Source organism: Nipponia nippon, unplaced genomic scaffold (genome assembly GCF_047370975.1).
Source record: "Nipponia nippon isolate SJK-2023a ecotype South Korea unplaced genomic scaffold, ASM4737097v1 scaffold_1, whole genome shotgun sequence".
In the NCBI taxonomy this organism is placed as follows: domain Eukaryota; kingdom Metazoa; phylum Chordata; class Aves; order Pelecaniformes; family Threskiornithidae; genus Nipponia; species Nipponia nippon.
The window spans coordinates 12567268-12855625 of record NW_028262290.1 but is presented as its reverse complement, the minus strand read 5'-3'; the positions used below and the strand labels follow the sequence as shown (position 1 = coordinate 12855625).

General features: G+C 43.6%; 5 protein-coding genes and 1 long non-coding RNA gene across 29 annotated transcripts; 3 read left to right on the top strand and 3 right to left on the bottom strand.

Moving 5' to 3' along the window:
* Positions 1–45351: 45351 nt before the first annotated feature.
* On the bottom strand, positions 45352–80710 carry TMEM65 (transmembrane protein 65). 2 transcript variants are annotated; one of them, XM_087746413.1, is made up of 8 exons: positions 80164–80710; positions 76816–77055; positions 56875–56919; positions 54640–54707; positions 53281–53335; positions 52015–52057; positions 50875–50980; positions 45352–49323 (listed from the first exon to the last, which is right to left on the bottom strand). In XM_087746413.1, the coding sequence occupies exons 1-8, from the start codon at positions 80510–80512 to the stop codon at positions 49228–49230; spliced, it is 1002 nt and encodes a 333-aa protein (XP_087602539.1). In that variant the 5' UTR covers positions 80513–80710; the 3' UTR covers positions 45352–49227. The 2 variants fall into 2 exon arrangements, with proteins under 2 accessions (XP_087602539.1, XP_087602549.1); XM_087746423.1 differs by lacking the exon at positions 76816–77055.
* Positions 80711–80898: 188 nt separating this feature from the next.
* On the top strand, positions 80899–109497 carry LOC148057244 (uncharacterized). Of its 4 annotated transcripts, none has more exons than XR_015701972.1 (7): positions 80899–81172; positions 81665–81753; positions 82400–82524; positions 91412–91575; positions 94315–94480; positions 100599–100826; positions 109208–109497. It is a non-coding gene; the product is annotated as an uncharacterized LOC148057244 (long non-coding RNA). The 4 variants fall into 4 exon arrangements; XR_015701973.1 differs by lacking the exon at positions 109208–109497 and adding an exon at positions 102358–102562 and having other exon boundaries at positions 100640–100826; XR_015701969.1 differs by lacking the exon at positions 109208–109497 and adding an exon at positions 102358–102562.
* A 6416-nt stretch (positions 109498–115913) lies between these two features.
* On the top strand, positions 115914–122761 carry RNF139 (ring finger protein 139). The gene is made up of 2 exons (XM_087746282.1): positions 115914–116225; positions 120703–122761. Exons 1-2 carry the CDS (start codon positions 116045–116047, stop codon positions 122511–122513), a joined length of 1992 nt encoding a protein of 663 aa, XP_087602408.1. The 5' UTR covers positions 115914–116044; the 3' UTR covers positions 122514–122761.
* A 146-nt stretch (positions 122762–122907) lies between these two features.
* TATDN1 (TatD DNase domain containing 1) lies at positions 122908–140245 on the bottom strand. Of its 9 annotated transcripts, XM_087746344.1 has the most exons (13): positions 140116–140133; positions 138956–139021; positions 138282–138331; positions 137734–137917; positions 136259–136322; positions 134896–135039; positions 134757–134799; positions 129819–129904; positions 129654–129694; positions 128188–128264; positions 127422–127492; positions 126364–126490; positions 122908–123544 (listed from the first exon to the last, which is right to left on the bottom strand). In XM_087746344.1, exons 4-13 carry the CDS (start codon positions 137788–137790, stop codon positions 123442–123444), a joined length of 813 nt encoding a protein of 270 aa, XP_087602470.1. In that variant the 5' UTR covers positions 137791–137917; positions 138282–138331; positions 138956–139021; positions 140116–140133; the 3' UTR covers positions 122908–123441. The 9 variants fall into 9 exon arrangements, with proteins under 9 accessions (XP_087602470.1, XP_087602427.1, XP_087602419.1 ...); XM_087746301.1 differs by lacking the exon at positions 137734–137917 and having other exon boundaries at positions 140116–140245; XM_087746293.1 differs by lacking the exon at positions 137734–137917 and having other exon boundaries at positions 139680–140139.
* On the top strand, positions 140168–144099 carry NDUFB9 (NADH:ubiquinone oxidoreductase subunit B9). The gene is made up of 4 exons (XM_009471065.2): positions 140168–140326; positions 140709–140901; positions 142870–142983; positions 143849–144099. The coding sequence occupies exons 1-4, from the start codon at positions 140241–140243 to the stop codon at positions 143978–143980; spliced, it is 525 nt and encodes a 174-aa protein (XP_009469340.1). The 5' UTR covers positions 140168–140240; the 3' UTR covers positions 143981–144099.
* A 4169-nt stretch (positions 144100–148268) lies between these two features.
* On the bottom strand, positions 148269–276084 carry MTSS1 (MTSS I-BAR domain containing 1). 12 transcript variants are annotated; one of them, XM_087746219.1, is made up of 15 exons: positions 275405–276083; positions 259121–259182; positions 256300–256373; positions 183964–184048; positions 182610–182701; positions 180785–180859; positions 169601–169758; positions 168212–168319; positions 167172–167269; positions 164957–165167; positions 156508–156627; positions 155307–155501; positions 153052–153216; positions 152524–152686; positions 148269–151097 (listed from the first exon to the last, which is right to left on the bottom strand). In XM_087746219.1, exons 1-15 carry the CDS (start codon positions 275474–275476, stop codon positions 150547–150549), a joined length of 2229 nt encoding a protein of 742 aa, XP_087602345.1. In that variant the 5' UTR covers positions 275477–276083; the 3' UTR covers positions 148269–150546. The 12 variants fall into 12 exon arrangements, with proteins under 12 accessions (XP_087602345.1, XP_087602322.1, XP_087602332.1 ...); XM_087746196.1 differs by having other exon boundaries at positions 148269–151244; positions 152524–152683; positions 275405–276082; XM_087746206.1 differs by having other exon boundaries at positions 148269–151244; positions 164957–165083; positions 275405–276081.
* Between the last annotated feature and the right edge of the window lie 12274 nt (positions 276085–288358).

Genomic DNA, 288358 nt, shown 5'->3' with positions numbered 1-288358 from the left:
CTGACCTGATATTCGCAGGCCCTTGAGTCTCCCACTCGTGCTGGTGGGACAGGATTGTGTCTGCAGCTCTTACCTAACACACACCAGTAACAGCCTCCCGGGGAAATACTTCTTCCTCCCTGCCGCCAGACTCTGTCACTATATATAACTCCACCGTTACTTGTGAAGTCTAGAGGAGGCAGAGTGAAAAACAATCAACAGGAGCGTTTTAACTGAATGCAAAAATACGTTTCAAAAAATAACTTTTGATGCTGGGGGGCAGAGCAATTTCTTTATATAACATGTTATTTTCGGATTAGTGGATGATTAATAATAATCAAGGCTGACTGCAGAAGCAATCATTTCAAAGGCAGACCAGCTTTCAAGCTTGGTAAAAAATCTGTTCAGGTTTTGTACTCAAGGCGATCCCATGTGGTTTACCAAAGGGAAAGTGGGGAGAATCAACAAGGCTCAGTGTTCAGCTGAAAAGTGAAGAAACTGGGGCCTTAAGGGCAGTAGACAGGCACAAGCTGCTGCAGTCTTGGTCATCTTGCAGGTGCACACACACACACACACACACGGAGCAAGATCCTGGGAACACTGGCTCCACAGCCACCTCAGGAAAGACAACAGGATGGAGATTCATGGATGCAGCTGCATTTGCATTAGTACCTCTGCTTGTAGTAATGGCAGAAGACCGGCAAGGTGCTTTGCAAAATCTTCCCATTCATTCTGCAGCACAAACTGAGCTACCAAGCAAGCTTTGCTGCAAAGCTCTCTCTGTGTATGACTTTGTATTGGAAAGTCAATTTATTCATTGGGGTCAGATGGCTGGTATGGGGCTTTTCTTTAACTGAGCAATGGATTAAAACCAAGTCCTTTGCAATAAACAACACCTGGTGTGGCAATAAAGCCGGCCTGATTTTCATTTCCTGATAAAGCTCTGCCTATTTTCTCTCCCTCTGCCTATCTTCTCTCCCTCCACTGCAAAGAACTTGCAGGATCTGTCTCTCTATGGCTCATTTTAATTTCCTGATAATGTGATTGCCTTATAAAAAGTGAAATTGTGCTGAAAAATATGCGCATAGGATTTGATGTGTGTGTCAGATTAGGAGAAAAGTGCACTGCAGCTTTCTATCGTTTATCTGAGATGATGTGTGTTTCCCCACCTCTACACACCATTTTCCATATTTTATGGGCTTACAGCTCCCGTCAAAGTAGTGAGAGATATTGGTGTTCTTCACACCTGAAATAAATCAGCTTATTAAAGGAAACTCATTCCAGCATAAGGGACTTTACAGCAGCACAGGACACCCATCAGCTCCTTTTCCAGGGACCTTTTCCAGTAAAGTGACCCAAAGCACAGAGGAAGGTTTAGGTGCAGGCAGCTAGACTCTGCACTCAGGTATAGGCAGCAGCTTCTGGTGCAGCTCAAATCATACAGATGGCTTTGCTGAGACGAATCTTGTGTTCAAAAGGAAGTTTTCTAGCTAAGGTATTAAGAAGGCAGAATCCTGAAACCTCCCCTGAAATATTTGGCTTAGTTTCTCTGAAGTGATGGCCATTGCCTCAAGTTCCTCTTCTGTACAAAGCAAACAAGTAGGTCTGCACTAGCAAGCTTGCTGTACTGTTAAGGTCCCACCACGTGCACAGCTCCCCCCGACACGGAGTCCACCTCTGGCATCACAGTCTGTGGGCTGGGGTTGCTTCATTAGCCTATAAGCAGCAAGTACCTATTAAATATAATACTGAGACTGACTCATCTCCCACCAAAAGTCTGAAATTATCCTGCTACAGTGCTGGATCACAGGGAACCAACACCTTTAGTCAGCTTGACCTAAAAGATGGTGATGTTTTCCTCCATGGAGAGAGGGAAATGGATATAACTACAGGTGGGAGAGAATTCCAGAAGGAAAACAGTAAGAAAGGCATAGGAACTTACAGACAAAGATATTACTTACTAAGACAAGAAAAAACAACCTTTCCTTTAATTTACAAGTGGTTTCAGTGGTGCCATAAGCAGAGACTGAGGCATATTAAGCAAAATCAGTTTTGCAAACAAGCCCATAATAAATGCATTTATTTTTGACCATCTGTTAACCAGTAATAAGACACAAGGACTGTTTAATACATTTATTTGTTTAATGTTTCCTGTTTATTGAAACTTTTCCCTCAACAGCAGTTTAGGAGCCTGAAGGAAGTGCTGGGGCTGCGTAGGAACCCCACTGCCTGCCTGGAACAACATTCTGGTGGTATTTCAATATGGCTTAGCTGGGGTGTGGATAGATCACCGCTTTTACTGGAGAAATGCTGAGTTATTTCAATTGCAGGTCTTCATGGAGCACACACTCGGGGGAGCACGGTGACTGTCTGGAAAGTCAAAGTAATTTTACAGCTTCTTCACCTCACCACAATCTGCTTTGGGTTGTGCCTAGGGTCAGAGTCGATCACTCCTCAGGAGGCGCACAGTCAGAGAGAAAATCCCAGGTACAAGCGAACCGCAGCTTTTTGCACTGAACCATGTTGAGTTTCATGACATTTTGAGATGAAAATCTTCAGATCAGCTCTCATCAGGTTTAGATGTGTAGGTTTAGACAGACAGTTGCCAGGCTTGTTGTACAGCTGTGTAGCTTTTCAATTCCCAAATGACTGTGAAATATACAGTATATGTACTACTATTTTATACCATGTAAGTACAGACTGTGCCATACTGGTCCTGTACGCTGTCCCACCAGACACCGTGGCAGAGGAAGGCTGCCCACCTGGTCGGGCTGGGAGCTGTGGTCCATGCACTGTCGACGCTTGAGCAAGTGCCCCTGTGCCCAGAGGGGTGTGGAGCCTGCTCCAGGCTTCAGCTTGCCCATGACAAACTGGAACTGAAGCAAAGGGGTATATTTAACCCATATGATGTTGGTGAATGCAGTATTCAACCCACAGGAGGAACAGAAGAGAAGGTGAGGTCCCATCTGCTAAAATTTTGCAGCCAAGAGCCTTAGAGGGAGGAACCAGAGATGTTTCAACATCTCTGGGAAAACTAGGGAAATCATCACGGGGCTGAAAAGCTGCCAAAGCCCAAAGCTCCCAAAGAAGAACACAGAATCATTGAATCATTTAGGTTGGAAAAGACCCTTAAGATCATCGAGTCCAACCGTTAACCTAACACTGCCAAGTCCACCACTAAACCATGTCCCTAAGCACCACATCCACCCATCTTTTAAATTCCTCCAGGGATGGAGACTCCACCACTTCCCTGGGCAGCCTGTTCCAGTGCCTGACTACCCCTTCAGTGAAGAAGTTTTTCCTAACATCCAACCTAAACCTCCCTTGGCGCAGCCTGAGGCCAGTTCCTCTCATCCTATCGCTTGTTAATAGGGAGATGAGACCGAACCCCACCTCACTACAACCTCCTTTCAGGTAGTTGTAGAGAGCAATAAGGTCTCCCCTCAGCCTCCTCTTCTCCAGGCTAAACAACCCCAGCTCCCTCAGCCGCTCCTCAGAAGACTTGTGCTCCAGACCCTTCACCAGCTTCGTTGCCCTTCTTTGGACACGCTCCAGCACCTCGATGTCCTTCTTGTAGCAAGGGGCCCAAAACTGAACACAGTACTCAAGGTGTGGCCTCACCAGTGCCCAGTATAGGGGCACTATCACCTCCCTGGTCCTGCTGGCCACACTATTCCTGATACAAGCCAGGATGCTATTGGCCTTCTTGGCCACCTGGGCACACTGCCGGCTCATATTCAGCTGGCTGTCAACCAACAACCCCAGGTCCTTTTCTGCTGGGCAGCTCTCCAGCCACTCCTCCCCAAGCCTGTAGCGTTGCATTGGGTTGTTGTGACCCAAGTGCAGGACGCAGCACTGAGCCTTGTTGAACCTCATACAGTTGGCCTCGGCCCATCGATCCAGCCTGTCCAAATCCCTCTGTAGAGCCCTCCTACCCTCCCACCAGATCAACACTCCCACCCAACTTGGTGTTGCCTGCAAACCTAGTGAAGGTGCACTCAATCCTCTCATCCAGCTCATTGATAAAGATATTAAAGAGAAGTGGCCCCAGTACTGAGCCCTGGCGAACACCACTTGTGACTGGCCGCCAACTGGATTTAACTCCATTCACCACAACTCTTTGGGCCCAGCCAGTTTTTTACCCAGCGAAGAGTATGCCCATCCAAGTCATGAGCAGCCAGTTTCTCCAGGAGAATGCTGTGGGAAATGGTGTCAAAGGCCTTACTAAAGTCTAGGTAGACACCATCCACAGCCTTTCCCTCATCTACTAAGCAGGTCACCTTGTCATAGAAGGAGACCAGGCTGGTCAAGCAGGACCTGCCTTTAATAAACCCATGCTGACTGGGCCTGATCCCCTGGTTGTCCCATATGTGCTGTGTGATGGCACTCAAGATGATCTGCTCCATGACCTTCTCCAGCACCAAGGTCAGACTCCCACCATGATATCTGCCTTGTTGGCCTTTCCCCTGATTCTTACCCATAAACATTCAACCCTATCAGCACCATCATCAATCTCTAGATACTCAAAACACTCCCTAACATACAGAGCTACCCAACTGCCTCTCCTTCCTTGCCTATCCCTTCTGAAGAGTTTATAGCCATCCATTGCAGCACTACAGTTGCGTGGGTCATCCCACCATGTTTCTGTGATTGCAACTATAGCATAGTTTTCCAGCTGCACAACAGCTTCCAGCTCCTCCTGTTGTTGCCCATGCTGCATGCATTGGTGTAGATGTGCTTCAGTTGGGCTATTGATCCCGTCACCTTTTTTGGGGAAGAAGCCCTAATTCCTATGTGACCATTCTCAGATGCTTCTGTGGTTTCTGACACATCAATAACCCTTGTGTCTTTGCTGCCACATGGATCTCCATCCCGTACCTCCACTGAGATGACAGACTGAAGGACCTCACTAGCACACCATCCCTCAAACATTGCCATGCCACCCCCAGGCTTATCTCTAGGGAGCCTGGGTTTATCCCTTTCCCCCTTCAAACCTAGTTTAAAGCTCTTTCAATGAGCCCTGCTAACTCCTGCGCAAAGATCCTTTCCCCACTTTGAGACAGGAGTACCCCATCTGTCGCCAGCAGGCTTGGTGTCGTGCAGTGTCGTGCTTGGTGTTGTGACCCATGATCAAAAAACCCCAAATTTTGCCAGTGACACCAGGCTCAGAGCCAGGTATTGATCTGCTGGCTCTTCCTGTGTCTTTCCTTATCATTCCCTGCAACTGGAAGGATAGAGGAGAACACTACTTATGCTCCTGATCCCTTATCCAGTCAACCCAAGGCCCTGAAGTCTCTCTTGATTGCCCTTGGTCTTCTTGCTGCAACTTCATCGCTGCCTACCTGAAAAATCAATAATGGATAGTAATCCGAGGGCTGTACCAGGGTAGGAAGTTTTCCCTTCACATCTTTAACCCTGGCCCCAGGGAGGCAGCAGACTCCCCTAAGAAGTGGGTCCAGTCTGCATATTGGGCCTTCTGTTCCCTTCAGAAGGGAGTCTCCTATGACAATGACCCGTCTTTTCTTCTTTATGGAAGCAGTTTTGATGCAGGGTGTAGGCCAACTTAACCTCAACACCTCCAAGCTAGACAAACCATCATCCTCATTATTGTTTGGTTCCACTTCCAGAGCCTTGTACCTATTATGCAAGGGCACCTGGGAAGGTGGGGGAGTCACAGAGGAGACGCGCCTGCTACACCGGGCAGGAACTTGTCGCCATTGCCCCCTATCCCTTAAGTCACCTTGTTCAGCCAGGTGGAGAGAGGACAGGGAATCCTTCATATAATGTGTCCTGTCTGCCTGTTGGGCCTGTCCCAGGGACAGGGTGACCCCAGGCATTGTACATTGTATGAAGGCTACCCCGGATCACTAAAACAAACATTTCATTTAGGGTCTAGATCAGAAAATCTGAGGGGCCACACTGTAACGCAGCATAGGCTTGTGAAAGGAAGGTTCGGGCATTTTCCCAACAAGATTACAGATCTATACACTGTATATATTCTTGGACCCTTCTGAGACACTTGATTGTTATGTGGTATGTTGATCAATCAGCATGCATGGGGGAGCTATAGGCATTAGAAGAAGCATTGGAAGCATCAAAGGCTGGCTCATGATGGGTCTCCACGTTCAAAATGGGCTGACATCTGTTGGGTGTCAGAGAACAAAAGTTATGTCTATTAGAAATGTTCCTCAGCATGTCATAAACTTTAGTCTGAAGGGTGAGATTTGCAGAGGTGACATGCTCCATCAGAGTGCTCCTTGACATTTTGGAGACAGCGGGAAGGAGCAGAGCACAGCTGCCTGTCTTAATTCTCAACATTGTAATTGCCCCAACATTGCCAAAGAAATTCACGGCTTTGAACATACACCACACCAAAAGATTTGTGATGAGTTTTTGACTGACACAATTATTAACATAGAGAATTAAGAGAATGAGAGATGTTAGAAGAGTAAAAATGTACATGCCAGTCAGAAAAGATATTCTGATTAATAAGAAAAAGCAGTTTGGAGCATGATATCAATACTTCAATTTGCAAAAGCCCCAAAGCAATGACATTAAACTGACATGAAAGGTCTTAAAACAGCAACATTTTTAACTTAACAGTGATTTGATCTATTTATTCTGTCTTTTCCTAATGGAAAATAAGAAGTTTCCCAGGATTGACAAGATAAACATACACAGCCCACCTCAGCAAATGATCTATTACTCAATGAAATCATTGTGCATATTTACCTTGTAGCTAAATATTCAGGAAAAAACCAAACCATTCTAGGCAGTATTTTAAAATACATGTTTCAAGGAAGCCAATGCCCTTCCTGAATGAGTCATTGGCAGTGGACTTCACAACTTTCTGTCTTTATGAACTATTGTAACCCCCCTCCAGGAACCCAGGGTGAGACTGGAGGACAAGTCTTCAAGATATAACTTTCTTTCATCTCAGTTTATCAAATACATATTGCTCTCCCTGCAGCATCAAGCCCAGGGACCCACGCCCTGCCTGGGGCCACGTGGCAGAAAGGGGTCACCACGGGGCTCCAGCTCCCCCCGCAGCACCCAGCCCACCAGCTGGGCTGGGTGGAGGGCTGGGGCTGCCTCGGGCACTTGCCAGCATCCACACCAATGTGTTTCTCAAGTGTTTATTTTCTGATGTCCCCGCGTCCCAGGAAACACCGATGTCTGCGCTCATTGCTGAGGACGCTTCTTCCTGCTCCTGTGGGTCTTCCAACAGAGCTTTGTACCTGTGCCCATCCCTTCTGAGCCAGGTCTTTGGGACCTCCGGTACTTGCTGCCTGTGGACCTCTCAGTGCACTATGGAGATGGTTTGGACCCGCAGTTACGGCTCAGGCTCGCTGCCGGCCCCCTGGTGTCTCCATGGCTGCTGGTTATCAGTAATGGAAGACGGGTTCTTCACACCCCCAGGCACAGGGACACGCTGTGCTCAGAGAGTGTCAGCAAGCACAGAAATGTATCAGAAACAGAGCTCTTCCCCCAACTCTGCTCTTCCAGGTAGCCACTGAACCACGACCCTTTGTGATGGTTTATTTTGCACACTTTTTTTTTACAACATCTTACTTATCCAACACCACAAAACCCACAAAAATTGCACCCGTCTGAGTGACAGCGTACCCTAGAGCACCACTTTAGACTCACTTCACTGAGCTTCATGCATAGAATCATAGAATCATTTACGTTGGAAAAGATCTTTAAGATCATTGAGTCCAACTGTAAACCTAACACTACCAAGTCCACCACTAAACCATGTCCCTAAGCACCACATCCACGTGTCTTTTAAATACCTTCAGGGATGGGGACTCAGCCACTTCCCTGGGCAGCCTGTTCCAATGCTTGACAACCCGCCCAAGACTCATTTCACTCAGCTTTATAGCTCTCATTCTTAGCTTGTTAGCTTAGGCTGTCTTTATGGTCAATGTAGGGAAACAGGCCCCTTTAACCAAACGATTTATTCTAAATATGTTTCATTCTAAATATTTCTAACTATAGTTTCATTCTAAAACTATAGAATGAAATGAATGAAATACTGAAAGTGCCAGTTTTCCTCCATGGACTGTAAAGGGGGTCTAGACAACTTGCTGAGATACAGATGTACAGCTGGTGAGATGAATCCCAGCAACAGGGTCTAAACACAACACACACAAAATTACAGGCAGCACATCAGCACAGCATGCACCAGCCAGCCCTGAAGCAGGCCAACATCAGTCATGACAGCTGTGCTGCGCTGCACAGAGAAACACCATCCTCTTCACCTCCAACGGATGGGAAGAGGCTGCAGGAGGGTCCCACCACAGCCTGCGCAGTCTTTTGGCAGGACTGCGTGGTGTGTCCACTTCAGCAAGTGGTTAGTGTTCCTGCGCACCATCACAGGGTGTACTCACAAGTGGGCACACAACCTGGACAGTCTTCACACCACTTATTTTTCTAAGGGTCTGCAAACATTTGCTGTTTTTCTAAGGATCTGCAAACATTGTCGGTCTCTTCTCCCTAGTAACAAGCGATAGGACAAGAGGAAACAGCCTCAAGCTGCGCCAGGGGAAGTTTAGGTTGGATATTAGGAAAAACTTCTTCACCGAACGGGTGGTCAGGCACTGGAACAGGCTGCCCAGGGAAGTGGCAGAATCTCCATCCCTGGAGGTATTTAGAAGAAGGGTAGACGTGGTGCTCGAGGACTTGGTTTAGTGGTGGACTTGGCAGTGATAGGTTAACGGTTGGACTTGATGATCTTAAGGGTCTTTTCCAACCTTAATGATTCTATGATTCTATGATGCTACTGCTATCTGAGCTCCCAAATCAGGCTCTCTCAGCAAACCTTCCTTTAATGCTTTCTCAATGACATCGAACGTGATGTCATCCCTAAACAAATCATCCTCAGCATTTTCTTACTCCCAGTTTCCTGCTTTTTTGACTCAGTTTGGTGTTACGCTCACCCTCCTACACAGGGAGGAGACCAGAATTGGTGCCAGGTTCTTTGGGGACAGCAGAACTTGCTAAACATTTTCAATGATATATCAAAGGGATAATAAAATGGTTCTTGTGATAAAACATTATAAATAATCATATTCTCTTCCAACTTTGTACACACGAAAAGGTGACTTTTACACTGTCTTTTTTTTAACATGCTCCTGAGACATTCATAGGCACGCAACATCTCCTCCCAGCTCTTCAAGAGGCAGGAAAATTATCCCATAAAGAAAGAGATAAAATCAGCTTGCAAGCCTTGGTGCTTTGCCTTGTGTGTTTTTTTCTGGTTGAACAGGTTTTCTTGCACAGTCCCTGGGGATGGGTTTCCTTTACCTACACTATACGTAGCAGTTTGTTTCCCCAGGCTTTCTTTATAGTCTATGGAGAGAAGCAGGCACTTCAGGTGATGCTAAAGGAGATCTAACAGAGGGCAGCTGATCGCAGTGTAAGAACTGCCTGAGCTGCTTCACAGCGTACAGAGGGAGCGGGCAGCCACTGTCTCACAGGAGATGGGCTCCACTTTGGGTTTTGGACAACGCTTGTGCCATGCTGCTGGTGGTTGCTTCTGGCACTCTGCCCAGCCCGGTGTCTGCTGCACCTTCTCCCCATTAGCAATCCAGAGAGAGGTTCACAGCTGAAGCCAAACCCCAGGAGCTGCAAGCAGACATCAGCTTAACAAACACCTCCACCTGGCAAATTCTGAGCCCAGCTCAGCACGTGCAGAAACCTGCTCTTGCGTGGTAACGCTTCATTGTTTTGCAAACACCGCACGGTATTGCGTACTCATACAGCAAACACCCATACTGCATGCCCAACTGCGTCTGGCGGTTTTGGCTTTCATTCACTCTCCCTAGTGATCCCCAGGCTTGGCCCCCGAGAGCTCATTTCCCCATCCATTACTGAAAGGAAAGGCAGTCTCATGCCTAAGTATGTCAGTTTGGGACTCAGAAATCATTTCTTTTGACAGGTTTTTGTATCATCCTGCAGATAGGCATTGCTTTGTGCATGCCAGACTCCTGGCTTCGTCCACAGTGAGTCGGTGGCCCTGATCTGGCTGGGACACCCAGGCTCTTCAGGGCCACGTTGCCCACTGTAGGTGAAGTGCAGTAAGGTGAGGACAACACAGGTTGAGCTGAGCCTGTCCTTTGGGGTAACTTTGTGGTCCTTCTTACCCTTACACTCTGACACCGTTTCCCCTGGAACCTAGTGGTGGCCCTGCAAACTCTCTAGCAGGTAAACCTGTGGACAGCTAATGAATTCTGGCTTCAGCCTGCCTCCAGCCCATGCCTGAACAGCAGCACCAAAACAGACCACCTACTCCTACCCACGCCATGACCGTCACTACTCTGACTGGTCTCAGAGACCACAAACCGCTCTCACCATGGTGTCACTCTTAGTTATAAATGTTTATCTATTGTTAGCACTCAGAAACACAAAAACCACTGAGTGCCCCTTGTGCTGGGGGCTGTACAAGCTTAGGACAGAAGAGACATTTGTCCTCTTAATGAGGAATGCCCCCCTAAAATAAAACCCACAATCCATTTCACCCATTAATTTTTTAACAAAGAACACAGGCTTTTGACCTTTATTACTCAGCATTTGAACCAAGCACAATCTGAACAAGAAATTCTCCATCTCTGCTTACCAGAGATGTTCCCAAAACACAAAATGACGTTCCCCTTTAAGAATGTGTATTCCTTATTAATACCTTGCCATCAGCAAAGTAATTTCTGTCATCATAATTGGTTTTACTCAAAATTTTCTATATAGTGCAAGGAAATGGTGTAGTAATTGCTTATTGCTTCCTTTAGCATTTATTTTCATGGAGTAATCAGGATTATCTATATCCCCAAAGAAAATTTGTTTATGTAATACTGTCCCCTCAATTAGTTTGCTGAAAACTCTTACATTCTAAAACCATCTTCCTTATCTGTAATTTTTCAATCCAAATCCTTTTGCCTGCATGCCAACCCCAACTTATTTACAAACTCAAAGAAAGCCTGTGCTCCTATTCTCTCCCCCTGCCCTGGGGGAATAAAAAAAAAACAGCTCAATTTTATGTCTTAGTTCAAGAAAATGAACCAAGTGGAAATGAATACAAATTTTGCTACTGTGGTGAATTGCTGAAAAAATGAAACCTGAAGTTGAAGTTTAGGGTTCATCTTAATTTAGCAAAAGAAATACTTTCTGCTCATTGTTCTGAATACATTTCTGCAGATATTAATTTTTAAAACAGGCCTGCTGGGCAAGAATTTTTAAATTCTGTTTTACAGTTGAATAAACAGAAGTATAGAGAGACAGAAAGAAGACTGCCAGTTTACTGTAAATATTGGACACGTTTTTCCCCTCTCAGTAGAAGCAGACAATGTATATATTTCATATTTAAGAGATCCCTAGCAGATCTGTTGTAAATTAGCATTTATATGCAAGCGTCCTTTGAGGAATTTGGCTACTTTACTGTTCAGAGATAAGAAGTAATAGGTCAGATATGAAAGATCACTCTTTCCTGAAACTGTTCTGAAAACTGGTGACATTCCCATAAATGGGACAAATCCCATACTGCGCAGTAGCAAAGACACGCCAAGAAATCCTGTTTTTTCTGACAACCTGACTTTGTATCTTCTCTATCGCTTGCCTACAACTCAAATCAAAACACACAGCAGTCAGTGAGAGCATTTCCAGTGATGTCTTGAGCAAATATATAGAAAAAAAATTATACCTTTTGGGATCCTATGGAGCTGGTTTTAGGGAGGAGAAAATAGAGGATGGAGCTATTCATGTGAGTGAAGTGTAGGCAGAAAAACATGGGGACAGTTTTTATATGAGTATAATATTTATAGAACCAAGGTGCAAACAAGATCTTTTCATTTAGCTTGCAAGTGGTTTCTACGCCATAAGAAGAGACTGAGCCATATTTAGCAAAATCAGCTTTGCCAGCAAGCATGGAAGTATGCGTGTGCATTTCTGTGGTGCTGATTAATGGCTGGGTGAATGCCATAGGACATCTAAGAACTCTGAAATACTTTTGTTTGCTTAATGTTTTCTGCTGATGACAACTTTTCCCTTGCCCAACTGCTAGGTTATGGGTGAGCCATTCCCCACCCCAACGTCTCTGGCACAACAATCTGCAAAGAAATGGCATCCATCAACTCACATCTCACCTCCCAAAAGGCAATGTGAGACACTTTGCCTTGATCCACGTAAACGCATTGAGAAAACATGAATTCAGGCCGGAGGTGTCTAAGTATTCTTAGGATAATTATGAAAATAAAGTCAGTAAGACTCTCAAAACCACCCAGCACAGGTTTGTGTACTCCTATTGAGTTTAAACAAATCAGAGTTAGCTCAATACAGGCTGAAGTTCTGCTTCAGAGAGGCTCATTTCAACTTGGTAAAATTCAATTACTTTTCCAATTTCTACGTGACAAATTTTGTTCATCCTCTTCCAGATTTAGGAACCAGGATTTGCACAGCATTCAGTAAATCAGAGCCCTGGAATCAGGGCACATGCTTCCACCATAAAAAACAGCAAGGAGGACATGTTACCATTATATGACTCATCTGAGACAGAATCAGTGCAAATCAAAAGAAATATCCAGTTGCAAAATCACTGTTGCCTCAGAGATTGTGATAAGCAGGCCAGCTGTTAAAAGAGAACCGTCTCTGTCCTTTTTGCACTCAGACATTTGCTGCTTTTCAAACATTCAAGTCCATTTGTTCCCTTAATAGAGTGTTGATCGATTTGACACTGGAGATAGTGGGTTTGAAAAGAGCATTTTCTTTCCTTTTGTACCCCTTCCTCACGTGCACCAGCCTGTTATGGTACAAGATTACACAGTATAATCATCTATTATTTTCTACTCATTTTTTCAGCGATATCTTGGCTGCTGCAGAAACAAGAACCACGTTTATTACTTCTAGGTAAGCTGATAAGAGAATTTTTCTGTCCTACTATTTGATGCAAAGGCTTCTCTTTTATTTGTGTTTCCAGTCAATCCCGGAACATCACTCCATTTATGGAGGTAATGACTTTCGAAGTAGAACTGAGCATACAATTTTTGGGATTTGCTGTTTAGATCTAAACTCTTCACGGTGCACTTGCAATAGTAACCCACATTTAGGAGCTGAAGTCAATATAGGAAGTCTGAAATCCTGATTTGTATGGGGAAGGCAGAGGGGGATTTCAGTGAAAGCATCTAAAAACTAAGTTTTTCAGGCAGGCTGTTCCTTAAGGACAGCACCTATGTGCCTAAGTTTACATTGCCTCCCACACAAACCCAAAGGAGGAGTTGCACATTGTTAAAGTGCTCTGAAACCGCAACTGCAGATTTATTTCTAATTAGAGGTTTTAGGTTTCCCAGTATTGCACGTGTGGTGCACAGACCCCCATCCAGCAGCAGCATCCCAGGACCCCCACGGGACTACGCAGGCTGAAGAGTTTCACCCATTAACCTCTGCCTGTAACTTCTCAGCTGCAGCACATCCCATGGAAAAGCTTCCAGTCCTGCCTGGCAGATTTCTAGTAATGGGGATCAGATTTTTTTAAAATAAAAAATTCACAAAGGAAAAATACATCCATTTGTCTAAAGAAGATGAATCACGGATGTCAGCTGCTATACTCATAATTCACAGCTTCACTCTGCTACTGTAATCGAGATTTGTAAACTGCAATTAGTTTTCTGCAGCTTTTTAATCATGAGTAACCACAGGAAAAAAAAAACCAAACCACCACTACTTTTGGATGTGATAATGTGGGGAAATGCACTTATTAAAAAAGGATAAAAAGAGGACTTTCCCTGCTGTGGGAGTGAGCCAGAGGCAGCAAGTCAGGAGGCAGGAGCCACGTGGGCAGCTGGCCTGGGGTGCGGAGGTGTGGAAACTGCGTGCTTCAGTGATACAGCGTTCTTGCATGACTTTAAGCAAAAGAATTTTATCCCTCTTCACCTCTCATCTGTAGCCTGGTGATATCAGCAGCTTCCCATCCCTCCTCCTATCCCACTTACTTGCAGTATGAACTCTTTGGAGCCGCACCTCTGTTTTGGTACGTATTTATACAGTGCCGACACCAGCTCGGCCGCACGCACATTGCTGCATCAGTACCAAATCCCTGATGCAAACCAGGGAGAAAAAGTCATTCCTCGGAGCTGCCAGCTCACCTTCGCACCCTGCGCTTGCGTCTCCCTGCCTCTGCAACGCAGGTAGCGCATAATAAAATGCTCTCGGTCTCGAGCACGCATCCCTGAGCAAGTGTGAGGTTCCTCCTCCTGCAAAGACTCTGCAGGGGACTGGAGGTTTTCACAGGCATTTAATTCACTTCAGATTTTAACTGAGCATCTCAAAATAACAGTGAGAAGGAAAAACTACTTACTTTATAATTAGATATGCCAGAAATAACCTCAACTTTTTCCCGGCACTGCTTAAATTGGTATTCATTGAGCATAAAATACTGTGGATAAGCTAATGAAATGATTCATTTGTTCATTTGCCTATGCATGTTGATAACTATATGCCAAGAACCCAATGATTTGTTAACAGCCTCATTTATTTTAAGGAAGCTGCTGTCATTTATAAAGCATTGGCCAGCTGCCACGCATCCCTTCACCTTTCCCTCCTGCCTTCATAAATCTCCAATTCACCTCTCAAGCATCTTAGGCATTTTTGTGAGGAAAACAGCAGCATCTGTTTGGAAACAACTGCTGCTCCTCCGCTCACCTTGCAAAGGTTTCTTGGCTCCTGCCCCTTCCCCTGTCCGTTGCATCCTGCTGATGCAGCTCATTACTTCTACCCGGCACAGACATTTCTCATCATCATTTGGTGCTTTGCCATGGCTCTGTATAGGAGGAGAGGAAGCCGTAGCTCTCCTCCCTCTCTTAACCAAACAGCTAAGATTAGTCATAAACCAGATCATTTGCTCTCAGTTTGATTTTGAAAGAAGCTGTTAAAAGTTGCCATTATTCTCTGTTATGCACAAGGCACACACAAGAGCTGTCCCTCTGCTCCTGAATTTGGCGGGGAGGCCACCAGAAACCAGTGATTGGCAACTTTCCCAGTCACAAGTACCGTCAGTGCTGATCCAGCCTCTCTGGATATTTCTGAGCATCCACGTGAGACAAGTGAGTCGGTGCCATTATCTCATTTTATAAGTGGGCACTTGAGGCACAGAGCTGAAATACCTGTCCAAGGTCACGCACGAAGCCTGATCAAGAAATGGAGCATGTGTTTTCCTCTCCCCTAGATTACATCAAATCCTTCCATTTTGCGGGAAAGTGAGCATCCCAGCCCAGCCTGCTCCTGGAGTCACAGGAGGTTTCAGCAGGATAAATAGAGATGGGTTTGTCTTGGGAAAACCTCCCCTGCTTCCAAAGCTGGCATCTCCAGTTTTCTTGGTGGAGCAGAGTGCTTGGGTCACTAGGACATACTATTTCAGGTTCAAAGGAGGTAACCACACAGCCCCAGTACACACAGAGAAGAAGCACTTCTATCAGTTGCATAGGCAAGTTCTCTTCCTTCCCTATCGTCTAGGTCCTCTCGCAACCAGCCTGCAACAGGACAGTATTGATGAATATGGTAGGCTCCATTTTTGCCACCACTGAATGACATATTGTCACCATCTGCCAAACAGTGTCACACAGTTACTGGTCTTATTTTGCATAGCAGTAGTTTTCCAACTATGGCCCATGTACCCTTGATGTCTGGTTAGCCGTCCGTAGCTGGCAGATTTTATGTATTAAACATTCACACTTACAAACTCATCAGTTAGAAGTTGGATGTTATGGACACCTGGCAGCCCACCAAGTGCTGCAAGGGTAACAAGTGGGTCAGCTCCAAAGTGGCTTGGGATTGTCTGGATCCTTATTACTAACAGGAAAAATATCCACATCCTAGTTTGTGTTCCAGGTCCATATGGCATGTTTTATCAAAATGTTCATAAAGTAGAAGAAAGATACTGGGCTACCAAGAGGAGCTGAATGCATTACAAGGAATGGAAAATATATTGCAAGGGTAGAAAGGAGCCATAATGGTGGAACATCATGAGACACTTACAGGGTGCAACTTTGACAACAGGTGAAGTGTTGGTTAAATCCTGTATTAGCGTTTATAGGAAGGAGGATAATCCTGCGCCTGGGTGTGCTCAGAAACATCCCTTGGTCTGGATGACCTCAGGAAGTCACTCTACTCTTCAGGTCTCCAGAGTGAGCTCCAGGACTTCTCCTGGCCCTTCCCTTGCAGTGCCTTGGTGCTGCAGGCAATCCATGCTTATGGTGGCTGCTGTGAGCCCCGGCATGGGAGGGCTTAGCAATGAGAAGCACCCTCTGATCACAACTCCCTGGGACCAATTAAAGCCTTTCTTGCTATTTTCCAGTTTCCTATCTAGATTGAAGCAACACGTGTTCAAGGACACTGGTGCACTAAGTGGGACTGGAGTTTTGTGGTTATGATTCTATAGTCTCACTAGCTCACAAATACAAGTCTGATGAATAGCACGGAGATGATCTTTAACCTGCACACCTCTCCTTCACGCTGTGCTATCCCCAGTGTGGGATGCATCACTAGGATGTGTTCGGAATGAGAATCAGCAACCTGCACAGTGCTTTAGCTGATTGCATACCCAGAATGGGTATACAAACATTTGTTTCTTCTTCTGCCACCTCCCAACTAACCGATGCAGGAGTCTTCAGAGGAGAAAAATGCTTCTGATTTCATTACTTATGTGTTAACTTGGTGCTGTGAAGCAACTGAAAGAAAATTGACTTGTCTGGCCCTTAGTGTGTAAAATGACAGATGCAGATAAGATTTGTGCTGCTTGACCTTCTATCAAATAATACTGAAATTACTCACACAGGAGCAACAGCAATGTATTCAGTCCTTGACTTATACTGCCCAAGTGGAGTTGCTGGCACATCCTGGTATGGGCAATCGAAGGTTGCGGGCAGAATTTCTCTTGCCAGCGTCTTTCAGCAGCAACTGTGCCCTAAGAAAGTTTAGTGCCAATTCTGCAGAAAAGTTTTATCAGCATAATATGTAGATGAATTCCAAGAACAAATTCAGGGCTTTCACATACCCACATCCAGGCCCATGTCACCTAAGGCTATTACTTATAGAATCATAGACCAGCTTAGGTTGGAAGGGACCTCAAAAGGTCATCATCTGGTGCAACCTTTTGTGGAAAGGAGAGCCTTGATGAGGTTAACTAGTGCCCTGTCCAATTACATCTTGAAAACCTCCAGCGATGGGGACTTTGCCACACCCCTGAAGAGGTTGTTCCAGTGATTGATTGTTCCCATTGTAAAAAATTTCTTTCTTATATCAAGATGAAAGGTTGCCCCATGACTCTTGTTGACTGCCCCATCAGAAACCCATTGCTCTATTCATTTTTCCAGGGTGCTTTTACTTCTGACTGACTTCCACCCCAGCATGTCAGAATACTCGACAGACATTTGGGATGTTGAAAGGTGCTGGTACCTGCTACTCCTGCAGCAAACCACTGGCTTCCCTCTCCCACTGCTCCTCCAGCAGCCAGTTCCAGGATGTGTGGTGAAAATAACTTCCCAGCACTACACACCAGCGTGAGACTTCTACAGTCACTTTAGCACGGTTTTGGTCATTTCATTTTCAGATATAAATGTTTTTGTTTATGGAAGGACCTGGACTGTCTCTAACTGCAGTCCATCTGCCCAGGGACAAAAACTCTCCTGTACTTATGCACACCCCATCTCAGCTGCTTCCTAAACCTCATCCCGCTGTGATGCTTCACCGCCTGCATTACAGTGCTAATGCTCTGCACAGGGAGAGGGGGAAGAGCTCTTCTGGCAAGGATGACAGCAGAGGCACCAGGTGCCTGTTCACATCTGTCATGTGCCTTGGGCCACCTCATTGTGTCATGTCCCCTCTGTACAGATGATGACTCCTGCCTTCTGCTAACTCCTATTTCACACAGGGCTGCTGTGGCTCTTCTGACATCCCCCCACTGCCCCGGCACTGACTAGAGGCTGACAAGGACAACAGATACATTTAGGTTACAGGCGTGAGTTGTAGCCATCAAGTTAATATGGCTAAATGATGATCTTTCATCAAGTAAGCAATCAATCAGGTGACTACATTAATTAGTCTCCTCCACCCGTCCCAGCTGTGCTTGTGGCTGATGCTGAGCTGACAAGTAACTTGCTGCGCTCTGGCAGCCCATGTTCACTGACTGGCAAAGGCTGTCTCCTCCACCCAGGGTAAGCGTTTCTGATTTACGCAGAGAGACAGAGGTTTTAGATCCGTGCCTAGTAAATCACAAGATATCAGATCATTAGAAAGTTAAGTAGTAGTTTTAATATTTTTAGAGCTCCTAGAAGGATTCACTTCTATATATTTTCCAATCTGAGCAGCTGGACTTATGTTACTAAGCAAACTAACTTCACAGCAAAAAGATACAAGAGAAAGTACTGGTAAGGAGTTTCAAAGTCAATCCATTTTCCTGTGAAAGTCCAACGGAAATCAAATGGAGACGTTCCTTTAGGGGGACCCATATAATTCATGTCAATAAAATATTTATACCAGCTACATATCCGAAAGCGAGAAACTAAACTTGGGCAGTTTTCTTAAATTTAATAGAATTCAAATGATAACTGAATTCATTTGAAGCGGGTATCAGTAAATGCTTGTATATGTGATTCTAAATGAAATTTTGTTTCGCTTTGATAGCTAGATTTGCCTACAGGCAGGATTTATCTCATTGAAATTTGGCTGTTCCAAAAGACAAGCACAAATCCAGCAGTTGCCTGGGCTCCTCTCATCAGAAGAGGAAAATCGGCTCCTCCAAAAGCAGACGCTGACCATCCTAATGCAGGGACTCAGGTGGGTGCAATAGCTCACCCCGGAGAGGTCTGCTTTCCTCCACTGAATATGGGGGGACTGCTGTGGCTAGGCACCACGAGTCTAATTCTACCCTTAATTAAAAAAAAAAGTAATGACAGAAAGCTAGGGGGGAAAAAAATCAAATATTTTTTAGTAACAACAAAATGAAGCTGATAAAGCTTAACAGAGCATCTTCCTTGAAAAAGCACAAACCATTGATCAAAAGCGTATGGGCTCAGACATTTATTGCTTCGTCTGCCTCTGCCTGTCCTGTAGCTCTCTGTTTGACAAATTTAAAAAAAAATTGTAACTGAAGGGTGTTCTCATGTTTTAAATTATAGGGAGTATTACTCTGCTGTCATTACTACTGATTTAATGATGATTCATATGCAAAAGAGATTCTGACTCACTATAGTTAGCCTCAACCAACCAGATGACTTTTATTTAACAGTCTACAGAATTAAAAAGTGAATTTTAAGGAAATAATTTATAACAGACGTAGATCAAGCATAAATCAGTTGATTAGATCACCAACAAGAAGGATGATTTCAACTTACAGAAGTTATGCAGGCTGAACTACCAAAAGCACAAGGCTAAACCAAACCAAATGTGACCTTCCAGGGTGACCCTTTCCATAGAGTTAATCGTGAAGGAGACTCTTCATGACACTGCTACTGGGTCTGTTCAGAAGCTGTCAGCAGCAGACACTAAAAGCCAATGCTACAGATTTTCATGCACATTATGTCAAGAGCTTCATTTCCATAAGATGACACCAAAGTCTACTGAGTTTCAGGACATCCTACTTCAATACTCAGGTGCGAAAGGCCAGAACAGTCAAACTCTGACAGACAGCAGAAGAAAATAACAAAGTCCTCAAAGGATGTTAACCCCATAACTGCCTTTAAACGGCAAGGAACAGGCTCACCATCACTTTATTTCACAGCCTCTCTCCCCTCAGCCCACTGCTGTTGAAGAGAGCAGCCAGAGGGTCCTGCAGCCCTTGCAGGTTTCATGGAGCAGAGCACTGCAGCGGGGCTGGGAGATGGGATAGGACTAGCCTGTGTGGATTGCCCCATAAAAGAAAGTCAAATAAAAAAGGATGTGCACTGAGGAGGTTTCAGCACGTGAAAATGAACTGCATAAATAAACACCTCATGTGTTTAAACTGTTTATGCAGACATAAAAAAGACAGACTTAATAACTTTGACAAGTAAAATGCTGGAGATCCAGACTCAGACATACACATTAAGCGGAAGCTAAGAAGTTCAAGATTTTTTTTTTTCTCCAAATCACCGCTTCCTGCCTAATAAAAAGGTGTCACGACAATATGTTGTGTTAAGATAGATGAAGAACTTAATATTTTGAGAAGCTGTCCCTGGAATCCATCAGTCAAACATTGCCTTTGAAACATTGAAGTGATTAAATCTAATGTTTGCTCATAATTTTTAATGGCATAATAATAAGCCATAATAGAACAAAAATTATTATTTAATCTGGAGCGAGTTGGAAAGAGAGATAAGTCAGACTATTTAATAAGAATTCATATCTGTATGGGTAACCACAGGAAAGCCAGATCAGAATGGATTAGCTCTATGCATGTTTAACTTGAAAATGCCATTTGTGAGATGTATTTAACTTGTGTTTAACCTACAGGCATAAAAACATTTTTTGCTTTGTTATTTAACAACCAGTTTAGGGCCCAAGTGACAGAGCTAGCCAGGGAAACTTAAAGTGAAATACAGAAAAGGATTTTGGCTATTTGGAATGGTTTTGGGGTGTAATGTACTTACCTAAGCTCAGAGTAGAAGATTTGAATCGATGCATATAAGGGCACTTAAGGTCACCTTCACCAGGGAGAAAATAAAATAATTGGTCTTTTTGAAAAGGTCTTCCCTAAACAGCCGAGGTCCTGCTGGGCAAGAGGCTATTGAAAAGCTGAGCAATGTGATTTTTGCTTTAGGTGGATGTCTAAGAGCTGTCAAGTGGACCTGAGCAATATGCTGAGGAGTCTTGAATGACAGCTCTTGGCAGAATCATTTGAAATTCAGTTAAAAAGTATAGATTTAGCATTGTTTATTTAGACCATGCCAGAGATAACTGCAGCACTTTATCAATGTGAGAAAGGCCAATTACCAGTGCTGGCCTCAGACGCGCTCTATGTGCTACAGAAATCTCCAGGGGCTTCTGCAAGCGCAGTAGTTTTCCTGTGTGATGCCCATCACTAATTAGGAATATGACAGTGCAGGTCTGGAAAGGTCTTGAGTGAAATCCCCAGTCAACTGAATTTAATCAGATTTTTGCTGTGGCTTTTTTCAGTGAGCCCCGGATGGCACCCATTAACATCAGGGAGGGCTTCACCCTGGGAAACACAACTAGTAGATCTGTAGTGGAATCACTGTATCACAAGGAAAGGAAAAACAGATAAGCAACAGCAGGGCATTTTTTTTCTGTTTAAATGAATTATTAATGTGCCATGTTTTGTCTTGTTCTATAAATTATATTTTCTCACCCAGCAGTGATTTTCCTAAAGATACCACTTATCTCTGACCACCTCCCCAGCACTCTTCCCACTAGCTCCGTTTCCAAGTTCAATGGCTTGTGCACTAATGCCACTAAATATTGGAGAAGGGGCTAGCTTTTACATCAACCACCAGTTCAAACAGCCACAAACCTGATCCAAGTTTTCTTATTTATGCAGTTAGAGAACATGCCAAGGCTTCTGAGAAAGCAGATGATAGACATTTTAACCTGTTTCCATTATTTGTGTTGTCTTTTGGTCAATGATGTGTGCATAATCAGCCAATTATCTTCTCCCTTTACAAGAAAAACCTTACAACTGCAAGGGAGAAACAAGAAAAGCCTCTCACAATGGATTTTAGGAAATTACATATGAAGTCAGGTGTTCACCTGGCAAAAAGCCAGTATATGTTTCACATTAATTGCACAACATTTATGCCAAATGAAGATGTGGCCCACTCTCTAAGGAAAGCTTCAAAAATTTAGTAACCCTGAAAATAACATCTAAAATCTTTCTTTTTTTCCCCAAGGCATGGAGTTTCTCTTTAAAATTCCATAAATCTCATTTGCAGAGTAAGTACTTTTCAGTCTTTAACAAACACCAGATGTATCTTACAATCTCTGGAAATGAGAGCTTCTTACTGCTAGATAAATTAAACCTCCCACATGACTGGTGCCACTGTCAGGAATTCCCAGTCTCCTGAGGATGGTTAGTCGTGACGCACAAACAACACGCTCTATCCCCTCCTCGCTGCCCGTCTGTTCACGCAGACCTGAACCACAGTCCCTGCGAGTAGTCACTGCTCTTCAAGTCACCTGCTGCCGGCGATGCTCTGCAGCAACGCCACATCTGCTTGCAGCACCCACCAGACTCACTCTTTGCCTAGGATGCAAAGAACGAGGAGGGAGGACCGGGCGTGCAAGCAGGGAGATGGTCTTGGTGTCGTAGACTTCTCAGGAGGAGAGGACTGAGACATTTTCCACTCCATAAACAGACAGAACAGCCAGAACAGGGTGGTCCTGCTGCCATCTCAGCTGCCAGCATCTCCCACACGACCTCCAGACACCCTCCCCTGAGCTGCTGGGAATGGGGAAACAAGCTGCAATACACTATCATGCAGTCGTTTATCAAGAAAAGCCATTGATGTCTCATTATATACATATTTTTATGCATCAAATATTTGTTTTCCCCCACCAAGCCTGTAGAGAAAGAGCTGCAACAGCTATAGGGTCCTGGCTTTGCAGGCTGTGGTATAATGAAAAAATTAAAAATTAAGTCAGTGTGGTGATTTGGTGGAATTGGGTTTCAACACTTGTTCAGCAAGGCCTGAATAATTCAGTGGTAGCTTTGCTTCCTATGAATAATGTACTCAGTCTTGAACCCGTGCCAGTAAAAACTTACATTGCATCATTGTGAATTTTCTGCTGTACACAACGCTAGCAGTGATGCTTACAGATAAACATCTAATGGGGTTTGGGTATGAATTTGCTCTGCGTGTACTCCAATACAGGCATACCCTTAGGAATAACACCTGCTTACCATTACTTAAACGCTCACATGACACATTTAACAATAGTTTTCCATACCCCGAGTTGGTTCTTAGCTTGGTTGCCTGAGATGGCTCAGGAGTCCCAGAATTTGCTGCTCCATCCTCTTCCTACTAATTCCTGGGCACCCTGTGACAGATGCGCTTGACCCCTTGACCAGACTGGCGGTGGTTTGGTGCAGGCTGCGGAAGAGGTAAAGGCCTGAGCCGTAGCCGCGCCATGAACTCCTCATGTTCCAATCTGTTCTCTGAAAACCCGCAAAGGAGCAGAGTGACACAGTGACCATCGATGCATATGAGCTTGGCACACCGATCATGCGATTAACACATGAATAGCAGGTGGTTTTTCCAAGACGCATTTATAAAGGAACAAAGAAAGTTGTGGGTACAAGGAGTCTCCTGCATACCTTTTCTATTGCGTGTAACTGGACTACGAGCCAACCACTTTATTCTACATGTATGACAGCCTAAGTGAGCCTTCTTTGAGCTCTCCCTGCTAGGCAGCATGGCTGCATGGTGGTGATCTCCCCTTGAGCTGGGACACCTCTCAAAGTTGCTCCTTGAGGCAGAGAGACCTTTTACCTGCAACAGATCTTTGGTAAGCGACCGATATCACGCATAACCTTGTAGTACAGTAACTTTGATTTTGTCTTGGTAACTTTGATTTCATGCTGAATCGATGCTGATGAAACATTATATAAATTTTGCACATACAATCCCTTAGACATAAACCGTTGACCAAGTCTGAGACTAAGATTGGACCTAGCCACACTTAAGCTCCATTAGGAGTTTAGAAAGCAAGGGGGTCTACTCTGAACCTCGTGACTCAACGGGAGGGTCTTCCTTACTCTGCTTCTCCAGTCTCTCTGTGAATCATTCTATTCTATTCCATGCAGTAATTAATAGAGTGAACCTTGCCATTGAACTTTGTTAAGTCGCACTTTTACAACATCATATTGAAACCACTTTTGCTCGTACCTTTGTTCGTGATTTCTTAAGCATTCTAAATCACCCATTCATGACAAACTGGCGTAGTCGGCAGGATCCTAAATCAGGATTCGCAACGAATTGGCGTAGTTTAGGTTGGCTATTAGGAAAAACTTCTTCACCAAAAGGGCAGTCAGGCATTGGAACAGGCTGCCCAGGGAAGTGGTTGAGTCCCAGTCCCTGGAGGTGTTTAAAAGAAGGGTAGACGTGGTGCTTAGGGACATGGTTTAGTGGTGGACTTGACAGTGATAGGTTAATGGTTGGACTTGATGATCTTAAGGGTCTTTTCCAACCTTAACGATTCTATGATTCTATGATCCTAAATCAGGATTTGCAACAAACCCCAATTAGGTTTTTTTTGACCACTGTGGAGCAACTGAACCAATGTCTGCATAACACAAGCTATCATAGCCCAGGTACATTACTCCTGCGTAGTAACAGTCAGCTCAGAGCCAAATATTTTGTACATGAAGTTAGGATTGGTTTTCACAAAGTATATCTCTGTACATTTACGTGTATTGAATCTCATGTTTTTCTGCCCAGTCACAATGCCTTGAAAGATCCTTCTTGAATTCCTTACATTTGGTCTGACTTTTTTACTGCCCCCAAAAGTTGAGTGCCATTATTATTCATGCCCCCTAACAGTCTGTTATGAATATATTGAACAAAGCATTCAGCTGCCTTAGGCAGCTGAAATCATTCCCTCCTTCCACAGGTTATTCATTCCTCCCTGTGGTGGTGCATTCCCCCCCACGCTTTTCTTCTCGTGCACCTGGCGGAGCATGGGAAGCAAAGCTGCTTTACAATCTCAGTAACTCCCGTCAAAACTTGGCCTTTGTGTAACAAGTTTGGCGGTTAAGCGTCCCTTGACCATATCAAAACTCTTACATGGCTGCGGTGGGAGCAGCACTGTCTGTACCAGGGAGGCAGCCCCGACAGCCTTGGAACATATTTTTCATATGTACCAGTCGCCATCTGGCAGCCTTGGGGCCTTTCTTATCTAGGCTGCAAAGCTGGAGGATCTGTACCAGCATCACGGGAATTTTTGAGAACTTCAGTAATCTTCAACATGGTCTGGGAAAGCAGAAGGGAAATTTACTGATGCCTAAAGTCAATCATCTCATGACCCTATAAACAGCGGTGCCAAGCTGAGACCCTTTGAGCTCTCCTGGACCACAGTGGGCTGCACCAGAATCTCCCTCTGAGTGGGACGCCTCTCGGAGCAGCGAACTGGAGCTGATCTCGGGTGATCCTTGCTCCTCGAGGTTCGACCCTCGCCTGATCTCTGGCGATCCTTGCTCCTTGAGATTCGACCCTCGCCTGATCTTCAGCGCTCCTTGCTCCTCAAGGTTCAACCCTCACCCGCTGAGACAGTCATTTAAAGTGAGTATTTTGCTAAACCTGGGGGAATTTTTAACGGTACCTTTAACTGCGCATATAATGAGTACTTAGGCCTATTGTGCGTGTGTGATATAAATACTGTAGTAAACCTCATTTAATCACTTTGTAGATGCTAGATTAATTAATGATTAGTTATTGGTGAATTTTTGTGATTCTCTCCTTGCTGCAAACAAACTGCTGCAAAACATATAATCCTTAGACATAAACCGCTGACCAAGTCTGAGACTAGGATTGGATCCAGCTGCACCTAGGCTCCTCTCTGAGAAGGAGTTTAGAAAGCAAGGGGGCCCTTCTGAACCTTGTGACTCAACGGGAGGGCTCCCCTTTTCTTCTGTGTATTTTCTTCGGGCTCAATTTCCTCTTTTTTTCTCTTTATATATATATTCCATTCATTTAATAAGTAACAGAGTGAACCTTGCCATCTAACTCTGTTAAATCACACTTTTATAGATTTCTATTAAAATCACTATTTGCAAATATCTTTGACTGTGATTTTTTAGGTGGCTTAACCACTCATCTGTGACACTCCCCTCTATGCAAGTTGAAAGAACTGAATTTTGGAGAAGGACGAAAGACAGAAATTGCAAAGTCAAGGTGTAGCAAAAATATGAGCAGAAAGAAAATTACATGGAAATACATACACCTGGGAAAGGAGACAGCTTTCCTCCCAGCTTTACATTATCTACCTGGGACACAGATGGGGCTGGATCCGTCCCACGTGCAGCCCTTCCTGCGCCGTGGTGGGACAGCACAGGGCCACCTCTCCGCGACACAGCTCTATGCACATGTTCACATGTGTCTGCAAAGGGGACGGTGGCATTTCAGTGTTCCCCTGAAGAAGGGGCTCAGTTTGCCTTAGTGCTGAGCAGTGGCACCACAGTCGGTGCCTGAGCAGTGCCCGGAAAGGGGATTATCTTTCTTGCCAGCAAGTGAATTATTTTGAATAAATAAATCCACATCCTAAACACATCCAGAGCCTGGCGTCTTTACAAAATGACAGCATCTTTTCAAAACTAATTGCTTCAGGCTGATTGCTGAACATTGCCCCTTTGGCACGTCAGGTCCCAAGCACCCAGGCCATGACTGCTTCCCGGTGGACCAGAGAAACGCTGTGTGGCCTCTGAGGGCAGCTGCCTGTGGGAGGGCAGCCATCGGCAACGGTACTCCTGCACCACATCTCCACGGCAGGAGGCCTGGGGCCCTCCAGCCATCCCCTGCACGCTATGGAAAGGAAGGTGGAGGTAGATGAAGCTCTGCCACGTGTGCCACATTCCTCCTCTGTGCCTTAGAGAAGCACCAGCCTCCAAACGCATCACTTTTCCCACCTCTTGCAATCATTCATACGTCTCCTCCTCTGCGCCCAGGGTTTATCTGCCATTATAGTCCACCTCAATCTGTTCAAGCTCCAACACCCAAGCAATTCATCAAGTGTCAGTTTAAGGGAATAAAATACAGGATTTAGAAGAGAATAATAAAATGAAATTCCAGGAGTCCATGAGATCAGACTATGTAATTTCACAGCTGCTCCAAATCCTTAACAAAAAAGCCCCTAAATACACCACATATTAAGATCAAACATCATCACAGCCAAGGTACATTGTACTTATAATAAACTCTCCTAAAAAATGTATTCTTAATCAGCACAAATATTGCCGGTAGTGCAGCTGACAAGAAACTTCAACATTTTAACTTTTCTTTTAAATGTGCATTTCTTATGGAACAAACTCTGTCTCTGCTCCTTCTGGCACTTTTCTTTTGCATCTTTTCCACTCACTCAAGTTAGAATATTCTATTACACTGAAGGGATTACAATAATCTCTTTGCAGACCTAAGTCTAAATGAAACACTTTGGCACTTAAATGGAAGAAAAGAGGTTTTCCAGTTAAAGACCCATAAAAATCAGCAGGTCTCAGGTAAACATTTCCATTTTGATGAAACTACACTCTTCACTGGGAAGGTATTCCACCTGCAGATTGGATTTATTCTAGTTAATAGTTAGAGATATCTGTGAATTGCTGCAAAATACAAAACCTTTAAAAATGCCCACGTGCAAGTGATGACTACCATTTGGTTCTGGTCATTCAGCTGTGTGGGATGGCTGGCTTGCAGCACAAATGGAGGAAACACCTGGATCGTACCAGTGCAACCAGCCCATCATTCTCAAAAACGTGGAAGATCCACACCTGATTTGCAGGAGCACTGCGGTGTCTGTTGGGTCTGTCCCGAGGGCTCGGCTGCTAAGCAGCCCTGGTGCAAATAGCGTTGGACTCCAGAAGAACCTGCTAGTGAGACCCGGGAGATTGCTCTCTCTTCCAAAGATATAACTAATGACTCATATATTTTCATTTTGCCCTCCTGTTTGCTATTCGTTTGTTCAGATTTATACCAAAACCGCAAAAGCAATGCCCAAGATTTAACAGCAGCCGTTCCAGAGGTTACAAAAAATACGAATAACATTTAATTGCTCACCAAGCTGCAAATTCCTCGTTCTGCCTCCAAATCATATTTGTTCTCAAATCCACCTTGTCCAAAAGGCAACAAACCTCATGGGCATCTCTGCCAGGTTCAACTCAGCAACACATACGTGTTTGGTCTTACAGTGCACCGAAGATTCCCTCTGCCGAAGAACTGATGCTCTGAAATGATCTCTGAAAGTCTCCCTTCACCTGGCTCCTTTTCCTTCTCCTGGCTTTCAAGACCAGGCTGTAACCAAGCCATGGACAGACAGGCGACAGCACACTTCCCCGCCATGGCTGTGTGGCTTGCTGGATGCCTGTCTTCTCTCTCAAACTGCAACTAAGTCTCACCATTCTCTTTTCTAATTATCACAGGCGTCTAAACACTTTTTCTTTCCATCAGCATCCTTATTAGAGTGAGAGGGTCTGAATGGGTGACTCCTGCTCGTGGTTTCTCTGTACTTAATGCTGCTGGTTTCATGGGCTTTCATTTCTGGTGATGGGTTTAAGCACCCTCGTCCTCACCACGATTTCCTTCTATATCGGTCACTGACCTCTGCTCATCTCTGGTCTTCGTGTTTTCCCAGTCTTGACCAGCACTGGGAACAGGTTCAGTAACAATTCAAAAAGCCTCTGTACAAAGGCACAGCAGATGATTACCCCAAATGGGAAAACCTTCATGAAACAGTAGTCACCAACAGCCTGAATAACAGATTGCAACGCAATTTCAATTCTCTTTAAGCCTAATATTTACATTTACTTTTAAAAACAGACATGGCCCTTAGCCCCTATGATCTCTTGTTTGTTTACAGATTGTCACAAACACTTGTCAGCAACAATTTTCCAGCATTTAACAAGACCAGCCTCATTTCATGCTGAATTTTAAGTGTTCAGAGCCCGAGGCATCCTCAGACACTAATGGGAAGGAGCTCTCTCCAGCAGTTCAGCTCCTGTAAGACAGGATTGAACCTGAAAACGGCAAATCTCAGCTCTTGCCATGGCTGCTGAAGGAGTCTCACATGGAAGCAGTTGGCCCCTGGGAGACTTTAAGGACACACACAAAGGCATTTGTTAGAAACGAGAAAAGTCTTTGTAAAACTGAGACTCTTCCTGGGTGAGTCCTTAATTTCTAGGGTTCAGATACTGCCAAAGCACTTAGTTTATTGCAAGTTTGTACAAGAAGCACCCTTTCTTTGATAGGGATAAATTGGCAAGCGTCAATGTTCAGGAGGCATTTTCCAAAGCCTGTTAGCTGTGGTTCCTCTGAGTTTCAAAAGGTTTGGAAATCTTCAGTTTTCCTCTAAAGTTCTGGCTTAGGTCATTCCAGATATCCAGAAGTATTCAGGATCCTACCCTGCCCTACTCCGAGTGAGCCTCCCATCAGGCAAACTATTATTCATAGCAATTGCTGACTGTCTCGCCATCCTCTCTTCTGTATTTTGGACCCTGACTCTTTTGCTCTCTCCCATCCTGGCATATGGTGAAAGCCTCCCCCAGTTCCCGGCCTGAGTCCAGAGACAACAGCTCACACCAGCTCTGCGTCAGCCTGAACGTTACGTGAGTGCTGAGATGGTGCCATAGGGGTGAGCATCAGCATGGGAAACATGGCCTGAACCACTCTCTGCCCCACTGGAAACGACTCTTCATCACCCATCCCTGGAGCTGCTGGGCAGGGAAATGCCAGGGGCCTACCTTTGCTGTGAAAGTCAGCGAGGAAAGGGTAAAAAAAAAAAATAAATAAAGGATCTATCTCCTTCTTGTCTATGCAAGAGGCAGCAGGATTTCTTTCCTGAGGGAGGAATCCAACCCTGCATCCCTACCGGTAGGGATCAGCATAAAGTTTCCACTACTCACACAGAAAATCCTGCAGAACAAGCATCATTTTAAACACTCCCAAGGTACAGGTTTACTGCAGGATCTCTGCTCAGGCTCAGGCTCTGGTATAGAGAATTCACACTACTTCCAGAGGGGCCCAAAAGTCTTGACTGGAAAAGAAAGCTGAGATCCAGGAGCCTAACGCAGACAGCTGGGAAAAAAAGCGTTGTCATTGTGTCACGCTCCTGCATTGCCCAAGGTCACTCTGCAGCTCTGGGTACAACAGTTTAACCAGAACTTGTTAGCGCGGCTGCCTGATGGCCTCCCCCACTTTGTACAGACATCATAAAGCAGCAAAGGAATGAAAAGCAGACTTAGTTGGGAAAATCAGGGTTGATTTGCACTTAAGTAACAGCCTTTACGTTTTCCAATAGTTTTATTCCAGCAGCTTTAGAATCTCATTGTGCTCAAGACATGTTTCTTATCTAATATTTGCATAAAGCTGATGATGTGCAACCGTTTTTATTAAAAAAAAAGCCTCCCCTCTGTTTTTTTGATTTACGATGATAAATATATTTAGAAGAAAATTCTCTTCTGCAGCTGCAGTCCCACAGCCCACTCACATTAATTACACGGGGAGTGCCTCGAACCCAGTATTACTATTTAGCAGATGGTATTTCAGAAGCTGCTGTTGCTAATCTCTTTTTCACTTGCATTACAACCAGTCTTTTCCTTATGCCCACCACCAGTCAACTGCAGATTATATCCCCACCCCAGCCACTCTTTAAACTACAAATTGATATTGAAGATGGTTTAGAATAAAATTCTTCAGTTTTCTTCTCTCTCCCCTCCAGACAAGAATAAATGCCCACTCCCACTGCTACCACCTCCAGATGAGACAGAGCCCTCAAAATCTGCCAAGTTACTCTCTTCCAGTGATCAATATTCTCCAGCCCTGATTAGAAAACAACCGCTTTCAGAAGGAGAACGGCCCAGAGCGTAGGGATAATGTTAAATGGCTGCAATGAGATAAGCTTGGTCTGTAAGAGAAGAGCTATTTCATGCCAAGCCCTGCAAGCTACAGTAGCATTGGGCTGCATTTCTCACGTGTGCTCCAAGTAACTCATTCCAGAGAGATCAGACCCTGCGGCTGTTGTATCCCCAGCCCCCTCAGAGCCAACCAACCTGGAAAGCCAACACCTCTGGGGATCCACACACAAAAAGGGAAGAGAGACAGAAATAAGCAACAAATCAGAGATGCATTTAAAAAGCAACAGAGATCCTGGTCCTGCTTACTGCTGGCAGGGAGCCACAGAAGCTGACAAGCTCTCCTAGGACTGCCCCCCAGCTGTGGTACATCGCACACAAGGGTAACACCATGTACGTGGTATACTATTTGCAGGAGCTTCTTCCCACTAGGAAATTCAAAGGCACTTTTTCCAAACGAGGCTTCAACCACCAAAACCCTCCCAATGTAATTCAAAACACGTATCCTTCCTTCCCTGACAAGAACTGAGAATCCTGTAAGAGGTAAAACACAAGACTTGACCGTAGCAATGTTTCCAAGTTCTAACTACCAATGAACTTTTAGCTACATTGTGCTTGTTTGCTCTTATTTTTCACTGAAACCCTCTGAACAATTGCAGTTTCATTCCAGTGAAGAACTTTTTTTCACAGGATAACAAAAATATATCCTACCCACAGAATCGCAGCATGGCTGAGGTGGGAAGGGACCTCTAGACATGGCCTAGTCCAACCCCTTGCTGAAAGCAGGGTCACCTACAGCATGTTGCTCAGGGCTGTGTCCAGTCACGTTTTCAATATCTCCAAGAAGGGAGACTCCACAACCTCTCTGGGCAACCTGCTCCAATGTTTGAGTGCCCTCACAATAAAATGTTGGGGTTTTTTTACGTTTAAATGGAATTCCCTGTCCCAACGCTGGGAATCAGTAAGAACCATCTGGCTCTGTCGTCTTTACTCCCTCCCAGTCAAGTATTCACACATCGGTAAGGTCCCCCTGAGCCTTCCCTTCTCCAGACTGAATAATCCCAGCTCTCGCAAGACTTTTCTCATATGACAGATGATCCAGTCCCTTAATCATCTTTGTGGCCTTTTGCTGGATTCACTCCAGCATGTCCATGTGTCTCTTGTACTGAGGAGCCCAGCTCTGGACACAGCACCCAGTCGTGTCTCACCAGGGCTGACCAGAGGAGAAGGATCACCTCCCTTGACGTGCTGGCAACGCCCTACCTAATATAGCCCAGGAGGCTGGTGGCCACCTTTGCTGCAAGGGCAGATTGCTGGCTCATGGTCATCTTGGTGTCCTCCAGGACCTCCAGGGTCTTTTCTGGGGTCGGCTCCAGCCTGTAGCGGTGCATGGGGCTACTCCTGCCCAGGGGCAGCACTTGGCATATCCCTTTGTTGGACTCCATGAGGCTCCTGTCAGCACATTTCTCCAGCCTGTCCAGGCCCCTCTGGATGGCAGCACAACCCCCTGGTGTATCAGCCACTCCTCCCAGTTTCATATCATCTGCAAACATGCTGACAGAGCACTCCACCCAATCATCCAGGTCACTAATGACGAGGTTAAACAGTACTGGCCCCAGTATCAAGCCCTGGGTCACCACTAGTGACTGCCTGGACGTGGCTCTGGGTCCAGTCATTCAGGTAGTTTTCAGTCCACCTCACTGTCCAGTTGCTAAAGGCGGGATAAACAACATCCATCACCCTCCGCTTGTCCACTGAGCCCATCATCTCTGCAGAAGGCTATCCAAATTCAATTAAAACTCTTGAGAAATGACACACATGTACCACAGGATAAATTATGTTATTTTGAAGTTCGAATAAAGATGATCCTTGAAGTGATTCAGTTTATATGCTCATCTAACACCACACACATTCATGCTTTGCTTAAGAAGAACTAATATAACGTCAGAATGAGGTTTATATTATGAACAGTCAGGTGAGTAGCTCTTCCTCCCTATATCTCCCTTGGAAAAGTACATTTGCTGGAGCTCCAACAGAGCTGTCATCAAGATAAATGTGCTCTTCGGTGAAAGGAGTATACCATGGCCATTCATATGCTGACTTAACCTTGTTGCCTCTTGACTGAAATCCATCATCCATGTTAAGATTAACGATGAAGATTAAGTATGTGTTCTGAAATATGCATGTTAAAGAAGACAGCTTCATTTGTAGCCTGTTGAAAGGGAAATTTCTTGACTTCTATCTGCTATTGAGCTACACAGATTTTTTTTCCCCCAGTTTATTCAATCTCCATTTCAAAATGCAACAAAGTGCACCTGTCTGCCAAATAAGTCATACAACATTTGCAAAAAAACCCCTGAGATCATAAGGAAAGCCGTGCAAAATCCCAACCTTTCAATTAGGTTCATCAAAGCAACAAAATACAGTCTCTCAAGCTCCTCAACCAAAGCATCTCTGACTTTCACAGCAACACCCACCATCAGAGCTCAGAGAGTATTGGCAAGGCACATCCCTGCACTCCTGCTGCCTGCCATGAAGGACCATATACCCCCACAGGGTTTTAATATAGTTGGCTCGTTTGATAAGATTTTTGAAGCATCTTTTCTTCTTCCTTTCTTTCTTTTAATTTCTTAGAAGCGAATTTTCAGTCCTCCTTCATTTCCCTACCCTCTATCCTGTGGACTCATCACTTTTTCCCCCCACCAGCCCAGTTTTTAACACCCAAACACTGTTTTCTCTCACACTTCCCTGTTTGACCCATCCATCCTTTGCACTCTAAGTAAAGCTCCACAGCAGCAGGCGTCCCTTACATATACACAACGTCCCTGTTTAAAAATGTTTCCATTTCATTTCAGCCACCATGACTTTGCAATGTTACTTTTCATCCTGCCTCCCTTTCCCCACTGGCTCCATTTCCCTTTCTTGTTTTGCCAGATGTGGGCTTCTGACAATTTTTAGGCTCCCTCCCACAGCACCGAGTGTTCAGTGTGAGTAGCTGGACTTAGCACAGTGCTGCAATGACAGTTATTTTTGTGGCCGGTGCCAAATTGATTTTTAAAAGCATCACGGCTCTGATGCTGGTGCGAACTCAAATCTCTCCCGGTGGCAGATTTGGCTGGTATCAACCCTTTGCCGTCACTGATGCTGTCTGCCAGCAGCTCCCTCAATGAATGAGTTTCTCCAGCAGACTTCTTCACCCATGACTGTAGGCTAAACACCAGGTCAGCAAGGGGTTCTGCAGCCGTGAGAGGACAAGTGAGTGTATCAGATGGGCAGAGGACACACGGTGAGACAACAGGGGTGGAAACTTTCCATGGCCTCAATGTCATTCCAGGATCTGTCATGTTTGTGACAGAAAAAACAGCTTTTCCATGTCATAAGGATGAGCCTTTATTACCATTTGCTCAAAATGATCGTGTGCCCACAAAAAGACATGGACCTGTTGGAGAGGGTCCAGAGGAGGGTCACAAAAATTATCAGAGGGATGGAACACCTCTGCTATGAGGAAAGGCTGAGTTAGGGTTGTTCAGCCTGAAGAAGAGAAGGCTCCATGGAGACCTTATAGCAGCCTTAAAGTGGGCTTATAAGAAAGATGGGGACAGACGTTTTAGTAGGGCCTGTAGCAACAGGACAAGGTTTAATGGTTTTAAACTAAAAGAGGGGAGATTTAGACTGGATAGAAGGAAGAAATGTTTTACAATGAGGGTGGTGAAAGAGTGGCACAGGTTGCCCAGAGAGGTGGTAGATGCCCCATCCCTGGAAACACTCAAGGTGAGGTTGGACAGGGCTCTGAGCAACCTGATCAAGTTGAAGATGTCCCTGCACACTGCAGGGGATTGGACTAGATGACCTTTAAGGGTTCCTTCCAACACTAACCATTTGATGATTCTATGAAAAAGTCCTCATCTTCTAGGTTAAAGGAACACTCATACCTTACTCTCTGTTGGTGCTGTCCCTCACGTACCGTGAACCTTCTATCCAGAATACTTCTGGAAGGAGACATTGAACAGTATCTTCCCACACCCAAGGGATTCCAGCTTCAACAGACTGGACCCTTAGTACTTAACATATGTATTTTGATGTTAAAATCCCAAGTGAATTGACAAATTATAAGCCTATAACATTGCAGAGGGCAGGAATCAAACATATCTATGGTTAGATGCTCTCTATCTATGTACAGATCTCATAGGCTCTATCAACTTTTAGCTAAAGGGATAGTCCGAAGAAATAAGAAATTGGTGTGGCCTCAGCACAGATCTCAACACAGCACAGGCATGCCCCAGGTAGACACGTCTTGTGTGCACAAAGGTTCTCACCCTGTGGCAGCCACGTCTTAGTCTCACATTTAACCAGGGCTTACGCTCCAGGAAAAGGGGCCTCCCCACTTCCTCAGACCCCCACCGCACGCCCTTTATGAGTACCACCCTGTGCTAATAAAACCTATGCGTCTTGTACGGCGGAGAACCAGACCAGCAGCCACTGGACTGAGGCCCTGTCGCCCATTCAATGAATTTCACATAAGTCTTAGCACATTTTCCATTTACTAGTGTGTTCTGGATACACCCCTGCCAAATCTGCTTCAAACTGCCTAGAAGACCTGATACACCATTACCAGTATCTGTTCTGGCCCAGCTTCCCGAGCTGTACAGAGGACTAGAGACTGTAAAAGCAGCTTAGCAAAGAATCTGAGATGTTTTTTCCAAAAGTCACTTGATTTAGGACATCAAGGCAAATCTCCAGTATGGAGGAGACACTATATTTCTTTCAGGCCAAGAATGTAACAGCCTCCCTCTTTTTCCAGTGAAGGACAGCAGCTTTTTTGTTGCTTGCCAACAGAAATGTGAGTCTGCCAACCCCACACCACAAGCAGAAATAATGCCTTTATTTTCAATTTAATAGCATCTAGTCCTGAAGGTGAAAGACTTTATTATAGCTTTGAGTTTGCTCCAAGTTTGGAGCACAGTCATGTTAAAATAAATTGTCTCATCCACCACTATTGTTCTTCGCTTCGCTTACGCCAATTGCAGAAGCCACTCATCTTCCAGACCCTACAAGCCGTGTATCAAAATCATCATACAGCCAAGAGTCACAGGAGTTAGGGAAATGAATATGGGACAGCCCTAGGAGTTATTCAACAGATCTGCAAATGCAGACTTCACTTGGCTTTGGCTGGGTCACCGCAGTGACTCAGGTGTACAACGGGCTTTGCTGGCTCATCTTCTCCCAGGATTCAGATGACTGGGCAGCAAACCTTCAAGCCCAGCCCCACAGCCCACTGCAGGGTGTACCATGGCCACAGGATCCAGTCCTGAGGAGCCACAAAGCTGCATGCAGTTCAAAAACCATAAGGTGCCACCATGGGAGTTACCTCACCTCCATCCACAAGTCTAAAATTTGGGGCATAATTTAGTCAGTTAAGCTTCCTCTTTGGAAGCAGAGAGACACAAGCATCATCTGGAGATGTCTGTCTGCCTGTCTTGAGCGGCTCAGAGGTATGTATAATTTCTAGACAGCCACAGTTAAGTGAGACAAATCCTACCATCCATACAGAATGACAAGTTGATGTGCCGTAGGTTCCTCCAGCGCTGTTATTAAGTGACAAAACTGCCAGTTTCTATAAATTGATTCACTGTTTCTAAGATCAGCAAAACCAGAGAGTTTCCCCTTGTGGGTTGAACATTTAATAGTTCTTGAAAATTATGAAAAAAAAAAAACCTGCTAGAAAAGAAGAAGAGAGAGAAAAAGATTGTGGAGAAAACCAGCAAAAAATATCAACGGTGTTCTTTGCGTGGGTGGTCAGTAATGCCAAAACTAATGACGGTTTGACATAATTGGCATTTACAAGACAGAAAATAAAGTATTAGTGTTAATAAATAAATAAATACACTTTTTCCTCGACTACTGCTCATAATTCTGCTAGTAACAGGATACTGTAAGATGGATTCAAAGAGGTTAGGAAGAAATGCAAACATTTTTCATAAAAAATAAGATCTAATTGCACATGTAGAAAGAATTGGGAACAACCATTTAGTGTTGAAAGTCAGTAGGGCTGGAAGTCAGAGGTGAGAGAAAATGGAGAACATTTGCTTTGTGCAGTAATGAAGGCTGAGACAGTTTTGACTGCACAGACAGTAATATCAGGAGGAAGGAAAATGAACAGCAGTAAAATTTTCCCATTTGTTATAGCTAACTTGTGGCAATCCCTGACATACTCCATCCTATGTTTATAAGCACAGGAAAACCAAGCTTATTTACTTGCAGAGAGGACAGCATTATATAGGATTAACGAGCTGGCAGAACTGATATACAGAAAAGAGCAGTATGTTTCAACACCGACCAAGAGTGGTTAAAAGAAGGGATATCTTTTCAATATATGAATATTTTTCATTGTGCATATACACCAAACACAGAGAGGAATTACTTAGTATGACACACTGTGGAGTACTAATTCAAAGCAGCAAAGTGAAGAACAGTTAAAAATGAAGGTTAGGGAAAAAAAACCCCGCTACTGAAAGCAAAACATATCAAAGCTGTAGACCACAGTTTGCAGAAGCACTACAGCATCACCATGCCTGCAACATCCCAGACACGATACTGCCAAGTGTAGCCAGAACAGTCATTCACGGACAGCAGCATCAACAGCTAAAAGTGTTTTTTAATTTTTTCTAATATTTAGACATCTCTACAGCATTCATGCAAAGAGAAAAAGCATGTTGAGAAAATGCAGAAACTCTCCCGCCTTTCGTTCTAATCCTCTGTGCCACCACTGTTCCCTCCGCGTTTTCTTACAACCTGGAGGAAATAAGAGCAATCACCCCATCACCAACATATCAAAAGGAAGTTACTAGCAAACTTTACCCAGAATAAGATTAGATAGGGATGTGAGATAAAACGTGCAAAAACCACAATGCATACTGAGTCAAAGACGGTTCTAGACATAGGCAAGATCAGAGAACACAAACCCTGATATGTCAGAAGACATCGACCTATCACTTCTCCTGCAGAAGACTATTTCTTTCTTAAAAACGTGCTTCCTGGCAGCAGGAGCCTTCCAGGCTCCAAGTCTCTGCACTTGCCCTCTGGTCGCTGCTTTCACAGGCACAAAGCGTGGGTGCTGCACCACGAAGGACTCTGCTCACCACGGGAATTACTGTCGACTTCACCTGAGCTCATCAGAGCTGTCAACGTGGCAAAACTCAGGGCATGCGGTGGCACTGGTGCAACGCGGACGCCGCGTCTCCTGAGGTGCCGTACTCAGGCTTATGGACTGCACGTTGGTGTCAGAGTCCCAATCCATCCACTCACAGAGATGACTTCCTAAAAAAACTACAGGAACTGAAACAGAGATTCATGACTCGACTAGACCAGATCACAAGTGTGTGTGAGTCATAGCGTATCTTGGAGACTCACATTTAAAGGGCCTTCATCAGAACATTTTTAACCTGATTTGCATGAATGGATGACACAAGCCAGCTTATTTTTGTGGTGGATTATATGAAAAAGTCTCTCCCACAACATTCAGGGCCACCTCACCGGCACATATACAAGATCAAAGACATAACAGAAAGCAACAGAAGGCTGCACGCTTAGTTCAAAGAGCAAGAACAAAACCTATGAAACAAGTACGGTAACCCTACAGTGAACAAGTAGCTAATATTGAATCTTCCATTATGGCTGGAAAGGTCTTCTAAAGGAAATAGCCAAATTGTAAATAAAGTGCACTAATAATTGCCATCACCTAATCAAAGTGAAACAGAGACTACCAATAATTACCTATTATTGCTCTTCCATGTGGGTGGCGATGAAGCCGCAACGCATAGTCCAAAGGCAATCAAAGGGCCTTGGGGTGGTTGGTAAGGGAATTTGGAGCACAGGTAATTTTTTCCTCTCTCCTTCCAGTTGCAGGCACTGATATTGTAAGAAACAGACACACCCAGTCTATTAATACATGGCTCTGTGGCCGGTGTCACCACCACAGTTTTGGGGTTTTCAATAATGTGATGATCTACACGGCACCAGGCCTGCTGGTGTCGGATGGGATTCACCTTTCTCCAAGTGGGAAGAGGGTCTTTGCTCACGAGCTAGCAGGGCTCATTGACAGAGCTTTAAACTAGACTTGAAGAAGGAGGGGGATAATATCAGGCTTGCCCGTGACAAGCTGTGGGATGACATGCCAAGGTTAGAGGGACGAGGTGCTAGTGAGGGCCCTCAGCCTGTTGCTCTGAGATGTGCTGGGTACACTGCAGCACACTTGAAATCTTATGGAGACAAGCTAGGGGCTCCTGAGGTAATAGGAGCCAACAGGGAAACACCAGTGAAATACCACAAAGGAATTAAGGGGTGTTCCTCCAAGAAGGTGACACAGCCAACAACCGAGCTGAAGTGCCTCTACACTGATGCGCGCAGCATGGGCAACCAACAGGAGGAGTTGGAAGCCATGGTGCTGCTAGAAAGCTCTGACCTAGTTGCCTTTACTGAAACCTGGTGGGACGAATCCCATGACTGGAGTGCAGCTATCGATGGCTACAGGATGTTCAGAAGGGACAGGCGAGGAAGGAGGGGTGGAGGCAGTGCCCCCTACATCAAGAAATGGATAGATTGTGAAGAGCTGTCCGAAGAACAGCCATGAGCCGGTTGAAAGCTTACAGGTAAAAATTAGAGACCGAGGCAACAAAGGGAACCTTGTGGCTGGTGTCCACTACAGGCCGCCTGATCAAGGGGAGCCTACTGACGAAGCCTTCTTACTCCAGCTACAGGAGGCATCACGCTCGTAGGCTCTCGTCCTGCTGGGGGACTTCAACCACCTCAACATCTGCTGGAAAAGTAGCATGGCGAGCTTCCTGGAGTGCACTGAGGATAAATTCTTAAGCCAAGTAATAGACAGCCCTACCAGAGAGGATGCAATACTGGACTTGATGGTCACCAACGCAAGTGAGCTAATTGGTGACGTCAAGATTGGAGGCAGCCTGGGCTGCAGTGATCACGCACTGGTGGAGTTTGCAGTCCTGGGGGATATGGGTCAGGCGAAGAGTAAAGTCAGGACCCTGAATTTTAGGAAAGCAAACTTCCAGCTCTTCAAGGAGTCAGTCAACAGGACTCCCAGGGAAACTGCCCTCAGGGACAAGGGAGCAGAACAGAGCTGGCAGATCTTTAAGGACACTTCCCATAGAGTGTAAGAGCCCTTGATACCCAGGCGTAAGAAATCAGGCAAGGACAGCAAGAGACCAGCATGGCTGAGTTGAGACCTGCTGGTCAAACTGAAGGCAAGAGGAAATGCACAGGCAGTGGAAGCAGGGACAAGTATCCTGGGAAGAGTACAGGGATGCTGCCCGGTTTTGTAGGGATGGGGTCAGGAAGGTCAAGGCACAGAAGGAGCTGAAATTGGTGAGGGATGCAAAGAATAGTAAGAAGGGCTTCTACAGGTATGTCAGCCAGAAAAGGAAGGTCAAAGAAAGCGTACTCCCTCCACCGATGAGCAAAACTGGCAAACTGGTAACAACGGACAAGGAGAAGGCTGAGGTACTCAACAAGTTCTCTGCCTCAGCCTTCACTGGCAACCTCTCGAATGGATGGGACACAAGACAGGGACTGGGGGAGCGAAGTCCCTCCCACTGTAAAAGAAGATCAGGTTTGTGATCACACGAGGAACCTGAACATGCATAAGTCTATGGGACCTAACAAGATGCATCCCAGAGTCCTGAGGGAACTGGCTGATGTAGTTACCAAGCCACTGTCCATGATATTTGAAAAGTCATGGCAGTCAGGTGAAGTCCCTGGGGACTGGCAAAAGGGAAACATTGCACCCATATTTAAAAAGGGTAAAAGGAGGACCCTGGGAAGTACTGACCTGTCAGCCTCACCTCTGGGCCTGGGAATGTCATGGCACAGATCCTCCTAGAAGCTATGCTAAGGCACATGGAGGACAGGGAGGTGATTTGAGACAGCCAGCACAGCTTCACCAAGGGCAAGTCCTGCCTGACCAACCCAGTGGCCTTCTATGATGGAGTGACTACATCAGTGGACAAGAGAAGAGCTATGGATGTCGTCTCTCTGGATTTCTGTAAGGCCTTTGACATGGTCCCCCACAACATCCTTCTCTCTAAATTGGAGAGATATGGATTATGATGGGTCAACTGTTCGGTGGATGAGGAATTGGTTGGATGGCCGCATCCAGAGGGTAGCGGTCAATGGCTCAATGTCCAGATGGAGACTGGTAACAAGTGGTGTCCCTCAGGGGTCCATATTGGAATGAGGATTGCTTAATATCTTCATCAAAGACAGAGACAGCAGGATCAAGTGCATCCTCAGCAGGTGTACAGACAATACCAAGCTGAGTGGTATGGCTGACACACCTGAGGGATGGGATGCCATCCAGAGGGACCTGGACAACCTTGAGAAGTGGGCCCATGTGAACCTCATGAGGTTCAACAAGGCCAAGTGAAAGGTCCTGCACCTGGGTCGGGGCAATCCCTGGCATCAATACAGGCTGAGGGATGAAGGGACTGAGAGCAGCCCTGCAGAGAAGGACTTGGGGATACTGGTGGATGAAAAGCTGGACATGAGCCAGCAATGTAGGCTCGCAGCCCGGAAGGCCAACCATGTCCTGGGCTGCATCCAAAGAAGTGTGGCCAGCAGGTCGAGGGAGGTGATCCTGCCCCTCTACTCCGCTCTGGTGAGACCCCACCTGGAGTGCTGCATCCAGCTCTGGGGTCCTCAGCACGGGAAGGACATGGACCTGTTGGAGAGGGTCCAGAGGAGGGCCACAAAACTGATCAGAGGGATGGAACACTTCTGCTATGAGGAAAGGCTGAGAGAGCTGGGGTTGTTCAGCCTGGGGAAGAGAGGGCTCCGCAGAGACATTATTGCGGCCTTTCAGTACTTAAAGCAGGCTTATAAGAAAGATGGGGACAGACGTTTTAGTAGGGCCTGTAGCAACAGGACAAGGTTTAATGGTTTTAAACTAAAAGAGGGGAGATTTAGACTGGATAGAAGGAAGAAATGTTTTACAATGAGGGTGGTGAAAGGGTGGCACAGGTTGCCCAGAGAGGTGGTAGATGCCCCATCTCTGGAAACATTCCAGGCCAGGTTGGATGGGGCTCTGAGCAACCTGATCTAGTTGAAGATGTCCCTGCACACTGCAAGGAGGATGGGGTCCCTTCCAACACAAAGCATTCTATGATTCTATGATTAAGGCAGGAAAGGAAGTGCATCCTAACAACTCTTCCCATTTTAGATTGAGTGAGAAAAGAGACTATTTGTTTACATGTGACGCCATCTTAACAGCATTTATCCAGCTAGGAACCATATCATAATAGTTTTAAAAAGTGCTGAGTATTATATTATCATATAGGAAAAAACCCCACACTATTGTCTCAATAATAATTTAGAATGGCAAGCACAAAACAGAAACAGCAGCTCTTGCTCTTTCACAGGCTGGTTGCGCATATGGGGAGCATCCTAATTTACTCAACTGGAAAATAAAAGGATTAAGAAATAAAACACGCAAAATCCATAATTTCTGTTTACCATGACTCAGTTTAAATCAGAGTCAAGTCAATACAGGACCTGCACCAAAGTGGTTTTCATCAGATGGAACTCAGAAACCTTCTAGCTTTGTAACCATCAGTGGGACTACCAGAATGAAAGATACTGGTTTAGATTAAAACCCTGCTGTTGTCATTTATTCAGATATTTTAATGAAATTAATAATTTGTATTTTTTGAAAGGACGGTTTATTTCCTTTCTGTGTTCTCTTCTTTTGCAGTTATATTCTTCAATATTTTATTATATGCCCCCCATGCTGGCATCAGAACCACAAGTGACTCAAGGAGACATGAGCAAACCCAGCATTGAGAGAGGGCAGCTGCAGAATATTCAGAAAAATCATCATTTTTTTGTAGGCCACAATTCTCTTAATGATTCATCACTACCACTGTCTGCTACATCACACCACTGGCCTTTACTTGGCCTACCTTGTATTATATCAACTTTCAGCAACATCAAGCTGACAGCATTTAGCAGCACGTTAGTTCGAAGCATATTAAGTTCCTTTTTGTTGGCCAATCTGTTTATTTTAACAGATTGCATTTTTCAAGCCAAGTAATTTACAATGGAGAGCCCTGCTGCTGTGCAACATGGGACATTTGCATCATTTGTCATGGCAGCTGAAGCAAAAACAAAGAAGTCGTAATTTGCTGCCCACACGGAGTGTCACAGAGAACACCATCCAGAAAGGAGGAGGCTCTTCCCCGCTGGAAAGTTTCTAAAGTCATTTGTTTCCCTGTCACCCCTCTTCGCTACCAAGTTGCTCCACTTGCAATTACAGTAGGTTTGCTTTACAACAGAAAACAGTTTCCATCCGAGTTAGTTATTTCACGTCGAAACAAACTCTTCCGTTTCATGTACAAGCTAACTTGCACAATTAACAATTTCCCTGATCAAAAGCAACAAGGCGCAGGTCAAGTTGACCAAAAACTATGCAAACTCCGGGCAAAGGATAGGGCTGAAACTCCAGTATGCTCCAAATACCATGGCCTGGAGAACAACAGAAGACAATAAGGATTAACATAAAGATTGTATTTTCGGTGCAGAGGCTTTATGACGGTAACCTCCTGCCTACAGAGCATGACCAACGCCATCCTGAACTGGACACCTACAATATATCAGGTTCTCCAGTGCTGGTTTCTACCACGTACCAAGGGGTCTCAGGGTAGGTAACCAAGATGAAGTTGCCCAGCTGCAACACTGAAAGTCTACATTTAGGCAGAGAAATCCCATTTCAGGGATCCCCCTAACACATATGAAAGCTGAGCCTTGAAGCCTGCAGGTATCTGCAAGTGGCTGAGTTCATGAGTACCCAAACCATTCACGTCATCTGAGTGACCCATAGCAACACCACATGCAACTGCATTTTGGCTTTCCCAGGACTTTGTACTCTGCTAAAACACACAGCCAGGCCATTAATCTACTGCAGAGGTAAGGAGATGGTTATCCTAACAGATGCTAAGGTTTCCAATGTAGGCAGCCTCCTCTTTTTTTAATATCTGGATGAGGGACCGCCCTGTTCCTCAGCTTGCCAGCGTAATAACCCTTGACATAAACTAACACAATCCAACAAAATAATTTCTTTTCCCAGAGGAACTGTCCCACTGGCTGCCTGCCTTTACAAGGCAACTCAGTAGGACTATAAACGAAGATGAGACTGCCTCTCACAGCACGACCACTTCTTGGGATATTTTCCCACACGCAATGGCCCCGGGCACAGTCCCCCTCGCAGCCCTGCCACCCCTTAGAGGCTCTGGTGGTCTCATAGAGGAAAGGGGGTAGAAGGAAACAGCACCCTTCGGTGTTCCTACACAAAATAGGGCAAGGAACTGATCAGGGGAAACCATGCAGAGAAAAAGTCACTTGCAGGTCTGCATCAAAGCCTATCTGAAACTTCACAAAAAGGGGCTGTTTTCCTTTTAAGATCTAACTGGCTTTTAATGTGGCCTTTGGTAACTGGGCAGTTGTATTGCAAAGGTAAATCACCTGCAATCGTTCTCCTCTTCCTATTCAAGGACTCCTGTGTTCAAAAGGGGGTATTTTACTATCATTTTTCCTTTGACAGTTACTTGTATGCAGGGATTATTGGCAGCTCAATAGCCGAGATGTGCAGAAAAGCCACTCTGAGGAGGGAAGCCTCATCAGCTCCTTCCTCCAATCTCCCAGCATGTTAAAAGCCCTCCGAGGCACAGAGAACAGCAGGGAAGTAGCATGAATGCAAATAATTTGTTCTCTTTTAATAGATCCTCTGCGCATCCCCATGCAGAGTAAATGACCTGGCAGAATCCCATTCTCCTCCCTTTCCTCCTCGTTCCTACCTGGAAGTAACAGATAAGCCATTTTCAGCAAAAATAGATAGCGTCACCACAGCGCAAACAGATCACCCTGCCAAACCCAAGCAGCAGTGCTGTGCAAAGACAAGACGGCACTCTGTGTTACTGCACTACCATCCTGCTCAGCGGCAACCTCTTCCCAACAGGAACGGCAGCTGTAGGTCCAATGTGGCAAGTCTTACTCTTCAGATACGTGTTTTCTAACCAGTGAATGGTCCCATTCAGTACACTTCATAATCCATTGCAAAATAATCTATTTACTGATAGATAATGTCAATACTTGCAGGTTTGCAAGGGCTTAAACCCTCTAGGCAAAAGCGTAAAGCCCTTTTCATAATTAAAGATCTATAAATAAGACACTGATAAGCACAGTATCAAGAACAGAACACAAACTGGACACAAAATGCATCAGGCTTAAAGTCTCAAATAATTTTGGTACTTCACAGCAACTTACTCTTTGCACACATACACAGAAGGAGCAACTCACGAGGCTGTGGAGTAGCAGCCATAGCTGCGTCAGTATTTAAGCCAGGTGCTTAGACACCTATGGACTCAAAGACTGCCCTGCTCAAATCCTAGTGACTACAATCCCTTGGGGAAGAAGCAGGGGGGAAGCTCACAGGTCTCTCTAGAAGGTGGGGTTTGGTTTGATTGCGGGAGGTAGTCTTCCAAAACAAAACAAAAAATCCTTCTGCATTTATCTTGGCTGGCTTTTAAATTCCAAGTTTGCCCCAAACCCTCCACACCCACACCCCCCCAACGCTATTTTGAAGCAACACTCTGGATGCCAAGGGTCCTGAACACCGAGACAAGGGTCAAAGCCTTAACAAACATTAAATAAAGACTTTAAAACAGGAGCTTGAATTTGCGTTATGAGAGCATTAACTGCAACCTGGAGTAGCTCTAGCTATTTTCTTAGCATTTTAGGTTAAAAAAATCCAGAGGCGTAAGACTCTCAGAGCAGGATGATAATTCCTCAATACTTTATTAAGGTCTTCAGTTTATACACCGCCGCTCTGTCAGCTTGTCACTAGACCATGTAAAACATCAGACAGAGAAGAGGGAAACATGTTGGCTAGAAGTGGGATAGACTCTCTGAACAGCATTATGAAGAGTTCTACTACACAATACAATCGGAGTAGAGTAAAATAACAGCCAACCTACACAGGTTGTCAAAATGAGATGAGACCATCCTTCCAGTACAGATGCTTTACTCGCAGCACTTCTTTATGCACAGACATCCACAAAAGGGACTCACCAAGGAGTGACAAAAAGTGAAGAGCTCCAAAGTCCAGGGAAGTTCAAAAAGGCTTAGTTTGCATACAAAATCTCAGTTAATTCCAGAAGTTCAAGTGCAAGTAGACTTCTGACTAATATTAATCACAAATACCAGCAATTTACCATGCAAACAGTTTAATTGTTTAAATCGCTCTCTTCCAAGCATGAAGAGACAGAAGTACCACTCCATGGTGGTACCTCCTATGACAGTGACAAAGGACCACCTGCTTATAACTTAATAAATTCCTGTTTTGGATAACTGAGGCTGAATACCCACAGGATATTATTAACATTTCCCCTCCAGCATCTGGTCTAATAAAGAAACACAGAACAGCTTTGCTGTAGTACAAAAGTTTACAGAAAGTTCGACAATTTAATTAAAGACAATACAAAATATGTTGTCTGAATTCAAATAATTTATGTAAAAGTACATGAATGAGAAAATATTGGCGAGAAGATTTGGGTAACCATATTATCAGATGCATGATCTTTGTCCCTAGAGATAACGTACTTTCAAAAATACATTTATCTTTTACGTTACAATAAAAGACAGCATTTTAAAATAAACACAATTTCAGGTCTACCAGCCCTTTAACGCAAAAAATTCCTGTTAACACAGGACAAACTGATAGCATAAAAAAAAATGGAGCAATACTGAAGTCTCTGAATAAGCCTGTAGTGTTTGTTTTTCCTTTTATCGAGGAGGGAGAAGACAACAGAAGACAAAGTGTTTTGTTAGTGCTCTGTCTTCTCAGTTACGTGTTTTAAAAAGTGTGATCAAAGCATCAGGGATCACTTTCATCCATACACCCCAGAAAAACCCCCTCTCCTTGTGAGGAGAGAGGGTACAGATCAGGCACAGATCTTCCCTTCCGCATGAAGCAGCACCACATCCACACAAGAGCGGATCCTGCAGGCAAAGCAACCTACCCCTACCGTACTCAGGGTGGCAGTTTGGCCCCAACAAGGACTTTCTCTCAGCCTCCAGCAGAACCTCTATTCCTCTCAAATCGTCAGTTATTTCTTCACGTTCATCAAATATTGAAACCTCAGAAGTCACTTGCTTGATTACGGTATCAGACAACAGCCTGAAACACCCAGGATTTCTTACCATGTGTCACTTGCCCTCCACATTTTTGTGGTCAGCTAAGTAGTTTAACAAGACGACACATGATTAATTTCTTTGAAGATATTTTAGTTCATTAATTCTCAATAAAAGCATTGGTTGCAGTACAATAGTTTGACATACAGCAACAAAACATACTCAATTTACATGCACAAGCTATTCAACAATAGTACACGGTCTTTCCTATTGCCATTATAATACGAGCACTACTATGACAGCTGACACAGCCTTCCGATTGTTCTCATGAGCTCTAAAAAAGTGATGAAAACAGTGTTCCAGTTGGTACGACGGCAAAGAACAGAGGTCTGGCCAGTGCTGGAAGACTCCAACGAAGGTGCCAGTATCGTAATGGGAAACAGTGTTGGAATCGCTGTAAAAACAGCTACAAAAAAAGCTACGCAAAATTGTTTTGATGTGTACTTCAGTTTAAAAAAAAAAAAAAAGAACATGTGGGAAATACTTACATCTTTGTATAGAAACATACCAGAAACAGAAGTACATGCAGAGGAAGAAAAGTTAAGAGTTTAAGGCAAGACAAACGTGTGGATGACAAAAAACCTGATCACTGAAGTACTGTAAACCAGCAGCAATCTGTTGGGGAAAGAGTGCATAATTTTCTAGCAGGATTGGGTTTTTTTGGGGGTGGGGTGGGTGGGTGTGGAGTTTTTTGTTGTTAGTTGTTGTTGTTGTTTTTAAAGCTTCCAACTTTGAAAATACAAGCCAAAACTCCTCTGCATTTGTGTTCTATGCCTGCCTGATTTCTTTCAGTTTTACAGTTTGGTCCAGATTCTCGTGGTTTAATGTACAAAGTACAGTACATGCTACTCGGACTACTCACTGCAAATTTTCAGAGTCTGCTTTTCAAAAAACAGATACATCACTGTCACCTTCATTAAAGGTTGATGTCAAAGTTTCAGTACTGCTTTTAAAGGGCTTCTAGAAATGAGAACAGAGAAGTCAGATTTATGACCAAGAGATAAGCAATGAACTCTGTAAAACATACACATTACAATAAGACTTTTCCTATAGCAAATAAAAGTCATCAGGGGACTTAGGTTTTGTTTTTTTTTTTTTTAAACATTTCTTTCCAGGTTTCAGAAGCGCTAGCAATCCCAGCAACAAAACTTTCCAAGTGCCCTGGCTGTGCCTCTCTTTTTAGTGTCTTTTCCAAATGGTATTCGAACAGGTAAGAAACCCTCTCCTCTAATCAACAGTTGTCAGTTCAGCATTATGCTATTAGCAAGTCAGATCCTGAAATATTATGAATATTCAATAGTTGTAATCAATTTATTTATGACCATATAAAAAAGTACAGTTAAATGTGACTGCACTGTCAGATCTATAATACACCAAGTAAGACTGCAAAAATAAAAGGCAAAAAAGGAAAAAAGGCCTCAGGTCTCCTTTTTTTGTTGGTTGTTTGTTTTTTTGTTTTGTTTTTGGTTTTTTTTACTAATTGTCTCGCAGCAAAAAAAAAGGTAGCAAAGGCTTAATCTTAAATACAAACTTATAATCTGCAAATCAGGTCCTCTAATCCAGACTGATGGTACACTTCATTGTTTCAACTGAACCACCCATTACAAACTTGCAAAGCCAGCACTCATTCATACCCTGAAGTGCTCCCCGGCCTTGTCCACCCAATCAACTATTCAGACCTTATTTTAAGCAGAACAATAAAAACTCAAAACTCAGGAAGACAAATTTAAGGATCTCTCAACTCAATTCTCAAAATATTGTTTACAAAGGGAAAAAAAAAAGGCATGAATACAAAGTATAGAAGGTGTTAAACCACCACTAAAAAAATGGTCTTGGTAAAGAGCCTACACTGGAAACACTTACCTTGTCAAAGCATTAAAATGATCATCTCGGAAGATAATTCAGAGAGACAGTCAGAATTGTGAAAAAATGCAAACTAGACTGTTGTAGATCACCAAAATACCTAATCAGTGCAAAATGATGGCTGGTGACGGGGCAACCAGTCACCTTGCAAAGTGAGGGACTTCAAATTACTCATCACTGACCTCCTTAATAATCTGCATTGAAGGACCTGAAAAACAGCAGTGACATTTTTGTCATGCAATTACAACTGTTAAGCAACCAATATGCAACTCAAGAGTGATACTGTCATCCATGGTGGATTATTAGAGTAATAATCCTTTAAAGAATAAGGTCAAAGGGGAAAGTGGTAAACATCAGTTGCCATTAAGTGAAAACACTTCAAAAATTTACAATTAAATAAAAAGTTAGATGATGTCTTATAAAAAGAAGTACTGAACACAACAAAGCCACAATAAATTAGTGTTTCCATAAAACGACATGCTGAAGGTTTTGTTCCCAAGTCTATACATTTTTTACTGTCTGTTAATTCCTAAATATTGACAGCATAATTGAATAATTGAGGTACAGTAGTTTACATTTGTATATGTCTTGTAAAAAGGTTAATTTTTTTCTTCCAGTTTTTCTTCCTCATCGCCAAAGAACAACAAAGGAAACATTCCTAAAATGCACCCAACGGTCACTCCAATAGCTTTACCCTGGAGAAAGGGAGAAAAAATTAAGTTTCTCACTGATCAGTTGTTACTCATATGCTCCGTAGTACCATCACACCCAGGAAAACAGACCCTTTGTTCTAGCTTTTGGTTGGGAGCCACATTTTTCTTAGCATGCAGACTAGAAACACAATCTAGGAGAGAGGCACCGGTATGACAAGGTTAGAAACAAGTGTGTGCTCTGATAAAAGACAATTCTGAATAAAAAGGAGGGGAATGACTCATGAAAAGCTGCAAAGGTGGTAAGGGAGGAGCCAGAGATTCAAAGGATCAGTAGGATGGCCAGGAAGACAGGGAAGAGGGAGAAGGCAGGGTGGGGGGGAGAGAACCAAATGACATTTTAGGTGCAATCATAATTGCATCTGCTTGCACCTGGTAATGCAAATTATCATCAAGGTCAGGAACGAGAAATTCCCTGGAAACATGACAATTTGCAAAGGCACAAGGTGAGGACAAAAAAAAAAATTGGAAAAAACTGACCTAGATGTGAAAGTCAACAGGAGAGGAAAGAAATAAGAAAAGGCAACACTCAAACCACATCACAAGCAGTAGGGGGACAGTATTGAGAAACTTGAGACAGTGGATAAAAAAGAAAAAATGCCAGCATGCAGGCTAAGATGCTCAGAAGCCTTTTCACAGAGAAGTGCTGTGCATGAACTGCAGTGCAATGCAAAGGCTTTTGCCACAGACTCAGCTTCCACCAAGAAAACTCCTCTGTTGGACAGAGTAGAGGGCAGCCCACGGATCACATGCCAATTCTTCCCCACTCAATGCTTTGATCTATCACTGCTAAAAGCACTTTTTCCCCCTAACTTTTCCTCAGCAAGTGTTATTTCTCTTCCCTTAAATCTGCAAAGATATTTTTCCCCATGAAGGTTCATTCTGGCAAACTGAAAGAAATATGTTTCTTCACTCAGTTTCTTATAATCTGTTTCTTTAATCAAAATAAACTAACGCTTTCATTGCTGAAGTGGGACTGCTTCAAATGTTTAAATGTTAATTAAGTAATCATCCTGAAAATGAATCTGCAAGATGAGTGTCCCATAACTGTAAACCCAGGCGGTGAATATTACTCAAATGCTAAAAGTTTACCCAGGGGAAAGCTAATTTCATATCCAAGCTAATTACAGAATACTAGAAATGAATACATACCAGCACAGGTATATGAATAGCAAGCACTTGACAAAGAATGTAGAGGAGTAAACTACTAAGAGGTCATGACTTTCAAATAAACTATCTTATCACAGTAGCCAGAGCTCAAACCAGGTATCTGCATAGCATACGTGAAGTCATTGCAGAGACTATCCACGTCACTAGTCACTCATGGCTTGTTGCAGACAAAAAACCACCCACGCCTGAACCAATGCAGTCTCATGATGCTCCTTGACACAGGCTCACAACTAAACCTTCCAGGAAATGTGCAAAATGTTGGTGGTCGTTAGTATTTAATGGCAAAAGTGACAAAAAGGATTTATCACCAATTAGTTTAAATACAAAAAGCTCCATGCAAGCAGTGCCTACCTACAGGATACTCACCAAGTGTGCACTGAGACGCGTTTGCCACATATCAGCTTGTTTGGGTGTCAGATCAGGGATTGACAGACCCAGTCGTGAAGCTAAAGCTTCTACATAACCTGCAAGACTGGAAGAACAAGAAACCAAGAACAAACCATTTTGGATCTGACACTATCTTCTAGTGAGGATTTTGAAATATTTGAAGCACTGAACTTAAAATGAATGGCTTTTCCTTCAGCATACTGATAAAGCCATCGAGGGGTAAATATGGGAAAGTGTTCAGACTTCTGATGATCACATTTTGCAATGTAACCTAACTCATTTTCTCACTGATTTAATATGCAATATTTCCAGAAAAACTTTATGCATTGAGACACAACTGGTGTGAATGTTATTGTATTTTTGCAGAGCTTATAAGTAACCTTTACTGGAGGAAAGGTTACACACACACTAGTTAGTAATAAGCCTTGTTATTTGCAGGAAAAAAAAAAAAAAAAGAGGGAAAGTGGGAAAAAGAAGCATAACAGACAGCTTTACTTTCAGCAATTATTCAGAAATTTCCTGTAAAAAAATTAAAAAGTCAGCTGCATCTGTTTATATCAGAAATAGGTATGCCTAGATCTGAAGACATTTCATTCTCCTCAGATAAAACAATTATATGTCTATCTGAGGAGAAGGAAATGTCTTCAGATCTAGGCATAACAATCTGAGGAGGTATATTAGGTATATTCTATCACAGCAACATATCATATCACAAAATAATGTATTTTTCCATTTGTATTTTAATGAACGCACTTTTTGTAGAAGTTTAATACTTCCTTAAAAGCAAGCGTTACCTACAGACTACATCAAATCAGATTAAACAGCAATCCCAATTTTATCACTTAAAATATATAATACTGTAATAGCAGGAGAGTTACTCTGCTTCAGAACTATGGCATTGCGGTTTTAACCTCGACAAGAACCACCTAATATTCCAACTTTTTCTTAAAAGGACAGAATACATTTCTAGAGTCATATAGTTTACTGAAGCAAAATTCAAGAGCTAGGAAAAAAAAAAACAAAGCAATTTCAGCAGTTTGTATGTTTTAGTTCAGTAGCACCAATAGTGTTTGCAGGAAAGAAAAAAAAAATCTGTTCTTAATACAAGTTCAGACATACCCCAGTCCAGCTAAATCTGAAACAAGGTTTCCCAAAGCTGCAGCTGGAGGGAAGATGAGGAAAGAAAAGGGGAGAAGAAGGCAAAGTATTATTTTAATTACAAACAAAACCAACAAGCACCTCTCCCTCCCACCCAGTGACCCTCACTCTTCTCAGTATATATAGCATAAAAGACTAGAACCAAGGTTCTTCTATTTTAGAGTTTTTCTTCTGACCTCATTACAGTTTGTAATAACAGCAGCAGACTAACAGTAATAGGAAGCGCAACTATTTTTCTCAACTTACGTGAAGAAAACTTGACAAATACAAAAAGATAACACTGACACCTGGAAGTCAAGGTAACAACTTTTCAGATCAGAGTTAAAAACGGCCGCGCGTGGCTGCCAGTTTCGCACAGCTAACGCTGGACACCAAGCAAGGCCTTCCAGTGCCTGAAGAGGCACTGGAAATAGAAGGAGCTGTTACTCAGGTATGTGGCTTTGATAAACATTCCAACATATCCATGAACTGTGTCAGTTGAGGAATAAATACTGTACGTATGACTGAATAAAGTTACACACTTAAAATACGTGATTTCACAGCAGATCGTATTGCAGTAAGCTTGCTTGTGACTGTCTTGCATCACAACAGAGGGCTGCAAATTTCCAAACGATTAACGTGTTCTGCCATATACATTTCCATTTAAGCTATCTGGTGCTTTCCAGCAATGCTGCACCTGCAGCTGGCAGATCCATGAGCCGTTTCTTTTCCTCTGACGTTGCAGAGGCACCAAAGCTTTCGAGCCGAGCTTATCAGTTTTGGCCCGGTGCAGGAGCAGGGTGGCTGCCTGGCCTTCCCGTGGTATCGCACGGAGGCAGAGAAGCCACGGAGAACAGCGGCCAACGCAGTAAAAGGACACCAACACTGATCTTCACTTAGCGCTGCAAGCAAACAGCAACTTACCAATACATACATACACATACATAAATATCAGACCCTAGGGAATTTAGAGCACTTCCAATACAGGAATGCAAATACACTTTCCTAAGTGACCCAGGAATTGAACTTTTAGATTAAAACCGACAACAAGCATTTCAAAAACTATTTGAACTGAAATTCCATTTCTGCAAATGGAATATGTCTTTGCTTCAACCATAGATTGTTTCTTTATTAGGAAAGGCAGCTGCAAGACCAAGGAAGAGCCGTTTCCAGCCCTGTAGCCCACTTTCAGACTAAAACATAGGAATGTGCCATATTAGTCTACACATACTGCATTTTTTTACTTGCCTGCCATAGTTGAAATTCCTAGGACAACTCCAATTGACAACTCTATTTGGGTTCCCTGAAAAATAAGAGTTTTCTCATTATTTGAGGGATTTGGAGTTAAACTAGATTATATTGATTCAACTGGCAAAAGTATTGCTTTCTGCTTGTTTACATTCAGACTGAAAGGATAAATGGACATTACTTCTACTAGATCCGCGCAGCTCCTACCCTCCTAGCATACGTATTTCACCCTAGGACAAAAGCCTACTTCTGATATTCTTTTAATATTTTATATTGTTTCATAATGGCCACCTAATGGACAAAACCGTAATCCCTGTCTCTGCATACCATTTTCCGCACTGTAATTCTTAGCTGAATGCAGAGCTCTGAATGCAAACTTCTACAAATACTGAGCAAACAAATAAAACACAGTATCGTAGCTCCTTACTTTTTCAGTTGAAGAAACAAAATCCCAGTGAACTGCACGATGAAACAGCAGTACATGGTCCAAAGATGAGAGACAATGTGCACGCATCAAAACAAGACATGTTCCAGTTGGATATAGGAATATGTTTTCCACTGTGAGGACAGTCGGCCACTGGCACAGGTTGTCCAGACAGGCTGTGCGGTCTCTGCCCTTGTACCTTCTCAAGACCCACAGGATAAACCCATGAACAACTTCATCTGACCTTACAGCTGACCCTGCACTGAGCAGGAGGTTAGACTAGAGACCCCGAGAAGGTCCCAAGCAGAAGCAAGACTAGAGACCTAGTGGGTCCTGCAGTCCCTTCCCACCTGAATTATCCCATGATTAAGATCACACTGTCAATGATAACGCTACACAAGGAACAGTATCTTTGGCCTTTATCCATCTTCCTGTTCCACTAGCCCGTTTCATCTTCCAAATGAAGAGGAAAACATCTCAACAGTGTTACTCAGAAATGCCAGGCTACATCAGTACAAATCAGCATCAGCACTAACACTGCCTGCATCACTCAGAACAAAGGAACACATCAGTAAAAGCTCTGAAGACCTATTCATCAACACATTATAATCACATTATCATCAGTCAGTACAAAAAAAATGTATTAACTACATGATCATAAATGTGTCTTGCAGCACAAATGAGGATAGGAAAAAAAGGAATCCTCTTCTCAATTCAACAGAATTAGTTACAATACTGCCCTCCAGAAGGAACAACACTCCTGTGCATTCTGCAAAGGCTGAACAGAGCATGGGCATTTTCTTTAAAAAAAGAAAAATTAAAATAGAAATTAGTGAGTTGATACAGAGGGAACAGAATCTTCCCAAACCTCTCATTTACTACTTGAACAATATGAATCTTACTGACTTGATCAAGGAATTAAATAATGAACTTACCGCAGCAATCATAATTGCGTTATCCAAAAATCCAAACCCTACAAAAGGTAATGCATTGTGGAAGAACACTAAAAGAAATAAGTAACAAAGAGAAAATAAATATTTATAAGAGAGTTCACTAGTTCACCCCAACTACTGAAATGTCAGTCTAATACTGCCTTTAAGAGAAACAAAGACAACATACACAAAATCCCTTTCCTACTACTTCTATTAGTGACCTTTTCATTTCTGGCAGGTTTGGTAAAACGCTTTGCTACACATAAGTGTTACTAATGGCTTGCGAAGAACGGGTTAAACCAACTTACTCTTTGCAAAAATACCTGTACAATTTTGGATGGAAGCCACTTATGCCTACCACTGCACAAGAGAAATATTTAAAACTACACAAACTTTGATACTATTTACAGTCCTTCCAACCGATGTAGCCGTATCACTGAACACTGCCAAACTGTCTCACCAGACTCCCTGCATTCTTTTCTTGCTCAAAATAAAGCCCCTTCCTCTGCAAGTCCCTCTCTATTCCTGTGCAAGACCCCCATCTTCTCCATGCATTCCTAAAAGTTCATATTTTAAGAGTACTGCCTGGAACTAGGCAATTCTTAGCAAAACTCCTTCAGCTAAATCTGCAATGCTAAGGTGGTTTTCACTAGTGTGTCACACAGCGTTCATTATCTCACTATTCAACCCAAACTTCTGTAACTTGATTTCGTTTGGGCACTATGAGGAGGACAAGTTAGACTTGAAGCTCCTCCTCAATACATTAAGAAATGAAGTTCCACCTTTTGTTTCATGCATTTTTTTTCTTTTCACTCCTGAAACTCCAAGTAAACCCTATTTGAAAATATTTTCTATTGCAGGAACTTGCAACATGCCGGTCTGAATAATTTCTAACAGGCAGCACAGTGCTACTGTATCGTGCCTTTTTGTCCTGCTCCATTTTCTCTCTCAAGTTTTAGCTTAAGAGCTTCTGATTGGAGACACGATGGAATTTGGACAGCATTGCCTCCAGCTGAGTTTCAAGGTGCTAGCATCGTAAGATTAAATACAGCACCAAGACAGGCTACATGACTAAAAATACAGCTTCGAAAGTCAGAACTTTTCTTTTTTTTCCACTGTTAAAACGCATCGGCTATTTAGGGTTTTTTCCCACTTCAGATGGGACCAATAATTTCCTATATTTTATAAACATAGAGATGCAAATATATGAAGAGGGAAGAAAGAAGAGTGCATGAACCTGACAGTCACGTGAAAAGAAACTGGTGTGAGTCCCTTTTGGGTTTACCTCTCACAGACAGCATGAATCCATGATCATATCAACAACAAGGCCATGCTCAAGAGATATTTCATGCTCAGGTACTAGAACATGGTTGGACTTCTGTAACTACTTCCTAAGAACACACATACCTTCTTAAACACACAGGTAAAAGACTAAAGCACAGAACACATGAAATTTTCAGAATTATTGTGGTTTTTTTTTTTTTAAACCACCGCAGGACAAAAACCCCAAAAACATAAATAACAAAAAAGCACCCAGAGATAGCTAGTATTTTCAAAATGTGTGCACCAAACTCTGGAGCTACAAAGGAAGCTCGAATTCTTACTGAAGTTGACAGAATTTTGGAATCCATGGAGCAAACAGAACCCCAGGGACCAAGCAAAAAAAAAAAAAAAAAAAAAAAAAAAAAACCCAAAGAAAAATAAGTGTAGAATGCCTAGAATATGAAACTGTTCAACCAAATACATTTGCTCACTGACAGAGTTTAAAAACACAAAAATACACTGATTTGGAAACTAAATCAGAATTTGAATGCCCCTGGTATTATAAAGAATACCAAATCTATTTCCAGCTGCTCTGCAATTTTATCCCACTTCTCAGTCCATTTAAAATATATGCGACGAGAAGCAAGTCAATAGTTTTAAGCTTAAACACAAAAACCCCCACAAGGTACTGCAGCATCAATGCCGCTCGGCTTACAAAACCAAGGTTTGCTGCTGGCTTTGAACAGCGCGGTCTCATTTGGGCTTTCTGTCCTACTTTCACTAAATGGTGCGCATTCTCCAGCTGAGGTGTTATGAAATAAAGCAGGCGCAGTGACTGCTGGTGCTTGCTTTGGTTTTCTGTTGCTCCGTGCGACAGGGATGAGGACAGACCAGCACTTGTAGGAAGAAGATGAAGCAATTCAAAGACAGACTGCACAAGTACTGAACCACATTCAACAAACATTCTTCTTTTACCATGTTTCAGTTGTCCTGGAGATGGTGGTGCAACCTCCAACTTCTCTAGAGAAGTCAAAATGAAATGAGAAAGTTAGCTAGTTCATCACAAATTCAGTTTATCATATTACAAAGTGTTCACCAAATTACCAGCAGGCAAAAAAGCAGTTATGTTATTTAACAGCTTTAAAATTTGAATAAAAATGCTTCACATCTACATTGTTATTATTTTTACAAAAGATAACATATTAAAAGCCACAAAGTCTTAGAACGATATTAAGATTAAACTAGTATAGTGATTATGCAAAGTAACAGCACACATGAGAAGCTGCCCAACAGCCATCTCTATTACTGAAAATTAGAAAAAAACTAAAATTAGAAAAACCAGGACATCTAAAGAGAATTGTATTTTATTATTTGTTTTTAGAGGTCCTCTAAGCATGCATCAGACAGCCTTCTCTCCTCCAGAAACAGTCTGCAAAAAAATCCTACCATTTCTGTTCTGACAGAAGGCCTCTTTTAATAACTAGCGTGAGAATAAAAGAAAAATACTACGACGACGTTAGAGACCACTGATTTCAGTAACGGCAGATCACGTTTGGTCATTTGGTTTCAAGTATCCTGGCATCATACCGTTAGGAGCTTGGAAGGACAAGGACGTCACTCCTGAGCCCGCCAGAGTACTCCATTGGAAGCTAATGCAGTCTACTAGAGGCGATGTATAGAACGCAGCAGCAACAGCTACCCATTTCACAGGGGCAAGGGAAAGAAAACAAGCCACTTTTTTAGGGTTTTGTTGTTTGTTTTTCTTTTTTTTTTTAAATGTGGATATTGAGTATAAGACTCCTTTTTAAAGCAGAAAAAAAAGTTGCCCCAATACCTTCCAGTATTACGAACCCTCAGCTTTTGACAAGTTGCTTCCATACTTTTGATTAGGTAACTTCTATAGGCAAAGGTAAAAAATGGTAAAACGTGAGAGGAGCCTACAACACTACCTCAAGTATTCAGATTTTGCTTGGGGCAGCCAAGCACATGAAAAGACAATGCTGCAAAGACAGGCTGTGAAACATTTGAGCACACGTCTGATCTGTACAGACTAGAGTGAGCACCTCTGCATCCAAGTCACTCTTACACTCAAAACTATTGAAAGGAGAACCTAAAATATTCACTTAAATTAACTTTAGGAAAAAAAAAAAACAGTTAGACCATAACACCAATATTCAGCCAACCAAAATCACTAACTTCCAAAATAATTTCATTAATTTAAAGTCTTAAACTATAACAACCTTCAAGCTTTAGCAGTTATTGAAGAGCTGCTTCTTCCCTCTGCCCAATAAATAAACTACCTAAGCTCTACAAACACCACTTGTACTCATCATACAAGTAGGAGAAGTACAGCCAAATACTATAGAAATAAAGATTCCCCCCCCAGAGAATGCCAAGGAATTCACAGATTCAAACCTCAGGCTGGAGGAGGAGCAAAAGACCATCCCATGGTAAACAGAGGGGAGCCCTGCAAGAGCCCATCTTCCAAAGCCGCAGGCATCGCTGCTGCCCGACAGACAGAAAACGTCAGACCAAAATTTTCAGCTTGTGTTCTGGGAGGATGGGACTGAGGGTGGGACCCATTTTCCCAACACAAGCTTCTCCTGCACTTGTTTGCATCTGGTCTCCCTCCATCCTCACAGGTTAAGCAAAGCTTTTATAGAAGCATGGAAAAAGAGAGCTGTCTGTATATACCAGTATTGCCCTTTCAGCAGCTTTTCTCAGATTCAGCAAATTTGTACAATACTGGGGGAAATCAGAGCTAGAAAGCTATTTAAAAGCTAAAAACCAGTGCATAATTGATTTTAGAAGCTTATTACCAAAAGGAGGAATCAAAGACAAGCGTTTGGTAAGAGAAAAAAAACCTAATCTTTTACATCTATGAATAACGGGAGTTTCGAGTCACATTAACTAAAAAGGACATAAACCTCCTCCTTTAGAGCATAAATCAAGGATTATCTTGGGTTGGTTTTAAAAGGAGGGAGGCTGGGGGACACTGCTTTGGGGGCAGAGGAGAGATGAGTTAGTGCAAGGTAGAGGGAAACAGCAAGGCATCAAATGTAAGTGAAAATTACTTCACCATTGAAGTAATTCTGTAATTCTGAAGTAGTCACTGTTTTGGTCATGGGGGATTGTTCTGGTTTTAGCTGGGGTAAGAGTTAATTTTCTTCACAGTAGCTAGTATGGGGCTATGTGTTGGATTTGTGCTGGAAACAGTGTTGGTAACACAGCGATGTTTTTGTGACTGCTGAGCAGTGCTTACACAGAGTCAAGGCCTTTTCTGCTCCTTACCCCACCCCACCAGCGAGCAGGCTGGGGGTGCACGAGGGGTTGGGAGGGGACGCAGCGGGGACAGCTGACCCCAACTGACCACAGGGATATTCCACACCATATGACGTCATGCTCGGCATATAAAGCTGGGGTACAAGAAGGAAGGGGGGGGACACACGTTCAGAGTTATGGCATTTGTCTTCCCAAGTCACCGTTACACGTGATGGAGCCCTGCTTTCCTGAAGATGGCTGAACACCTGCCTGCCGATGGGAAGTAGTGAATGAATTCCTTGTTTTGCTTTGCTTGCGTGCACGGGTTTTGCTTTACCTACTTTATCTGTCTTTATCTCACCCCATGAGTTTTCTCACTTTTCTGATTGTCTCCCCCATCCTACCCAGGGGGAGTGAGTGAGCGGCTGTGTGGGGCTTCGCTGCCGGCTGGGGTTAAACCATGACAGGGATCCCTGCTAAATACCCATTTTATGAAGCAGGGCACCTAAGGTGCTTCAACAACAGTAGGGCAGTCAAACATTAAAAGAGAGGTTCCTAAGGATAGCATGGTGGCACCATGCTCTGGAGACCAGACTGCTCTTGTCCAGCTTCAGGGAACTCTTGTGTAGGTAAGGGTGTCTTCCCACCACATCCGTAAGAACTTTCTGTTTTATGAAAGAGTTTTGCTAAACTCATCGGGAAGCATGCCTGACATGAAGCTTCACTCGTCACTGAGATAAAAATTAATCTGGGGAAAAAAAATCTGGGATCACATGTATTAATGAGACAGGGATAGAAGCAGTCTGACAGAAGGTGATCAGATAACTAAGTGCAGTCAATCGTGCTCACGCTCCGCGGAGGGAAGCTCCAACCCTGACACCCTCTCTGCCGGAGCCAGGACACAGGTCTCTAGCCTGGAGAGGGTATCTAGTCCCACCCTGCTCAAAGCAGGGCCAAATCAGCCCAGGCTGCTCAGGACCTTGTCAGAGGGTACCCTGCGGGACCAGGCTCAGGGAAAAAGCTGTCCTCTGTGGAGCACCAAAAGAAGCCTTTAAGCACAAAGACGCCTTCGCCGACAGCTGAAGTACGCTCCGCCGCTGCGAGGGGCAGAAGGGGCAGGGGCTGGACCAGCTCAGCTCTACTTGCAGTGGCCAAGGCTTAGTTTAAAGCTGGGACATTGGGAGGAAAAATAAAGAATTAAATCAGAAAGAATTAAATAACCACCGTGGCATGAAAGCAAGTAACCTTTTTGCAGAATCACTTCCAATTACCACCTCTTTAAAGCATAACGTACTTTAAAACTCTGCAAGATCTGAAGGCACCAGGGGAACACATCTCTTGGAGAGCCAGAAAAATTCTTTAAAGCAATTTTTTAAAACTCTAGATAGAAAAGTGTATTGCAGAATAGGGTATTTATTCACAGGAAGCTGTTCTGACTATTTGAATTTTCAAAGCTCAGCAGAAAAACAAGAAAAAAAAATCTTCAGAGAGTACAGCAAAGGAAACATGTCCTTCGCTTGTTTTACTGGAGGGAAAACAAAAATCCGAATTGCAAAGCCCCCTTTCAAGGACTGAATTCAGTCAGAATCTAACAGTTCAGAGTTTAAATGACTGGGAAAAAAAACCTGAAGTACTCCAGTACTGCATTTCATGACAGCCATTCACCAGCTTGTCCTGCGCCATAGTGCTGAATAAGACACCAGAATTCATCTAATCACAGAAGGAATAAAATGAAATGGCAGAATAAGGAATACTGCTATTTTCTAACTGACATTCATTACCATAAATTAAGTTATAAACCAAGGTTCAAGTGCAATACAGGTCACGAGCCCTGAATTAGCAAAGTCTGGGGAGCAGAAAAAAAAATGTAACTAGCTCTTAAATCTGTTCTTGATCTTTTTTGAATTTACAATATCACTTTTTGGTAACTAAAAAATCACTTTTTTTTTTTTTTTTTTTAATAGATAGACCCTGGGGTGGGGAATATAAATCTGTCAACATAAATAATACCATTATCCACAACCTGGCCCAAATCCAGCAAGTTAAATTAACTCTGCCCACTGTTGCCAATTTAAACCAAGACAGTGCTTGCAATTTAGTTTTAAGATCATTATTCTTAGCTAACAAAACCCCCAACTGACTAATGGGTAACAGGGGTGCATTTATGCAGACAGTTGGTAAAAAAAAACCAACCCTGACACAAAACCATCACCAGTTTTTGAATTATCAATTTTTTAAAGAACTAGCATACAAGGGAACTTGCAAGCCTAAAGGCACGTATTATTATGTTTTAGTCAAATTGCAGCTAACACCGCCGTCAAATTTTATAGCTTAATCTGTCACTGTCACCCAGGGGCAGGAAAGATGTAACAGTGGTAACAGGTACTATGGCCAGGGCTGCCGTAGGAGGATAAATGCTACAGCTGAGTATTGTTAAATCTAAGACAAGAATATGAGCAGTGTTTTATAGATTTTTAAATAGTGACCAAATTGTTAAGATTAATGATTTAGCAATGAATATCAAGAAGGTCAGGAGAAGGAATATGAAAAATATTACTAATCTAGATCCATTATAACCTCATTGTAGGCTCTGAAGGTTAGTGTCTCATCTGGAAGTTACGGACGGTTTTGTCTCAAATGTGTCAATCTGTTTCCTCCAAAAAGCCTGTCTGGGTCACTTCAGCAAATCATTCAGACAGACATCACAGAGACAGCAAGGCCTTCACTTGCACAGAACAAGAAATCAAAGCAGTTGTCCTGTCTATTAAAAAGAGGTACTCCTTTACACATGAGTTCATAAGAGGATCTTTATCCCCAAAATTCAGGACTGGGGCCTAGAAACAAGATGTGTGTTACTGCTTTGTTCGGTATCTAGAGGTGGAACCTTAAGAGTAAATTCTGACTATGATGTACGAGTTCATTCATGGAATAAGCTCATAAGGCACATCCCCATCCCCCTTTGCTCCTCCTCTGTTTTTCTTGAGGTTTTAACAAAAACTGCAAAAACCTCAGTACATACAGCAAAACACAAAGTTGAAAAAACGTGTCCATTGATCTTCAATCGGGGTCCCTGAATATTCCAGATGGGAAAAAACAATCCACGAGTTGACAGCAAAGAAAACCTTCTGCATCGTTTGTTATAACTGACGAACGAGTTTCCTGTTACTACAGCAATTAAGGCATGAAAGGATGCTGACTCCAGCAGTGCTAAATATAAACTTGGCTGTTAGCCCGTTCAGTCACATGCACACAAGAAGAGAAAGCTGAGCGAAGCACTAGTAAGAGATGAATGCACAGAGGACATCATCGAATAATTTCTCTACTACCCCTGAAAAGATAACTATGCCCAAACAAAATATTCTGCATAAATACAAATAGGATACTATGGGCATTAAAGATCTTTTTTATACTCTCCCTAACACTGTAGAAAATTGCACAGTGATTATATTCTATCTTCTTCCCTGAAAAATCCTGAAGTAGCAGAAGAGAGTATCATCTTTGTTTGAAACTACAGTTATACTTAGGGGAGCAAGTGCTGAGCAAGCTCTGCAGGAATGCCGGTCACTCCCGGGTTCTCTCCCACCATCAGCCGGCCAATTCCCTTCAGAACAAAACTCCAGAGTGATTTCAGGGATTGTTCACTCCTGGGATCCCATCCTAGCAGGTGGGCAGCCCGGACATATGGGCCCCAGGACAAACCCAGGGCTAACTGCCACATACAATAGATGCAGCAAGCCTGCTCCAAAGGAAAAAAAGACACCCCTGTGATTGGGAGGCAGAACTACTCTGCACCACCTCATCTAGGGGTCAGCAGTTACTCCCTAGAACAGATGCATTTAGCAACAGAAATGTACATTATTTCTCACCAGATGCAGGACAGTCTAGGTTTAAATATCATAGAATTTAATTCCAACTTTATTCGCAGTGCTTACTGGATGTTCATCAAACATTGTGAATATACAATACACTTATCCTATTATCCCTTCCGAAAACGTGATACACCATTCATATTCTTTTAAAGATGTTTAACAAAACACAGAGACCTAAAGTGGAAAACCTGACCAGAAATCTAGGAGAAAGCATAAAATGCAAATCCAAATCACTGTCTTCATCATTAAGGTTTTTCTTCCTGATCTCATCCAATTCTCTATCAGCGTCTTATAAACTTAAAGGTCAGCCTTTCACGTCCACTCAAGCAGGTTCATGGCAAAATAGGATTTGCAGTGGTTTGCTTAACAAGGTCTCAAACTGCAGCTGAAAAAAAATTACAAATAAGATGCTTGCCTCAAGATTCAAGAGGGTTAATCAGCTAAAATGACAACAACACAGAAAGGACTTGCAGTTTGTAATAGAGATGGAGGGTAAGGATAGAAATACGGAGTTTGAGCTGTCTCCTTCAGAGAGAAATGGAAAATGTCATAAAAACAGCTGAAGTGGTTGCATAAAAATGCCAGAAACGAGATAACATTGATAGGAGAGTGAACAGGAACAATAACGTGGTATTATGATCTGTGCATTCCAGAAGTGAATGGTTATATATTATTTAATTAAAAAAAAAAAGAAAAAAAAAGAAGAAGGTATTTGAGTGCTGTCAAGAAATAAGCTGGCTGTAGCAATTCCCTGACTGGAGTGAGCCATCCACAGAGTCAAAATTCCCTGCCTCAAAAAACCAAAGTAATACCCATCATCCCAAATGGAGGTTGGCTCTTCTTCCCCTCCTCACCCTCTCCATGTCAATGCTCAGGGACTGCAATGAGTTCCCGGGAGCTAGAGGAGGGACACCTCCTAAAGGCATAGCAAGCTCTTCTGTCTTTGGATGAACGAATCTTCCCCTGGGGTTATTAACACCCTCCGCACTAGCTATGGAAAAAACCAGGTAAGTACTTCAGACTAACATTAGAGGAGAATTAATCTCATCCAAAAATACTCATCTAACTGTGTTTCAGTAAGGTGAGGTGTTGGCACTTCTCTGTCAGCACTGATTTTTCTTGGGCCTCTCTGGTTGAAGGTAAGGATCTATCAATCATTTCACCCGTTTGCAGCTGAGCAGAGCAGCAGCTCAGCAACAGCGTTCAACTGGAAGCAAATAAGATCACAGTATCTATGTATTATCAGGGCATGAGATGAGCTTTCTGGCTGTTCTCTGTAGCAGGTTCATGTAAGAGGATAAGCAAAGCAATTCTGTGGGACACCACAAAAGATTTGTTAACAAGAGTTATCGGAGCTCTGTGCACAACCAAAGAGATCTAATCTAGTAGAGGGCTTTCACCACCTTTAAACAGAAAAGCATTAGACATCACTGATGCCTACATATTACTGCTCATGAAATATCTAGGGAGGTATATAAATAATTATAATATCATCTATTTAACAATGTTCCCCCAGGCCCTCTTCTTAAAAAGGAATCTGAAAAGTTGAGAGATTATTTTGTTTATTCTCACCCCTCCTGTCCCTTTTACGCCCTTCTCCCACCTGCCCAAAACCACACTTGTTTCCCCAAGAAAGAAGGAGGGGGGGAGTTTTTTATAAAAAAAAAAGGTACTTTATGAAGAAGAGGGAGCAGCATTGGTTGCCAAGCCCAGGGGCGTGATCCTGTGCTCACAGCCAGCAGCATACCCCCGTGGAGGACAAAGCTGACTGACGACAGCCTTTGCAGCACCTGGGGGAAACAGGGATGCTCCCTCCCCACTGCCCCAGCATGAAACACAGCGTATTCATAAGATGGAGTGCTTGTGCCTCGTAGCAGCAGCAGCGGACAAGGTCTACACTATGCTCACTGGCTTTTTCCAGTACATTTGCTGTTTATAGGGCCATTCTCAGGCACGGAATGTGAGCTTTTGCCTTCTGCAATACCCAAGGGTCTTGAAATGAGGAAAAGTGACTTGGCTAGTATCAAGAGAGATGCACAGCAACGCTTACTGTAAGAGCAAATCCAAGGCTGGCAACAGCAGTGCTTCCCACAGCCACTGTTACCAGCAGCACCTGTACTCAGCAACAACCCTGCCAAGAGGCAACAGCATGAGCAGGCAGTTACGGCAGCGCAGTAACACCAGGGAGACAACTGGTAAATTTGATGGGTTTGGTGGGATTTTTTTTTCCCTTTAAGAGAACTCTACCATGATCTTTACAGAAAGCTGAAGAAAAACTGCTATTAAATCACCTACCACTAAGTATCAGCCTTTTCTTAAGCAGAAAGTTTCATTCCCCGCCTGAGGATAACCTTGGAAGCAAGTAAGACTGCAGAAATAAGCTTCTCTCTGAAATAATTTTAAATGCTTATAGAGTTTATTGTTTTTCATCTGTCTCAGAATTAAGACAGCTACCCAGAATGAGAGAGACAGAGTGGACAGATGAACTGAATGATGTTCAAACATTTCGTTACAGACTCACATTAAGTGTAATTACACTCCTTCTAATTTTCCACTGCATTGGGGCAGTCAAGACAAAAGTATGAGCTCCCCTGAAGTCCTTAAGAAACTATTCATACCTGTCAGCAAAAAAGAACACCACAAGAAACCACTGACAATTTAAGTTCCAGCCATAAATTACACTCAGATAATTTGTACCTCTCTATATAAACACCTAGTGAATACAGAACAGAGTAGCGATGAAACTATTCTTAACTCTTAACCTACTGCTAGAGGCAGCGCAGTGGATTCATCCCTTGGGTACCTTTCCTTTTCCCTTCCCCACGTAATTTAGCAAAGCCTCTGGCTGCATGTGTGAAACTAGTCAGACTTCAACATCTGACACTCTGCACAGTCAAAGTCAAGCTGCAATGTCAGCTATCTTTGGCAAATGGCTGAAGGAATGAATGTTATATGATATAATGTAAAAATAGATAAAATACACTTTACGTGGAACTTTAACTCTGAATGTTTTCCTTTGGCTTTTATGTTAGAAGAATACGGAATATCTGCTGGGTCGTTATGCAGCTGCATTAGTTAGTAATTTATTCTGCACGTGAATTTTAAGTTCTACTAAAAAAAAAATCACTCTGATCATGAAAATGATCCGAAACTACTAAGATTGTTGATTTTGTAAATAAAGTCATATAAATAAGGAGAAGCAGAAGACAACAAAGACTAGTGGGCTACACTCTTCCTAGAAGTGAACAGTTCTGACTGATTTCACTTTTAACTCTTTCAAGCAATTGTCTTCGTTCTGCAAAACAAAAAAGGAGAATTCTTCCCCCGGTCAGTGTTTCGGCAGCCTTTGGTAAGCACCAGCCTTCCCTCGGGAGGATTAACCAGCTCAGCTGCCAGTGCATCTCTGCAGCTTCCAACTGCAGGGCTAAGGCAGCTTCAGCCCACGTCGCACCACTGCAAGTCACAGCTGGGCACACACTCCCTCTAAAGCTGCTTCGGGACCTCTGCTCTGTGAAGCACCACACAGCCGATCATCCGTTTATTTAATCCCAGTGTTGCTTTATCTTCCCGTGAAACTACCCCGTGCCAGTTTATGAAAGACTGGGTTCCGCCACTTAGCGCGGTCTTTGTTTTTCAACTTTGCACATTTTCCCTTTTCTACTGATGTTTTTTTTTACCTGTTCGTTTGTCACAGTTTCAACTGTGAGCACGCAGATTCCTGCGAGTGCTGAAATTACGTGCTCCACCTCCAGTTCTGCTAATCAGCTTGAGAATTATTAAATTACAAACACAAACCCACAGCTGAATCCAAGGTTTTCTGCACACATAAGCCTGTTTTGTTTTCTACATGGGAGGAAATATGCAATCTAAGCTAGTTAACATTTTTTCCCTTGGCAGTGGAAAGCACGCTGTGGCACTAGTGTATTGCCTGCATCAGTGACATACCTGTAACGCCAGTATTTACTGGAGACCTTAATTAAATTTGCGCCCCTACAGCTTTTTCATGCTGTGTGATGGGGACTGATCTCTGTGTGCATTTCAGCATCCTTCCCCGCCTCATTCTCAGCTGCTTCTCCAAAATCTGGGCAATGTTTACACAGCCTCTTCTCCAGCAGCGAGGAAGGGGATGGATTCAGGCCAAGGTTGCCTTTTGCAGTGCTGAAGCAAAGTGCTGTGTGATACAGGGGGGCAGCCACTGATCCCAGGAGGAATAATCCTGGATAGAAAGCCAGAGGAAGAGAGACAGCTCCCTACCTAGTCACAAGACGAATTTTGAGATCAAAAATGCTCCAATATAATGGCAAGTACCTGACAATACTAAAAAAAGTAACCTGGGAGGTCGAAACGGTATTGCTTACTAGTGCAAGTCACCAAACGTGCTGTTAGTGACACAGAGGGATCCCAGAACAAACTCCCACCCAAGGCACAAAAACCCTCGTGGCACCTCCCACGAGAAAACAGGAAAGGCAGAACCTTCGGTCAAATACAACACTGCACCTTGAAGTGATCTAAAGTCACGTTGCTGCTGCTTCAATACTTTTCCTGCTGTTCCCAAAATCCCTCCTCTATCCTAGCGCTTGTGCCAGGCGTACAGCCAGGCCCAGAGGAGCAGCAGTCCTAGCATGGAAAGCAGAAACGGGACTGGCACACCCAGAGGTTTTGGGGGCAGGAGGGATGAGAATGGGATGCTCCCTTTGCACAACCTGGGTGAAGCCAACAGTAAATCTGCACCATACAGACAAGTCACATCTACTACACATCAGCTCGTTCACAGCTCCTCTGTGCATGCTCTTATACCACAGTGGGGAAGCCATCTGGATGTTTTTCCTCCATGGCTGGGAAAGACTAATTAAAGTAAGCTTTTTTTTTTTTTTTAACTGAGTTTTTACACAAGGTCAGACATAAGTAGCAGTAAAACTCAGCCATATTAGTCTCCAACAGCAAAAACTGAAACAAGCAGCATCTGGAAACAAGGCTGATACGATAGGTTCCTAGCATGCAACGCAGAGAAGTAAACCAATAGCAAAAACATTACAAATCCAAAGACTTTTTCTGATAAACCAGATCCAACAAATGAGTAAACAACAAGTCACATATTTCCCACTGGAACCAGTCATCTCCGACACGGGCCATTTGTGCTGTATCACAGCCACAAACACACACTTTTGTTACGTTCCTGCTGTTCAGGGAAAGGGACACGGAATCACAAGGGAGAGGGAGACGGAGACGGAATCACAAGAAGTCTGTCTGACATTTTGACATTTTCAAGATGAAAAGGTCACCAGGCTGATTATAACACCACTGCCACTTTTGCAGCTACCTATTTACTTTTCTTTATTTACTTTACTTCATGAAATAATATAAAATAGGTAATAGGAAGATTGAGGGGGGGGGGGGGGATTTCAAGCTGCTCTCCCATCTCCTCTCTAGCAAAAATCTTTATTTATTAGGCAAGATGGCTCGGCATCCAGCTGGCAATTCTTACATCTCTTCACCTTGAACAAAACAGTTAATTTTACATTCGTAATATCACATCTTTACTTGTGCTTTGTAAAAATTAGCCCATTGCCAGGACTTAATGAAGCAGAGAAACAGCTGGATTGAAAGGCTATTTACAATCCGAAAATACAAGCTGATGATATTTAAAAGAGCAGCTGACTAAAGAAATCAGTTTGTTCCATGCATATTTCTCTCCAGTCTTCCGTGAAACCCAATAAAGCCAATAAAATACAATTTCTACCCATTCAGATTGCCATGAAAGATGGGATAATATCCTAATGGAGACTGATGATCCACATTCTTAGCGTAAGATGAGTTATAGTGAACTGGCCAGCAGTTAAGGGATGGATCACTGAATAGAGCCAAAAGCTATCAAGAGCAAATAACCGAAAGCCATGAACGAAAAAGCTATTTTAACAGTACAATAACCAGAAACTGACGATGTCTAAAAGAAAAATGCAGCAGGTCAAAATGCAACAATTACCTGTTGGTTCACAGCAAGCATTTGGAGCTGAAGAAAATACCAGAGCTTTGTGGCGATACAGCTTTACATACATCAACACACCATGAAGCAGACAGACCTCTGCCCGCGGCATGGACAAGAATCACATACCGTGTCCTGTGTCTCCTTCTAACCCTGCCTGAAGGCTTCCCAGAAGTTCTAAAAGAACTGCTGGTGTCCAGCCGACACGTCCCAGACTATCTCCGAGAAGTGAGCTTTGAGAACCAGAGCCCGGGCCACCACTGAGGCCCATGTCTCTGGCTCCTTTCACTTCAAGTTGGACTCACTGCAGAAGCCTTCTTCTCTTGAACTTTCCCATACTTTTTGAAATGAAAAAGATTTTTCAAGGCTTTGTCCTTCCCCCAGGTCATGCAGGAGCCTTTCACTAGGATCACTGCCATATTTGCAGATGACACCAAGTTGGGCGGGAGTGTCGATCTGCTGGAGGGTAGGAAGGCCCTACAGAGGGACCTGGACAGGCTGGATCGATGGGCCGAGGCCAACTGTATGAGGTTCAACAAGGCTAAATGCCGAGTCCTGCACTTGGGTCACAACAACCCCATGCAACGCTACAGGCTGGGGGAGGAGTGGCTGGAGAGCTGCCCAGCAGAAAAGGACCTGGGGGTGTTGGCTGACAGCCGGCTGAACATGAGCCAGCAGTGTGCTCAGGTGGCCAAGAGGGCCAATGGCATCCTGGCCTGTATCAAGAATAGTGTGGCCAGCAGGACCAGGGAGGTGATAGTGCCCCTGTACTCGGCACTGGTGAGGCCGCACCTTGAGTACTGTGTTCAGTTTTGGGCCCCTCACTACAAGAAGGACATGGAGGTGCTGGAGCGTGGCCAGAGGAGGGCAACAAAGTTGGTGAAGGGCCTAGAGCACAAGTCTTCTGAGGAGCGGCTGAGGGAGCTGGGGTTGTTTAGTCTGGAGAAGAGGAGGCTGAGGGGTGACCTTATTGCTCTCTACAACTACCTGACAGGAGGTTGTAGCGAGGTGGGGGTCGGCCTCTTCTCCCTAGTAACAAGCGATAGGACGAGAGGAACCGGCCTCAAGCTGCACCAGGGGAGGTTTAGGTTAGACATTAGGAAAAATTTCTTCACTGAAAGGGTGGTCAAGCACTGGCACAGGCTGCCCAGGGAAGTGGTTGAGTCTCCATCCTTGGAGGTATTTAAAGAACGGATAGATGTGGTGCTCGAGGACATGGTATAGATGGACTTGGCAGTGATAGGTTAACGGTTGGACTCGATGATCTTAAGGGTCTTTTCCAACCTTGACGATTCTATGGTAAGACAAGTTTTAATTCTGGAAATGCCTATGCTCCTATCCGACATCCTAAAAGCTACGAAGTATTGAGCAAGTGTGTTGAGGAAAGGTTTTATCCCTGGGTACAAGCAGTAGGAGAAAATAAAACAAGCCACTTGCTCCTTATGTCTGCTTTAATGCAATAGGAGAGCTGCCACAGAATATGCCCCATCTCCAAACAAATAACATTGTAGTCTTCAGATACGTTCCTCTTTGCTCTTTTTATTATCTAGAGAGAAATGTGTAAGCTAAAAAAAAAAGGACCTGTTGGAATTTGCCATGTCAGTTTGTCAAAATTAAATCAAAAAAACCTCAAAGAATACCCAAAAAAGCAATGAACATGATGAGCCCATCACATACAAATGGAAACCAGCAAATGATGCAGCAAAAAAAGTATAGCAAGTATCAGTACGTATTATGGCTGCTAGGGTGGATATTTTATTAATAATTAACATACAAATATCTAAGAATCCAAAGTAAATGAACACTAGAAAACACAGCTGATCTCATATCCTGTAGTTTTGAATGAAATATGGACTCTGCTGGGTTAAAAACAGTATTTTGTGGGCTTTGCCTTAAAAAGCTCCCCATGTTTCAGAGGAAGCAGGGGGTTCATTTCAGGCACGGGTTAGTCACATCCCAAAAATTCCAAGGGGCAGATTCGATGTTAAAGGAAGTTCTCACGCACAGCAACAAAACGGAAACAAGAACGCATGCTTTCAGGTTTCTGAAATAACACCATGCTAATTTAAGGAGAAAGAAAGAGGGGAGGGGGCACCAGACAGCTCACACACGCAAGGCCAGCTTTCCCCAGCCCGAGAAACTTCTTTACCAGAAAAAAAACAAAAAAAACCAACCAGCACCAGAGAGATCCAAGGCAGCTTCCCAAGTACTCTGTTTGCCTGATATACTTACTTCATTTCTCCATTTACTTTTTCTTTTTAAAAAAGATTTTCTGCTGGAGACACCAGCTGCCTCTGTAGTTCCGTATTTGGACTGATTAAATAATAAATAAGGCCGACTAAAGCTAAGGGCTTTCAGTTGAATGAGTAAGCTTTAAATAATTTCTTTCTTAGAGCAACTGGTAGACTTCATTTTCTTTTCATTTTGATTACACACTGAAACTACCTCTGTGTTCACAGAATAAATACGATCTGTTTCATTCACCTAGTAAATGGAGATCTAAGGGTTTCTAATCTATCACTCTGAAAGGTTTAAGTTACATTATAAGTAAAAGTTGCATTTCAAGTGATTTCCTAAAAAGACCTAAATCAAAAGCACCCCTCCTACCAGACACGACAGCTAAAAGGAAAATGTCTCCTGATAAATATGAAATGTATTATTTTACATAAGGCACAGAGTTGAAGAACAATGGCTCAAGGTTTAGATTTTTTTTTTTTAAACTCATGATTTACAAAATGCTCGTGCATGACAACTATTTTGCACACAACACATGCTTAAGCACATGCAAAAGATGGAAAACAATTTTTCACTGGAACAATCTTCTATTTTACTTTTTCTAAAACATTAGCTGCAGGGAAGGGCAAAGGCAGCTAACTAAATAATGATTTTCTTTTTTTTAACAGCAATATTATTTCTGCATTATGTTTGGACCATGTAATTTAATGCACAGCACTTTCCTAGGCAAAGGCATAAGGCAGATAACACTGAGCTTCTTCAAGTAAATGAAGCTGTTTCACAGTCTGAAATCTCTGGTTGAGTATTATCTAGAAACTATGGTATAGCTCAGGAGAGTTTCTGCAAGATCAGGACTCGAAACACTTCTTTGGTCACATTAAGAGTAAGTCCACGAAGTATTACAGGTATCACTGAAATTCTTGAGACTGAAGGCTTTATACTAATATAAATAAACAAAAACCGTGTTGTTTTATTTCTTGTAGCAATACATGCCAACTGCATCAAAACAAGCAAGCAGAAAGTGTCAAACCAGCAGCCTGCTGGCCTTATGCAATGCCACGTCTTAGCAAACACACTTTTTTGCTTAGTTTGTTGTTTTGGGTTTTTTCTTACTGTACCAAAAGTACTGGTCGCCTCTGGTGATACTACCTCCTTCGCTGGCTTCTCAAGTGGTACCAGTGGTTTAGGATATCTGGATGCTACAAGGAGTTTTCAAAAGCAAGACAGCAATAAGTCATTATTTAACATCTTTCAACCAACATTGGAGTAGCCACCAGCAAGGAAAGAGCCTTTATAAACACTAAGACAACTGGATTTCTCTAGGTCTCGCACCAATTCCACTTGAATGTTTGCAGGCTCTCCTCCGCAAAGACATATGGCAAAGTTTCTGCATTTAAGCAGAGAACTCAGACTAGAACCCGCTTTTAAGTTACATGCGCAAGTAAAATTTCAGAATATGGAAGAAAACCAAACCACAAGAGCAAAACCTTCTAATACTTAAGTAATATATGCACGGCCCTTTCCCAAAGTACCATCTATATTAGCACGAATAGAATAAGCCTCACAAATGGCCTTTAAAGCAGAAAGAATATTACCAAATATATTCAAAGTTAAATTTTATGAAAATTTTTCCATGTAGTTAACGTTTCCAATACGATGCACGTATTGAGATGACACGATGAAAAATTTAACTTCCCCAAGCTACCCATATTTGCAGTCTTATTGTAACCTAAAAAAGGAAGTCCAAATAAATCATACGCATCCAGTTGAAATAAAGCTTAAACATGAAGGAGCATTGCAATAAAGACATGCAATGTCGGAGTGACTAATGCAGCACGAGAAGTGCTAGAATGAACAATGAAAACAGATTTTCTACTGCCCAAGAGTACGTTTTGGAGGTGAGGTTTTGCTCATGCTATGTTTTTTTGCTTTGGAGTTTTGCGATTTGGTCGTGGGGTTTGTTTGTTTGTTTTTGTTAAAACTGCACTTTTACTTTTGGAAGGTTTCTTGGGGAATGCGGCATACCTCAGGAGTATTAAATCTCTTAACTAAGGCACCCCCATGCAGCACCCAGACCTTCCCACGCACTTTGTCAGCGTAACGGGCATCCATATTCTTGAGACAGGATATAAGAAAAGAGAATCTGAAAAAAATTTAACTAAATTTCATAATAAGTGAGAATCCAATCTAGGGATAAAAAGGGGGTGGAATTCCCACCTCTACCTGTTACTGGAGAGTAGCTGCAGGGTTCACTTGACCAACCAGCCTCATCCCTGGCCACAACACCTACGTAACCACCGTGAGCTGCCAGCAGAGTGAGAACCCAGCTTCCCCCGGCCGGGCTCCGTCCCAGCTCCCTGAAGAGGGCAGAAGGCAGAGCCCTGCTCTTCAACAGCGAGGCCTGGGAAAGCCACAGCGGGTTCATGCATCGAGTATTCCAGATATAGAAGCACATGACAGCTAAGGGGCTGAATGCAGCTTACGATTTCTCCCTCTCTTCACCAAGGCTTAAGAAAAATAGTGTTAGAGCAACTAGAAAAATATATAACTCCTATTCCTTGCTCCTTTTTCTTTTTCCCCTCCTGGCAAAATGGTATCAATTTCAAGTAAATGGCCAGGATTTAATATTAGTATTAACTAATACATAGGGTTCAAAGCCTTTTATAATAGTTAACCTTATCACAGGTAATAAAATACTTGGCATTACATAGATGACCACCATTTAAAAACAGAACAGTTCCATCTGTAGATTTTAAAGAAAATGATCACTGAGTCTGTGTAGCACTCTTCCTTCTGCACTCTGCCGTCATGAGAGGGCTCAATGATTTTGGAAAGAAAAAAAAAAGTTTCAGAAGCAGAGTAGTAGTATGTGTTCTGAAACGTAATATTCCTTTCATCACTGAGTATTTTTGACTCGGCAGTGAGATTTGCAACAGTCCTGGTGTATGCTGTGATTGTGTACGAACACAAAGGGACTGCACGCAGGCAGTTTATCATTTTACCAGCTTGATGGGGCACTTCAGACTTGCGAATTAGACACTTGCCAGCAGCCTGCCAGAAGACCTTTCCCTAGAATAGCAATCAAACACTAGAGTTAAAAAACAATTTCTTGACTTAGGTCACAGCAAGGGAGAGGTAGATGATCTTTCTCCACACGGAGCTCAGAGTTCACCTGTGTACGCTGGGCCTGGAGAGGAGAGAGGGAGAAAGAACCATCCCCACCAGGTGCCGTCGCACCTGCCAAAGCAAACCAGTTCCTTCTCCTCCCTGCTCAGCAGGCTGGGTGTCCTCCCAAGAAACCTCATGCTTCCACTGTGAAATCACTCTTTAAACAAGACCAGTAATTCCAGAAGGATCGAATCATGCTTTGTTGCATTAACACAGATTAAGTTCTACCTGAGTGGTACCTAAACCACCACAGCAGGTGAACTGGTTTGTTTGTATTAGCAAGAAGAGTCTGACTCCTGCAACAAAAGGAATCTTTTCCATAGGAGATCACACTTGGAGTGTCCAAAAACCTCAGTGAAATCTGTTTGTCTGTGATGACATCTGCAGTCCTATGAATTAACTTTTCTTTTTAAAGTTGCAGAAGTAGGGGCATCTAGGCTCTAACGCTTCCCTAAGCTATTCCACTAAACTGAAGAGTTCATAAATTTAACACCAGATCATAAACCAGAGATATTTCTTCTGACACCAACGTAAGATTTCACCCGACAATGGCTAAAAGCTTGCAAATTCCCGCAAAAAGATCTTGCCCCAGCTGTCAGCCCTACTGAATGCATGGAGGTGGTGCCCTTTACCTGCAGCACTAACTTTTTTTTTTTTTAAAGCAAAGATGCAGTAACTTGAAATGATGAACATTTTTCTGTCAGAATGCACCAGTTTGATCAGATTATTTATTAAACCATCTATGGTATGACACACCAGTGCCTTCAAAGAGGATCTAGCTAGCGACTGCACTCTCCAAGACCTGCAAATTAAACCAACAAAACTAGCTGTCAAGACTGCATTGCTACTGGGTTTTTGCATGTTTTCCAGTTAATACACAACCTCAACAGGCAGCGAAACAAGCAATTACACTTCAGAAGGCCTTTTGTATAGTGATAACATCACAAAAGCTTTCCATTTAAAATATAAACTGCAACGGTGCTTTCAAGGAGTTGTGGTCAATGTACATACATTACATATTAAAAAGATATACATTTTAATATATTATATATACAGAAAGATATATATAGTATATCTTTTTTATGTATATGTACAGAAAGATGGGAAAACAGGAATTGTTTTACTATCTTTGCAACAAAATATGGGAAAAATAATGGATTCTCTCACTACCAAGACCCGAGATTTCTTAGAGGCCCTAGATAGCCATCGTGTTAGTATTATTAATGGAAAATGGTTACATCTGGGCTCAAGAATATTTTAACCCAGCACAGATAGAACAATAGTACCCTTAGAAGAAATAAAGATGCAGCAGACATGCAAAGTTTAATATTTCTTATCTAAGCAAGTCAAACCCTTTTGTCTTTTTCCTCCTTGTTACTGAGTTTGCTGCACTGCTTAGAAGTGCTTTCATGAATCATTTCACACCATAGCTGGAAACTAAAAGGTAGAAAACCTGAATATGAGCCCCTTAAGAAAGACGTTATATCTCCTTTCTCATACCACTCTTCTATAATGGAAAACTGCTATAGGAGGTCAGAGGCATTAAATCATTCTCCACATGGCCAGCAAGATTTTTATACTTTCATCTCCCCCACGCAAGAAATGAGCAACATGAAGGAGGATTTGACTGTCTGTTGCCAACAAAACTAAGACTTGATTATGGGGCACCACTTCCACAAACAGGAAAGCAGAACTATTACACTTAAAATGAATTGGCCTACTTGCTACTTCAGTGTTTCTGTAACTATGAGAAAGAAAAACACAATATTTGTATTCAAGTCCACATGCATCATCTCCATCTGGTGCGGCTGACATGCTTACAAGAAACAAGCTGAAATTTAAAAACTGTTTCAAACCTCTTCTTGGGAAAATGTGAGACCTTACATACCTTTCCAAGATTGGAAAGGGAAAAAAAAAAAAAAGGGAAGGAAAGAGAAAGACTTAATGAAGAAGGAAAACTAAACCCAGTGGGAAGGTCTTGCAGCTTTCTTCAAAAAGAGCAACTTAGTGACGCTTTGACTTTATTTTAAGATAGTTAGCAAAATACAGATTATAGTCTAAAATAGGACAGTTCTCAAAATATCTTCTGAGAACAATTCCATCAAGATTCAGTTTCATAGCCTTCTCCCCAGCTTCTCCTATGCAAAACCCATCTATTATTTCAACTTGGGCTCCCAGGGAAGCAAGCACAGCTTCACAGCCATCCTTTATCAGGAGCTCACAGATAGAGCTCTGTCTTCTGACTGAAGCACTAAAACAAACAGAAGAATCTCAGTGTTTATTAATAGCATCAAGTTTCAACAGCTTTCCAGAAGTTAAACTGTTTAAAACAACTGCTAGTGCTCGGCATCTGGAAGCTCTAAGTGTCCAGACATAAACATATGGCTACGACTCACCTACCTGAGGACCGTCCTTCAGCGTAGCAGCCGCAGCAAAGGATGGGTTTCCCTGTACCCTCTGCCATTAGCGGAGGCCACAGATAGTGTGTCCTGTCATATTTCGCGCTAGGGCAATTAGTTGATGGAACTGCATCCTTCTGGTGGTAGGCCTGGGAATGGGCTGAGGAACAGGCCTCATTTGGTTCTTGATGTGCCCAGGTCTCCCCATATTGCTGACAGCTTCCCCTAGCTGATATGGGGTCTGTTAGGGCACAGAAGAGGTAGTGAAGGAAGAAGGTCAAAACTTAACCCAATAAGGACTGTGTTAAGAAGGGTACGGACTAAGACCTCCCTTTCCATATTGAAGTATGAAAAGATCACAGGCATGAAACAAGCTTAAGCACAGTGGTAAAACTGCACACGCATTTCATGATCAAGGAGAGACCGATTTTCCGGAGTCAAAACAGGACACGGGAATTTGCTCAGCAGGTAGACAAGTGGACTTGAAGGCTGCATTTGGATCACTTCCATTGGAAATCAACACAAGAGTAAAATTAGCAATCTCATCTAAAGAATCAGCTGCTGCGAGCTACAGCATGCTGCCACTGCATGAGAAGATCAAGAAGAAACCCAACATCTCCAAAACCACTGTATCTTGATTGAATTCATCAGCTGCAAAAATCAAAGGTGACACTAGCAGACTGGAGAAAGTACTTGGAAAGCAGGGCACAAACACCTCTCACCCCTCATCTGCTCTCACAATCACAACCTGTGTACCTCGTTAGATCATTGCTATACAGTTGTCATTTCAACAGCAGGAAAGAGCAAACATACAAAATATTATCTAAGTATAATAAAGCACATGAAGTACAGAACATCGACATCTAGCACAGAAATCATATAATTTTCTTTCCAGTGCAGCCCTTCTACTCACTTTCCCTTCTTCTGGCACTCCTTGGTGTTGAGAGCGATGACAGACATCCGACACTCAAGACCCTGGCTCTACGTTCGCTGCCTTTCTTCATGTAAAATCTGAATTCCGTCAATATCAACCCTCTACAGAGAACAGCTATGGGCAATCCATCCCCCCCGGGACTGCTGGCATTACCCTTCCCTTCCTCAGCCCGGAGCAGCTCGCACACACACACACCCCCCAAAGAGGATCCAGTGCTACGGTGGGTTCATCTAATGAAAGCAGAGCATCTATTTTACCAGCATTGAATGATTTCTTTGCCGTGTTTCCTCTCTTGTTCGCGTGATGTTAGTTCTCTAGAATACACAAGGTACACACTATAGTTTTAAGATTTTTTTTCCTCTAATTTTTATTCAACAGACTTACTAGAAGCCCTTCTTGGTTATGATTTTTCTTTTTCCACAACACATTGAGAAATATAATTTCTCAGAGTTAAAAGCTGCCAGCTGTTATCATGCTGCAGTCTGATAAAAAAAACCAAACATGAATGGAGCTGGCTAAAGGAAAAGGTTATTTTCAAAAAAGTCTTATCACAGTACTTGATGGGCAGATCAAGAATCCGACTCCAAGGACCGAAGTCTGATGGCATTACAACACTTTGTGCAGCCCTTACCTGTCAAACTACGAAGCCCACAACTGAGGTTTTCTGAAACGATCTCTCTGCTGAGATTAACGCTCACAGTTTCAGGCACAAGTGAACTGCAGTTTCCACTAGTGGAATAAATTTGCAGTTTACTAGTAAGGTCCCATGCAGTAAAGTCTCTAAACTCAAACTAATGCTTTTGTTATTCTGCCTTCTAAATCCTGAATCATCAGAAAGGCACAATATTTTATAGAAACAGACTGTCATACTATAGCTAACAGCAACTGAGCAACAAGATAATAAATAGGACCATCTGTTGAATTATCTCTGTATAAACCTTGAGACATTAGACTGAAATGCAGTTTAAAGTCTCATTCTTGATACCCACTACATGATCCTCCAGGTACACAGAAAGACTGCGAGCAAGCCAGTTTCACCTGAGCAACAACTGCGGAGACAGAAACTCACACAAAAACCTCACAGCAAAAACCCTTCAGAACCTGAGAAGGATTTCTTTAGGAAGAGTATTAGTTGTTAGTACTCAAAAGTTAGCATCAACTTACAGCTCAAAGCGTACTTCCCACGATGTTGGAAAACAGACACAACCGATTCACACTCTGCAAATCAGCAGCGCTGCTCCTAAAATGAACCGTTTAAGTGAACTACTCTGGCTCTGACTAGAAACACCAGTGTTTGTATGCGAGCGTGTTATAAACAAAACCAAAGAGGTACCTGAAAAGGGTCTGTCCCTTCACAAAAGCAGCATTTCTATGGTTGACCCCTGGACCTGTTCTCTGCCCACCACAAGATTTCTTCCAGACGTGTACAGAAGAGCCACAAGGCACAGAAATGCCCTTTCCAAGGGCACGCCACTATCAAAGTCACAAAGAGGCCTAGATCAAATGCACGCTGATCTCCTAAGTACCTGCTATCATCTTCGCTGCAGTAGGGATCGTAGATGACAGCTAAGCATCAGAACCAGAAGCACTGAGGTTGTAATTAAGAGGATTTGGCTTTGTCAGGTCTTTGATTTGTTTAAGCAAAAGTGTCAAGTTGGCAAGAACATTTGGATCAGAGAAAACAAAAAAAATCACCGTGGGTTATTTTAACTGGTGTTGCACAGCCCCATAGCACACAGCATATTCAGAGATAAATCCATGAACCTCCCCGGCACATACGCACCTCCCCGCATAAGAAGCGACACTTCCAAGAAGCAACGCCAGCCAGCAGGCAGCTCGCTGTGCGGGGCAGCGTAACTCATGAATGAGCTCCCGGCGTAGCAGCAGCCCAGCGCCTCTTAAGAGGTCTGAAATCAATTTACTGCCGCACCAGTGTCGAGGATTTTGTGAGAGACACTTTCCTACTCCCATTCCAAAAAATGGCCACCCGCACCCCTCCGAAACTCCTCGGGAGATGACAAACACACCGAGGATTCGGCAGGCTGGGTCGTTTTAAGTTCCGAAGGTGCTGCAGATGCTTCTGGAAACTAAATTTCGGGCTGTGTATTTGATTTATACCCGATTACACCAAAACGCACCGGCGTACACCTCTCGATGCCTTGTCCTGCTGGAGTTTCCCACCGGCTCGGCCGCCCGAAGGAGTCGCTCGGGCGAAGCGGGCAGGACCCGCCGCAGCCAACGCCAAACTTCGGGGGCTCCGTCCCCGCACCGGCCCGGCCCGGCTCCCCCCACCCCCGCGGGGCCGCCCCCGCCCGCCCGCCCGCCCGCCCTCAGCGCGGCCCCGAGCGGGGAGGGAGGCGGCGGGTGCCGGCCCTCGGGGCCGCCGGGCCGGGGCCGGAGGGAGCCGCCGCTCACCTTGGGCGATGGCGATGGACTCGAAGCGGTGCAGCTCCCGCAGCAGGCAGCTCCGCTCGGTGGAGTGCAGGCTGTAGATGAAGTCGCGGGCTCCCTGCGCCGTGTTCAGCGCCTCCATCGGCTCCTTCTTGGGGTGGGTACCCAGCGCCCGCCCGGGCGACGGCGGCGACCCCCGCGGGAGGAGCAGCCCCTCGGCGCCGCCTCGCAGGCTGCTCAGGCGGCGGCGGCAGCAGCAGCGCGGTGGGCCACGCAGCAAGCCCAGAGAGGAGGAGGGTGCGGCGGCGGCAACGGCGGGGCCCCCCGGCCGCCCCAGCAGCAGCAGCGCCGCCCGGCCGAGCCACGCCGACATGGGGCAGGGGAAGGGCGCGGCGCTGGGGCCGCCAGAAACGCCCGCCGCGGAGTGCCCGGGCCGCGCTCCCGCGGCTGCTTCACCGGGCCGGGGAATACCGCACCCAGTCACCGCCCCGCAGCCGCTCCCGCCGGCGGCGGCGCCGCGCCGCGCCCCGCCCCGCACTCCGCTCCCCGCCGCTCGGGCCGCCTCAGCCGCTGCCGCCCATGGCCCCCAGCCGGCGGCAGGGCGGGGCGGAGGGCGGCCGGCGGTGGGCGGCTCCGCGCAGGCGCGGCGCAGGGCGGTGGCGGGCGCCGGCGCGGCCTCCGTCGCCCCCTCAGGGCGCCCTGGGCGCCCTGAGGGGGCGACGGAGGCCGCGCCGGCGCCCGCCACCGCCTCAGGCCCGGGCCCAACCGCCCTCGCCCCTGAGCGGGAGCTCGTGTGGCGAAGCTCCTTCCCAAACTCGTAGTATTCTCTCCGCGATGAAGCCCCGTCAGCACCCAGGGCTTCTTCGCGGCCACAAAAGGTGTCCCCAGCCCGCGCCGGTCTCCCGCATCCTACCGGAGGAATGGAAAGAAGGTTTTGCTTGTCTTCCCCGTTTTCCAGGCCCTTGCCTTAGAGCATGGCGGTGTTGCAACATCCTCGTTTTGGTTTAGTACACTTCAGCTGCGTATAGCATTTGTATCCTTTTTAATTAATGAGCTGGCGTTGTGTTTGAACCACTGAGAATTGTTATTTTTTTTTAAAAAATACACTTTTAGGACACAGTTTACATCTTGAAAAAATGGCGGATGTTTTAACACCACATTTAAAGTGTTCTGCCGCTCGGTCTGATTGCTTCCCCAGTACATACACCATCCTAGGGGTTAATCCAGGCTCTGTTTTTTCAAAACACTGTATTCAAAAAGTATTAGGTTTTGTAATTAGACTGCAAAGAAGCTAAATAACCACAAGGGACTCCCTTATTATATGCCTAGCTCATTTAATACTAAGGTAGGCGACCTCGGGAGGCACTCAAATTTATTGCTGTATGTCTAGCTCTTTTAATACCAGAGGCAGCAGGCTTCTGGAGCGGGGATGTCCATCCAGGTGGTTGCCTTGGCAGGGGGTCTGCTGCCTTCTTGGAGGAAAGCAAGCAGCAAGTTTTAACTTTAACTTCTTTACGTGAAAAAGCAGCGTTTTCTCTTCAGTTGCACTGCTGCAGAGTTAACGCACGGTATAAAGACAAAGATCTCATGATGAACGGAGGTGTCTCACCTAGGGTATGCTTTCAGTATTATGGATATTTACATGTAGTATGTGTACTGTAGAGAGGGAGAAGAAAGTGAGCGCAGAAATATAGAAAATAAGTCATAAAGGCCTGGATATATGATGTTATAGTTTTCACCCTGTTAGAGAAATAGTGGAGATAGATGGGTGTCAGCTACTATTTCCAGTTAAATGCATTTTCGCCATGCAGCTAGTAGATCCTGCCTCTGAGACGAGATTTGTTACAGTCCTGTAACTCTTCCAGTGCTTACTCCTGATCCAGAGCCACTAAGCCTTTGATGGTGCTCAGAAGTGTTCTTATCTTCCCAGGCATTTTATTGAAAAAAATTGGTATCTTCTGCTACTCTTCAGGGGCAACGTGGCAGTCAGTAATAGTTTTCTTTTCCAGAGAACTCTAACAACAGAGTTCATAAAAGTCTTCAAAGATGCTGTTAAAGTTTTCTTAATCAGATAGCTTTTTCGATAAAAATGGATGCTTCCACGCAGAAATGCAGGACATGCAATGGGATTGCCAAGCACCTGAAAAAATGTCATCTGAAAAATAAGGAAAAAACAAGCTTTCCAGATGCCAAACCTTTAATTCTTCAATTTGACATATTTCTGATTGTTTATGTTGTCTTTGATTTTATATTCACACAGCTTGATTGCACCAGACTAGAAAGAGAGAGCAAAGAAGGAACGCTGGTACCTGGCAAGAAAGGAGACTTCCTATCTTTCCCACCAGCGCAGCCCACGCCAGCCACGCTGTACATCTGTTGCAAAAGGTGATTGCATTTGGATTATTCCTGGGGTGTTTTGACAGTACTCAAAACATTGCAGGTGTTTTCAGGCACTGAAGGAGAGAGTTGCTTTGTCCGGAGGGGCTGGCAGTCTATCATGCCAGTCTCTAAAGGATTTCCTTATAGACAGGACCCTCTGCCAGTGCGGATCTCTGATGAAATGGATATGAAATCAATGACAGCGACTGGGGAGTTTCTAACATAGCCTTTAGGTATTTGCTGTGTAGGAATATCAACCATATAGAGAGGTGCAAGGGCATTATTTACGTAGACATGATATAGTACCATTACGAAAATAAAGTCATTACTTGTATGTCAAGATAGAGATCAGGGTTTAGCAGACTGTAAATTCCTCTGTGGGCAGCATCTGTGGCTTACGCCTTTCCAAGCCTTTAAAACTGCATGGAACAAATTGGAATAAAAATGTCTTCGGAGGGACTATTCTGCAGTGACAGGAAATGAACTGGATAACTGAATAGGTTTTTTCCATAATCCTTTGTTGGAACTTTTATTTTATGAAAAAGTTAAATTGAAGCCATTGGCTAAACTGACACTTTAATTAATCAGATTGCCTATTTAACTTGGTTCAGCAGGTGGTGTAGAGTAACTTTCATTAGTCCCTGACACTCCAGCAGAGCTTGTGAACCTGCTGAAATGCGTATTTCTCACCATGTTCTGAAAAATGCAGAAGTTTCCCTTTATTTTCTTGTTTTCTTGCTGATAGGTTAATTTTCTCCTAACATGATTTGTTTTATGAGTGACCAAACTAATACAGCTGGTTTCTACACCAACTGACAGAAGCAGGAGGAAATTGTTTAAAATACTACACAGAAAATTTGGCAATGTTCAGCCCTGAAAGCTAGAAAAATGCTTAAGTAGAAATCAGCAGAAAAGTGCCAACCATGTTTAACAGAATTTCTGCAAGGCCACCTAAGGACTGCGGAGCTGAGAAACAAGTCTTTCTGTGGAGACTGGCAGGAAATATTAGGCAGCCCTCATCCTGTATAAATACTGGGTGCGCATTTAATAATTAGATTTTTATGTGGTGAAGTAAGAGAATATGATTCATGAAGGAATTTTCTATCAAGGGAGTAACATGATTTCTCTGCCCAGTGTAGAGGTAAGTATTGTGAACTAAGGCAAGACCAAGATTTAAAGGTTGGTAAATGTTTCATACCATAAATTGCAATTATGCACAGTCTGTGATTTACCAGTTAACTACTATATTTAGGCAGGTCAAAATTTCTAGGAAACTTGCAAATAAATAGCTCCAGAGAGGCATGGACGAGCTACTTTTTTTCTGCCTCACATGTCTGAAGACAACTCTTCTTTTTGGCTCTTCTGGTCCTGCTGGGCCAGCTAGGGTCTGATCCTACAATTGTCTGTGTGCTGGCAGATGGAGGGATCCACAGAGAACGCAACACGATACTCACTTAAAAAAGGAGCCCTGAAATATATTGGCCACTTGCTAAAACTAGAAATCCTGTCTACAGCCTAAAATATGAATGTAAGACAAGATTGGAAGCTTAAAATATCATTACTTATTGAAATAGTACAAAAATGAGTAAGATCTTGTCATTTAGCAATAAAAGAAGAAGTTACAGTAATCTTGGCAAGTTGTAGGAGATGAAGTGCAAACAGAGGATCTTTCTGACCATCACCGTTTCCCTCCTTGTACAGTTTTGTGCAATCACACGCATTATTATATTGATAAACACTTATAAATGATTTCAAGACAATTTTTAGCTGAGGATGATGGCAGAGAGTCACTGAAGTAAGCTCCCTCTGGAACACTACACCTGAAAGGGATAGTATGTTTTTTGGGTATATAAACATGGGGTTATCAAATACAGGATGAGAAATTACACTTTTTCTGTCTTTCAGAGTAAATGCTTTTAGAATATTGTATTCAGCTACAGTGTCCTCCGTGTAAGATAAATTGCACATAGCTCAAAAAACTGTTGGGAGAATTGTTAAAGGTTTGGAAAAATGCTTCTCAGTAAGAGACTCCAAAGATCAATTTATTCACTTTATTAACTGGAAGTTTATGGGTTTGACATAAACATAGTCTCTAAGTAACTTGCTTTATAAAACAACATTTTCAGCACACAATAAAATTACACATTACAGTCACACGCATCAATGTATATCGATGTATGGCAAGTCTTGAAGCTGAAGCTAGTCAGACAACTGAAACAACTCTCTAAAGGTTAATTTTCTAAAAGATGGGATCTGTTTCATATAATAATTAAGTGAAGCCTTAGCTTAGACAAGCTCTTAGCTCTTCTTTTAACTTAGAAGACCTGAAAGTAGGTGTTTACTATAATTCCTCCCATATTTATAATATATAAATGGGCACAGCATTTCTTCAAATGAGTCCTGCCTGGAGTTTTTCACACTAAACACGATGGAAAATTTTGTCCTTTGTCCTCCAATATTTGTGTTCCACTTGAAATAGAAAAGATCAGTACATCCTTTGAGTTAAAAAAAATTATTTTGTTAATAAATTGGGCAAGGTGAGAGGGCTGAACTGTTCCAGTAAGTGAACTGCATTAAAGTGTATTAGGGGAAAGGTATGAAAGAAGAGAAGTATTCCAAAAGAGAGTAGGGAATGTCAAAGAAAAGCAGTATATAGAGCTTACATTTATTGGGCCCACTTAGCTGTTTTCTAGTATATGTTTCTCAGGAAAAGGACTCAGTGTCTAAAAATGTCTTTGGGAATTTGCAGTGTACAGAGGGTCTCCCGCATCAGTGAGACTATCATCGGGGGGCACCTGAACACACTTCCGGGTTTGTAACAGTCATTTTGGGGTATATAAAAATGCCGAGCGTGAACTAGAGTGACAGACCTGCTGTGAGGTCTGAGCAGCTCCTGCACAGCTCTGAGGTCAGGTGAACATACAGATGCTGTAAAGCACCTTTGCCCAGCACCTGCATGCGGCCCCTAAGCGCTGGGGTAGCAGATCATGCAGAAGATATTGCACCATTACCTTTCCTTTGAAGCATGGAAAAAAGATAAAGCTCTGAAAGCATTAGAAAGCAGCTGGATTAGGACCTTGGAGACATTCACCACTTTGCAGTGTAAAATGGATGAGATGACCTATAGTGACCCCACCTTGATAATTTTTTGCTGTGACTGAAGCAGCCGTTCCCTTATGCTATATAAAACATTTCCGTCAGCATTAACTGCGTTGCCCCTTGATCCTGTTTACCTCTATTGAACAAAGCTAGTTAGTGACAGAAGATAAGAGATAAATACCACCGATAGGGCAGCCCAAGCCGTTGTTCAGCCTATTTACAGGCTTGGTGAAAGGGGAGATGGACCCCTTGTTGGGGTTATGTGGGGACTTTGTGGGGCCCCCAACATAAGAAGGACACGGACCTATTGGAGTGGGCCCAGAGGAGGGCCATGAAGATGATCAGAGGGCTGAAGTACCTCTCCTATGAGGAGAGGCTGAGAGAGTTGGGATTGTTCAGCCCGGAGAAGAGAAGGCTCCAGGGAGACCTTATAGCAGATTTCCATTACGTGAAAGGGGCCTACAAGAAAGCCGAAGAGGGACTTTTTACAAGGGCACGTAGTGATAGGACAAGGGGTAATGGCTCTAAACTGAAAGAGGGCAGATTTAGATTAGATAGAAGGAAGAAATTCTTCACTGTGAGGGTGGTGAGGCACTGGAACAGGTTGCCCAGAGAAGTTGTGGATGCCCCATCCCTGGAAGTGTTGAAGGCCAGGTTGGATGGGGCTTTGAGCAACCTGGTCTAGAGGAAGGCGTCCCTGCCCATGGCAGGGGGGTTGGAACCAGATGATCTTTAAGGTCTCTTCCAACCCAAACCATTCTATGATTCTGTGATTCTGTTTGTTACCTCTCACCAGAGGTTTTCAGGCAGTTTTACATCACAGGTTCTCTGTCGTCTTTGTCTTTCCTCTTCATTGGTTGCTTTCTTTCTCTTACTTTCTCACTTTCTACTCTATGAGTCTTCCACCCATGTTGTCCTGTTAAAATACTCCGCCTGGCTGTTCCCAGTCTATTCCTTGAAGTGGGCCTACAGCTGCTCTTTGGAGGCTTTCACCAGTCCATTGTTGCTCCTTGCTGATGCCCTGCTGAAGTCCTCCAGCTCCAAAATTCAACCCTTTCTCCTCTCTCCAATAAGAACTAAGCTCATCCTTAAGCAACCTATCATCCACTCTAACAAATTGTTTGCTCAGTCCTACCTTCCTTCTCTTCAACATATGTATGTTTTAGACTTAGGCCTCTGGAGAGTCTGCCTGTAGGTCTGAAGTTCATACCTTATATACAAGTCCACAACCATGCAGCGTACAAATGCCTTCCCCAGGATTTCAGCATGGTCACTCCCTCTTCAGATAACACTCCCTTTCAGGCTACTCGTACTAACTCTTCTTCTCGACAGGAATGAATACAGACAGGTTCCTCAAGCTGTGCCACAAACTCCTGTATCGCGGTGTGTTTTCCTTAGAGGAAGAGGGGCTTTTCCTTGCTTCGCTTTGTGAAATTGCTGTTTGAGTGTCAGAGCAGCAATTGCAGAAAATGCGGAGCAAGAGAAAGACTTAAATGAAATAATGTCCAGGTCTAAAGTAAAAGTTATTCTACCCAATGCCTAGCACAGATAGATTCTCGTAGAAACTGGTACACCTCCTTAGCTCCTTGAAGAAGGTCAACAGTGTAATACAACATCTTTCTCTCAGTAAATCTTTAGAAAAAATGGCCGCTGCATTTTCCCTTCTACTTTCCTTTAATTCCTTGCCTTTCCTGTAATTCCTTTTTACCATTTTTCATCATTGAAATCATAGTGGATATGATAATTAATTTTCCTCTTGTGCGGATTGGTATGTATTTGAAAATCCTTCTTCCCTGTTCCTCGTGGTTTGTCGGGAAAGCATGCTGTGACTTCATCTTCCCATAGCTTCCTTTAGTAACCGTGGCAGGTTAAATACCTTGTATTGAGGTCCCCAGTACAAGATTTTCAATCATCTCCATTCACTCTTTTATTGATAAATAAGTTGCCGCTTGAAGCTGCCTTGTTATACAAAAGCAAATATGATTATATACCATGACAATGTGATGGGCCCTCTCTATAATTGTGAAATTTCATAGCCACAACTAATTTTAAAAATTCCATTTTAAAAGTCACATGATATATGAAGTTCTGTGAATACAAATGAGGATGCCAATCAATTAACTGATTCTATCACACAGATAGTTTTCAAGAAGGAAATAAGCAGGCGTGAGCTGCCAAAAAAAGTCCAACGTCTTATTGTAAAAGTATTTGTGTCCTCATTGTCTGGAAGCTTGAGAGCCTTCTACACCAGCAAACAAACTCTTTTCTCAGCAGGGTCACATGCCTATGTCCCTGCAAATTAAAAAAACAAACCAATAATCATAATAGATTAGAATCCACATTTAGAACTTTCCGGATGAATAGCTGTTGTGCAGATTTAACTGCTGGATTAATTAATTAGGAAAGTGGCAATGAATTTTTAATTACTTCCTATTTAAATTTCAGAATACTTGCACTGTTCCAGTGAGATCTTCCAAAATTCTGTTGCGTACAAGATGCTCCATTTGTTTAATTGTTTATAGAGGATATATAAATCTATTTAAAATAAGAGAGATGTATGATAACAGAAAGGTGAAAAGGAAAGAGGAGCAGAAACAGATGGTGTGTAAGATCCTGATGATAGTTTACACTAATATTTCATTCATCAATGGAAAGAAAAAGCTACAGGCAGTTCGTACTAACTACAGAGATACAGTCGTGTCCCAGGCGTGCAGGTGACTGTCAAACGCTAAATCCACCATCACACCAAATGGTGTTTTTAACACATGTTTTTATGTTATGGTGGTTTTGTTTTTCATTAACCACTTAATTTCTGTACAGATGAATAAAGACAAAAAAATTCAAAGTCTTGATTCCTCTTTCCCTTAGCAATAAGAAAATAAATTAACTTCCTAAGAATGAGAGTTACAAGGTACGGAACTTCTTTAGTAAACGGGCCAGTCACAGAAAAGAATTTGAATATGCCTGTTATGCCTGCATGACTGTCTCCTGTGCAGATAAAATAACGATGAGTAACTCCAGCCGACTGTTTTTAGTATTGTATGCAACCTACTTTCAAATTGGGCTGTGAGAGGAAGCAACTAGAGATTGTTTGTAAGGAGAAACTCCTTCACTTCCAGAAAACCAGATGCAGATGCAAAATAAATCCGTAATGACCAAGTCACTGCTTTGCAGTGGCTGGACCAGTATCACAGCCTGAGCTCATTCTTGAACAACATCATTTTGTATCAAAATAGAAATGATCTTAATTGTCAGCTGTAGCTGTGTGGATACAGGGGCAGAGAGTGATGCGCTTCCTCACTGGTATTTGGGGATCACTGTTGGCAATCCCCGAGAGTGCGCTTGCTGTACCGGGTGTATAAATAAAGCAGTATTACCGGGAGCAAGATAGGAAGTCTTACCTTGGCACTAAATTCAAAATGACCCAATGAAGCTGATATCCAGCTGTTACAGGAAAGGTATGACTATTGCGCTTATTTTGTAATATTAGCATGTATTCTGCAAAAGTTAGTATCTGTTATGTTTTAGTATTTTAGGTGATACTTGTAATAATTATTAATATATTTTCTAAATAAACAAACGAAAGAACCTGGTTTCCTTCCCAAAATGTGGACACACCAGCCTTATCCAGGAGACCTGGACAAGCAGCTGACAGATGGAATTCTCCTCCTAATCTCACGGGCAGGGGCAGAAAACTGGCAATATTCACTGTATGAGGTTTTGGGCAGTATATCTTGGCTCCATTCCCTGTGTTCTCTCGGGGTCCACCCTCACCCTTTATTTTTTCCCTGTGCTGTTGCTGAGAGCGCTGCTATAAAACAATATGCAAGGTATGAAATCTGTCCTCTGCAAACTCTTTAAGAAAATGCTCTGAGCTAAAGAAGCGTCAGAACGAGGTAAGACACTTAGCAGAATGGCTATCAAAATTAAATATGAAGAAGCTGGAAAGGAGAATGAACATTACGAGTCAGGACGGAAGCCAAACTTTAGTCACAAGCCACTTTATATGGAGAGCAGGTTATTCCATACCTACCTGTTGTGGGCTTTCTTCTATTCATGCAAAGGTCAGATATCGATCACTGTCAAAGAGGAGATGGTGAACGAGGGGGACAACAGGCTGCATGAACAATGTCAAAACTGATGCTTCTGGTCTCTCTCGCATCCGAAGCTATTGGTCTGGAAGGTGGATACACAAGAGTGGATACACAAGCAAATAGTCCTGTGTAATAAAGGAGAACGCTTGCTGCCAGTGGTCTGTATCTGGCTTGTGAAATCCAAGGATTTATCTTGCTTTTAAACTGCTTATCTTTCTTTTGAATTTTTCAGCACCTTGATAACCTGTGGAAGAATGGAGTGCTGAATAAAGTGGCCCATATTCTTTCAGACAGAGAATTGCCACTGTTGCGGGTGGCTGAATTGTTCATTGCTTTGAATTTTTTAAAGAAAAAAACGGCAGATCAGCCTTGAGTCTATTTATTACCAATGCAATAGGTCATTATTGTACTCTTGTTTTCCTCTTTCGTCTCAGTCTACAGCAAAGACTGAATTAAATTCTTTTCAAAGATGGGTTGAATAAATGTACAGAATATGCATGTGGGCATAAAACATACAACATCTGAACATAAAACATACAACATCTGAAAATACGTTTATTGACTTACTGACCTGTTCTCCTCAGGTACTTTAATGCCATACAGGAATTCTTTCCAAGAAGATTTTTCTGTTAAAAGAAATAACAGATGGGGAGGGAATAAATTGCCTTTGTGGGAATTTATTTGTTACATAGATATTTGTATTTGGTAAACAAACAGCGGGTTTGAGCCGCTGTTAGGTGCCTGAAGGTAAATAGGCTCAGTGGGGCTGTGCCACTCCTGTCACCCAATGTAATACTCCATAACCATTCAGTTTATAGCGTTGCTTTAACAGGAAAAACGAACTGCAAGTTTATATTTCTATTTCTGTTTGTTTGTTTTATTCTACTGTCTTTTTACATGCTTGCACAACTACAAGAGAGAAAGATCTTATGTTAAAAAAACTTTGCCCCCAACAATGCTCCTCAGCATTGAAGACTGCTTGCCCATAGCAAGGACAGCCGGAGTCTGTCCTGCCTGATTTCTTTACAACTATGTAATCCAAGAAGTTATCGGTTTTGTTTTATTACTGTGCTTCAGTATTGCCCAGACCTCCGTGATCTCTGCCAGGCATGCTAGGTCATCTGTTTCTTGCTTTTCAGCTTTGTGCTGCCTCTTGGAAGTTCGCCTCTTACTCCCTGAAGCCTACGCCATCTGGATCAGCAACATAAACTTTCACAGTTTTGACTCCGTGTTACCCTTGTAGACTTTCGGTCAGTCTCCTTAGCCTGGCTGATCTGTAGTTTCCCTCCTGGGCTTTACTGCCTGAACTTCAGATTTCCGTGGACTATAGAGACTAGAGCGACCAGTTCAGATTTAGACATCTAACTTCTTAGGTATCTATGGTGGCATCTGCGGTGTAGATGTCTTGTGTGTAGATGTCTGGGCTCCCAGTATAGACAGGAAGGGATGCAGACCCCTCCGGAGGGCAGCTCACTTGACTTAGCGTAGAGGCCTGTCTGATGGTGAGCTTAACCACCTTCTACTCGTGCCTGGTTATCAGCACGGGCTGCAAAGGGAGTGACTGTGACTTAAATGCTTAACGTCCAGATGCATAAGCTTTAGCAGATGAGTCTTACTCAAAACCGCCTGTAAAGCACAGATACGTTACCTTTTCCTCAGATTCTACTTCGCTTTTAAAGCAATTGCTTTTTCTACTGCAGTCCCTGGGTAGGACCTGAAACCTGGTCAGCAGCGTGCTTGCTTTCCAGCAGGAACTAAACACACAGGACAACAGGACGCGGGCTCAGCGCATGGCATTTCAGCTGGTCTGCCGATTTGTGCAGAACAAGGGATCCTGCGTCTTGTACCGGGCACATGGCAGAAGGTAAATCCCACAATCGAGACTAACTTCATCCATATTTATCCTGTTCTTTTACATTCTTCACTCTCAAATTAATCCAGAACATAAACTTGTCTTGTCAGTACAAATTGTTATCTGAAGAACAACAAATATTTTTTCTGAAAACTATGTATTTTGGCCAGAAAAAATATGAATAGACCTTTGTGTGTGAACTGTAACTGAGGGAGAAACAACTGCTTTTCTAGAAGTTGCCTGTCATGAGGCACCGTAGAAGCTGTTTGTTGATACCAAGCATTGCTCTTTTCTGCTGTATTGCCACTAACAAATGTGATTTTTAAGTGGTTTACAAAATTATTCCTGTAGAGGGTTTGAAAGCACATTTTGCTTGACAAAAATAGGTGGTAATGCAGACACGATGTTAAGGACCCAAGGCAAATGTTCATCTGTAGACATATTAGGGGTATGGTGGTCTCCAGAGAAGCAGCTTCCAAACCGGAGCTTGCAATGCCACTTAGAAATACAAGTGGAATCATGAGCAGAAGTTTTGCTCTTGGTGTTGCTATAAGCAAAATAAATAATCAATAACACAGAAGTGGTAATACCAGTCATCGCAATACAATTTTTCCAGATTTCTGTCTCTCCCATATGCCAGCCAATTATGTGATTATATAAGGAGAAAGAACGAATTCTTCAATATGTATGACCAAAAAATGCACTGTGTTCACTTGTGTTCATTGTGTATATTGCCTCTTCGTTTTTGCAATTCTAGAAGCTTATTATTTTCTCTTAAAAAAAATACTTCACAAGGCACAGATACCAATGAACTTGAGATTTGAGACTTTGTTGTTGAACATGTGGCACGTAACCCATAAAATCAGGATATGAGATGAAATTTTTCAGAATAAGCAATCTGAAGTCTAGTAATGAACAAGGACCTTTTTTTAGTAAATTGGCAGTGTGTGTCAGGCACCACAAAATGCGTGTGAAGAGTTTCAGAACAGGATAATATTGGATTCCCAACAGTAAAAATTGCCTTTGGTTTTCCACGGCACAGAAAGTTGCAGTTGTTGCTTCCATGGCTGGGTAATTTCATTACCAAAGCACGGCTGGCCAAAGAGATCTATAAACATGCAAAGGATTTTGGAGGTAGAATACAAGAAGAATAATTTGTTAACACATCTATAAACTGGGAATAGCTTCAGAGAATCAGCGTCAAAATACTTCCATAGGTTTTTTTATTCTGATCCAGTCTCTGTCAGCCATTTCCCACTCACATGCCGCTCTTGCTTAGGTTCAAGATCTGGAAGAGACTGAACACTTTAAAATGAGCCTACAGTCTGCACCTAAATCAGAGATTTGCTTAGAAAGTTGTGCTGCCTTCTCTTTACAAAACATCTTTTAGGTTATGTTCTTTTTTATTATTCTTTTGGAGTTTGGGGCTTGTAAAATGCATTCTGTTAATATTTTCAAGGCTTTTACCATCATCACAATGACTAGAAATTTACATAAAAAGCCAAAAATAGAGACTGTCCTGTAAACTTCAGACTTGAGCTCTCAAAACTCCCACTCCGCTGTATCATGAGAATCCTATTAAAACAATTATTGTTTGCCCAGACAGGAGTTTTGCTATATGGTAGACAGACCTTGAAACTGCTTGCACACAACTTTTAGATTTGCTTAGTGCTACTGGCCTCATCAGCTTCAAATGACATTAGGGGGATCCTCCACACATCTGAAGATCAGACACCAGAAAGTCAGGGTTATGTGTACTCTGATTTGAAGGTCGGGGTACTTGCAGAGTAACCTGGCAGGGCATGTGCCAATTTTGACTTTATAACTCTGTTTGTAAATATGGTTTATAATCAAATGAGTAAATTAAGGTTTCTAGAAGTGTTTTGAACAAACTATGCTAAATTTCTGAACTATTTAGATAATTAAACTTTCCATCTTAATGGATTTCTGAGTGCATTTGATCTTAAATACAGATCTAAGACTTAAACACTGAAATTAACCTTCTACCACACGCACTGCTAGTGTTTGGCAAAAACAAGATCAAAGGCTTAATTTTTTTATTACAATAAGGCCCCTTTAAACCACCTTGACAATGTAAAATATCTGTACAATTCAGGGAAAGGAAGTCTACACCCTGTAAAAGCCCTATTACTCTGCTGTTGTGCAATAAAGGCATCTTACTGTAAAAGGAAATTTAAGGGCCAAGAATCTAATTGAGAAAAAATCAAATCTTCATGAGCTCTTAAGAGAGCTCTACGCAACTGTAACACAGTCAGCCAGGATCATCTAGAAATTTGCATATTCTCATATAAAATACGAAATTACATATAAAATATGTTACAGAACTTGTTTTGAATTCTGTTTATGTATGCGCTTTACCTCTGGGAGTGTTCTCTCTTGTTTTGGAAGATCTGACTGAAACTTCTCTTTTCTCCATCCCATTCTCAGCAAATCATCAGGAAGAGAATTGCTCAATAGGAGATTTAACAACCAAAGAACAATTACAGCTTGTGTAGGATTCCTTTATAATCATAAAATGAAAGAAAAAAACCTTGGCTCAGTATATAGAAAGATATTCTATAAGGACCCAATTACATGGAAGTAGAGAATTAACACCAAATAGGTAAAATTCTGTGGGTAGAAGTACGTGAGAATATACATATTGATCAGGATGTAATACATAATCATCTGTAAGGATTAAATTACAAGCACTATTTTTTTATTTGTCTTACTGGTTCAAAATATTCACAGAAATATGATTGCTGCAGCTGCTGCAAACGTTGTGAGGGAATAAGGCCCTGACTCAGAGAGCTTTGTGGCAGAGAAGTCTGGCGTTGACTATCCTATCGGTAACCTTCATACCGAAACCATTGTGAAATGCCAGTGATAAGAATATACAGCAACCAAGGATTCACAGGTAAATTTTCCTCTTGCCGTTCTGGTAACACATTCATATAGCACTTCGTACTTCTAAAGAGGTAGATAAACATCAGTGAATTAATTCTCACTATAAGGAGATGCTTCTACTTATTTTACAAGCAGTGAGAACACAAATAGTGCATCACTGATCGAAGACCTGCCCAGTCTCACGCACCGCATGTGAGACTTGCTCATTGATTCCCTCTTCATCATCCTCTGCTGTGGCACTTCTAGGTCAGGTGCTCGCGGTACGGCCCCATCGGCTCCCTCCTGCTTTCTGATCCCACACGCCAAGTGCTGTGATCTATTTGCCAGCTGCATCTTAGATCTCTTTACCAGCTGCAACTTCTGTGTAAGATAGATAGATAGATAGATATAGGTGAGCCGCTCTGCTCTGCAGCTGTGGGTCATTACCAGCAGCGCCTGATGCCAGGGAGCCTTTCCAGGAGCCAAAGCCCTCAGCTGTAGATTTGCATCATGGTTAATGACGCAGGCTTACCTCGTCGCGTGATCTGACACACAGGCGTACAGCCCAGACTTGGACCCAGCGGACAGATGGACAGCCCTGCCATGGGCGTGCAGTCACACGTCCCATTACAGGATCAAACACGGGGGACTCCCCCACAGGATTGGAAGAACTGTTAGCCATACCTTACTTGGAACACCTGCCATAATATGAAAAATTCAAGCTGGGTTCGAAAGTATTTCGGCTAATCCTGCTTTTAAAGCCATTGAAGTCTGTAGGTCGTGTTCCAAGTAGCCTGAATTTGGCTTTAAAGCCTTCTAAAAATGGCTTTTAAAAATTCAGTAAAATAGTGCGAGCCACGTAAGGCTTTGTCTCCACAATGGCCGCAACAGAGTTTAAAACTGAGAAGCAGGTTTTTAAAACTGATAGTAGCAATTACATCTACCCTGAAGTCTCAGCTTTGCCATAGTCCTCTACAGAGTCCGCTAGAGGCCACCACCTCTCTGTAGTAAGAAATAGAGGTGTTAAGAACAAACATACTGTATCATGTTCTGGGTAGACTTCAAAATATTCCCATTTATTTAAGTGTGCTTGAAACTATGTATCAATATAAACTGTTTAGGTTAGTAATTAATATTGATGCACTATGGACATCTTCTTTCATCTATTTCTATATGTACCAATTAAAATACATCCTAAGACAATGATCAAGTAACATAAAGTCTTCCCTGCCACCCTTGGAGAGGGCCAGCTTTGTTCCAGCCATGCAGAAGTTCTCTGTGCACCCTAAATATGGCCTCGTTAGCAATGTGAACTCGACCTCAAAAAAACCCAGAGCTTTGGGAGAAAGGGTAACACAGAGGAATGTGTTTTAATAATTTCATTCATTTTTAGGCTTGTTACGGTTTCCATTGTGCAGTATACAAAATCAATCCCCTATGAGCTGGGGACAGATACAGGCAAAAGAGGAGCAGCTTCTGTAAGTGTTCTTCAGGGCAGGAAAATCACGGTGTTAAAAACTGTCAGCTCTCTCCAAAGAAAATACTTATTTACAGACAACACAAATACACAGGTACAGCATGCCATACAGTAACACTCACAGCCAGGCCTTTTGCTGAAAGAAAGTTTGTAAATTCCCCTCTTCTTCTTTTCTCCATTTACTTTAAAAAAAAATATCTCTTCTTTATCTTACATTTGTTATGCCTATGAGAAAAACGAGGGAGATTTTGGAGAGAAAGAACATGTGCTCTTAACTCTTAATAGAGATTTTCCACTGGGTTATTTTTGTACAGTCACGTGGTGGTGATTTGTAGACCACAAAGCTCTGAAGTTCATTTCCTCCACAGATGTTGGAGGAATCTACAGTATTTTACAGGGAGCAAATGCTTCTGCGTACTGATATTGGCATTTCACTACAGGTGAGGAATCACAAGCTCAGATACAATTAACTGTCTGTAAAATTTCATTTCCAAACTGGCTGGTCTCTGTGTTCCTCTTTAATTTCAAATTAAAGCTACATTTGACCACTATAACACCTAGCTCTTCATGCAATCATTCAAAATAGCAAACTTGAAAGTCTGCATTACTTGATAAATTTACAAAACTCAAAGTAATTTAAATGAAACATCAGCTACATGAATTTAAAAACTTGTTTCTAGATCCACCATACCAAATTAGACTATGCCCATTAGAACCTTGATTATCTTGTGCAGTGTCTGATTGTCATCAGTGAGAAAGATACTAGGCAACAACATGAAAAGGATAAATGTCTTCTTAACCATGTGCCATTAATGGTTTCCTCATCTCCCGAAACATAAAGGTTCATATCCATTTTCCATATTTGTATCGATGTCCAAATCCTCATCCACATAAATATTTAGCTCTTTTCAGCTGAGCTGTTTCATTCAGTGTCATCCAGCAGCAAAAATATATTAATGTAATGTAATGTAATATAATATAATATAATATATTTACTGATATTTGCTTTTCTTTGGCCTTATCCCAATTTCATCTGTTCCTGCTATATAACTCTCTTGTGCATGTGTAAATGATAGGCAAACTCTTTTTTGAAAGCCTCCGGAGTCCATCAATGAAGACAATTTTCTCTCCTTGACTTACAGTGAGATTCTTGCACTGGCTGGCTTTATGCAACTGCATAGACGCAGTGCAGTAGTGACTGAACTCAGCATCTTTCTTAACATACCTGTCCCCTCACTTCTTTTATCTGTGACTAATGGTGTCGCTGTTCTTCCTGCCACCCACACGTTCTAAACTGGGTGTCATTTGCTTATTCCTTTTTTGGAGCACTTCCTTTTCACCATCATCTTCACGAATATGAAATTTCTCATTCTCAGCTTCACAGCCCTGCAGGACTCCCCATTATTTCCCTTTTCCCTGCTTCCTGCATTCACTAACTATCCCAGCTCTTTTGTCTCTTCTCATTCTCGCAGTTCAAGTCTCAGTATTGAATCTTAAAGAAGAAACTCCGGCAGCACACCAGGGCCTGTCTCTGATGACCCACTCCCCTCAGACTTCTGGCCTGCAGCATCGAGAGAAACAGCTGGATTTAGAAATATCTTTTGGCTTGCATGCATGGTCAGCCAGACACATGCGCAGGCAATAATACATAAATTGATGTTTTATGTGGCTACAAATATTTTAGGAACAGCAAATCACCCTTGAATTATTTTGATGTTGTGCTTGACATTTCATGTTATTTTTGCTCGTTCTGGAGGAGGGAAGATGGTGAGGGGGAGTGAAACCTACTGTCAATATTTTTCCTGTGAAGGTTCGTGGCATCTTTACCATTAACTGTCTTCAAACACTCTTAATTTTGAGATAATCACTTTACTGTGCATAGTGGGCTGAAAGGCATTGTATACAGATTTGATTGATTATTATGAAACTCAGAAGCTTATTTTTTTTTTACTGTGTGGTGGATTCAAACTTGCTGTTCTCTAAATTTCCTTGCCCTGGAATATATTCTAACGTTGGACTGTCACTGCCAACTTTTTTTGTGGGCTCTCATCAGAATTGGAAAGATCCCATTAAAATGCCGTTGTTCAGACTTAGTTTTTGATGTTACAGAAGGATTCGTTAGCACCTCAGCTGAATTCAAACCCAGAAGAGGAATTTTGGTTATATGTGAAAATGAGACTGTTAAGTTTTACCTTAGTTCCTCTGTGGTTTTAAGACACCCCTGTGGGGAAAGAAGCAAGCCGTTTTCTCAGCCTTTGCTGCGGACATTTGTTTTATGGATTCTAAATTGGTGGAATGTGCTGCTGATTGTTTACTGACAGAAATATCCCATACTAAATTGGTTCACTCAAAAGCCCTTCTTCTATTATCTGTCATGAAGCTCCAGTGTCCAAGTCAGTGATATCATATTAGCAGCTCAAATCGTTTAAAAGCAATCTGAAAATGTGGGATTTTATACAAATTTATTCTTTCTACTTAAAGTGGTTTTCTCCTTATTTCTGAGAAAGCAACAGAAGAACTCAAATATGTTACATTAGAGAGGGTAACAGAGAGGGTAATATCTGTGGCACAGGTGAAGCTGCCAGGCAATGCTCCGCAGTAGTTTTATCCCCAGTAAGTTAAGGTTAGCCACGTGCTACAATGCAGAAAGACCAACCTGCTCCATTCGGTCATCTCGGGAGGCTGAGGCTGTTGCATACAATTACTTCTGGTCTGATCCTGGGCGTGCAGTGGAGAACCAGGAGCAGGGAGGATTGCAGCCCAAGGTCTTTCAGAGCCTGCAGTAGTAGACAAAGAAGGGGCTGGGCAAGGGCTAAAAAGATGCAGAAGCTTGTGTGGGGCCTATCTAACGGTGAGCAGTGCAGGCAGGTCACTCCGTTCTTCAGGAGCCATCTCACCGGCCAGTGTAGACGCAGCAGGACACACCTCTCCGATGCTTTTGTATCCCCAGCCTGCAAAGCCCAAATGGCCTGTGCAGCTGCAGAGCGCTGTGCCCGTACCCATTAGCAGCTGGAGACATGAGCCTGCAGCCTCGGAGCCCAGCCGCTTGGGAGCCACTGTGCACGTTCCTCTGCCTTTCTTTTATTTTAAAAGCAAGTAAAGCCTCAGTAGGAGTTTGGTTTTCTCTCATATCGACAATCCACAGCCATCACAGTTTTTGCAGCACCTGATGAGTTAACGAAGATGATGGGGGAGAGGCATTATTCAGATCTGTGTGCAGCCATCAGGCAGGGCTGGAGAAGGGGAGGAGGGCTCCGAAGGCTCACGTCTGTCAAGTGACATGGAAACCACGCCAGGAAGTATCAACGCTGCAGCTCTGCAGCTGCAACCTCCCACAGGGGAACCACCTCGCCAAGAAATACAGGCCAGCCTGGAGCCGGCTCCAGCAGGCAAAATGAGTGGTAGGAATGGAAGGAAACATTAACACAAAATCCTGCCCCAGTGAATTCGGTTGCAAAATTATCTTTACTTCAAGGGACCGAGATTTTATACCTTCCACTCCGCTACAGGAGTGTGTCTTCTTAAAAGGATTAGGAGAGGCCCAGCAATCACTTTCAATAGCCCATTATGAGATAAATGAATCCTAAAAATCTGCTGGCTCCCGCCTCGTGCTGTAACTGCTTGCTTAAGCTAATCTTCCTGCTTCATGTAAGTGAAGATTAAAGAGGATGGTAAAAAGCCGCTAATAGCCAAGGAAGGAGGTTTTTTTTCTCTTCCTGGTTACAGTTCAGCTTATTTCATTACGTTATTTATCATCTCTAATGATGTCTAAGCACCCATGGAAGTGAGGGACATTCAGGAAACAGCAAATCAGTCCTTGCTCCCACCACCTCCCTGCGTACGCAGCAGCAGAGGTGATAATGCGTCCCAGAGCGGGAACTTAATGACTTATCTGGTGGAATATTACTTTTCAGGGACGGAGAAGTGAGAACAAAGGGGTTTATATGGCTAATTGCTTAAATAATGTGAAAACTGGATGAGTCTGAAAACCGCCCGAATGAGAAACTGTGCAGAGGCAAGGAGAGCAAATGACTCCCTTTGCTTCTCTAACAGATCAGTGAAAAGCTGCCAGGTATTTGGTGCAGAGAGTAAGAGTCAGTGTATTAAACTTTGTAGCAGTGGCTGGTTAGAGGCAAAACCAGCTCTGTGTAACACGACGTTCACTGTTATATTCTGAATTCTTGCACACGAAGTGTTTGGCTGAAAAGAGAACAAATTCATGCTTATCACGTGCAGCTACTCGCCATCCTTACCGTATAAAGCAGACATCCTTCTGGGAAATGAAGGGTGAAATATCTCTCCACATAAGTCACTGGGAATTTTTCTTTCAACTTCAATGAAGCAATCCAAAGACATTAAGAGATGAAGAAAATTAGCATAATCAGCTCATGTTGTTTAATCCCCCTAGTCCAACCCAGGAACATCCTCTGTGTGTTATTGGTTAATGCTTTTATCCAGGCCAGGTTTATATGATCTGTAATTTCCCTGTTTCACTGATTGTTACAACTGCCAGATAGCTCACAACGTGCATCTTGGATTTTACAAAAAGATGCACTACACACAATATATCTTTTAAAAGCATGGTTATATTAAGTATAATGGAGAAAGGAGAGCACAGAACAATATGGGAGCTACAAAAGAAAATGCTTTCAAATCTGATTATTTTATACAGGTACAATATGCATGTGATTTTGATTCCTTCTTTCAAAAAAGCTGCTACGATTTGCTAGTGACTGGAGTGACGACCAGGACGGAGGTCAGTGATGGATGACAGACTGAAGAACACAAGAGGAGAAGGCGGGCTTGGAGTAGGAGATTTATCAGAAAACCAAGGAATCTGTTGAAAGCTGTGATGTTTCCATCAGACAGCGTGAGCACCGAAGGCTCAGAACTACCACAGGTAAGAAAATCAGCTTCTCTTAGGCAAATATTTATGTCTCACTTAAGTAATGCTTGGCACCTGTCACTATAATGGTTAAGTCACCGTGATCAGAGACATAGAGTCCTCTCGGACTTCATTTCAAATACAAGAGCTGTAAATCCTACCCCCCAGTTCAGTCAATGGCTGAAGTCCCGCTGCCTGAGGTGAAATCACCCACAGGTAGCTCCATCCGCACTGAACTGAACACGCTCTGCTTGCAGGCCACGCAGGGCGTGCCACGGTATTACTAGAACAGAAACCTGATACAAATTACTGTTATTAATTACATGCTTGCTGTTGCAGTAGAAGAAAGCAAGTTAAATGGCAGTTGTTCTTACCATTTTCTCTTGAGAGTTGAAGAAAAACATTTAGATTCAGACACCTCTGCTTGATTTTGTGTCATTAAACAGAAATAATGCCAATTCTGTAGAAACTTTCCCCATTTGTCATGGTTTAAATCAGTTTCCTTAATTTCCACTGAGCTCAACAATATGGCAACAGCTGATAATTTGGCCTTATGGCCAAATGTTATTCCATTATATAAAATCTGAATGTTATTCCAATACACGAAATCTGAAAGAGAAAAAGGTAAAAATTTAGTATATTGTGCCAGTTGCTGAGACAATAATCTCGATAGAAATGGAATATTAAATCTGGCAACATAACATGGCGGGACAAGAAAGGGTGACTCAAAATGGCTCTAAGAATGCTGAACAAGGATGAAACAATACCAACACTATAGTGGTCCCTGTACAACAGATTTTGGGCAATGGCTACAATTATTTTGTACTTTCTAGAAATTAATTTGGCTTTGGAATATGCCACACACACATACCTGTGAATCATTTTTCAGTGGCACATTTATAATTCTTACAGATGTTATCTTCCAACACAAGAAGAAAACCATTCCAGTCATGACAGTTTCTATTTTTAAACTGGCTGCTGGGAAAAAAAAAAGCAAACAAAAAGTGCTACAAAAATCAGCAGCAAAGACAGAGAATAATAATGGGATGGGCCACTCAGTCCTTGACAGTCAGATGCATTATGCTGAGGTCTAATGCATCCAGGCTCTTTCCATGGCTTTCTTCCCCTCCTCCCGCAATCGCCGATAGCATGCGTGGGTAAGAGTATGAGCCAGTCAGACCACATAACGCCTTTTTTTTTTTTCCTGTGAAGAGCCTAACCAGCTCTGTGCAGCTGTGTTTTTTTTATTTCAATATTTTGCTTTAGTTAAAAAGTCCAATTCTCATTCCAAGAAATATTCCTTCTAGTTAATTTTTTGGGGGAAATGCTTTAGCATTTACTGTTCCAGCTGCTGATGGAGATTATTTTGTTTATTATAAATAATTAAACTACAGAAAATCCACATATTCTTCTTCCCTTCATGACTATTTGATGTTTGTTTCAACTCACCCCATATATATGTTGCCAGGAACAAAAAAAGATAATGGGGAAGTTATTGAAGCTGTGAGCATCAATAGTAACAATCTTTATCCTATGTGAACTACAGGGTTTTGGGCCATAGATGATGAAGAACAGTGTAATCGAGTTTTCAAAGGTTGTCCATTACTGCTTGATGAGGTGGAGCTGTCCTTACCCCTTGTTCTTGTGCATGATCCCATCCTCTTCCTCAGGCCAGCAGTTGCAATCATGTGTTCAAGCGACAATCCAAATCGGAGAATTAATCTAGGGAAAAAAAGGCTGCTCAGTCCACAGTCTGGTTCACTGTGCAGCCACGTGAGCTCCATGCTGGGATGAAGGGAGGCCACTGAGCCATGCTGGCAGGAGCTAAAAGCAGGGACCACCCATTTCACCGGCAGCATAGAAGGCCATCAGTTCAAGCTGTTGAGGAAGGCACACCCAGGTGGCCTGATCCAAATCCTGCTAAAGCCAGCGCGAGCACTCCGTATCATCTGTTTGGAAGGATTTCAGAGATGGTTGACCAGAAAGAGTGTGACTCGTATAGCAGCACTACAGACTCCCTGGCCAAAATACCTGGGAAGAGTAGGAGGGGGCATTCAGGAGCCTGAGCTGCTCCTGGAATCATCCATCGCAACTTTGAAAAGGTTTCTCACAGCGCTGAGCCATAGGGAGTGAATCCAGTTTGATCAGACTCTGGGTAGGGACCAAGAATTTGTCTCAGAAAGGAGAATACGGCATATTTTTTGCTGACAGTGCAAATAAAGATCCTTTTGTAAGAATTGTTATGCCAGACAAATATATTTTCCATAGTTGGTATCTGCAGACTTTTTTTTATCTGGGAAAAACAGGCTGCAATTCCAGGAACGTTTCTTCAAAAGCAGTACTGGCACATGGCTTGTGTGGAAACATCGAGCTGGACTGAGGAACTGCCCAGCCAGTCAAAGGATAACATTTTTTCCTTCCAGATTTTTTTCCAGCAGGATGCCTTTTCCAGTTCAATGCACCATGAAACTATGCTGTGTAGCAGAATAGAATAGAATAGAATAGAATAGAATAGAACAGAACAGAACAGAACAGAACAGAACAGAACAGAACACATCATAATGGCATAATACAAATGTTAGAAACACTCCGTCATTTTCTATGTAGATATTAATTATTAATGTTCAGTCAATACACTGATGGACGTTATTAAAATAAGTACTCATAGTAATTTTGATCCAGTTCATCACCATCTGCTAGTATCAGAAATACCAATATGCTAAGTTTTTTGAAATGAATCATGACTATCCATACTCTTGCTATACTAGGGCAAAAAGCATCAAGAATATTCCTTTTAGCTATTTCTCTACCCTGCTGTTATAAAAACCATCAACAGCAGAATTTCCACGACTCACTAGGACGCTCGTCTCTGTGCAGAGCTGCCTTTGTAGATGGAAAGCTTTCTGTAATACCTAATGGAATAATCCTTTACTGCATATTATGTCATCCTCTGTTTTTCCTGCCCTCAAAGGTGATGCAGAAAATGTGATCACCACTGAACTTTTTTTCCTCAAAAAATCAACTGGTATATGATATGTTTTGGTTTGAAGGCTGCAGTGCTTTTAACTAAAAGAAACAAATCTTATCTTACGTGAAGTAATGGGGGTGAGGGGGTCATGCCTTCTTCCTCAGCCTCCTGTATAACACCGTCCTTTGCAGGAATATTTGACATTTCTTGTAAGGCTGCAGTATTTTCAAATAAGCAGAAGAAATCTGTCATTCCTGTGCCCTTTCCACATGTACTGTCGCATACTGAAACACCTAAGGCTTCTGTTTCATCCCTTGTTCACGACAATCCTAGCTGCTCAGGATATGCATATGGAAATCAGGTTAACAAAAGTCTTAGCCATAATGAAAATGCATGGAAAAAACCCCTTTCCCCTCTTTGTGGTAACTTCTATTTTGTTTGTATCAGCCTTCTTTCCCAAAAATCCTTCCGTGCTCTTTAGTTCCACTGCAAGCACAGTGATGGGATAGACTGGAGTTTTTGGGCAGCATTGGTGTTTCAGCCCACCCTGAGCAATGAGTTTCCACAGGGGATCCGTTCTCTGTCTGCTCCGTAAGTGAATGTAGCCCCTGGGTGACCTGGTCCGATGATTCCAGTGCAAGCGTTAGCAATACTCAAATGGCACGCTTCTGTGCCATCGCATACCCTCACCACCGTGGCTTAGTGTGCACAGACCATAACTGAAATGTAGGCTGAAGCCCACAATACCGCCCCGCAAAAAAGTCAGTGCCAGTGGGAAACATTTTGAGCCTTTGCATCTCCTGTTGAAAATGCACATCCACAATTCACCAAATTCTCAATTTACAACTCTCAGATTCCTCACTAGTAGCGACTTCTCACATAGCTACCTCTGCATTATTGTTACTGCCTCCACTGACACAGGGGGCTCATTCTGTCCTGGAGGACAAGGACTTGGCTTCAGTTATTCACACATCTATGACATCTCAGCCGGATTACAGCAATACAGCATAGAATCATAGAATTGTTTGGGTTGGAAAGGACCTTTAAGATCATCAAGTCCAACCATTAACCCAGCACTGCCAAGGCCACTGCTAAACCATGTCCCTAAGCACCACATCTACCCGTCTTTTAAATACCTCCAGGGATGGGGACTCCACCACTTCCCTGGGCAGCCCGTTCCAGTGCCCGACTACCCTGTCTGTGAAGAAGTTTTTCCTAATACCCAACCTAAACCTCCCCTGGTGCAGCTTGAGGCCGGTTCCTCTCGTCCCATCGCTTGTTACTTGGGAGAAGAGACCGACCCCCACCTCACTACAACCTCCTTTCAGGTAGTTGTAGAGAGCAATAAGGTCTCCTCAGCCTCCTCTTCTCCAGACTAAACAACCCCAGCTCCCTCAGCCGCTCCCCATAAGACTTGTGCTCTAGGCCCTTCACCAGCTTCGTTGCCCTCCTCTGGCCACGCTCCAGCACCTCGATGTCCTTCTTGTAGTGAGGGGCCCAAAACTGAACACAGCACTCGAGGTGCGGCCTCACCAGTGCCGAGTACAGGGGCACTATCAATCACCTCCCCGGTCCTGCTGGCCACACTATTCCTGATACAGGCCAGGATGCCATTGGCCTCCCTTATCTAGGGAGGAGTTTGTTACAGAGAAGAACAAAGACTTAGAGAGGAGTAAGTATTGGGCTCAATGAAGTTGTGTTTCTTTTCATTTTTGTATTTCAATAGCATATCGGACTGCAGTTACACCTCTGGCTTTAAAACCTTTGACAAATGTCTATGTAATATAACCCCACCTCTTCACAGCCCTGTCCTTTGCTCCCTATGCCAGTTTCCATTACAAAATGTAATTGCGTTCAAGACCCCTGTCCCGACCTTTGGGGAAAGCAGCCACCTGTGCCCAGGCTAGCTGAAAGATCAGCTGAAGCCTATAAATGAAGATCACTGCCAGCAATTCAGCTCTCCCGTAAAGTGGAGTATCTTACAGTTAGAGTAAAGGTCCTTGGTCTAGAAAGTCACGCTTCTTGCAGTCCTGGTTGAAAACTGTGAAATAATCTCCCATAAGTTCAGAGACATTATCAGCATCGTGAACTTTTGCTCTACGGTGGTATGTGTATTTCTTCAACTTTGGCTTCTGTGTGGAGTATTTCCACGCTGAGGAATGCCAGGTCAGTGAACAGGAGCTTTGTAGAAACCGAATGTTCGGCCCCTGCTGGGAAGCAAGTACTTCGCTTTCCTCAGTTTGCACTTCTAGCCAACTCAAAAATGAGCTGATAAATGAAGAGCTTTATCCAGTCACCAACAGCTGGACTGTAGGCAGAATTCTTCTAAGGAAGTAAAAGGACTGCTTGCAGTTCTGGAAGGGACTGGGAAATTGCCGGTCTTTGACAGCTGAGAGGGGCAAGTGTCAGGCTGTGAAGCAGTATCCAAATTCACTGCATGCTTATCCTTGCCCCTCCCTGTGCTGAAGTTATGGAAGGGATGAAGGAAATAGTAACAGGGCAAAGCAAAGAATTAACAGCAGGTTATAATTCACTGTAATTTTGTAAGGCAAGAAAAGATACCTCCTGCCAGTTGTGAGAGCGGGTGCCGGACCAGAAAGCCCAGAGCTGGGCGGAGGTGGTGGGTGATATTTGTAACCTCATGGCGTGGGATTCTTCCGTGGCTTTTTCAGACCCGCTGTTCCAGAGCCAGACGCCAAGCGCGGGGCGGCTCGGGTGCAAGACTGGCACCACGCTGCGTCACTCAGGAGCGCGTCCCACATCAGCGGGGCCGGAGGGGCTCGCGTCCCCTCCCCTGTACCTGTGCAGCTGTAAATCATCGCGGGTTTTGTATCTTCTGCTACCTTACAGTTCAACCACGACGAGGATAATGAAAATAACGTTCACGTTCCTAGTCTCGCCTGTGAATTATTTTATTCTTACAGCCAGAACACCTGTCTGTCTGGCACGCTTTCCTTCCTCCCACAAAACACGCCTGCCATCTTCTGGCCAGGCCACCAAGCATCCAGGGGCTGGCTGGAGATGCGCCTGCAGTGGCTGCACCGGGTGGGCTTTGCCCGTTGTTAAGGCAACCAACCGAGCAAGCGGGTTGAAATTAAATTTTGCTGTTGGATGTGAGGTTCCCCTGTCACAGAAGAGTTGAGCTGTCGAGCTGTGGAAAACTCCTCTCTCTTGATTCATAAGGATTTGCGTGTGTTTCTCCTTTTATGTTCATGCCTGCAAATATCCCGAGAGTTTCATTTATTCCAAGTCTAAAGGAGACATTCAGCCAAAACAGTCATTATTAAGCTGGTTTTACATACAAATCACAAGTTTCAGTGGCTCTTAGGTTGATCAAAACCGGAATTATGGTTTTCATGAATATTTATTAAACACCAACATTGCAGGGGCTGAGCAAAGTTCATGTGGTGTCAGGTTCCAACGCAAATATTTGATGTGGCTCTAATCAAAGCCCATGCCGGAGTCTGATTGCGCCTTAGGAAGCTTCAAGGAATTTGCTAGCTAGGAGCAGAACTTTGTTTAGAAGTCAAGCGTTAAGTTCTGAAAACAATTCTTTGCTCCTCGCGATCTTCAAAACAAAGCTGAATCTCTGTCTGAAGAACGTGAGTTATTTTAGGTACAGGAACCTAAAGGCTGATATTTCACAGCCTGCTACGCAGCACTCACAAATACTCCCTTTAAACTCGACGACTAACCCACAAGAGCAGAATGATGGTTTCTTTTTTTCCAGGTTAAAGCCATCCTGTAGGAAAATGGAATATCAAAATCAAAACGCGTCACAAAACTGCATTGCATTAATAAACTTGAGAGAAAAATGAGAAAAGGCTATGACGGTGTTTTCAGAACAGGACACCGTTTTGGATTTTCTTTTCAAATGTAGTACGCAGTGTATCTTTGTAATATATGCAAATAATCTCCATCTTGTATGCATATCATACATATACATGTTATACATATCAATGCAAATTAAAAATAAAAATAATCCTCAAAATAAATACTTCAATTGCTCAGGATTTTTATACTTTCAATGCCTCAATTTTAAAATATAAAACTGGTTCATAAAACAGAAAATCTGTGCTCCGTATCCCTTGCAGTTAGGAGGGGTAGTGTGGGAACTGCAGCCACCTGTACCAGCATGTAAAGAATCACTCAGGTGAGTTTCAGCGCCCTCCCAAAATTCACGAGGCCACGTCTTTCATCGCTGATGGAGACCGTGCTGCTCAGCCCTCAGTGCTGCACCTGCCTCACCCAGCTGAAGTCAACTGCAGGGCCGGGAACCACCCAGCCTCCCTGGACAGGCAACGAGAAGATGTCTTCTCTGGCACCTCTGGAGGGTTCCACCTCGTCAAAGCCGTGTCTGAGGCAGTGGGTGTCTGTCTCTCTTCACCAACTTCTCCAGAAGCCTGGACAGTTAACACAGAGTAGGCTTTTAGACAGCGCTCAGCTGAGAGGAATCCTACCCCAGGCATCTCGAGATGGTGATAAAACCCAAGAGCCGAAATGCCTTTGAATGAGCTTATTTCTCTCCATTAACAGAGGAACTGAGGCTGACTGGATGTCCGGCCTCACCTCTCCAACATCAGGCAAAAGTCTGCTGGACATCAGTCCGGATTTCTGCATCAACCCCGTGAAATTTATCACCGTTTATGTTAAGGTCTGGATTTCCCTGGGACAAGAAAGGCTAGATCGGTCATGGCTCCGACCCTTCTTCCGCACGATACAACAAACCACTCACGCTCTGCTTCATGTGAGCTCCTCTTTTTCCCACCCCCCCATCGAGACGGCAGCGGTAGGCGGGCTGGGTCACGCCGGTCCCTCCAGCCCAGCCTCCTGCATGGTTCACACTCAGAACCGCCTTTTCGCCGACCGGACTCAATGATTTACAAACAGGTTGCTGAAGGCTTTTCATGGGAGCAATGTTAGGATCCTCCTCGGCCAGGGAGGCTCTTCCAAGAAGACCACATTTCCTCCCGTGGCAGGTCTAGTTTCCAGTATAATTTCGGATTCTCCCTACTTTTGTCTCTCACATCATGGCTGTGAACAAATATCTCCCAGATCAGCTCTTCTGAAGACTGAAATCATCCTGAGAGATACGCCATTGTAGCTAAAAACAGAAAATTATTCTTTCCAGTATGCTTCATTAATAAAAAAAAAAAAGTGCTACAATACAGAGCAGCTGACACTTCCAATTGGTTTTCACTAGTTTTATATTAGCTAACTGGTGTTAACTAGCTTGAAGTGGTCTCACTGGTGACCAGCAATACCATTCGGGCCTAGGAACCGTTTTCAGCTAAATTTAGTAGCCCACAGATTAGCAAATAGCCCCCGTTCGGGACTGTGTATGCAAAGGGCAGGGGAGTTGGGGCAGGGTTGTTCTGCACGTGACTTCAGAAAACCGAGCTTTTCCACTACGTCTTTTTCTGCTCAGGCTTTGTACTGGTGGTGGAGCTCAGCGAGACTGGCAATGACAGCGTGAACCTCAAGAGCGGCAACGCTGAACGCAGTCCTACTGAGAAGCGGAGGACGGCTCTGGCAGGCGAGGCTCAGCCCACTCATGACAGGGAAATTAATGTTTCCACAGCTGGGATTTCCACTACAAACAAGGATTTTTCGGGAAGACCACATTTTGTGCTGTAGTATGTCTAATTTCCAGTATAATTCTGGTTCTCTCCACTTTTGTCTTTCACAGAACAAGTAGTACAAACAGTGAAACGAATGCCGAGCCCCAGCGCTGAAGGCACCTGCCTTGCTCTTTGTTATTTCACTTTGTTGCTAAATATCTGAGAGAAACAGTGCTACAAGGCCTCTGCTTTGCGTACATTGAATAAGAATAGCCAGATCTCGCCTTCCAGCTGTATAACTCACTGCACGCAGCCATGCAGCACCTCGTCAGGGGAGAAAAACGTTGAGTGTAACATATAATTATTTTCATTAGCTATAAAAAACCAACAAATAGAGCAAGGTTCTATATATATAGCTGCTATTTAATTCGTGTTTTCAAAGGGAAAATTTTCATTAATGAGGTTAAAAATTAACACTGGACCTGCATTTTATTTATTTCATTTACAGCTGTATAACACAAAGTGTGGCTGAGGTCAGAGAAACTGCTCTGATGGCAGCACTTGTGCTCCACACAAAATATCACAATCATTTCTATTTCGCCCTCTCCACCAGGCACACCATTTCTAAATCCTTCTCTGTCATTTGGAAAAATGAGCTGCACTGGCTGTCAGGCTTTTCCAGCTTCCCACCTGTTTTAGGAAAAAGACCCATTTTTCTGTGAACAAATAGATATCGAGTTCACAAGAAGTAATAGCCAAGAACATCTGAAGAACAGAAACTAATATTAGAATCCAGAAAAATATTGAATATCAAATCCTAGGACAAATTTCCAGCATCTGCTCTGAGATACTTTAAATATATTTTACTATTTTAACATTCTAGAGTTATTTTTACTATGTAATTTGTAATAAAGCATGCTGCCTTTTCTGCCATGGATTAATAACAGGATTGGGGGGACTGGTGAAACCGTTAAGAAAGGGTATGATACCCAACAGGCAAGCACACGATACTGCCTGTCTCTAGCAAGATGCACTTGAAAAATCAAACATCATGGCAGGAGAAAAAAAGCATACTTGGCAGTCATAAAAACAAAGGATCTTTAATCATTCTTTCTTTTTGCTTCCTCAGTTAAGTCTTTAAATCAGGTCTGGAACACATAGTTCGCAGCTCTGGAAAAGAAATCAAACCTCTGCAGCAGAAGCCACAACGTGCATGCGTGGCGAGTTATGAAAGACGGACATTTCTCCATGTAGTGCTTGGAAAACAAAACACCACCAACAAAAGCAGTGTAGGTGAAGGATCAGGGAGGAGCAATCTTAAGTACTGCATCTCCCAAGGGCCCCAGGACAGAGGAGAACTGGAGCCAAGAAAGCCAGAAGCGAGCGCTGCCCTCAGCACGGTACCTCCGGGCAGGAGCTGGGCAGCAGGGCTCTGCCGGGCAACCAGACGGCGGTGTCCATGTCTGCCGGCCTCGCAGAGACGGGGCCACGGCAGGCGGGACATCGCTGCTGGAGCCAGAGACGCCAGGAAAGGAGCGATACATTCCGTGTCTCTCTCTCTTCTTGTCTCCTTGCTAAGGAGGCTGGTCATTGGAAATGAGATAAATGTGCCAGGGAGCAACTGGCAATGTAATTTGTTCTCTTTACGCACTTTTTTCACAGGTGGCAAAACTCAAAGGCTCTTTCTCTGCAGAGTTTTCTAAAAAACTGTAAAGCCATAAGCAGCAAGGCCTAACCCATTTCTTTGCAATCATCTCTCTACTTTAAAGAGAATGAGAAAGTTTCTCATTAAAGGAATATGGGGAAAATTATAGAACTAAGAGATTCTCCTCACACAGATGATGCCCATACGTGAGCCTTGTCTCCGGTCAGAGACGACCCAAGACTCGTCCCTGTGTTTTGACCCTCCAGCGCGTGCCTTGCTTTGTTAAGACAGAAAACTCTTTTAGGCGTTTTGAACTTCCCAAGTGAGCGTTCTCTTCAAACAAGCAGCATAAAAATGCCATCCTCCACTGAGGGAAACGGGATGAGCGCTCATATGTTACGGACATTGTCACTTCACGCAGATGTGAAATCAAAATCAATCTTTCACACAAACAACTTATTACAATTTCTTTTGTCAAATGTTTACAATGAGTAAATTGCTTTCTGCTTTCTTAGCTTCTATTAAGAAGTGCTGTCTAAGCCCATGGCATTTCGCTGTAGAGAAGGAATAAAAACCAAACTTAATACAATAACTAATCTTAAACACGTTAATTTTTATAGGGAAATTCTTAATATATTGAAAAGGTCCCTCTGTCAATAACAATATTTACAGGTTTTACCTTAGCTTTTCAGATGTTACCTTGATTTGCTCTTTTTCTCTTCAGAAGAAGACACAGATATAAACTATTCTTGGGTAAAGACTACCGGTGTCTTTAATTATAATATTAAAAATAGTCATGTCAGCGTAAATCGTTTCCATTGAACCTTAAGTAGTAATAAGTCTTTAAATATTTTGCAAGTACCACACTGGAAGCGCCACATACGAAAGCCGATCTATACCAAACTGCAGAGCAGCAAGGCAGACGTAGGGAAGCCTACGCGCCTATCTGCATTAGCTGGCAATTCATTCTCATCAGGAGCGCACACCCCGACACAGCCACGAACACCGCGTTCAGGCAGGCAGAACTGATGACACAAGCGGTCATGAGCAGCTTCACCAAGGCACAGCTGGGTGTCACCCACACGCTGAATCCGCCAAAGCCTACGTTAATTAAAACATTGATACTTGGCTTTTAAAAAAATGCAGACACGCTGGTCTCTTTTACGCTAGAATATCATCCTAGAAGAAGAAAATCTGCTTTAGGTTCCTTTCATGATTCTTGGGTTTTGTTTCAGTCCAAAATATAGACGTCCTTACTGACTGTAATGAAAAAGCTGTTATGACAACAGGGAAGACATACTGTACAGAGCTTTAGTCTTATACAAGGAACGCAAAATGGTATCAGGTAATTCACCGCAAAAGGTATGCGGGAAGGAGAAATGAAATTGGGAAATAGTTCATGGATTGCTACATTCATTGCAAACTAAAAGGAATTTTTGACATGCACATTTTGCAGTGTTTTTCTTAGCAGCCAACTGTTTCTCGTTCTTACAAAATTTATTGTTATTGTATCAGGCTAAATTCACTTGTGGTATTTCAAGGAAAAGATATTTAAAAGCTTTTCAGGATCTTGTAGTTAGAAAACACTGCATTTTTATTCTTTTCACTTATAAAAATGTGATTTTTGCAAGACCATGTGATTTTGTAATATCTGATGTAAGCATTGGCGTTAATCCAATAAAGCCTTTGGCTTGAAGGGCTCGTGAGAGCACTTCAGCAAAAGGAGGAGTTTTAAAAACTCAGAAGTTGTTTTGCCAAAAAGTGGTTTTAGATGTGGCCATCCTACATGGGCAGAGACCCTACACGTGGCCGCGGCAGACTGGTATGGGGAGTACGCAGTTCTACCATCCCATAAGATAATAAAGATTGCTTTATGTCCGGTTATGTCAGCGCATGCTACTTACACAGCTGTAGTTAGAGGAAACCATCAGACGCTGCACTTGATAATTTGTATTTATGCAGCTCCTCTTGTTCTAAAAATCTCAAATTGAAAAATGTTAATAGATTTTGAAAAAATGATATGAATTTTGACCTCTCTGAGCTGTCAGGAAAAAAAAAAACCAAAAATCATTTTTCTGTGGCTGCAAGTAAAACCCCGGCCTTCTGCCACATGCTGTATAGAGCATGAAAGAATTCAGTGACTTGTGTTTGTTATTGGAACAAACTGATTTGTGACTTTCTAACTCATAGCCTGATATATGAGGTGTATGAAATTATTCAGAAAGCATTTTCGAGTGTTATGTTCTTATTTATTATGAAGCAACTCCCTAGGGCATGTTCTTGTGCGCTGCCTTGTCATGGGGTGTAGGCCTGACACTTGACACGTTTACCAAGTCAGGTACACACAGCCACACTGACATGTGGAACAACCTTCACCTTCCAGTTCAGGACTATTTGCCCTTAACAATTAATCTATGTAGGCAAAGGAGGGAGCTTTCTGCTTAATTTGTATGTTCATTTATGAACAAGAAATTGCACAAGTCCCCAACTAAGAAAACTTTTTTTTATAGGAGTATTAATATGAATTTACTTAGAATAGGATTTAACCCCCAAATTTACAAAGAACTTGAGACTGCATTTAACCCTAGAAAGAATATGACATATTCTCCCGAATTTGTATGTATAACTGAGGTGAATTCAGTAGAGTTATGCTTGTGTAACAAAGCTGAATTTTGTTTATTATTCCACATTTGAAACTATGTAGGGTAAATTGCAAAATTAAAAATATCCAGTAGGTGTCATCTTCCCACATATTGTATGCCTGATAATCAAGTTTAGGGGGTTTTTTTAATTGAACTTAAATGAAAAGCAGGAGTCTTAAACACTGCAACAAGTTTTCTGAAGAACACACGTAAAAAAATGTATGAATTTGATCTGAAGTGCTTTACTAACACCAGGATTTCTGGAATGTTTGCAACCTGGAACTGTTTATGAAAAAATAATTTGCAGATATCCATGACTGTACTTACATGCCTAAATAACATCTGTAAAATATGCCTGTAAATGCACGTATTTAAACCTGAAAATCCATTTAATGGATTCCATTTAATCCACATGTCCTTAAAGCATCATAAATACGTACTCCAGCATTGCCTCTGATCCTGAAGCCTGTATTGCAAAAATAGGTTTAAGGTCCTCTTTACTGATGAGGATATTAAATGAAGCTGGAAGGGCCTCGGGAGGGCAGGGAATTCCATTTCCATAAATGGTGTTTGAAGTTGTTGATTTCTTGAAATTACACCTCATATAAATCAGTTTTTTTGTGTGGATTATTGAGAATTATCAGGTACCCAGATCTACCTGATTTACATTGCTTTTCACTTCAAATCAAATACTTTTATTTATATTCAGCAGCTTTATACTTAGTTGAGGAGTAAAATTATTCAGGCAAGCCTGAATCAGTGTGATTCAGCCATCTTCAAATCAAGTAAAATAAACACTTTTCACATTTTAAACCCTAACCTCTATTATTTGGTGTGGGGATACTTACTAGGTCAGAGTTATGCTTTTCAGCATGTGATTAAAACACGCACTTTGTCCATGTCCATGGATTTTGCAATACAATCCTTTAGCAATCTGGCAACATTTCTGGCTTTGTTAGTGCGGGGCATTGCTTAGGAAAGTTCCTATGCAACGCTGTTGTCGCCTGATCCAAAATCCTTTGAAAATAATAGAAAGACTTCCAAGGGCTTAAGCTGCGAACTCGCCAGGCCCACGGAAAGGCTGCGCCGTGGCCGGTGGGGCTGGAGGCGGACACGGGCAGGACATGGCAGCGTGGCTGATGCCAAGAGGCACAGGAGCCGACCGCAGTTGTGGCCCGAAACCTGCTTTTAATTGGCACAAGCCACGGGGTGGGAAACGCCTGTTTCAGGTGGACCAACAGTGGTCACAGATTCGCATTTAATTTGTTTTTTGATCTTTTTTTTTTTCCAAACCAAGTCAGCTTGACGTTTCCAAAAGTTAGTCCCTGTATCTGTGGCTTCTGAGGACGCATGAGGAAGGAAAGAGGATTTCAAGGGAAAACGCCTTTTTTCCACATGATCCTGATCTAAGGGTTACGCATCGAGTAGGACTGGGCTTTTGCACCACACGCGAAAGAACAGGAAATTCTGCGTAACCCTCCCCTAATTAAAAGCTCGTTACTTCTGCAAGGTGAGCTGCTCGCTTCACGGCCAGGGATTCCCCTGGCGCTCCCGCCGCCCGCGGGCAGCGAGCGGGCAGGGCGGCGGCCGGGGGAGCTGTCCCGCCGCGCTGCGGGCCGGGCCGAACAAACGCGCCTTTTGATTATTCGGATTCTTTCTGAGGAAGCAGGCGTTTTAGGAATATGAGGAATGCATCCATGTTTATCTTTTATGTAATAGCAGAGGGCGCTTTTGCTTTGCTACCGCCGGAGGGAAAAGGTGAAGCTTGCCGGCACGGCAGGGAGAGCCCCGCGCCGGCTCAGAAACGCCACCCAGCCCCATCTCCGCTCCCACACGCCGAGTACCCTCCTCCCGGGCAGGGCTGCAACGCCTGTCCTCGGGGAAACCGGCCCGGCCGCCGCGCTCCCCTCAGCGCCGGGCGGGGCGGGATGTCCCTCACACGTCCCCGACGCCCGGCTCGCCCGCAGAGCCCGGTGCTCCGCGGGGGCACGGACACCGGCCGCCGGGCAGGAGGGAGAGCGGGAGGCCGCGCCGCCGCGCCTGAGGGAACACGAGGCCCCGCCTGAAGCAGCGCGCGCGGGCCGCCTTCCCCCGCGGCGATTGGGCGGGAAGGGCGGTGGCGCGCGCCGCCCGCCCCCTCTCGCGTGGGAGCCGGGGGGGCGGGGCCGCGCACTGCGACGCCCGCGCGGCCCCGCCCCGCCCCGCCCCCGCGGCCCGGCCGGGGCCGGAGCTGCCGAGGGAGCGCGGAGGAAGATGGAGGCGGCGGCGGCGCGGCGGGGGGCCCGAGCGGCGGGCGTGGGGCGGTAGCGGTCCCGGTCCCGGTCCCGGCCCCGGCGGCCGCCCTCCTTCCCCCCCGCCCCCGCCCCCTCAGCTCTTTAAGAGGCGGGCGAGGCGGGCTGCCTGCCCCCGCGCAGGGGATGGCGGCCCCGGGCCCTCCGCAGCTCCCGTGGCTGCGGCTGGGCCCGCGGCTGCGGGCCGGGCTGGAGGTCGCGCTGCGGGTGCCCAGCCTGTTCCTCATCGACGCCATCTTCAACTCGTCCCCGCTGCCGGGGGGCTCCCTGTGCGCCGCGCTCCTGGGCGTGCTGCTGCGGCTGCTGGGTGAGAGACCGTCCCCTCCCGCCCCGCCGCCCTTCCCCGCCCGCCGCGCAGCTCCGGCCTCCGCCGCCCGCGCCGGGCCCGGCCCCGCCGCTGCCTGCCCCCGCCGGCCTTGTTTACAGCCGCGGGCGGGGCACGGCCGCCGCTTCTCCCCCCCGTCCCCTCGGCCCGCCGCCCTGCCTCCGACCCCTTCCTGCCGTCCGTCCCGTCCGCGCCCCCCCCCCCCCCCCCCCCGCCCGGGGCTCGCCCCCGCCGGCGTGGATCTGCCCTCCCCTCCGCCGACGAGCCGCACCGCTCCGCGTCCGTCCCCCCCCCCCGGCCCCGCCGCCATCCCCGGCTCCCTCAGCCTCCTCGCCGGGGCCCCGTCCCCCGCTCGGCCCTGGCCGTGCCGCCCCCGGGAGGCCCCGGGCCCGGGCGGGGCCGCGGGCGGGCGCCGCTCGCCATGTGCGCGGGGCCGGGGCTGCGGCCGCCGGCCCCCTCCTCGGCGGGGGGCGTCCGGCTCCGCGGCCGTGCTCTTTTTGTTTTCGTAAAAAGTACTTTGCCGGGCGTGATGTCCTCCTGAAATACGCTGCTAAATCCTTCCTTTAGGCGCAGCGGTTCAGAAACGCCGGGAATTCGGTTCCCAAATGAGAGAGAAGTCTCTTGAAACTTGCCGATGGTTATTTTTAAGCTTTTTTCCTCCCCTGGGATGGAGGTTGCAAACCCCCGGTGTAACTCGTGGCGTTATTTTCGGCGTGACCGTGGGGGCTCGCGTAGCCTTCGCTGGGTCGGGGCCCCGCTGCGCCGGCGGCTGTGTCCGGGAGCCCTCGGGCAGGGGGGAGAGGGGAGGCCAAAACACGGCGAGAGGCTTTTTTGGAGGCCGGCGACTCGTTGATTTTGTGTTTTGTTTGATGTTTATAGCGGAAAAAAATAGGAAGGAAATCGGTGGTATGGCTGCTGGGGTAGGAAGCTGAGGAGAGCGGTTAAATGTCACTCCTCAGGGTGTGATGCTGGGCTTGACGGAGGAAGGCGCTTCTCAGGATTGCATCTGCGATCGCTTTTCTGGAAGGGTTTGGGGGAAGAAGTGGGCAATCCCTCCCCCGCCTCCTGCAAAAGAGCTTTGGGAAGAGTTTATGCCAAGAGACTTATCTTGTACTTTGAGACAAGTGGTCTCTGGTTCTTGGCTTTCCGAAAGTAAAGAAAAATTAAAATGTAACCGCTGACAAGATGATGTCAAAGACCTTCTGTGTGGTTCAGACAACAGAGCGCTTTTGCATCTATTTTTTCCTCATCTCAATTTAAGAATTACAGGGTTGGGGTTTTGCTGTTGTTAGGATAAGCTGAAATACTTATTTTGGATGGTTCTGTATTTAAATAGTGGGGAAGTTGCCCTTTTCGTTACCATTTGCAGGCTTTGAAAGACTGATCCAAATTTTTCCTGTCACACAATACTGTTGAGTGTAGGATAAACACACAACTTGTCCTCTAGGTACAAGGATTGTAGCTCTGGAGAGAGTTGATAGCTTTCAGGGGTGATGTTGAACAGTTCTGAAATGTTCTGCGAGCACAGCTCTTCAAGAATGCTAAGAGAGAGCTGTGTGATTTTTAAAAAGTTTTACTGCAGGATTCTTCAGTCTGATTCTGCCATCACTCATTTTCTACACGAGTACATAGAGTTGTACACAGCACAGAACCAAGTTCTACAACTGGAGTGCAGTTTTTCTTTAACCTTCTTGATTAACCTTGCTTCATCTCCAATGCGATGTTTACCTTTCGTACCTTTGCATGGTTTTTTTTTTTGTTTGTTTTTTAAGTGTCTCCATTCCAGCAGAACCACCCCCCCAGGAGTGTGAAACTGTTATTTCAGCCAGCAGTCCCTCCTCAGCGAGGACACTGATTTTTGAGAGGGTTACTATAAATACTGTAGTCTGTAGAAAGATGTGGAAGCAAGTAGAATGGCTGGGGCTGGGGAAAAAAAATAATTAGGCAGTTCCACATGATGGAAGTCGAATCCTGGGTAGTGTGCTGCTATAAAGATCCTGACAAATTGCAGGAGTTAAAGGAAAAAATGAGAGGAAGGGATTCATTGTAACAGAAGAAATGATTTTAAAAGTAAATGCGTGTGGCTTGATTAAATGGTGTGTTTGGAGGCTATACTGGAGACAGTGGGTGATGGGGCGGCACAGATAGGAGCAGCGAGGATGAGCAGCAGCGTACACAGAAACACGAGACAGATCTCCTCAAAGGAGGAGCTGCAGCATTTCCTATCAGAGGGAAAATGGGAGAAGATTCACTGCTTGGTGAATGCTTTGCAGGGCAGGGGGAAGCCTGGTCGTGGCCAGATGGACTGAAGGATGTGAATGGAGATGGGGGGAGAGGAGGGCGAGGGCCCAGCTCCCCTTCTGAGATCCCAGTTACCTCCTCTGGTCTTTTGAGGTTCCTTTGGGGGGGTCTTGACCTGTCCACACAAGTGCTGAGGGAGAAACGCTTCACCTTTTGTTAGTCCCTCTTTAGAGGAACCAGTAGGTCTAGCTTTTCTATTGACTCATTGTAGTCCTGTTTTTAGGGATGTGTCTTGCGTGTGAAACGTCATCGGTGTTTCAAGATGACCTATAGTATCTAAATAGAGGCCGGTTACTGCAACTGCAAGGAAGAAAAATAGGTTTTGTTTACAGGCGTGTTTCAGAGCAGCCTGCTTACTGCAAAATGCATCTCATTTGGCTCAAATGCTCAGACTTATGTAAATAATGAGCTTGTTCCAGGCATTTGAGCCTTTTCTGTGACTTCTGAGACAAGACAAAGGGTACAAACGCATCAGCAGCGTTTGCTTTCCCAGAGGTGTTTATGGTGGTATGCATGAAAAGGCACTGAAATTGTCAAGCTTATTTTAAAAAAAAGTGCTGTATGTAACGAACACGCAGCTTTTCATGGAGGAACCGAGCTATGATACAAGGCACTTTCTGAAAACTGACTAAGGCTTTTCCTCAGTCAACTTCACAAGGTTACTAGGTTAATGATTAGTTACAGAGAATGTTTTTGTATCAGCCAATGCTGCTGGCAAGGAATAGTGTTAAGGTGCATTAATAACTTTTTTTGTAGTCTGCCTTTTGCTGTTGATTCATGTTGACCCTTTCCCTTCTTATTGAGTCCTCCAGGGTGGAGGTTGGTTGGTTGGTTTGTTTTTTGATACAAGCAGCCGGCAACACTACTGGTGCAATCAAATGCCGGTTCTTAGCAAAGTTTTTTATTTCCATAATCAAGATACCATGGCTCAAAATATTTTTTAAACACTTGATTATGGAGGATTTGGAACAATCCAAAATACAATCGTCAGAAAAGACTGATGCTGTCCTCCAGCAGAAAGAGGATTACTTGCGATTTCATTAGTGTTAGTACAGAGATGGAAAGCAACTTACGATCAAATACAAGTTGTAGAGATCGAAATCTCTCCAAACTGGTCTGGATGAGAAAGCAGTTGCATAGGCTAGAAGCTGATTGAGAAGCCCAAAACAAAGGCAGTGTGTTTCCTGAAGAAAAAAATGTTTAAGGAAGTGAATGTAGTGATAAGTGCCATTTCATTTAACATCTGTTACGGAAGACCCCGTACCTACATAGTACAGAGTGATGAAATTCATAAGCTACCCTACAGGAGTTTACTGCAAGGTGATGAATGCAATACCAAGGTACTACAGATGCTACAGTAGGATTTCTCATAGGAAGCTGCAGACTTTCCAGTCATGGTCAGTATGAGGGAAAGGTTAGCAAACAGGAATTTCAGGATCTCAATCTGACTTCTAGCAAGTAAGACGCAAGCTCGCGCTGGCATTGGCAAAGAGGCGACTGGTGCAGTTTTGGATTCTGTGTACAAAAAGCTTTATATTGTGGAAGGTCCTCTCCATGAGACTTTTCGTTTCAGGATGCCTTGTCAGAAATGAAAGCAAACTGAAGGGAATTGGAAGAGCACCTTCCACACCCCACCCCCCCCACCCCCCAAACTACAGCAATTTTTCCAGGATTCTCCCATTAAAGAGTTTAGCTGAACTGTCTTGGCGACTGTTCTCTTTAGTACTCCAGCTTGGACATCTGTAGTTGAGTGCTTTGCTCAAGTGAATTAGGGGACTTAGTAAATGTTACTCATTTATTCCTTACTAACTTCGCCTATAAAGGTGATGCTGTATCTGTTCATTCTTTTCTGCTTTTAGAACTTAGTTTTCAAGACTAAGGCTGGGAGCTGTCACTGCTCTGGTCTGAAACGGCAGATGAACTTAACAGTAATAGTGACTTCATGCCTGCATTGGCTTTGCATTGCAGCTGCAGATGCATTAAATGCAGAGATTAAATTGTCCTCGTCTGTTCTCTGAAAAGGGCACGATTGGTAATGTAAAGTTACGAGTGACTAATTGGGAAGTGATACATTAAATAAATGTAGCTCCAAAGCTAATAGGTTAAAATCTGTTGTTGGATTTCTGCTGAGAACTAAATGATTTCAATCTGTTTTTAGGTGTCTTTGTATCCAGTGTTGTTCTGGTCTTACAACAGCGAGCACTTTTCAAGTTTTATATGATCGCCTCGGCATTTCTGCTGGCTGCCACTTCAGTGTTGGTGAATTACTATGCTTCTTTGCACATAAACTTCTACAGTGCCTACTACACAGCCGCGTTCGGAATTCAGATCTTCCCTCATAAAGGACCTTCGCTATGGATGGCACTTTCCATCCTTCAGCTTACCTTTGGAATCGGATATGTTACGTTGCTAAACGTGCAGTCCATATACTCTCAACTCATCATCCTGGATATCCTGATTCCTGTAATCGGCTTGGTTGTTGAATTGCCTTTAAATGTCCGGCAGATACTAGTTTTTATTTCAGGCCTAGTGCTGACACTAAATACCACAGCCATTTTAGTTACGAAAATCAAATGGTTCTATTATTCGGTGCGATACGTTTATCTGCTGGTGAGGCACATGTATCGCATTTATGGATTACAGCTACTGATGGAAGATACATGGAAAAGGATTCGGTTTCCAGCTGTACTGCGTGTCTTTTGGCTAACGAGACTTACGGCACAAGCTGTGGTATTAACGTATGTTGTAAAGATGGCTGAAACTAATACAGAAGAAAAATTCTTCTTGATATCGTGGGATAACTGTTGGGAACTGATCTGCAGTCTGATCATAAGTGGGTGTGACTCTACTTTAACTGTGCTGGGCATGAGTGCCGTCATTTCCTCAATAGCGCATTATTTGGGACTTGGTATCTTGGCCTTCATCGGATCAACTGATGAGGATGACAAAAGGCTCGGTTTTGTAGCGCCCGTCTTGTTTTTCATTTTGGCTCTGCAGACTGGTCTGAGCGGACTGAAACCGGAAGAACGATTAGTTCGCCTGAGTCGAAACATGTGCCTTTTGTTAACCGCAGTCCTGCATTTTATCCATGGAATGACGGACCCTGTGCTGATGTCCCTCAGTGCCTCCCACGTGTCGTCCTTTCGCAGACACTTCCCTGTACTGTTTGTTTCCGCTTGCCTTTTCATCCTCCCGGTTCTGCTCAGTTACATCCTCTGGCACCACTATGCACTAAACACGTGGCTTTTTGCAGTTACTGCGTTCTGTGTAGAGCTTTGCCTAAAAGTAATAGTTTCTATCACTGTTTATATATTGTTTATGATTGATGGCTACTATAATGTGCTGTGGGAAAAACTTGATGATTATGTCTATTATGTTCGTTCAACCGGCAATATTATTGAGTTTATATTTGGAGTAATCATGTTTGGAAACGGAGCTTACACAATGGTTTTTGAATCGGGAAGCAAGATTCGTGCTTGCATGATGTGTCTACACGCATACTTCAACATCTACTTGCAAGCAAAGAATGGCTGGAAGACTTTTATAAATCGCCGGACTGCTGTTAAGAAAATAAACTCGCTTCCAGAGGTAAAAGGAAGTCGGTTACATGAAATAGATGACGTATGTGCAATCTGCTACCATGAGTTCACCACCTCTGCTCGCATTACTCCATGCAACCATTACTTTCATGCACTTTGTCTTCGGAAGTGGCTGTACATTCAGGACACTTGCCCGATGTGCCATCAGAAAGTGTATATTGAGGACAAGGAAAATACCAATATCTCTAACAACAACGGGTTTGTGGCACCAAATGAAAATCCTGTGCAAGTTGCAGAAGAAGCTGCTGATGCTGAAAATGAATTAAATGAAGATAACAACAGTTCCGATAGCGATGAGGAAGACGATGACTGCGTGGCGCAGCACTTGAATGAGACTCTTAATGTTGACTCTAACTCTCTTGGTGATTAAGATGTCCTTTACTAAGCCGTGAGGTATTTGTTTAAGATGGACTTAAACAGAATAAAAGTATCACTTTGTAGTTATTGTACTTGAGCACAACAGCAGTATCTCAATGTTGAGTCTGTGAATGGTGGTTGTTTACTGTGGTGTGTGCTACTGTAAATATACCTCTGATTTTTGGTGGTCTCTTTCATGACCACCTTAAAATTATGTACATTATTGTACATGGAATAAAATGTTTTCACATGTTTTTAAGATGGTTGGGAAAACACTCTTTAATTGATGTAGTGATAATGCTGTGCCAAAGACTGTATACCAGTAACCCCTGATCAGTGAGGTCTGGATGCAAATGAAAAATACCGGTGAAAACAGACTGTTCAGCAAGTCAAATCAGAAATGAAAAGCCTGAACCAAAGCAGCTTTTCTTACAAATTCAGTATTAGCAAAGCTTTATTGCTCAAAGCTAGTGAGTTGTGTTTTAAAAAAATAAATAAAAATTTAGGTTGGTAGACTTAACGTTACAGCATTTGCGTATTTGGAACAAAAGATGAAACTGCTAAGCTTTCTAGTGAAGTAGAAAAGCATGCCATTGATGTGTTAAACGCTTCGGAATTACCAGTAGTAGCTTGAAGGGCTCTACAGTGAACTCAGCAGCCCGGTATTCATCTCATAATGCATACAGGTACTAACAAGAGTTGCTAGCTTGGGCTAGCCTTGATATTGATCCTGAATCTCGATGAAAGGGAAATAGGGCTGAGAAACTGCACAAATGCAGACCACCTTTTCAAAAGCAGCTTTAATCTTGCACCATTGGGAAAAAAAAAAAAAAACCACTACATATTGGCTTCCATTGATAAGAACTTGCAGATATGATAATTTTTATGTTCTGGCAATGTATTTGCTAAAGTTATGCTGAATAAATTTAAGAAAAACAACTTTACATATTTGGAAAGAAGACTTTAATAGTGTTGTTATATAGAGTATTGGCCAGCTCAAGTGGGTCATCTTCTCTTACTGCCGCCATTATTTCCAGTACTTGACTAAAAAAGAAAGATTGGTATTAGAAGACTCTGAAACTCAGCACTGAATATACTTCAGACTGCCACATGTTTATGTACGAGTTACTGAGATTAACCTGGAATAAAAACATGCTGAGAGCAGCAGGGCAAGGTGTGCAGATATGCAAATAGCTTCACTTTTAAGTCACTAACTGCCATTCCCTTCACACTGAACACTGGTTGCTCACTGGTACAGAATCATCTTTGGTTTTTTGACTTTTGTTTGGAGGTAATTAAACAGCTTTCTGTTTCAAAGAAAGTGTCATTTTGTGGGTGTCTTTATCAATAGTCTTCATTTTTCAGACTGAAATTCATTAGCCTTTCAAGGCTAAAGCTGCACTATGAATAAACTGGTCTATGGCAAAGCTTAAGTTCCAGATACAGCCTTATCCAAGAGTACAGCTGCCAAAGTAACTTTCATTTTTTCTTGTAGTAGAAATAAAAACAACTTCACAGTGAAGAGTAAGAACCTCAAGCTTGGTGGTAGGGTTTGGTGGTTTTGGTTTTTGGATCTTGCCTCTTATGCAATAGCTAAACTTCTTTTTGAGGAAGACAGAGTAGACAAAGTTGCTCTTAACAATTACTGGAATGCAAATATTTTCATTTTTCATTTCATGGCCACTCCTGTGCTTTGCAGCCAAATGGCTTCTTGATTTAAGGGGATGCTCGAGATGGGGTGGGATCAGGCCTACAGAGAAACGACTAACAAATACCACAGAATTTCACCCTTGAAAAGTCTTGTTAGGGCTTACGTAGCTATCCCCGCTTGGATGCAGTAGGATGCTACATTACTGTAACACTATGAAATCGCTGAAGGAGAGAAAAAAAAAAAAAGCCTCTTGTGGCTAAAACTTCAAAAAAAAATAGCTTTCAAGGGGAGTAGTGCAGTTCTAAAAATATATATAAAGTGGAAATATCACCATCAAAATTGAAAGGTGTCCAGCACCACCAAAAAAAGACAAGTGGAAAATTCCTCCTACCAACTGAGCTATATTAAACAGTACATATACCCTGAACATTAAATATACTTTGTGGCCCGAGGCTAACTTTCCCCTCACACCAGATCTTGCTACTTGAGAAGTCACAAAACACCAGTTCTCAGTTACCATACTTCATTTTTCGTAAGGTTTAAGAGGTTCTCAGGTTACTAATCTACAATTAGTACAGGTTATAATTAATGTTAAAGGGACAGTAATTTTGAAGTAAGGTTGAACTAAACAAGATTTTGTTTTATAAAAGAAAGCAAAAGCCAAAATATAGCATTTGTGTACTGCTCTGGGATGGACTCCCTGCATTTCCAGTTCGGGGGTTTCTGAAACGCTTTTTCTGTAAGCTACAGCTAAGGCAGCAGATACGTGGGGGTGTTGCTAACACATACAGGCTCTCCGGAACAGCCTCGTTCAGCAACAGTAGAGATCTTCACTTGTGATCAGAGAACTGTTTTCACTTGACCTCTTCCCCTACTCCAAAATCATGGACTGACCCTAGAAAGTGTTTAAAGTACTGAAGAAGCCCTTCCATGCTTATGTGTGTGCTTTATCTTTAAAACACATATAAAATCAATTTCAAAGAGTATTACAAATCAACATAATTGCATAAAATATATCTGAACACTAGGAGACGTCACCATGTAAGCTTAAACTATGCTTTTAGCGTGACCAGCAGGCTCTCTCAAGAGTTTCTTCAGGTCTCCCAAAAAAACAGCAGAATTCGCTTCAGTTCTCAAACAAACTCTTGTTCGGACACCTTGCTGAACACCTGAATTCTTTAGTACTACCCTGAGCATTATTTCAAAAGTTAGTTCCAAACAGGTCACTTACACAGCTTTTCACAGAAATACATGCAGACTTCACAGCAAAAAAAAAAAAAATCCCAACTTCTGATGAAGTAAATGGGCTTTGCACCTGGGTAGGTACAGCTGTGAGCTTCATCTGCTGAAAATTCATTCACATTCTACAGTGCAAGAAGAAACCTTCCTGAATTCCTTTTTCTTTTCAGGCAGGGAGTTGATAACGAGATGATTCAGAAGAATGGCATAACTCACCCACCAGATTTCAGTAACAGTTGGGAAAATTAAGGCATTTCATCTATCAGTGCTATTGAATGGAGATGAGAACTAAACACCTTCACTAGAACAATGATACATTTCCCTGCTTTTCAAACCTCTGTGAGGAAGCGCGTGAAAAGGTGGCAGAAAGCCATTTCTGTACTTTCTAACTCTGTCCGTAAGCCCCTGGAGTTTTCTTCTGCTGTTCTCTATGTTGGCTGCTGTTCTTCATATCTAAACTTCATAGGATCACAGTGTTCTATGAAACTTAATTTTTTGTCTTAGGCACAGTAGCAGAACGAAGCAATGACCCTAACCAAATTCACGTCGTGGCAGTTCACGTCGCAGGCACTGTGATACGAACACAGGCGCCGGCCCCACTCAGTGCCTCGGTACTGCCCGCTCTGGGAGCACTGCACAGCTCCAGGGCTGCAGCAGCTTTAACAATCACTGCAACAACAACGGAGTGAAATTTATTCAGTTCAGGTTACTTTACGGGGTTTAACCCCTTCTTCTATCAAGTGAAAAGATAAAAACAGTACTGGTATCACTTTCAGGGAGCTTTTTACATCCAGAGTTGCTCAAATGGGAAAATTAAGACTTAAAATTTTTTCCACAGCCTATGAACTTGGCCTTGCACAAGTTTCAATAAACTTAGAATTCATTTTTATATACATTTCCAGTGAACTGATCTTTTTTTTTTTTCCCCGTGAGATTTGAAATATTTAAAATACTACTACAGTAGTACACTTACATTATATGGCAGGGTTCATTTCTGTCCTTCAAGCAGTGCCCTATTTCCCATTTCTTTTTTGTAGGAAATGTAGTTTTAATGTATTTTGATCCAGCATGAGTATTTTTCACTCCACACCAAGGCGCATCTAATTTCATTTGGAAAAAAAAAAAAAAAAATTAAGAGTATGCAATCGTTTCAGAGTAGCATGAGATAGTTCAATCAGCTACTTCCACAGACAAAAGTCCTTGCAATCTCTTTCTAGCAGTGACTTCCAATTCAAAATGGAATTTAAGAGATCTGTGCAATTTAACATCTTCACAATCTTTGAATTTTTATACTGTTACCTTCAAGATTTTACATTTTAAAGAATCAGCAATAACAGTACATACCACTTATTTCCTCCAACATGATAAAGATAGCTAGATACACTGCATGTATTCCACAGAAACCTCCTGTATACTTTAACAGGTCTGTACTTCATGCGTATAAATTTAAGGATTTAGGCAGTTTGTGGTTTTCCTTTCTCAGATTCAGAAATTAAAATAAATACTGTATTTATAACTGCCAGTTATTGATAATTGAAATGAACATGCAAAAAAAAAAAAAAGGCACCCCTAGTCAGTCAATTAAAACCACTGCTCATTAGGCCAAGAGGGGAATTCAAGCGTTCTTCCACCTTATTCCATTTAAAGAGCTGTTGTTTCCAAATGCTGTTACTGCTACCAGTGGCAAGATCATAGCCATTGCCCTGTGTTGGGCACATCTCCAGCAAGCTAGAATTTAAAAGATCTTCAAGCAGGATTCTGGTACCTAGGCACATTTAAAAATCTGGGCTTGTCAGTTTGTCCTTTTCCTCTTCCCCTGCAATGTCAGGAACTGACATGGCAGCTTATTCCTTCCAGCAGAAGGCTGAAAAGGAATATTTCTGGAGCCTGTGAACTGCTTTCCAGAGTGGAGAAACAGCCAGTCCTTTTTCTACTCCGAACTCCTTGATTCTGCCTTATCATTGCTGTACAAACGTATCTTGTTGCCTCATAGTGTTTAAGTCACAAAGTGACCAAGATATAAAATCTTACCAGTCTCTATCATTAATCGTTCACTAGGAATTGATTTCAGTGTTTCCAAGTTGGCTTCTGTTTTCAATGAACTAGGAAATCAGAGTTTGGTTAAAAAAAAAAAAACAAAAACAAACGTGTAATAGTAATTACTTTGCCTGTTGAAACATTTTGCAGCAAAGGCAGCTTCCTAAATAATTTTGTTAGTGAATAAAATTTGCTTCATTTTTAAAAGTGCTGCCTGTGAATTCAAACTTTGCAGAAAACAGCTAATTTGGAGAGTTACTCACTGAAGCCGTCTCAGCTCGGTAAGCATGCAGAACCCCTGCCTGCACTGCCCACGCTTGCCCAGCCTCAGCAACCCATGCAACTTCGAAAGTGGTGCTGGCTGGCTTTTGGCCAGATGACTGCTGAGAATTCAGACTGCGTAACCAGCAGATAAAGCTGCTCAGGTTACATTTGCATCCTGCATGTGACATGGCAGCTTAAAATTATGCTATTTTTTTAAATGCTTCTCAGAAGGACTGCTTCCATGTTCAACAGCCTTATTTATTTACAAACAGGGATTGACCTGAGGGTAGCAGAATGGACCTAAGACTAGATCACCTCGCTGAGCTGTGAGTTAAGAACTTTTTATGGCTAACAGACTAATGAGTGCAATTCTAAATTTGTCAGATGATTAAGAGTCTAGTGAGCTTTGAAAACTTGACCTCATTGTTTAAAAGAAAGCAATGAGTTCACTACAGCTGACGTTTTAAAATAGCTTTATTTCTTGTAAAGAACTTACCAGCCATTTATTCCAATATAAAGATCCAAATCCACTATAGCTGCTGCCTCTTCCTTTGTGCCATCAAAAGAATGTACCTAGAACATATATATAGATGCACACATATATACAAATATAGGTACTTCATTTAAAACTCCAATCGCTTAGAAGTACGGATTAGTTTTTATTTGTGTAATAAATACCGTTGCTAGTATGCATTACACTTCAATACAAACATAAAGATGGGACATGGCTCAGTTGATTCTGAATTTGGGCAAAGTTCAGGCTGAAGTCGCTTCCATACTGCAATAAAAGTGCTTACCACGTTTTATGAGTGATAAATATGTGTAGAAAAGGCCTATCCAGTGATAGGACTTTTGGCCCAGGAACTTCCTGTAGCTGACAGCTGCGAGACCATGCACAGGAATGAATTCTGTCCACACGGAATTTTTACATTCTTTCCTCAGTATTCCCTACAGGGGACATATGTCAGGGACACGGTAAGAGCAGTGTGATGTTCTCCACCGATTTTAGTCCACGGGAACTAGAGAGACAGTCTCTTTGGGCATCCCAGGGACTAAAGAGGCAAGTGGTAGGTCAGAAGGTGCAAACAGCGTAATGCAGCTGGGAACCACAGCTCCTCTGCCTGAGCGGAGGAAAGACGCCGTCTGCTTCCCCAGGCTGCGAGGGGGACAGTCAGCTGCAGAGGGTGCCTGCTTGTTGTTTCTCTCCTAGTTACCCGTTTGGCAGAAAAGAGAAAGGAAGGAAGGAGGGACTGCGCAGTATTACGTAAGAGCACAACATGCAAAGTACTGAGCTAGGGGAAGGTTTCTGCAGTAATGAAGGGGAAACCTGGGGACTGAGAAGTTATTGTACGAGGTGTGGTTTGATGTTAGTAAGACAGAATAATCCAAGCATTTATAACTTTTGGAAAACCCTGCCATAATGGAAACCTGAAAGAGTGTTGCTGGACTTTCTTAATCATTTCATCCAAAGTTTTTCCTGTTATGCTTTCGAATTGAAATACACGATCTGAATATCTAAAGACATAAAGCAATCAAAAGTTACATCTGGATCTAATTTGAAAACGATGTCTAACGTCAGAAACAAATGTTTGAGGTTACGGCTTCCACTGGGAACATGCATCTAAATTATCTGTGGTCTGAATGCACTGCAGTTACAGGCACTGAAGAACTGGGAAAAGGCCAATGTCAATTATAAGGTGCTTAAACTGTCCTCCTGACAGGCCAAGAAAAACTGCTCATGTCAGCTGCAGAGCTTTTTCTCAGCCTATCTTCTTACCTTGCAAAAAAACTGTTGAATAAGCAACGAAAATAAAAATACTAGAAGGGACTGGAAACACTTATTAATTAATAATAACTTAAATCGTGTAACAGATTCCATGACAAACAACAAGTTGCACATTAAGCAACAATATCCACACACATGCATGTAAAAATGAATGATACACTGAAGTCCATACTTACCACCCCTCCTACAAATCTATCTCTGTTTCTTCTCATTATGTCTATGAAATGAAATAAATAAAAATGTAAGACAGCTTTATAACAGAGAAAGGTGAAAGATTCAGGTTTCCAGATTTTTCATACTCAGACTTTGCTCTGAGTATGAAATTCTCAAACAAAACCCACCTAAAAATTCGGTGTGCGAGTTTCTACAGTGGAGAAACATGGGCAGTTGTGTCTGTTCTGACAGGTCAAATTGTTTTTCAAAATACCTGTAAAATAAAAATGACTTTTAAACAGAAACTCGGTGTAAGAGCAAATAAAGACAGTAGAAGAGTTTTTTCCAGTGCTTGTACGTTTTAGTCCTCCCAAACTAAAGACAGAATTAATGGATTTGCCATGCAAAAGCACTTATTTGTGGAAAGATTTAAAAGGAACTCTTTCCCATGGTATATTCATATAGTAGTGATCTATGCTGGAAGACAAGTAAGAAGTGGCCAAGAGCATCAACACTGAAGAATGCACGCATACATACACTAAGCATGTACTCTCGTGTAGTGTGGGTGTTGGAGTTTGTTTTTATTTATTTGTTTTTAATGAAAGAGGAACTGACTGTTCTCTCCACAAAGTTTTGAAATGTCAGGAAGGGAGAGCGTGGATCACTCAGAAACCGCTATTTCAAGAAGCACTTGTAAATGCGGTGAGAGCGAGCGAGAGAGCACTATGCAGGTTTCTATAGCCTCAAATGGCCAAAACTGCATCAGAGCTGGCTGGCCTGTGAAGCAACAATCCAGACTTTTTGTTTGCTGTTCCATGAAGGTCAGACTTTCCTCTCTTGGGGTGGAGCAAGTACCAATACCAGGCATCTTACTTCTTACATCTACTACTTACAATAGGCCCCATTCTGCCTATTGTCTTCACTCTGTTTTCCCTCCTTTCCTTTGTGTGCTTGCATCCTTTCTTTTTCACTCCTTTTTATCCCTCTCCTACCTTCTACTCCTAGTATTCCCTTTCAAGGGGCGGTGACAGCGAGGCAGCCATCCTATGAAGAGACATCAAAACATACGCAGAGGGAAGGTAACTAGGTAGCCAGTTTCCCCAGTGCAGTTTCCAAAGGAAACTAATTAGCACTGAACTAACTCATCACTTGTCATTTGCGGCTAGTTCTGATCCCAGAGCATCATCATTTACCATTTCTGTCTGCCACACTACACCCAGGCATGCAAATTACCAATGCTCAGGAAACACGGCAGAGGAACTTAATGCGTGGCAGAGGGCCAACAGTGCATAGGTGTCTCAGTATCCACACGTAATTTGTAAAATGACATTATTTGGACAAGGCAAGGACAACATTGCCTGTCCCAACAGGCTGGGGCTGTATGCACATATTGGATTTCTTTAGGTGTTGCTGTTAAAAGCAGACCAAGGCACTGGGGCATTCCCATTGTCAGACACCAGAAACATTTCAAAGGCAAACTCAAGTGTCCACATACTGCTGTGTATGATTCACATACCAACCAGGAGAAAGTGGCAGCAAACCATTAGTTTGATTTACATTTTCCTAAAAAATAGACAATGCAACCGGTCATTTCGGTTTGTGCAATTTTCACTATTTTCTGTATGTTACAGGCTGACATGTCTCTGATAGAAGTCACCTTCCCTGTTTATCAGTGCAGATCTTTGAGATAAAACAGGTGGAACAGAAATTGGTTGCAACGTTAAAAACTGACATGAAAATTCAGGAGAATAAATTACACCTACTTTGAATCTTCATTGTAGTCTAGATACTGTGCTTAGTTTAGCTTCTTTGACTAAATATAAATTTAATTGCAACTCATGATTGCTCTTGTGGTTAATCAGCTACAATTGCTTGATAATTAGTGTTGGTTTTTTTTTTTTTTTAACAGAAGACTTGTTTCATAAAGAAAATGAGGTTTTAGACACTGAGCTGCAAATAAGCCCCCTAAGTAACCTACTGCCAATTTTAATCTAATTTTGAGCAGGGCAGTGGTCTTGAAAGTACAAAGTTTAGTGCCCCTACAAATGGCAACGCAACTCAAACTTCTTCCATTCCTGGCAACAATGAAGACCAATACATACTGCTACTTGCTCTGTCAAAGAGAAAGGGCAGGTGAATGGGGAAGTTGGAGAGAAAAAACAAAAAAAACAAAAAAACAAAAGGAAAGAGAAACCCTGGAAAAGCATGAAGAAACCAGGTGATCAGAATGGTAACAAAGTCAGACAGTAGGAAACTAAACCTTAGTAGTTCCAGTGCTGAAGGAACAAGCTTTTTCTTTGGCTGAGCAGACTGTCATTCAATGTAGGCTGGTTCTATGTTGCTTCTCAGTAAGGAAGTTTGAAAATATTTCTGCGTGATTGGCTGCAGGCTTAGTTTTGACTGTAAAGTTCAAATACTGTGGTATTTTCAGGTTTGGGATCAAGACACTAAAGGACCTGAAGCAAACTCGCCTTGCTGAAGTAGAATATCCCCAGACAAACAATTCTGGATCCATGTATGAATAATAGTGCATGTGATTTTGTTCATCCTCTCCAATTTGATTAAACCTCCTGTTTCCATGTCGCTAAGCCCCACAAACCACTCCCAGTAGCAGAGAAGTGAAACTTCTATATACTTATCGGTCCATTTATAATGCGACCTTCACCACAATATGAACGCAGTACCTTCATCTAACTACCATTCAAATCACCATTTTCTCTTGGAAAAGTTATGAGAATGGAGAAAAATTCTGACCAAAAAAAAAGGTTCTTAGGGCTGCTTCAACAAAGGAATTTCATCTTTATTAGGTTCTCATCTTTATTAGCTTTTCAATCCAAGAATAAAAAAAAGTGTTCCTTTTTTTTACAGGTGAAAATTATCCAGACGAAAGCACAGCGTAACTAACTAGAAAATAATGATTAAACATTAAACAGAACAGAGGTCATGCTCAGATACTACCCAGTGGAAAGCTACCATACTTCTACAGGGTAACTCTGCAGCTGCTTGCTAGCTATTCCAGCGACTGCTACCACACCTGAACTACGGATCAGCTGAAAACCTGTGACCCGCCTCTGTGCATTTCACATTTTACCTTCCTTTTTTTTCTTTTATTTATAATGCATACAGTGGATCTTAACTTGAAGAACGCACCATCCAGTCTGCTAAAGGGCATGAAAGCCAGACTGTATCCAGCTCCATAGCATTCAGTTAGAAATGAAAACAACCCCAAACTCTGACCTTATTTTCACAAACGTGGAGGATGAAGAGCAGGGAAAGCTGTCCATTTAGAAAATACAGAATTTACAAACACAGTGTTTGCAGGCATCTGTCCTTGAGGCTTTCAATGTTTCTTCAGGAAGGACATGGACCTGTTGGAGGGGGTCCAGAGGAGGGCCACAAAAATGATCAGAGGGATGGAACACCTCTGCTACGAGGAAAGGCTGAGAGAGCTGGGGTTGTTCAGCCTGGAGAAGAGAAGGCTGCAGGGGGACCTTATTACAGCCTTTCAATACTTAAAGGGGGCTTGTAAGAAAGATGGGGACAGACTTTTTAGCAGGGCCAATGGCGATAGGACAAGGGGTAATGGTTTTAAACTAAAAAAGGGTAGATTTAGAATAGATATAAGGAAGAAATTTTTTACAATGAGGGTGGCGAAAGACACAGGTTGCCCAGAGAGGTGGTAGATGTCCTATCCCTGGAAACAGTCAAGGTCAGGCTGGATGGGGCTCTGAGCAATCTGATTGAGTTGAAGATGTCCCTGCTTGCTGCAGGGGGGTTGGACGAGATGACCTTTAAAGGTCCCTTCCATCCCAAAGCATTCTATGATTCTTCACTCCCTCATATTTCTTGCTTTCTGTTTCTTCCCCTCAATCACATCCTTCCAACCACAATTTCCAGCAAGGGCTCTCAATAGATCTCTTAGAAACTAGATTTATGTATTTCATATGATTTACTGAAATAGCTCAGATAAAGACTTTCTGTCATTATCAACCTTAATTAGAAAGGACTCACCTACCACTTTAAAAGTGATTTCTGTTCCACCCTGTCACCTCCTTCCTCACAACCCAATTTCAGTGCACTTGATTAGAAATTTTTCACTACAGGTCTTCAGCTGCAGTCCATCAGATAAGAAAAATGAGACTTTTTTTTTCCTTCCAATAACATCAAGGCAGTAAGGATCTTAAAATACGATACTCCAGCAGTGTTTTAGTTTGCCACAGAAAAGAAACAGCTTATGCTCCACAGTATGCTTTGCTGAACTTTGTGTACACTGAATTCTACCAGGAAAAAAAGTTCTGTCCACTTTGCTGAATATTTTACTGCACGACTGTAGCATTATGAAGAAACCTCTACCTACTGCTAACATGTGGCAATTAGAAAAAACACAACTAACCACTGCCCCCCAGTGACTAATTTACTCAGAACACCCCCAGTGATTAATCTACTCAGAAGAGTAATATGCAATTCATGAATCCACTCATCGTATTTGAATTTATCACTTGTATTTTTCAGTCAGTTCCCTCTGCAGACAGAAGTTCTCACTACAAGAATGCAAGCTGACTTTAGGGGCTGTGCTAGCTTCTTTCCATTCAGTATCTATACTGCAGATATTACTTCAAAACACAGATCTCTCTGGCTCCCAACATCACCTTTTTATCAGCTCTCAATTTTATCTGCTCCCAGCTAACACCTCCCTTAAAAGCTCATTTTTTTTCCTCACTGCTGATTCATCCCTTTTGACAGTTCCGTTCCCTTCCCCACGCCTTTCACTCAACCTAATTCTTCTTTCACACACTACAGTTATGTTATTCTTCCCATGAGCCTCTAAGAGTTCTTGAGTATTAGCAAGAATGAACATCTGTCACACCCAGAAACCCCCAAAATCTGATCAATTTTACAGAAAAAGACACGCTAAGTCAACACCAGGCAGGTAGCAAAATTTAGCACACAGCACTACTTGAATGTAGGCATCTTTCTTTAAAGTCCCATTTCTGCCAAAAAACCCTAGATCCAGCCCTGCAGATTGCAGGCCTACACCTGACAAAACGTTACCGTGTAGGACACAAGACAGAAAACACTCCTGTGAATTGCTACAAATCAATTCATAGTCATCAAAAGTTTCTTACTTGAGTTGGATGTCCTTTGGGCAAAATTCTAATCTATCAAAATCTGCAAATAGAAAGAACAAAAACCCACTTAGTGTTTTAGGATTTTTTTAATGTATGTCTAGAAAAAAAAATAGTGAAGTACTAAGATAACACTTACCTAAGCCACATTCTCCAACTGCTATTACCTTTGTCTTATTTTTTTCAATCAGATTTTTTAATTCAGATAAATACTGTTCAGGGCTACTCTGCTCAAATTCTCCACAGCGGGTAGGATGACAGCCAACTGTACTGTAAAACATGTCTAATGCAAGATAATATTAGAAGGTTTTAAGAAAAAAGAAAAAAAAAAGGAAATTTATATAAGGTATAGACAGTACCTGTATCTGCACTTTTTTATTGCTCATAATTTTAAAAGAAAACTCCCTTTGAACAACCTTATCTAGGTGGTAATTTTATTGCACTGATATTTTCTGCTTTAAAAATGTTAGACAGTATCTCTAGTGGGGGTACGTGTGTGTGTTTCTTTTTACTACACATTATTTCGTATACTCCAAAACTGCAACTCAAAGCTAAATTATTCTGGTGGAGTGGCCCTGAACAAATCATACAATTGTTGAGTTGGACGAGACCTCTTGATATCATCCAGAAATACATCTCATTCAAAATGCATCAGGTTATCCACAGCTGTGAGATTTGTAGACAGCATGCGATTTCCCTCGCGTGCCTCTGCATTAGCCATTACAGAATTTTGCAAGCAACATCTAGCCTGATTTACCGAAGTACCTAACCTAGACTACCTTAGCGCCAAAACTAATATTTCTGCTAAGTGCCTTTATGAAGAATGTAAAAGCATGGGGGGGGAGGGGTGAGGGGAAGACTATACAGGGCCTGAGCAACTTGATCCAATACTAAAGCTAGTCCTGCTTTGATGGAAGTGGGGAGGTGGATTGGGTTGGACCAGATTACCTCCTCAGGTTCATTCCAACCTAAATTATTCTATGGTTCTGTTCTGTAACTAGTACTTTAACATGTGTTTTAGTTCAAATACATATTTAAGTAATTAGTGGAATGATATTTGCCTTTTCACAGAAAGAAAGGGAAAGCTAGGAGAACCATAAAGAGAAAGATACCTCTCTTGTTCAAGCTGGTCATGATATACTGGCAAGTAAAAAGCAAACAAAACCCCACCAAAACCCATATATTCCACACCATATAAGCATTCCAGCTTATTTCTAGAAGAGAGCCTTGTAATAAAATTTATTCCACAAATTTCCTGTAATTTCTTTTTTTTAATCTAGAAATAGAAATCACAGGAAAGACTGATTCCTTCCAACACCCAGGGATCTAAAGAGCAACATACAGAAACTCATACACAATGCATTCATCCCATTCTGAAACATCATTTCCCATTTTCCTCTGAGATTCTGTAAACACCTCCAGGGGCAGGTCCTTTTGAATTCTTAATTCTGAGAGTGGAGGTTATATTTCTGACTGACAACATAAGTTTAAAGTGAAAATACCATTTGTCTGTGCCAGCTGCAATGCATCTTTACTGTCTTGTAGACTCCCACCTGTAATCAAAAACTTGGAAGAAGAGAAGTACTGTCAGCAAGTATGTTCTTCTTTGAACATCAAACAGAATGTTTAAGAAAACACTCAGATATAAATAAGACTCTAGACAGAGAACGTCAGAAGACAATTACTAATGTATATATGACAAAATTTCATAAATCAGTAACAAACCTCAGGAGCTAGTAAATACACTAGGTATCAAAACCTGATTCTTTATCAAGTATCTTCTATGTGAAGTATTTAAACCATTAAATGAGTAAAATACTTCTATTTGCAGCAATATTAACTTCATTAGACAATGACTCAAGAAACTTTATTTGCATTCAGGAAATGATATTCAGAAACATTCTCCTTGTCTCACAGGTGGAAAAACTAAAAACTCCCAAACACCCAAAACAAGACATGAGTAAGTAAGTAGATAAACCAACAAAGAAGTCTGTATCAGAGTCAGGATTACAAATTTCAGAATTTCTGGCTCCGATCTTTTATTTTTACCTTAAGATCAAAGGTTATCACACCAGAATTGTTGCTTACAGTGTTTTTTGAACCACCGCTTGCAGGATCTTGCACCCTAGGTCCTAATAAATCACAACTACACTGCTTTTAGACAACTCCTATCCCTACGCATGCTACACCAGGCTCGGTCAGCACCAAGTCAGACATTTCTGCAGTATGCTCCATTAGAGATGGACATATCCCAACAGTATCACCGGAAAAATAAGTTAAGCTGAAATTGGCTCAGTGTGCATACAGCACAGGGCAAAACTTCACAAAAAATTACCATAAATCAGCAGCTAGAGGGAAAAATAGAAGTATTTTCAAATAAACAGATTAAGCTTCTAGGCAAGTAGAAACAATCTGGGATGGAATAGACTTCTGACACCATACAGGCCAGTAGCAAGACGGAAAACATAGCTAAGGACACGGAACTCCTGAATTCCATTTCTGAATCTTCTGTGTATCTTGAAAAAGTTATGCAGTGAATCAATTTTTGATGACAAAATAAGAAAACTGCCACTTACTTTCAGAGGGTGGTATGAAGATTAAATAGTACTTATACAGCACATATAAACACAGTAAAAGTGACTATGATTCTGTATTTACTCCAGTGTGGTAACTTCACCATCACTAGAGTTTTTTTTTATCTCTCAGTTTATTTCCCACTTTTTTCAGATGAGAGCCTTTCAGCAAACTTCTGAGATGCCTGTTCCTCTTCTAGAGAAGGGTTTGTTTCTAATCAACCAGCCTTATTAGTGCAGTAGAACAGTCTGTGACAGTATGCGTTGTATTCTATTTTAATTCATATTTTTGTTTTGACAATTTATTCAGTTTAGAGACAGAGATATAGGCAGGCTGGAGTATTGTAACTAAAGGGGCGCGGTACACTGCTGAAAACACCGATTGCAAGGTAAGAGTTACAAACCTGCTCATAATGATGCTGGTTTTTAATATACATAAACCAGTATTTATTAGCAGACATTCAGATTTCTCAACTGTAAGAATTTATGGGCACTCCCAGCTCTTCTGCTGTTACCAACTTCCTTTACATATAGGAATATCTGAAGCATCTCAATCAGAAGTTTTCAAGCTTTGACATGTAGCAGTAACTGTTGAGGAAGAGAGTCACACAGGACACAAGAAGAAAGGAGTGGTTGCCTATAATACAACTAACATGGAAAATTACGTACCAGTTGATTGCAGTAGGAGAACATCTTTCTGTTGAAATTGTACAAAAGAACTTCTACATACACATCACATATGATACCACTGAACTTAAATAATCAGCATCTAATGTGTGCAAATGAAAGACAACACGCTGCACAGAACACTTTTGCTTTATGCTACTGAAGAAAGTTACTGCATTTTCCATTGCAAGTTCCAGAAACATTTGTTTTAATAGGGAAGCACTAAAAAACCAAAGTATTAGAAAGCAGTTTAAAATATTAAACAAATTTTATTATAAGAAAATACCTTTTTAACGCCAACTTTGACTGCTCTCTCTACCACATCCAAAAAGTCATCTGCAAAAGTTCATAAAAATGTCATAAATTGACCTTAAGGTTTTACAGCATAATTTAACTACTTTTCAACTAAAAATCACTTTCATGCAGTCAAAACGCCTATCATGAACAACCTTTAAACCACACTTGACTAATCTTTAGAAGACAATAACAAAATGCAATAACTGAAGATCCAATTTAAATCCAAGAAGTCAATGGAAGTTTTTCCACATACTTTAGGAGAATCTCTGGTCTTACATCTATATCTAAAGGCCGTGAGAGCAGAAAAAGCATCCATTACAATCAGTAGCTATGATTCAGCAACGCAGTACTTTGATAGCTTATTGTTCATAATTCTCAGATCAGTTTTTCCATGCAATCCTAATACAAATAGATCAGCAATTGTCCGTTTTGCTCTAGAAGCAGAGTTACCTGTATGACAGCTTAACGGCAATTAAGAGAATGTATTTTGCATAGAACATCTAACTTATTTTGTCACGCTTTCTTCTTCAAGCCCTAGTAAATAATAAGCATCCAGTTTCTGAGAAGAAAAAAAGAAACTCTAACCTCACGTTTTGACAGGCAAGAGGTTTCTATTTTAACAAGAGGGATCCTGTCTTTCAGCGGATACAAAGAAACACTTACCTTGATGTTTCTGTGTTCCCCTGTAGATTCCTCTGAACATAGGATCTGTCAGGTTAATACCAATATCTATGAAAAATCAAATATAGAAATTAGATGTTATAGTCGCTCTACATTTCATTCTGAGCATTAGCCAACTAGGGAAGACAATGGAAAGCATATCTTAGTAGCCGCCGACTACCACACTGACAGGTTAAAACACTTATAAAGCTTAAGCGTAAGTTTACTTGCATAACTTGAGAGGTTACTCCTTACTGGAAGTGACAGAAAAATAAAATTTTGGCCTTCTGTGCAGCTGCAGACATGCCCTCATAATCACCAAAGCTAATGCATACATACTATTTATTGCAATTAATTCCACTTTTCACATGAAAATACAAATTTATCCCTGCCCACAAGCAGTAACAGGGAAGGAAATACGCAGCACCTCACACACGACTTTGAGGCGGGTGGAAGCAGCAGCAGGCCGCCTCGGAAGAGCCGCCTGCTCTCCGCGACCAGCAGCACGGACAAGAAGCCCTGCAATGCGGCCCCCGACCTCGCCTCGGCCTTCTCGCCCTGGCTGCCGCGGCCCGCCCGGGGCTGCAGCCCCCCGCAGCGACAGCCGCCCCCCGGCTGCCGCAGCCCGGGCTTCCAGCGGGAAGGGAAGGGTTCCAGGGCGACACCAGGCTGCTCAGCCACACGCAGAACTTCTACCTGAACCGACCTCCTGGAGTTATTTACGTACTTCCTGCAGAACTTCCCAAGAACATTAACATTTCCATCCCAGCCGACTCCACGCAACTGGAAACGACCACGACTAACGCGCCGAGGCGGGAAAGGGGCTGAGGGGCGGCCAGAAAACCCGCGGTTTAGGGACAGCTCCGAGGAGCCCGGCAGCAGCCCCTCAGTGCCCTGATGGCGGAAACGTTCCCAAGCGCTTCTTGTAGGCTCAGGGGCAGCCCGCACCTCGGCCCGCGGGCTCCGAGGGCGACTACAGAAGCAGGTAAGCCCCGGGTGAGGGGCAGACCCTGTCACCAGAGCGGCCCGCGCTCGGCCCCCCGGGGAGCGGGGCGGCGGGGCTCCCCCCGGGCGGCGGCGGTTGTGGTACGGAGGGACCTGGGGCGAGGCGACCGGTGCCGCCGGGGCCGCGGCCCGCCTTCCCCCCTCCGCTCTCCCCTCACCGATGAACTTGGCGCGGCTCATGGCGGCGGCGGCTGGAGCGCGAGCGGCGCGCCTGCGCGCGGCGACGTCCTCCACCTTCCCGTCAGCCCCCGCGCAGCGAAGGTGAGGCGTAGGGCGGCCCGGGATGGCGGCCTACCTGACGCACCAGCAGAAGGTGCTGCGGCTCTATAAGAAATCTCTGCGGCACCTGGAGTCCTGGTGCATCCACCGGTGAGAGGCGGGGGGAGGTGGGCCTGGAGAGCGGGGGGAGGAGGCCCGTTCTTCCCGGGAGCGGGGCCTCTCAGCTCCGCGCTTGGCGGGGGCGGCCTTCCCCGCCGGCCTTCCCCGCTGAGGCGGGCGTCGGGCTTGACTGGGGCTTTGTCCCCTTTCCTTCCCATCCCCCAGTCATGACTGAAGGGGTAAGGAAAAAGTCTCTGGGCCAGTTCTCTGTGCCTTCCCCAAAAAAGGGCGATGTGGGAACAGGAGCTCCCCAGAGCCCCGGCCAAACCCTGTCTTTGCGCAGGAGTCACTGGCGATGTTGCCAAGCCTTGTTTCTCCATGCGATTACTTTTTTGCTGCATCGTACATCGCTGTGCTTAACCTCTGTCTGTAGAGACAAGTACCGCTACTTTGCCTGCCTCCTGAGAGAACGATTTGATAAGAACAAGGATGTGAAGGATATGGTGAAAGCGACAGAGCTGCTGAAGGCCGGCGAGGAGGAGTTCTGGGCAAACCAGCATCCTCAGCCGTACATCTTCCCTGACTCCCCTGGGGGCACTTCCTACGAGAGATATGAGTGCTACAAGGTAAGGTGGCCTGGAAGGTGGTGTATTGCTGTGCTTACCTTACTGTTCTTTTAGTGAATGTAAAGTGACAGCTTTAAGTGGATTTTCATAGGGCTGCAGCTTGCCTCAGCCGTATCATTTCTCTAATAGTTTACTGCTGCTGAACGCCTTGCTGCTTGCATGGGAGAAGCTGTCCTGCTTGTCTGATCCTTGAAAATGGAATTTGCTGGTCCGTCTGAAGACAGCTAGCTTCTTTTTGCTGGGGTGATCATCTGCTCTTTTGCCAAAGGGAAGCTGCTCCGCGATGGGTCAGGCACAGTGAAAGGGTTGGAGCTGAGCTGCGAAAGTAAACAAGGTGGAGGAACCTGTGCTGCCTGTTGTGGTGCCATCTGGTCACAGCCTTGGTTTCTCTCTGGTCTTGTCAGGTGTTGCCTTGGCTGTTGGGGGACTTCTCTTCACTCAGTCCCATTGTTCTTCCAGCATTTTGAGTAGTGGTACAAATTATCATGTCCCTTCATACGCTGTAGTGCCAGATGTGTATTTGTGCGCCGCTGTGTGGTAGGTGGTGTGCCTAAAAATAGAATCAGTATTCGTGGAATCTAAAGCACTTCTAGAGGCTCTTTCTTTTCCCCCTAGATTGTTTAATTTTAAGAGTAAAGAAACAGGTTTCATAGAAAAACACAGGGTTTTTGCTTTCTTGGCATCGGCTCCTAATGCATTGCGAGAAGTTAATACTAACCTAGAGTGCATGCACCCCCTTTCTTCTGAATTTGAAGAAAGCGCGTACACAAGACTAGATCTGATCAGATCTTTGCACACAAGAAGCCATGTGAAAGGAGGAATCTGACATAGATTTATCAGAGGCAGAAAAAAGAACATATGAATGAAAAGGGAAGAGGAGGACTTAAGCTTATGCCAAGGTCGTGGGCCTTAGCAGTAATAGAGAGAATAGCGAGAGAGCATCTGGACAGAAAAAAGGCCAGTTGAGCCTGGTCAAGATTAGTCTTCATATAGAAATATAAAGTGGTTTACATTCTCTTTTCTTTGCCCTGTTTGAGATGCTAAAACTGTCATTTAACAAAATGGCTGTCACAAGGATATGGGTTGTTGGTGTATCAGTGACTGTCCATTGTGGATGCTGCTACAAAACGTAATTTTTAGATCTCAGCCTGTTTGATGGTTTTAATTGTTGTTTGGTGGGTGTGGATTTTTTTTTTTATATTATTATTAGCAGCTCTGCTATTTCTGTTCAGTCAAAGGTATACTCAGTGATAAGAATCACAGCAGGAAACTGGAAGTGTAAATGTCACTGGATGAATGATGGTATTGGAGTGACTTCTTAATTTTCTTTTTTTTAAGAATTGGGTTTTTGGGGGGGGATTGTTTTGTTTTTTTAATCAATGTTCCTGTCTTTAAAATGCTAGCGTTCAGTGATAGGCTGCTGCAGAATTTTAAATTTCACTTTTTTTCTTGACTGGACATCTCAGAGGTCAGACTGTTATCAAGATCTTAAAGGCCACTAATTTCTTCATTAGTTGTAGACAAGTGGAAATGAGCTGTAAGGTTCTGTCTCTGTCAAAGAAAATGAATTAGTAGTTGGAGAAAAGGATCTCTCTAACCCGCTGCCTTTGGGAGAAGGAAAAGAAGAAGTGACATCTTCTCTTCCACCAGATGGAATTATTTTGAGAACTTTAGTGTAAACTGGGATGGCCTGGACTTGTCTTCGGGATGCTGTGATTGAAGCAAGTCACTGTGATGTCTTCCCATGACTTAGGATAATGTGCGAAACAGATCAGAAGTACTGGTCTCTGCCATAAAGCGCCTTGAGACTAACAATAGTCAGGTAGCTCTTAAATGGTGGTTTTCTGTAGTACTTTATTTTCTAGGTTATTTATCCATTTTGATACAGGCTTCAGTGATTGTGTTTAGTTCTTTTGTGTGTGCGTGTAAAAATAATATATATGAAACTTTTAAAAATTGATTTAACAGATTCCGGAATGGTGCTTGGATTACTGGCATCCTTCTGAGAAGGCGATGTATCCTGATTACTTTGCCAAACGAGAGCAATGGAAGAAGCTGCAGCGGGAAAGCTGGGATAAAGAGGTCAGTGCTTGCTCAATGCAAAATAAAGCCTGCACAGGTACCTCGGAGTTACAACTTCTTAAAGGCTGTGAAGGGAGTTTGAAGTTAAAGCTGAACCCGCAACCATGTTTCAGTTAGTGCAGGGCTGTTGTAGCGGCTTTGCTGAAGGAAATCCCAGAGTGGGATGAGAAGAGATTAATGACCAGAGAATTCCTCTGCTGCTGCTGTGAAGCTCTGACGCTTCCCGGTTGTCCCTTTGAAAGTGACTTAGCAGCGTTCATCATTTGGGAACCGAGAATAATTTCTGGCCGACCTAAACTGGGATTTGGTTGGAAAAAGTTGATGTTCTTAGGATAGTTCTTTAATTCAGTTGTAGAGAAATAGTTGGATTGTACGTAGTAGAGCACTCTTATCAGAATTAACAGCGGCAGCCAGCACTTAGGCTGCTTCAAGAAGCATGTATGGAAAACGTCTGAAGGGCTGCTGGGGGCACGCAGAAATAGAGGTCTCCTGCCGACTGGAATGGAGGTTGTTCAGGACTTGTCATTATCTGTCAGCTTTCAAAGCAGCGAGGGAATGCAGTCTGTTTAATGTTGCAATGGTAGACATGAATTATGTGGAAATAAGGACCTTTTAAGTGAAATTTCTCATGTAAATCACATTTTACTCCTAAAAATTCCTTCTTACTTAGGTAATATGAGCCTACAATGATTACTGAGTTTAAGCGCATACTGAGAAACACGGAGCCTGCCTGTCAGCCCAGGGGGTTACTGCTGGTTCTTCCCTGCTGACATGGGGGCCAGTTTCGCTTACCGCCTGGGCGCCGAGTACCGCATTACGGAAGGTGCTTGTACGTACTAAAGCCAGTTTATGTCTTGCCTTCCAGATTAAGCAGTTAGAAGAAGAAACTCCAGCTGATGGTCCAAGAACTGAAGCTTTGCCTCCGGCTCGTAAGGAAGGGCACCTGCCACCACTGTGGTGGCAGTATGTGACAAGACCTCGTGAAACTCCCATGTAGAAGCATTATTTCGCATGAGAATTAAAGCGGTCTGTCTTCTGTAGGCAGTAGACATGTCAGTGACCGCGTGCTACTCTAAGTAATACAAAATCAAGCCAAATAAAGTGAAATAGAAGGCATTTTTCTGACGTACTGTTCTTCTGTAGCGTGCACACGCTTCCAGTTTGTTCAGTGTAGAACAGACGACTGTTAACGCCTACACTAGACACCCGAAATGTCGGAGAACACTGACCAGCCTGTGGAGAAGTCTTACTGGCATACTGGCTCCGGAGCGAGTTTTATAAAGGTGAACATGCATTGCAGCTGTGACAGGAGGAGTTAGAAAACTCAACTCTGAGACTGGAAAAATTGGCCACGTAAAACTCCCGTTCCCAGAGGAAGAATGTGAGGTTAAAGGGGCGGGAGAGGCAGATTTACGGGGGGACTGGATGGAACGGTGAGCAGCTACAGCAAGAGTGACGCCGCGTGGCCAGAGCCTGCCTCCTGCTGTGGAGACGGGGGGGAGGGAAGGAGGGGGATTAATAAACAATTTGTATCAGCCCAGTAGCTTGGAATCCGGTACTAACCACAGGCGAGGTGGTACATGCTGGAGTTTCAAAATGCTGACAGCAACGGAGGCGGGCTTTGGGTGCTCCTGAACGAGGGTATTTCTAACCTTGCTTAGGGGTAAAGGCTTCTTCCCCTCCCTCCCCACCTCCTTAGGCTTTTGGCTGCATTTTTCACTTAGGTATCAAATCTCGAAGATGTAAACCTTCCTTACGTCGTCATGCTTTCTTGCTGCCGTGGATAACGTTGCTGTAGAGCACCAGAAGAAAGTTCACCCCCAAGTAAACTGAATTCTAAAAAACTACAGAGCTCTGTCCGTTAAAACAAGCAGCCCGCTGAGGAATGCGGCTCTTGTGTGCCCATTTATGGGTCACCGCACTTCCAGCGGGCAGTGTGATAGGATGAACGAGGTGCAAAAGCTGCTTGCTTCCAGCCACATTCCCAAAGCATCGATGTAAGACAGGGGAAGCTTTGCTAACGCTTCCAGTGAGAGAACAGCTGGGATACAGCCACCTGGTAAAAGCTCTTAGGGAAACCTTCCTGGCTCCTCTGCTGGCCTCCCGTTTTGAGGGCTAGAAGAGAGGAGGTTTGGGTTACCCGATCTGACTCTCATTCTGCAGGAGCTGTTGGATTGTGCCATATTTGACCCGAAGGCTTATTTTTTCCATGAGCTTCAACTGAAGGCTTGAAGACAACAAGAGATGGCAAAGGCACTAACTTCACAGAATCATGGAATCATTAAGGTTGGAAAAGACCCTTAAGATCATCGAGTCCAACCGTTAACCTATCACTGCGAAGTCCACTGCTAAACCATGTCCTCAAGCACCACGTCTACCCTTCTTTTAAATACCTCCAGGGATGGAGACTCAACCACTTCCCTGGGCAGCCGGTTCCAGTGCCTGACCACCCCTTCGGTGGAGAAATTTTTCCTAACATCCGACCTAAACCTCCCCTGGCGCAGCTTGAGGCCGTTTCCTCTCGTCCTATCACTCGTTACCTGGGAGAAGAGACTGACCCCCACCTCGCTACAACCTCCTGTCAGGTAGTTGTAGAGAGCAATAAGGTCTCCCCTCAGCCTCCTCTTCTCCAGGCTAAACAACCCCAGCTCCCTCAGCTGCTCCTCAGAAGACTTGTGCTCCAGACCCTTCACCAGCTTCGTTGCCCTTCTCTGGACACGCTCCAGCACCTCCATGTCCTTCTTGTAGCGAGGGGCCCAAAACTGAACACAAACACAACTTCAGCTGCTTTAAGGGCTAAGCATATTGAGCTTGGGGATAAGAAAAGGCTTTAAAGTGGCTGTTTTTTTAGAAACTTTATGTAGCCCTCTTCAGTAAGCCTACATGCAAAATTTGCCTGAATTTTGGAAAAAAATAGACTTCGAAAGTTTAGGTTTTACCAGGAAGCTGGAGCTGCTCTCCCTTCATTAGCCCAAAGGCAGCAGCAGAAGTGAGACGTGCCCCTTCCCCGCGCGGCTGCTCAGCGCCCCTCGCCTCCAGCCCGGTTGCCTGCGCAGCGCCGAGCTCTGCCTTCTCTCTGCTCAGGCATCGGTGCTCTCCTCTGCCGTTTTTCAACACTGAAGGTACTTATTTGTAGTAAAGTTCCAACCTGCGCCCATTTTTCTAACGTGTCAGTTTCCTAACGACAAACGCTGGTTTGCTTTAGCAGCTACTCGCATGAGCCTGAATGCAAAAGGCCAAAACCAGATGTGGGCAAAATTCATAGGGAAATACCGCAGCCAGGGCAAACCCGCCTGCCCTGCCCCTGAGCCCGCTGCGCCCTCTCCCTGGCCCGGCGGGAGCAGCCCGCGGCCCGGCGCCAGGGCTGTAACCGGGCGAGCGCTGGCGAGGGGCAGGCAGGTGCCGGAGCGGTCACGGCTGTACGCCAAGTGGTCTTAACTTCTGTTCAGACAAATCCAAGCTTACAAAAACCGTCCCCTCTTCCTGCGCCTCACCTTCCCCCAAACCCTATTCCTGTGCTTTGCTTGGCTGGTGACTATAGGCAGAAATTATGCAAACACCAAATACTCCTTTTTTAATTATGTGCAATTTTGCACTCTCCCAGTCAGCCAACCAACTGCCTTTTTTTTTTTTTTTTTTTTTTTTTTTGGCTAGAAAACAGAGCAAAAAGTCCCTCCTGACTTTTGCGAACACCTGAGCAGCACCTGGGTCGGGGCAATCCCTGGTATCAGTACAGGCTGGGGGATGAAGGGATTGAGAGCCGCCCTGCGGAGAAGGACTTGGGGGTACTGGGGGATGAAAAGCTGGACATGAGCTGGTAATGTGCTCTTGCAGCCCAGGCGGCCAACTGTATCCTGGGCGGCATCAAAAGCAGCGTGGCCAGCAGGGCGAGGGAGGGGATTCTGCCCCTCTGCTCCGCTCTGGTGAGACCCCACCTGGAGTGCTGTGTCCAGCTCTGGGGCCCTCAGCACGGGAAGGACATGGACCTGTTGGAGGGGGTCCAGAGGAGGGCCACAAAAATGATCAGAGGGATGGCACACCTCTGCTATGAGGAAAGGCTGAGAGAGTTGGGGTTGTTCAGCCTGGGGAAGAGAAGGCTGCAGGGAGACCTCATTGCAGCCTTTCAGTACTTAAAGGGGGCTTGTAAGAAAGATGGGGACAGACTTTTTAGCAGGGCCAATGGCGATAGGACAAGGGGTAATGGTTTTAAACTAAAAGAGGGGAGATTCAGACTGGATATAAAGAAGAAATTTTTTACAGTGAGGGTGGTGAACCACTGGCACAGGTTGCCCAGAGAGGCGGTAGATGCCCCATCCCTGGAAACATTCCAGGCCAGGTTGGATGGGGCTCTGAGCAACCTGATCTGGTTGAAGCTGTCCCTGCCCATGGCAGGGGGAATGGACGAGATGGCCTTTAAAGGTCCCTTCCCTCCCAAAGCATTCTATGATTCTGTGATTCCCTAACACGATGGATACCCCACATCCCAGCATTAAAAACAACAAAACCCACCCACCCCCGCAACAAAAGAAACATTTTGCAGGCGCAGCTGCGAGTGAATCAGATTCACTGTAGAAGCGGCATGGATAAACTTCAAAATGAGAGCGCCTGGCCAAGCAGTATGTGAGATACAGCCACGGAGAGACGGGGGAATGAAACTACCCTCCCTTTGGAGACGGGATATTTCCAGCCAAACCACCTTGAGTTTTCCTTTGACAAATGGAAACCTCCGGACAAACATGAGTATCGCAGTGGCGAGGAAATAAATCAGGCCACTGCATGGTAGCTGCAAGTGGGAGCAGCGTCCTCCCTCTCTACCTGTGTTCCTGAGAAAGCTGAGCAAAAGAAAGCCTCAGTCACTGAGGGGCGCGTGGGCGACGGCCCTGGCGGGGCGCTTGATAAATCCTGGCTGCAGGCATGGGCGGCGTTGGCAGCAGCGGCTGCCCTCCCCCAGCAAAAGGCTCTGCGGTCCAGCACCGAGGCAGATGCACGAACCCGCCGAGCCCTCCCTGCTTCCTGGCCAGGGAACAACGGCGAGGGACAGGGGAATGCCATCGCTTATTATTTAGCGTGAATTTCCATCGTTAGCCTTGCACCTTTGCTCTGCCACTACCCTTCCAGTGCGCATCAGGAATACATAGCTATGTGCGATTTTATTTACTTATTTTTTAATTCCCTCTTGCTTCTGTCACACGCCGATGGAACCTGCCTGCTCTTCAGAAGCCTGGTGAAGGACACCGTTGATGATACCCAAAGCTCTGGAAGCAGAAAGTCTTTAAGAACCGAAATACAGAAGTTTTCCAGCAGTTCTTTATTTATAATGTAGGCTTAAGCAATCATTACAATGTAGAAGGGAGACACACGTACAGCAATTATTTATACCAGTTCAGAACAAAAAACTGCACAGGGAGAGGTCAACTCTCAGTACAAACTAGCAACTAAACCACAATAATTTACCATTAGAAACATTTTATTTTTTAGCTGTGACACTGCTTTTACAATATGCAAAAACACAAACAATAGAACTATCCAAAGTGTTTTGTCACATTCTTTCTACATTGAATTTGGCAACATTTTATATTAAATTTTACTGATTATACTAACGTTTAAGAACTAAACAAGTGAAAAGCTGTACTCGGGTACAGTTACATCCATTTATTTCAAAGGTTTAAATAACACTTTTAACTATTGAGATTATCTCCTAGCAGTTTTTGTTTATGCAAAAACCATCTCAAAGCCTCATTTGCACAACGCATCAGCTACTGTATCAAGATTGGTGGGCTACACCACAGGCACTACTGTTTATTATAGTCGGTAATAAGGAGCTTGTTTTTCAAAGAAAGGAAGGTTTAATATTTTCTAAGAATCATGCCTTTTTTTTTTTTTGCTTTTTGCTTTTAAGCCATAACAAAAAAAAAAAGGTTAGCAACCACAGCAGTGTAAAATGTTATATAGAACACAGTGACTACACAGTTACTAGAAGTTTCACATCCAATGCAGTTATGTCTTAAAGCATAAGAGGTTATGTAGGCAAGTCTAGAGCCAACAGAAATCTGCAGAGCGGCTGGTGGCAACTAGCCCCGTGTAGGTGTTATTTGGTGCGGTTTTGAACAATCCCGGCTGCGCGCGTCTGGTGTCCGTCCGCGCGCGGGTCTGCTGCGGGGGGGCAGCCGGCATCCGTCTGGGCGCTCGGATCGCAACGCGCCTCGTGCCCTGGGGTCTGCATATTTCTATCGGCTTTAGGAGATGGGTATTGCAGCAATAACTTACTTTTACTTTAAGGAAAAAATCCAACTCTTAATAATTCTATCGACAGCGTTCCAAAAAACATGACTTAAAGTACAAAAAAAGAGAATATAGTGGTCAGACTCCCGGTATTATCAAAAAACCAGTATCTCTCCCCACCCCCCACCCTTCACCCCTTTCTTTTCGGTATTTAAGAAAAGCCAATTAACTGCCATTTAAAAGAAGTTAAGAAAAACAAGCCCCTGTATTGGAAAGAAACATTCGCAGTTTATTAGATCACAAGCTGGTTACACCCGTCAAATTGTGAAGTGTTTTCTCAAAATATTTGGGCTTTCCAAGGTGCCCAGCCTGCTGGGCACAGTCAGAAAAAGGCATTTTGATAATATCTAAGAACTCCCTGCTTGCATTTTAAAAATGTTTGCACATTTGTAACTGCCTTAAGCCTGTCGTCCTTGTTTGTATTCAGTGAAAGGATGAGCGGAACAAAAAGCGAAGGTGGAAGAACCAAGCCTACACAGTTAAGGCTGCATGCATGTGACTGAGAGTTGGTGCTGTGCAGTCAAAAAAGAAACGTGGAAAAACCCCAGTCTTTAAAACACCCTACAGAAACAAAACACTGCAATCCAATATGGCTTATTCTGATGCATTTACCATGAAGCTACTAGTAATTAATCCTACTAGGCTACTTTTGTGCAACAGCATCTGCTATTTTGATGGCATCTCCCTCCCCCCACAACCCCCCAAATACTCTACCAACTGCAGGTTTCTTCCTTGCATTATATATTGCTTTTATTGTCAAATTTTATTCCCGCTTTTCAAACTTTTTTTTTTAATACTTAAATGAGGATCTGTTCCTTACAGCTTGACTTAAACTTTAAAGTAAGTCCCATTGGTTTATTCTGTTTTTTAACCTCACTATTACACGGCGCTCTACAAAAGCTTGCAAAAAAGCCAAATTTTCATTAAATCCCTTTGCTGAAGTTAACTACTCGACATTTTTTTTTCTCCTATGATTTAAAACTTTACAAAGAGAGTTATAAAAAAGGTAAATGGGATTTGGCACCTTCAGAAAAAATTAAAAGTGTAACTTAGATCAAAAAAATGCAGAAACAAAATCATTGATATTTACAAATTAAAACACCAGTGAAGATTATGTCTTACTACGCTCTTTCACCTTGTTTTCTCTTTTAGAGTACTTTCAGACTGTCTGTTACCGAGTATTTTAAAAAATTCATTGATTACAGGTTGGAATGGATAGAGACAAATTAGTTTCCTCACAGTTCCTTCTCGGCGGCTAGTACTCTGGCAGCTTTTCCACTCCTAGGAAATACGAGGTGCTGAGCGATCATTCGTGGTCGTCTTCTTCAGTTTGACACCCCGCCGAATGGCGTTCAGCATATCTTCACCTTGCGGGACGTCCCCAGGACTCAGCTCTCCGGGATCGAGCTCCGGCTGGCCCACGGGCGCGAGGGTGCTGACACCATCCCGCTCGCTTTCTTCCCCCTCGCTCTCGGGAACCGCTTGCCTCTGCTCGTCGGCAGCACTCAGTTTCTGGCTTGACGGCGGAGGGTTGACAGACGCTTGTCCGCTCCATGAGGATGAGGGCATGCTGGTGACACCTTGCCCACCATCTCCTGCTGCCGGAGACTCGGGACTTTGCTCAGGACATTCTTCTGTCCCAGCGAGGGTGCCGGGCAGCCCCCCCGGGATATCGGGGACAGTTGGTGTTTTGACAGGAATCACTGGCGTCTTGATCGGAATCGGACCTCCCCCTATGGTACCGCGTCTGACTGAAGGCTTGGTGGAAGGGGTCCGTCTGATGGTGGCGACGCCGGGGGTGACTATGACCGGTCCAAGCGTGGTTGGCAGACCTGCAGTGGAAGCAGGACGCTTGGTTTGAAACATTCTGCGATAGGACTGGCTAATGTCGCTGTTTCTGGGGATGGTGGAAGATTTGTCAAACTCTTGTTGCTCTGCCTCCTGGTCACCACTCACAGAGAAATAATCATAATCTGAAACTGATGCCAAAAGACAGAGTTAGGAACGAGCTGGAGAAGACAGCTGAGTCACGTCAGTAAGTCTGAAGTATGTATAACCAAAAAAGTATATATAACCAAAAAAGCCTGGAGGTCAATAGCAACTAAGAGAGGTTTCACCTTCAGAAGGAAGGAAGCCCGAGATATTGTGACCAAGATTCTCAGACTGCATGGCTGAAGGCACTACAGCAGACCGACCCTAAAGCTGCCGGGTGCCCGCATCTCTTGTGAAAGAGAACTGTACACACTCTGTACCTTCTCTGAAAATAACTGATTAAGTAACGAAGACTCAATGTTTGTTGCCAACATTAAGATACCAAAACCAGCATCCTACAAGCCATATGCTACTGCTTGTAGACACAAATACTTAAAACAGTCAGTGACTAAAAAGTGTGCTTTAGACTAGGCAATGTTGGGCTCAGGGGACTGTGTACCAGTGATTTCAGCAGCAAATTTGCTTATTTTGCAAACAAAGTAAATCCCAGCTGTCAACTCCGAAAACTCAGCCTCAGCTTTAATAATCGCATCGGGTTCCTTCCTTTCCACGTAACTGCTGAGCCAAGCTAGGCCCTCCGCAAGCACTACTGCCTCGTGTGATTGCACAGCACAACCAACCTCAGCTGAGCAAACAAGGAGGTTGCTGAACTGCAAACACCAAACTCGGTTCCTCTCAGCTTGCTGCTGGTTCTGAAACAGGGTGCAAAACCCAACACCTTATTGCAGCTTCCCAGGTATGCCCAAGTGAAGGTCTCCAATGGATTCTTTTTCCAATTACAAAATTTCTGCTCAGGTAGGAAATAAAAGGTTACAAAGGGAAAGCAAGACCAGATTCAGAGTACTGACAGAACGAGAAAGCAAAGCTCCTGAGTGCGTATTTGCTAAGACATAGCTCAGAAAGGACGTTACCACCACACGAACTGTATGATGCAGTACCAGTGTCATTCCACTTAACCCATTAAATATAATTCCAGCATCTTTAAATTTGTAGCCTCCTTAAGCTAAAACTCATTCTAGTAATGCACAAGAAAATAGAATCATTCAGTGCGCTATGTAGCAATCCAGGTTTCTTTTTAGTTAATAAATCCAGACTGCAATCCAAGCTGGAAAAAACTTCACAACAGCAACATCCATCCCTTTCTCCCCGGCTGACTACAAAGCCAGTGAGCCACAGCTGCTGAATACAGCTCCTTGGCACCGCAGGGTGAGCGTATGACGGCCAGGCTGGGAACCCTTTGAAAAAGAACAACTCTTGGATGGGTACCTTGAGACGGGATCGTGTCCTCTGAACAGCACGGAGTTGTTGTCTGGGTGCTGTAGCCGCTGGAGCACTGCAAGGAATCCCGACTGCTCCTCTGGGTGTCCAGCTGCAGCCCTCTCGTCAGAGCGAGCGCCAGCTCCTCGCAGGCCTCCATCTCCTCACCCTGCTGGTTACACCCAGAAAGGAGATTCATTACGTCTAGAAAGGTTAATCAATCTTCGGTGACTTTTAGCTGTCTCTCCTCCCAAGCAGAGCTTGTCACCATCGCAACCCAACAGGGTTGTGTCCACCCATTTACTAGGCCTTCAAAGAAACAGACGCTTCTTTGGATGCCGTTGCTCTACAAATGCCAATACCCGACGGCACGTTCTCTCAAGCGCACGTCCCTTCCACTGACCGCCCCAACACCACACCAGTCCTGCTTGTCGGATAAACACGTGCCAACACGAAGCAGGGCAAAAAAAGTACTGGCAGGAGCTAGCACATCCACTTCCGTTGCACCAAAGAGCGTATTCAAAATCAGAGCCTCACCCTTGCGGCAGCCGACACCGTCATGCTCCGAGGCCTCTGGGCCTCCTCAGGGGGCACGGGCGGCCCGCTCGGAGCTCCTCCGTTGAGATCTGGTTCGCGTTTTTCTTTGCGACGTTGCAATGTGTTCACCATTGGCTGATCGTATGGGCCTGGTTTGGCCCAGTCCTAAGGAAATGTGCTTGTTAGCAACAGCTTTCATCAGTGATTGTGCTTTAATTATAAGTAAAACTATGCAAAAGGACAATTTTAATGCAACAGATTATGTATCAAACTAGATATGCCTTTCTGAATAAGGCCAGAAATAAATTAATTTTGAAGATATTAACAATCTTCACTTATAAAACCTATCTCCTTCATTAAAGAGAATCTAAATTTCCTATTCTACCTAAGTGTTCTTATATGAAGATATTTAGTATTTTAATACCACAGTTTTCTCTAAATGAAATTCCATTGTGATAAAGCCTGTATTTTCAGAAATTCAGATACAAAAATCACTGGCACACAGCAGAAAATATACACAAATGTCCAATCAGCAATGTAACTGTTCTAGATGTACACAACTTCTAGTATTACGTGCTGTTATGCATGTCTTCAATTCTGAAAAATTAGGCTTGAACAGATTTTGGATACACATTAGAGGAGCAAGTTACTCTGAGTAATCTCTCAGGTTACTTACTAGCTGAAATCTAGTTTATAATAATGATCTGTACTGAAGAAAGACTAACTTCACTCTGAATTACGCCACGAGGGCTGTATTCACTCCGGGCTCTATTAAGCCAAGTCCTGAGGGTGTCCAGAAACCACACGCTGCACACAAAGAGCAGGACTGATCAGTGACCTGTGCTGGGACGCAGAACCACTGCTAAGCAGCAGCTCCCCAGGTGCGAGCTGCTGCAGGGGCAAGCCCAATCCTAAGAGAGTTTTCCCTCACCAAGACAAGGGGTCCTTTAAAAATAAAAACAGAATAAACAACTTGCATGTGAGACGGGCCGCCCACCCCACCACCGGCAGCAGCTGGCTGCTGGGCAGCCTCCGCACAGCCCTCTGATAAATAACTAACGACGGGCTAAGACCACACTATAGATTTTTACTGACGTGTCTCAGTCCAAGGTATGAGAAGTGCAAGGCAGCTGTACTGACAGAACCCTTGTGCAGACAGGTATTTTGGTTTTATTAACACATATGAAACTCTGCTTTGCCTTAACAGCTGTGTCTTTGCTGTCAGTGTTTTGCCGTGTAATATATTGGCAAAGCGCTTGTAGCATAGACACAACTGATGATCCTGAAGCCCCAGGACCACTGTGGCCACCCTGTGTGTATGTCTCAACAGTCTCCAGCTGCTGGAGAGAGAGACTGGGGGGATCTGTAACACGGTATGTCAATTTACACGTAAAGAAGGTCCCATGGTGCATATGCAGTATCGTATAACCATCCACAGGCATCTAAGACCTGTGCAGCTACTATCAACTGCACATCAGCCTCGTGAAGATTCAGGGCAACAGACACGAGACCTTCTCCCCTTGCTCCGGGGCAGAGTCTCCCAAGGGAATCGCCTGGCAAGGATGCAAGTCAAAGCTCTGGCAGAGCAGAGACGTTTTGATGCCAAGGAAGATCCCTGCAGATCCAGCTGGAGCAACTGAAAGAAGTTACTGCGCTCTGACTTTTTCGGTGGTCTCACTCAAGAGAGCAAAACAAGCTGGGTGAGCACTTTCAGTCTGTGGCAGTAAAGCCAGGATGGCTTCAGTCACCACTTGGGTTCACCTGGTGACGGGCACCTTCTTAAACCACTCCAGCTAGACCTACAAGAGCACGCCTGCCTACGGCCAAGGAGGGGGCCAAGCACAGCCGCTGCAGTGAGAACATCATGTTCAATGTATGGTTTCACTAAGCCAACTGGATGCCAAGCCTGCACCCCCTTGCTCAAGTGAGCGCTTTGACAGTGCTAAACAAGCTCTTTTCTCGCTGAATAGAGCCCAGAGTGCTTTCACCAATGTTCCAGAGTTAAACTATTCCTTCCTACCTAGGTGTTGTCAGCTTTAACATGTTTTAGGGAGTGCCAGAATAGACAAGGTCATTCAGAAATATCCACTACCGGATTTTAGCTCTCTGATTATCACCATGCAGTGCCCATTCAGAGTGATATTAACCAGAGCAAATCAACGAGTAATTACATGGATCGAAAGGTAGCGACAACTGCCGTGTGCACACTGTGGGTATGAGGAGGTGAGGACTGCCACAACAAAAGGAACACAAACCTTCCAGCTAGGGATCTTAGATGATGGTAACATGCCTGGCCCAATGGTGTAATAATGAACGTAGTCTGGAAGGAGGGCTGAGGGAGCCCGAGTCCACGCGCGGGAGACAGGCGGGAAATGAGGGAAAGGACCTGCACCAACTGAAGCTACGGATGGGTCACTTGATAAACTACAGTGATAAAACCCATTAGACAACTGGAAACGAAACAAATAAACAAACAAAAACAGAGAAATTAATATAAACAGAATGAATATGAAAATATACTGTGACTCTGATGCTCTAGGGAGAAAACTTCTGTATCTTAAAACAAAAGAAAGAAAAATCTTAGCTTTGCTGCAAATAAACAACAGAAAATTGATACAATGCTTGGTTCAGAAGTGAGATTGCTTGAAAATTGTTATTTGGTATAACAAATTTCAGACATCAATCTAGCAGTCATTGTCTCCAGGCTGAGCAGCTTTGCCTTCTGTCCACGAAAGCGGCACACTGTGAAAAAGCCTTTGCAATTTAAGTAACCTGCAGACTGCGGACACAGAAACAAAACATTTCCAATACTTGAGGCATTTGCATTGATGGCGTTTATTCTATGTAGCTGGACAGAGAGGAAAAGCACGCAGCCTTCGAAAATGACGTGTTCTGGCTGTGTGATGATATGGAAGAAAAAAAAAGAAAAAACCAACAGCAAGGATTTACCAGATGAGAATGGAGACCGCTATCGCTTCCTCCCCCGATTCAGAGTGTATCCCCTGTAATTTATTCCAACCACATGTGTTTTGTTTTCCTTTTTGTTTTGGTCAAAACCAAACCCCAATTGCTCAGTGTAACGCGTGCTACCTAATGGGAGAAGCCACAAACGGTACAACCTGGGCAAGATGCTCTTTGTTAGGCAGCCAGCTGGGTTTGGGCAGCATTCCACAATCTCTTTGAGTAGAAAAGGTGGAAAATGAGCTTTTCTTAAAAAATTACCTCTGTAAAATGCCCAATTTGTAGCTTCCCCCTAGCAGCTAGTTTAAAGGCAAGTGTCGCTGTGGTTTATTCAAACAGATTCATTTCTAAGGGAGTGTGCAACAGTTCCTATTCTCATCTTCACAGGGAGGAATCCTGGCTGCGTCCCATGCACGTTTTTTTTTTTGTCCAAATGTTGCTGTGTTTGGATAACAAGCTAGTAGGTTTGTATGTCTTTGAGATGAAGTTTTTCACCTTATCTGTGGAGGCCCAAGCCCCCATGGTGGAGCCTGAGCTGACTGAGGTGGGGGAACTGCACTCGCTCACTGACTGGCAGGTTTCAGAGGCTTCTGAAGAGGCAGAGCTGGACGAATTCTGCAGCGTAAAACAGCACCGCAACGCAAGGAAAGGATACACAAGCCACCAAAAAATAAAACAAAAAAACACAGAAAAAAAGACAAAAAGCACATACACAGAGACACACACAGGAGAGAGGGAAGGATGAGAGAAGCAAAGGGTTAGGGTTTTAAAAATCAATTAGAAACTGCTCAAAACCATTGCTAATGTTCAGGAAATCTATGAGAAACAAAACAAGCCATTTGCTTAATGCGAGAACTTGCCACGCTGCTTGAGAATGAGGAAATCGAGGCAGCGATCTCAACTCCTCATTGCAATTTCAGCGTCTCAATTCTGTTAGCTTTCTCAGAACAAGAAGCTGAGGGAGCTGAGGGCACCTATGCTCCAAACATGCAATATACTGAGACAACCGATTTATACAGAAAAGCAGATCATCAGTACTTCAAAGACACAAAGTTTAGATTTAAAACATGGAGCAGCAAACGTCACTTACATTCACAAGTTCTCGGATATTCTGATCTGCAAAAGTGCTTGTGAAAAGCTCATCTGAGTTCAAATATTATGGAACAGAGAAAGAAGTCATACTTACCAAAACTGGAGGTTTCCAAAGTGCATTATCTGTATGCATGCGCCTCTGTGGGTAGTATGCATACACCAAAAGCACTCTGACTCAAACTTTTCTGCCCAGCAGCCCATACGAAGGTACATGTACTCTGCTTAGTGCATAAATGGTGGCATGTGCTTGCCATCTCCTTTCTCTTAACAGCAGAGAGAGAAAATATCACAGGCTTGGATGGAGAGTGAAGGAAAATGCAGGACACAGAGTGTCCATCAAACACCTCAAACATTTTGCTCCTAGCTAGGAACTTCTCTTCCAATTTTCAGTGCACGCCTTTATGTGCATCTGCTGCTGTAAGACCTCTACAACAGCATCTAATTCACCTACAGGCAGGCCAAGGTGAATAACCACATGGACCACTTCACCAGCTACAACGTTCTTATATCTCTCCCCCTTGAAAGTGGCATCCGCCTCAGCAGGGGCGTGCGTGCAGGTCCAACCGAGTGCTTGGAAATGGTCAAGAATACCGTCAAAGTGGTCAGGGCAGTACTGAGCTCTATTCACTGTCAGGAAATTCAAGACTAGCAAGACTAATTCATCCTTTGGTAGTCCAAGACCTGTGAAGCAAGTCTATCTAAGGATATCCCCACCATTTTATTTCATGACAGCAGAGAGAATGCGCTCTTGTATCAAGTTTGTGTAGCAAAGCCTCCGATTTCAAGGCATGACATTTTGAAGGGGAAGAGAAATCTCATCTGAAATAAAATTTCATCAGTCAACCTTAGATGAGATCTTGGGGTGAGTTTGCAATAAAAAGATAGCTGGATAAGAGACACTGTAGAGGAGTAGTTACTGCTAACACCCCCGAAGTTGTCTCACTGCTCACCAGAAGCTAATTGCCTAGGTAAAAGGAGATGTCGGTCTTCTGAGATGGGATGCCATCACCATAAGGATTTTGGTGAAGACTACCGGGGCTGCTGAGAAGCCAATACAGTATCAACATCTCGAGCTTATTAGCAAACTCTGAATTTAAGTAAAACTTTGAAAAGGCTGTTAAAAAAATTTAAAAAGCATGTAATGTGGTGGATTATTTTATAGAAATAATGCACATCCCGTCTTATGCTGACATGAGATCAGATCTGCGGGTGACCTGTCAAATGTGTTTAGCGTACAAGTGAGCTCAGCTAACAAGGCTTGTATTCAAAGCGCAGTAAGAGTTGAGGTGAACATAAGATCAGAAGAAACTACAACAAATGACATGCAACTATTAAGGAGAGAAGTGAAAAGTATGCAGTGGGGTACCCGGTGATGCAGTGGCTTGATGTTTTGTGGAACTTGTCACATTCTTGATTTAATGCAAGCCCTTTTACAGGAGAAAAACCTCTAACATAAGAATACTGACAAACATGAGCTGCAGTTGACTCTGCCGTCAGACATAACTGAATCATACAGGACACTAAATAGAGATGAGCCTATTTTTTCTATCCTTAAGAGAAAAAAACATTATAGAAAATTAGCTCCTAAAATTCCAAGTTCTGCCTGACATTCCAGGTAGCTCAGCAAAAGAAACTGTTTGAGAAGCCCCATGAGAACACTCACACTAATGTTACACTTTGGCCCCGCGGGAAAAAAAAAAAAAAAAAAGAGAGAAAAACATAATTTCAGAAAATGGTTTCTGAAACCTCATGCTTATGGCCTGGAAGACCCTCCTGGGTGTGCACACTCTGCACATGGCAGGACAGTCAGCGAAGGGTCTGAGTTCCAAACATGAGATAATACCACCTTGTCTTCTGCAGGTGCCCCAATGATGACAAGTGAGAATTTGGAGTTTACACCTGAGAGACTATTCCTGTTTACAAGCCAGAAACTTCACAAGATTATGTCAAGCAATGGTAGAAATGGATCATAAATGAGGTTTATTAGCAACAAAGCTGCATGTAGCAACTAGATGGAAAAAGGCCAAAAATGCAGATTCTGAAGATGCAGAGAATTGTTAAATATACCTGACGTATGGGGAAAAAAGACTGGAAGTGGTGAACTTATTTTTGCAATAAAGTGACTCCAAGGTGAAAAAAAGATGAAAGAAAGGACTCTCCCACTAACACAGCGTAGCCATTTTCAGCAGGCAAAGGATGAACCAAGATGCCATGGAGAAAACACCTTGGTAGTTGAAGGAAACGCAAGAGGTGGGGGTAGAGAAACAGGGTCTGCTTGCCTTGAGAACCTTGCATGGCACAGGGAAGGGGAGCCTCTGATCTTGCTAAAAAAAGGATTACTACAGTGAGAAAATGATGGAGAGGGAGGTGGAAAAATACTGAACTCCTGAAGGAAAAGTGTAAAGAAAAAGCAAGCGGCAGCAGGTCAAAGGCTGCCTGGATCAGACTGCAGAGAAGTCCTGAATGGTTGGACTCGGGTGTGGGAAGCACAGACCACCCTTCGTTTCTTAGCAGAAAGTACCTGAGGGGCTGAAAACAGAAACTGCACAGCTACTGCTTGGGCAAAAAGTCTCCGAACTCTTGAGTGCTTGCTCCAGAGGCACACCCACCGGCACACGCGCTCCTGGCAGCACACGCACAGGCAAACACCCGGCAGAGCGATTTCTGCTCCACATCCCGTGGAGTGAGAAATTTGACTATGGGATTTTTTCAACTTAGTTTAGTCGATTCCTTTTTAAAATGATTGTTTAGTTGGGATCATTTTTAAAATTAGTTCTTTCATTTTAGCTATTTTAACCACGGGAGATTATTTTTTTTTCCCCCAGCTGCGATAACGGTGTTTCTGCTCTGCTCTCAAACCATCTCTTCTGAGAAAAAGCTTAAAGTCAACAGTATCAGCAGAAAGCTAAAACTGAGCTCTGCACAGTAACAACCAGTTCCTCAAATGTACGTTATATACATGCAGCTTGGTATCTGGTCTCTCAGACATTGTGCTACGGCTTGTTCTTGGATAGTGTCCCGCTGCTTGGTGTGGTATGTATGAATTCCAGCAAGGATATAAAAAAAAGGCTGTATTTTGGGCTACTGGACTGTATGGTTATATTTTCCATCTATTGTCTTACTAATCTATAAAAGGACCGCAGTTATCTTGGATTACTCACATCCTTTGTTTCCTACATTTTCCATTCAAATATAGTATTGCTTTCTTAACCCCTTCCCTTCCTCAACTCCTAGATGGGGCTTCCTGGGCAAGATTTTCCCAGGAGACCAAATCCTAATGAAGAGCTTGGTCCAATGTCCCTCTGCAGTCAGGGGAAGACTCCTCAGTCACCTTTTGGAAAGCTTTGGATAGTCACCTCCTCACTTTGTCTCACTTCCAGGAACATGTCTCTACTGATCCCTTTTTTCTAGGCAGGGACAAACCCTTGGGAAACCTAATTTGAAAAGGAAATTTAGGAGAAAAACACCTGGTGATAACCGACAGATACATTCCAGTTGTTTGTTGAGGTTTTTTTAAAGTCTAATTTAGGAGCATTTCTTAATTTACATGGAAAACGGAATAGTTTTAACAATGTATTTCCCCTATTCTAACTTCAAGCTGTTCTGAGCAATGGAGTCTCCTCAAAAGCAGAATCTTTCCAGCTTGCTAATTTGTATATGTGGAAGCAAGTTCACATCTAGGTCCCCTCCACTTTACTGTTTAGGGAAAGCAATTTCCAGAATATTCTATCAATGAAGACAGTCCTCTGCTGCTTGACAGCACATCACCAGTTTTATTTTTTTTCCATCTGCTGCTTTCTCTTTCTCTCCCCTTGCTTCCATCCCCATCAAGTCATAAGCAGCCTCTAAAATCCAACTGTATAATCGCTTCCCCCGTGCCTGTTCACTCCAAGTACAGCAGATCCTTCTATTACCATCTCCCTAGATCAAACGTAACTGTATTGCTACCATACTGCTTCATCACGGATATGCACAGGCCTTTGCCTACTACACAGGGCAACGTGTAGGTTTAGGGGCATCAGCCACATTGGTTGTTCATCCAAGAGCTACTCTGGCTCCCAGCAGCAGGTCTGTCAGAAGGGCTTTACGTGGTGTCAGTACTTGCCATGGGCAACGCTGGCCAGGGCTGACCTCAAATCTGGCATTTAGAGAAACTATTCCACTCCAGAAAGAGACCTGTGATGTTTTTCAGCTGTTCAGCTATACCCGAATGCACTTGCTTAATTAAGATTAAAGCATTTTACAGTGACCTTTCCATATGTTGTGCTGGTTTTGGCTGGGACAGAGTTAATTTTCTTCACAGTAGCTAGTATGGGGCTATGTGTTAGATTTGTGCTGGAAACAGTGTTGATAACACAGGGATGGTTTTGTGACTGCTGAGCAGTGCTTACACAGAGTCAAGGCCTTTTCTGCTCCTCACCCCACCCCAGCAGCGAGCAGGCTGGGGGTGCACAAGGAGTTGGGAGGGGACACAGCCAGGACAGCTGACCCCAACTGACCACAGGGATATCCCACACCATATGATGTCATGCTCAGCATATAAAGCTGGGGGAAAAAGAAGGAAGGGGGGGATGTTCGGAGTGATGGTGTTTGTCTTCCCAAGTCGCCATTACGCGTGATGGAGCCCCGCTTTCCTGGAGATGGCTGAACACCTGCCTGCCGATGGGAAGCAGTGCATTAATTCCTTGTTTTGCTTTGCTTGCGTGCGCAGCTTTTGTTTTACCTATTAAACTGTCTTTATCTCACCCCACGAGTTTTCTTGCTTTTACCCTTCTGATTCTCTCTCCCATCCCACTGAGGGGCAGTGAGCGAGCGGCTGTGTGGGGCTCAGTTGCTGGCTGGGGTTAAACCACGACACATGTCCAGTTATCCGATACAGGCTAATATTTTTACTCCCAGTGATGTTAGCAGCAACACTGCAGAAAAGAGATCGTACTAAACCAGTGTAAGGGCAAAGTCTGGTTTATACAATTACTCTTTTTCCTATCTTCCATGCAGAGTGTGATAACTGTAAAGACTTACTACTCAGCAACTCTAGGCTGAAAAGCAGTCTTCATTTTGCCAGTCATCTCTCCTCTGGTATAGTCTGTATCTTGTTTAAATCTCTACTTAATCCTTGTTTGAGATTTCCCTCTTCCCCCCATCTGTGTTTTTGAATAAATTCAGTTTAATTTTCAGCGACACTTGCTTGTCTAAAATGTAGGTGCGAGCATAAAAGCTTCACATAGCTCATGTAGTCTCATTCCCATAATACGGGAATCTTATGTGGCCCCCTTCTATTTTTTTTTTTTTTAAATCCATTATTAAAAGAAAATGGGCTTTGTTGCCTTCAAAACTACTGCTGCCAGTAGATGCCACCGCATGTAGCTAGCAAACATCAGCAAAGTGTCCACCTGCGCAAGACATATAGGTTTTGATTTCCTTTGTTGATTCCAGAGCTTGCCTTTCTGCTTTCTCAGTGTCACTGCTAGAAACAATGACATCAGTGTTTTAGGAACAGCCAGCAGCCGATATCGCTGCTCCTCCCCACCCACCACCGAGCCTCAAAAGCACAATACCACAAGGAAGATCTGTCAGTTGGTTAGAGACACACAACATGAAATAATGCTGTAAATTGAACAGCTTCTCGGTAAGCTCACAATCACAATTACCTGTCAGCACAACACACACATTTTACTTAGTGCTGAACATACAAAGCAAGACACTTAAGCAAAGGTGAAGCGGCCAGGCAATGATCTGTTACCTTTTCCTCTGCGTAAAGGTACACAGAACTAGAGACATACAGAGCACATACCTATTTGTTATACCAACACACTACACTTGTCAAGTCAACGCCACACTGCTGCAGCCTTCTACAGCTCATGAATAGCTCAAGTGATGCTTGGATCAGTTTGCAACGTTATGGACAGTTTCTAAAATGAAGTGAAAGCATATGAACTTAGCTGGTGTAAATCAGCATGACTCCCATCAACTTTCAGGATGTTCTGCCAGCTGATACCGGCCTAAGTTCTCTCCCTTGCTTAACAGGGGAACTTGCAAAGAGAGGTGTTGGGTTTTTTCCATGCTAAGGGCAATTGCAAAGTTACATCCTCATCTGCAAACATAGCATCATCGCGTAGATTACCGCCCTTTTATGCAGGTGCAGTGGATACTATGAAAACCAAAGATGATGCTAGCATGTATAACTGATGTACGTATCTTAAAAGTCAACTTCCTTACCTTGTTACTATTCCAGTTTACTTTATTATTGCTCATTTACTTTTTTGCATTTCACTTAGGTTAGCCATAGCCAATCTAAACAAAACATTCATTTTATTAGTGTGCACAAAGTTCTTCAGGATGTCATCTATAAAAAAAATGCTGATGTGTCCAGACTGGGGACAGTGCAGAAGATGTAGTCATTTGAAAACAAAGCGTTTCTATTAAAATGAAAGAGGCAAATATATTAAAAAACTGTTGAGCTTCCCTTGAGACCGTGTTCCAAGCCTAAATGAACCAGTGTTGTTTTGGATGATACCCTAAAAATTTCACTAAGCGTGCTACTTACTAAATGTTCTGCAAAAAGTAAGGGTCTGTGTGCTGTCAAGGGTGGTCTAGGAGTAGCTTTAGTGTGCAGGTGACACTTGGTAACTGCTAACACTGAAATTGTTGGCTGCTCACTGACTGTGAGGATTAACGTTATCATTGCCTACAAAACCATCTACTCCCCAACACATGAAAAGGAGTGCAACTACATTTATTAAACAAAAGGACAACCTTGTCCAGTGACCTCAGGGTGTATTAAAAATGAGTGATACTCAACAACAGGATATTAGGTCCACTTCAGTTTGTAACTAAGATTTATGATGGGATTTACAATGTGAGATGGAAGTTCAGCCTTGTTTAAAAAATATTGCAGTTGTCGTGTGATTTGTTAAAAAAAACCCAAAACAGAAAAGAGAATTCAGGTGCTGGAAGATACATGCCATGGAGGCATGCAAATCTCTGCCTGCAGGTGGCCAGCTAGTTTTTACAGGAATGGTGCCGTGAACAAACAGAGCAGCAACTTCCTTCTACAGACCAAAAAATGCTCTGAAAAAGTTTTGCTTATATTTATAGTGAAAACCTCTTAGTTTGACTGGGTTCACGACATTATCATATATGACTACACAAACACTCATTTCTTATGAGTTCCATAAAAAATTAAAAATACCTCTAATTTTCATGCAGAAATCTTATTTCTGCAAGGTGCTCAACTGAGAGTCAAAAAGAGCAAGCCTACCCACAGAAAGGGACGTCATAAAAAATGGCAAAACCACTTTCACATCATACTGCTAATGGCATTTTGAGTATTCCAGGCCCGTTGCAGGGGAGGAATGAAAGTCATCTCTCTGATGCCAAGGCCACCAGTATCAATACTAAGGCTGTCAGAAGGCTGTTCTGGCACCGATATTTGTCCATTAAACAGTAAACAGCCACCAGATATTAACAACTTGCAATCTGTACAGGATATTAACTGGTAACCTCAGTGGGTAAAGTGAATATTATTCTGTAAGGTGGGACTTCGTGCTCTTTCTCGGCTGTACATATCTGAAAGTTAGGCATCTAGGCTCCCTCCAGGGCCAGAGTAAAAACCAAATCTCCTGAGAGCGACTCATCCCTTTCTTCAGTGCTAACTGCAAAAGCAGCATAAATCACTCCAGCTAGAGGCCCAACTTCTAGATGGATGAAATGCAGTGAGATAAACCTTACCCTCAGTGTTTAACCTGACTCCAAGGTACCCTAAAACCACACCAGATCCTTTTTGTGAAAAGTGAGCCAAGTTACAGAGTCCAGCTCACGCTCAGGTTTTTGTTCTCATGCTTGCACGTACCTGGTTAGGTGCTTCTGGTGGCATGGGGGATGGCGATTTGGACTGGAAAGCATCCTGGGACATGAATCCAGAATCATGGGAGGACACACTGGACAGCCTCATGGGTGCCTGCTGAGGCAGATTGGAGCTGCGATAGCGATAGTGTGAACTAGGTGAGTGCGAGTGCGAGCCACTGGACCGGGAATCACTACTGTTAACGCTGTTCAGACTGCTGTGAGAGACAAAAGGAACAAAGAAAGGAAAGGGGAGAGGAAAAGACACAAGGGCGGGGTGGGGAGAGACCCATATACAGTACAATTAACATTCCACGTCTCTAGCAACAGGCAGCATAAACCAGAAAAGAAAAAATGTTGACAAATTAAATTTAAATATATATATGCACATATATATCAGTGAAGAACCACAAGCAGCTGCAATATCCCTTGCGACCAGACAGAAAATGGCATTTTACCTTGAATTTCACTCAAATGATCAAATTCTGTAACCACTCAGAGTTCAAAATGAGGTTAGAGATGAAGGGATCGCTACGTGCCCTCTCTAGCACTTGCACAGCACTCGCACAAAAAATGTCTGCTGACGGCTCTCTCCTATTCCTGACTTACACCTTGCTGCTCTTGTACCACAGCCCAAATTTTCAATGGCATCTCTAGCAGGGGGTCCAAAGGCATCACAGTTCATCTAGAAGTCTGCCTCTAGGCATGCCGTTGCAGTCAGTCAGCAGGCCAACATGTGAGACTTTTGAAAGCATCACCAAAATCCCATGCTTCAGAGTACCTGGGACAAGTTTTGCTCACATGAAGGCTTTCTACCAGGAAAAAAGCATGTGACGGCATATTAAGTGAAGTCAAGCCTCTGGGTATGCAGCTTTAGTGAGTAAGAAAGGTGACCAGAGAATTAAAACCCCAAATTAATATCCATGAAAAAAAAATTATTTTTCAAAGAGATTTATTTTTAATCTCCAGTATCCATGAATGACAGCAACGACATGCCAGCCACAACGTGGGAGCCTTTGAAGTTTCCTGCTGGGGTGGCTGAGCAGGACTAGCAGGATGCATCAATCTGAAGGCAGCTTCCTACCTTCGTTGGCAGGAGCCCACTGATGAGCTGAAGGGAATGCTCTAAAGATACACGGGTGAGGACTGCACCTCCTGCTCACAAATTCCACATAACACACGAGATGTACAAGTCGGCTTGGAGCCGGGAAAGAGGAGCTCTGCCTTGTTTTACCCAGACACTGTCTGTTGCCATACAGGTTTACCACACAAGAAGATGAGGTTGATTAGGAACAGATGATGGATTATTATTTTTTTTGCCATTTTCTTTTACAGCTTCAGGATATTGCATCTTTAAGCCTGTGCTCATTGCTCTAAATACGCATGTTTTCACATATATATATAAAAGTACTGAAGGTTTTTTTATATATATCTGCATGCAGAGACAAGTAGGTACATAGAAGAAGTCATGTTCACTTGCTCTGGCATGCTATAGGTAACTTTGCTCATACACAGGGAACCTGTAGTACATTATTCATAAAGCAAACTAAAAGGTAATCATTCGAGAGCAGCTAGAAAGGTGTTGAGCAGAATACACAATAGGATATCTTCCTTTTCAGTAAAAGGAAAGAGTAAATGTAGACACCAGGGTATGGCGGCAACATGCTGATAAACTGTTTTATGAGAGAAAACAGTTTTTACAGAGAAAGCATAGACAGAATCCAGTGTTTCAACATATTTCAGGACAGCATTAGACAGCATTAAACAGTCAAAAAAACTTGTATCAAAAAAGCATTTCCATCTACCAGACTGATAGGTCAATTGCCAAGGATGTTTTTCCTTTTCAAACAGTTTAACTTACTGATTAGTAACAGCTACTTAGAATAATCTAAAAAGTCATCACATGAAAAACAGAAAAGGAAATTATGAATGAACAATCTCAGAGCTTAGATCAGTACAGTCTGCTCTTTGATCTGAAATGGATTCAAGAGAACTGAATCAAAAGCATCTTCAAGTTGTCTTGAGTTTAAAAGTTGTTCGGTCATGCCCATCCTTTTTAATATTCCCAGTCACACACTTAAACGGAGAAAGACCATGAGGGACTGATTTCATTAAGAGTTGTTATTTAAGACTTAAGTATGCATACAAACCCATACCACAGTCTGAACTTGCCTCCCTTTGCCCCCAAACAGGTTAAAATTAAATATTACCAGTCTACTTACCTGCAAACACTAGATTTTCTGGACATGGTAGTACTGGGAGAGGATGGAGGAGTCTGATAAGACCAGCTGTAATCAGAACCTTTCAAATCTAAAATTACCTGATGAAAGATAACCAATAGCATCAAGAACATGGAAATTTTTTTTCCCCTATTAACAGAAAGCATCTGCTTGCCATACAACATTCGTCACCACTACAAACGTTCAGTGCCCATTGACCCAGTCCCAGTTCTCTTCCAGAATTACACTGTGTATATTACACAGGAGAGTCAGCTTCATCCTTGGCTTTCCAGGAACTACCATACTTCAAGACTAGGGCTGCTATCACAGAAGGAAAGTTCAGATTGGAGTGGAAAAATCTTTAAAAAGTAAACTGGAGATTCATTTTATGCATGCTGTAAGTAGTTTTGTTTTGTTTTCCTTAAAAAAAACTATTACAGCCTTAGAGTTTAAAAACTGTTGCATTTTAAAAAATTAATCGAAGATCCAATATTCAACCACAGCAGAGCTTCCCTCCTTTACACTTCTAGGTCAACGCTAAGGTGAGTAAGGTATGACAAGAAAATTGAGTTCACACAGCTGGGTTGGAGAAAAAGGTCCTATTTGGAGTAATTTAATGACATACATTTTCCTATGCATTTTAAGGACAGCATGGAAAAATGCTCAAATGTCAGACTCCATCAAGCTATCTAATCCCAGCAATCTTGCGACCACATAAAGACAGGGACGCTCAAATGTAGGGCGAGGAGATGACTCTCATTCCTCATGTACTCTCAGCAGAAATTAGGCATCTTCATATACTTCAAAGTGTTACTGCTACCACTTCACACTGGTCTCACCAAATACTTCAGAAGCACTCAGTTGGTACTTCAAAATCAATTTTTTTTTAAATTGCTTATGTTAAAAATGACCTTGCTGCAGTGAAGCATCTACAAAACATAACATTAAGCCACTAAATGCTAGCAGCCAATATTCCTCATAACACAAAAGGAAAACCGGTACAAGCTAAAAATAAAAATGTTTTCCAAGTAACTAGAGCTAACCTGTTCACTTGAAGATGGTAATTTGTGTGGATCCATGGTGAGGCTTTTCAGGTCATCTGATATGGTTTGCAAATGGGTTATTTCTCCTAGCATTGATATTTCTTCCTCCTGAAAAGACAAAAGAGCAAGGCTAATCACAGCCTTGGGTTTAAAAATCAGACCCATAACACAATACATGACCTTTTTCTTTTTGCTGATGACTGTGGGAGTGCCCAGTGGAGCTGCTTTTCCTTTGCCCATTAAGCAATCCCTACTTATGAAAGAGGGTTGGAAATACTAATTTAGAGTTTTACAACTACTTTAAGATTGCTGTGAGTTCTGGCACCCAGAAATCCTTTCTCTCATCAATGAGACAAGTCTCAGCCTTATTTTTGTGACATCTTCAGAAAAAGTGTCATTTTTGCTGCATTTGGAAAAGATTTAACTCTTCTATGTATACTCACTAATGTGCCCTAAGGATTTTAACCTTGAACCTAAACAGGTGTTAAACTCATACTTTTTGCTAGTTTTTGGAAACTTTGAGATAAAGGCACTATACAGGTACAGAGCATTAATACATCCACGATTCAGTCTGGCCCAAGCTACATCAACAGCTAACTCAGATGAGTCCTGCACCGTAAGTTACCATAGTAATCCCTTAGCTACCATGGTAATTTCATCCAGGTCCTCAGAGTCTGCAGTTCACCTCCTCCTGCTCAGCCATCACCTCCCTACTTCTCTAACCATGGTTTTCTGTTGAGACTGATGCTCTTTGTAAACAAGCACTGGGAACATTCTCCCAGTACACTGGAGACCCTTCAGAAATGCATCATGCTTGCACAAAGCCACAAACGATTCATTGCCGGGCTTCAGACAACCTGAGATTATGAAAATATACTTAAACCTTTTCAATGAACTGAAAAAGCTGTCATGTAGGAGGAAAAGAGCTGCCAGAAAACTGCATGGAAGCAGCCTGCAATCTGTCAGATAATGTCATTATATACACAGGGGAGGTCTTGAAACATTTATCAGTCCTAGCACTGGGGTAGGAGTAAGGAAGATTTATATTAAAATGTGATGTTAAGAAAGAAAGCAGTGGAAAAAATGCATTAGCAATGTCTCAGGTCGGTATGCATACGGAACTCAAGCCCACTTAGGTCTTTGTGCCCATCATTTTCCCATTAGTCATCTTGAAAGCATTCAGTGTCTTCAGTCGCTGAATTACTCCAAATGCCTACAAGAAAGAGCACAGCTCTTGCCCCTTCTTAGGCAGAGATGCAGGTTGAATTTTGGCTAGTTTCTATGGCTCTAGAGATTCATTCCTAAGACATAACAAGCTACTCTTTTTACAGCCTTTTGGCCACTTATCCAATTCGTGAATTGTACAGACTTAAAACAGACAGCTCTTACTATCACGGGTCGCAGCATCGAGATGAAAGTACAGAATCGACCGCGCTCCTCGATCAGAGCTTTTCTGACAGCTTGCTTCTCGGTTTCTTCAAGCAGCAGGTACTTATCATTGACATCTTGTAAAGCACTATCCAACTGGGGCTGAATGTCACCCCGTCCTGTATGCAGGAAACAATCAAGAGTACATTTTGTCAAAACCGTGGATCTCCATAGAGGACGACCTTATTTTCAGCCAGCACTGCTGCCAGATTGTGCTTTTGCAATTCAAGTCTCAACCAGCATTTTCCCTTAATTCAAATTAGTAAGGCTTTTTTTCCCAATTAAATTAAGCATTTCATAGCATTTATTTTTGTTTCTTTTTGCATAGAATAGAAATCCATCTCAATTCAAAAGGTTTCAACAAGCCAAAGACAGCATTTTACATAAGGACCTTCTCAAAGTGTCAGCTGTATAAATCCTTCCCATCATCCTTTCTGAAAATCAACATCTCGTTAATTGGGAGGATATTAATCACTAACCCCAGGTATATTCCTCTTCCTTCCTACTTTTGTGCTTGGCAAGGCCCTAATGACAACTTTGTAGAGTCATTAAAGGATTGAATGAATCTCCTAGATGAGATATTAGGAACGTGTGGATCATTGGACCACTGGATTCAAGTACTCTACACAAGCAACTGCTAAAACAGTTTTCTTTGTTCCGAAGTCCAAAAGAAAAAAAACCTCAACAACTACCAACATCTCAAATACATATTAATGTCCAGTATTTGTCTATGGCAATAAAAAAAAAATCCCATGTTTTGCAATCAAAAAGCTTCACTGTGTTAATTATAGTCAACCCATAATACCTAAACTTTCTGTGACAGTTAAGTATCTTATTATGCACCAACTGCTTATTCTGCATCATGCCAAAAATTTATTCCTTTCGGAATGAAGAGCTGCTGCTTAGCCATAGTATTACTGAGTCAACAATATTGCAGTTGCAAGATGTTTTCATGCAGCTTACACCCCTAAATATTCTAAAGAACCTCAGTTGTGTAAATTTGTCTCAAATCTCCCAGAAACACCATCACATGCAAATTAAGCATCCAGGTACATATTCATGTCACTGTTGCTAAATACCAGGAAGATAACATTGAAGTTGCAAGTTGCAAGCAAAGTTGCAAAATCAATTTTTATGGACAAAAACTGTTCTGCGTGGAGGATTTAAAGCTATGAGCAAGAGGAAGAAAAAAGTCTCTTGATGTGTGTAGTACACAATGCAGATGAATCAAGGTCAGAGTTACAAAGGAAAACCTTTGCCTTATTATCATATGTAATTCTTCAGCACTCCAGAGTGAGGTGAAGTCATCAGCTCCCCTGCACTAACACCCAGCCAGAGCTGCAGGAAAGAGAGCAGCGATGAAGCGAAGAGAACCATGCTGGCTTAGCGGCATTACAGACTGGATATATCCAAATCTCCTCTGTACAGAGTTCGACATAGTCCAGATAAAACTGCACAGATACCCACAAGCGGAGCTCTGCGATGGATCCTCAAAGAGTCACGTGCAGTGCAACACCGGTACGGCCACCACCAAGGCCACCTGGGCACCACACTGCCGGCAGGAACACCCTGTGTCCGATCCTCTAGATCAGGCTGACCAGTGCAATGTGCCCATAGAACTGTTTTGGAAGTCAATAACTTCAAAAATAACTGGCTCTGAAGTTGCAGTCACCTGCTTCCTCTCAAAATTAGCATCTGCCAGAAACAAGTTACAGAAGAGTTTTGGATAGCTCCCTGAAGGTCCTGTGCCTTCTCGTCTGTCATCCTTAGGAGACAAACTGAGCCCTTCTGCTTGAAGACCATTCTGTACATTTCAGGCCCTTCCCCATACTCTCCTTTGCTATCAGATGCAGTGATGAAACATTTTATACTTCTCTGGAGTTGTTCTTTCAAATTCCTGAAACCGAGACTTGCATTATTGCTCAGATCCCTTATTTTGAGAGCTGCCTGGAAATTACAACAGGTGAAACAATCTTACATTGTTTAAACCTAGATGCTGGCTGACTAGTGTGGATGTACCAAATGCAAAATGTATTAGTTGTGAACTAAATCACACACTCATGAGTTCAGCTCTGGAGAACTGCTGTAAACGTTCATCTGCTCCACCATATTATTGTGCACTTAACACAGTAAATCCTTGTTAAATGCATGCACCTGCACAGTGAGAAGACACACACTTAGAAGTCCATTGATAAAGTGGGTTCAATTATAGTGAATTTTGGTAATTTATGGGGACCTCACAGAGCAGCATGTCTTGGACCAGAGTAACAGAGCACCCAAAACACGGGGCAAAAATAAACCTCATTTACACCTGTGTAACTCACGCAATTCAACGAAGTTATCGGGATAACATTCAAGCTGGGTATTTTAACCCTTTGGCAAAAGCACGTGTAAAACTGCATCGCTCTCCAACATCCTCTGTAGCTCTACGAAGTTTCCATTTTATTCCTTTAAGTGAGTCAGGACATGAACAGACATACCATCTCCTCACCACTACTCTCACGGACCCGTTTGTATGCTATGGCTCTCGGGCACCGATGTAGTCAGTGAAAACACACAAGCTGCCTGGGGTGTAATTCAGAGCAGGAAACAAGCTTACGTGAATCATTTAGGTGAGGCTCTGAAGTCAGATGTTTGCGTGGCATGAATACAGCTCTCTCCTGATGTCTCCTTGCAACTCATCTTTTAGGAGCAGGAAAGCTTTATTTACATCCTTTGAAAGCTCCATAATGCAGATGTCAATCTAGCAAGTCTTTTGAAATCAGGCATAACTCTTCCCACTCCCTGAATCACCAGCTGCCTCCCATGGCACTCAGACAGCTCGGGAATTTGAGGGACAAGATCTCTGCCCAGTTTAATCAGTTTCCTTCGCTAAGCAGAGCAGAGCACAGCCCCTCAACAGCACCCCTACACCCAGAGGACACCGAGGACGTGAGGGCCAACTGCCGATCACCTCTGCTCCTCGCCCACCTTGGGTCTCCGCTAGTTTGAATCCACTAATCTCAGAAGGAAACATCAACCACTGGAGAGCAATGCAGTTCTTTTCCCCTTTGAATTACGAGGGGAAGGTCAATGGCATCCCTGACAACCGATGGCACTAATTTTGCTGTGGACATGAGGCACACTTTCATAAGAAACATCAGCAATCGATTATTCTCTCCAGCCCACACTCTCTGGCCTTTAGGTTACCCGTTTGGAAAAATTTCCAAACCAACACAACTATCGTAATGACAGAAAACAGTTCCAGAACAGTCCCATCGTGGAGCAGCTGTAAAAGCGCACCTGGAAGGACACTCCTCCCCCAGCCGCAGACAGGTCTGAATGACCCACCACAGCCATCAGCATTAGCAATGGTCAAAAGCATCTAATGTGGTCACAGGTCTCTGGTCTGCAAACAGCCAGACAAGAATGTGACGTAGGGATGGTTCTGCAGAGCACGTCCGGTTGCACTCGCAAGAACGAGTCAACAATCTGAAAATGGAGGAGAAATTCAAATCCAGCCTTTCTCAAAGTGGAGCTTTGGTCTTGCAGAGAGGAGCAGAAATACAAGGCCAGAAGTCGTGGACTGAATTCTCCAACAGCACCAGGCTCCAACAGCCCTGGGACTTGTGGCTGGGTGCAGACAAGTAACTGCTAATGAACCACAGAGCTGAACTGCTTCCCATGAATATTAACATGAATCCATTGCTACTCCAAGGACAGTCTTCATGTTACCTTCAGAGCAGGTGCTTCACATCATTACCATGACGTGCAAGAGCTTTAAAGGCCCAGCATGCATTAAAACCTCAGTTTTAGTGTTCTGTGTGACTCCCGGCTGAAAGCTTCATGCAGCTTCTTAAATAACCATTGTTTGAAAAGAACTTTAGTAAAGAAAACGTATTAGGGAGAAGGAAAAAGGTAAATCTAATTTTCAACCCAATTTCATGCCTATATGTTATAAGACAACTTAAACTAGTAAAGCTGTCAGCAACAGCAAAGGAGAACAATGACTTTTAAATGCTCTCAGTGTAAGTCTGACCGCTAAAGTTAATGCTGTTATTGACAAAGTAATGCAGCACTATTGGCGAAATTATTATTTTCCACATTCTCACTTAAAGAGTGCACTTTTTTAGGTGTCTGCAGGGAACTTGAATATTCAGTATTGGACACTTTACAGAGTGGCAGAATTTACACTGTACAGACAACATTAAGTACACCTCTACTCGTACAAACCAAAGCAGGCTCCATGTCATTCATTCCCAAATCACCTTCTTTAGGTGGCCAGGATTAATAACCCCTTTAAGTCCTGCACAGTAAAGCCAACAAATAAATTAACATGGATCTAGGCTGAGAACAGAAGAATTCTGCCACCCGTTACGGAAAGGTGGGAAATCTGATTGCTGGGATTAACTTCAGACCCCTTCAGCAACCAAATCTGAGTCCTTCTGGTGGCTACTGGAGATCTGAATCAGCTGCTAATGTTCAAAAATGCTAAGTTGTCCCTTAAAAGAAAAGTTCCAAGTTACCAAAGGAAACTTCCAGAATGCATTACAAACCAGGAAAAACCCCAAGTGTGGTTTCAAAAAAAGGGGGCAAGCAGCAGGCACCACAGTGCCCAGCTCCAGGAGCCCAGCTGAGGCGCCTCGGTTGAGAGTCTCCCAATCTGATCAACCCAGGCTTCTCCAAAGGGCAACACCTACATCGTTACACCTACAAGTGCAGGTATGATTATTCCTCTCAAATTCAGAAACACCGCATTTCATTCACAAGAAGATCTCAAGGCAGCTACTTTAAATTTGCAATACAACTGAAACAGCACTCCAGTTTAAACAGATTTGAGATGGGATCAGGCAGCAGAAGAGGAGACAATTGTGGTGCTGATTTCCACCCCTTCCCCAGCATGAAGTTAAAAATACTGATTTCTTATCTATCGGTTAAGAAAGGTGCATGCGATTTTCAGAAAAAAGGGGGACTTGGATCACAGGTTTACAAAGAACAACACTAAGGACTTTAAGCTCTAGACTTTAAAAGTCATATTAACAATAAGATATTCAATTATTTGAACACCACCTTGATGACATGTCTATTCCATTTAACTTCTCTCCCAACTGCAACACGATTTATCAGTCCATGTTAATCCCTTTCTAAAATAAACCAGAGGTTTATCTACAATACTGATTTTCTTCTTTTACGGTGTTGCAATTAGATGCCAAAAGAAAGTAAATCAAAAGATGGTTTGTTCATTAAGATTAGGTGACATTTTAGTTTCATTAGAAATTAAAGTCTAGGCAGTTAGTGGAGACCAGACACCATAAAGAGGCCACAGCAAGGGCTACAATAAACCAGCCACCAGGGTTACAGCATGGCACAGACTTACCCAGAGCCTCAGCTGTCAGGCAGGTGCGCATGGTGAGAAATTGCAGGACACAAAATTGACACAGAAAGGAAAATAAAAAAAGTCAAACTGGTATTCCAGCATTCCTAGAGTTTAGACATTATCATCAGTGCCAAGACAAAAGAGTGAGCAGTTTGGACTAGACTATTTTGACTTCTTCCGTTGCTGATAAAGACAAATGCATTAGCTTTGCTTCCTGATGAGCTGTTGCAAATTAAACTCCCGGTTATTTACCATACAGTTTTATTTTAAGAGACTTAAACCAGTTTAGGAACTTTGTTTAGCTTGCAGGTTCCTAGGTGAGAACATGTTAACCCGTGCTTCAGAGACAGTGCACAACACAGACATCTGTCAAACTCTGCTCGAGCTGATGAAGCGGCACAAAGCTCATCCCCTTGCAGGGAAGAGGGAGCTCGGGAACCTGCAGAACTCTAGGCGGGTGCTACGTTAGTAACCACAGCGCTTTTTGATGTTCTCTACTGCAATTACATTAATAGATTGTTAATTAAATGAAAAACTAATTGCTGATGCAATGTGGAAGAACATCAAAAAGATTAACCATGATACGTGTATTTTAATTAAAAAACTTTATATATAAAGTTTTGCAATAAACCTGGCTTGCTGTCAAAAAGAGGGGAACTATCAAGAGACATTCAAAACTCAAGGAATGAAAATAAATCGAAGAAATATCTCTGGTCACTGATTCTGCAACATGTCTTCACTGAATTTTTATAAAGTGGAGCTTACATTATAAGCTTGCAGGGGAAAAAAAAAAAAGAAAAAATACCAAAAAATCCCCGCAGGCACCATGGCCTCATCCACACAGGATTTTTTCCGTGCAACAGATAAGGATAATTTGCTCATTAGCTTCCCTCCTTCTGAGCTGTATCACTGACTCCACAGTGAGTCCTGGCTCTCACTTCGGTCATCATGCCACACTTGATCAATTTAGAGCAATAAGGCTGTCTCCTGGAGGAGAAAGGGTCTGGCCAGGGGTCCTCCCTCCCCAGCCTGCCACTCCAGACAGGGCAAGCGCCAAGTATAGAAAGAGTGCAAAGTACTTGAATGAGAAGGTCATCATTTGCTCTAAGAACGGAGATGTTCCTCGGTTATAATTACGTTGAAGAGCTTCATGTTTTTCAGTTAAGAGTCATGGGGTTTGCACAATCATCCTTGAGAGGAGTATAACAATATTATAGTTTCAAAGACCAGACTGTAACACAAAAACAGCTGCAGAGGCTCTAAAACACAAACAGGTCGTCTTTGCTAACCGGGAGGAGGGCAAGAAAAAGCACTTTTGGCAGTATTACAGTAAATTAATAATCATGTTCTACTCTCTCAACTTCATTAAAAGTAAGAATACTTTCCAAAACTGCTGTAGAGGTTCTGAGTTTGGATACTCAGTGTTGATGGGACACAAGATGAAATGTTGTACTGAATGTTAAGGGGACACTGCAGAAACCTCTATGAATGGCTTAGAGATAATTAACATGTGTTATATTATTGGGAGCGTTACACAGAACTCCTTTTCACAAATCTGCTTGGATTTAAACATTTTCCTCAAAGCTCACACACAGTGTCACATGAAAAACCTGAAAATGAAACCTACCAGTCAAGTTATAGGCAGAAGGGAAACCTGTCTAGTTAATCATTAATAGCCAAGCTGAAATACAGAAAATAAAGCCAACATGCACTCCAGATTTTACATATACATCCAGTTATATTTTAAGTTAGTCACTTGATGTTTTTTTTTAAGACTAAGAATCGTGCATTTTGTTAACCTTCCAAAATGGTTACATGCAGAGCCACAGCTGCTGTCTCTCCTCTGAATTCAATATAGCATCAACAGCTTCTAGCAGCTACGGATCCACTTATGAGGCCTTGACTCAGCAGAAACCTAAACACGGAATTTATTTTAAATATATTCATAATTATTCTGCTGAGTCAGGTTAGCTGGGCTGACTTCTGATGTCCAATGTTTGTCTGAAAACAAAGAGCAATTTAGAAGATGTATGCAGTTCCATACACTGCGTGGCTTCACCTGTTCAGACAAGAGCTAAGCTTCAATGCTGGGGTCGGCTATGCGTCCTACGGGCCTGTTCCCCTTGCGAACAAGGGCCTAAGAAGAAGGATGCACCTTGAAGATCACCATGATACCCCCAGGGACTGCATGGATCTGGGGGGTGCACCAGGATCCTATTTAGACTACAAATATGTAGACTTCACATGGATTTTTTTCTTTATGGTCAAAGACAACAGAAAGAACGAAAATTATACCTGTGAGGTCTCTTGAAACGCAAGACCTTCATTCACACACAGACTTGTCATTTTACCAGATATACTCTAGCGAACTTCCAACAAGGACCCCTAACACCTTTTTGTTTTGTTTGGAGAGCTTAGTGTTTTCCCCATCACTTCAAGCTCTGGAAACACCTTTATTGCAATTAACACACCTACTCTGCAAACATAATTTCTAATAAATGATCTTAAATGGCCGGCCTGAACTTTCAACTTGACCGCATGGAACCAGAACAAACAGACCATGCAGAAGCCAGAGAACAGGCAAACCCCAACATATTCAGCCCCTCAGCGCTAAGGTGGGGTGCCCAGCCTGCAGCGCTCCCGCCAGGACAAGTCACGCAGCCCACGGCCCTTTCTCCCGAACATCCTTGGGATGCAGGCGAGGAGCAAGGAGCTGCTACGCATGCTGCAGCCGTCGGCTACGAGAGGGAGCCTCTGCAGCCTGATGCGGCAGGGAGAGAGGACACCACTGCCATGACGTGAATGAGAAAAGTAGAGGGTTGTATTTGAGTTCCTAGATCTGAAGCTGCCCAAAGCAGAAGAAAACCACTTTCCCATACAGTCACAGCAGAAAAAGCTTGAAGGATGTTTTAGTAGCATGCACAGTATTTAAGCAAATCCAGAGTTCAGCAAACATCTCATTTGCTCACATATGATCATATGGTTAATTCAAAAATATTCCTACAAGCACTAGGAAGGGAATGAATTGGTTGTTTTAGAGTTCCCATAGGTGAGTCAGTAACTTTACAGAAAAACCAAAGGGACAGGTCCTGCTTGAGGAAGAACAGGACAAAAAAAGTACGTCTGAGCAACAGGGAAACAGGAGAGTTGAAGACACCATAAGACATCCATGCACTCAGCCACATGCCTGCCAGGACAGTGTCACCCAAGAGTCTCCCTGCCCATAGTTCAAACCTCATTTGTGACCTAAAGCAGAATCACTTCTGCAGCTTTATCATTTTATAAATAAACCCCTTCTTGATTTTTTTTTATCCCTCAGTGACAGCAAGAGCAACATACTTCACCACGTAGCACATTAAACAGATCTGTCAAGGTGGGTACATACAAAAGTTTTTGTAACAACATTTGACATTGTACTCAGACCAATGCTTTATTCCTTCAAGGTAGGGATCAAAAAGGCAGAGAGGGGAAAAAGCATCTGCTACTGTTTTTTTTCTTCTACATTTAAGCACTGTAGGTAACTTGCAAGAAGACAGGGTGAACTTCCTTCTCCCTCCCACCCACTTTTGCTGGGATCTCACTGGGCCAGCAGCTTTGGGCATTCATTCTCATACCCGTGTGAGCCTCTGAACCTCACTGCGTCTCTCCTCCCCAGGGGCCATGAGAACAACTCCTAGCTCCTCAAAAATGCTGCAGCTCCTCCTTTCCCCTGTGGTGGCTACCCGAGAGCCTTCATCGCTGCCATCGTCCCCATACACATCCCTCTGCAACCAGCTTTGACCCCACCTCAGTCCCATTGTGTTTGTGCTCTGGACCCAAACACCATGTGTGTGACAGCAGTTCTAAGGGATACAGCACAGAAATACAGCGGGTTCATTGACAATTCCAAAAGCATGTCATAACAGCAAAATTAGTCAAGGGAATGACAACTTAAAAAAAAAAAAAAAAGTTTGCAATCATAGCATGGCTGCTATAAAAATGATAGCAAAATGAGGCCTGTTCCACTCCTCGCTCAAAGACGTTTAATCCTGAAGGAGGACAAGACACCAGTGTGCTGACCCTCATCACTAGACATGGCACACATTTCGGGAGGGAGACAGGAACCCAGAAAATCCAAGGAGAACGTCCACTTGCTTTAACCACTGCTGAGAGACATCTACAGTGACATCTGCAGTGTAACAGTGGAGTTTTTTTTCCAGAAGGCTGTAAGTGCTTCTCTCTCCTCTTTCCACCTTACAGAAAATGCTGTCTCCTCCTCCAAGACTGCAGATTGATTTATTCAACACTCAGAAGCAGGATAAAAGGGAGATGGAGCCAGATAGCTATCAATTCATAGAAACAGGTTCAAAAAAATGGTTCCTTCTTCCCAGATCATGCACATGCTTTTCTCAGCTCTCACCTACCATGCACTGAGGGGTTCTTTGTATCACAGAGGGACAAGAAGCGATGAGACCAGAAATGGGGGGAAGAAAGGAAAAGAAATGGAGGGAATATCACACATTCTCTAAAGCTGCTGGTCTGAAGTCAGACAATTCGTCACACAAGATGAGAAACATGTTTACGCATCACCCAAAAATAAAATCTTATCACAAAAAATCACGTCCCCCTAAAGATGACCATTCTGATTTAAAACACTAACATTTTCCACGGACAGACGGACACACAGAGCCTACTGAGCTAAGCTCCCTCTTGCTGGCTTCCACCTCTCCCTCCCTCATCCCTTATCTACAGTCAGCTAAAATTCAAGAGCAGTTTTCCAGTCATGTGGCTTTCTACCAGTGTAATTATTGACTCACCTATTAGGATGGACAGTTAGAGACAGCTCACCTGTTCTGGATAACACTTAGACAATTTAAACAGTTCAAGAAACTCCCCGCCCCAGCATTTATTTTGCTTGTTCCTGGGCTTCCAGTTTTTAGGCAGGAGGGGAAGCACAAGTTGCAACCTGCAGGCTGAGAGCTGCTCAAAGAACACTTCCTACCCGGCTGGGAAGAGCCCGGCGCCAGGAAAAGGAACCAGAAAGTCTGCTTCTGTGCAAGCTTTGTATCATTTTTCCAAAGCTTGGTGGGGTTTGCCCTTGTAAAACCCTTAGTGATGGCAATGCTGCCGCTATCATTGATGCACGTTTCCATTAACGTGATGATGAAACTCCTGTGACAAGACGGTGGTGGGAGCGCAACAGGAGCACGAGATTCAGCTTTCTAAAAAAGACAGATTGCCTTTGTGGAGAACTCCCTTTCTTTTCTTACTCATCTTTAGTTTTCTATGGTTGCCAAGTGCCCTCCCCCTGACAACAACCCATACCACCTTCTCACACTCTGAGGAATAATGTAAGGTTTAGGAGATTACAGGCTGTTAAAAAAAAAAAAAAAAAGAAGAAAGGTGGTAGAAAGGGAGAACAGTGAGAAATGTTAATAGTTACAGAACATTTACATAATGGCTTTTTTTATATTATTCCAAAAGATTCTAGAAAATTTTACAGGTATCCGCACAAGTCATGTTACAGTGTCAACGTTCCTAACAGGAATAAGTTAGCAGCAAGTGCTCTATTTTAAAACATGATTGATTTTGTACAAACAGTTTTAAGGCTTCTGTATAAGAACATTAGACAGCAGCTTCAGAATATGATTTAAATGACACATAGTAATTGTACCCTGGTGTTCAAGTACGTACCAGGAATACATTACAGGGGACCGAATTATTACAATAGAAAGTCCTATCCATGTTCAATCTTTGTCAATGAGCACAGCACAAAAGGTTTTTAACAGTACAAGTATGAAGCAAGTTACCTTTCTTTGCTTTCTTCTGTAGCTTCAGTGTATCAGATGATTTCTTTTTTATCTCTTGGCGGGCTTTTTTGTATTCTAAAAAAACACAGTCTCTATTATCAACATATTCGATGTCAAAATTAATGTTTTTCACAGAAAAGGCTATGTTTAAAGACATTAGACTACAAATTTTAAGAGGACAGCTACTATTAATCAAAGCGACTTAGAACTCGCATTTCTTAGTGCCTATACGTTTGGCTTAACATAACATTTTAGGGTGTGAGCAAATTCACATACCAAAATCTTTCCCAAATAAACAAAGCCTTTACAGAAATAACAACTGAGAACACAGTACAAAATTAGAGTGCTTTTCATTTCAGAGACTCATCCACTCTCAGGAATGGAAAACAGAGATGACAGGTTTCTCGAAACATCTGTGTTCAAAAACAAGTATCCAGAAATGGCAAGGCAGAGAATATCCTGTGATCCCTCTCCAGCATGAGAGTCAGGCAGAGGGAGAGGGTGCTAAAACTTCGCCCAAGGAAGGGTCACATTGCCAGCTCTTTCTGATGAAGTGGAGCACACTGCAGTTGTCCTCATTTTCAGATGAGCTGCAAATCCCGGGAGAATTAAAATCCCAGAACAAAATATTCCACCTCTAGTCCAGGCACACTAAAGGTACCAGATATGAAAACTGATACTTTAAAAAAAAAAAAAAAGATAAAAGCTATGTATGCATGTATATACATATACACATACACTTTAACAAAGGAGGCCAATGTTACTACTCTTCTATAGACGGAAAAACAGAAGCAGGCTGTTGGTGGGCACAGGAACTGTATCGGGGCCAACTGTACCCCCAACACCCAAGTCTACCCACTAAACCCTAAATCTCACTGCCACTTTGGCCAGGGTCACCTCTACCTGCAGGCACCCAGGTGATTCCTCCCTCCTGCTCACTACCTGCTTAACACTCTCTGCAGCACAAGGTGGAAATTGTTTCAAGAGCTGCTGATTTAGCTGCTTCCATTTGACGACAGTAATAGTGGGGCAAGAAGCAAATCCTCTTTTGGAGGCCAAGCACACTCCCTCCCATTAGTTCTCACCCCCCAAAAAATAAATTATGGTGATGCTGCTTCTTTCAGACATAGCAAAAGCCTTCAATTTTCAAGGGTCAGTGGTGAACTGCAACCTGATTTCAGCACCTGTGCTAAAGGGTCATCATCCTGAATACAACTTTTGCAAAGCCAAAGGCATCTACCAACATGCTCTTGCTGTGCAAGACTTTTCTGCCTCCTGCTCATTCCCCCAGGAAAACCTCTGGAGCTGTCATCAGCACTGCAGGTCTGAGCATCCCATGTCCAACAACACAGCTTTCCTGTTCCCCAGGTGGACATTTCTGTATCGCATCAGATATAAAGTAACGATGCTGAATGTTTTACAGGGCTGTGCATTCTCTGGAGAACGCTATGTCTGAGACATAACATGATCTTACAGTTAGCTTTTAACTACACCTCGGGGCTTTGCAGGGATAGATGCAGCAGCCCCAATCCTCAGCACTATCGGAGATCATACACTGAGAGTGGGCTAACAGAGTTAAAACTAGTCACTGCTTACCGTCTAGAAAAACAACCCATCCCTTGGGGTCCTGCAAACTAGACCTTCAAAATGTATATGCAAGTGTTAAAAATTTGTTAGGCACTTTGGGAGAGGAGTGTTTTAGAAGAGAAAAGTTGCTATACATATTTAAGCGCGTCATTCAGTTCGCCAGTACAAACATGAAAAGAGGAAGAAAAGCTGATATTACAATCTTACTCCTATTAAAGAATTCTTCCTCTGTAACTACCTTTTGCATGGTCTTTATCCAGTTGATTGGCCACTTTCTTCCACTCTTCCATCTGTTCTTGAAGTGGGTTTATCAGACAGTCAATTAAAGCACTAATTTTGTTGAAAAAACACAAAGAGCAATCAAATCCTGCAGATGCCCCTATTCTTATATAGAGAGCCAAGGTCAATATTGGAGTATTTTTACTTTTTGCTGTGACAGCTACCAGTGTCACAATGTAAATATCAGAACATAAAAATGTTTACGCTGGAGAAAGCAAAAGAAAGGACTGGATAAAAAAAAAATCCACATCACAAGATAACCAGAATTACTGCACAGAAGTTCAAGACAGTGAGAAACAGAACGTAAACCAGAGGAGCGACCCAAAACAGGGCCAATGTAAACAGTGAGATCCTACTCATCTGTCACACAAAGAGCAGTTTAAATGGATACTCTGGAGACCGGAAAGGTTCATGCAGCCATGAAGATTATAAACTTAAATAACACATGTAGATGCACAAGAAGACAGAGCAGTTGCACAAGTGAACAACATTCTGCCCACCAATGTGCCTCACCTCTCACCAGTGGAGTCCATGATACAGCACTAGTAATGCTCCACTAATTACTGAGATTGGGACTGAATCGTTTAAACAGCTAACTGAGGGGTAACTAGAGACTAAAGTTCCCTTCCTCACACCCAATTTCACACATATCTTTATTTTAAAAGGGAAAAAAACCATCCCTGGTCATCATGCAGGTGAAGCATCATTTTGGTTCACCTCAGGTCAAGTATAATTTTTAAGTCTGGTTAAAAAAGGCACACGTGCAAACTACTACTTACTACAGAAGTAGGTTGTTTATGTATAGCCCAGCTTACACGAGTTGATCCTCTCCCATTATCTCTACAGTCTAACTTTAACTGCAAAAAGGGGATGAGAGAATTTGCCTTTTCCATACTTGTCTGTTCAAAGTTTCTCTCTTGGCCGCAAGCTATTTGGGCTCTCCAGTAAGCTGGGGAAGCAGCACAACACTTGCTGCTGCTTTAAAACTTAGTGACAAACCTTAAAGTCCTGAAACAAAGACAGGTTGGTCACATCAGCAGCCGCCTGCTCAGCACCAAGCAACAGGAACCGACAGTGGGAATTTGCAGCATTTAGAGTGATTTGAGGTGACGAGCCCAGTCCTCAGAACATGCAGTGAAATCCTGCATGTTCACAACACCTAGCGTGCTGCGGGGGATTAAAAACAACTGCTGTTCTCAGTGACAGGGTCAGAGATCAGCTGGAAAGCCAATGCTGGTGAATGGCTTTAGGCGTTCCCCAGTAGCAAACGAAAGACGAACCTCGAGCTCCGGGCCAGGTACAGAGCCACTCACCTTGAGAACTGCCGGAGTTTGGACTCTATACTTCTGTGCCTCATACACATCCTGGTGAGAGCAGACCCAATCTCTCTGGTACCACCTGAAAAACAAAATACGAGGCAGGTGAGACCCCTGATGAGATTCCTGCCTGTGGTGTAGGCATCTCAACCAGAAGGCAGGTGCCAACTCTTCCAGAGCAAACGTAAAACAGATTCATAATAACTGTAGGATTGACCAGGCTATTAACCAGGCAGACCTCAGGGATATCTACCACTTTGGGAAGAGATTAATTCTTGTTCATCCAGAGACCAGAACTAAACAATTAAAGACGATTAAAACACCGTTCTTCCCAGGAGCTGTATGTGCCATGAGGCCAAACTCCTTGGCAGACAAGAAAAGGGTTTAAAAGAAAAGGGTTTCAGATGTCAAAAGGCAAGAAGCAAAGCTGACAAGCAGGTAGGCATCTACGGCCAGTTTATTTCCACATTTTGGTAATAAACCTAGGGGATTCGATCCAATTTTCCCATCTCCAGATTCTTTAGACCCAATGCCTCAAAAGGATTTTGCTCCTCCAGAATATGTAACTAACCCTACGTATTGCCTCATACATCACCGACACATACGATCAGTGTATCTCACAGGTACCCGTCATTTCAGATCATGCATATATTTTTCATTACATTGCCAGAAGGTGGCACTATTTGCTCTATACCCCCATCTCGGTTTCTGAGAACTGCATGACAGCAAGAATAATTTTTTGCAAGTGTTCCTCCTCCGAAGTTTTCCCTTTTAAAAGCACACATTCCTCCATTTCCCACTTTAATCAGCCTTACCAACTTTGACCAGCCTATTAAATGTCAATATAATTTTGTTGTGGTTAGTGTTAGTTTTGATAATTGCTTAGTTCCCATTTGCAAGCCAAATCTACTATTCTCGGGGTACAATCATTAACCTTCGTACGAAGCTTTTGCAAACTGTAGCATTCTCTGGAATGGCAAAGATATCAGCATCTATTTAAAAGTCTCATTTGATTATTAAAATAACCTTAGACTTGTAATATACAATAAAATATTTTCCTTAGGCTTTAAAAATGGTATTGCACAAGTAAAAAATATTTTCCTAGTAAAGAAGCTTGAAAATTTTAATAATTTTATTTATTTTTTAAGCACGAAAACAAGTCACCATCTTCCTGCATTCTTGCAGAATTAAATCCTGTGCCCACAAAATGGCTCTGGAACAAAGACACTAAATAACTGGAACAAATTGTGGCTATTTGGTATTTTCCATTGTTCAAAAAGATAAACAGAAAGTCCTTTGTCACTTGCCCAATTACTCATGTTTTTATAAGGAGCTTTTGAAATAATATTATTTGGTAACACTGAAGAGCTGTAGCCTCGCTGCGTATGGGTGGCTGGGAAAAGCATACGGACTCAGCCTGGGCCCGGACCCATCTCTTCGGCAATGCTGCACTCACACAAGCTGCGATAGACTCTGGTAGCTCCAAAAGCAATACAGAAGATGAGGAAACGCGTAACGGAGAGAAAGCAACTGGAAGAAGAGGACAATGTCCACAACAAAAAGTGGATCTCTGTTCCAAAACACAGGCATTTTTCCTTGGGGCCACTGCCAAACGAAAGTAACTCAGAGCTTAATGTGGCACAGCTCCAATGGGAGAGATGGAGAAATGAACCAAACGCTTCCACGGCCATCACCAGCACAATTCCCAATTGAGTTTAAGCAAAGGGTAGGTTTTTCAGGTTGAAAACTCACTGAAATACTGGAATATTAAGGAATGTCAATGGTTAAGTGACACTGCTTTCCTAAGCCTATTATATGAAAAAAGGAAGAGTCATTCCAGAACAATAAATAGGAAATAAGGCACCATGTGTTTTGGAGACTAGGAAACAAGGGTCAGTTACTATTAATATTAAATTGCAATGTAACAAAATTTAACTGAAACCCCAATAACCAAAGTAAAAATATACCCCCTCAACACATAGTACAGATGGATGGGCAAGGCCAGCAAAACAGCTATACAAAGTTAGGTCTATGCATTGCTAGTTGTCCTTGTTTAAAAAAAACCACAACAATATAAATAAAGCCTGGAAAAAAAGGTTATTGTATGGAAAAAAAGCCAAGCCCAACTGGTTGGGGATGAGGGGGGTTACTGGTTCTTCCCACCTTTTGAAACTTCATGTTATCCATAAGTGTTTACAAGAGCATGGAAGTATGAGGTGTTAATTCTATTCTGTGAATAAAGACTACTTTAACAAAGTGAAAGAAAAAGGAAAAAAATGGTTTTGAGAAGTTTTTAACGCCCCTTCTGGAAACTGGGGTGTTGCAGAAGATGGGTTTAGGAGCCTGCTCGGGAACGGGAATGAGGGGTACTACCGGAAAGTTTGGGAGGGCTGAGCCAGCGCCGCGGCTCAGCCAGCGCAGAGCCGGGGAGGGCTGCGGGGAGCGGGTCAGGGCTGGCGAGGCTCCATTTCACCCTCCCGTGCCGAGGTGTGCAGGGAGTCAGACAGTGCTGGCGAGGGTCAGCGAGGTGATTTGAACTCCTGAAGCAACCGCTCTTGCCAACCATTTGTTGAGAAAGGTGCTGCTCAGCCCTCCCTAAAGAGCGTAAATCCCTCCCAAACAACCCTTACATTATAAACTCAGCCTGCCTAAAAACGAAGCGCTGGGAAACGTGATCGCTCCAAATGGCTACGACAAGAAAGGATTCTTGAGCCACTGCAAAATCATAACTCGCTACAATCAATAAACTGAGTTTATTGATAAATAGAGTTTACAATAAACTGAATTCAGAATAAACCAAGTTTAACTACCTTGGAAATAAGATTTCCACAGTACTGCAAAATATCAACGTAACGCTGGCCACAAACGCGCGTCCCCTACACAGTCTTTCCAGCTGCCCTCGCTGCTCCTCTTGCTGTGGGACCATCCGAAGAGTTCTCCACAGCCTCTTGCCACAAGGCTTACAGTGCTGTTGGCCGCAGACAGCAGCAAGCTCTGGTTTTATTTCTCAAAGCCTTCTCATTCGCAGCCCACGGCCGTCTTTCCGTGCGCCCGGCAGCTGACGGACACGCGGTGCATCGAGCGCCGAGGGGGGCAGGTGGCAGGGGAACCAGTCTCCATTCAACAGACGCTGCGCAACAAAGTCACTATGCATTTCCAATTCCCATTTAACAGCTAACATTACTGGTGTCTAATTAAGCATAGGAAAGCGAACCTTTGCAAGAGACAAGGGGCTTTTTAATTTTGGCACTCGCTGGATCAGCAGAGGCAGGAACCATGTCCAAGTGTCCCTGCACACCTACCCACGGGAGGCAGCCCACGAGGTACAGACACACCTCCTGCAGAGCTTCTGCATGCCAAAACGGCAGCAGCAGCAGCATTTCGGAAAGGATCACCTCCTCGGATATGCCAAAACAATTTGTGTTTTGGGGGTGCCTCAGCAATCTCTTGTTAAAAATCAGCCACCAGACTGAAGGAAGGACAGTGCCAGCCCATCTCCTCCCACACCTGAATCCCACCGCTCCTCCTCAATGTATCAAGTGCTCCAACAGCACCGGAGTTAACTTTACCTCCCTATTCCCACCTATATTATTGGTGAAGAATCAATATGCTTCCTGAGAGGGCAAAAACAATTAAACTGCATTTAAACCTCTGGCCACCCCTTGATTTATTGAGTTGGAGCGCCACGGCCATTACCCACACGTTCAGCAGCCCTTCCAGGAACATGTGTGGTGCAAAGGGTTTTTCTCAACTGCCAGCAGGTTTCTGCAAGGGCTGGTTCCCACCAGCAGAACGGCACTGGTGCTCCTGTTTCCAGAGGGCTGGGATCAGCTGGCTACACAAGCTGGCAGAAGGGAACCAATTTGTACCACTGCAGTGGTTTGAAAACGTCCTAACATAACAACGGACGGTAGTTTGGATTTGTTTCTTTTACCCAATCTCAGCCAGACAGCCTTAGTGAACAAGAGTAACATATGCTTTATATAAATTATCCTTCAATGTCACAGTAGTCGTTTACTCACAGAAGGAGTGGGTGACCAACGTGCATACTCTGCAAACAGAGATGGACCTTACGAGCAACAATAATGTGCGGGCAAGTCCTGGTATTGGCTATGCAGCTGAGCATTCAAAACCTGGTAAGAAGTTTACTGCACTGGGCTACGCCACAGTCATACAAAACCTGCTTCAGCCTCCAAATTAATTTACAGTTTATCTTTGCAAAAAGACCAGCTCTGTAAGTGACCGATTCCCCACTTACTCAAGGACAGAGCCACGAGCCAGGGAGGCAGAAGACCAAGTGGAGGTAACTCCTTTTTCAGTGCTACCAACACACAGGCTTGGTGGCAAAAAAAGCATCTGAAACAGAAGTGCATGAGGAGGACGCTGAAAGCACTGCAACCTCACTTACAAGCAGGTCCCTGGCAAAAAGTCACGACATTCTCCAGTAGCTATAATCTCCTGAAGAGAAATACTGAGGCCACATTAGCAACCGTTTCATCAAACCAAGAGTACGTTGGGTGGGTGACCTGGTCTCCATTTGCTGCTCTGCAGCTATGCAAGTTAAACTACTGTGCCTTGGGCTCTCAGTTTATAAAATGAGGCTGTGAACTGTCTGCTTCTCTGACATATTACAATAATTCATCCATTAAGGCAAACAATGCTTGGGAACAGTGTAAAGTAATACTTCGAAACCGGAAACTCAAATACGAGACCGTATTCATCAGAATTCCCACTCAGAGAAAGTGGCTTAACAAAATGTTCCTGTCAAATTTGATTAGAAAGTGGGTGATAACATCAGCCTTATTTCTCATAAGTAAAAGGCAACTCCGCAAGGCAAAACGTGCTTTCGCTCTCACCTTCCCTGTTTCTCCCTATTCCTGTCTACGCCTGTGAAAGACCAAAACCCTTTTTCATGTAAGATAATTAAACGAAAGCCTGTGGACCACGGCACTACAATGAGTCAGCATAAATGGCATAAACTATTTTCTTTTGATGCTTGCTTGTCATTGAAGATTGCAGAGAGACAACAGGGAGAGACTCAATTGTTTTATTGGCATCATTATGTTTGTATTTAATGACGATAATACATCAAGGAAATGATTATTTGATGAAACATGCAGCTGTACAACTGCACGGCCTCTGTATACTCCAAACAACCCACTACAATCAACCTCTTATCTTCCTCCTCTCGCCCCACTGTTGAGCAACCCCAGAAGGCTCAGAAGATGACTGCCTTGCAGAAAGTGCCTTTAAGGCTCCAACTTATTAACGAGCTCATCTTTATCTTCAAGGGCAGAGTCCAAATGTGCCAGCTACTTCCCTCTTTCCCAAAAGGGGGAGAAAGATGAAAAAATGGGTGTAATACTTTTCTAATTTCAAAGTTATCAGAAGAGGCTTCCGTTTTCGAGCAAAGATTAAAGCAGGAGTGGAACAGAGGCTAGATTATTAAATACAACTCTGAACACGGAGGCTATGACAGGATGACTAACAGTAGGACATTTTAAGTTAATGGTCATTACTCAACCCTTATCCAAACTCACGCTGTTAGAAGAGCAAGCAGTTTCCATCACTGATTACACGGGGCACGGACCGTGATCTTGCAAAACTGTTTATGCGGATGCCTCTGCGAAACTCAAGGATGATGGGATCAGTGCCAAGGTGTTACAGCAGACGGGAAAAAGGAAGGCTTTTGCCTGAATGACCAGCACAGAGGTTGTAAGCATTACCACTGGGACAGAAACCTGGAAGCAGAGCTGTGGTAGCACTTTATGTTTCAGGGTGTCAACGGCCTCCAGGTAAGGCCTGTACGTTAGAAAAACGTATCAAGAACTGCAGACACCAGAGGGATGCTGTTCAGCATCTACCAGCCAGGAAGAGAAAACAGGACACCCTTATTCCTACAGCTACTAAGAGCCTTTCTGAGCAGCGCTTGGCAAAGTCTCTTGAAAGTTACTGCTCAAAACCAGCTAAAAACCATTTCCTGAAGTAGTAACAAAAGAAAAAGTTTTAGTTTAGATATCTTTCAGAGAAGACTGGATCAACATATGCAGATTCAAGGTCAAACTCACCTAAGGATTTTAGATTAACCAAACTTAATAAAACAACTGTGGCAGACCATTGTCATGTACCACATCTCTGTGGTTGTCATTGCAAAGGAACAGCTTGCTTGCAATGGTCAGTCGAGTGCCCTTTTGGACAAATTACTTGGAAAACATATTTATAGAGGCCTGATACGAAGTTGTCACATCTGCTAGAGCACCACGCAGTCCAGATGATCCTGAGAAGAAAATGCTGTAAGTGGTTTATTTTCTCTTCTGCAGAAGAAACTAGCATTTGTTTATGGATGGGACTAGTAGGATCTCAAATCGCATTTGCATTATTTTAAAGGAGGAAGAAGAATTAAGGAGAAGAGCAGCAGTGGCAGCTAGTCAAAGCAGTAAAGAAGCAACAGGAACAGGAAAGCTGAGCCATCCCTAGCCCACTGCCTGCCCTGGCAACCATCAGCTTTAGGAAGTCCTTAAAACAGACTATGACCATGCTCCAGTCAGTATGTTAGAGAACATGCAAGAAAGCTCTTATGACTTCTTCTGATCTAGCTTATTCCTCTGCTCAGCAGCATTTTTGCTTACCCTAGCTGTTCTAGCAGAGCACTGGGCAAAATCCTCGCCCCATGGGAGTCAACAGAGTGTTGCCATTAAACAAGCAGGGTCAGAATTTCACCCATGCACACGGAGGTCACTACACAGTCCATCTGACATATTAAAGTCGGTCATGAAGCAGCCCTGCTATGATCTTTGGACAGTTTGGGTTTAGTCAGCCTTCAGGGCACGCTGAAAAGCTCACCTGTGGCCCTCTGCTTTTAAAGAGGATGTCACACACACAGGTGGCCAAAAATGCTTTGGGAAGGTTTATGTTAAGTTATCGTAGGATGCATCAATTCAATTTTGGAGGAACTAAGAGTCTGTCATTGATTCACAAACTTGTAAGGCACACAAAATGCATCACTGAACCGTGACATCCCATTAGAGAGCAGCAAAAGTCCAGGCAGAAGTGCTTCCCAGTAACAAAAGCCTCAAGTTTGAGCATGTTTGTGTCAGGAGTGCAAGCTGGCTTGATCCCTCCTCCTCTCCCTTTCATAAGTGGTGTTGCCAGCACAGACAGCAGTGTTTGGCTTCTGGAGATTTCTTTCAAGTATTAATATCCATTCCTCCTCGCAGGTGCTTGTTGCTCGTTTTTATGAACCCAGAGTTCCGCACCAAGGTTTTAATGCCACAAAAATAAAGCATCATTAGAAACACATTTGCTTAGAAGAGCAAATACCACACTTGTGTTTTCCAAGGGACGTTATTTACATTTTATTCTTTGGAATACAAATAATTTCATTACTGAAAACATATATGGTCTGTTAAGCATCTGTACGCACAATGAAGCTGTGCCCACTAATATTGTCCATACCTTTTCCCCATTTCTTTTCAAACTTATAGTCAAATGTATTTCCAAAATCATTCTATGAACAGCTATGCAAACCTAATGGTCTTAATCTGAGCGGATCCAACTGCTTTGCTCCAAATGCTACACCCACTAACAGCTTAAGAAAGGCAGGCGACGTGAGTCATCAAGCTCACTCTCCAAAATAAAAAGGAGCACACTAATAAAAAGGACTCTTTATAATGAAAAGGGAATTCCTAAAGAACACGAGGCCAAGCCTGCATGCTATTTCGGAGTAACCCCTCACCTGTGCAGCATCCCAGAGCCGAGCCGCAAGCCGATGGGTATCTAAAGGCCAGCTCCATCAGCCAGGGATACTCACTGCACCGAGGACCACGCTCCACTGCGTGCTCCAGATGGTGAAAAGATGGAGAGCTGGTTCAGCCCTATTTAGATAGCCAGACCCATTGATCTCCATACTTTCATGAATCTAAATGAACACTTAATGTCAACCCGATGTGTGAAGAAGGCAGTAACTCAAGATCCTTATGTTCTTCTGAAGTACACCTCTTTATTTTGTCTGGGCGCAGCTATGAACTGCGATGTAATCTGATTAGACACCAGCAATATTCAATGAGGGGAAGGGATAATACACTTACAGTAAATGGGTTGGAACACCAAGTGCAATTCCACTGCACGCTCAGCAGCACATGCACTGCTTATTTTGAACTGGCAACCTCCACAGAGACTGTGAAAAGCCTACAGGTATCTTTCCTCTTTGTGTTCAGCTGTCAGCCTTGCAAACACCTCTGGCCCCAAAAGTCAAAAGCTCCTTAACTCAGCTCTCCCAACCACCTGTGCTGCTGATCCCAATCCAGCAAGGATTTCAGCTACGACCAAATGGCTGCTGCCTCCAAAGCACAAAATCAAGCACGACCAGGACAAGCAGGTGCAAAAAGCAGAAGATTTTTTTTTTTTTTAATCCAAGTCAGCAGATCTAACTGAAACCCTACAGCAAGCAGATCTGCAGAATAAGGCAGTGCTATTTTTACATGCTGTCGCTTCTTCCAACACAGCACGCTTCCTTGGTGAACAGAGGGAAAGATCACAGAGGGACAAAGGGAGGTAAAAATCATTTAAACTAACTAAAGAAATTATCAGTTCAAGAAATTTTAGAGAAAGTCCATCATGCTTCAGTTAGTTATACAGAGATACAGTGTCATCAACCCGTCAAAAGACTCAACGCCCACCTAAGCATTGAGCGCAGCACTGCAGTCCCTGGGCGCAAGGGGAAGCTCTGCCCCTGCCCCAGGTATTCAGGGACGTGGTTCCCTCTCGCTGGGGCAACCTCGTGCCTTTGCTCGGCATTAACCATCTCTAACTGCAACTGGCATATATGGGGGGATGCTGGTGGTGACGGCAGGCAATAAATCCTCTTTCTGGTACTTTCTCAAGGCAGCTGCTCTGTGTGCTCCAAAGGCCACTGAAAATCATCTCAAATATGTATTGAAATATCCATGGTTCAACCTCTTCCACCGATTTACTTAGTGCACCTCCAAACTCATTTCAGCTTGGCCTGGTAGGAGCCTGGAGGTTAAAAACACAGTGCCTTTGCAGACTTCTCCTCTAAAACTCAGGAGACTCGTCAGCAGCCACACGGAGAACCTGCACACCTCTTGAATCGAGCGGCAGATAGCGAAAGGGTAACAAGAACCCAGGGCACTGGTGTTTACAGTTATCCAGACTGCCCCAAAGCTCATTTTGCCTGGTGCTATATATAAAGACAGTTGTGCTGTTCATTGGGTCAGCTCTCAAACAGTTAACCAGTTTTGTCCTCACTGATAGGCTTTTTTTTTTTTTTTTGGCAGCATCCCACTTATTTTCAACTTCAGCTTCCTCAGCCTTACTAGAATATAATGAATTTTCACAAAAGCAAAGGAGAATGTCACCGCATGGGTTTGACACCAGCTGGCTGCTTAAGCCCACAGTATGAAGGAATTTGATACACAACACTGAACTCAGCTTTAAAAAAAAAAAGTAATATTCCACCTGTTACAGAAAGTGAAATGAGGACAGTCATCTCCAAGCAGAGAAACCAGAGGTCTTTGCGCTTTTGGCCACAAACTCAATAAACAGGTGCTCAGACAGACACAGCAAACTCTGAATTCAAACTTTTGAATTTATAAAAGGTACGGGCATTTTCTCCTTTACTTGTAAGGAGCAACTGAAGCAAGCTTCACACACGAACAAGGCTGCGTGCAGATCAGGTGAGACAGCTTACAAGCACAGGACCGCGCTCCCCAGATCTTTGGCTGCTTTGAACGCACAGATTCACATGCTCTGCAGGCAAACTCCTGTTTATCCCACAAATCCTTCCAAACAATCTACGCTGTCAGGCTGCATTTAAAGTGTGCCTGCTTAAACCACGAAGAGTGCAGCAGGAGGAAAGCTTCATGAGTTCTTTGATTCACAAAAAGAAAAAAGGACATCTTGCAGAAAAGATCAAATAAAGCTGCAGAGGTGTACGGCATTACAAACACGGCATATAGCACGACACTTAGCAGCGCTGACTGGCACGCAAACACCAAGGACGTGCTTATCTCTATCTGTGAGGACAGAGCAACTGGATTTCTTCTTCCAAACAAGCGCTGTTGGACTGTAGCGAACACATCTGCCCACTGGAACAGCAGATGCACGTAATTCTGCTGTACTGCGACGCACACACATGCAATGCACACCAGGTTTCTAAGATTTGTGCAAGGAGGCTGAGTTTTAAAATATCACTCAATCACCTTTAGTAAGAACAACTGCAAGAAGCTTCAGGAAACCAGGATTTGAATCAATGAAAAAGACTAGAAACCAAAAGATGGAAGGAAGACGAAGATGAATTAAAAACAAGCCCTTGCAAATCCTGAAATTTAAGCCTCAAAAGAGGAGCAGAAGCTATCCTGTGCCCACAGAAGCTAGTTTACAGCACTGCTTCTCCATCATTTTAGCCGTTCCCTCACTGCAGTACAGAACAGCTTTTGTCCCTCCTCCCACTGACAGCCCCCAGGAGAGGAGCGGAGGGGATTCGCACCTTACACTCCACGCAGGACAAACCTTCAGAGTGCTATTACCATTCTAGCGAAGTTCTGCTCATCTTACAGCCCTTAATCATCAAACCAACTGGGGCTGGGCAGTTTTAAATAAGGCTGCCATCCACATACAGAGTGCTGCTAAGGCTTTCATAGCAATAGCATGTAAAACTACACTAATACCCTTCTTAGGGGATGCCCCTCCTTCCACTGCAGGGAAGTCCATGTGCCGGTACTGTACCCCTCCAAATACCGGTGTAACGTTCTTCCTTTCAGCATCTCATGCAAAACAGAGACAGAAAACAGGCTGGAGGGGACCTCAGGAGGCTGTGTGGTCTGCTTCCCCACGAAAAGCGGGGCCAACTTTGATGGGGTTCCTGGGGGCCTGTCCACTCCAGCTTTGAGTATCTCTAGGGGTGGAGATTCCTGGGCTCCTCTTCCAGTTGCTGACTAGTACCACTGCGAAAGTTGTTCTCCTTACCTAAAATCCAGAGTCCATTGTCCCAGCAGTTCAAACCCGCGGTTTTCCAAGCGCCTCTTGGGAGGCTGTGCTCCCCTGACACTGCTTCATCAACATAACACAGTAAATACATGTGAAAGTGTTTATTGGCTTTATCCAAGTAAAAGCTTTGATGCCAAAGGAATTCAAACATCCACCTTATGCACACAAAACAGCATTGTCACAACCCAATCTGGGAAAAAATGACATCTGTGGTATTTTCAAAATGACACAAAACCAATTAAAGTTCACCTACAAAAAGTAGCCAGCCCAAGTGCTAACTTGTTCAAATGCATCCATGTATGTTTACTTTTGTTGCATTTCTTAGGGTTTCTCAAAAATGAATTCACAGTTGTTTAAGGTTAAGCTGATTTTTGTACAGAAACATTCATCTGGTCATTTGACATCTCTGGTAATGCAGGAAATCCATCTAAACCTCACAGCTCCCCGCACGCTCGGATGCTCCCTTGTTCTTCCAACAGACCTCATCAACCCGCACCTACAATACACAGTTGGCTATTAATTTATCTATTAAAGACAAAGGGAAGTGTCAAAGTTGGATGGAGGACTTCTGACCTAGGCTTTAAGCACTGTAATGCACAGGACTAGCATATAAATTACAAGTTTAGAGGAAAGTGCTCAGAAAGGGTCACCTCCTATTTAGAATTTATTAACTACTCCCCCCAGAGACCACCTTGATTTAGTACCATGTAACCCATACTCCCACACTTCACAGTGATATTGTTACACAAAAGGTTTCTCTTCCTTCTATCTGCTCAGACATGTGAAGTGGGAACGATCAATTCACCCAGCTCTTCTCCCAACGACAGTCAACTTGAGGGACAGGTCGCTCAGAAATGACACACATACAAACGTGCACACAGTTACAGAGAGTCTGAGGAAACCCACATTTGTAATACTGTGCTGGACATGCTGGGGAAGAAAAGCCTCGGATCACTCAACAGAAAGTCATCTTACCATGTGGTCTCAAAACCAGTTTGTAACACACAGGGCCAACAGAGATGATGAGATTTTATTTTGCTAACCGAAGGGAGAGCCCCCGGGTTTTGGAAGCTTTAAGATTTGGGCTCTAGTCCCAAATCCCCAAGCGTAAGCTTGACTCAAATCCATCTGCTGCTCACCAGTGTGTTCAGCTCTGTCCTAGACTGAAAGGCAGAAATCTTGGAAGACAGTGAAAAATACAGTCTGCAGAATAAGGATGCAGCCGCTCGGAAAAGGTGTGCAGGAAAGAGGCAGTTACTGAATTGCCCACCTTCCCCTGATGGGTAGCAATGCTTTATGGCACTGATTCACCAGATGCGCTTTTCAAAACGATGGTGTGTACCCTACCCCTAGTCCACAGGCAGTGCCAAGCCCAGGCTGCAAAACAGCTGTGTCAAGATCACGGCAAACCGAACGCCGTAGAGAACAAAGCATCTTCCCACCCTGCGCCCATCAAGGAGCCACCCCGACACGAGCCGCTCAACAGCACCCTCGTGCCTGTATTTCAAGTCTGCGCTGAGAAGTAATGTATGGTTTTCTATAAGGGGAGCTTCTTGAAAGAGGGCAAAGCTGCCTCCAGTTGTTTTCCCCAGAGTAACGTGCATCTGCAGACAGTTCTTGAGGAGCAGCTAACACACGGGAGTTTAATAACACGATACCGTTCTCGTTCCTTGACATTCTCCAAGGCATCGCAGGGTCAACGCAGGCAAAAACTTTTGCAAATTTGAAGTTGCAGTTAAAAAGAAACACACACGCACACTTTTCACATCATTTCTAGACCAGACACAACTTGTTCCAGAAAGAACCAATCCTTTTCTCCCGCTTGTACAAATACCCATCAACCAACTTAACCACGCTAAACGGCCAAACAGTTGTACTGGTAACTAGTTTTGTTACCACAACATGCCAAAGTGAAAATGAACCTTAATAATGTGATACAAACAAGATTTAAAAATATATAGATTTTTAATGTGCTCATTTTTAATGTGGTCAACTTCTGCAGTTACACTCCGGTAAGCGTGACGTATCATCAGTCTTAATAGACTTCTAATGCAACAGCAGTTTCTGATTTATTTCCCCCATCCCACATCCTCTTCAGAGTCCATTTCTATTTCAAGCATCAGTACCCAATGCTTGCAACATCTGCAAGTTGCCAAGCCAGTTTATCTATGGAAAAATGGATACGCACTACTCGCCAACAGAAGAAAATACACCCTGCACTGAAAACTATGGCTAGCTTGTGCTTTTTCCTTCTATCTGTAAATAGGGCAATGCCAGCTGCTAATTAAAGCAGATGGGTTCAAATGGTCTAAAAGCTGTAATCACAATACAACATGTGTAAGTCCCTAAATATATATATTAAAAAATGAGGCTAAAACCCCTCCAAGCAAAACCCTGTAAAGGGATAAGCACTCTCAGCTTTTTACACTGCGTTAAGGAGAACAGAGAGCTGCTGATAAAGGCTACCCTGTTTGGAAAGCACAGGATTCGCAGTAGGGAGCACAGAAAACACAGACCGTGAGATCTGCCGTTACAGGGTACTGAAGCCACGCTCTCCTCAGGCTCCCGAGGAGCCCTTCGGCTGCCGGAGTATCTGTCCGTGACGTAAGCCGACAGTAACTGCAATGCAGCACTCGCACCGGCGCCGATTATCTCGGAATTTGTCTTCCGAGGCAGCAGCACTGTCACTCATCCTGAGCGAACTCAAGGGCATGCCTTGAACAGAAATAATTGCCACGTTTAATCTGTCCGGCTGCAATCCATTTCAGATACAACCGTTTGCAATAGGCCTTAGCCTAGATTTTTGTAACAGTTTGTTTAAAGTAGGTAAAATAAATGATTCAATTAAAAAGATAGCCCCCAAAGAACTGGGTTTTGGTATGGGAGTAAGGACGGTTTAATTGTGTCTTGATGTAAGCAGTATTTCTCTGGTTAAGAAAAAAATCTGTCCAAAGAAAGTAGTTAGTCTCATTAATCTGCCATTCCCAAAAGGATCAAAAGGCCATGAAAGGCACGGCTTGCAGGTCAGACTATAATAAAACAAGAACAAGGTACCTCAGTTGCCGACCCAGGATAAACCAGCAATACACGTGGGATATATTCTATGCCGTGCATTATTTTCCTATCTGGGAGATGTGGCAAAACCCTACAGCGGCAGAGGTGGGAAGCACTGAAAAGTCCCGTGGAGACTGATGAATTGTAAATGTTAATAAAAACAGAATCACACTCAAGGAGCTCCGGTTTATCTACTAACGAAGCTTTACACCGTGTTTGCTAAAATGTAGGCGAGCTAGGGGCAAATGTAAGCATGAAATAATGAAAAAATGTATTGAGCTCCAAAGAGAGACAGGTGAGTTATCTGCTATGAAAACAAAATTAAACCTAACGCTATTTTAAAGCACTTAAGAAGGTGATTGAAGACAAAATAGGTACAAATCAGCATCAGCAATTACCCATCCAGTGTCTCCCCCCCCTTCCTAGAGGCAGCTCTTACAAGTCAAGTCAGCAGTTGCGATGGGCAGGAGGAGGGAGAGGATCCTCAGGGACATTTTTTCTACCAAGAACCGAACGTGAGAAGACTCCGCTTTAAACCTAAAGTGCATACAGAAGGCAGTATGATATGGCTTCCTTTGAAGTTTGACTGCCTTTTGCAAAAGGAAGAAAAAATAATATCAAAAGAAATGAGCTTGCAAAAAAAGGTGAAGAGATCTTTTTCGCAGAAGCTATTTTTCCAAGGCGGCACCACCTTCCTTCAGCCCGACCCCTGCACGGGGCAGCCTCCAGGGAGTCACACGGACAGGGTGCTTCTCATCCAAATGTAGCTGCTGGCTACTAAAAACGCACATTTCCTTTAAGGTTTTGTTAATAGAGTTGTGCTGGACACATTTCAAACAACTTTGATGCTACTGGGCTTTGCCAGGCAATAGTGTGGAACACTGACCTCTCTCTAACCTGGAGAAGTCTAACTGGGGGGGACTACGATGGCTTGGGGCAGGACGACCACTTACCTTAGTCATCTCTCTGCCAAGGCACGCTCCAAGCAAAAATGTTCTGACAAGCAGGCAGAGACCAAAAGTGAAAGTCCCGTGAAATTTGCTCATGTAAAAATATATCCCCCATCAATTTATTCTGCCATCTGTTAGTGAGGTCAAAGGCCAATCTGAAATCTAGGCAAGCCACCAGCCCTCATGGGTGAGGTACCCTACTTTCTGCAGCCAGCAGCGCACAAGTGTCTGATGGGCTCAGGATCTCAGCCAGCTTCCTTTGGCTCTCCGGCCAAAGTGACGTGGTGCATCTGGAGCAAGGCTGACCAGGGACAGCCTGAGGCACAGTCCAAACCCAGGCACAAATGTGGGTCTCTGGATCTGCAGCAGGATGCTGTTACCCACCCTATTCCTTTAGAGGTTTTGGCCCCTTCTGTCTCTATGTGACTGGCATCAACACCTCCCAACAGCAGTTCCGTAGACCTAGAAAAGGCCACTATCACATCCAAGGATCCCTCCTAAAAATAAAAAGAACCACTAGAGATGGGAACACCAGAAAGATGGGCATAGGACAGAAATCAACACAGAGCATCTCCCAACACCTCATCGGATGTCAGACCAAGGTCCATCCTCCCTCAGATCACAAAATAGCCGTCTGTAGCCCAGACCTCTCCTCCAGAAAAGTGTTGCTTGGCTTCACATGCTTGCTGGCCACCAAGGTACGAGAACTTGGCAGCCAAGAGGAAACACGTTGTTCCGGCACTGTGCTCTCTCTGACCCATTCCAAAATTAAGGAAATGGTCAAGCTCAAAATATGCTGGTAGTCTATCAACTCAGTAGAGCCAACACTTCCGAAAGGAAAACTTCAAGGCTTAAGTCACACAGAGTCTTTAACCCAGCCTCTCAAACACGCTAATTCATTTATAGCAGGATATGCTTCCTGCCATAAAACATCCATATGCAGAAAATATTACAAACTTCCCCCAAAATCTATATTTAAATTGGCGTGATAACACACTGCTGATATCACTGCTGATACTCACTGCTGATACTGCTCACCACTGACTTCTTAAGCGAGCTAGAGGTTCAGAAGCTTTAGCCCTGGTTTCTGTTATTTTATCTTCAAGTTTTCGTCCATCGCCATCCAAACGCTCCTCCAGAATGGCTGCCAAGACAGACACCACCTGTCCTGGTGACTCAACGGCAGAGAACTGGATGCAACCTAAGTAGCATGAATCATCAAGAAGAGCTATTTAAACCAAGTCCAGCATTTTGATAGGAAAAGTGTATCGCCTTCGTCAACCTGGAAGGCTCTTTTACAGCAGAGAGCATGGGAGGATCCGCCAGGCAAAGAGCCAAGTCCCTTCTCTACAAAACCTTCCCGACGATTGCTTCGGTGATTGCAGGGACAACCGCAGGGACAGGAATGATAGTCCTGTCCAAGTGACACGGTTCCCCTGCTCACCTGCATGGACAAGTGAACTCCAGAAAGAAACAGTCTGCTTTTTTCTCAGCCAACACAGTAAAACCAGAGGTCTCTAGTCTCTTCAGGCAGAACCAGGAAAACCCTGTTTCCTGTAAGATGCTCTTGACCCAGTGAACAACAAAGCGCTATTAAATCCAAAATACTGAACACATCTGGCTGTGGGAACAGGGACCTGAGCTCCAGTTTTACTCCTGGAATTTCCTGTGATGAACGAGAATGAACCCCTCCAATGTCTGTGATTCAAATTTTAGGAGAATTTGATTCTCCACTGAAGGCCAATGCCATACCGGTAGTGTTTTGGGGAAATCTGGGCAAAGCTAAGGCAACATTTTTCAGCATGGTCTCTCTCATAAATGAATGCATCAAGGTCCACAGCGTGAGCCTGAATGATAAGCGTGCTGAGCCTCATCTTCAGAATACGGATCTCCAAAGAACATCTTCTCCATTTCCCCTAGTAACTTCAGATATAACACACGGGACGGGGAGGAGGGAAGGCAACACTATTGCAATTTCTATGACTATGACCTTTAAATGTTTAACTAGCAATCTATTCCTCGCAGTCAAGATAAAGCAGGAGGTGATTAGCTTCACTATGAGTCACTATGCCCCTGTAGTGCAATAATTCAATTAGACACTTTAACAGCCTTCAATTTTGTTCAGGATCTGCTTACTAGAGCCATAGTCCCATCGCTGCAATTTTGTTTTGCCTCACAGGCTAAGCAGGGTCAGTCCAGGTCAGTGCTGGCTTGAAGGAGAGGTCTTGTAGAAAATCCCACATGTTCGAAGAAATGGGGCCGATGTTTCCAGAGGAGGCACTGCGAACAAGAGCTCTGGGAGAAGGTCTGGAGCTTGTGCCTGGATACAAGCTGCAAACTTTCAGTGAGCTACAACCAAGACCCTGGCCTCCCCTACTTGCTGATCTCAAGATACACGTATTTCACTTGCTCAGGCTATCCTCCAGCTGAATCGGACACACCGTTCTCCATCTTCTGTTGTAGTTGTTGCTAATATACTCTTAAGGGGCTGTGTCACATCTCCAGAAATGGCTTCAATGTGGTGGCATGTGAACACCTACCCACCTTCACCTTGATCCATTCCTCAGCTGGTGTTACGGTATCAGGAAATTGCTGGAGCAGCTGAATAAAGTTTCCTGTGTAATATGCAATGCACAACTTCATCGTCGTCCGACCACACCTGGATTTTAGAAGTTATACAGGAAAGTATCTGCAAGCCTCAACTGTGTTTTTGACAGCCAAGGCTCTTCCCCCTCCTCCAGAGTAATTTCTTTTTCCCCAACAGCTTGATAAGCAATTCTGAAAAGGAAACACATATTTCCCTCCTCCCCAGAGCTGAGTCAGCAATGGCAACAGCAAACTCCCAGAGCATGCATGCACCCTGCTGACCTCAGGACCTCTAAAACTGTTTCGCTTTCCTTCAGCACTCGAGTTCTCCAACGCCGGGCGCAGGCACGTGTACTCGAGTTGCACTCGTGCTCGCAGGACCAGCCCCTGATTTCTGCTCCCAGTCCAGAGGGTTACCGAAACACAAAGATACATTAGTGGGAAGGGTAAATGTTCTTTCCGCCAACCCATGGCCAAATAACACTTACTGAGAATCAAACTACACACAATACCTCCTGTTCTAAGCCTGCACCATGGGGCACACAGGATAAGTTTAAAAATTTACTGTTGTAAGTTTTAGCTTAAAAATTACCTTTGGTCACCCTTTACTGACCATTTCATAAAGCTTAGGAATCTGTTACTGGCTGCAAGCTAATATATAAGTGCTTTAGCTCAGACATCTGATCATGGGTTTTGATCCAGAGATCCTGGGTTCAAACTCCGCTGCCATGGTCCGTCCATTAGGGTTGTGTAGTCGCAACAATTAAGGAAAAACAAATGACAAGCTTTCACAGAGAGCAATGAAACACTTTTGTTCTACAGCAGGTAGTTCGATCAAAGCCTTTTATTAAATATCCTTCCACTTCTTAAACCAAGTGTTCTGCACTATGGAAGGGGCTATTTTTATCTCATACCTACCCTGGCTGTATTTATAAGGCTACGTTTAGTATGATGTGTTTTTTTAATCCAGGATTAGACTCACCAAGAGTCTTATCGACACATTGGTCAGGGGTTTGCAAGGAAAGTATTGGTACCGTAAGCTCCAGCATGTATGCACATAGCTTCATTAACATAAATACAGTAAAAACTGCGTTTTCATTAGGTGTTGCACTGCTATTCACAGAAGTGTTAAAGCAGGGTTACTGCTTAATGGGTCTAATATTACCGTGACACAGGGAAGCCCTAATGAGAGCTTTGCAATACTGTATTGCAAAAGGACTCCAGGAGCAGTTACAGCAGGAAGATTTATGTCTAAGACATCTGTACCCATATGAACAGGAGATGTGTAGTTTTACAGGGGTAAAAAATTAAAACTGTGGCCTCATAATAGAAAGTGAATCAAGACGAAAGTAATTCATCTTACACAGCAAGAAGATAAGATAGCAAAAAATAAAAGCAGGTAAAGAGTCATGTATCAACCTCGTGACTAGGAAGCAAGAAAGATGCAATCTATTTGGCTTCCACTTAAGTCCAAAATGTTGCATTTCTTTCTAAGAAGGCCTTAAATTGAGACTCTTATCTGCCATTATAATCTTGTACTTTGGTTCACACAATAACAGTAAAGGCACAGCATGTAGGCACCACAATCTCCTTCTGTTTCCAACTCTTCTAAAATCACTTTCCATGCTTCAACCTCTCAGCACTCCTACAAGAAAAACCTGGTGAGTCACCACAAGCAACCGAAACGCACCGATACCTGTGACCTGTGCAGACTGAGAAGCTCTTCTACCCACAAGATTTCATCTCCCCAAGAGACACCAGCCAATTCTGAGATGGCATTAATGCCTTCAAAACTTGAACTGGTGACTTCTGGAGCTTTCTGCCACAACGAGGTACACCACAGGCGTCACAAGTGGAGGTTTATGGGGGGAGAAGTCAGAATAAAGCATATGTTTAACAGCTGGGCGAGGAGAGGCATGAACTTTTCCTTTCTAAAAGCAATGACATCTCCACACCGCATCCCACGTCCCTGGAGCGTGGGAGCAGATACGGCCCTGGCACGGCAGCCTGGGCTCGGTACGCTCTAACTCGAGCAGCTCCTGCCTCTGGTGGGTAAGACTTAAAAAACACTGTCAGCCTGAGAAAAGACACAGGTTGTGCTCTTGTATGCTCAGCACATGGGAGATAGTCCTTTCCTTCAAGGAGCACAAGTGACTGATGTTTGGTCAATTAGTTCTCTACTAACATGTAGCCAGGGACCTGCTAACAAGAACATTTTTTTTTTCTTCCTGATTTGATAGAAGAGACTTCGAAACATGTTTTAATCTGCAACACAGACTGATAAAACCAGCTGCCCAACAGACAGTCTCTTTCACGAAGGCTTAATTCTCCTCGGAGAGCTCGAGAGCAGCTTTACTGCCTGCCAGATAAGTCATGTTTACAGCAGATCTTCAGAGCTGCTCAGCCTCCTGGATGAATTTAGAAATCAGACCAGAGGGCAGATTTGCACAGCAGTAATTAGCACGGAGACAACGCAGAAGCAATGGAGAAGAATAATTTAGTCTGTGTCAACATAAGGTCAAGGTCTGGGGGGCTTGTCTGAACTTCTGGGCAGCTCATGGGGCGAAAGGCAGGGAAGGATGAAACGAGGGGGGTCTGCACTCCAAAAAACCAACTACTCCCCACAGACCAGCTTGAGCAGCCTTAATCTGCTTTGCAACTCTTCTTCCTTCCCATTTCAGGGCTTTTTTTGTTTTGTGCTAAAAAAAAGGCAGGTAGTAGGCACCCCTGACAGGCAGCACTGCCGTGTTGCCACAGTGACTGTACCAGTACACGGTCTGTTGGCAGGCAGAGTATTTCCCCGCTACTGCCTTTCTGCTAATGAGTCAGCAAGTGCCTTAACTTAAACATGCCACCAGTTCGATTGGGCTTGTTACTGTGCAATTGCACCCCAGCGCAGAGCAGATGGGAGAGCTCCTGTTGTACCAGCTGGATTCAACCCCACTACCCTCTAAAGCCACCTCCAGAAAAAGCCAACATGGGTAACTCCAGCCACCATTCGAGCAGAGCTCAGCATCACGGTTTCCATCTCGGATGAACTGCATCAGCATCGAAACAAAATAGAGAAATCATTAGACAAAGACAAAAAGATATGAGATATAGATACAGGCAGACTTGCTTAAAAACAAAACTCAGGTCAGAGGAAAGCCAGGAACCATCAGGCAGTGCAGCTCCTTCTGGGTTCTCCAGATCCAAAACAGAGCCACAGCACCAAAACTCGTACGTACCCTCTCATGTGCAAAGAGACTAGAGAATTTGTCAAATCAGCGTCTGTAGGGCTGGTTTATTTGTGCTTCTCTCCACCCCCAGGGACTAAGCATCTTCTTTTTTTAAGTCAATAAGAACCTATTATTGGCATTCCAGCTACAGACAGAAAGCAGTACCAACAGTGTCGATACCAACACATACTCCTCAAACTACTACTCCTGGAATTAAATTCGAGAACACAAGTCCCAGAGTACACACAATAATTGCACATTCAAGAGCAGAGAAACTAGCAAAAAGATTCATTTACCTTATGTAAATAGACAGTTTGTATTCCTTAGACCCTACTATGTAGAACAACACATACAGATCCCAGAAGAGCTAAATACAGAGTCACGGACAGATCACCTAAGAGGTGGACAGGTCTTCTTGCCATGAGTATTTATTGACTTTCTGAAAATGGCAAATATGCATTCAGTCAGGAAGTAAAAAGCGGTTCAAGAAGATAAATAACACCACAAGTAAAAGCAGGAGGGCAGACCCAGTCCTTTCCAACTTCCAACCTGCCCCTGCCCTCCCTCCCATTTTCCAGGGCATTTCCCACCCCCATCTGCACCTGGTCGAGACAAGCTACTGCAAATCTGACCCAGGAGACAGTCTGCCTACCGCTCCCATTTAACGGAGGCACAGCAATTCCTGAAAAAAAGCCAGGCTAAGAATAAATCCCAGTGGCCAGAATAAGTGTGTGAACTAAGTACAAAGCACACGTAAGAAGATTTATTAGGTCTCACGCTGTAACAGCACCGTGAATCATAATGATGTCCTATCTGCTATCCACACGTGCCTGTAAGTCAATGATAAAAGTTCACTTGGCACAGAAACACACCATGCAGGGTTTCACCTGCAGTGTTTTACTTCTAGCCCTTCCCAATTCACCTGTGTTAATCCAAAAAATGGCTACTTTGGTAGAAAAAGATGGAGCTCCTGCAGTGTCTCCAAGTTGATGAGCACATGGGGTTGACAAGCAATTCGCAAGGCTGGGACTGCCCCGCTATGTCCAGTAAGTTCAGGACACACATTAGACACGCCAGCAAGCCAGTGATCACAGGAACGCTAACAGCAGGCAATCTTACCTCCAACAACTCCTTTTTATTAGGAACTTGTGGTCCGAACCCTCCAAAGTCAAGGCAAGCGTTATTACAGGAATTGGTGTCGGCGTTGCTGTTGGAGCCAGCCTGCAAACGCTGCTGGACGAGGTGTGTTGGAGGGGAGGACGGGCTCTTCCAGTCAGCCCTGTTTGCAGGCGCAACAAAAGGGCCAGCAAGGGACCCCACAGAGAGGATGCCACGAAGGGCAGGACTGTCGCTACAAGCAGCAAATGGCCAAAGGAAACTACAAGGAGCAACAGGAGGAAGGGAGAGGGGAAGGAAGAGTGCCTGCAGAGCACAAAGCCACTGATGGTAGGTCTGGTTTTCCCTCCTGTTTTCCACACAAAATGACTACGCAATCTGCCATCACGACCAGACTCCTCTGTGTGGCAGGTTTGCCGTCTCTTCTCTTGAGGCTATGGAAGATTTAGCAATAGATTTTCGTAACTTACACCACGGAGCCCATACGAGCCCTCTGGTGCTAGGTGCATTCAGAGGCTGCCCCTTAGAAACGGTACTGGTGACAGTCACCTCCTACAAGTGACACACCACCGCTTCACGTCCTTTTGTACAACCTGGCTTTCAAGACTAAATACAGGCAGTAGCATAAGCTCATGTGCTGTGCTCCACAAGCCTCTGTCTGGCTGTTGTTGGAAGCAACACCACCCCATCATTTGATCTAAAGGGATACCCATGCCTTCACTTCACAAGCAGACACTTCCATTCAGCGCTAACTTTGGTGCTCGCTTTTCTGCTGGGAGCATCTCTCGCGTGGGAAGGGGATGGTCATCAAATTTATTTACACAAGCCTCTGAACAGCTTTAAAGGTGGTGTGATATCCAGTCACTACCAGTGCGTTCCCAGTTAAACTGTGAAGTACAGCTAAGGACCCTGCAGCCGCACTTTATCTCCACCAATTTCCTCTTAAATCAACTGTCAGAGAGATCGGGTGCTAATGTGCGTAAAAAAAAGAAAAGATAGCGGAGCCGTAATTGTCCTTCCCATCCAAATACATCTTGTATTTGCTGGTCCCACACCCCAGTTGTGGGAACTCATCTGGGATCATTGTGGGGAGCGGGGAAAGATGGCAGTATTAGCTCTGAGGTCTACGTATTTTTTCTATGATGAAAAGGGTCCCTCCAGGGCTGGTTCAGACACAAATCACGGGAGGGGAGGAACATCCCAAATAATGCCCAGGGATCCGTTCACATTCATTGCGCAGGCTTTGCTACACTTGCCTACAGCACCTCGTATTTCACAACAGGTCCTCCCATTTGTACAAACCTCATTTAACCTTTGTTTGCTAAAGACAAACAAAACTGAACAGCACACCACAGTGCTCCCAACCAGCTACGGCACAGCTGTGCCTTCGTTTCTCTTGTTGTAGAAGAGATGCAAGGCGACCAGCTCCCACGAGCGGTCAGGGAAAAATAGTCATCTCCTGCGGCATGCAGGGTGGGCTGCAAGTCTTGGAGGCACCATTTCAGCTGGAAAGCTCCAGATGCTGAACAGGGAAACGGGCCGGAGAGCGAGGGGCTGGAAGGCAGCGAGGGGGCTTTGCAACAGCCCTGCGTGGCCCGAGAGCACCAGGGCTCGCTACCGAGAGCGGCTCTGCTGTGCATTCAGGATTATTGATTATCCTCTCCTAATCTCATGATTGAGTGCCCGGGGGAAAAAAAAAAAAAAAAAGTTTTATATTATATACAGATAGATAGCTATTTAAAATCATTAACAGAGATTTGTATCTCTGAGCTAGTCTTCTGTTCTCTGGGGAAACCAGACAGCTGCATAGTAAGAGACTGAAAGCTACAATAAAATGAAGAAATGCGCTTCAATAAATCATTAAGCTAAGGCTCATAATGTTTATCTGCAATGTCAGGTCCCCACAATCTACAAAAGCAGATGTGTAACTTTTTGTTTTTCTTTTATCAACTATCAAACTGTCATGTAGCTATTACAGAAGATTGAAACTTCTTTTTAAAAGCATTGAGCATCAGGGGTTGCAGTTTCTTTTCATGGAAGGGATACTTGCATGCCAATCCATATCATGCAAGAGGAACTGGAGATAAAATATATGGAAACAAACCCTTGAAGAAGAGGCTGTTCACCTTCTGCCAATGTTCTAGCAGATAGACGTGCCTAAAACTTAACAAGGCAGCTCTGTGGGATCAATTTTACCAGCTCTGCTCCATCTGCCCTGATTTATTTGTCTTCCAGTACACCCCATCCCTACATTTCCAAGTGTATTGTATATACAACAAGGCACAGGCAGCACCGGAGCTAGTTCAAGGCCCACCAGCAATGAAGGCCAAGTCCTATGTGGCCGTGGCACTTCTGCCCAGGGGAGGTCAGGCAGAAAGGCTGGAAGAAGGCAGACCCGTTTCAAGAGCAGAAGGAGGTTTCAGGGTCAGCAGTCATTTTCCTGCACCCTCCCTTGCAAGCAGCACTGCTCCTTCCCTAGCCAGCCCTGCTCCCCCTCCCAAGCCCCAGAATTGCTGGGGAAACTGGAAGAGCCAGGGCAGCCACCGCAGGGATAAGCTGACGGTGGACGCAGCTAGCTGTGTCCCCAGCATCATCCCCGAGCGGCTGGGGCAGCTGCAGCCCGAGGAGGCACGCTGCCGCTGCCCCAGGACTCAGCGCTGACCAAGAAAGGGGGCAGCCAGCGTCGCATCGTGAGCAATGTGCTTGCACGACCTCTCTGTTGCCAGCTCAGAGCTCTTCCCCTCCCAAGCAGCTCCACGAACACCGCTGACATTTTCCAGCCTTGCACTGTAACACACCATGGACACAGACCCTTCACGTCTTCTCTGGAGCTCGACAGCAGCCACCAGTACAGAGGGAGGGGAAATCAGCCTTACAGGTATTTCAGGGATCCAATTTTTTTTTTTTTTTTTTTTTTTTTTAAAACCTCATTTCCTTTTTTTAGAAGAGGAAAGCTCTCTTCTCCCTCAGGCTTGACATCCAAAAATTAGCATTTCTTTGTTTAACAGAACTTGCTCTATCCAATTTAGACCCCATCTGTTAATCTACAAACAAAAGCAAGTAAATACTGAAATTATGACTAAGGTGGATTTCAAAAGGCCTACACCTTACTGTGTTTTTTTGAGGTATTAAAAATGGAGTCTCGCATTTATTCTACTGTATTTCCTGCTGGCACGAATGCAAAATTCGAAGCTGCTGTGCTGCTTTTGTCTGCTGCTGCTGATGTAAAGTGTAACTACGCGTTCAATCCAGCCTGGGAGGGCTTCTCTTTAATAGCTAATTTGAAGCATGATTTCTAAAATCCTGACCATACGAATCCGCGAGCAAATGCTCTATGCAAGCCCTCAAATTACTGCTATGCTTAAGTCCTTGAAGTACACCAAATTAACAAGCTCTAGCCCACATGACTAAGGTTCACAGAAGTTCAACCCCAGCTTATGTAAGACACAGAATTGGTGTGTTTGCCTTTAAAAAAACACCGAGATAAATACTAGGGTCAGCAAACATGCTGTGCAATATTTAACAAGAAGAAGCTGGGACCTTAACAGGATTTGCAGCCTAAAACTGCTCCTGAAGGCAACAAACATGACATGATCATTCTGACAGCTGTGACAAATTAGGTTTCATTTGCCTGAGAGCCAGCCATGTTCATTTAACTGCAATTACTGGCACATCATGATCCCCCATGCTGGAGAACGCACCCAGCCATCCAGCCAGCCAGGGAACAAAGCATCTTGTACAAATCAAGGTGTTTAAATAGTTCTTCTGTAACAACACCAAGTCTTCAAAAACAACCATTTGTTAATATGCGCCCATAGCTTCTTCAGGTGTTTATGTGGCTCTTTTTCAATCAGTGGAACGGCAAAATCTGGTTAAGATGCTTTAAACCCTGCACCCTTTCCCTGCGTGCCTGGTTGCCGAATGCAGTCCTCACAGGAGGAGGTGCTATTTAGAGATGTTTACTCTGTCTGGCCTAATCCAGGAGATTTGAAAGCAGTTTGTTTCATCCAGCCTGAAATATGATTTTGAAAGACTAAACATATAAATTCACTCTTTTTTTGTACTTGTCTTTATGCCTGAGAACGTATCTGGACTTTGTGATCTTATTTAGAGCAAAATCCCACACACATACTTAGAATTTCATAAGAACCCTTTCCTTATCCCCTTATACTTCTTTGGTGGGGCTGAAGAAAGCTTCAGTCAATTATACATGTACCATTTCAACATATTTAGTTGGTGAGCTAATTTAAAGGAAAAAAAGAAAAAAGAAAAACCTCCAGGATGTGGCCATCAGCTTCCTTAAAAATTCCTAGATAACACATCCATGGCATGTCTAATCCATTTAGTCATGCCACAAAACATCACTCATTTTTCTTCAAGAGAAATTTTATTTATTCCCAAGCAGGACTTTACAAGCCTATGTGTTCTGCGGGCAGGAATGCCGGAGCCCTCATCCATCCGTCCCTCTGTCCGTTTGCTGTTGAGGCACCAGCTGCCGGCTCTAACAGGTGTTTTCTGGTTTTCTTCTCAAGAGAAAGTCCCAGGCGCTATCTCTGGTGGAATGCAAAAAAACAGCGCGGCACGTAGGGCCCGACACGGAGCCGCATTCCTCTCCGAGCAAGCAGGCAAGAAGCTCTCCGCCGCAGCGCCACTAACTCAGATGCTTTCCTGGGGAGTAAGCTGCCTTTGGGTACACGCACTCAAAAAATTCAGCCAAATCATCACTCGAAAGGCCGTTTTCCCCACTTTTTTTTTTTTGCAAGGAAAAGCTACTTTGTCAACAGCTGCAGGGCACAGTACATTTGCACAGTGCAACGTTAACTAACTCTCAGGACGCCATCGGCTGAGGGTGAAGACTCTGCCCTGGCCATAGCTAACTTCTAGTCAATGTTTCTATGCAGGGAAAATCTTCAGAAGTTCTTTTCAATAACTTTTCTTTTTCTTTTCAGACTCTGCAGTGAGCCAAAATAGCTCAAATTTCTGAGGATATGCAGGAGAAAAAAAATGAAAATAGTGGGATCAAGAAAAACAAGTGGTGAAAACAAGGAAAAACATGGAAATGGATTTTTGACAAAAAACTGCAAAATAACCCGTGACCAAAGCAAACAGCCATGCGACATGCCACCAACATCTTCTGAGGAATACTTAGCAGCGAGGCATCACACAACTGAACACAAATTTCAAAATGAAATCAAGTTTCTGATCTTCAAAGGCTTATAAATGCGTTAACCTTTACTTGCTCTGTGTAGCCCTGCGTATTTACAGTGAATTAAGCTAAACGTGGGCTTAAATAACTGTAGGATTCCAGCTTAAATCATTCTACATAGAGTCCTCATCCTGTGGTACTCTGGGCATTTTTAGACAGCAGCTTTCTCATGGTGGAGACGGATGACAGCACCTAACATAGTCTGAATGGGAACGGGATACAAGCAATAAAGCAGCCGCCCAAAATCTAGTCATGTTGCCCATGTTTACAATGTAAAAAGTTATGTTTATCCTGATAAACACAGCTTTTGAAAAGGTTATTTCCCTCCCCCCCCGCAAACAGAAAAGGTTAACTTCATCATCTGCTGCACACACGTCAAACTATCATGCAAAGGAAAGAGCTGCAAAGAGCACAGCCCTGCATTCCTCTGCACCAAAGGACCTGTCAGAGCATCCCGGCAAAACACCCAGAAAACCGTCCTGAAGTTACACTAACCTGCCTCGAACTCCTCCGCCACAGCCTGCTTGTTTAGTGGACTTCATTTTAAAGCAAGCCTCTGAAGCATGGGGTTATGAACAAGTCCTTGGACCCACAAATTCAGAGGTAAAACCCAGCTTACCTTTTCATTTAGTGTACTCAAGAGCAAAGTGACAGGAGAGTTCCTCCCTCTGCCTGCTTTCAGATTAACCCCACCAACACAGCTAAATCACAAAAATTTACTTATTCAGTCATAAGTGACCACTGCACTGCTGAGAGCCAACTCCAGCTAGTCTCTACCCTTATTCTTTGAATTGTTTTTTTTTTCCTTAAGATAGCGCAGGATGCCCAGAGGGTCATCAGTACTGTAACACTAAATACAGCAGCACTCACAAGCTAAATTGCTGCCTACGAGGTGTATCAGCAAAGTTCAGAACAACCATTTCATACACGGGCAGGCAAGATGCTCGAAATGTTAGAGGTCATTTCAGCAAAGCCCAGAGATGTGGGAGCCAGAGCTCCTTTGACAGTTGCCTGGCAACGCCCTGTTATCTTATATTCATTTATATTATTTTTAATACACTTACACTTATCCCCAGGTCTCACCCGGGGTTCTCTCCAAAGTGAGTTTGGCATTTTCTGTCACTGGGGGGGTGTTTGCTTGCTTTCTACAAGTCTTCTGGAAACAACTGAGTTCTGCCAAAAAGAGCACAAAACTCGAGCGCTTTCTGGGAGCAGTTTTGGGAACGGGCTGTCTGCTCTTTCCAGCCTCAGGTTTGCATCACAACGTGCATTTTGGCAGGCTGTTTCTCAACAAGTAGCTCTCACGGCTGCTACCTTTCATCAGCATCCAGCCAGACGCGCAGTGCATTTCATGAAGAGATGGGCTGCACAGACTCCAGTAGCTAAAAATATCGGTTAATGGGAAGCTACTGTAATATTAAAAGCATTTTCATGCTTAAAAAGCATTCAAGTTTATTCCCTTGTCAATAAAAACAAGGCAAACTTAAAATTCAAGAGGACCTTGATTTGCTACTAGGTTTTCCAAATTAAAGAAAAAAAACCATTCAATCATTTATTTCTGGGGAGAAAAATCTCCCCCCATCCCACTTCCCCACTTAAAGAAAATATAAGCAGTGTCCACACAAAAACCACCCTAAATCCCTTTGGGCATGTTTTGAAGAAGCTATTTAGAGCAAGGAACATGGGCATTCTCTATCCTTGTATTTATAATGAGGCTCTACCATCCCCAGGAGCTAAAGCAGAATGAAAATGGGTCACATATCTAATTAGCACTATTGAAGCGTGAAGCCCAAACATCCCTGAAATGTAATAGATTTTTTTTTTTAATAACTCCAGCTTCATTAGAATATCCCACAGTCACCTATGTGAGATGCCAGAAGCTTAAAAAAAGGGTACCATAAAGCAGGCATGTATGCAGCATCATGCTGCTTTACTATTGGGGAAGGGGAGACAGTGCTTTTGACAAAGTCTAATCTATTAGCTAAAAAATGAAGCAATTAGTCAATCAGCCTAGCACAGCCTGTTCTTTAATCACTTTTTGTTATTAAAAAAAAAAAAAAACCCAACCACAAAACAACACAACCCTCTTGACTACGAAAACAACACACAGATCCACAGGCGTGGATGAAGCCTGTTCCAGCAGGGCAGTTTCTAAAGCAGACAGCCGGACACAAACAGGTGGGCTCCCACTCCTCCTCCCAGCAGATGTCCACACGCTGTCCCACGCTTTGCCCCTTCCCCATGTTTATTAGCAACCCGGCAGGGGCCCCGCAGCAAGCCCCCCACCCAGCACCCGGCTCCACTCCTCATCCGCACCTCCCTCCCACGCGCAGGTACCGCCACCCAAGCGTCAGACACCACCAGGCACGTCGGGCTGTCGTAGCCGAACGTGTTTAAATTACAGGTGTGCGCGCTGGCAGAGAGCACTAATGAGCTTCTCCTCCTGCCTACTGAAGAGGAGGCACAGGGAGATTGCATGGGTGGGTGGAGGGGAAGAGAGGCAGCGGACGACTTTTCCTCGGGTGTGTTTACAGTACACGAGGCTCCAAAGACGGTGCATGAGCACCTGCACGTCAGGCTGCCGTGCTTTGCTCGCTCTCTGCTTCCGTAGCCCGCTGCTTGCTCTCACTTCCCAGGGCTTGCTTTTACTCCGGGCAGGCTCAGCCTCCTGCACCCAGCACCCAAAATTTCATTTGCTTTGGGCTAGACAAATGCCACTGAAGCTATGGGGAAGCACCCCCAGGGATCACCCAGCAGCTCCGTCCACCCACCCGAAAAGAGACCCAGTGAAGACTTCCACACGCCAACCCGCGCTTTGTGACAGGACTCTGCGCTTCGTTTCGATCAAAGTCAACAAGCCATAAATGCCACTCACCCGTGAGGGTTTGGAAGTCACTACAGCCTTCTGGGAAAAAAAAAAAAAAAACACCACGAAAAAATCAGAGGGGGGAATTAATTGAGCCTGCAGCTGTCTGCTCTACATATCAAATGTCACAAAGTTCATGTTGCTGCACGGGATTTTTTTTGCACAAGAGATGAGCGCGCGAAAGCTGAGCAAAAACCAGAACAAAGTGTTTACTCTGCCCATCCGTGACCACGCTCTTACCCCGCAGGCGACCGTGTCTTTTGTGGGACTTGGCACGTGAGAGCTTTGATCCATCTCCTGCACCAATTTTGCATTTCTGTTTATTACAGTGAGAAGTTTTTTCGTTTTTTTCCTTTTCGTTTCAATTCTCTCATCACAGTGGAGAATGAGGCATACAACTGCATGTGAATGAAACCCACAGAATTTTATTTGGTTTAATCTAGTAACTCCCTTATCTGCAAAGGGAAGCAAAAATAGACATCCTTTGATTATAGAGACATGTATAAAAGCGTGTATCTTTTTTTTAATGGTGTACCATGGCAGTTCACAAACCACCAATCTCTCCCAAACCGTGTGATGGCAGTTAAAGCTAAAGCAGAGCAAACAGCAATGGATGATTCATGCCAATGATGGAGATCGGCAAAGGCTGGAGATCACTGGTCCAGCATCTCAAGTCCAGACCTCACATTATCACTGCTGGGGTAATAGTGGCCATTTTTATTGCTTATATTGGTAGAATTTCCATTACATTAGTAAAAACACAACTTATGCCAAAAGTTACTCTTCATAATTTCTTCAGTAATTAAAACTTACCTCTTCATCGCTTTACTATAATACCAATATTAACGATACAGCCGTGAGGAGACTCAGCCACTAGCAATCCTTTAAGTGGTTCGGATTGTATAACGCTTGACATGCCTACTTTTCTTCCCCCCGCCAAGCAAATTGCCCACCAACTGGTTAAGGTGGCTCCAGAAGTCCCAAGACGGAGTTTCCCGAGAAGCTCAGCTTCCACTGAAGCTCTCTCACCAGCTGAGGCAGCTTGCTCTGCATGTCGTTCTCAAAATGTGGCCTCTTGCTTAAATTTCTAACTGGAAGACGACCTGTGATGTGCTTCCCGCCATGTTTGATACCGGGATCTCCAGGTGAAAATTTGCCTTTCAGGGGATTGAGCCCATACGCCCAAGCTGGCCTCCTTGCTGTCCGAACTGCACGCTCAAGGTTTCGCGCCCAAGGCGATGGACACAGCCCATGAGGAGCCAGGAGCAGCGTCCAGAGCCTCTACCACCAGAAAGCCCCATTTACTATGGAACAAAAATAGCAGAGGGGAGGCTTTCAGTGGAAAATGTGATGAGAATAGACAGCAAGAGAGTAAAAGCCCTGTCAGCACATTTCATAGACAGTCTTTTTAATGAGGAGATAAACAGATAAAGCTTTCAATCCATGTATGGAGCTTTTTTTTTTTTAATTTGAAAAGAAGCTAACCAAGCACACAGGATTCAATAGAAAACAAAGGCTGAACAAAACATTTTCTGACAAGGCCTAAACAATCTGAAAAACGTCAATTCTAGTGCCACAGAGAAACCAAAGGTTTCCCCCACTCCCTACCCACCCTATTTATTTTCTTTAATTACCTCTTCCTTTCAGATATCTGGCTGTGCAATGAAGTTAACAAGTACGTACAAAAACCAACCCCCAATTCTGCGCAGGACCCCCAGCTTTGCTGCAGTAGCACTGGAAGTCAGAGCAAAGACTGGGAGCAAGCTGACCTTCCCTACTGCAGGCAGATCCAAGCCATGCAGTGGATCCAGACCTCCCCAGATGCCAGAGAGCTCCACCAGTGTGGCAAGACTTCGTTCTTATTACACAGATGCTGGCTATAATATCTGCCACCCTCTGCAACCGTTTAATGTGCAAAGAAGCTGTCCTGCCAATAACACGCTAACTGTTTCTTCAATCTGATGCAACACATTTAAATCAGGTGTGTAAACGGAAAGTCAACATTCAAAAGTCAGCCTCTGAAGCTATTAAGCAACAAGAGAGATTTCTTCACATGAAGATGATTTTAAACACAGAATTTAAACAAAAACATGAGATGGGACCCAGACAAGCAACTTCGCAAAGGAAAGCCCTCTCTTCAGGTGCCACGCAGCAACAGCGAAAAGCTCTCTCACCAAGGTTTCTTCCATGGTAACCTGGAATGGTAACCCCAGACCGGGGGTGGCAACTTATCCTCAGCGGCTTCTTGAACATCCCCCCCTTCCCATTATCACTCACCCTTTGGGTGGAGTCTCCAAATGAGTTATCTCCCAAGCACAAAGAGATTAAAAGCCAGCAGCCTGCAGTGAAAGGCTTTATATCCTCTATGCTATGCTCTCCTGGGTAGCTTGCAACACCGTCGAATTTCATATAAGGCATCTTCAAAGACAAATGATTTAGAGGGGGGTTCAGCACAATCAGAATCTGCCCCGCAAGTACCACCACAGCTTTATCCCTGCTGTTGTAAGGAACTGCATGCATACACATAGCTATGGACTCTTCCCTAGGCAAGGTGATATACATCCACACAATCCCTAAACATAAAAATGGAAACAAAACCAGTTTAATACACAAAATCCAACTAAGTCACAATCACACTCTACAGAAAAGACATCTTCTTGGGCTTTTTATGTTTCAGAGATTACATTTCCGATTAGCAGAAAAAAACCTATCCTGAAGAGCCAGCCACAGAAACCCACTACAAACACATTTACACTTGAATATGAGACACTGCTGCCAGACATTTTCAACAAACTGCAAACTGACTGCATATTCAACCATCCTGAATAGTCCCCGGGGACCATTTTCTATGGTAATATTCAAGATGTGTAAGTGTCACCATGTAGGAAGCAGCAGAATCCCGTAACCCGTTACCCAGGTTGTACACACCATGCAATTCAAAGCATGTAGGTTTTTATTTTGAAGCGGTGAAGTAGGGCTAAAAACCACTGCCTGAATATAGTTATTAATACAGAAAAGTAGAATTAAATTATTGCCTACGTGTCAGATGAAATAAAGTCTAATGTGGTTCCTAGTTTATAACAGCTGGGCCAAAATTATCTCTAGACATTAAGGGTCATGATCAGAGCAGCGCCTACACCACCGCAGACCTCCGGAGTGGTATTTCAGACTGCCCGCCCCGCGAGGCCGGCGGACCCTGGCTCCTGTACAGCAGAGCCTGGTTTTGGACCCGCTGGTACAATGGCCTAACCCCCGATGCCGTGCCTGCCTCTGCCTGCTGCCTGCAGAAGGAGCCGGCAGCCCTGTTCAGCAGGGAGCCCATTTTGCTCCTGGTTCTCCTGAATGAAGATGGCATGGTACGTGACTATAAGCATCTTCATTGCTGTATAATGCGGTCTGAATACAGCCACCCCAACTCTCCCTTTCTCATCTGGATTTGTTCAAATAGCTAGTTAGAAGGGCATTCTTGCCAAACGACAGCATAAGCGAACATTTGAGTGTTTTACAAATTCTTGCTTTCTTGCTTCTATTTTGCAGAAGCAAGCTGGGCTAGATTAACAAGAGCTGCGTACCAAGGGAAGCAATAAATTCATCACCACTCAGGCTTCCGAGACCGCAGAGATTTGAACAGCCTACCCAAAAGTTTTGGGCGCAAAAGCCTTCCGTTCACACCAGGGAGATCTCATTACAGGAATTCCTATGTGACATTCTCAGTCTGAAATTGAGTAAGAGATCAGATAAGATAACAAGGACACAGACTATTTTCAAGAACCTCTTCAAAATACGCATGGTCTCTGAATAGATGCAAAGGTTAATATATCTACCTAGGACTACAGATGGATACATCAGCGGCACCAGTGATTGCTCCTGAGATCATGGAATAAGCCCAGATAAATGGGAAACTGCACAATGGAAGTACCCACAGCAAGCCCAACTGTCTAGTCTCCTAATTTATTATAATAGCTGGCCAATCCAACATGAAGTATGATTTTTTTTTTTTTTTTTTGCATCTTAACCCTAACTTTTGAACTATACCATGTACTGCCTTCCTCCAACACCTTTTTTTAATTTGAAAGCTGACTTCAGTATTGAGAAACCTGCGTATGCTACTTATTAAATTTTTGAAAAGGAATTCAACAGTTAAGCACTTTTTTAACTGGGTATTTCATCTGGTCCAGAGCATTCACCTCTCACTCCTATCAATAAAGGAATTTGTTAATGGACTTTACTTCAGTCCCACTCACTTTCACAGCATACATCTACAGCAAAGAAGTTTCTACACAGATGGCAAAATTCCAGCATTTGCTTTCAGGCTGCTCATCATGAAAAATACAGATATATTCCTTAAATATTATATGAATCAGAGCCATAATTCAAAGCCAGAAATAATTACCTTCTCTGGACAACATTCAGCAACCCATTCCCTTTTTCCCCGGCCTGCCAGCTGCCTTCAGCACAAGCAGCCATGTTCCTCCTTTTAATTGCCCACTCCTTTGTTTCTTGTGGTTAAGTCTTTTCCCATTTTTCTCCTCATCTTTCCTGCTCCAGCTTTTTTACAGAGGTTATACAGGGCTCCATCCCCAGGCTTTTTGCTCTCTGCACTCTGCTCAGCTTCGTCCTGGGGGACCAAACTCCCACTGAAATAATTTTATTGTGATAAGCAGGAGTGCAGCAATCTCAATCCTTGGAAAAAAGAGAAAAAAAAAAAAAATCTGTGTTTTCAGTATTCTCAAACATAAACATAAAATAAACAACTTGACATGGATGACTCAGATTAGCTCTCCTTTTCAGTCTTGTTCTCCGTCTTAAACGTCTTGGATCACTTCCATTTTTTGATGATGTTCAGGCATTACTTTAAGTGAAACACTGCCAAAAAAAAAGGCAGACTCAAAACATGCTCAAGCCCCATTTCCTGATCGCTGGAGACATGGCCACCCGACTGACAGACCCAGCTATAGGGGGCTGCTTTCTGCTTAACCCTTTCTCCAGTTCGTTATGTCCAGGCTGTGCTTGTGGATTCCTTCTGAAAAAGCAGCAGAGATGTGCTTTTCCCATCCATCCTAGTACCGGAGCTCGTAACTAAGTCTGTGTTTCGGTAATGCTAATATCTCCTTTTTTGATACGTGTACTGCTGCTTCATTCAGATTTAGCTTTCCTTCTCCAGTCTAGCTTTACCAATGTATTTAAAAACCATTGCTTTCCTTCTGGTTTTGCACTTCTTCAGTACCTCCATTGGGCTTATGCTGCTTTCATCTTCAAGGACTGCATTGTGCTATTGAAGTGTCAGCTCCAGTCACAGGTTGGCCAACCAGTCTAGATGCCATTGCTCATCTGGTAAATTCACAACATAACACCAACGTGATTTTTCTCTCATGTGCTAACTGTTCATTCAGTCACCTACAACACGTCTGTCTGTCCGTCCTCACAGCTTTTGCTGTGCTCAATCAGTCATTTTGGGTTCTTGCCTATCACATTAATATCGTTGTCATAGTTATATACTGTATATATGTATATGGTGGAAAAAAAAAAGCTTTCACTGGGTTCAGCACTGTACAATCTTGAGTCAATATAAGCAGAAATAACCCTACATTTATTAAAAACTGGCCACAAAATAGCTCAAAATATTCCCAAATATTATTATAACTGAAAATACTCCCAACTATTTCATAAAAACATTCCCTGCCCAAGTGCTGCTTTTTACTTTGGAAGTCTGTCACAATAATAGCAGCACTGATACCAGCATATGGAACAGACTGCAGTATTTTAAAAGTTGCCAACAAGTTTAAACAAACAAATTGCAGAAATTAAAGTTTTGCTTAAACTTTCTTCCCAGAAACAAATACTGACACTGGATACAAAATATGAAAATACCAAGCCAATACAAACACCGACAGAGACAAAACAAAACCAGGCAGGAATTCCATTCTGGCATAAGCGACAACAGTTTTATGCCTGGATCACAAAGCAGTGGTTTCACCTCTGAAAAATGAAGTGTCTGTACCCCCAGGTAGGTGGTGAAGCAGCCGGCAGGACCGGGGCGGACGATGCACAGCACCATGCGCCTCTGCCCAGTGAGTCACCGCGCAGACGCTTGCCAGATCTTTTCTGGTGGTGGTTTAATGGTTTCACGCAGGGCAGACTGGCAGCTCCTGGGGGGTTGCTTTTCCTAGTAAATACTGCGCCAGCAGATTACAGACTCCACGAGTGGACAAAGCCTTAGAGGCAAAAACCGGGGTGTGCAACTTCAATGATAGAAACTTGCTTTGATGTGACCTATAGGATTAACTGTAATCCCGGTGTGACTAAATATGTTATTTGCGATCTTTATTGCCCAAGAAGGAAAATGTAATGACACCCCTACTTCTTTTTGCTCTTCCAGGCTAGCAAAAGACCGGGCAAAAGATAATATGCAATACACTTCGACCCTATTTCACACTACCTGGTTACTTTTCCCCCTTGTTTGGATGGATACTGAAGCAAAATTTAAACTAAAGACACTAATAAAAGAGCAATCCAACTATCAAGAAATAAACAAAAGAGCAATCCAGGCATCCTTGTTAGTATTTCCTCCAAACAAAACACATTCTCTCATCCTCAGCTCCATGCGAACTGTTGCCACACACTTAAGCATCGCCGTTTGCCTATGCAGACGCTGCACAGACAGAGCGGAGCCCTCTTCTGCACAGAGCCCCTGGAGTTACCCAACGTGAACCATTCAAATTAAAACATGCATAACGAAAGCAACTCAATCTTGAAGCACTGTCATTACATTTCCAAGCCAAAATGCAAAAGCTATGCATGTGAACAGGGAGCCCTGGCTGAAGTAACCCATCACCTGAAAACGCTGTTTTAAAAGCATGCTGAATATAGCACAAAATTTTGTGAAGTTATTTTGCTACGGGACACAATCACTTCAGACTAACATTAAATTTGTCCACTGCAAGAGAAGCAGCGAGCAATAAGGCAGATTGCAAATAGCCAAATCTTATCTCATGACCTTTTCAATCAGATGCTAAGTAGTAACTTGTCTCAGGTCACTGGTATCATCAAGGTTGCTCCATCAGATTCTTCCTACAGTCCAGTCTAATATTACACCAGCAAGTCAAGTGAGGACACAGCCATTTAAACTTTCTCTAATTGAGACTTTGCAAGAGAGGAGCAATTTGTTCAGGCTTTTTTCTCTGCTCAGAGCAGGCCATCGTATTCACACTTAACTATCTGTAGCGCTTAAAGGCCTAAATGGTCCAGGACCAGGTTGTCTCAAAGACATTTTTTAAGGGCCACTGCTCATCCTGACTAGGGTCTGGGTACTCTGTGTGGGACTGACAGCATCTCATCCAGGTGGTTTCATTTTAACAGTACGCAACAGACTCTGGCTTCTTTAAGTCCCTTCTGGTCATATTTTCTAGAATTAACTTCCAGAACTTGAGGGAGGGAGTCTCATCTATACGTACCCTGGCTTTGCCTCAGCCCAAACCCTACAAGCCGAGAAGTTTTGGTGACACACAGTTAAGTAGTGGATGTGAAACCAATCACTTCAGGCAGCACTGCACCATTATTCAGAAGCTATGCAGATAGCAGCGAAAACCAGGACCGTAAGAACACACAAGCTCCTGAGCCCGGGCAGATACTTTTCAACTTAATTGCTTTTCCTGCTCTACAGATTACCCCAAAGTCATTTGTCCCGGTCTGCATTCCTTCAACTGCTTGCTCATGGTAAGTACCTGCTTACTTAGCCGTCCTCGGTCACGTACGCAGCTTGCACAGCTCCCTGCCCACGCTGCGCCTCTCCTGGAAATAAAAGCAGCTCCTTCTCAAGCTGATTTTAAGTAATATTACACTCTACCTCACGGCTGAAAGCAAAACTCACACAGAAGGTCTGACAGGCCACAAGAGGGGAAAACAGCGCCCAGGATAAAAAGGCTAAACTGCCCTATAAAAACACTTTGCAAACTCCTAGGAGGAAACCTTTATTAGTATAAGTATTAGAGGCTTTAAGCAATGGGAAATCACGTGCCTAAATAACCCCGTGGGGTTGTACCCTCATGCCGAGGCTTGAAGGTTTTAGCCTTACATCGCAGCATAGCCATCTTGCACAACGGCAGGCTGATCCCGGGAAGAAAACTCAGCTGTGCCCTACCCCTATCTAAAAGGAGGAGGTGCTTTGTTTAATTGCTCAGGTTCAAACAGCCTCACAGAAGTCTAGCTCAGTAGCTCCTGTCAGAAGCTATAGGATTTCCTCAGTATACATTCATCTATTATCTGTTACAGTCAATAACGTGAAATTCGGCACTGTGTTTACAGGGAGGGCACTGACTGCGCAGCAGGCTGCTCTCCAGTGTTCCCAGCAGTCTGAGCGAGGCATAAATACCCACTGGTGTCCCTGATAAAACTCCCAAAATAGGAAATCCCAGCATCCACACCTTTGCACCTGATTAAAGTGGAGGGGTGATTCATTCATATGCATGCAAAAATTTTTCTTTTTAATTATCAGCCTCACATGGCCATTTTTGCCACACAGCCTTGAATAACCTAGACGAAGGAATTAAATTCAGTTTCAGTTCTCGCTTGCTGTTACTCAACATTAAGTCCTGCTATTAGTCAGATGTAGAAACTTTCATTTTTCATAGAAGTGCCTGGATCTTCATTCCCATTCATAGTACCCCATTGGCCACAGCAGCTATGCCAGGACCACCAAAGCAGAGAGCACATAAAATTTTGGTACTGCTAACACACAGCACATCAGGCACTTTATCAAGACTAAACCACAATAGCTACAGCAAAACCCAATCTCGTGCCCATTTATCACTGCCTGCATTTAAGTCTGTTGCGGCCTGTCAAGTATCTGGAAGCTCTTCCTGCCATCTGTTTCCTTCCTCCAAGGGTGCTGCAGTTTTCCATCACTGCTCTCACAAAAAAAAAAAAAAAAAAAAAGTCTTTATTTCTGTGAATCTTAAGAATTATTTTTTAAATGAGCTGTGTATTTTGAACCTGCCTATGCAGATTTTTCCCCACCCTTGCTTTGTGAACTGGTAATATTAAACTCAGCCAGTTAAAATGGCAAGAACATACCAAGCTGCTTCCAGAATTCAGCGGTTTGCTGCTCCCCCAAAAAGCTGTCACACCAATTACCAAACCAATTAACAGCAACTAAGCAGGGAGATACATTTGTAGAAAGACTTGCTTGAGTTTCAGTGCTGAGTGGTGCTTTTATTGTTGCCCTTTGAACACCAAAGTTTACAACAGATTGTTAATGGTACCTTTTCTGCAGCACGGAGGTTCCTGCAGATGAGCATCTGTCTCCTCTCTGTCTGTAAATATTGCCCTTTTCCTTACTTCCTACAGAAGGCACCTAAGGATTTTACCGTCTCAGGAAACAGGCTGCCCTAAATATTTAAGGATCCTTTTGGAGTTTTACAGCAAGTAGCCCTCAGTGTACATAAACAGCTACTTGTAGTTATAACAAAGTCTAGTTTTTCCATAATGCAGGAGGTAGATTACATAGTGAACTGTCCTTAGAACAACAAAAAATAACCCAGCACCTTAAATTATAATTAATACCCTTGAAGAAACAGTGAATGAAAAATGCAGGTCATTTAAATAATTTGTTTTCTGCAGCTACTAGCTTTGATAACCAAAAACTGAGGATGGGCTGACTACTTTGCACTCATTTTCCATTTCGTTTTATACTGCAGCCCTCTTGCAGAAGGAGGAGTATGGGATTTCTCACAGGAAAACATTTTCATTTTAAACTTGAGGTTAAATGACTTGTAGTGGAACATTTACATTAAGAATACCATTCCAAAGAGTCAGCAGAAACACTGTGGTGTTAGTATCACATTTGGAAGTAAAGACTAAAAATCTGTTTAGAATATACTTTGCAATAGGACCTCAGAAAGCAAAGGGGAACAAAAAAGTGTCCTGCACCAGGTGCGTCTACTGTATTTGAGAGTTTTAATAATAACGTCTTTATATAATCTCACTGGAAAACACCAGGCCAATCTGACCTACATGTTTTAAATAACCCACCGCTTCTACTTTATGGAGAAGCTGGTATTAAACCATTAAGCTAATAGTCAGAGCTGGCTACTGTTTGGGTTTTAATAAGATCTGGCCTCAGCTGATAAAGTACAGTGAGAAAGAGCTTTGCAAATGGAAGCTTCGCATGAAAACCTGGTCATGGTAACACCAACTCAATTTCCCCTCTTAAAAAAGGGCCATTAAAGCCAGCACACTAAGCTGATTTGCTCCATCTATTAAAAAGATATCAATACCCACCCATATTCCAGCAGGTTGTGGGAGCAAAGGCATTTACAGCATAAGGATGTTTCTCAGAAGGGTGTATGCTTCGCTGTTCACATCAAGAGAGCTGAGCCTTACCCATATTCCCCATGTTTTGAATACCGAGGAACTACTCAACATGAAGGACCATGTGCCATACTACCCACTAAAGCAAGAAACAGCAACAAAATCCAGCAAATCTGCCTCCAGAAACTCCTGAAGTGGCTGGTAGAAGCCAGAGCTGAAATATTTGTAATTGTGAAATTGTGCAAGAAAATTGGGAGGAGGCTGTGTTGACAGAAAAAAAAACCCCACACATCCTTCACATAAACTCCAAACTGCCAGGCACTGCTTGCCTCCCTTTTTCCACCCTCATAAGCTCCCCGCTATGAAAGAGCGGCTTCAGTGCAGCCGTCCCTCCGTGCCTCCCCACACGTCAGTACCAAGGGTGTTTGTATCCTCCAGGTCGCCCCTCCAGCATCACTTCTTTCAACATGAACAGAAAACAGCAGTAATTCACAGCATCACTAAATAGCATACTGGGATATCTCGGACAAATGAGCACTGTTAGATTGGGAATGCTACAGAGAACAAGATAACCCCCACGATTTGATCTACAACCACGGGTCTGGCTGAAGCTGCTGCCTCTGCTTATTAGATGAAAGAGCTGCCTCTGTTCTGTCCTCAAATTCTCTTCCATCTTCTACCTGGTCTTTCTCCAAAGCAAACACAATTCTGGACAGCAATGCCTAAGATGTTTCCCAAGGGGTTCGTTACATGGCAGCTCCTGAGTGCTGCATCTGAACAGGCCCAAAGAGAGAACACTGAGCTGAAGGCCCAGCCTTGCTTAATTCCATCATTTTTACAGCAAAGGCCTACCCGTGACAGCAGCACGGCCAACGTCAGTGGTAAAAAGGTACTATGATTTAAGAAATTGAGCAATCTTCTAGTTTTTTAGCATTTGCAGCACATTCAGTTCACATTTTCTCCTCAAGAATGCTGGAATTCTTTTTAATCAAATATTTCATAAGATTCGCAAAAAACCTGCAGAATGTGGAATGAATTATTTGAATACAAGCCCAGTAACACCCTGTATTTGTAGCATCCCACAAAGGCGGCCTTAAAAAAGTCTTCTTTAAAAGAGCAACCAAGTAGCATGGCACTTTTAACTCCTTAAAGGTAGATTTACTTTGGGGTGAGCCGTGCTGTCTGCACAACCCTAACCATTGCTTGCCATCTGGATTTCCCTTGAGGAACATAATTAACATCAAGTTAAAACCCTACCTCCAGCATCAGGGAGATAATTGAAATCCAGGCAGTCCCAAGACTCTTCTCAAATTGAGGAGTTGCTAAACCAAAATGTAAAGCTGCGGCGAGATATTTATATTAATTATACTAACCAACCATCAAGGGGCTCCTGTCTGAGGGCACTTTTCCATGGATAATTCATGGCAGCTTTTGAATGATCGTCCATAATACACTGCATTCCTCAAAAACACGATCAAGCTGTTACAGCTACTTCAGGCTTCCAGTATGAAAGTGCAGTAGCTGCTTAACTCCCCAAGGGAACTAATCTCTCAAATACTATCTTGCAGCCATTCCTTTGTCAAAACAGAGGGGCATTTCATCGTTTAGTTTCCGGCAAAGTACTGCCTTATAACACCCTTGAATTATCACCATCCAATGAAGATACCTATGAGCTAATAGCCTGAAATTTCAGGCAAAAACATCTTTGAACTTGTTTTTAAAAAATACCTCAGCGTTCAACTGCTTTTCACAATGCCTTCCCTATTAGCTTTTGGCCACTTTGGGTTTTCCCCTTGAGGTTCTGCCCAGCAAAGCTTTTTGCAATTCCTCTATATAAAACTACACAGAGTTACACCAATACAGTGGGTAAATATGTCCCCTTTATATGAGTAAATCAATTTAATTGACTAGCTACAAAGTTAATCAATTAGATTAACGCTTGACCTACTTAAAGACAGGGAAAAGTATCTGATCCTTACTTTCTAGAAAATAACATGCAATACAGCATTACCATATAAACAGTCGGGCAGTGTAGATAAAGCAGGCTGAAGGCTAAGGGCATGCACAGTAGTAGAAAAACATTGGGTTCAATGGGATGCAAAGGACTCCATTTTACACTGAAGCATTTACTTGAAAGTTTGCAGTCATGGGGGGGAAAAAAAAGCAGCAGGTTGAAGGCTTGCTGTGAAATACAGACAGCGATCTGCTCAACACACCGAGTTTTTCCCAACAGGGGCAACTTGATGATCAAAATTTCCCCCTCTGGATTTTCTCAGAGCTCTTCAGAGTTTATGGTTTGTGGTTTAACGAGTAGAGGGGAGAAGCAGCAAATGCTACAATTCCCTGTCCCATGGCCAAGCTTGCTTTGAAAACCTCTCACAAGAAGCCAACTGCGTGTATTCCCATGAACCAACGTCTCACACTGTTGCATCTACACCCTTACAAGCCATCTATCCTGCAGCAAGCTACAGCAGAGGAGTTCGTCTGCATTCACCCTCAACTGCAGTCAGCAGTTATCTCATTGCACACACTGCTAAGAGCCCCTACTGCTGTCTAGGGATCAATTTATTGGACATCTGATTTTCTAACCCACTTTTTCCTGTTCAACTGACAGCATTTTAGGGCCATCCTGCATTAACAGCTGATTCACACTGTTACTCCAAACCATTTGTTACATTCAGGGAAAGCTGCAGGGCTTTCGTTGTTGCCTTTTTGGTTTTGGAATAAAAGGCTTCGTTGGGAGAAAGAATGCTTCAGACAGAAGTTACGGGTTCGTGCTCCACAACAGGGCAAGCAACTGCAGCTTCTTCACTAAATCAGTCTCCACCCAATGCTACAGCCTCTTAGTCTGCAGTGTGGTTTCCCACCTGCATCACTGGATTAAGGCAGCGACTACAGGGCAGAAAGCCCATTCAAGTCTTTCGATGAAAGGCTCCTGTGGCAGTGTCACACTACTCAAAAAGACCTATTTGTACTGGAAGCTGGAGCTAGAGCAATCCTAATAAGTCATTCCTTCAGCTATTTGTCAATCAACAGATGGGTACATTGACGAAGGCTGTGCTGCCTGCTAGTGAAATGTGCTTTCTTTCCATGCAGTCAATCTGAACATCATAATTCTAGCTCATGTCAGACTACGTGTAACATCACTTATAATTAACAAACCTGAAAAGCAGCAAATAATTCTAATTATGAAAGACAACTGAACAAATGATGTCAGGTTTTATGACAAGGCAGTTACGCCAGAGGCAATGCATCAAACAGCTACGTGACATTAAACTTTCTTCTGAAGAAACATTCACCTGCTCTCTATTAATTTACTTATTTGATATTTAAGGACTGACAGCACTGAAAAATGTGTCATTCCATTAGACAGATAGCTGTCCTGCCTCTGGGGGAAACGCCATTACTGTAATGGGAAGAGATTTAAGGCTCGTATGCCGTCAGCCCGGGTCTGCCCTGAGCAGCTGTTCAGAAACCCCATGCAACCATTCCTCAGGAAACCACAGACTCAACGGCATGGCCAGAAGTTTCCAAAAAATGAAAAGCATCTCTCATCCCTCAAGAGAATGTGGGTCTACAGAGAGAAGAACAAACAAGGAGGGGAAGCAGAGAGAATTGCTGGAGTCGAGGCCAGCTTCTGCAGAACGTCTCTTGCATGAGGCAATTCAAGGTGGGAGGACCTAACGAGAACGACTCTGCTTTGCAAGGTAAATTAGGACAATTCACTGAAGGTTCTTGCAAATATGTACTTTGAAGGTAGTCCAGCATATTTCATTCAATATCTAATATACACAGAGAAAAATAAACTTATTCTTATTTGCTCCCAAGAGTATCCTTTCCTTCAGTTATGCAAAAATAAAGTAAATAAACTGTCATTTTGGCCGACTTATTAATTTTTTCCCAGCTTTTCTCCCCACTTTTCCCAAAGGCTTTTCCTGAGAGACACTCAGTCTTAGATAGCTTCAGTTGCATACTTCCCCTTCAGTCCTGGTCCCCTCCGTTAAGTTTTAGGGTCTTTTCATAAGATGTTGTCACACAGTTTAGTTCCCAGAGTCATCTCAGGAGCATTGTTTAAGTACAGCAGCAGTCCTTGGGATGGATTAATTTCACCCTCCACCAACAGCAATTTCAACACCCGCAATGCAAGATGAAAGCTAAGAAGCAGAAAAACAAATGCTCGGGGGAACGTGATTACAGGGGAGTCCAGCTACTAATGCAGTAAGCAGAGCCTGCTGCCATTTTGTTTTGTTGATATATTCAGTGATGGCATATCGTCTCCCAGTCTACAGAGAGGGTACTGCTACTCCCTGTTGAATGGCAAGTATGCGAGATAAGAGATCCCGACTATTGGGTTGCCGATTGTACATGATTTCCTAGTCCTTTCAGACAAACTGACCACGTTGTTGCTTTTCTGATGCCTGGATTTGTTTCCTGGCACATACCTACTCCCTAGCTTAGAGGTGTGAAGAAAGCTGGGTTTGATATCTTGAAAGCAGCATGCCAGTACTTCTCAGCCCTTTCCCGACCCCTCTATCTCAAAAGCAGGAGCGTTGCTGGTTGAGTGCCATCCCGACCAGCTGGCCCTCTCAGCACTCTTTACAACTGTAATATCTTCGTGTGACCTTCACGGTACTAACCAAGCACAGAGAGGACCAGGCAAACAACTCAAGGAAGAACACTAAAAATATCCCAAACTTGCATTAGTCACAGCCCTGCTTTTCCAGCTCAAAGGGATCTGCACATCAAGTTAAGCTCAAACTCTTTCATTTGGGTTATTTTAAAACAGCAGTGAAGAAATACATATCTCTACCGCTGGGTTTTGTCCCATGACCAAATCGGAGTATTAGGAGGCGGCTCACTGATCCCAGTCAGCAGTGGCATAATTCAGCATTCAGTAGCTTCCTTGTGCCAGTGAACCACCACATCAAGGCTCTGCCATGGCGGGTCATCCTCCCGTGATTTAGTGAAACCAGGCTTCCTCTCACCAGTTTGTCAGAAGACTCAGCTGAGGAAAGTACCTTACCTTGGAAAGATACTCCCCGCAGACACGGAAACCAAGCCATACGGCCCTGATACTCTGCTAGGGAATACCAGGAGCTACTGGGGAACAGTCCACAAGTGGATTCAGCTACTTAATTCCCATCTGGTTAAAATAAAATGCAACATTAAGGATGGATGGGGGCTAAAAGGAAGTAAAAGAAAATAAACAAGTTCCCAGGCTAGAGAGAGTTTCAGGGATTAAAGGGCGAGCAAAACATCTTAAGATGGGGAGATGCTGACAAATAGATATGAAACACAGCATGAAAATCGACTTTTCCACTAATGTGAATGCTTGTCTGCAAATTAAACCCTTTCACCACTCACAGAAAAGCTGGTTATGGTAGAAAAAGCATCTGTATTTTCCCCTCAATTTTAAAGCAGCCAGTCACAGAAATGCCTGTGCATCTCCCAAGCACACCAAACTTTGGTGATCTTTTAATAACCTGCAACAAAGCCTCCGAGCTCGCCAGAGACCCGCAGGCAGGCAGTTCCGAGGAAGAGGAGTGTGTGGGTGCACAGAGGATGAAAACCCCCTTTTTTCCCCGGCTTCCCCAGCAGCTGGTGCTGTGGAAGGGCTGCGGCTGCAAGGGCAGAGGGCAGCTGCTATAGGACATAAATAGGCAACAGCTGTTTGGCCATATGCTCGACTGGTTCCAAAGGGTTAAACTCTGTCACCACCCGAAACTCCTGCACATGGAGCTGCCTGGCCCCAGGGCAATACCCTTGCCTCTGCCTGCAGCATCACTGCTTCCACCCTTTGGGGAGGGGAATGAGAAGGCAAAAGGCTGTGTTGTTCTCAAGGATCAGAAAAATTTCTCAAGATATAACTTGGCACTAATACAACACCGTGTGTGTCAGTATTATTTTTCAGACCAACAAATTCAAGCATGTTTCAGTGCACGGTGACAGTCGTCTTCAAATACAAGAGACACTTTCTCCTGCTATCACTGCAGAGCTGGAAGCAGCTCCAAACCCTGGAGCACCTCACTGCTCCAGTGCATGCTCCGGGAGCACAACCGAGCCTTGCAGGCACACCTGCCAGTTCTCCACTGAAGCTAAAGTTTGGGGTTTTGCTTGGCACCCTCCTCTTTTTGGGAGGCTGGTTGTGACCTTCCTCCACCTGCCACCACTATCCACAACACTCCAGTTTCTGTGGATACAATCTCCTCACTGGGGCCCACAAAGGCAGTGGCTCCTTCTGGAAACAAACTCCTTGAGAGGAGTTGAGGGCAACCACAAACAGCAGCTTCACAACAAAATACAAAACACAGCCTCAGCCTAGCCTTCCTGCCAGCCATGAGCACAAGAAAAGGAGCATTTTGGGGGAATCCTCTCAGACTGGGGTGAGACAGACTGACCCGCCGGGTACACAAATATAGCAGTGTACGGAGTGTTACGGGGGCAGAACAGAGCCTAAAGTGGTTTTTTATTGTGAACTTTAATCCTTCTCAAATCCTTCTGACCCTGTTGCAAGGACAGCTTACTGTTTGCTGAAGTAACGGACACAGCCCTTCCCCACCTTCGCCCTTCCCGTGGGGCTGGGACAGGGCAAACAGAGCTGCTGCCACAGCACCCCACATCCAGCCACCGTCACTTACCGTCCCAAATAGTCTGCATTCTGCATCTAATGCCAGGAATGCATTCCTCTCATCACGCGGCAGTCATGCGAGATTTAATGAAGACACACACCACACCTGAAAAAAAGTGACTGAAAGAAAGGGATGAATTATTTAAACTACCAGTGTATCTCTTTTCCCTATCAAGAGCAATCCCATGAATGCCCTTCTCTGATACAAACCCTTATCAGATAACCAGGTACCATCTTCCTGGAGCAGACACCAGGAGCCAACTCGACTTCTCCCAAAACCAGATCTGATACAAACACTAAAAAAAGTGGCCTCCCAGCCATCACAAAGCAATCAACACAACCAGCTGCCTCCCAGAGCAGTGAGCAGCAAGAATCACAGGCACAACAAATGACCATACATTAACAAGAGATGCTATTTCTGGTAGAAGCCTGGGCCCCTAGTTTCCTTTCACCAATGATAATAGTATTTGGCAATAGGATCCGGGCTAGAACAAAACCAAGATCAAAATATTTATACAGAGAATTTACAGCACATCCTGGAATCTCTGCAGATATTGATTTCACCAAGCTAGTACCATCCCCACCGCCACTGAGAAACGCAGGCCACAGAAGAGTCCCAGGGAAGCAGAGCTTGGGGCTCGTAGGGGAAATGGGCATCACACTATAGGTTTACACCCAAGTAAAGCAACTCCATCTCGCCGTTCCCTGACATGCTAAGTTCAGTTGCAGTGAAAACCTTAATGACAAAACACTGTGCAAAGAACCACTCTGAATTACCAGCAGGAAAGTCAGTTTTCCCTGTATCACCCCACCTTAAGGTGAACTGTGGCACATGGGCCAAAGCTTCAGTTTAAAAAAAAAACAAAGTGAGCATGAATAGTACTGCAATGTTCCCGTAAAAGAGGCCAGAAGGAAATTGCAAGTGCAATGGATAGGATTTGGCTACAATTCTTCCATTTACTCCAATGATGTCACCTCTGTGAAGAGATCTCATTTATCTCATCGGGCTATATTTGGAACATCATATCTTATGACAAGCTGTAATCATAATGTAGGAGACCACAGAAGCCAAAATGGTGATTCCCCAGGAAGAAGGTAAGCAAGCTCATATTTTTCAGGTACCGTAAGGGAGATTTTTAAGTCATTGGTGCAGAGAAATATTTCCATTTGCTAAATCTGGTCAAGACAATCTACATCACTCATAAGTGTGGCTACACAGAACTGTCAGTCCCCAAATTAATGTCTGGATGCACTAAATAAAGTCATGTGCTATAGTATAAGGCGGGGTTCTCACGCAGCAAGCACAGTAGCTGGAGAAGAACAAAGATGGTATTGTAGAAATCACCAAATTACATAAATACTCACTCCCTGTCACTAGTATTTCACACTACTTGCTGTGTTAGCATGCCAAACAGAACGCACAGTTCTGCAGTAAACACCGGTGCTATTTATTCTGGTGCTTTCTCTATTTTGGGTGTAAACACACAGGTAAGAACCTGATCACATGAGAACTATCCAGCTTTGTACACCTTTTTCCCTGTCCCACTGAAGTTACAAAGTTACCTAGCACAAATTATTTTGCCAAAACCGGATTTTCAGTAAAGCCATGGCATCAAATCTGTTTCTCTCTAATGGGGCACTCCAGAGGTACTTGTTTTTCCCCAGACCATGTCCTTAATCAAGGGCAACTCCTTTTTAATATCTTTTTGAAAGTTAATTAAAGGTAATGGAGTTCACTGCTCTAAGTGCACGGACCAAGCATGCTCACCACCGCTTACGGAGCAGACAGCTATCTTCAGAAAGGAGGGTAGGCAATACGAGGAAGAATACTGGGATGCATTAACCCATATAAATCAAGTCCTGCTAGTCTGTAGGAAGCAAACAAGATGGTTAGATACCAAAGCTTTACTCTTGCTAAAATCTTGTAAGTTCATACTGTTTACAGTTTCACTGTTCATTGTGTTGCTATATTTAAAGGTCCTAGGAACCATTTAACCAGCTAACAACCTCCCAGGGGGTTACAAGTCAGACTGCAGACAGCTGGTATCAGCCATTTGGCAATTGCACACACATGCATTTTGGGGGAACAAACTTGAGCTTCTTGGAGATAGGCAAGGATTTTCTCTGGACTCTTCATAAAGCGATCAGTCTCAGCAATTCAAGGACGATATGCTTTCATGGAAGCCATACAGCCTATTTTAATCCTATTTTAAAGTAGAAGCCAGCAGTATTTCCTTACAGTTGGTCGACATCAACAGGATGCAGCTTTCTGCTAGCAAGTGCAGGTTACCTCTATCCAAGGGATATCTTCCCGAACACGTTTCATGCTGTTAAAGCACTCACATTTAGATTAATGTATTCTGTGTGTCCCATTGTTAAACTATTTCTCCATAGCTTCCTTCCCGGGAGTTCATTTTCCTCTTGAAAATAGCCACAAGAAAATAAAATGCCCCCTCAGAACTAAAGGGATATTCAGTAATTAATCCATAAAACAGGAGACCTATTTGAAAACTCCCTTTTCCAAACCATCAGTTTCTGAAAATAGTTTTTTTCTTTTCACAAATTAACTGGGCAGTAAAAAAATGTCTTTTTTTTGTAAACTACTACTGGAATAGTTACAAACTGTATTAATCGTTACCAAGTGTACCTTTTTATGGTAGTGAAAAACCAGTTCCAAATTCCAGAATTGATGCTGTTATTAGACACTTGTTTGGCTTGAGAATTGAATGAGAAAATGTAAGCTTCCAAGTGGCTTTCTATTTGAGGCTTGGGTGACTGATTATGTATTCAGATGATGCCTGATTTAATATCTACTCCATTTCCATTCTGTTTCTGTGGGAAAGAGACTCAAAAGACTTTGGAAGAAAGTTTTCCTGACCATGAACCAGAACTTTATGATGCAGTATTTTATAAGGAAAATTAAATCTCACAATTGGAGCAACATAAACTAATCTGCTTCTTGGCAGAGCAAGTCAAAACGTTTCTGCTAGCAACATGTGAAAATGGATAACGATAGCAGAAGCTGAACTATGCCCTAATCCCCCCTCCTGCTTAATACCAGCAGTGCCACTGTGCTACTTCAGCATTATTTTAGTTCTGAGAAAATACATATAAAGAGCAGCAACTGAAAATCAGCTACCTCAAAATCCCAAGTTTCCCTTTATTCTACTGAAATATTAAGGATTTCAGATCCAACAGAATATTGAGGGGGAGGTGGGGAAGAACCCAACTTCTACGTGAACTTGAAAATTAACTTGAGTTTACATCAAACTAGAAGGACTGAATAATCCTTTTCCACGCCTGGGAAGCCTCCAAAGTAAGCCCCCCAAATCTGTTTCTTTGTCATACAGTTTGATAACAAATATGCTGTCCTGCGTGACCAATGTGAGCATGACCAATGTCCCATTCAAGCTCTGGTTTTCAAATGTGTCAGAGGCTCCAGAAACCCATTTTTGGTTGTTTAACAAGTATCCAAAGCCAAAAGCAGACACCTATTATACCTACGTGGGTGTGCAAATATAGCAAATACACTTTTTTGCAGAGACTTGTCTCTGGAAAAAATGTAACCTAAACACGTCTGTTACTGGTTACTTCACTGCAAATATGAAGTTTAATACACTACTGTAATTAAATGAGTAAGGCAGAACAAACAAACCATTTAATTCTTTAAAAACCTGTTACCACGAAATTCACCTATCTGTTTAACCCTTATTTCTTCCACCCCCACATGAGGTTGTATGAAACTTCTCAATCTCTCTGTCTCCCTGTTCAAGATGTTGATAGCTTTGAACATTCACGGTTGGGTGGACGTAGGGAATGAGAAGTCAAAACAATTTGTGTAGTCTTAATTATACAGTAACAGATTTACATTTTGCTTCCACAAAGACTAAATTACAGCATTTTCCCCAAGATGAAAGTTACGGGATGTCAGATTCGGCATCCATGCTTCTTTACAGACTGTCATTTAACTCTAAAAATGGCCCCGGCAAACAAGGGTGCGGCACCAAGGCATGGTCTCAAAGGGTGACTTATTAAGGGCACATCTCACGTGCAGCACACCACATCCACCGGCAACAGTTGGCACTTAATCCAGGAAAAGACAGGTTTATTCTTGAATTTTAAACCTTTACTCCTACTTACTATTTTTTTTTTTAAAAAACACATGTGAACCAATTGAGCTAGACTTGCTTTTAAAGCCACATGAACTTCAATGAATTTGAAGTTATGAATTTGCCGTTGAACTCGCTTGTTTTCAGTGCAGGTTGTACTGCGTAATGTGGAACACCCCAGACAGTTTAAGTCATTGTACATTCCCATGTTTCCTCTCTTCCAATTAAAAAAAAAAGGTGATAGTGTAAAACATTGCAACCCAACTACAATCTTTTCTTCTTTTGAGCACCCAGGAGCAAGTTCATGCTCAAAGCAAGTCAATGCTGACACCTGCAATGCGTTTGCTGCCACCTTGAATTCTTCCACCTTTCATCAGAAGGTTCATTTGAACCTTGTCTCCTGTTCTGTTCAGACACTGGAAGGCCTGAAGTCCTCCTCCCTGCCTCACCCTACCCCCTCAGACACTGTAAAGACCACAGCAACACTCACTTGAATCCGAGACGCTCATGTCATCTCTTGGCACCCGTTCCCAGGTCAGCTGTGCAATGCTGCTTCCTCTTAGAGGAATGAGGAAACCTTGCCAATCTCTTTTCCTCCTCTCATTTTTAGTCACTATTTCACAATTAAGCACAACCCTCATGACACTTAAAAATAAAAATGTCCTACCATCAATTTTCTCTTCCTCCCACCCGCTATGTGTTCGAGATGTTTACTCAAATATTTAAATTATGAGGTTCTCCTGTGCCTGAAGTAGTGATATTTGGGGTATTACTGTATTTTTAAGAGATGCAGGTGTACTCAAAGTAATTAGCAGGTAAACACAGATTCATCTTTTACCAGTTATTAAAAAACACTGAGCAGCACAATTTAAATAGATAACATCCTGCTACCAAGAAAATATGATTAAAAGTGTATGCTAGTGAAAAGGATCTAATATGTTATTACAAAAAGGGAACAATGGAAACAATAAGCTCTGCAAAATGCCCTTTTTTAAATAGAGACTGTGTTGAATATAATGCAGATTATCTGGGAGAATATGCAGATATCAAAAGAAAGATGAGATGGGAATTTTAACTGTGACAGAGAAGATTTAGCAAGAAGCTAAAAAATAAATTCTTTGTCAATTGAGAGAAAATTGCTTGAACGACTCTGGCATCCGATACCAGTTCAAGGCTATTTGGATACTACAGGATTCTCCTTTTTGTCTTAACTCAGTCTGTGTTAGGGACCACACAAACATTCTTCTGCTAGGAGCATTTGTTTTTTAAAGTTATTATTAGCCATGAAGATCTAAAGCAGATCTGTTCTCAGCTACATTCATAGCCCAGATGTGGATATTGTGAAGACTCTGCATGAAGAATCAAAGCCAAGATTCCAGAGTCCCGTACAAGAGGACCCACAGGAGATGAAAAGAAGGCTGTCTTCAGCATTTCCATCCTACAAGCTATTTAGGGGACTATGACTTCATACTTGTTTGTTCTCAAGTAGCACAGATGTGCTCTATCAATTCATAGAGTTGGAAGACGATGTGTAGAACGAGTGTAAAGAAAATAAAATTCATTTTTGCACCCAAAGTTGCAGCAGTACAAACATGGAACTGATAGGATTTGCTCTACTGTCATTGGGGCAGAGTATTTATTTCCATAAATACTTACATTATATTTTGTCTGACCATCATGTCTGAAGAGATTCTGAAGCCAACAACAACAAAAATCTATAGCTGGAAAAAACAGTTATTTTGTCCATGTTCCCAGCTCATCTGAACTGCAGGAACAAGTACTGCCTGAATCGGCAGCAAGCCTTTCTTTTGACATGTATGCTAGCTGCACGATATTCATTTTGGGGGTTTTTTGGTTTTATTTTTAAATCAAGTACTGTCACTTTTAAACAATGCCTCCTGTCTTCAGAAGTCAGAGAGATAAAAATTTAAACAAAAACCAAGCAACCTCTGTAAGAGTGAAGATACTAGTAGGTCCAGAAAATTGACTTGCTGTGCCACAACACAACTTCCAAGTATGCCAAAGGGGGTGTAGTAAAATCCCTTTTTATGTTGCTGTAAGTCTGCAATAATGTTTATGGGAAAATACTCTATAAAGCAACCAATAAATTTCCCCTTCCTATGATTTTTCCTTCACCTACCACATTTACACCTCCCTTGCACACATGAAAGTTACATTTGCCACCAACTGGAAAACATAAAACATGCAAGCACAAAGATCAAAATGTGTGACGAGTTCAAGAATTTGCATTGGGATGTCCCTGAACACCAGGATGCTGCCCCAGAAGCCATCCCAACTTACTCGAGTCTTCTATGGGATATCACACAGCATCACGTAGTCGCAAACAGAACTGCCAAAATTTAAGGGATACATTCTCAATGCACTCCCCGTATTCCAGTGGTACAAATTAGCAAGGGAGGTTCCTTAATTACAAAGCGCTAAATTTAGGATTGCAACTCATTATGCATCTCAAAGGGTCACAGCTGTGTTTATTCTAGCAGCTACAAAAATCCACCTTATACTTTAATGCTGTGTGTATTACAGTGTATGATTTACAGCACATAACAGTTTTTTTTAAAAAAAAAATTGCCTCCACAAATGTGAACACTCCCTCCCATTTCTTTTTCCTCCCCCACTCTCCCACTTCCATTCAAATGAGGTTAGCTAAGAAAAACCCTATTCATAGGAATTAAGAGCTAAATATCCAATCCGCTCTTGCAATGAACAAGTAGCCTCAGTCAGTGTCTGTGCCATAAACCTGCTCCGGAGGTTTATAAACAGGCCCCTGTATTTTTTAATTTGAATGAAACATGTCTGAGCTATTAGAGATGCCCGTACCAGTAAGACCTACTCAAAAACTGCAAGACCTGTGTTTTGCATTACCTTAACCGAAATAAAACACTGTTGCTTCTAAAAAAGAAATTAAGATTCACAGATTCAAAGAAACCATGCTCCTGGACTAAATCCCTGCATTTTCAGTTACTTTTGTGGTGTAAACGTCTCAGGAATTAGAAGAGCTAGGAGGTTCTCCAGCTGCTATTCTGATGGTACTGTGAACAAAATCTCTCCTGCCGATATTCTTGTTCCAAGGCAAGCCCAGCCACATACACAGTGCCGAGCATGCAGGCACCGTCTCAAAGGTCTTGTAATCGGAAAGTTTATTAAAAACACTGTTAACTATTAACCTCCAGTTTACTGACCTGCAATTGCATTATCACTCAGCTTCCATGCTCCTCATCCAGCTCTGAACACACTTTAGCCTCATCTTGTTTTCAGACCATTTAGCAACTGGCAAGGCCAGTGCCTTGACAAAGCTCAAAGCATGGCAGACGCGTGGATCGAGCACTAACTTTTCCTGCAGAGTATCCCATTTAAAATAAAGCACTGAACCGCAATCCTGAGACAAACCTCTGTATATCTCTGCAAGTCCATCTTCAACCAGCCAGCAGGTCAGAAGAGCTCCTCTAACCGCTAGGATGACCACTATTTACTGCCGAAGAGGTCCTGCATGCCTAAAGAAGCAAATTCTGTAGGAGAAGGATATTCTGAAGGTGACCGTACTTTCTACTTGGCTCTGCAAACCTTGCTCATGGAGAAAGACGATGGTCCAGCTGAGTAACGGGTATGCTGGGATCCTCCACCTTTTACATACTGTCTTGGTCCACATTTTTTTCCTACCTATCACAGCAATTAATCCAGTAGATCTATTAAGGCACCACACCAGTCGTTTCCATCGGCTAACTCGCAGGAGCTATACATCCTTTCAAAGAAGCCTTACAATAGCTCATTTCCAGTCCCTTTACAGCAGGTGATGACAGGTCATACCACCTGCGGTTTTATGACCTGTTGTGAAGGTACAATGTAAGACACACGAAGGTCACAGCCTGTTGTACAGACTAACTGTACAGGTCACGGGAATTGGAGACAAGCCAGAGATACAGCAGTTGAAGTTGTTTCTGCTTTAACACCAAAAATACAATGCCTACCACTGAAAGACAGGCTTTAAAGTGAATAACTATCTGAGACTACTAAATGTCCAGCACAAGAAAGTAGCCTTAAGATAGTATTTCAAATGTCATGTAATAAAAATATTCCCTGGCAGCGGCATACAAGCGCTAGCAAATCGGCAAGGTCTAAGGCTGTTTTCTGCAGATATAGTGGACATTTCCAAGTGAAGTGGTCTGGAGTGCAAATCAAAATTGCATGTTACAAGCTGCTGTACATCTGTTGCCAAATGATCTGTTAATTCTTCTGAGTCGCCTTAAACAGAAAATCTCTCACCTTCTATAAAAAGAAAAATCATCTAGCAGTAGTTGATATAATTAAATTTAATTCAATAAAAAATTGCCCAAACTGTAAGACTACCCCATAAATATGTAAATTTCACTGCTATGAAAAGACTCGTCAATCAACTCCATGAACAGATACTGAGATATTAACTTGTTTATGTCAAATGCCCATCACTTTTGTCCAGATAGGTGAAATTTCAATTTGCATACACACAAAGTAGTATTTTCTTTTTTTTGCAAGCTGAATAGAGACCAGCATCTTGTTTCTCTCCCATTAAAAAAAGAAATTGCTGAATATAGTCAGCACATTTTCTCTCTAGATGAGAATGACAAATAGAGTCAGTAACGCATTGTGCTGTATTTCTGGTCTTACAGCTGCTTAAAGCCTCTACTTCCAAAAGGAAGTGTCTCTGAAGTAGACAGCAGTGAACGTAACTTGCCCTATGCAAATGTCTCCAACTTTAAAAGAAAACTAGTTCCCTCGATGCCTAGCTCCTTCTTGTAGTGCAAATAAAGAGGAAAAGAGAGGAAAGACAGCATGCTCAGATTCCCCCTCTCTTATTTCAGGGAGCTGTTTGGGAAAATAGCTGCTCAGGCTCTGCATTTCGGAGTAGCCTGAATTACCTCAGCCACCAGCAAAGGGCTTCTCTTCAGCCAAAGATTGTGCTGCATCCACACACTCTTCAGAGCTCCTTCTGCTGACCCTCATGACCATTCCTGGAAACTATTATTTGTGCAATCCAAACCACGGCTCCAAGTACATCTCTCTAGTCAGAACAACACATGCCTAACAGTGTTATAAACCACTCTGCACACAGTACGAGGGAATCCGTGCAGCTCCAAGGCATTTTGTAAACAAGCAGACATGCTGCATACCAGACAGAAAAATTTAACAGCATGCGAGAACTAGGAATTTAAAATGCATACAGGGCATCACTGACTTAATTATGGCAACCATCACACTTTCTCCCCCCCTTTTTTAAATGCTTAAGGTTACTTACCTGACTTATTTAGCTTTAAAATGTCAGAACACAGGCACAAAAATGGGTTCTAACCACATAAGTAAGCAAAGCAATACGCTGCTGCTTTTCTTCTCATGGTACAATTTCATGCAAATAACACCTGCAACTTTTCTTCTGTTTCTCCACATCCTCTAGACAGCAGAGGACAAACATGCTTAAAGGAACACAGGAGAAAGTACCTGAAGGACTGAACACACTGGCAGGGCACCACCTACATTCATCCCTTAAGCCTGATGCAATTTCAACTCTTACACTTTCACAGACTTCTGGCTAAACAGCGAGGCAGCAGAAACGGGAGGAAAGCTATCTTCAGTTATTCACTGTTATTTTATATTCCTGCTCTCATTTCTAGGCAAGTGGACTGCAAAAAAAAAAAAAACCAAACAAAAAAAAAATCACAAAGCATCAACACAGATGGCAGCGTGGCATCCTCCAGCCAACCTCACACCTGCAACTTCCACGACCCCTACTACAGCTGTGCTTTTTGTCTCCTCTCGTCCCAGCACAGACAAAAGCTGCAAAATACACAAGTGTTAAGTGAGCCACTACCACCACCTATTTCATTAATGCAATAAGTCCGTAGGAAATCAGGATGCAAACCTCCGCTGTTGGCTGTGCTCCCACCGACGGAGCTCTGCTTGTACCATAAGAGGAGGTAGTCTTCAGGCAGTTTGGTCAAGATCGTTTGCCGTGGGGGCAGGAAGGGGTTGGTTATTTTTAAATCTCAATCTGACAGAGGGAGAAAAAAAAGCAAGCACACAAAACGGACAAATTCTGAAGGGAACTTGACAGTCACCAACACCAGCATGAACCACAGGACCTCTGTGCTAAGCAGGGCATCATGAGCCCTGCAAGGACAAAAGCTGATCTCTTCAGTTTTATTTAGACTCTTGCAGCTAACCATAACAAAATGGAAGTTACCAGCTCTCTCCACAACACATTACTTATTCTTGGCCATGGCATTTCATTCCAGGCCATGGCTTGGAACAGCTGTTTCCATGAGTACCATGAGACTCACATGTTACAGAAGGCAGCACATACTCCTGCCTGCTCTGAGATGTGGCAAGATGATCCCTTCCCTGCCTGTACATTTTATGCAAAATCCACAGATGATAGACACCAGCAAACCCAATGTCTGTATTTCCTTCAGTACTCAAGTCAAGGAAGGCAATCCAAGCGAGACTTCTTGTGGGTACTAGTTTGGTTAAAAATTTTTTACATATTTTTTTATACAAAGAAGACGCAGCCAGAGCATTTTCCAGCCTATCTGCGATGCCACAGACACTGCCCGTTCCCACACCTCTCTCTGCTGGAGGGCCGTAGCCATGGCTGCGTCCAGCACAAGGCTTGTGGTAGACTAAGCCCTGACCAGTCCTCCAGAGATAATCACGTTAGATGATCTAATGGTCCTTCTGGTCCTTAAAAAGAAAATTAGCTGTGAATCACTTCGATGCTTTGGAACCCTGGTACAGTTTCTCCCACAGACTGAGACCAGCCACTGCAAGATGAAACTCAATCAAAGCCAAGTTTTACTTTTGTGGTCAGCAGCACATGGCTGCAGCCATACGTATTTCAAAACCAAGGTGAAGCAGATGACCGGGTAAGAGGAGTGAAGCCAGACTGGCTGCTCTGTCTGTAGGACAGAGGCATTCAGTGGGCTAAGAAACAAAAAGGCAGGGAGACAAGAAGCCTGGGGGGCTTCCTGGCCTGATCCTTTCCATATGCAGACCCTAAAATGGCAGTCACCGGTCTGCCACTCTTCATTCACTCACCCCTACTTATGAAAGCACAGTTCTCGCATCAGCTGGGCAGAACTTGCAATCTTTGTGTCTTGACAGGTGACTGGAGTGAGTAACTGATCCTCTAATCACGTTTCACCCTAACACTTTAAAAAAATCTGAATTATGCATTAGATGGCTATTAGTAAGGATAGCTTTTTTTTTTTAAGCTTAGAAACTACATTTTTTCCAAGATCTGCCTGTCCAGTTGTCCATACTAAGGTGGCTCACTGATATTTAAATCGTATGAGGCCATCGCTGTTTAGTGCTCCCACAGAAACCTTTCCAAACAGATTTAAATCAACTGATAAGTTATATTGAGAACATATCCATCCAACCCAGGGATGCTGTTCCTCACGTTCCTGCCAAAGCAACTCTACTCCTACTCTTCCTCCAGCATAACTGAGTCTAAAAATAGCCTCATAAAAATATTAAAATGGTTTTCATCATAGCTTAAACTAGTGAGATGGCTTTGACAACTCTTCCCACAAAGCAAACTCCCTGTAGGCCTTTTTAAAATATCCTAAAAAGAGCTGCAGCTCTACCTACAGAATTGGATCTAAAACAAGTTAACAGAAAACAAAAGAGGAGGTAAATTATTACAAGCACAGTGTTCATTGCTGCGTGGAAAGGTAAAGACCTTTCTTTTTTAAGAAATCTTCATATCATGTAATTAAAATCTGAACTAATATGGCCAGGGAAGTGGAGCTTTAAAAGCAAGGCTTTCAGGATTGCCTAGTTTGACGCCTCCTTTACATGGCAGAAACGAGTTTGTCTGCCTTAGTCCTTCCTATACAACCACTGAGAAAGGTCTTTATGTGTTATAAGAAGAGCACCTGAGGTTTTTGGGGATCAAGAAAGAGTAACAAAACTGTAGATAGGACTAACTCCATTGAAACAATCAAGAATACCGTATCTTGTTCATCTCTTGTTATTACCGGTCCTCTTGCAAAACCAGGCTGTTCTTCAAGCTACGTATTTCTGAATCATCCAACTTAATGCAAATATGCTGAGAATGCTGCAGGAAACATGTAGTGCCACAGAAAGAAAGGAAAAAGCACGGAAACCCACAGAAGTTGAAAACAAAAAACCACAGGTGAGCCTCTTTCCAATAAAAACATGCACTACCCACTGCAAAGCAGAACTAACTGAACCAGACAGGGAAATCTAGACAGACCCACAGAACACCAGAAAACAACAGTTATCCCAGACTTCTTAAAAAAAAAAAAAACAACACAACAGGGGGTGTAAAAACCTAGTTGCCCCCAAGATCCTGTGAACAGGTATCCACCTGTTCAACCCCAGTAATGTTTTGGGGTAGTTCTGGGCATGCAAAGCAGCGTATCTAGGATCCTAAATAACACTACTGAAGAAATCAGGTGGCAGGAATTCCAGACCCTATGTTTTTAATGTAGTCAACTTCACAGGAGTTATCTGGCATCTCACACTGGATCTCCAAAACAACAAGTAATTAAGTAACTTACACAAACTTCGTAGATGTTAAGACCAGAAGAAATTCTCATTGCTATGAATAGGCCATACAAAACAGATGTGCCTGGCAATGTTTGACATCCAAGTCTTGTGGTCAAATTACCACTTCACACCTCCATCCCAGGGGATGTTCAAACCTCTACAATCCAGGAATATTCTTGGAAGTCTTTATTTTATTCTTCCTATAACTAGAACTAAATCTCCCTTTAACCAGAAATCATTGCAATTATGTAAATTGCTGTTATCACATCGCTTTCTTTAAAAAACAAAAAAAAAAATCCAAGTTATACTTGGAAATTATAAATTCTGTGCATCTACATACTGAAACTATTGTTTGGGGCAAAATATGCCATTACAAGAAACAGCTAAAGGAAGAGATTCATATTTGCTTTGTGTCCTTTCAACCTTTTCTCTTTGTAACTGTTGGAAGCAGTGAATCAAAGGTAAAATGAACTGACTTGCCCCAGTTTGTTTCCATGCAACTTAAAGCTGCATCATTAATGTTTAACGTTTACTCCCATTGGTCACGAGAAGCTTTTTACATGCTGAATGTGTTTCATTTAAGAGACCTTTTCTCTTAAAGAAAGCAAGAGAAGAAAGCTATTCATACATCCTTCAGCTTCTGGGTAGACTTAGAGGGCACAAATTTTGAGTCCAGCTTCCTTTTTTTGACAAAAATCACACATGAAAATAACTCTGAACCAAACTGGGACGAACTTGATGAAACAGAAGTTAAGCATTAACGCAAAAACATACATTGCTTTATCCATGATGATCATGACCTCAAAACCTGAGATCTAGAGAGGTTGAAATTCTGACTATTTTGAACAGATTAGGCAACAGACAAAATAGTACGTTAGAGACAGGGCGCTTTGGAAAGGATACTGAATAGTTGTACTTTTTAACCTGACCATGCTTTAGCCTTCATTAACCAACCTCTTCACAGAGCACAGGACAGACTTCTTGCCACTCTGGTTCAAAAATCCCTTGGTAATATCCATGGTGGGCAGATGGGTGGTTGTATGCACTTTTGAAGGCATTAGCTTTTTTCCTGTGAGAGAACCCATTAACTCTAACACAAAGAATAAAGCTTTCTGGTTAAGGCTAACAAGTACATTTGTCTTAAAATACTCACGTCTGGACTTTAATCTCAATTACACTGTGCATAAAGTCACCCTACAGTAATCTCTCAACCACCCTCTTCACAGTCTCTATGGATGCACACCAGAAGTTCAGCACTTCCACCCTAGTGGGGAACATACACCAAGCTTTTTTTCCCCCTCCTAATTTTGGAAGCCGTGTTAAATTAGCAAGGTTGCCAAGAAAGACAATATATTGTGAAGAACAAAGAGTCTCTGAAAAAAGGCAGCCACTTCAGAGACAATAGACAAAACCATTGTTAAAATGCAGCTTGAAAAACATGGAGTTTGTAGCTCCTACCAAGGCCAGCCTCAAGCTTACAATGAAAGATTAAAATCTGTTAGTCTAAATCAATTATCCATCCCGAATGCACATGGTGCATTTGAACCACAGTTTGGAGAAGGCTTTGCATCACGGTATATACTCAGTGACAGCACTCATTTCCCCAGCAGCAAGCTAAATTTCAGCTTAATAGCTCAGACATTCCCTTGACTATATTCATAACCAAGGCTCCTGCCTCTACAGTAGCTACAGAAAAGCTACACATGAACTCTTTACCTTTGAACCAAAGTGACTAACGCTCACGCTGAGCTACTATTCTCCATGCAAGATAACCTAGATTTAAAATGAATACACATTCACAACAGCATCAAAAGGAAACGTGCTCTATTGGACTCCAGTGATTTTGCAAACTAGCAGAAAATGAACAAGCACTAGAAACAGGGATAATCCATCACAATATGCACTTTAAGTATTTAGTAAACGTACTTTGGATTTAATTTATTTATAACAACTCAATGTTCCAGACTTGCATCACTATATTGTGTAAATATAACAAATTCTTATTCTAAGACCTCATTTCAGCACTCTGCTTAGTACCTGCTTGCAAGAAAGGGAGATTTTTTTACTTCTACACAAGTACGCAAATGAAGAGGATTTCTCAGCAACATCAGTCATTATATTCTTGAATGATAGTTTCCAATCCTGCTTCTCAAAGTTTTAATCTGGCCATATCTCAATGTCAAATTATCTCAGATTATTCAAATGCATCATTACTCTCTTGACGCAACTGGCTTAATCCAGTAATATTTTTTTTAATCACTGTAATACTTTTTACTATGGATCTACATATGTAAACAGTGAATATAAAAGATGACCTGTCTGAACAGATTTGTTTTTTAAATAAAAAGCCTCATTTCTTCACGACTATGTACCTGATGTCCCCTAAATATTCCCAGCACAACACATGCAGCTCCTCCTCATCCTCCATCTATTTCTTCCTCCCTACACTCTCCTTCCTCAGCTCCCTGCAGCATCCCCAAACACCAAACAAATAAGAGGCTGCTCTTGGGGTGGCCCAGGCAAGGCTCCCCTTGAGCTGGCTGAGCAAATGGCACTCCTCGCTTAACCAGGTGTGTGCGCACACCCATGCGTGCATGCCTGCAGGTGCATAAGACGTGCAACTTCACCCTCTCCTCAAAGAGGTTTTGCTTCTGGGGGGAGAGGGCTTGGGAAAGAAGCAGGGGGAGCACATGCTCATACACACCTCCTTTTCCAGCACAGCCATGAAAACCGACCTTCACTCATACACAAAGGCATCTTCACACTACAGACTATTTCGGCAATGCCATAAACCTCCTTTACAGTTCAAGCTTGGCCTCAACATAATTCTGGGGAACTAGTGGAGAAGGGGGAGAGACCAAAACGATTGCTGCCTGTCTGGGTCCAATTTCTGTACTTAAGAAGACTTCTCTGGACACGAAGGAATGCAGAACAGTGGTCTCTGTCCAAACTCCATCACGTGATGGAAGCTTTACTTTGAGAGCAACCCTAAATGGAAGATGCCTTTCTGGACTACTTGCAAACTGCACAAACCAGGTTTTCCATATTGCCTGGCACCCTGAAAGTCTACAATCTACAAGCCAAGCTTCGACCCTCTCCACCCCCTTTCCTGCTTAACCCTGCAAAACAAATACATTTAGTAGGTGTGCCTGGGCCTAAGCAAGGGCAGAAGCTGGTCCTGCAGATGAAACTGCATTAACAGTACTATTTATCATGCTCAGCAGAATAAATACCAGCTCTGCTTCAAAACAGAGTAGTGGCAACAGCAATGGCTGTTACTCTTGGGAGAAAATGGACCCAGGCTTATGTTTCACCCTGGGGTGGGCTGAAGTGACTCCAGAACAAATACTCATCAGTGTATTCTTCAGTGTTTCCATTCAGCAGCTCTCCCTCAGGGAAAAGGGGGGGTGGGGTGGGGTGTGAAGACCCCCCCCCACCTCACCTCCAACTTCAATTTGCAAAATACTTATTTTTTTTAAACCTCAACGTACATGCCGAGGTACACAGCTCTACTACTACAGCAGCAATGGCAGCCACAACCTCCGACTTCTTGTTTGTCATCAATCAAATACTCACACAGGATTGCATCGAACTGCGAAATACGCTCAAGTACAGCTCCGAAGCAAAGTCCCAGCCAGCTCCTTGATATTAGTTACTATAGAAACCAGTCCCTCGGCACAGGCGCTCACAGCAGGAAATCATGCAGATTTCAATTTTACATAGTAATAAATGCTGCAGGAGAGGAGAATTTCACAACAACTGCAGGGGTTGATTGTACAAACCCAGACCTCTTCTACCCCGTGACACCACCACGCTGCAGATGAACGTGCTCTCCTCCCTTCCCACGCATGCAATTGCCACTGCTATTAGTTTTGAAGTGGTTTCCACAGAGCCTGTGTTGGGATGGCTGCTGCAAAGGTTGCAGCATTTTTCAATGGCTTCATTAGATAAGAAAACATACTCGTTTTTACATACAAGAAGCCCAGGTGAAAACAACAATAAAAGCAAAAACTGCAAAGCAGTAGAAAGATTTAGGCATATATAAATATAAGTACACAGAGTCCAAACATTTCACAGGAAATACTATCAGGTCACAACCCAGAGCTCCTTTGGAAACAATCCATCCTCCTTTCCTTCTCCACCCTATCCAAAAAAGCAACCTGAATGGAGGGCAGGTCACAAATTAATTTGTAGGAAAAACCACTGTAGAGAGCACAAAGAGGAGGGCTCTGAGCACCGAAATGAAACAGTGAGGTAATTATATTATTTTAACTTTTCAGAAGTAGTTCTACAGGTTGGACTTCATCAGGCGTGGGAGTGGAAGAGGAAGACACGCAGCACAATGCACTTCTTGTCCCAGGCAGATGCTAATTTTCTAGTGAAATTCAAGAACCAGCGGGGACTCTTCTCCACCTCTCTAAACGAGCCCGTAAGCCTGAGCAGCGCAAGTTTTGCTACCTCAACCAGGGAACTGCTTCACTGAAGAAAACCAACACGTAGGGGAGGAGGGAAGGGGTGAACAGCTTGCACAGCAACAGGGACAAACATTTGTGCTGGCAACACCCGACAAATCATCGAGCAAACAGAAGGACAAGAAAATGAAGGAAGCTGGTCTATTTTTAAGCAAGACCTCATTATTACCATGAGCATGCACTGCTTCCCTAGAAGCAGCAGGTATGCAAACATGAGATGAATCATATCACCGAGTAAATCACCTGCCAGTAGGAATGCTACTTTGCATGGACACACACGGAGCGAACATATACGATCCGCTGTCCCGACACCTCCAAAAGCACGTGGAGCAGCATCCTTCTGGGAGGCAGACTGCATTATGGAGAGCAAAAAAAACCTGTTAGACAATGCAAATGTCACTGGTGCTTTTGTTAATGATTAGACAGAGCTCCATTGTTCTGGAACCTCCACTCAACATTAGCCTGCTGGAGCTTGCAATTTCACTTTTTGTACACCTCCTATGTCATTAGAAACAAACATAATTTATGTCCAGCCAGGGTAGGAATAGACTTAGGGAGCTGAGGAAGACATCCCAAGTCAAAGTGCATGTTTTTATACCACAGCCTTTGTACAAATTGCCTTGCTAATATAAAGAAATGCTGCAAGTGGTTCAAGGGACCTATGAACTGGGGTGCAATGAGGTTGAGGTAACTGCCTGGACTCTGCTCAGGTCCATGCTCGCCTCCCTGGAGATCTGGTGAGTTTGCATGAAGCCAGTTGACTGCGCCAACCTGATCCTTCACCAACACTTTATCTCCTCTTGGAAGCCGCCTCTGAGGTGACCAAGAAGAGGACAGCTGCCGAACCTGCATTTTGAGACAGCTGTAAGGCACAAGGGATGAGGTAGCAGAAACACAGCAACTGCTCTGCTGCCTCGTCAGCACGTTATGGGCAAGGTCCACAAGGCAAGCGCGCTACCCTGCTTTACAGGAAACCTAGCTTAGTCTGAATGGATTTTTTTTAATTCTCCTCCCACACCACCTCCCTTTCTGTCTCATGGCAAATAAATAAGATACTAAATAAAATGCAATGGAAACAGATCTTCAGCTACCTTTGCTATCCAACTAGTGACAGATTTAAAAAAAAAAAAAGTTGCAACAACTCTCTTGTTGTGGTTACTACAGAATTGTTGCTATGTGCCAACCAGCAATTTATCACATCAAAAGGCTGACTGAATTAGCCTGAAAGGGGATCTCCCACCACAGGAACATGTGCCACACTGGGAAAACCAACCACCAACCAAAACCTCAGCCTCCATTTTCAAATCGACATCCCACTATCAAAAGGATGCTTTTGCATCTTCGCTTCTAACCTAATAAATTATCTGAAGGAAATTCTCAGAGCCACTCATGATTTATCCTCATTATTTCCCAAACTGGATGTTTAAGACACCGGAAGTTTGTTTCTATTCCGAAGACTGAGAAAATTCTTTAGAGCGACAAAACCAGTATTTAGTTACTGAACTGTAGGTGCTCTGCATGAAGATGCCCACAGAGATATAAAGTCATCATGGAGTTGGGAAAAACAATCAATCCATCCATCCCAAGTCTGCAGAAAAACCTGGCCCTGCTATTCTATCCTACTAAAAGCAACAGCTGCATAAGGAAGGGGAGCAAACTATACCTAAGAGGGAGTATATGAAAAACTAACTCTGTGCCGTTCCCCCTTCTCACACTCCCAAAGATTTCTGATTCAGACAATAATGAGTAGATTTACATTCAGTCATGAAAAAAAAAAAAGAGCCAGCCACTCCTATTTAACACACCTGCCCACTCCTTGGATGAAGTATTAAAGCAGCTTATTTGCTTCTTCCCCCCTCATCCTTCTATTTTTCTCCTTCACAGAAGTTACTCTTGCATTCAAATTTTCTGTTTCTGTTAGCATACACAATCACCTGGCAGCTTTACCCCTTTCCTAACATTTCAGTCTCTTAGCAAAGCACCTTAAGCTCAAAAAAATAGTGGGTTGTAGGACAAATACAAACTCTACTTATGCAGCACACTGTGCACCATACCAAGGGGGAGCTGACTACCTAAGTTATTATAGCGATTATTTTCATCTGTTGCCCTGGAAATTTCTCCTTAGGTAGGAGCATCAAAGCAGCACAAACATTGCCAATGACCCTGAACTAGATTTCGCCTTGACCTCAAGAAAAAAAAAAAAGACCTAAATAAATAAAGTTTCTTTATGCTGCAATGCATGCACGCACCCAAAGAAATGGCAATGGTAATGTTTTACATGCAGAGCAGCCCTTTTAACCCCCTAAATATAAAATCTAGTCATTAATAACCACTTTTCTTGTGTTTGGGCATACAAGATGTTCATCGCATCTTGACTGCCCCAGACAAACAGGCTCACATCAGCAGTAGAGTTCTCAGGGTGCCACACTTGTTGAAAGACATGGACTGACATTTGCTACTTGTCTAGAGAAATACAGGAATATGGAAACAGAGAATAAACATAGCACTGCCCGATGGATACGTGTTTGGTAGTTTTAGCACTTGTAAGCAGCATTTCCAAGTCCCCCTTCTCAAAATGCAACAGATGTGTAATATGCATCCAGCTTCAAAATTATCTGCCTACGATTTTGAATTGGTCCTGTGTTTTGCATCATCTTCATGAAAGTATAATGGAAGACTGAATGGTTCATTTAAATAATTTTCTTCCTGATTATTTTATATTTGAAAATCCACAAAGAAAAAGCCTGGACTGTATTATTTTACTTCAAAGACTCCTTAGGAGGAATAAGTGCTTATTACAAAGTCTTATCTTAACTGACAGGAAGCTCAAACAAAGGTTTCGTTATTTGAGTACTAGCACCTGAAGTGAAAGAGGAGTCAGAAAGACAAAAGTATTGGACAATGAGAACCCCTTTCCTCTTGTGCCCAGCGTTGTTTTCACTCTGAAGTTACAAACAGATCATCACCACAGCTTCCCAAGTCCACAGCCAGGAGCACAGGAGTTCATTTCCAAAACGTTATACAGATTTTAGGTCTACTGCTATAGATTGTGGTGTCTTTCCCCTCTCCAGGCTCCCTTTTTTCCCCCCCCCCCCCATGAAAATAAATAAATAAAAAGCCACTTTTCAGTTCTGTCCATAACATTTTGCTATGGCACCAAGAATTTAGCCCTGAGGTCACACTGTGCCTTATTTGCAGTGAGTGAGATATGGTTCAGAAGGCCTAAGCACACTTATTCGGGAGATAATAGATGCTAATTCCAGCACTGCAACACTTTGTGCAGCTTGTCACCTTGGAAAACCACTTCAATACACACCATTTATATCCCGGCTAAGATGACAACGGAACACCCAGAGTAAGGGCTACCTGAAGGTGTACTCACACCATACCTGGAGCTACACAGATGCAGAGTCTGCCCAGGAACACAGATCTGCAGTAAAGGTACTATTTTAAGCAGCTTTATTAAACATGAAGAGCAGCCACTGAACACTGCAGTACAAGAGCTACCTGAGGCAGACACTCACAGATATTAATCAGATCTAATTTTGTAAGTAAAAGGATTAAACTATATTTACATTTCTGCGTGCTGATAAAGTTTAATGGGGCCTGAAAAAAGTATAGACGCTTTAATGCAGCCACTTCTTCCAGACTGATATATTCTGCTCCTCAAAAAGGTAGCATTAAAATGTCTGTGCTGTTTTTGGTACCCTGTCACTGCTGCGTGCCACGCAGGCTCGGGCTGAGTTTTGCTTCCAGGTCTGCTCAGCGTCCCTTTGTAGCTGGCTGACCATCCACAGCTCCTCCCTGCCCGACCTCAGACCCTCTCTGCCCACCAGGCACCCTCAACTGGAATCTCCTGCAACTCTTGTCAGTAGCTCTGCATTGCCTTCAAGTCCTCTCTGACATCTGTAAAATGAAAGAGATGGAAAACGTGAACAGCACCAACCAGCATGACAGATGTCAAAATTACCAAAGGTAGGGAAAACATACCTTTAGTAGCATGTGCCAAGTTGAAATGAGGCAACTTCAAACAGCATTACAATCTGTGGAATCCAACCGGCCAGAGAACGCTGTGCGATACACCGAGATCTATCTTGACGTGATTTAACTAATCTGCTAGTATCAAACACACCTATGTATATGTAAAACCCTTCAATATGAATGAAAAACAAAAAACCCACAAGAGTGGCTATCAGCTGCCTCATTAACAATCTCACTTTGAAGATCAATTTTAAGCTTCAGGGTAAATCAAAGCTTTTAGATCATCCTCCCATAAATTTCAATTTACACCTGTGAAGATGCAGGTAGGCAAGATCGAGGCAGGTTTTTTTTCCATGGAAGAGTCTGACAGTGTATTAAGTAGGTATAGAAGACGTGTGCATATCTTCACATTAATCTGCCTCATAAGGAGGACAGTTACTCTTCTCACCTGCTTTTTCAAGTTCCTGAATTCTAGCACTTATCTACAAAGGACATTCAAATGCACCAGAGGCAGAAGAATACTAGCATACAAAAAGGAAAGCAATTTACGCACCTCCTTTTACATACCATTCAAACCCAACTTACAATATGTTTATATGATATATGCTTATATTTGGGATGCACAGTTCTTTCTTTCGTAAGAGAATAAATTTTTAATGCACAAAATATCAGGTAAACAGCTATTAAATGAAATCAGACTTAAATGTCTTTCATGTTTCAGTTAGAATTGATGCAGATAAAACCATGCAAAGTTTCAGATATTGAAAGACTTAAGCCATACAAGAGAAACCCGAAACTCACAAGCACATACCTCCCAAAAGGAAACTTCACTGAGGTTTAAAGGGATCCTGAAGTATCTATTTAATTTAATATTTTGTGAGTATTTGCTTTAATAATCGTAGTGAGAAATAATACCAGATTCCACTGCAGACTATCAAGTTCTGGCAGGCTGTATGCCAAACAGATGTAGCCTGAGTAACACAAACTGCTAGATAGATGTGTATATCTTGTCAGAGCTCAAAAGTCTGAACATCTGAAGGAATTTTCTTTTTTAAAAATCTCTGGTCCCAGCAAAAAAGAGCACATGCTGCTATATAACAAGCATTATTAGAGAATTAGCAATGTAACTTGACAGAGTCCCCCATCCAAATGATGTTTTTCAGATGATCAGACCCACAGAAATAAAACCTTTTGGCAATAGATGCATCAGAACTACTTTCCCCATGTTTTTCCTTGTCACATTGAAAGCAAAAAAACATTGAACTGAGGGAACTGAACTCAGGGAAAAAGAGAGACTAAGTTTTGGACTGATAGGCATCTAAACAGAGAGACAGCAAAGGAGGAAGCAAAACCTGAAATGAGCCGGTTAGGAAATTCATTTGTGTATTGAGTCACCACAAAATACCAGGTACTTCACATTCAGGGCTTTTCCTACCTCAAAAGCTACCTCATGAGAAAAATACAGCAAAGTACAAGTTATCTTGTACATCCAGCCATAGGTTTTACCATAGGCGGAGCTCCAATTATGCACTCTATTTCAGCTCCAAATGGGAATGTGAAGATAAACATCATTACCGTTGCAGAATTAGAAGGAAGCAAACAACATCGAAAGAAAGATGCACCAAAAGGGAAAAGTCAATGTTTGGGAACAGCGGTAATGGCACACGAGGTAGAGAGAGATATCAGCTGGAACAAGGACTGGAGTTGATTGAAATAAGCTCTCATACATGAACACTTGGTGTCCGCAAAGGTAATCATCTCCTCTTGCGTGTGTGTGGACGTGTACATCCATGTGAACACTTTCTTCTTTCAAAGCTAACGCTGATGCAAACAGATTAAAGAGTAGCCAGGGAGTACTTCTGCTGACTGATAAAACGCCTTCATCAGCTAGATCAGTGGGTCTTAAAAATAACAGGCAAAATACTATAAAAACTATAAGCAATTACAAATAAAACGCAGCACCCAGCTTCACAACACTTTTGGTCATCCTACAAGGCACTAACACTGACCTTCTGAAACAGGCATCTGCTTCAGTATTTTCATACACAGTTCCCAGAAAAAGCATATGGCTCATGCAATGATAAACCAGCCTTATGATTTAAAATATACCACCCCTCCCTGCCTTTCTCATGGAAAGCGCTACACAAGTCTTGTATATCCCCAGAAGTTGAACGTGAACTTTGCTGACTTGGTTAACCTGTTAACTGAGAACCCTCTAAACAGTGTGAACCATAGCCAGGTGTTTGATTAGACAATCAAATACATTATTTTATAAACTGGATAAGTAACATGCAAATTTAACAAAGAATTGTTCCAAGTTAGATAACTCCTCAAAGGGAAAACTGGGAGCCCATTACAATCCCCACATCAGAGAAGAAAAACACTGTTTGTTTGGCTTTGTTTTCTGAATACGGTTGTTTATACTAACAGCAAAACACATTTTTATGAAATTGTGCCCTACTAAGTCATAGGGAGTTTTGCCATCATCTTCAATGGGGCCAGGCTTTTACCCCTGTTTGCAGCAAGCTAGAAGGATTTGTATTTGTTAAAGGACCAACGTGGAACCTCAGAGATGTTCCAAGGCAATAGACTACTTATATGTAAATACTCAAATGGGCACGAGTGGAAGTTGGGTTGGGAGGCAGATCAGAACCACCAACTAGTTTGGAATTTTGATTCTTTGCCCAGAACATCACTTTCTAAAAATAAAAACAAAATTCCCTTCTATCCTTTCAGTCAGGGAAGGCAGAAAGACAGAACAGAGGAGCTATACAAATCTGGCAGGCCTGGATTTACAGAGCTCCTTTTGCAAAGGATGTGTTCGAAGAGATAAGAGACAAGACACAACGCTTGTTGGACATGGTCCAAATAACACAGCAGAAAGTGCAAAATACCCTTCAAAAACCCGCACAAGTCATTTTTGTCAGAGAGTAGGAGAGTTTCAATCGTTCCGATATCTGAATGCAAGTTCTATAAGCCTGCCAACACAGACAGAAGACAAGTCTCAAGGATTTTGGTAGGGTTTACTTTGTTTTCCCTTTGGGGGAGGGAAAGGAAATAGAAGAGAGCATGCTCGAATGGAAGATGTGTTAGAAATCCAAGTTAAGTTCTGCCTTGGGTCTCATCCTTAGTTTACTCCACTTTCTGGAGCGCTTATTATTTTACATGAATAGATTACCCGTAATTTACAAAAGGTATATATATAATGAGGAACTTCTTATCAGAATGTAAATATTAGCTTTAAAACGGAAAAAAAATATTGTTCCCTCTTGTCATTCTATGGTTTGATACTTGCCCCAGCAGCTGCTACTACTCGTTAGCCAGAAACGGAAGGAAACTGAAGTCTGGCTGAGCTTGCACCCTGCTAATGGAAATGCACCCTCTTCACGTTAGCCGTATTAATTTCTTACTCTCCAAGTCCAATGCCAAGGACACATTAGGACTTTAAAAAAAAATGTTACAAAACCTCTAAGGTTAGAGGTGACCAAACCCCACCCACTCAGCAGTGATATATGCACTTTGGATTTGCTTTTCAGCAACAGAGCCCAGGCACACAGCGACCATGGGGAATAACCTACTGCTGCAGAGACATCTGTGCACGATGCCTCGGTCAGTGGGCATCCAGCATCAGAGAGAAGCAGCCTTTTGTTTCCTTCCAACTCAGCAGCCTGGAAAGATTGCCAGCTGCACTATTTTGGCCTCCGTACTCACCAACAAGCTTAGACTGTCACCCAGAGAAGCCCACAGCCCAGGAAAATTAATTTTGACCAGTAATGTCAGACTTAAAGAGGAAGGACAAGCAAAGACTTTCCTCAAAGACATAAGTACAGGCTACTATCATCATTATCTGCAGACCCCAAAGGCCATAGCATCAGCTGGTAACAGCTCTATCTTCAGGAACCCTACACTTATTTATACCAGCTGAATATCAAGCCTTTTACATTTACTTAAGGTACAGAAGTGTCTGTGAATACAGATTTCAGTAAATCTTGCTTTCTAAAATATTATTCATCAACATATAATTCAAATGGTAATTCAGAAGTGTTCACATGATGGATGACACATTTAAATTACAGGTTTCCAGCATTTTTTTTTCAGTAAAGAAAAGACGACTTCCTTTTTCACGTGCCGCTTTTTCAAAGTGCAAGTCCATCTAACAGATGTCTCACAGATCTGCTTGTCAACGTAACAAGTTAGACTTTTTTTATTACAACAAATGGTATAAACCACACAGCATTCTGTTAAACTCAATATTGACACATCTGCTTACCACGTGTATTAGTAGCCATGTCAGCCACTTTCTGAAAGGCATCCAAGAAGGCAGCAGCTGCTACTACTGTAGTCCTGAAATGCATACAGATAACAAAACATTAGCAGTGTCTCATTGCTGCCTATTTAATTATTGCCAAAAACATTTAGGTTTATAAAGAATACCACTGTGAACTTGCAGAAGCCACAAAAAAATATCCTCTTTTATATCTGAATTTAGCCTTTTCCCTCCTTCATTTCTTAATCCCTTCCTCGCTTTGTGTTAGCACTATGGACTTGGAGGCAGCCACGCTAATTTCGTGCTGTGAATTGCACAGGACAGGTGCTATTTCAAAAGAGCACAGCCATCCCCCTTCTAGCTGATTTCCTCTGATGAACTAATATTAAGCAGTCAAACATGAAAAACAAATCTAACACACATTATACTGCACCCATTAGTGTACAAATTACAGCCACTGCTAGTTCCAGGGAGCACGTATATTTTAAGAATAAGCACGCAGGACCTTCCTTTTATTTAGGATCCTGGCCAATCACTTTCCTGAATTTCTCATCTGAGGAGCACGAGCATCCCTTGAAACAGAAAATAGCAGCTTCTTGGAAATTAGACTGGTCTGGAGTTCTTTGGCCAATGGGAAAGAGGGAAAAGAACAAAAAAAAAAAATCTTTAAAAAAACCCCACCCAAACCACCCCAAAACCAAACAAAATCCCTTTCTGATCCAGTGCTCCTCCAAGCAGGTCCCTTCCCGAGAGGGACACCAGCAATCTCAGAGACTCCACAATCCAAAGTGTCGACCTCACTAGCCCCATCTCCCTCCAGGTTTGGAAAGCACACGCAGACCACACGTCTCTTCAAGTGGACAGCAAACGTGAGTTACACTTTTCCAAACACGTTTGTTCTACATAAGCAGGCCCTAGAGCCCTAAACACCTCAGGTCGGTACCAGACTTCTGATGGGTTTATTGTCTGGTTGACCCAATTTAAGTAGAAGTAGGCCAGGGCTCTACAGGTAAAGCACAACTGCGCCCTCTCCACAGTTACCTCGTGGTTCTGTTTCTGACATCTTTTCTACCAGTAACTGATTTCCTCTCCTGATGGTAACAGTCAGCCTCTCCAAGCAAAATCCTGAAGGAGAACCATCAACTTCACTTTGTTTCAAGAGCTCCTTCCTACCTTCCAAAAACCCGGGAGACCTGCAGAAAAGCTGATCCTCGGCCAAAAAGACCACAGGACTACTTAATTAGGTCAGATTTTATGCAAGCCTCACTCCAAATATGCTCAAGATACGGGGGACATAACTGGCAGCATAATAAATGGCCTACTGACTGCACAAAAGATTTGAACACACACACACAAAAAAAAACCCCAAACACAACAGGCTTGAGAGGACCAACCAAAGGCATAAGGACTCTCCACATGCCCAGGAGATTAAAGGGAAGGAAAAAAAAACAACAACAACAAAAAAAACCCTGACAGCTAGCTAGCAATATTGAGCCCTGGAACCAGATAACCTTTTCTGGGATTTTTCCTTAACAGTGTTTGTATTCTTCATCTTCCAAACTTGCGGGTCGTGCTGTTATTTGTGTACCATGTTGTTAATTATTAATTATATTGTAATAACAAAGTTCCATTTCTCCAGTAACAAGATCCAGGAAGACCTGGCTCCAGCTCAGGTGACATCTGCTCTCCTTTATCAGAGCACACAGAAATGAACCAGAGGCAAAATGCTAGAAATGGACAGCAAATTCTCGAACACAGGATTTCAGGATGCCTGCTTGCATGTTCCTGTAGCTAGAAAAGCACTACATTGATTGAATGCAACACCACAGGACTGGGAAATAAACAAAACTATCCCTCATGCCTTCCCAGAAGGCCTGTGTATAAAGAGTACAAAGGGCTAGGAAAGTTCTCCATTTCTCTTCTTTCACTGCTTCCTCTGCTTCTTCCACACTCAATGTGACATGATTGCTGGAAAAGGAAAAACCACATGCAAATGTGATATTCTAGGCACAGCAGGGCAGAACAGCATATTCCAGTTGTTTAGGGCAAATGAGCCTAAACCCTAGCTTCTTCAGGAACGATTCACAACGCAATGCAGAACTGCAAAATAGACTGCCAATAACCATAGCTGTTACCACTGCTGCCACGGCTGTGAAAAAAAAAAACACTGATGCTCTGGAGAGCACAGCGGAGGTTGTGGTTCAGGGAGAGTTGTGAAGAAATGGAGCTTGGATCCATATTAGCAGAAAAAAATTTTACAAGTGAATGAATTCTAGAGATAGCAGAATTGGTCCAAGCGTGAGACACATGGCATTTAAGTAATCCAGAATGCCATTTGCAAAGTCTACCCCAATAAAGTAAGCTTTAATCATCACCGATAAATGATCCAGCACAGGAATTCTCTTTATTTTTAAGGCAGAAGAAAGTACTGTTAAGACTACCAAAGACTCTAATATTTTGAGTCCTCTTCTACTATAAACCTGCTGTATCCCACACTAATAAAAAGGACAACATAGGGCTAACTCCAAATGTGTGTTCACTAAACAACAATAAACTATCTTTCCAATTTTCCATCAAAAGCCATGAAATTTAGCTCATTTTATGTTTATTATGTACAGCTGGTGGTAGATTATGTATTTTCCTAAATACATTAAAACAGCAGTCGTAGTAGTATGTGAAAAATTACATGGGTGTTGACTATGAAATATGCACAATTTTACTAGGACATGCTTTGCAAGTTATCCTGGCAGAAGCTGCATTTAATCTTAATGTTTGCACATACAAAGAATTGTAGGGGATCTTGACTGTGTAACACAAAACTTACCGAAGCTGAGACTGCAGTTTCCCAGCTTTATTTATAAAATCTTCCCACACTGGGTAGCTTCCCTGCAAGAAAAACAAAACACAATAATGAATACTTAATTTGAGCATTCTGGTTTCGATACTCCAGATCAAATGAAACTAGAAGTAAAGCAATAACTAAGACTTTACTAAATCCTAATCTATTAATACCAAGATATATTTGCCTAGCAAGTTCTCTCTCACATCCTTAGACACCAGCCCCAAGCAGATGGGACATCAACTGCTTCTGAATCCAGACGAAGTAGTAGGTCCTCTGAGGAGGCTTTACAAATTTTCCAAATAGAAACGCTGGGGGAAAAGAGGGATTTCAACTGAAGCAGGAAAAAAAAAAATGCCTTACTTCAGATGGATACAGCAAAAACAAACCTATTACAAGTGGGGTGCTAGGATATTGCAAAAAGATGTACAGAGAAGCTCCCAAAACCAAAGGCAGGATCCCAGTTCTTTTCTACAAATGGATTCTTTTTCATTACCAGGTTCCCATCCTCTTTCAACAGAAAAAAAAAAAAATTAAAGCCTCTACAATAAATGTCTGAGTTGATCAAGAGACCACCTCAAACGCTGTCTCAAGGTAACTCAGCCATCGGGCACAGAAGAGGCACAGTGGCCGTAAAACAACAAACTTTCCCAACAGCTGCCCTAGAACTGCAAGACCTGCTTCCAAAACAGTCCCGAGTGACCTTGGAGCCCATTTCTGAATTGAAGCTGATAAAGCAGCGTGGCATTGAGCGTATGCAAAGTTTTTAAGAAGGTTTAATTCTTCTTGACTTCAAGTCAAGTTTACTCCTGTAAACTTTTTCCCTATTTTTAAAAATTGTGTTAAAAGCCCAGGTTTTCATTTAGAATATGGACACTGAGTGTTTTTGCAAGTTCTGATCTTTATTTTCCAAAGTTTTTTTAAAAAAGTGTACTGATTTTTAAGATTTAAAAAAAAAAAAAATCATCCCTTTTAGACCAAAAAAAGGTTAACTTGCCCTCTGCAGAGCAAGTGCAAATTTTTTGCTAACAGCAAAAACCGTGGTAGAAAGAAACCTCAAAACTTCCCTTTGATTGGAGTCTAGAGAGTAAAATAAAATATCCCTGCTTCCTTTAATAAAGGTATAAGACTTGCTGTTACCAGAGCAACGACACAATAAAACCCAGATAAGGCAGATCCTCAAGGCTAACATTACCCCAGCTCTGGCTGGAAGAGGCTGCAAGCAAGTGCAGTTGCTTGTAGCAAACTCGATCCACCCCGATAAACTGGTCCGTTTTTTTTTGTAAGTAAAACAAAATCCATTGCCCACGCTGCTGTAAGAGGCTTCATCTTGTGTGAGGTAAAGACAGCCCCTTCCCCAAAAGCTGACAGCCAAATTCCAGCTCCTCGGTGCACCCCAGCAAGGCAGCGCCCAGACTTTCATGCACCACGGGGGGATCCAAGGAATTAGACCTGGAGCTAAAACCAAAGGCAAATCCCAGGCTTCCCTTTTGACTCTGGCCTTGGTCACAGTTTTGTGTTCTCCACTTATCCTATTTTGATAAATACGATGTTTTTGCAGAGATGTCGTGTGTGTCTCCCGCACAGTCACTGCACAGCAGGGCTTGCGCAGTGCCGCGATACACCCAGATGCAGAAGCTGCTGCCATAAGGCCACTGTCAGCGGTACTAACTGGTACCCTACATATTTTTCAGCGAGGGTTGTCGGTTTTTTGCTAAAAGGGGAAAAAAAAAAAAAAGGAAAAATACCAAAAAACCCTAATGTAAAACAGGTGTTCATAAAACCTCATTATACCTGCACAGAAGGGAGCCAGTGGGAAATGCAGAAGGGGACAGAGAAAATAGCAGTTATCTGGGTGGCGAGACCTAGAACATAAAGTGCTTTGTGCTAAGCAAAAACTGTCAGACATTTAAAAAAAATGAAAGAAACCCACCAATTATTTGAAGGAGGAAAAAAAAAAAATGCCATTTCCTTAAACCTATTAGTCTTACTGAAATCCCCTACTCTGAATCCCGTCTCTCAATGTTTGTCTGCATGCCGTATATGCATTATGCATGTGTATGCCAGGAGCCCTGAAAGCCTTGACAATTAACAGCAGGGCCTAAGGCTTTACTGGATTCTCGAGGAAAAGGCAAGCCGGCAAGCGGAGGATACCAAAGCAGCCTGATTATGTTTCCATCTCGGTGGTGTATTATCCAGCTAAACGTGCCTGATGGCACGCAGGAGATTGACACCAGCCTTATGTTTAGCTGCTTCACAGGGAAGCTTAAGACACTCCTATCAAAACATAGCTCAGGAGGAAAACACCTTTCTTCTTTTTTTTTCCACCAGGCTGGCCACAAAGCACGCAAAATTGGAATAGTCACCAAGCATTTCCATGACTATTGATTCCTTGTCTTTAAAAATGTTGTTCTCTTCAAGCCAAGCTTACTTAAATAAGCTGTAGCAGCTCACTTAAGTTGTTTGCTATACTTGTTTGGTTGAAATCTATGCAATCTCTTCACCTGAGCACTCCTACATCAGTCAAGAGCACCTGATCTCATTTTGAACAGTAGAAAAATGCAACATTTTTTAAAAAAAGTCACTGAATTATTAACTTGGATGGTGGGTTTTGCTGGGGATTTTTTTTTGTTTTGGTTTGGGTTTTTTGTTTTGTTTTGTGTGTTTTGGGCTTTTTTTTTTGGCAATTGTTAAGGAAACCTTTCAGCAGGTTTGCACCAGTGACATGAATTCCTGTGTTATCTGCTCAGCTTGCAGTATCTTGATCCGTCTTCTGCAACTCTGAATTCTCTCTAATAAACTCAACTGAAAATTAAGAGGAATTTATTTCACTTTTCCCTGCTGAAGCCACATCCACAAGCTCATCTCTCTCTCGGTAGCACACAACTCAAGACTTGCACATAAATTCTGTCGTCCCTTTGAGCTTTTCCAGAAAACATTTCCACTATCACATCCTTGCTGAAACCAAAACCCCATTGATTCCTACCTACAGCAGAAGCACACACCTACCACTTCACAGGCCCTAATAACGGGGGTTTATCCCACCTCCAGCACCTGGGAAGCGAGGAAGCCATTTAGCAATGCTTGTGGGGACAAGTCAAGGAGACGACACAGGAATCGGACCAGTGCTGTAAATAGTGCATGGCTCCAGTACCCCGGGGAGCAGCTCCTTCTCCGAGACCTCTCTGCGTGCCACCTCGAGCACGGCAGCCCCGCTGCCGCTCCGTGTCTCACCTCCACGTTTGCAATAATAATTCTTGCCTTTGTCAAAGTGGCCGTCAAGAAAAATGTTACTGGTGGTGGAAACCACACGCTAACAGAGCCATAAAACTTCATCCTTGATTCGACATGTATTACTTTCTCAATTTAAACACAAAGAAACAGCAGGGGGAATTCAATGTCTTTGTCTAAGAAGTGCTTTCGCAACGTAAAGCCACTTTCAAAGAGTAATAACACAGTATTTTTTAAATGCTGTCTCTCCCAGAGATTCCTCTGTGCCTTCTACAATTTCTGATTTACCCGGCTGATAAAGTAAATCAATTTCCCCCCCTTTAAATGTCAGGGTTGCTCCGGCTGTGGCCTTATCTGTGAAAGCAGCAGGCCTCCTCCACCTCCAGCCCTGCTCAGAGAAGAGCTGCTACAGCAATCTGGGTCCCAAATCCTCTTATTTAGCTCCTCATGGGTTAAAACAGAAATCAGTTATGGTGCGTGTTTGCTTAAATGGGTTTCTTGAAATTGTTAATGGTTTAATCCAGGGACTATTTCCCCCAAAATAACTTTGTGCCCAATTATTTCTTCACCATTGGATGAAGAAATTTGACGTGTCTTCTGTGAAATGGGTGTTTCACCATTACCGTACAGCACTCCATGGTGCCAAGTCCCCTCAAGCTGCTCAGCATGGCCCAGCCCTCAGCTGCTCACCTGCACGCCCGCCCACCCATCGAGGCATGTCACAGGTAAGCCATAACATGCCATTATCCTACCCTATTGCTTAATTAGTCAGTTTATAGGTGATTAGTCACCTGATCCCAGGGCCCAGCTCCAGCTAATCTACACTGAACACAGGCCAGGAACTGCCTTTCCACCTCAGGGCTGAAAAACAAAATGGTGCCTTGTGCCTGTCACCAACACAGCCAGTCCACAATTAGGGACATGAAACAACTTTCCCTCAGGGACAGGCACCACGGTGAGTGTTTGAAAGGCACCAGGCTGAGCTGGCAAAGCACCTACAAGTGCCTTACACCAACACCCAGACCCGCCAGCGTCCAGCCAGACAGCGTCCTCCATAGTGGCAGCTCCTGCGGACGGGTCCTCCCTGCCTGCCGCTGGGGCGGGAAGGAGAGGGGGCACCACCTTCATTCAGCGAAATCCCATCCAACATCCAGACCCATGGACATGGGCAGACGTTTTAATTTTTGTCTGTCTTCCTCACCATTCAAATCTATTTTAATTGGCAGTAAATTTCATCTTCCCCAGTCGAGTCTGGTTTGCTCATAGTAACTGGTAAGCGATTTCCTTGTCTTTGTCTCAACCTGTAAGCTTGTTCATTTTATTTTCTCCCCCGTCCCGCTGAGGAGGAAGAGTGAGAGCGGCTGGGTGGGCAACTGGCAGCTGCCAAGGTCAGCCCACCACACCGGGGAAGAGCAGGCGATGCTCACTAACAGGCAGCTTTGGAAGGAGAATTTAAACCCCGGATGGATGAAGAACCTTTTTTTGTGAACCAGCACAGTCACCCTACACAAACCCAACTCTACAAGAGATTTATTGAAGTTTGGTTTTCCCTTCCTTTCAGGCTAGCAATCCTGCAGTAGAAGTGAGAAGAGACCCAGATGAGAAACTCGGCCATTTCTCAATAAAGGAAGGGTAGACAGGCAGCAAAGGATCATATTTACTGAACTTGTTATTGATTACATGTAATGGCAAGAATAGGAACCCAGATTATTGTATTTATTTAAGATTACAACTTGAGTATCAGCAGTCTTGACAGTTTAAAACTGTTCTGTCACTCTTTCTGCTAAGAAGTTATGATTCTTCTTTTTCCATTAAGAGAAAAGACACTTACTTCCTTTAATAATTTATTTCCATGCACCCCAACTCCCACAGATGAGATGCATCACATCTTCTAAAAACCCTTGACAGCATTAAGTGCTTTCATTTATCAGAAAGGCTTTTCAACCCTATTATCAGCTCTTGCTGGGACACAAAGTACAAAGACAGCAGAAGCAGTTTCGTATCTTGTTCACAGCAACAACCCATCTAAACTTTTCAGGGCAGGGAGAAAGAGACAGAGAGCTGCTCTACAGTAAAGCAAATTCAGAATCTAATTTTGGCTGTTCCAGCTAAAGAGGTAGGAGAGAAAGGGACCAGGCAGGCAGTACCTTGGTTTTATCTCACTGGTTATCAAAGCAAGAGCTGTACGCATTCCAGAAGAGTACTGAACAATGACTATCTGCAGACTTCAATAAAATGGAAAAAAAACCCACTACACAGGCTACAGGAGTTAGGACTTCTACACGTCAGTCTAGTCGTTCAGCTATGACCAGCTAAAAAGCTGAGTCCCAAACACACATCACTGTTATCGAGCTTCACGCCCTAGTAACACATCCAAATACCATACATCTATCTTTGGAACAAAAATTGTAACTTTGCTCTGCACGTGTCCTCCTACCCCTCCCAAAGTAAATTATGCTGAAAACAAAAGATTTTTTAATACAGTTTTATCAGGTATCAGAATCACAAGGATTATTATGAATGTCTCATTTCTGTGGCATTCACTACACTACCTCCAAGTAGCAGAGAGACTTTATTGTGCTAGACATCATACAAAGTCACAGATGTTACACACAAAGAATGGCCTGCATAAGCAAGCATGGTTTGCGCATAGAGACCATCACTTTTCCAAGGGGCCTTCAACAAGCAAAAACAGGAAAAAGTGGAGGGGAAGGGGACGGGAAAACAATAACAGCCTGAAAAAAAAAAAGGTTCCGGCCACAGATGTCTCAACACATGGGAAGATGCAAGGGTTGACAATCAGTTTCCCTTCCCAGTGAACATCTGGCACTGGAAGTTTCTCCTCTTTTCTAAAAGAATCAGTAGTCAACTGAGGAAAAGGGCACTTGGCCACAACTGCAAGAGTTGCAAAGCACTACCAAACACTAATACGTTTCTCTGTGCAATCCACAGATTCAGCCAAGTCCATGACTCATGGATAGGATTGCCTAGTCCTTTAATAAGCCACGAAAGCTCCAGCAATGCACAGGTGAGCAGAGAGTGAACATCATCTTACACAAAGTTCATAATTGCTCTTCCCCATCCAAAAAGTTCTGCTTGTTGGCTTCGCCTCTTTCTAGGTTGAAAAATAAACAATTCAAGAGCCTGTTTCATGAAGCTGTCTAAGCTGCATCTATTTCCCAGTCACTCACCAGAATAGTCTCAATCTTTCAACAGACTGAGACAAATTTTGCTGGCGAGGGAGATTTCACTCTTTATGAGGATGCAGAGGTGTACACAACACTTACTCCATGACTTCTTTGGTTTCACTTACCTCATTTCAAATATACAGAATCATAGAATGGTTTGGGTTGGAAGGGACCTTTAGAGATCACTTAGTCCAACCCCCCCCCCCGCCATGGGCAGGGACATCTTCTACTAGGTCAGGTTGTTCTAAGCCCCATCCAAACTGAACATGAACACTTCCAATGATGGAGCATCCACAACTTCTCTGGGCAACCTGTTTCACTGCCTCACCACCCTCTTAGTAAAAAAAAAAAAACATAAAAAAAATTCTTCCTTGTGACCAATCTAAATCTACCCTCTATATCTACCCCCTATTTCTTAAATTCAAAACCAGAACTGAATCAACGAAGTCCCAATACTGATTTCAAGAGCATCCCATAGACTGATGTTGTCTATCAGCTGTTTTCCAGTAGTGCAGGACAAGAAACAATCAGTTTTACTTTCAGCAGAGAAGTCTCAGGTTGCACAATCCATCCAAATGTAAGACCAGTTAACAGGCAACTCTGAAAGGTCAGGGAGCTCCCTTCCCCTGGAACTCTTTAAGGAAGAGTAACACATTTATATAGAGGTCTTCTAGGAAAGTGTAATACTCCCACAAGGCACGGGGCTACCTGATTGCAAAGTCCCTTCTGTCTTTCTAAGCTAGAGGTATTGCCGTGCACAGGGGAAGTTTGAGCTTAGCTCCAGCAGCAAAAGGGACTCTCAACTCGTACACAACACTTGCTGGGCCAGGAATGAAAAGTCATCAACAGCAAAAGACAAGACACGAACTTCACAGGATTTCACAGCAAGAGCTGAACGCACGCGTTACTGAATGGAGGAGGTGACAGGTACAAACTCAGGGTTCGAGAGATTATAGTGCATGCAAGAGAAAGTAAAAGCATGTCAAAGATCAGATTAAGATGTCATTTAACCTGCAACTACCCTTCAGGAAAGAGAGCAGGGGTAATTAAGATCAAAGCCTTGTATCCATACATCTATTTCCATTATTTCTGCCACTTGTTTAGGGAATGGCAGGGTTAGAAACGAGTTTTCCCTCAGCATGCACAGTATAAATAGGCATGCCAAGCTTTGCTTTCACAAGGTAATACATTATCACAACATTGCAAATTATGCAACAAAACACTACTGAAGACATCTCATACGCTATTAAAAAAACTGTCAACTAGATATTTCTTCTACGCATCACAGAACCACTCGTTTAAGTATTTTCGAAACTGTTTGATTTTTCAGTCTAAACAGAGCATTAGGACATTGAGAAAAACAGATAATGGTATGATATCTTCAGAAAGTTGAGACTAAAATCCAACCACGAAAGTCCAGAAAAGGGTAATCACCCCACTGGGGAAAACACACATAGATGTCATTCCCAAATTGATACATTCCCAAAACCACCTGAAGAACTCTAAAGAATGCCCAGTTCCCTGAGCACTGAAATGCAGCACTTCTTAGCAAGAACACGGGTATTTCTTAGACCTCACTAACCATTTAAAGGGGGGAGGGAACCTAAGCCTGGTACCATTCTGTTGTTGGAGCTCTAGAGTCTTTAATTTGTATTATTATAAAGCCTGCACTGTGCTAGCCCGTATTTAAACATCCCCAGGGGAGGAAATCAGTTGCCCCATGGTTGCGACTTCTGTTGGTAGCAGAGCAAGGACCTGTGAAAACTCATCCCCCTCGGTTGCTGCATGGCCATCCTGGCTTACAACCCAACTCGTGGCCCTCCTTGCTACGTCAATAGGGACCATGTCAAATCTGTACCGTCCGCAGCCCAGTTTCATAGTTTGTAAGATGAAGAAACTCAGCTCCAAAGCAGCCACTCTGTGGTTTAAATCCAAGATTAGATAATTAGCAAACAAAAGTTATACTCATACTGTGAGAAGATACATCATGCATAAACATACAGTCTCTCCCTCTCTAAACACAGGAAGTTATTCACAAGAGGGAGGGGAAGGGAAAAAACAACTAGCCACAGCTTCTAGAGACCTTTTATCCCATGCTACGTTAAAAAAAAAGCTGGACATTAAGTAGTCTTCCAGAGGAAGCATTTAGTTCCACATTCTTCCCTGCAGGTCTAAACAAGTTTGCAAGCCTGAATAGCAGATTTCTCCTCAGAGACTCATCAATACCACCTTTTATCCACTCAATCATTAAGTGGCCACCGTGCATACTTGGCAGCTATTTTCTAAACCCACAGTATTTCAGCTGGATCAAAACGAAGATAATTAAAATATCAGGAGGCACTCATTCAAGTTAATGCCTACACAGGACAGCCTCAAGCCAACAGCCCTGGGCTGGTAATGCCACCACCACCACTGGGGTCTCATCACTTCTTCCCAAGCAAGGACAAACCTTCATTTCTGAGCCTTCATTGCTTGATCTCAACACAATCTCCACCACACAAGCAGTCAAAACAATCTCCAGGACCCAAGAAGTGGCAGCATCTGTTGCCAAAGTACTGACAAGCATCCGAGTTGACCACAGAAGTATGGCACTGGGGAAAATACAGCAACTAGGCAGCAAATTTTTTAGTGCTTTATGAACTTTGGTTCTTGCCAGATAGTAAAGTGCAACTACGCTTGTCACAGGCTACTTTCTCTCAATTTCACTCACGAAACAATCACTTCCAAGCTCCAAGTTAGACACTTGGTCTGCTCACGGGTAAGGAGCAACCATGAGATTTGCTCATGGACAATTTTGTTAGGAGGCATCTCATCACAAATGAAGCTTTAGTAATGAAAAATCCCAAATTAAGCCGCTATTAAGCCACTACACAAAGGGCTTCAGTGATACTGCTAAAAGCACACACCTGACTTACATGGCAAAAAAAAAAATCTCATGCTTGGGTGAGAAGTGTGGTAGCAGTTTATGTGGAAGGCAGAAATGGGAACAGAAGAATATGAACCTTTTTGTACCATGAACCAAATTTCTCTAGTTACACACTCATCCCTAGCATTAAGCTTACCAACAGAATCAGTGTTCACAAGTTCAATCCTGCAAGTGTTCTTTTTAAAAATATCTATGGTGATTTGTTAAATGCTGTTTGTACACCAGCTAGTATCCTAGAATTAAAGCGAACTACACAACACTTAGAGTTGTTGACCAGAAGACTGAAAAATACAGAGCTCACACGCAGCCTCACAAGACAGACAGCCAAATTCTTCATGCCTATGGTTAAGATGCTCCAGTCAGACTTCTCTACTAAGAAACTGAGATGTCCTGTAATTTCAGTTACAGAAGAAGAGTTCAAGACACTTGAGTTGAGAGTTGATCGGTCATTTGTAGATGTCACCTCTTCTGCCTGCAAACACTGGGTTATCACAGGGGGGAACAGCAACACTTCTTAAGCAGTAAGAACAAAGTGGTGTGTCTGTGTGGACAGAAACATATATTATACTGGGAGCTTAAAAGCCATTCCCTCATTAACTCCATGCTCTAGATGCACTCAATTCCTTCTTGTCCTAGGGGAAAGGAGCAGAAGTCGCTGAACCTGAAGCCATAGCTTGCCTTTCTGTAAAATGGGAGCCATTCTTTGGAGCTAAGTCACACACCGAGCACTTTGAAGATGAAAGCTGCTATGGTCTTAACCACAAAGCTACCAGACATTTTGTCTCCAATCCTTCGAAACATCTCAGCATTCAAACTATCTCAGAGCCCAGCAGGAAGAAGTCAATCAACATCCTTAAAGGCCAGCACAGATGCCACTGAACAGGGCAGTGCTTGACACCTTACAGTATCAAGGTAGACATAATTTTGAAATTGAAAACATACACTTGAAGAGGGAAATGCATTTCTATATGTAGCCTAAAGAGGTTACTCTTTAGAGTAGCCTCTTTACAGCACTAACTCAAACCTCTCTGTAGCCATCTTTGCATGCTCTGAAGTAGACCAAAAAACCTTTTTAGATACAGTTCCTATTCTGCTCTCTGCCATGTAATGCTTTCTGCTTATCTTCAAGACCACACTGCCTCTGGGTAGACCATGAACCTTAAAAATGTTTTTCAGGAACTGAAAATACACACGCTGTTAAACAGAGATGCTATTTACAGATTCACAGAAATACTCCATCAACTGTAGCAACCTCTTTGAAAAAAAACACATAGCAAAAAAATTGAGTTTTTTAGGTATTTTATATCAGAGATTTTGGTACAGGTCCTGCACACTCAGAACTGAGGAAGGAAGCAGCAAACTCTCCCAAATATCACCCTCTGTTAGGTATTAACCAGCGCCGAGCCTGTAATTACACAGACTTCTTGTCCTCCAACATTTGTTCAGTCAATTGTGTTTCATGCAGCACTGCACAACTCCTTCCACGCTTACAACCTCGCAAACCCTATTATGTAGCCCTTGGCGTACTGCCAGATCCAAAAGGAGGACTCTTAAAAGGCATTAAAAATCCTTGCCCTGGGTATACCACAGAATACACCAGCCTCGTACACATTTATGTAGCCAATGCTCGGCAGTTGTATGAATTGTTAACACTCACACAAGAGTATTTGGATCAAGGAAGAACGCGTCCCTAAAAAATAAATGATTGGTGAGTAAGTATGTTCCCAGCTATGCCCTGTTGCGTGAGCCCCGGTATTTAAGCAGGCACGCAGTGGCTGTCTTCCTGCACCACCCTTCAGCCTTCGCTGCACATCAATCCCTCCCCCTCCAAGATGTTTACAGAAAGATACTGCAACTGCTTAGAAAAGGCAAGGAATTTCAGTGTATGCAAACCAACCATTTGGGCAAGCAGGTTTTGGGAGGCAACAGGGGTAAGAAATCGGTGCAGCCAGCTAAGCCCAAAATGCCTTGGTGGTACAACCTTTAAAAAAAAATGGGAACAAAAGCTGCACAGAGCAGAAGTGAACTCATTTCATGCTTTTTGGGGAAGGGGAAGACACATCGATTTGCTAGGTTTGGAATAAATCAGTTGCCCTAAAGATTGCTGTGCAAGGGACACACCAGCGCAACACAGCATGCGTGGGAAAGGGAGGACAGAGATGCCCTTTCCTCTCCAACCCTGTACCTGTCTGCTGCACATGAAACATTTGTTTTTCCTTACAATAGTTACCAACCTTAACAGCTAGATTGAAACTAGACCTTAAAGTCATTGAACTGAACATGCCTAGTCTCCACAGAGATCCCAAGCTTCAAATAAAGCACAGCTGCAGAAGAGCTGTCGTATTACGACATGTCAGGGTAAAACAAATTTGCCCAGATTCTCTGATACATGTGGGCTGTCCCTTGGCTTAACACAAATGCAGAGGACCTACAGCTGTACTTGCCATAGTAACTGTCTCAGCATTTCTATTTGTTCCAACAAATATTTTTTCCCACTCAGTTTATATTATTTGTGTGAATAGCACAAGGCCATCCCTCCCAAGCAAGTCATGTCTACTTAACAAATGGTTCGTAATCCTCCCCCAGCTCCATCTTCCACAAAAAGCAAGGTTAAAATGCTGCTTCTCACCGGTCACTTCCTAACAGGAGATAAGAGGCTGCAAAAATATAGATGTTTCTCATGCCCATATGTTCACGTCTTTCTCTTCTGCTTTGACCAAAAGCTTTGCATGGCTGAAAGCAAAGGTGCACCACCACCCTCTCGTCCAAGAGTCCCAGCTGCAGCAATGGAGGGAAGGGAAGGGTTCACCTCCTTTATAGTATTAAACCAGAGGTTACTGCCAAAAGCAAAAGGTTGATTTTATTGAGTTTTCAGCTAAACGACTATAAATAAGACACGTACACTTAAAATAAAAGAATTCCTAAAATTTTCTAAAATTCCACTCCTCCTTTGGGAACATTCTTTTTGTTCACCGACAAGACGATGTTTGCAGTCCCCCTCACACCTCCACATCCCTCAGATGCGGGGAGATGAGCGACACCAATTGGTAATCAGCACCAGACCCACAAAAATCTAGTAAATCCTCCCACTTGGTATAAACAAAGTCACAGACAACCTGTGATCGTGCAACTTCTCATTACTCATCTTTCCCCCATGCCCACCCCAGGGGTGTTGGGTGCCACACACATACAGCAAACCCCTGCCCTGCCAAAACACGTGCTGGCAGAGGAGGCGAGACAAATAAAGAACGTGCAAAAATGAAAAGAACAAGCATCAAGCAAGTGATGAACTACAAACACTGCCAATTTCAACATTTTCAGAGGTGTTTTCTTGTCTTCCTTTTTCCTTCAAGATAGCAGAGAACGATGTGGTTAAAAGAAACATAAAATCAAGACTCAGAAAGAAAAGCAGCATTAAAGAGAACCTGCTCTGCATGAGAAGACAAGATCTTTTGAAACCCATCCGCAACAGGCCCTCCCAAAAATTATCTGCACTGATTTGCTTTGCACTACAAGAAACATTGAAATTAACAGCACATTACAGCATCTCATTTCTCAATTGCCAGAAATGAGTTACAAACCATTCAGATCAAATACTCCCTTCCCACAGGGAGCCTCAGAAAGTATGCCGCGTTCAAAGAGAAACCGCACAGCATTTGAATGCAGCACACAAAACTACTCCTCTGAGGGGACATACATGTTTTATTTTTGCTTTTATAAACTTCGATTGCTTTGAAAATGATCTGGCATAAGAGTATAACAAATTGTAAGTGCCACGTACTCGGTGATGTATCGTAGGAAACACCAGGGATGTGACAATGGACCAAAACTTAAGGATGGGCAGACTTTTTCCCACCTTTATGATTCATTAATCTGATCTTGAAATCTCAAAGCATCGAAGCCCGATTCTAGAGCAGAACGGCCAAGTACAATTCCCATTGTGGACCTTCCACACACAGCCCTGTCACCATGTACAGCGCACACAGCACTCAACAAATGTGACCCTTGTTTTGCGTGGAAGACATGGACTTCCCTTGTCAGGAGACTGAAGTTCCAGATGTACATTAAAGTGCTGTGTAAATGGGATGTTTGTTATCCATTCTTATATTTAACTCAATAACATTGTTCCTCTAGATCCCTTAGCTTTACACTGAATTATTTTGGAGCTTGTTTTGTTGAATATTAACCACAAAATTATTTTTGGTAGAGGATGGAGAGTAATCTACATTTCCTGGAGAAAATATTAAAGGCAGTCCAAGAGATAACCTTGCTATCAAAAAACATGATGTGTTAGTCACGCTGGCATATACTGCTCTCATTAAGTTTCAAAGTTAACACAATACAGAGACAAATGGAAACAATCACATTACTCAGGATTATAATTCCAGTTTCTGTAACCTTATCGAGATCAAGGAGAGCTCAAAATTAACAACAGGTACACCTGAGCTAGTTCTGTGTTAGTGCGAACAAAGAGAAAAATCAGTCCACGCGTACTCTATCTTCATCACCTCGGCTGCAGCACCCATCTGCATCCACTGGCAAGACTTCAGAGTAAGCGTAATACGCTGTTGATTAACCCTACCATCGTTACAACTAAGTTTAAGGCAGAGCAATACATATGATAAAAAGAACCTGCAAATTATTTAGTTAAAAAAAAAAAAGGCGGATGCTGCAGCAAATCCCTCAGCACTGCAGGGCATGTGGGGCCTTGATCACAGCTTGCGATGAGAAATAGGCACAGAGAGCGCACTTGGGTATGTGTGGGCAGACCCCTGCGCAATGTCTCCAAGATTCTGCCAGAAGCCTGCCCACACAGACCTGGCTACGTGAAACAGCACTTAAAATGCTAATTTTCACTTTACTACGAAAAGGTACGATGAGTTGAAACGTTCTGGTTAGCTGTCAAAAAATAGCTACTTTTTCTTCAAAATTGTCACGATCCTTTGTGCACAATTCACAAAGAACCCGAGTGCATTTCATCAGCAGTACGGCATTAGCTGCATCAAACTGAACTACAGGTAAAAATTATCTGTGCTACTCATGCTCAGTAACGAGCACATGTTTTAAACCTTAACAACCACCACACGGCTAAAGATCTGCTGTGATTCCTTCCAACACCCCCCACCAGTAATTGCCTGTTCCCAAAACAGGTTCCACTGCTATGGTGGATTAAGAAAAAAATATTCACACCTGTGCCCATCTCCATAAGCTCATGTCAACATGTTTCTGATGAGCAGCATTCCCATGCAAGGAACAATGTGTAAGGAAAAAAAAAAATCCACACGGCAAAGGCCCATTTGCTTAAGAGGGAGAAAAATCAAATGCATCACTTATGGAAAGAAGCACAGAGTAAACACACTCGGTGTCCCTCCGTGCTGAAAGCCAAAACCGCGCTTCATCTGGAACAGAACATCTCCTGCGCGTTCCCCGCACAGCCCACTAAAATGATTCCAGGATTTGTGACCCTGCTTTTTTTTTGGGGGGGGGGGGGGGGGTGTTTTATTTTGAAGTGTGGTCATTATTCAAAATACAAGGGGGCCGAGAGCCCGAGGAACACCACCGCCAGGACTGCAGCATTGTCTTGACAGATACACACACTCCCCCTCCTCTCCGCAATCTGCCTGCTCTTGACAAGCCATGCTTTTAATTAAATGTCTCCTAAGATCTGCCGAGAGGAAAGTGCATATGAACCCCTGCCAAAAAATAACTTCTAGGGCAAACAGCTCCCCCACCCCCTCCAAAAAATACACTAGAAGCCATTCCCCTCTGCCAGGCTCCCTCCTAGAGCAGACCCTGTCCTCCTCCGCCACTACTTGGCGGCTCTTTCTCCCGCAGCCCTCCCTGCTCACCAGCCCTGCACCGATTAAAGCACCCAAAGAAATCCCATGCCCAGCGTGCGCGGTTGCTGCTCGCTGCCTTTAAATTACGGCGGTCCCCCCATTATCCCTCAACGTCTCCTGACAAACTGCATCCTTCCCAGCCGGCCCTGGGAGAAGACAAGCTGCCCTTGTCCGGGGAACACTGCAGTATTCTGCAGTACGGCCGCGCGCCGTACTGGGATTTGGGGGAGGCATGACTGGCAGAACACAGCAACGCTTTCACGCTGTTTATTTCCACGAGCGAAGGGCGGGAGGCATCTGCTTATCCAAAGAAAACCCTGCAGAAGTGCCCTTGGCCGCCAAGGATAGACTGGGAGCGCCTCTCTCGAAGGGACCCTTTGGCAGAAGGGGTCGGCGCAGCCCGAGATTCCTGGTGGCTGGTAGGGAGGAGAGACCCGGCAACTTGAGACCTTTGCATTCGCCCACAGAAAGAAGCAAATGCCACCTCCGTGAGCAGACACAGCATGAAAATAATACCACATCACCGACTGGGCAGCAATTTTAATCCAGGCACGCGTCAACTTTTGAGCATCTCCAGGCTGAGACTGTTCTTCCCCGCCAGCAGGGCACAGACACCCACGGTGCCCTTCCAGCCCCACCCCACGCCTGACATGCACCGTGCCCATCGCCTCCCGCCTCGCCGCGTTTATTCTGCTAGCAATCTGACAGCCCAAAACAACAAAACCAGAAGGTGGAAGAGGAAAAAAATTTAAAAAAAAAAAAAAGACAGGTTTGGAAAACGGCGACCCTGGCGCAAGATAACAGCTTGCATGTTTGAGCAGGGGAGACAGAGAAAAGAGGGAAGGCGGTGTCCTGCAAGCAACTCGCAAGCCCCAGGCCACGGGGGCGAAGCATTTGCAAGGAGCCCCTTGCCAGGCCGCTGCTGCCGGCGGGGGCCGCGCACCCCGCCGCCGGGGCGGCCCGGGGCCCGGTGGGGTGGGAGGTCAGGCCGCCACCGCCGCCCCCCGGTGCAAAGTTCCTCCGGGGCAGGTGGGGAGAGGTTTCCTCTCACCTGGGTCCCTCCCAAAACCCTTCAGTCTCTTACCTTCATGTCGCTTATGATGGTCTGGAAGAGCCCTCCGAGCGCGCTACATTCCTTCTCTATCACAGCCTCCATTTTCCTCGCCTGAACGCACTGGAGGAGGCAGAAACCGCTGCAAATTCACTACTAAGCTAAAGAAAAACGAGACACCGCGGACTCCCGCCTCATGCAAAAAAAAAAAAAAAAAAAAAAAAAAAAAAAGAGAGGGGGAGGGCAAACAAGCCGATGTAGGCAACAAGGAAAAAAAAAAACCCACACACACACCTGAACCCCTATCTGCCTGCACCTCTAAAAATTTAAAACCGGGGGAAAAAGCCAAAAGCCGGTGCTGCTGGCGCCTCTGCCCTACGCGCACCTCCCCGCCCCGCTGGGGAGCACCCGGGGACCGGGAGCCGAGCGGGCACTACCCTCCCAGGCAGGGGCAGCCACGGCACCCATCCCTGCGCGCCGCGGCCCCGGCCCCGGCCGCCCCGGCCCCCCGCGCCTGCCGGCACGGCGGCGCGCTCAGCGCAGCGGCAGCCCGCAGCTCCGCGGCGCTGGGCAGATGCGCGCACACACGCCGACAAAATCGAGGGGGAAAAATATATATATCTATAGAAAAAGAGGTGAGAACGCGGGTTGAGCCGCCCCTCCGGGCGCAGCCTAGGGGGGCTCTGCCGGACCCGGCGGCAGCGAAGGCGCCCGACCCGCTCCCTGCCCGCTCCGGGAAAAACCCGCCCGCCCGACCGAGCGCCGCTCCCCCGGCGGCGGCGGCACCGCCCCCGCCCCGCGCTGCGCCCGCCCGCACGGAACGCCCCGCCCCGCCCCGCCCCGCCGCGTCACCAGCGCGGCCGCTGATTGGCCTCGCCGGCCGGGGCGCGAGCGGAGCCTGGCGGGGGGCGCGGGCGGGTCCCGCCCCTCAGGGCGCTGCCGCCGGGGGCTCCGCGGTCGGGCGGGCCCGCGGTGTGCGGCGGCGTTCGCCCCAGCTGCCGGGGTCCGGCTGTTTCTGCTGGAGAGCATCTGCCTCAGCCCGCCGGTTGGGAACACCTCGGCTGAAACTACTCCCCGAAGCTACAAGCAGCTGAAGATACAACCCCGGCGTAGTACAGCCGGCAGCAGCTCTAGTCCTAGGGGGTGTGGGGCTGGTAATTCGTCCTGCCCCACAAACGCGAGGCGATCCTTAAGGTTGCAAGCTACATAAAGCCTGTTCCTTTAAAGCAATTCAGTTTTCACATTATGCCAAATTCTGCAAAACATTGCAACGAAAACGACGTATTTATACACACAGAGAGGGCATGGCTCAAATCCCCCAGGCGCTGAGGCGTGCGCTTCACCCAGGGACATCAGCAGCGTATGCTGGACGTACTGAGGGCCCCGGCGCTCTTCGCTGCGCTGACATCAAGCATGTGCTCAGCTGTTTTGGGGAGCTCGGGCCTAAAGATCCTGTTGGTGCTGACCCCCGGGGCACCGCGCTCCTGGGGAAGCGGGCTGTGTCGCCTCGCGGTTTAGTCAGGGCCAGATGTAGAACCAGGAGAAGGTAAGTATGGAAGAAGAAGCCTTAGACCTTAAAGCGAGGAGGTTGGGGTTTTTTCTGTCTTCATACGTACGTGCACACACAGGTACGTGCACAGCCGTGACTGAGATGGAAGTTTAGAAATTTGTTAAAATTAAAAAGTTATGAAATCTGTTTATCTCACAAACTCTGCCTGAGAAGAGCCAGTGTGGCGTGCCATCATATTTTGCTTCATTTCTGCCAGCGTCTACGTACGTGCACGTGATTACATTCTCCGTGTTAATTCAGCACTGAAGGAAAAGGCTGGACAGGTTCCCTGCCTCCGGCGGGGCCGTGGCAGCACAGGCTGCTGCAGCAGCAGTTTCCCCGCTGCTTTTCCGCACTTCGCTGCAGGGAGGAAACACCCACCCAGGTCTGACCGAGCGATGCATTTTGTGGCTCTGTATGGCCCTCGCTCCCAAACGAGCCCAGCAAACGTCCCCAGCGGCTTGTGATAACGACACCTGCTCACCACGCGCAGAGCTTCGGGGACCGTCACATAACCAGCGTGGCAGCGTTCCCCTGGGACAGAGTCTCATCCAGCAATTCGGCAGGGAAAGTCGGTGGCCTACTTTGCTTTCTTCAGCCACTCCGTTTCTGGGATGATCCCTGTTTTAGCACAAGCAGTATTTTGGCTAACCTCCTTTCTGGGAATGAGAATTTCCAACGGAAAAGGTTGCAGAGTGCATGATGCACGTGGGGCAGGAGGGAGGAAAATCTTCTATAAAGAAAAGGCTGTTGCTTAAGGACTGCGTTAATGCTTTAGTTAATAAATTGGGGCTGTCTGCTCTGTACCAAGCAACAAGTCCTCATACAGTGATGCAACAGCATGCAGGTATACAATAGAAAAATGAATTAAGCATTTCAAGCCTCGATAAATTGTAACAAGTAAATTAGGCATACAGTGTAAGAGAATGGTTTTTACCTTGCAAATTTGAAAGGAGAAACCATGCACATCACTGGCTATGATGAATAACTTGCCAAATCACTGTAATGCGAGTGTACCCAGTCACAACCTAGAGAGACGTTATCAAAACCGTTCAGGTGGAATATTTTTCTGTCAGAAGGTGCTAGGTCGTGAAAAATGGAGACATGATGATTTCAACAAATTTCATATTCATAGGACAAAAAATGCAAACGGAAAAATGTTTGTTCTTTCCAGTATTTTTTATTTTAAAATCAATTTTGTTAAGTTTTCATTGTATATGTCACTTAGAATAATGACTGTGTTAATTTTATACTTTAAAATTTTTGTTTGTTTGTAGCATAACACAGCTAAAAATAAAGCAAGGGCATATAACCTAAAGGCATCAAAATAGGGTCTTGATAGCTGATTTTTTTTTTCTTTTGCACTGTAGGAAATTTCAGACTTTTAATTTTATTCTGCCTTTCAGTGACTTTTAATGATAGAATTTTCTGCAGGATGACAATTCAGCTTCAACCAGCTGTAGAGTGAGAGCTAACATTTTTCTTTAAAGACCTGAGTCCAAATGGTTGTTTAAAGTGCGAGTGAAAAGTAGTTTGGTGATATTGCGGTAATGTTGGGTTACCATCTGTCACGTTATTTCTGGGATCTGCTTGATTGATTCCTAGCAAATCACTTCCTGCAAGCATTATTCGCGAAACTTTATTATGGGCAAAGGCTATTTCTGTGTTCGTGAGCCATCATTACCGGGCGACGTTTCATTACCAAGTGATGACATTCTGTAAAATACCTTGGTGCATGGGCAAATGCCAGCACCACTTCTTGACAGTGGGATGGCTGAGTGCATCTTACTCGGCAACCCCCAACAGATGTCAACCTTAAAATTTGTCAGCGGCGCAATAGTAGCCCGTGTTCTGACATCCTTCAACGCGTCGGGTGCTCTGCTGACAAGAAGCCTATTCCACTGAAACCGCAAGAAAGCTGATAGTTCAGAAAGAATTTCTCCAGAGAGAAGTGGTCAGGTTGAGCAATGACTTGGTCACTTTGCCTGGCCTGGATTGTTCCCGCTGCGCCTCCCATGCCAGGCACAAAGTACGGCCGGAGCGAACCATGAATCCACGAGGGTCGGGAGCCTGCAGCCTGCTCCCCCGCCCGCCAGCAGACTTGCCCGATGACCAGATCGTACCCATTCACATTCCTCTCCCTTGCTTTCTCCTGTAAAATGGAAATCCCAATTTTTAAAAGCATTTTGAGTGTTTTTGCACCAAGCACGAGTGTGAAATGTCATTGCAATCAGGACAAATATATATTCTGTCCGTGTCCCGTAAACCATTTAACTGTGGTGCTTGTTTAGGTCCTGATCTTACAGAGATTTAAGCCCACTTACGAATGTGAGTAGCCCCGTGGAAGACTAGATTACACATGCACTCAAGTATTATCAGATTGAAGTCACAGAACAACAATCACAAAAGGTACTTAATCACCTTTAAATTACAGTGTTCCTAATTTAGCTAATGTTATTCCCCAAGGAACAATTGCATCATCTAGCATATAATCAGGAAAGAATCAAGGGCTGTTCCTCTGAGTGGCTGACAGTTCAAAAAGAGATACGATTTTAAAAAAATAGGTTGCTAAAGGCTGGACTATTTAATTGAATTATCTCCTTAAGAAATTGATGCAAATTAATATTATAATACTCCATTATATTGCCACAGTATTTTTCATCCTCGAGCCTTCATAAAATACATTAATAAACTTGAAAAACAAATGTATACTTTTATTTTTTTAAACCAGCATTCTGTCCCTGTTTGACGCTTTCTAATAATGATTTACATTTTGGAGGATGACGGAGTTTTCCTCTTTATAGACTGAGAAAAAAGAACCCAAGAGCTTCCAAGAGATGGAGCCCCTGACATGATTTCCTTCAGTCCTCAGGGTGCTCCCCAGGTACGATCCTGCTCTGTCCGTAAAGGCAGCTGAGCTCGCTTTACAACGCCTAATGGGATGGAAAGGTAAGATAGCAGGCAACACAGCCAGGAAGATGACAAAAGAAAATTATGACAAATGGAGCAAACCCAAGAGAATCCGTGTGAGCCAGCCGTCCCAACAGCGTTACAAATGTCAAGTAGTGACCCCTCCTCATCACTAGTGAAAAATCTGTATTCTCTCTAAAGAGGTTTAATTATTCACTGGTCAGACATAGAGGTGGGGACCTGGTGAGGGAGAATTCACTTTTTTCCGGGAGCAGGTGTTTACAGTTTCTGGGTTCAGAACAGGAGAAATAACAATGTTGTGGTTCTCCAGCTTTATTTTGGGTTATTTTTATGTCCCACATTGTTTTTAAATTACCAAGTAGCATTGCTGTAGCGGGGCTACCGCTGCAATCGTTTCTGCTTGCTGGCAAAATAACAGCTGCTATTGCTTTACCAGGATTGATTTCCATAGAACAGCTCCATCTAAAGCCTACCTACAGGCAACAACTCTGCAGCAAAATATCAATGCGGTCTCATTTTCAGCTGTAAGCTTTTCTCAGAAGAAAAAAAAAATACATTTTCAGCAAAGTCCAACACGGGATGTCATTCATTCAGAGCACATAGAGGACAAGATGCTTATTTTTAAGGGACTAAATTTGTCTTCCACTTCCCCCCTCGCCAACAAGTCAGAAAAAAAAAGTCCTTCCCCCAGCTATCTCTGTGCACAAGGCACAGAAGCTGAGAATCAGGGTCTGCATATTGTGCCAAGGGCTTTACAGACAGGCCACATTTTTCGGCAGCGGGAATGTGAAATGTTCTTGCTCATGTCTGCCATCTCAGGCTGGTAGATTCAGAAGAGGTGCTCAGGTCTATCAGCTCCTTCCAAGCAATGCACCCCTCATTGCTCTTAAAACTCTTGCGTGATGAACCTTGATAAATGGCCAGCGGGGTTCCCATGGCTGAGGTTCCGTGGGCACTTTCATCCTGTGCAAGTCCTAGCACCGACAGCCTATTTCCACGCTCACCACTCAGCCGTCGCCTCTTTCCTACGCCGTCCCGCATCACCGGCACCGGAGCTAGGCAACCGTATGATGGGTCACGCAGGGACCTGGTTTGTTTGAAAACTAAGCCTACAAAAAAGGTTATTTTAGCCCAGAGGAGGACCCTGCCTTTTGCGTTTCATGAAGAAGGGGCGGCCTGTACGACCATTCCCATGCTCATTCCCCGGCAGATGATACCTTCTTGTTTCTCATCTACAGCCAACACAGGTTTAAAGGCCCAAAACTGTTGATCTGAGCCCTCTTTCAAACCGGCTTCATTACCTTCTATCAGGTTCTGGTGTGGACACATTCATTCCACAAAGACTGGCCTTGCTTTCACATTTTAAAGCTGTTTAGCTGATGCATCTTAAAGTCACACCCTAAATTAATTTGGATAAAATTTCCTGAGCGCACCTTTGTAGACAAGCAGTGAGTTAAAAAAAAAATAAGGTTATACTTGCAGTTACATACATGTTTAAATGCTCTGAAGAAGTAAAACCTATAATAGGCGTCACTTTTGCAAACAGGTCATGTTCTCTTCTTTAAAGCAGCATCAACTTTGACTTCAGTATAATTACACATATATATCAAAGTTGCTGGGCATTATCTCCAGCACGTACATTAGTCCAAGCCTTGTCAGCCATTTCTCTGTTTAGGTGTGATATAAAATGAATCTGAGTTCTTCTGTACTTCCCATCAAGCAACAATTTTAGTAGGTCACTGTTCCTGAAATCTCTAAGATCCGTATTTATTGGTACGCACAGAACTCAGTGTGTTGAACCACCTCAGGACATGGTCATGTGAAACATAATGCGACACTTTCTCCTATAAAAAAAAAAACATTATTTTTTGCCAGTCCATAAATCCACCTTTTAAAACAAGCATTACATTCACAAAGAAATGGTTTAGAAAAAAAATAAAACGTATTAGGAAAAAAAAACAACCATATTTCAATGGGCAGACTTCCAGCTCTGTGTAAGTGTGGAATAGTCAGGCTTCTTTTTTTTTCCCGATCTCTTTAGTTATGTTTAGTTTTTGAAATTCTGATGAAAACGACTTGAATGCTAATCCTCTTTCCCAGATCTAGACACCTGGGATGTCAGTAAGGAGACATTGTTAGGCAGAGGCTTCTGCTATGAGTCCAAGTTAAAGTTAGGCTGCAAACTCCGTGGCAGAGAGTATTTTGGGGAGATCAGATCATGCTGAGAGCCTGCTAGTGTGCAGTTGCTTCAGAAAAAGAAACAGAAGAGTTAGAAACAAGAGGAGCTGTTCCAATGAAGCAAAGAAGATGGACAAAAAGAAAAATCTAGTCTACTGATCCAAATAATACAGGCAGACTAGCACGTACTGGAATGCGGGACTAAAACCAAAGAGAGCTGACATGAGGACATACTGCAGGGAGGGACAAGCACAGCGATGAATGGTGCCATTGTGTGACTATTTTAATTAATTTTTGTAATGAAGCCAAAGCTCTAATTTACCACATCCCAAAAGTAAATAGAAAAGGTTATGACCTTAATTTCAGAGGTGGGGAAGGAAAACCTAATTGCTAAGTAGTCAGCTGTCACTCGTTATTGCAATTGGATAGATACACTTGGTGTGTTACTATGAATAGTCCAGATTCAACAGTCAAAATAGTGGGTAATGACAGTTTTGTTCTCTCTCCCCTTCATCTTGTTTCCAAGTCTTTGATTAGTAATGTTTTGTACCAGTTTTATCACGTGGATTGCAATACTCCCGACTCCACCAGACTCTGAGTAAACCTCTCTGGGCCACATAATAGCCTTTTTTTTTTTTTTGTCTTCTCAGTACACAGATGTGTGCAACTTTAGCAGGCTCCAAAACATACAGAGATTACAGGAGGTCCTTCCTGCCACCTTACTTTCTGCTAGCCCCGAGTTAGTATATTCCTATACAGGAGCTAGCCACGGAAAGACAGTTTTTCAATGATGTAACATGTCTACAAGCAGAAAAAGTGCAAAAGCCACATCTGTTTCTAACCATGGCCACGAATAAATACAATTAAATGTGCACTATATGCTGTTCAAAACATGTTTCTGTTCGCATCACTCAGACTTTGCACAACCATCCCTGAGCTTAGCTCGTGGGGTCATTTCTGTGGGCCAGGTAAAGATGCATGGACAGATCTGAGACTGGTGTGAGGCCCTTACGTCTTATCAAATGCTGTACCTCTATATGTGCCCACATAGAAAGAGTACAATACTGTGCGCTCGCTAAATGAAGTGTTTTCTACTCCGGATCTTTTTGTGCTTTGCCCTATAATGCCAGTTTGAAGAGGAAGTTATCCAGCATCAGAACATGGAGGATTTAAGCAGAAATGTTCGTAATAAAAAATGCTGTTCTAGCAAGTTCTGCTACAGCAGAAACAAAGGAGTGATCTGCGTTAGGCTGACTAGTTCAGACAAAGCATACTGGTATTAGACAGGGTGAATATTATTAGATTAACACCTATAATGTGGTAGCTATCATCCAAAACACAAATAACAGATAGTTCCTGCCCCAAAATCCTTGTGTTAATAGCCGTCCTCCTTTCTCAGCATACACAGAAGCAGCTACCTTTATTCTAGAAACATGAACATTTCTTCTGGCACTGTCCTTTTCTCAATATTCCTACTCAAAATCCTGATTTACAGGGCACATCATCTATAGTATGTCATTAAATCTTCAGTGGCAAGGCAGGTTAGTTAGCTGGCTGGCATCACAGTTTAACAGTTTAGGTCCTGAGCACAAAATTCAATGTATTCTTCTGCCAGGAATCAAGATCATCAGGAAAATTCACCTGGTGCTTTCAACAGCTGAGAATAAACCTCATGAATGGCTTTCTAGACTTCTGTCAGTACAGGGAAATAGTGGATATTCCCTCTTCTGTGGCTGTCAAATCAAGAGTGGACTGTTTTTTTGAAGGACGTGTTTTAACGAAACACAAATTAGCACAAATCCTGATGGCCTGTACTACCTGACAGGATGATCTAACGGTGTCTTTTGACTTTGAAGGCTATGGCTGCATGAATCAACCTCTAAAGAAGATGCAGGGTTTAGCACAAATCTTGAGAGACAGCTGCCAGTCTTATTGATGCTCAGGGATGATATACAGGGAAAGCACTGATCCTTTCATGCTCTTGTCCCAGTGGGTTGAGGCATAGCAGCAGGAGGGAGAAAGATCCCGTGATATATGATCTGTGCATGCCCCGTGGGCAGCGTGCTGGTCTCCAAAGCTGTATCTCTTCTGAGGAGACTAAAGCTGTTGGCAGAAGTAATATCTTTCATTAGACCAACTAGGATATTTGGAAAAGGTAGACAAGTGTTCGAGTGCATGAGCTTTTCCTAAAACCTGTGGAAAAAGCAACGAAATTCAAAGCTAAGACATTTAAAATACGAAAATGATTTCTGGGTTACATTTGGCGTTGCTCTCACGTGTGAGAAAGCAAAGCGTAGTTTTTTAGAGGAGAGCTTCCACATCAGTTTTGATGCTAGGGCTGAAAATATCCTCCCTGGATATCTGGGTACTTGGTTGACATCCACATCTTTTGGCCTTTTGTGTCCGAATCCCATGGCAACACTGATTTCCCAGCCTGTGCTCCGCCGAGCAGGGATGGGTGAGCAGGGCCGACGGGCGTTCGTTCCAGCGGACGGAGGCTGCGGCGCAGGGTCCCCTCCCGTGATGCCGCTTGAAAGGGGGAGCAGATTTTACGCCCTTCAGTTGCAAAAGGAGCGCTTGGCTCCACTGTCAAGGCTGGCCTTCGGCTCTGTAGATCTCAGTCATCTGCGAAGAATTGCTGCACGCTGACCTAGATACTCCGCCAGCTCTGCTGCAGCGCTGGCTCGGTGACGAGGCTGCCGTTTCCCTGGTCTCTCTGCCCTATATCCTGCCTTGGAGATAAAAAAAAAAGAGGTACAAATTAATGTTAATCAGAATAGCATTTTCCTCCGATGATTTTTCTGGAAAACAGTTTCCCAGGGAAATCTGTTGCCTTAATCTTCCCCTACTGCTCCCCTTCCCTGCCGTCCCATTACATTGCTTTACCTCAGCAATCCTGCCACTTTTCAAACATACGCTGTCCTCAAGAGAAAAGAAACGTGCCACCTCCATCCCTTCCTTTCCTCGCCTCTCCACCGTGTGCTCCCTAGTATGTCAACAGAGAGTGGGGAGGGCAATTTCTTAGATAAGAAGGGGGGCCAAGAGCAAGGGTGAGCCTGGGCCTCTGACAGCAGCCATGTGGGATGTCCGCATTGCGCCCCGGTGGCGTGTTATTAACAGGGCACTCAGTCCAACTTGAGAAGTACAGCTGATAATATGACAGTGTCTTTGTAGCTGCTAGGTAGGAAATGAAAAAAGCCCAAACCCAAACCCTTAATTGCCTCTGAAATTTCACTAGAATCAAATTAGATTGGCAAATCTAATTTTTCCTCTAAATGAATTAACAACTGTAAAGGTACACCTGGGATTACCAGTAAAGGGGAATGTCCATCCTTGCAGCCTTGCTGTAGAGGGCTACAGGGGCAACACCAGCAGAGCATCCCAGAAGGCCAACTTTCTCCTTCTTGTTTGCTTCATGTGACAGCGTTAGGCCTTGAGAAGACGCAACACCCTGCAGCATGATGAAGCACGGTACCGTGCTGCCTTGCCTCCCTCGGTACTTCAAGGAGAAAAGCTACCTGGACCCGGAGACCCCTTGGTTGAACCTGATGCACTACAGACTGCTCTGAATAAAATCCCTGCCCTCCCTTCTGCTCTGAACCATGCGGAGCCACAGGCTTGGTTCTCTGCTCCTCCACGCCGCTTTTGTGTGGCCTGAAGTGAATCATTTGGAGTAAAATGCTCAAACTCCATCCCTTGGCTTCCTATCTTGGTTACAAGGCTACTGCGGCCTCAGAGGGACCGGCCACCCCTGTGCACTGCACCAGAGCTCTGGTGGTGTCTATCTGGCGGGATGGAGGATGTGGTTTTGGCTCGGCGTTCGGTGGGACTGAGTGAATAGTCTCACTGGTCGTTCAGCCATATATGACAGGAGGAGAGGCCATTACCAACAGGTTTTCCTGCAGATTGTTCAGATGAGTGGGAAGAAAATACTGCAAGGCAGAGCAATAAACATCGTAATTCACTTGGCAGGATTTGCAGAGCAGGGTGAACAATGCAGAAGCAAGGGGAAACAATGCAACTTTATTCCAAGATATATAAAAATACAACATTGGAACCTGATAATTTCTTAGAATTAAAAATATCCTGTAAAGACCAGCGTCTTGAGAGAAGTGAGGGATTCCTCGAATTCAGGAGACATCTTTTCCTAAAGAAGGGGAAAGCAAAAAGGAGGTGAGGTCTGACAGCCGTGCCCTGTGCTCTTTGGCAGATGCTTTTCTTCTTGAGGTAAATAAAAATAACAGAGTTTTCAGAAGTGCTCTTGCTGTCGGAGTGACTGTGACAAGGGCTGGTCTGGGGAGATATCAGCTCCATTTTCACCTCATGCTACTTCTGTTTCCTCCCTCACCAACCTCTGATTAAAAAGCATCTTTTACATCCACGGTCTTGCCAGGGGCAAATTCTCAACCCCACAGTGAAGTCTGAGTGATGAAGCTGGGTGGGAAGAGGGAGTGATGGGGAAGATGGGTGGCAGCAGGACTGGGTTTTGAGACAAACTTGTTCTTTTCTCCCCAAAGAACAAGTGTATGCAAGATGGTTTCCCCCTCCCTGAAGACTTCAGAGCATTTCTGTTGTTAGGGAGAGGGGCTGGACTTCATCAGAAGAAGACCGGCAGCCTTGAAAGCCAGTGACCGACTGACTTTTGCTAAGATTGTCAGATGACAGAGGACAAATGTCCGAAAAACGTGCCACACGGCTGCGTTTCAGCTGAGCAGCACCAAACTGAGCTGGAGCTTCCCCCAGGACAAACCAGTTGGATCTTTTGTTTCCGTCTTTCCTGCAAAGGGCTCCTGAAGCTGAGAACTGATTTGCTTTTCCCACCTCTCAGTGCACATTGCAAAGCCCATCTTCCCCAGGCTGCAAAGGCATCCAGCATGATGCGATCAAAAATGTAGGGCTGGAGGCTGCAGGATGTTTTAAGCAGGCATGTGTGATTTGACAGTATAGACTATATTCGGGATTTTTTTTTAAGGGAGAGCCTGTTATTAGAAGCTTTTGTATTCAAATTGTTGAATTAGAATAGCTCACTGAAAAATATAGATGTTTTATTTTTGTATAAAAAATACAAAATACACTGCAGAGCACTGCAGTGGCACCAGTGGATTAAAAATAAGGTAATATGAGAAGCCAGTGAGCTGGTTTGTCTGTCACCTGCCAAGAGTTTAACTTTTAGTTGAATTCAGCAACTTTGCTCTTAAAGGTACTGAGCTTTCCAAGTAATAAAGTAAATGCAAAGATGGCAAGCAATGCATTTAAAGTATTTGTCAGGGCTAGTGCAATAAATACATTCCATTCCCCCATTTCTATTTATGAGTTTACTTAAATGCAGCTAGATGAAGTAATTTTACAAGCAGCATAATATTATTCCCTTGCATTAATCATGCATTGATTGCCAATGCAATCTGAGATAGTGGTACCAAAGAACGAATAGGAAACACGCTTCCAGATTTGCTATTTCTCTCCCACTGTGGTCACTCGTTGGGCTTGCTTTCCGTCTCCATCCCATCCCCCCAGCGCAGGCAAGAAGCTGAGTGTGCCAAGGAGGAGCCGTGGTTCGCACTGCGCCTGTGCCACGCTGTCGTATGAAAGCGGGTCCTCCTGCTCCCGCGTGGACCATCCACAGAGGGCACATTACACGCATGGCTGCTGCAGCATAAGCTCTCTGAAACACTACGTCAGCTTGTGTCTCTGATATCCCAATAAAACGGAGCTTTTGGAGCATTAATTTTTCAAGATGTGGGTGGTTATTTATACCATTGCAGCCTATGCAATGGCTGAGCCTTGTTCTGCCAGGTTGCTATTTTATTTCTTCAGGATTCAGTGCACTTTCGACTGCTGCTAGCAGCAACTCTCCCGCTTACATTGCTGGGAGGGGGAACTGGCTATTGTGATAAAAGCATATTGTATGTGAAATCTGACAATGAGGATTTTGTAGATATGGCACTGCATTGATTTAATGTCTTTTCCATGCACTGACCTGGAGCAAGACCCTCTCAGCTAAACTTAGTCCTTGAAACTAAAGCAGGTTTTTATCAAATTATTCTTTGCAATGGTCAAAATACAGAAGGAAAGAGGGATGGTTTATACGCTGGGTGCTCCTGCGTTTCACAAGGGATAGGAAAATTTCTGTCTCAAGAGACACTGAGGCTTTTATCTCCAGGTGGGAGCTGGGAGCTGGGAGGCAGGAGCAGGTGTCTCTCAGTTTGGCAAGCTCTGTGAGAGCCTGCATCTACCTCTGCGCGGAAAGCTCAGCAGGCGTTCCTGCAGTCCACAAATTGTTGCCAGCTGTCAAAGTGAAATGGTTCAGCAGTGAGTCTCCCGGGCTGTGT

Bases quoted from the DNA above. Each gene is read 5' to 3' on its own strand.
- TMEM65 (XM_087746413.1), bottom strand. From the start codon at position 80,512: ATGTCGGCGTGGCTCGGCCGGGCGGCGCTGCTGCTGCTGGGGCGGCCG. The intron at 56,920-76,815 runs GTAGGTGAGTCG...TGACTTCTCTAG, and splicing joins CGCTGAAGGACGGTCCTCAG to AGAAGTTGGAGGTTGCACCA. The intron at 50,981-52,014 runs GTATGTCTGAAC...TTGTTCTTCCAG, and splicing joins TCAGATTTAGCTGGACTGGG to TCTTGCAGGTTATGTAGAAG.
- RNF139 (XM_087746282.1), top strand. From the start codon at position 116,045: ATGGCGGCCCCGGGCCCTCCGCAGCTCCCGTGGCTGCGGCTGGGCCCG. The intron at 116,226-120,702 runs GTGAGAGACCGT...ATCTGTTTTTAG, and splicing joins CGTGCTGCTGCGGCTGCTGG to GTGTCTTTGTATCCAGTGTT.
- TATDN1 (XM_087746293.1), bottom strand. From the start codon at position 139,716: ATGGAAATGTTAATGTTCTTGGGAAGTTCTGCAGGAA. The intron at 139,022-139,679 runs GTACGTAAATAA...GATTTTTCATAG, and splicing joins CTTGGGAAGTTCTGCAGGAA to ATATTGGTATTAACCTGACA. The intron at 129,695-129,818 runs GTGGGTTTTGTT...TTCATTTCATAG, and splicing joins CTCGCACACCGAATTTTTAG to ACATAATGAGAAGAAACAGA.
- NDUFB9 (XM_009471065.2), top strand. From the start codon at position 140,241: ATGGCGGCCTACCTGACGCACCAGCAGAAGGTGCTGCGGCTCTATAAG. The intron at 140,902-142,869 runs GTAAGGTGGCCT...TTGATTTAACAG, and splicing joins AGAGATATGAGTGCTACAAG to ATTCCGGAATGGTGCTTGGA. The intron at 142,984-143,848 runs GTCAGTGCTTGC...CTTGCCTTCCAG, and splicing joins GGGAAAGCTGGGATAAAGAG to ATTAAGCAGTTAGAAGAAGA.
- MTSS1 (XM_087746188.1), bottom strand. From the start codon at position 275,476: ATGGAGGCTGTGATAGAGAAGGAATGTAGCGCGCTCGGAGGGCTCTTC. The intron at 155,502-156,507 runs GTGAAAAACTTC...TTTCGTTTCCAG, and splicing joins CTTGGGCCTCCACAGATAAG to TTGTCTAATGGGTTTTATCA. The intron at 152,687-153,051 runs GTGAGGCTCTGA...GGGTGTAACCAG, and splicing joins CGGTGTCGGCTGCCGCAAGG to CAGGGTGAGGAGATGGAGGC.